This window comes from Cibotium barometz, chromosome 61 (genome assembly GCF_041138505.1).
Source record: "Cibotium barometz isolate CiBa-2024 chromosome 61, ASM4113850v1, whole genome shotgun sequence".
NCBI lineage: Eukaryota > Viridiplantae > Streptophyta > Polypodiopsida > Cyatheales > Cibotiaceae > Cibotium > Cibotium barometz.
The window spans coordinates 26,202,891-26,491,248 of NC_141106.1; the positions used below are offsets into that span (position 1 = coordinate 26,202,891).

Below are 288,358 nucleotides of genomic sequence, written 5' to 3' on the forward strand. Positions count from 1 at the left end.
TTCCTTGAAAATTGTAGCTAGTACATATTGTATGATAGTAACAAAATCCCTAAAGGACATGAGAAGGTATACCCTTACAAGTTTTTAAGGTAGTAATAATTGGTTCATACAATATTATGTATACCTACCTCTAGGCTCATGGCTCACGTGTGGAGACTCACAGCTCACGTATCCACTCATATTTCCAAGCTTTCATATGTTGACTCACATCTTTTTTCACGGGGCTATGGGCTCACGTCTTCCAACCTAAGAGCTTGTTTGGCTTAGTTTTTGGAGTTTTTGAGGTTTTTTTAAGAGTTGATGGGAGGTGATTTCTCTCAACTCGAGAGCTTGTTTGGCCTGGTTTTTGAGTTTTTTTAACGTTGTTAGGAGTTGATGAGGAGGTGATTAAGGATACTAATCCTAGCTAATGGTGGTTATGCAAGTAATTACGTGTTTCTTCTTTCTGACAAGAAGGACTAGGGCTCCAAATGGTGAACTAATGGGTCTAATCAAACCCTTTTCTAACAACTCAACTTATAAATTGGTACATATGTTGATCAATACATAATTTTCTAATAAATAGGTGCCTAAAGTAGGTAAATTGAAAACCATTAAAGCTACATGTGTATAGATTGAAAATGAATGTGCATGTGTGATGGTGAACGTGCATGCAAGATGATTGTGAACTTATGTACCGACTCAACTGTAACATGTGCACCAATTGAAGGTATTTAAGACCAAAAGAGAAATAAATCATCCAATCTTTCATGAGAATTGAATCAGCCAGTCTTTCATAGGGGGGTTGCACCTCATATGGAGATAGTTGGCTCTAGCAATGTAATCCCTCATTATCTATCCTTCCTCTTGCTTGAGGTTATAAATGTTTGCAATAATGGGACTCCATCTGGCTCCACTGGGTGAGAATCCCACCATCAAAGTGTGTCTCAAGACATCATAGCTAGCCTTTTCAATCGAGTTTCGTGTCCTAGACCACTGGCATGCTCCTAAGGCAAATTCCAAATGAATAGATCTTGGTAGGAGCGACAATCCTTCCCATGACTTTGTAAACTTGATCAAACTTCTTTAAGTACTGAATGGATCTACACTTCCATCAAACTTGGTCATCATCCTTGAGATATGGATTGGCTTTATTTTGCCCAAATATGAGCCTCTAGGTGTTATATTTGTGCAACCCCCCTTCCCATTAAAACACCATCCTAAGCATGTCTTTTGTATATTCATGTGGCAGTGGAACTAAAGGGAAAGGTTATGCGAAACCCTCTAGCTCAAGGTTTGGAATTTCTTGCTTCATAGGATGGTTGGGTTGTGAAGTTTCCAATGGCACTTGTCCTAGATTGGGTTGGCTTTGAGTTTGTAGGCTTGCTGCATAATAGAGGACATGTTATGTGATTGCTCTTGTGGATCCCTTGGGTTTGAGGTAGTCCCAATCATTGGCTCTTTACCCTTCCTCATCTGACTCATTTGAATGGAGAGGAACTGGAACTTGGTTTTCAAGGTGAAGAAGCTTCTATAATGGGCTACTTGTTGAGAAGCTGAGACTCCTGGTGTATGCTTACTCTTAATTTGATATAATGCTTGTCCCTAATGGTACTGCAAAGAGACATGTCATGACTGCTTTAATTGTTGTTGGGATGCTTAGCCATGACCAATTTTAGGGCAAATCTAACTTGGGATCAACACCAAATGTTTAAAACGTCATCTCGTTTGACATGATTTCAGCACTTCCTGAGGGAGCAAACCTTAATGTTCCTGGTCATACTCTTGGTCCATTACAAGAGCTTTACCCAACAATAGGTTGATTTAATGCCCTTTTTATGAACTGAATAACGTTGGTTTATTGAGCCAGTTGGTAAACTCTCTCTCTCTCTCTCCTCTTTCTATTTTTAATATAATTAATTACTTTAAAAAATATGATTTTTTGACACATGGTACATGTGAGCAATTTTTTTTCAAGCTTTTTTTGACACATGGCACACATTAGCCTACGTTGCTGGTGAGCCTACGTCGCCACGTGGAGCACGTGAACGATTTTTTTTTCTAAGTTTTTTTGGTTGACATGCCCATAAGGCCACGTGGCATAGGTGAACATAAATTTCTTTCAATATTTTTTTGGGTGATGATGTGGTATACAGTGCCACATGGCAATGTGAACCCACTTTACCACCGCATCGTAGGCTACATTATCATCAAAAAAAAATTTATTGAAAAAAATATGTTTATTTGTGCCACGTGGCACATGTGAGCCCTGCATGGCCACGTGACACACACAACCCTTTTCTTCTAAGGTTTTGTGTGTGTGTGTGTGTGTGTGTGTGTGTGTGTGTGTGTGTGTGTGTACATGTCATGGAAATTTTCTCCAAGGAAAGAGGTGTTTCAAAAACTTAGGGGGAGCAAATTTAAAGGAAATACGGGGATAATTTTTCATAGAAAGGGATGGTTGATTTTTAAAGGGGACAATGTATACATGCATATGTGGATATGTGTGCTATGTGCACGTACGTGCATATGTGGATATGCGTGCTTTGTGCACGTAAGTGCATGTACATATTTTCACTTTTTGGTCATTTTTTGTTTTCTTTTAGGTTTCAAGTTTTTAATCCTTCCTGAGTATATGTGTATGTATAATTAATAAGAATTACTATGTTACATACATACAATAGGGTTTTAGTGTTTCGGCTTACCATATAGCCCTCATTGAGCAAAGGTGGATAATCACTTACCATGTTGCCTCATTGAGAAAAGGTGAATAATTGCTTTCCATATGGCCTCATTGAGCAAAGGCGGATAATCACTTACCATGTGGCCTAATTGAGCAAAGGAGGTGGCGGCATGGCACACACAGCTATTGTGGGGTTGTGGTGATCTTTTTGAGCCTTGGGGTTGCTCGACAGTGCCACGAAAGTGTATGCACGGTGCTCTTTAGGGTTTGGCTCCATGGTATCTCTTCTTTGATGATGGGAACATGGATGATGGGTAAGGCCATTTGGCTCCATGGGTGGCTCTTCTTTGAGGGGAACATGGATGATGGGTTTAGCTCCATGGTGGCTCTTCTTTGATGCAAACAGGGATGATGGGTGCCATGAAAGTGTATGTACAACACTCTTTGGGGTTTGCTGGTATGATTGCACAAGGGCAAGGTACTGCCTCTTCTTGCTTTGCATATGGACTCCTCCGACTTCTCTCTGAAGGTGGTGTCACCCACTACTCTCTCCATTCCTACTTACGTTTTGGGTTATGGTTGTAGAGGTTTATGGTGTAGGTTTTCTTGACTTCAGAACTCACTGTAGGATTTCCCTTCGTAGAGGCCTTGAACTTCTAGAGCAACTTGGTTGGGACCCAACGAAATATTGGCTACTGGGCGGCTCGAAATGATATTCAAGGCTGTTGCTTGATTCTCTTTGGGCTTAGAAATTGGGGTGCAATTTGTGAGGTTTTTGGCACCTAAATAGAAGGGTTTCCATCGTAGAAACCTTGAAATAAGGATCCAACGGGGCTTAGGGGTTAGGTAAAACTCTATTACATGGGACTCTCGCTTGGCAAATCTCTGCACATGGATAGGCTTCTCGCTAAATGTTAGCTACCAGGTCTTTACATAGATAAGGTAATTTTTCTCCATCCCCCTCTTGCTAGGAGGCAGTGTCCTTAACTCTTTTCCCCTCCCCCCCCATTTGTGTGGACTTTAGTAAGAGGTTTTAGCCTTAAGAGAGGGTTCATGTGCTGTGATCTTTTCCTCATACGGTGAGCAAACAATCTCAGAATTAAGATTTGATTGAAGCGTTTCGACCGTGACAGCGAGCCCTACAAGATGACGTCCAAAATGGCCCCTTCCCGAAAACATCAGAATATTACCTCGGGACAACAACGAGATTAGAGAAGATGCTCTTGATGCGGCCCCAACCCTCCCTTTATAAGCTCCTCAAGGAAATGGTGGCCAAGTTAGCTTGGTTATCTTTTAAAGAATAGTTTTTTTTAATATTAGTGTTAATAAATTTGTATCTTTTCTTTTTAAAATAATGACATAAAATTGTATGAAGTTACGAATTGAGTGATGATATATTCAATGAATTGCATTGAAATTGTTATCTTTAAAGAGTGCAAGTTTTTCCTAGCTTCCACGCTAACTCCGTTCCGTGCTTGTGTAGCCAGGTGTGGCATTGTTAGCAAAGCTCGGGAATGGCCCAAGGTATCCCTCATACCATTGGGAGAATAAGGTTCGTCGATTGAGGTGAGAGATTATGATGTTGTCTAGTTCTGAGGGCCCAGGCTAGTGCGGTGAATAAGCCCACCCTAGTGTGCAGACATCCCTCTGAGGGGCGAGAGGATCGAGCGATGGAGCCTGAGAGGGCGACAGGCCGGCTTGAGTCCTCGTCAGCGGGCGACGATGAGATGTATGGTCCTGTAGGGTTTTGCCCAGCATCATGTAGAGACTGGAAGGCCGAATTCTAGATCATCGGTAGTATAAAGGAAAAGAATAAGAGAGCCGGTTTGGCTTGTATAGAATTGATTCACGTATAAACTTTATATATATATATAAATCTTATCTTTGGCATTATTGTATTGTGAAAAAAGACTGTTTTAACAAACCTTGTGAAAAGGATCTTAATTAAGGAACATGTTTATTTATGTCAAACAGTGTGGTAGGATTAATTAGAAAACAAATTGACGCGTGAGTAGGGTGGAAAGTGGGAGGATGGAATGCCCCGACGGCACCATCCTACGGACGGGTGGACCCGATTAGTCGGGTAGCTTTCCAACAAATTAAGTGAAAGACCTACACTAGATAAATAGGTTCTTGGGCAACTCTTCTAGAAGACTAGGCCAGCGGCTGTGCCTTGCATGGATGAGAAAAAAAGCGGCCTCTAGAAATCAAGTCTAGTAGTTGCCCAATTTATGATCAATTACCCTATGGGTGATTTGATATTTAGAAGATCACGCTCCCCCTGCGGGATAGGACTAGGCCTTACCTGTGAATCGTATCCTTGAATCTCTACACAGTCAAGATGTTGATAAATAGGAATTTTTCTCCAAGTTAAGACTTAGTGGGCTATCTTAAGTGTTTAGTGGGCTATCTTAAGTGTTTTCCCTATTTTAGAAGGGGAGAACCTTACAATCGGTATCAGAGCCGATATTAGCTCCTAGGATTTGCCATCATTTAAGGACTATTTTGCAATGAATGTTTTACCTAACATAATGCTAATTAATAAAAACACCCTACTAAAAAAACAAGTTGAATTGATGTTTGAATGACTGTAGGAAGAGGAAGATGCCTACTCGAAGTTTTTAGGTTTCCAATGCATCTTCAAGACTACTAGTCACTCCTCAAATTTCAAGTTCCGTGACACCATGGTGCAGATACTAGAGAAGATGTCCCTCCCTCATTTCTCTCATATTGAAAGAGGATGGGGTAGAGATTTCTAGAGTTGTGGGCCAAGATATTTTTTCATCCGAGCAGATTGAATTGGGAACCTTACCACCGACCTAAAGCGGATTCGTTGGATTGAAAAGTTGAAGATGATCCGTTTATTTTGGTTCATCGGTACCTCGAGGGCCGACACCTCTGTGACTATAGATGGGATTCGCATACCTCAGGATCGTTGGGTGTATGACTAAGTGATGTAGGTATTACCTGCTGACAGAGTAGCTGTGTTGGGACCTACCCCAATCCAGAGTCTACCACCCTTACCATCAGTTTTTAGAGTCTTAGAAACTATAGCGGAACCCCCATATTTCACCTATGTGGACCACTCTACCCTTATGTCATAGAGGAACCCCCATATTTCACCTATGTGGACCGCTCTACCCTTATGTCATAGTCAAGCTTAGGAATTTCCCTTTATGGCAAATAAGACTAATTATATTAGTCTCAGATCTTGTAATAAAACTCATCCTTGTAAATATTTGAGAATAAAATGATTTCAATGTTTTACTCTCCAAAATAAGCGTTGTGCAAGTATGAATCTTGTAACCTTAAAATTGTTTTTACAATGATGGCTAGGACAATCATCCTCCACTTCCCAACGCGCTTAAATTACACTGATATCTAGGAGAAGAAGCTCCTGCTCAAGCAAATGCAACCGGTTTCCTTCCTTTAAAGGAGAAGGTTCAAAGATTGAGAAGGATGCTGAAGTCTGGATTGAAGCGATGGACGATTATTTCTCTGCCGTCGGTACTGGAGTAGCAAATCAGTCTATGGTTGCACGATTTCGCCTCATCGGAGATGCTAAACTCTAGTGGAAACAGTGGTGCCGTGACAAGGGATTCACCGAGCATTCTCAAACGTGGGAAGACATCAAGCAGGCCGTGAAGGAAAGATATCTTCCCCTATCCCATGAATCCATAAAGATGAATGAGTTTTTTTGTCTTAGGCAGTGCAGCTTAACTCTTGAGGACTGTTATTCCAAATTTATCACTCTTCGGAAGTATGCCCCAGCTATGACTACTTCCTAGCAAGTGGCTCGTTTCTGCCAAGGGTTAAATGAACCCTTAGATTCTCGCCTTGAAGCAATGAGGCCAAGCTCATTACAGGATGCTCTCATACAAGCAAAGTCCCTTGTGAAAGAATTGAGGACTGACAAACCTAAGCCTCAAAATAGATCTTACCCTGAGGCAAATCCTAAAGATCAACCCTACTACAAACCTCAACAGAATTTTCCCTACTACAACAAAGGGCGACAAAGCAACTCTTTTGTCCCCCGCTCATATGCTGCCTCTTCCAGAGAAGGCCCTCTGTGTTTTGAGTGCAATGAGCCGGGACACTTTAGGGCCAACTGTCCCAAGATGGCAACATCATTTTCCCAAGGTGGCAGAGGAAATCAAGGCCGTGGAACCACTATCCACCAAGGTGCAAGAGGCACTGGGCGTGGCAGAGGCCGCGGAGGAGCAATTGCTAGGACCACTTGTATTATAAGTGAAGAACCGACCTTAGAAATGGCTGAAAAAGAGCGTGCCACCATCCATGTGGCAGTAGAACACCAAGGTCCAAATAAACAATTTGGTGTAATCCAAACCCCAGCCACTCATCACGGTAAGCCATTCGAGCTTTTGATTGATTGTGGTAGTACCCATTCATTTCTTTCTCCTAGGTGTTTGCAAAAATTAAACTTGGGTCAAACAACAACTAGAAGAATGACTATAGAGTTAGCCAGTGCAAAAGAAGTAGTATCTCGCCACTCGATAGGAAACCTTGATTTTGAGCTGGGTAATGAGCGAACTCATGGCCACTTTAGAGTCTTGCCATTAGGAATTTATGATGGAATCCTTGGGATGGATTGGTTAATTGCAAACAAAGCTAGCATTCATTGTAACTAGGGGAGTATCACTTTTGAAAATGAGCATGGCCAAGTAATATCCGTCCAGGGGGGATAACAGGAAAACCTAAATCTAGGGTAGTCAAGGCAAAACATCTTCTCAAGGGAACACGTAAGGGTCAGCAAGTTTTCTTAGTCAAGCTCAACAAAGCCATTGATCCTAGTAATTAAGGAGACAGAACCCTCTTGGCTTAAAAAATTCTTTGACATCTTCCCTGACAAGCTTACAAGGCTACCGCCTCCTCAAGAAGTCGATCATGAAATCGAGGTGATCCCTGGAGCTCAACCCGTCTCAAAAACGCCCTATAAAATGTCCCTTCTTGAAGCCATTGAACTTAAAGAGCAACTTACCCAACTCATTGCACAAGGATTCGTACGCCCCATGAGCTCTGCTTGGGGAGCACCTATTCTTTTCCAAAAAAAGAAGGACAAAACTCTCCGCCTCTGCATAGATTATCGAGGACTAAATCAAGTCACTGTAAAAAATAAGTATCCTATCCCTCGCATCGACGAACTTCTTGACAGGCTTCATGGGGCCAAAGACTTCTCAAAAATAGATTTGAGGTTTGGTTACTATCAGATCAAAGTCAAGGAAGCAGATATACCCAATACAGCCTTGAATACCCGTTATGGCCACTATGAGTTTACTGTAATGTCATTCGGGTTAACCAATGCTCCTACAACCTTCAACCGCCTAATGCAAGATATATTCCATCCTTACTTGGATGAATTTGTGCTTGTTTTTTTTTATGACATCTTAATCTACTCCAAATCAATGGAAGAGCATGAGGAGCATGTGCGTAGAGTTCTGCAATTGTTGCGCAGACACAAACTCTATGCCAAGAAGAGCAAATGTACCTTCTTTACTCTCATCAAATTGAGTATCTTGGGTTCATCGTCTCTAAAGATGGTATTTCAGTAGACCCCACCAAGGTCAAAGATATTCTGAAGTGGCCACCCCCTAAATCAGTTCGTGAAGTTCGTGGGTTTTCGTGGGTTTTTGGGAATCACAGGATGGTATAGGATTTTTATCAAAGATTATGCCTTGGTAGCTGTACCTTTGACGGATTTTCTTAAGAAGGATTGCAAAATAGTGTGGCTGCCAATCCATCAAAACAGCTTTGATCAGCTCAAGGTCATTATTACTTCTACTGCCTCAATCCTGAAACTTCCTGATTTCACCAAGGAATTTGAAGTGGTTTAGTGATGCCAGTAGTCTAGCACTTGGTGGTGTCTTAGGCCAAGAAGGAAGACTAGTCGCTTATAGTTCCCGCAAGCTGAAGCAAATTATGCCACCCATGATTTGGAGCTCTTAGCAATTGTTCATTGCCTCAAATTATGGAGACATTATCTTTTGGGGGACAAATTCCATCTTGTAACTGACCACAACATGCGACAAAGGAGATGGATTGAAATTCTACAAGAATATGACTTCGACATCAAATTTCGCCCTAAGAAAAATAATGTGGTAGCAGATGCACTTAGCCGTAAATCTTTCTTAAGTTCAATTTCAATGCCAAATAATCCCATACTGGTCAAGGTGGAAGAAGTCTCATCTCATGATCCAGATTATCAAAGGATGATGAAATTAGTAGAAGAAGGGAGAAATTCATAGAAATAGAAGAATCTAATCAAGGGATACTCCACTCATGAAGGAAACCTCTACTTCAATCACAAGCTATGTATCCCTAATAAGGATCCTACTTTAAAGAAACTAATCCTCCATGAAGCTCATGATAGTCCTGCTGTGCTGCTGCTTCTACAGGACACCCAGGCTATGCAAAAACATTAAATGCCGTAAGAAGGAGCTTTCATTGGGCAGGCTTGAAAAATGATGTCCTTCGATACTTGAAGCTATACAAAAACATTAAATGCCGTAAGAAGGAGCTTTCATTGGGCAGGCTTGAAAAATGATGTCCTTCGATACTTGAAGCAATGTCTCTCATGCCAAAGGATCAAAGCTAAAAGGGTCAAGATGCCTAGGAAACTTCAACCCTTGGATATTCCCCAAATGAAGTGGGAGTGCATTAGTATGGATTTTGTCACAAGTCTCCCCACTGTTCAAGGAGGATATGACTCCATTCTGGTAGTAGTAGACTTACTTACCAAAGTAGCTCACCTTATACCAGCAAAGAAGACCTTCAAAGCTTCTGATGTTGCTCAAATATTCATCAAGGAAGTCCTCAAACTTCATGGTCTCCCAAAAAGGATAGTAAGTGACCGGGATTCTGAATTCACTTCAAAGTTCTGGCAGTCCTTATTTCAAGCCCTAGGAACTCAACTTTGCTTTAGCATAGCTTATCATCCACAGACCGATGGCCAGACTGAGAGAGTCAATCAAGTAATTGAAGACATTCTTAGAGCATATTGTGGACGGGAACCAAGAAGGTGGATTCAATACCTTCCTCTAGTAGAATTTGCCTACAATGCATCTTATCATCAGAGCATAAGAATATCACCATTCAAAGCACTCTATGGGCAAGAATGCTTGTCTCCTCTAAATTTCTCTAATCCGACCATAAGAGTTGAGGCATCCAGGAAAATGCTCGAAGAGATGGAGGAACAAACCAAGGCAATCCAAAAGGATATTAAAGCTTCCCAAGATCGACAAAAGCATTATGCTGACACCAAGAGTTCTCAAAGGATCTTCAAGGAAGGAGACAAAGTTCTTCTACGAGTGCGACCCAAACGAAGTTCTCTATCACTTGGAAAATATAAGAAGCTCAGCCCTAGGTATTGCGGTCCCTATACAGTTATCAAGTGTCTAGGTAAAAGTGCCTATAAACTCCAACTCCCAGTCCATATCAATGTCCACAACGTATTTCATGTAAGTTTGTTAAAACCTTATGTACCCAGTCTCGATCATATTCTTGATGATGAATAAGTTGTAATCCCTACTCAAGGAGTCCTTGAATTATAGCCCAGTAGCATCATAGATTCTAGGGAAAGGCAACTCCAAAATAGAACTCTTGTAGAACATCTAGTACAGTGGAAAGATTACCTTGAAGAGGATGCAAGATGAAGCTACATTCTTAAAGGATTATCCCCAATTCATGACGATATGAGGGCATCTCGATTTCTTTAAGGGGGGAAGGATGTAACATACCCATCTTCACTAATAAAGAAATGTCCATGCAATAGATAAATTTATGGGTTTTTATGGTGTAAAAATCAATGATTTTATTAAACGAGTCATTTCTACTTAGAATCTTTAAATTTTGAGCTCAAATTTGGAATCAACGTGCAATTTTACCCTAATATAGGATTTTACAGCATCCAAAACGGACACCAGATTAAGCTTATACGCAAATTTCAGTCATTTTTAGTTAAAAAAGCGATGACCTTTAAACCTTAATAAATGCACGACCGGGCGTCCGATTGATGAACAGTCTACACCCCAACGACCAAGAGAATATCTTGGACAAAAAAACACCCCCCGAGTCTAGCACGCAAATTGAGGCCTGGTGTCCCAAATTTGGGAACCTCGCTCCCAAAAATTTGGGCTGTACACACTCACCAAGGTGCTTGTACGATGGCCACACAAGAACCAAAGGACGGCCACCCACTGTGTGGTCCACACGTACCGCTACGTGGACACCCATGCTACCCCTGACCAGATAAGGTACATGCGTACCACTCCTTTCCTTGTTAACCGACATCGTACCTTTCCCCCTGAGCCATGCAGGCCACTGATCCACAGCCTTTGCTGGTACACCGTCCTTTCGTCCTCCTTGCTTTGCGTAGCGCACGTACCCTGTACCCCACAGTTATATAAACCCTCGAGGTGCTCTATGGGCAACACGCATTTCTGCGTAGCGTATGCTCTGTTGTGCCGTCGTCTGTCCCTGTGCAGTGTACTTGCTGTAGTACAGCCACCTTTCTCCACACCCCCTCATTTGCTACTTTTCAGATAAGGCAATTTTTCCTCCATCCCCCTCTAGGAGGCAGTGTCCTTAACTCTTCTTACCCCCCTGTGTGAAGAGACTTACAGCAGCCTTCTACCCTTCAACAAAATGTTTTTGTGTTAAAAGGACATCTCACAATCCCCCCATTTGCGTGGACTTTAGTAAGAGGTTTTAGCCTTAAGAGAGGGTTCATGCGCTGTGATCTTTTGCTCATACGGTGAGCAAACGATCTCAGAATTGAGATCTGATTGGAGCGTTTCAACCGCGACAGCGAGCTTACAAGACGACGTCCAAGATGGCCCCTTCCCAAAAATGTCAAAATATTATCTCGAGAGAAGCGCGCAACAACGAGATTAGAGAAGATGCTCCTGATGCGGCCCCAACCCTCCCCTCCCTTTACAAGCTCCTCGAGGAAATGGTGGCTAGGTTAGCTTGGTTACTTTTAAAGAAGAGTTTTTTTTTAATATTAGTGTTAATAAATGTGTATCTTTTCCTTTTAAAATAATGACATAAAATTGTATGAAGTTACAAATTGAGTGATGCTGTATTCAATGAACTGCATTGAAATTGTTATCTTTAAAGAGTGCAAGTTTTTCCTGGCTTCGACGCTAACTCCGTTCCGTGCTTGTGTAGCCGGGCGGTGTCGTTAGCAAAGCTCGAGAATGGCCCAAGGTATCCCTCATACCATTGGGAGAATAAGGTTTGTCGATTGAGGCGAGAGATTATGATGCTGTCTAGTTTTGAGGGCTAGTGCCGTGAATACGCCCACCCTAGTGTGCAGACATCCCTCTGACAAGCGGGAGGATCGAGCGATGGAGCCTGAGAGGGTGACATGCCAGCTTAAGTCCTCGCCACCAGTGGTCGACGATGAGGTGTATGGTCCCGTAGGGTTTTGCCTAGCATGTAGAGGCTGGAAGGCCGAATTCTAGATCATCAGCAGTATAAAGGAAAAGAATAAGAGAGCCGGTTTGGCTTGTATGGAATTGATTCACGTATAAACTTTTTTATATATATAAATCTTGTCTTTGGCATTATTGTATTGTGGAAAAAGACTGTTTTAACAAACCTTGTGAAAAGGGTCTTAATTAAGGAACATGTTTATTTATGTCAAACAATGTGGTAGGATTAATTAGAAAACAAATTGACGCGTGAGTAGGGTGGAAAGTGGGAGGATGGAATGCCCCGACGGCACCATCCTACGGACGAGTGGACCCCGATTAGTCGGGTAGCTTTCCAATAGATTAAGTGAAAGACCTACGCTAGATAAATAGGTTCTTGGGCAACTCTATTCTCCAGCAGCTGTGCCTTGCATGGATGAGGAAAAAAGTGTTGCCTCTAGAAATCAAGTCTAGTAGTTGCCTAATTTATGATCAATTACCCTATGGGTGATTTGATTTTTAGAAGATCACGCTCCCCCTGCGAGATAGGACTAAGTCTTACCTATGAATCGTATCCTTGAATCTCTACACGGTCAAGGTGTTGATAAATAGGAAATTTTCTCCAAGTTAAGACTTAGTGGGCTATCTTAAGTGTTTCCCCTATTTTAGAAGGGGGGAACCTTACAATTGGTATCAGAGCCGATCTTAGCTCCTAGGATTTGCCATTTAAGGACTGTTTTGTAATGAATGTTTTACCATGCTAAAAACACCCTACTAAAAAAAACAAGTTGAATTGATGTTTGAATGACTGTAGGAAGAGGAAGATGCCTACTCGAAGTTTCTAGTTTTCCAATGCATCTTCGAGACTGCTAGTCACTCCTCAAATTTCGAGTTCCGTGACACCATGGTGCAGATACTAGAGAAGATGTCCCTCCCTCATTTCTCTCGTATTGAAAGAGGATAGGGTAGAGATTTCTGGAGTCGTGAGCTGAGATATTTCTTCATCAGAGCAGATTGAATTGGGAACCTTACCACCGACCTAAAGCAGATTTGTTGGATTGAAAAGTTGAAGATGATCTGTTTATTTTGGTTCGTCGGTACCCCGAGGGCCGACACCTCTGTGACTATAGATGGGATTCGCATACCTCAGGAGGGATCGCTGGGTGTATGACCAAGTGATGCAGGTCCTACCTGCTGATAGAGTAGCTATGTTGGGACCTACCCCAATCCAGAGTCTACCACCCTTACCATTAGTTTTTAGAGTCTTACAAACTACAGCGTACAAACTACAGCGGAACCCCCATATTTCACCTATGTGGACTGCTCTACCCTTATATCATAGTCAAGCTTAGGAATTTCCCTTGATGGCAAATAAGACTAATTATATTAGTCTCAGATCTTTGTAATAAAACTCATCCTTGTAAATATTTGGAAATAAAATGATTTCAATGTTTTACTCTCCAAAATAAGCGTTGTGCAAGTATGAATCTTGTAACCTTAAAATTGTTTTTACAATGATGGCCAGGACGATCACCCTCCACTTCCCAATGCGCTTTACACTGATATCTAGGAGAAGAAGCTCCTGCTCAAGCAAATGCAATCTCCCTCCTTTAAAGGAGAAGGTTCAAAGATTGAGAAGGATGCTGAAGTCTGTATTGAAGCGACTGACGTTATTTCTCTATCGCCGGTACTGGAGTAGCAAATCAGTCTATGCTTGCATAGTTTTGCCTCATCGGAGATACTAAACTCTGGTAGAAACAGTGGTACCATGACAAGGGAGTCACTGAGAATTCTCAAACGTGGGAAGACATCAAGTAGGCCATGAAGGAAAGATATCTTCCCCCATCCCATGAATCCATAAAGATGAATGAGTTTTTTTGTCTTAGGCAGTGCAGCTTAACTCTTGAGGACTACTATTCCAAATTTATCACTCTTCGGAAGTATGCCCAAGCTATGATTACTTCCCAGCAAGTGGCTCGTTTCTGCCAAGGGTTAAATGAACCCTTAGATTCCCGCCTTGAAGCAATGAGGCCAAGCTCATTACAGGATGCTCTCATACGAGCAAAGTCCCTTGTGAAAGAATTGAGGACTGACAAACCTAAGCCTCAAAAGAGATCTTACCTTGAGGCAAATCCTAAAGATCAACCCTACAAGAAACCCCAATAGAATTTCCCCTACTACAACAGATGGTGACAAAGCAACTCTTTTGTCCCCTGCTCGTATGCTGCTTCTTCCAGAGAAGGCCCTCTGTGTTTTGAGTGTAATGAGTCGGGACACTTTAGGGCCAACTGTCCCAAGATGGCAACATCATTTCCCCAAGGTGGCAGAGGAAATCAAGGCCGTGGAACCCCTATCCACCAAGGTGGTGCAAGAGGCGGTGGGCATGGCAGAGGCCGCGGAGGAGCAGTTGCTAGGACCGCCTGTATTGTAAATAAAGAACCGACCTTGGAAATGGCTAAAGAAGAGCGTGCCACCGTCCATGCGGTAGTAGAACACCAAGGTCCGAATAAACAATTTGGTGTAATCCAAACCCTAGCCACTCATCTCACAGTAAGCCATTCCAGCTTTTGATTGATTGTGGCAGTACCCATTCATTTCTTTCTCCTAGGTAATTGCAAAAATTAAACTTGGGTCAAAAAACAGCTAGAAGAATGACTGTAGAGCTAGCCAGTGGGAAAGAAGTAGTATCTCACCACTCTATAGAAAACCTTGATTTTGAGCTGGGTAATGAGAACTCATGGCCACTTTAGAGTCTTGCCATTAGGAATTTATGATGGAATCCTTGGGATGGATTGGTTAATTGCAAACAAAGCTAGCATTCATTGTAACCAAGGGAGTATCACTTTTGAAAATGAGCATGGCCAAGTAATATCCATATGTAAGATTCCTCCCCCACCCCCTTTTTGATGTCTAGTATCTTTCCCTGTAATCAATCCCTCTTCAGAAATATAAAGACCTTGTTTCTAACTGTTTTAGCCTAGAGAGAGAAAATTATTCTAGAGAGAGAATATTCAGATCATGAATATTTTTGGATAGAAAAATAACTCATCTTATTAAAATAAGTTTCCATGAAACAGAAATTCAAAAAGAATTTTCCAATGTGCAATTGGAATTAATTGGAAATAGGTATAAAGAACCTTAGTCTAAGGGTCTAGATTTTTAGAAATTTTTGGATTATGGTCCAATTAAGGTTCCTATGGACCAATAGCATCAATCCATGTGTAGGGAGGAGATAAATCCAAATTGTAAAAAGAAGATACCCAAAAATGAGTAAATGCTCACATAAGATGAAGAGTTGAAAATGTACAAGGTTTATTAGTAAAAAACTATGAGCAATAAAATTTTGACACATATGTAAGGAAGGAGAATTCTTTAAAGAAGGTGCATATTTCACATAAGATGAAGAGTTAAAAATGTACAAGGTTTATTAGTAAAAAACTATGAGCAATAAAATTTTGACACATATGTAAGGAAGGGGAGTTCTTTAAAGAAGGTGCATATTTCACATAAGATGAAGAGTTGAAAATGTACAAGGTTTATTAGTAAAAAAACTATGAGCAATAAAATTTTGACACATATGTAAGGAAAGCGAGTTCTTTAAAGGAGGTGCATATTTCACATGCTTGAATGAGTTTTAAACTCAAAAATAATGTGATATTTTTATCTCTCATCTCTCTTGAACCAAACCAAATCAAAATGGAACCAAATCGAATCAAACCAAACCAAACCAAACCAAATCAAAATGGAACCAAATCGAATCAAAAAGTAACCAAACTAGATCCAAATCTAGTCCAAATTCAACCAAACTGACTTGGAAAATTCTAGAATCAGTTGGTTTGGTTAGGAGCTCAATTTTTCCTATAAATAGAAGCCTTCCCTTGTTGAAAAAAATATAGTGTCTTATGCATTGTTACTCTACTCTACCTAAGCCAAGAACTGTGAATTCTTTAATAATTCACTAGTTTTTGATACTTCTCTCTTTCTTCAATCCCCATTGGTGGCTCCATCAACATACTAAACCAATTGATTGGTTGGGGGTCTCTACCGTGAACAAAGAATCAAGCAAATTATAAGATAAGTATAGTGAATTTTGATCTTTCTATAATTTCTCAATGATTCTCTCTTCTCAACCCCTCTCAAGCTTGAGAAGCTTAATTGGTATGGTTTTTGAAATGCTATTGAAGTTAATTAATTAATGATAGTAAAGAATTACATAAAATTCTATTTATATTTAATTCTAATGATTTTTCTCTCTCTCACTTAAGAAATGGTCATACTCATGACCCTTTTCAATCCAAATGAAGCTTTTCATAAGGCTTTTCCTTAATCCAAGATTAAGCTATGCTTGAGGCCAAATTAATGGTTTTTTTTCTATACTTTTAGTTTATGTATATCGATGATTCAATCCATTATGGATTGATGAATCAATTAGAGACCATTCTAATTATTTCCTTAATGATAAGCCTTATCCCTTAGAAAAAATTGAGACTTATCAGTCATAGTAGCGGAGCTATGGCAAAATTTTTATAGAAATTACGCATAAAATAATTTCATTCAAAGCATAAAAAGAGGACTTCCTACCATATTCTAGGAACTATCATCCTAGATTAATTAAAAGAATTTTATTAGGCATGGAGATGTGGATGTATGCATGTAGATGTAGATGTATGGATGTAGATGTGGATGTGGAGGTGGATGTATGCATGTAGATGTAGATGTGGAGGTGGATGTATACATGTAGATATAGATGTATAGATGTAGATGTGAATGTGGAGGTGGATGTATGCATGGAGATGTGGATGTATGCATGTAGAAGTAGATGTATAGATGAGGATGTAAATGGAGATGTGGATGTATGCATGTAGATGTAGATGTATAGATGTAGATGTGAATGGAGATGTGAATGTATACATGTAGATGTAGATGTATAGATGTAGATGTGAATGGAGATGTGGATGTATACATGTAGATGTAGTAATAGATGTAGATGTCGATGTGGAGGTGGATGGATGCATGTAGATGTAGATGTATAGATGTAGATGGGAATGGAGATATGGATGTATGCATGTAGATATAGATGTATAGATGTGGATGTGGATGTGGAGGTGGATGGATGCATGTAGATGTAGATGTATAGATGTAGATGTGAATGGAGATGTGGATGTATGCATGTAGATGTAGATGTATAGATGTAGATGTGGATGTGGAGGTGGATGTATGCATGTAGATGTAGATGTGGATGTAGATGTGGAGGTGGATGGATGCATGTAGATGTAGATGTATAGATGTAGATGGGAATGGAGATATGGATGTATGCATGTAGATGTAGATGTATAGATGTAGATGTGGAGGTGGAGGTGGATGGATGCATGTAGATGTAGATGTATAGATGTAGATGTGAATGGAGATGTGGATGTATGCATGTAGATGTAGATGTATAGATGTAGATGTGGATGTGGAGGTGGATGTATGCATGTAGATGTAGATGTGGAGGTGGATGTATGCATGTAGATGTGGATGTAGATATGGAGGTGGATGTATGCATGTAGATGTAGATGTATAGATGTGGATGTGAATGTGGAGGTGGATGTATGCATGTAGATGTAGATGTATGGAGGTGAATGTGAATGTGGATGTGGATGTATGCATAGAGATGTGGATGTATGCATGTAGATGTGAATGTACGCATATAGATGTGGATGTATGGATGTGAATATACGATATGTGATGTGAAGGAATCTGAAGTGATGAGATGGAAAATGATGTGATGGGATGAGTATACATATAAATGGAATATGGAATAAGTAATGTAGATTGATGAGGGATAATGTGGAAAAATGAAAGTTAAAATAGAAATTGTATTGTAAACTGTTTGTAAATGCTGTTTGTAAATGATTGTTTTATGTCAAGAATGCTGGGGGGAGCATTTTGGCCGTCTTGTGATTAAGGTCGTGATGATAAAGTTGCAACTGCTGATGGAGAGTCAATGAAGGACGTCTCGCGTAACAAGGTCGGCCGAGGTCTTGACCAGCCTCGGTGCGATTAAAATGGTGAGCTTCCGGTACGGTGGATGAGGGGCCAAGGAAGCGGCCTATGAGTGAAGCGCTAGGTCACCTGCGAAGGATCCTAGAGGGTGCTGACCATACGGTGCTCGGGCTCTGGGTCGCCTAGGATACCCACGCGTGCGTCGAGGAAGATATTGAAACAAGAGTAGGAGTTGTTTTCTGAAATCGGGCATGGATCTGGTTGATTGACCTTGCTGGTCTTCAATGGATGAGTCCATGGCTCTTTATATGGATCTGTTGGTTGATCTTGATGATCTTCAACGAGAGTCCATCTTGATAAGTGATTATATTGCCGAGTATTAAGGGCTAGGAACTATCGAAACGGCCCCTGAGCGTTCTAGTTGCCAATGATGCCATAGATACTCTGATGAAGGAATGATGGGAAATTAAGAATCAACTGGATAAATTGGAAGATGGTGATCAGTGATACTATGGTTTTATTAAAGGATTGTTTTAAACTGGTTGAATCTGTGAAAAGGCAATTTCATATTGGGTGTGTGAGTGGTGTGACTAGTTTTATTTTGCATGAACATCCGGCTAGGGGGCCTTGGAACTCTTTTCCTTGGTACCCAGGACAAAACCTAACCAAATTCTTAATTGGATCCCATCACTACAGTGGTTGGGCGGTTGGATAACCCATGGGACTGGATGGGGTTAGGCTGGACTGATAGATCCGTAAATCGAGACTCAAACTTTTGTTTTTACGATAGATAAAATAAATCCCGGACAGTAACTGTTCTATGGATAGGAATCAACGGCTGTGCCTCTTGAATGGGAAAAAAAGCGTTGATCCCAATGATCCAAGTACAAGTTCTTCCTTGATCTGACCAAGTATCTTATAGATGTAATTGGATCAGCTCGATCAGAAATGATCTTGACTACGTTAGAGTAAAAAGTTATCCTGGTGGAATCGCCTGTGCTTTCTGGTAAAAGAAGTTTTTCAGGGTTCGGTTTTGGAACAACCGACGGATTAGTCTCTTATCCGGATATCCGTGGGTGAGGCCCCGAATGTGGGACCCCTGTCCCACGCGAGAAGTGCTACTTCCGCTGTGCTAGTATCCCGAATCTGTTGCTCGGTGGGAACATGGGATCTTACAGTTGGTATCAGAGCATTTGGTTAATAAAGATCAACTGAGAAGACAAATATATCAAAAATTTATCAAGAAAGACAAAAAGGTTATAATTGTGTGAGATAATTCATACAATTTGATATTCAAACTGAAATTCATAATTTGGTAATTGGTTCAGGGCCGTGACTACCCGTATATACCGAGAGTATACTGCAGCTCTTTACTGACAGTATATACGAGTAAATCTAAGACTTGAAATTATAAGTATTAATGCTATCTAGATGATGATTTCGAATGTGATTGATATGATTTTTAATTCTATTTGAGAATTGATGAATTGATTTGGATTCTGATTGAAAATGCTGACTGAAAAATGTTGATTTTAAAAAAAATTAGTTGAAATATAATGAAACCACAATGAGGGGGAATGGGACGAGTCCCTGTGATGATATTCATAACTAGAATGATGATAATGAATTCAGCAAATCACTATGAGGTTAGTGGGTTGTGTCGTTAGATTGCTACTATTAACACTTGACCGATAGATCAAGTTAAGGGATGTCAAATTGAGAACTTGCTTGACTGAAATTTCCGTGGAGGAATGTTCCAAAGGAAATTTTTTGGTCTAATGGACCATTATCATGTTAAAGTTATGAATGATAAGATCTGAATGAATTGTTATTTAATTATGAGTTCTATATAAGGGATATTCATCCCAGTATTCTGTTGGGTTGACCAGAATATAAGGAACCCCATAATAAAATTGGATCTTAAGAAAAAGAGTCGTCCTCTACCTTGCGAGATGAGGACATCTCGCACTTTTTAAGTGGGGTAGGATGTAAGATTCCTCCCCAGCCTTCGAGGTATATAGGAGTAAGAATCTCCCTTTCTGATCTTATAATTATTCCCTCTCTAAAATAAAAGAAAGTTTCTGTTTAAAAAAGGAAGACCCTTTCCCTAGAATACTTCTCAGGAGTCCCACCTGTTTTAAGGAATTAGAACAATGAGTCCAGAAGTGAGAATCGGTGTTTTGGATACCAAGGTTTTGGTTTTCATTCGAGTACGGCCCAAAAGAAGTTCTTTATCTCTTGGGGAGTATAAGAAGTTATCCCCCAGATATTGTGACCCTTATATCTGAATTCAATGAAAGTCAGTGACTTAGCCTACAAGCTTCTTTTATCTCCTCATCTCAAAATTCTTAATGCCTTCTATAGAAAAGTGTCAAACACAAATCATGGAAAGACGGTAAAACTTCAGTGGCAAGTTACCGTTGGCTTCTAGGTTACGCTAGCTCTTTCCTTTATATAAGTCGTAACTTTTACTTGTCGCTCACAGTAATCTTACTCCCATCAATCTCCTTTCTTTCTTAATCTCCTTCATGGCTTGGCAACAGGAATTAGTTTTATCCCTGATGATTTCTCACCTTCAAGACGCAAGAGAGTATGTGAAGAAAGACTTTATAGAGCAGTATGAGCGCTCACTTTTTCCTCACCTAGAAACTTCTGTAGCTCAGCAGACCAAATGGCGGACCTATCAAAACGTAACTAGGGTAACACCCTGGGGTCAGCAACACTTTCGTAACAATGTCCGCTTGGCCATGGTTATTGAAGCTTTGGGTTTGGGTCCCCGATACTACTGCGTCATGAGATCAAGGCATCTTGGGTTTTCTGAGCGGGTCTTCTTACTGGCGTGTTTTCTTCCTCATGAGAAGATATGCCTTTATCCCGTTTTTGGCTTGCCTCTCAGAGGTCCTTTTGTTAGATCACCCCATACCACTGAGATAGGTGAGACAATAACCAGTAGGATCATTCCCATAGATGAGTTACCCTATACTTGTACAGCTTGTGAGTGCTGCTTTTGTGACCATATGACGGACGGGCTTATGGAAGTGTAAAGAGTTCTTCTATCTTTACTGTATAAGTTTCGAGAATGAATAAAGTTTAAATCTTGTTCTTATCTTGCTTTCTTTAAGACTTTTCTTGGTGGTTAATCTTGATTAAAATTTTTCTCTAAGTCTCATATTCGTGCATCTTGCGAAATTATCCCAGTTTGCGAGATGAGGACATCTCGCATTTTTTAAGTGGGGTAGAATGTAAGATTCCTCCCCCACCCCCTTTTTGATCTCTAGTATCTTTCCCTGTAATCAATCCCTCTTCAGAAATATAAAGACCTTGTTTCTAACTGTTTTAGCTTAGAGAGAGAAAATTATTCTAGAGAGAGAATATTCAGATCATGAATATTTTTGGATAGAAAAATAACTCATCTTATTAAAATAAGTTCCCCTGAAACAGAAATTCAAAAAGAATTTTCCAATGCAATTGGAATTAATTGGAAATAGGTATAAAGAACCTTAGTCTAAGGGTCTAGATTTTCAGAAATTTTTGGATTATGGTCCAATTAAGGTTCCTATGGGCCAATAGCATCAATCCATGTGTAGGGAGGAGATAAATCCAAATTGTAAAAAGAAGATACCCAAAAATGAGTAAATGCTCACATAAGATGAAGAGTTGAAAATGTACAAGGTTTATTAGTAAAAAACTATGAGCAATAAAATTTTGACACATATGTAAGGAAGGAGAATTCTTTAAAGAAGGTGCATATTTCACATAAGATGAAGAGTTGAAAATGTACAAGGTTTATTAGTAAAAAACTATGAGCAATAAAATTTTGACACATATGTAAGGAAGGGGAGTTCTTTAAAGAAGGTGCATATTTCACATAAGATGAAGAGTTGAAAATGTACAAGGTTTATTAGTAAAAAAACTATGAGCAATAAAATTTTGACACATATGTAAGGAAAGCGAGTTCTTTAAAGGAGGTGCATATTTCACATGCTTGAATGAGTTTTAAACTCAAAAATAATGTGATATTTTTATCTCTCATCTCTCTTGAACCAAACCAAATCAAAATGGAACCAAATCGAATCAAACCAAACCAAACCAAACCAAATCAAAATGGAACCAAATCGAATCAAAAAGTAACCAAACTAGATCCAAATCTAGTCCAAATTCAACCAAACTGACTTGGAAAATTCTAGAATCAGTTGGTTTGGTTAGGAGCTCAATTTTTCCTATAAATAGAAGCCTTCCCTTGTTGAAAAAAATATAGTGTCTTATGCATTGTTACTCTACTCTACCTAAGCCAAGAACTGTGAATTCTTTAATAATTCACTAGTTTTTGATACTTCTCTCTTTCTTCAATCCCCATTGGTGGCTCCATCAACATACTAAACCAATTGATTGGTTGGGGGTCTCTACCGTGAACAAAGAATCAAGCAAATTATAAGATAAGTATAGTGAATTTTGATCTTTCTATAATTTCTCAATGATTCTCTCTTCTCAACCCCTCTCAAGCTTGAGAAGCTTAATTGGTATGGTTTTTGAAATGCTATTGAAGTTAATTAATTAATGATAGTAAAGAATTACATAAAATTCTATTTATATTTAATTCTAATGATTTTTCTCTCTCTCACTTAAGAAATGGTCATACTCATGACCCTTTTCAATCCAAATGAAGCTTTTCATAAGGCTTTTCCTTAATCCAAGATTAAGCTATGCTTGAGGCCAAATTAATGGTTTTTTTTCTATACTTTTAGTTTATGTATATCGATGATTCAATCCATTATGGATTGATGAATCAATTAGAGACCATTCTAATTATTTCCTTAATGATAAGCCTTATCCCTTAGAAAAAATTGAGACTTATCAGTCATAGTAGCGGAGCTATGGCAAAATTTTTATAGAAATTACGCATAAAATAATTTCATTCAAAGCATAAAAAGAGGACTTCCTACCATATTCTAGGAACTATCATCCTAGATTAATTAAAAGAATTTTATTAGGCATGGAGATGTGGATAATGTATGCATGTAGATGTAGATGTGGATGTAGATGTGGAGGTGGATGTATGCATGTAGATGTAGATGTATAGATGTGGATGTGAATGTGGAGGTGGATGTATGCATGTAGATGTAGATGTATGGAGGTGAATGTGAATGTGGATGTGGATGTATGCATAGAGATGTGGATGTATGCATGTAGATGTGAATGTACGCATATAGATGTGGATGTATGGATGTGAATATACGATATGTGATGTGAAGGAATCTGAAGTGATGAGATGGAAAATGATGTGATGGGATGAGTATACATATAAATGGAATATGGAATAAGTAATGTAGATTGATGAGGGATAATGTGGAAAAATGAAAGTTAAAATAGAAATTGTATTGTAAACTGTTTGTAAATGCTGTTTGTAAATGATTGTTTATGTCAAGAATGCTGGGGAGAGCATTTTGGCCGTCTTGTGATTAAGGTCGTGATGATAAAGTTGCAACTGCTGACGGAGAGTCAATGAAGGACGTCTCGCGTAGCAAGGTCGCCGAGGTCTTGACCAGCCTCGGTGCGATTAAAATGGTGAGCTTCCGGTGTACGGTGGATGAGGGGCCAAGGAAGCGGCCTATGAGTGAAGCGCTAGGTCACCTGCGAAGGATCCTAGAGGGTGCTGACCATACGGTGCTCGAGCTCTGGGTCGCCTAGGATACCCACGCGTGCGAGGAAGATATTGGAACAAGAGTAGGAGTTGTTTTCTGAAATCGGGCATGGATCTGGTTGATTGACCTTGCTGGTCTTCAATGGATAAGTCCATGGCTCTTTATATGGATCTGTTGGTTGATCTTGTTGATCTTCAACAAGAGTCCATCTTGATAAGTGATTATATTGCCGAGTATTAAGGGCTAGGAACTATCGAAACGGCCCCTGAGCGTTCTAGTTGCCAATGATGCCATAGATACTCTGATGAAGGAATGATGGGAAATTAAGAATCAACTGGATAAATTGGAAGATGGTGATCAATGATACTATGGTTTTATTAAAGGATTGTTTTAAACTGGTTGAATCTGTGAAAAGGCAATTTCATATTGGGTGTGTGAGTGGTGTGACTAGTTTTATTTTGCATGAACATCCGGCTAGGGGGCCTTGGAACTCTTTTCCTTGGTACTCGGGACAAAACCTAACCAAATTCTTAATTGGATCCCATCACTATAGTGGTTGGGCGGTTGGATAACCCATGGGACTGGATGGGGTTAGGCTGGACTGATGGATCCGTAAATCGAGACTCAAACTTTTGTTTTTACGATAGATAAAATAAATCCCGGACAGTAACTGTTCTATGGATAGGAATCAACGGCTGTGCCTCTTGAATGGGAAAAAAAGCGTTGATCCCAATGATCCAAGTGCAAGTTCTTCCTTGACCTGACCAAGTATCTTATAGATGTAATTGGATCAGCTCGATCAGAAATGATCTTGACTACGTTAGAGTAAAAAGTTATCCTGGTGGAATCGCCCGTACTTTCCGATAAAAGAAGTTTTTCAGGGTTCGGTTTTGGAACAACCGGCGACGGATTAGTATCTTATCCGGATATCCATGGGTGAGGCCCCGAATGTGGGACCCCTGTCCCGCGCGAGAAGTGCTACTTCCGCTGCTAGTATCCCAAATCTGTTGCTCGGTGGGAACATGGGATCTTACACCATCCAAGGGATAACAGGAAAACCTAAATCTAGGGTAGTCAAGGCAAAACATCTTCTCAAGGGAACACGTAAGGGTCAGTAAGTTCTCTTAGTAAAACTCAACAAAGCCGTTGAACCTAGTAAGGAGACAGAACCCTTTTGGCTCCAAGAATTCTCTGACATCTTCCCTGACGAGCTTACAGGGCTACCACCTCCTCGAGAAGTCGATCATGAAATCGAGGTGATCCTTAGAGCTCAACCCATCTCAAAAACGCCCTATAAAATGTCCCTTCCTGAAGCCATTGAACTTAAAGAGCAACTTACCCAACTCATTGAGCAAGGATTCATACGCCCCAGTAGCTCTCCTTGGGGGGCATCTGTTCTTTTCCAAAAAAAGAAGGACGAAACTCTCCGCCTCTGCATAGATTATCGGGGACTAAATCAAGTCACTGTAAAAAATAAGTATCCTATCCCTCGCATCGAACTTCTTGATAGGCTTCATGGGGCCAAAGTCTTCTCAAAAATAGATTTGAGGTCTGGTTACTATCAGATCAAAGTCAAGGAAGCAGATATATCCAAGACAGCCTTCAATACCCGTTATGGCCACTATGAGTTTACTGTAATGTCATTTGGGTTAACCAATGCTCCCGCAACCTTCAACCGCCTAATGCAAGATATATTCCGTCCTTACTTGGATGAATTTGTGCTTGTTTTTTTTATGACATCTTAATCTACTCCAAATCAATGGAAGAGCATGAGGAGCATGTGCATAGAGTTATGCAATTGTTGCGCAGACACAAACTCTATGCCAACAAGAAGAGCAAATGTACCTTCTTTACTCATCAAATTGAGTATCTTGGGTTCATCGTCTCCAAAGATGTCATTTCAGTAGACCCTGCCAAGGTCAAAGATATTCTGGAGTAGCCATCCCACCCCCTAAATCAGTTCGTGAAGTTCGTGGGTTTTTGGGAATCACGGGATGGTATAGGATTTTTATCAAAGATTATGCCTTAGTGGCTACACCTTTGAGGGATCTTCTTAAGAAGGATTGCAAAATAGTGTGGCTCCAATCCATCAAAACAGCTTTGATCAGCTCAAGGTCATTATTACTTTTGTCCCAGTCCTGAAACTTCCTGATTTCACTAAGGAATTTGAAGTGGCTTTACTGATGTCAGTAGTCTAGCACTTGGTTGTGTCTTAGGCCAAGAAGGAAGGCCAGTCACTTATACTTCCCGCCGCAAGCTAAAGTAATATGAAGCAAATTATGCCACCCATGATTTGGAGCTCTTAGCAGTTGTTCATTGCCTCAAATTATAGAGACATTATCTCTTAGGGGGCAAATTCCAGCTTGTAATTGACCACAAAAGTGAAGTGGATCTTCACCTAGCCTAACCTCAACATGCAGCAAAGGAGATGGATTGAAATTCTACAAGAATATGACTTTGACATCAAATTATAGCCTGGGAAAGATAATGTGGTAGCAAATGCACTTAGCCGCAAATCTTTCTTAAGTGCAATTTCAATGCCAAATAATCCCATACTGGTCAAGGTGGAAGAAGTCTCATCTCATGATCCAGATTATCAGAGGATGATGAAATTAGTAGAAGAAGGGGGGAAATTCAGAGAAAGAGAAGAATCTAATCAAGGGATACTCCACTCATGAAGGAAACCTCTACTTCAATCCCTAATAAGGATCCTGCTTTAAAGAAACTAATCCTCCATGAAGCTCATGATAGTCCTGCTCTAAAGGACACCCAGGCTATGCAAAAACATTAAATGCCATAAGAAGGAGCTTTCATTGGGCACGCTTGAAAAATGATGTCCTTTGATACTTGAAGCAATGTCTCTCATGCCAAAGGATCAAAGCTAAAAGAGTCAAGATGCCTAGGAAACTTCAACCCTTGGATATTCCCCAAATGAAGTGGGAGTGCATTAGTATGGATTTTGTCACAAGTGTCCCCACTGTTCAAGGACGATATGACTCCATTCTGGTAGTAGTAGACTTACTTAACAAAATAGCTCACCTTATACCAGCAAAGAAGACCTTAAAAGCTTCTGCTGATGTTGCTCAAATATTCATCAAGGAAGTCCTCAAACTTCATGGTCTCCCAAAAAGGATAGTAAGTGACCGGGATTCTAACTTCACTTCAAAGTTCTGGCAATCCAAGATTGTAGAGATTGTCGTGGCAACACATGGCATTCATTTCATCGCCTTCAAAGTAGTGTGTGCCACCTTGTTTATAAGCACTTTTGGCTATGCTTGGGTATAAAAGAAGAGCTCTCAAGTGGCATAGCTCATCCTCCTCCTCTTTAGGTTCAAAAGTGTGGGTCCTTAAGTTCCCAATCATCTAATTGGATAAATCTCTTTTGGCTATGCTTGGGTATGAAAGAAGAGCTCTCAATATGGCATGTCTCATCCTCCTCTTCTCCAGGTTCAAGAGTGTGGGCCCTTAAGTTCCAACTCATCCAATTGGATAAGTCTCTTTAAAGCTGAGAATTGCCTTATAAAAGAGAACTTATTGGGACTAGGACTTTCGAGGAGGATAAGAAGGTTTTGAGGCATGCCTCGTGTGTGGTGATATTCATGCTCACTTGGGACGTACTCACTCGAGGAGGATAAGAAGGTTTTGAGGCATGCCTCGTGTGTGGTGATATTCATGCTCACTTGGGACGTACTCACTCGGAGGTGGGCTTGGACCAGTCAATGTGTAGGGGATGTGTTGAGAATAATATTGATCTCCATCATGTATTGTATGGAGAACCTTAGTGGAGGTGGTTTCAATCTTTGGGAGGTATAGATAGCTAACCATGGTCTTTTTGTGAACATTACTTTGTATTGATGAGGTGAGAGAGCTTATGGTGGAGCTTGTGGTGGTCTCATCTAGGTGTCTTCTTATCTTCTCACTATATAACCATCAAGCTCTTTGGAGCTACACACGTTACATGCTTAGTAATCCTTTATGGAAGATTGGCTCTTGTATTCCTTATTGTTTTGTTTATGATTCTCAAGCTTGTGTTAATCTTGGTCGTTAAGTAGCATATTAAGTCTAGCCATCTTTAGTCTTACAATCTTCACATTTCAAATCCTCTCTCGTGGGTTTTAGAGAGGGCATCATTGCATCAAGATTTTGTTAATGCATTAGTACTAATCACTCACATTAGTGAATGGCACACTTGTGAGTTCTGGTTTAGTGCTTTATTGATTTGTGAAGAGCATTATCATTAGCTAATCGAGGTGCTTTGTGTGAGCTCTACTGCGAGAACAGTGTGCTCTGAATACTGTGGAATGAGCTGAAGATTGAAGCGCATTGAGCTTGAGCCTTGGTGGAGTGGGCTGCCTAAGCGATCTTTACTGTAGTCACTGTGACACTGTGATATTCGGCAACTGCAGTTCATACACAACTGCTTGAATTAGCGCAGCATATATTATTGCCTCTCAAAGATGTAGATGATGCCATTCCTGGTAGAACATGCGTATGTGAGATGCAGTTGTATGTTGTCCTTCCTAACTTGAGGAGAACCAAGCTATGCATGAACACCTTTGTGATTACATATTTCTATCTTTGTGTAAAAAATCGGGATTTGTGTTTGGTAAATAACATGCCCCGCCCCTTTGTGTGAGTTTCATCCCTGTAAGCTTTCATGTTCAAACCTTGTAGTACCCTTTGTTCCTCCTTTTGATCTTGGAAGAAACAAGGATAGAGACCAACACATCTTCATCAACAACAACTCTCTCGGGTGCATAGGGGCAGGATCTATGACACAGAGAAAGAAGCAAAATCTCCTAGATCCTGCAAGAAGAAGGAGCACATAATTAAAGATTGTTTCAAAAAGAAAAAAGATGAAGAGGAGAAAAATAAAGAAAAGAGCAAGGACAAAGAGGAGTCTTCTTTACAGCAAGTAAACTACACTAAGGACTATTCTTTTTAACATTTGTTGTTGTATCTTTGTGATTAAAGCTAGTGGGCAAATTGTTATGTTAGACATAGTCAAAGTCCTTAGTTATTGTTACCTCTCTAACTTCACGCCATGTGGAGAGAATGTGGAGAGATCAAGGGAGGGTGTTGAGAATAATATTATAGGGAGAACCTTAGTGAAGGTGGTTTTAATGTTTAGTAGGTATAGATTAAGGACTAGCTAACCATGGTCTATGAACAATGGGTTGTATCACAATTCCCATGGTTCTGGCAATGAGCACAATACTATTGTTGTCTAGGCCTCAACTATTGTTGTATGATTTTGGTGGCAAATTGCACACCATACCATATCTCTCTTTGGAAATAAGTGTGGGTGTCCAGCTTGAAGAACTGATTGGGGGTCAGCCCCTTTAGGGCCTAAACGATTAAATGGTTTATCAAATTTTTGCGAGCCTGCCCATGCTCATGTCCATGACTAGGACTCTAGCTAGTGTTGGTGGGGCACCCTTAGTCGTTTGAGGCTTTGGATAATGCATCCCCTATCTCTTGATTAAGGTGGGTGACTTCTACATTTTTGTCTTGGAGATTGCCTACTAGGTCTATTTTGCCTTACGGGCAGATATTGTGTTTAGACTTGTAGAGATGGAGACATAAAGCCTCTCACTCTTAAGACCAATCATAAATTGATCGTAAGTTGTCTAGTCTTTTTCAAGGGCTACATCTCATGTGGAGATTCTTGGTTCTAGCAATGTAGCCATGCATTGTTCCACCCTTCTCTTGCTTGAGGATATGGATCAGTGTGATGGGGCTATGCGATTGGGCTCCATCTAGCTCCACCGTGCGAGAATTCAACAATGAATGTGTGTCTCAAGACCTTGAATCTGGCCTTTTCATGTGGGTTTAATTACTTAAACCATTGGCCTGCTTTGCCTTTAAGGAAAAGACTAAATGAAGAGATCTTGGTGGGATCATCAATCATTCCCATAACCTGGCAAATTTAATCAAACTTCTCTAGATTCTGAATGAAAATCTCTAGCTCCATCAAGTTTGGTCATCATCCTTGAGATGTGGATTGGCTTTGTTTTGCCCAACTTTGAGCCTCTAGGTATTATATTTGTGGTAACCACCCTTCCCATTTCAAATGTCATCCTAAGCATGTCTTTTGCTTATTCACATTCGCATATTCACTCGGTGATAGTGAAACATAAGGAAGTGGTTGCATAAAACCCTATGTTTCAGGGTTTGGGATTGGGCTATGTGGTTTCCAATGGCACTTTTCCTTCATCGTCCTAGCTTTGAGGTTGCAGGCTCATTGTGGATGAGGACACATTATGTGAATGCCCTTATCAATTCTTTTGTTTTGAGGTAGTCCTGGACATTGATTCTTTACCATTCCTTGTGTTCCGTGTTTCTCATGTAAACGAAGAAGAACTGGAACTTGGTTCCATATGAAGTCACTTCTATAATGAGCTCATGTGGAAAGTGGGGCTTCTTCTGACCCTATGTGTGCTTGTTGTTGTGTATTCACTTGTCCCTATGGTACAACAAAGGAGATATGTCCTGATTGTTAACTACAGCTATTAGGCTACTTGTTGATCTTGGTCTACCTAGGATAAACCGAGCCCTCAGGATAACACCAAATTTTTGAAACATTGTGGCATCCGATATGGTTTAACCACTTCCAAAGGGAGAAAACCTTAAGGTTCATGGTCCTACTCCCACTCCTTCATTGGAGCTTCGCCCAAAGACATAGTGATTCAGTGAACTTTCCATGAAGTTTTTGACACTACTGAATGTAAGGCTCGAAGGACCATGGGGTGGCTTGTGTTTCTAGGCATTCCACTATTCCTCCACTCATATTTGTGTTGCCTCTCGTTAGAGGTGGATTCGAAGGAGTTTTTCCTTCTCATGAGGGAAGCGCTTTCAATTAGTGTTGGTCGTTTGCTAGGACTGTAGGCTAGGTGGGTTTGAGAAAGTGTGGTTTGATGCATCATAATTGATTGTATTATTAATTAGGTTTGCATCAAGGGTTTCACTCTTGTGAAATGTTCTCTAGTGCTTCCTAAAACAGGTCTGGAACTGATTTTAGACATGTCTATTCTTCTCAAGCTCTACAATTTTTTAATTTTCTTTTGTAACACTTTTTTAAAAAGTTTTTTTTGAAACCTTTTTTTTTCCTAGCCTCACATCTCTAGATTCATGCCTCTAGACGTGTGACACCACATCTAGAGGTATGGGCTCACATGTCGAGGCTCGCATCTACAAGTTCACATTTGTAAGCTTGCATCTGTAGGCTCATGTCTATAAGCTTGCACCTTTTCTGTATAAACTAGGCTCACGTACTTTATTTTTATGAAATATGCCTATCCAAGGCACACCCTTATATGTAATAGGCCTCGGACAGGGTTGGTGTGCAAATATTGTGGGTAATGATTGTACTTTCATGACTCAATAATTATAAAGGATATGAATTTTCCTTCAAAATTGTAGCTAGTACATATTGTATGATAATAACAAAACCCCTAAAGAACATGAGAAGGTATACCCTTACAAGTTTTTAAGGTAGTAATAATTGGTTCATACAATATTATGTATACCTACCTCTAGGCTCATGGCTCACGTGTGGAGACTCACAGCTCACGTATCCACTCATATTTCCAAGCTTTCGTATGTTGACTCACATCTTTTTTCACGAGACTATGTGCTCACGTCTTCCAACCTGAGAGCTTGTTTGGCTTGGTTTTTGGAGTTTTTGAGGTTTTTTAGAGTTGATGGGAGGTGATTTCTCTCAACTCGAGAGCTTGTTTGTCCTGGTTTTTTAGTTTTTTAAGGTTGTTAGGAGTTGATGAGGAGGTGATTAAGGATAGTAATCCTAGCTAACGGTGGTTATGCAAGTAATTACGTGTTTCTTCTTTCTGACAAGAAGGACTAGAGCTCCAAATGGTGAACTAATGGGTCTAATCAAACCCTTTTCTAACAACTCCTCAACTTGTTTTTGGATTTTCTTTGTTCTACGATGTTAACTCTAACCTGAGCTTTACAAGGTGGAGAATTTTCATGGATTATATCAATTTTATAGTCCTCTAGTTTGGTTCTACGAAGTCTTGGAGGTAAACAAATGAAGAATTTTGAGAGAAATGAATGTTGAGATGGACTAGTTGGTGTGTTATGAGTAGCTGAACCAAAAGAGTCTCTTCTCTTTCTTCCTCAAAGCTTTGTTTGCTTGAGTGGTATGACTCAATAAAGGAATTAGTTCTCCATTATATTAACACTAAAGGTAAATTTCTTTACCATCTTTCACCAACCAAATGGTGTGAGAGTCGTAGTTAATCTTTGGGTTACATTGATACCTCCATGTCATCCCCAAAATGATGTCTACCCTAAGTGGAGCTATGAGGAAGTCTCACTCTTTTTGTAACGGTTTGATTATTAAACCTAAATCTTTCGCCTCTCACATGTAATTTATATTTGGTACTAGAGAATATAGTTTCTTTTGCTTTATAACTAGCTTTTATAACTAGAATATATAGAATTTAGATTTAGAATACTGAGTGCCTTTTTGACATGAAGTCACATGTGCTCCCATCATCAATTAGTAGTAGTGTCACTTCTGTACCATGAATCGTTTCTTTCATCTTTAATAAAGCATGATAATTTTACTTACCTCTAGAATAGTTAGGATCGGATTCATCCTCTTACTTGAAGGATTTTTCATTTTTCCTCAACTTCGTTGATCATATGCACTCATCCATGGAATTTTGTGTCTCTCATGATATTAAAGTGATATGTGTCCCTCTTTGTGTGGCAATTGCTATAGCATCAGATGCACATTTCTTTAGCCTTCCATTAGAGGTTTTTGTGGTAGCTTTATTTCTCACAACATATTTTCCTTTAGTCATCAGTCATATTAAAAATCTTTGTAAAATAAGGTGGTTAAGAAGACTTCAAAAAAGATGTGTCAGCACTCGTGCTTCTCTAGAAATACCAATTTTTCTTCCAGAGTTTAAAGCTAAAGAGATTGCCAAACTAAGAGAGTGAGGACGAAACATGTTCACATTATCGGCTCTAATAGTAGGCCTGAGTCTTGCAATAAACTCTTGCTTTTATTCTCTCACTAACTCTTTCACTAAAGCAATAAACTCTTGCTCTTGTTCTCTTACTAACTCTTTTACTAAAGCAATAAACTCTTGCTTTTGTTCTCTCACTAGCTCTTTCACTAAAGCAATAAACTCTTGCTTTTGTTCTCTCAGTAACTCTTTCAAGTAACAATTTCTATTCTCGAATTGTGGGTAGCGTGGGCCTACTACCCATCCCATTTATGCTCATCTCCATTTATGCCTTGAGATTTGACTTAACCACGATTACAGGAGGGCCTTTGTTTAAAAATCTTTTTCAACGAAAATGAACATGTAAAAAAGCCCGAAAGCATGTAAATTCATGTCGAGAAAAGTGTCGGTATAGATTTGTCTCAAAACAACCCACAAAATAATCACAAAAAACAATCGTCAAAATTAGCACTATAGTAAGCGTCAAAATTCAGATTCGTAATTATAAAGATGATTTTATGGATGCTAACATTATGACTTTTCCATCATAGAGATGACTATTTGATTTCTATGGTGTTGACCAAGAAACACTTAAAAGAAACTACCCACCTATGCTGGAACTTGTGTAGATTTGAGGTTATTGAGTACAAGTAGCCTTGTGTGTGTGTGTGTGTGAGAGAGAGAGAGAGAGAGAGAGAGAGAGAGAGAGAGAGAGAGCCGTGTAACGTTGACTTTATCGATATCAATCAACGGGGAGACTTGAACCCAGATGGGTCAAGGACATCCCAAAGTCAATCCTACTAGCCATTTCTAAATCCTACTAGCCATTTCTTCCCACCATGGTGGCACAAAGGTGGTGAGAGAGAGAATAAAAGTCTTTACAAAAGCAGGCCATTTTAAAATGTCATAAGATCTACGAGGCCTAAGATTTCAACAAACTCTTGATATGATTCCTGGAAAAGGTCTCTTTTTGAGAACTCTTGCAGAAGAGAGAGCTCTCTCTCGTGAATGGTGGTGGTCGCGATTCTCCAAACCCTCGTGTTATAAGCTCCCAAGATTAGGTCCCTCTTGTATCACACATCTTTTCGACTGCAGATCCTTCCATCGCGTTTGTAAGTGCGGAGCTCCTCGCATGCTTCAGATCAAAGCCATGGCCCCCCCTCTCTCAACTCTCCCCGTGCTCGGTCAAGGTCGCGTTTTGAGCATACAATCTCATACTGTCCAGGTGAGTTCTTCATTTCCAGAAAGAGACAAGTTGAAACTCTCGCATGCCACTCTTTTGTTAGTTTTCCCCATCATTGTTAAAAACTGCATTCCATTTGGAGCTACGCAAAATTCATCAGCCTCATAACTGAGAGTGGTTTCAAGGGAAACGAATTCTCTTCAAGCTTCGCATGCTCATCACTAGTATAACTGGACTGGAAGATCATAACCTTGATCTTGTCAAGGTTAACTTTAAGGTCTCTAACTTGTCAAACTTTCTATAAGGCATCTTCGAGTTGCAGCCGTTTTGGAGAGAGTGATAAAAGTACCACATCGACTGTGTAAAAAAGAATGGAAACCGCAGTTTCTGCCAGTGTAGAGCATATTATATTCCCTCCAAAATTTTCGACTAAATCAGCGAGTTTATTCATGTAGAGCTTAAAGAGTGCAGGGGATGGAGGGCATCTGTGTGTTTTACCCCAGGAGTGTTGTGTATCTCCTCCTTGATTATGCACATTCTACCAACAACTTGGCCATGCAATGTTGTACTGTACTGGCCCAGATTATTGGCTCCTTTACTTTTACTTGCCGCAATCTACTGAAAATTTAGATCGCGGGAGTGTGTCAAAAGCTTTGCGGAAATCCAAAAAGCAACAATATAATTTCTGCCCTTTGTGCTTGGTTTCCTCAATGATAGCCCTGATTGTAAAAATTATGAACTAATGGGGAGTGGACTTGTTTACCCATAGCTCTGACTCCTTAACTCTTAGTAATAAGTGCCAGTGGTACAATGATGCAATGTTATGGGATCAAGGGCGGGTCCTTGGCATCTGTGATTGTATAGAGGCTCTCCATGTCCATTACTTGTGGAGGGGCACTCTAGTGTCTCTGGTGGAGGATCTCTTCTATTTGAAGTTGTTGAGTGGAGATGCGGTGGGGGCCTCCATTTTGGGTCGAGTGAAAGAAACTCGTGATGGGGGGCTGCGAGGTATGGAGATGAAGTGAGAGACCTCATCTATGTAAAGGACGAAGAGTGTTGGAGAGAGAGGGCATCCTTACTTCACCCCTGTGGTGTTGGTGATCACATTCCGCTAATAACCTTTTCCTCTTCTTTGTATGGAAGAAGGCCGAAGTGCTGGAGGTCCTCTCAGAAGGACTACAATCTTGTGATGAGAGGACTCGAATGGTGAGACGTTTCCATCATTAAAAGACAGAAACTTTGTAAGTACATGCCACAATTATCAATACCCAGATAAAGTTGTAAGTTACAACTTGTCACGATTCACAGAATATGCCAAGTTATGACTTGCACTAAATAGTCTTGATTTTCAATTTAACTCACCAAGTGAGGGGTATTGATCCCATATTTCTCTCACCAAGAAACGGGCTGAAGCTGTTAGTGGAGTTTGGTTGCTGTTCCTTTCATAGTTACGGGAAATGTTGGAAATGCGGGGGAAAGCGGCTTGAAATGGCATTTTGCCTTGGTGATCTACTGGAAACGTGTTTCCGGTGGGAAAACGTTTCGACTTGGCCGAAACGGCGCGTTTTCGGCGTTTTTGCTTGGTGAGAAACGTTTCGCTTCATGTGAAACGGCCGTTTCATGTGGCCGCATGCCACGTGGCCCCAAAGCTCAAAAAACCCCAAATGGGCATGCGATCCAGGACGCCCATGGTACAATACTAAAAAATGGCCAAAAAATGGGCTAGATCTTTTTTCGAAACGTGTGGCCTATACGAAGATTAAAAAAAGCCCAAATCGTCATCGAAATAGCCACAGGTGTGAGGAGAAAAAAAAGAGTCCGAATCGGCCACCTGGTTGCGCATCAACATGTGAGAGTACAAGGCCCCAGTTGATGCTCTTTTTCTGTAGCGAAGTAGAAGCTCCGTTTTTCAGCTCTTCTTTCCTTTCTTTCTTCCATTCCCTTTGCACTGCAAATCCTCCCCTTTTCTTTCACTTATCTATTGTATTGTTGCATAGTGCACATTCTCCCCTTTTCTTTTTGTGTTTACCCCTTTTCTTTCCGATCCCCATTCTTGCAGGCATTTCTTTTCTTTGTCACTCATGACATCTAGGCAACCACATCTTGAGAGAGAGAATGACAAGCAATTCACCCAGATTGACTAATGGTGGCAGCAGGTGGATATTGTTAATAAATATGACTCCAAGAGAGGTGGGGCAAAAGATTTCGTTGTCGATATTGTGGTCTGGAAAAAGGTGGCTGTCCAAAGTGGGTTGAAGCCCATTTGCTTGCCTTGCTAGGGTTTGGCATAGGTAAATGCGAGAAGATTGCTCTAGCAGATGCACAAAGAATGGAACGGGAAGCTTCACTTCTTCTTCCTCCACCAAATACTTGGCGCAAGGAGCATACAGTAAGTGCTCCAACTCAACATTCAACTTGTCATGGAACTCCTGTAAGTGCTACATCTGGCCATCCACCCACTTCTTTTCATACTGCATTGTAACTTGGGAGTGGTGGAAGCTCATTTGATATGCCTACACATGCTCCTCCCAAAGAAAAGGCTAGGCAGTCCACTCTTCACACAGCATGGCATCCAGAAAGAAAGGCATAGGTTGATGTTGTTGTAGCATGCTTTTTCTACTCTTGTGGGATCTCTTTTAATGTTGCCCGCTCACCATTCTTCAAAGAGACGGTGGCTGAAATTGCAGCATTTGGTGGTGCATACAGTCCACCCTCTTCTGATGCCTTGAGAGAGATTGCTTGAGAATGAGATAACATCCATCAATGAAGCCATTGCACATGTGAAGGAGAAATGGAGCACATATGGGGTCTCTTTAATGGCTGACGGGTGGAGTGATATACGCAGCCATTCATTGGAAGGCGTTCTTGCAGCATGTAGAGGGAATTCACTCTACATAAAGTCTATAGAAGCTAGGGTGAGACAAAAAACTGCTCTTGTGCTATGTTAGATATGGAGTGAGGTTGTTGAGTGTGTGAGTCCACAAAATGTGGTTCAATTTGTTTCAGATGGTGAGAGTACTAGCAAGGCAGCAGGGGTCTTATTGGAGCAGAGGTACCCGCACGTTACATGGAGCCATGCATGGCACATTGTCTCAATAACTTGCTTAAAGACATTGGAAAGTTGCATTGGGTAAAGGCCACAGGCAAAGAGGTTGTTTCTTTCATAACTTGCCACCATTACTTTCTTGCATTATATTGCAGGTTTGCGAAGAAAGAGTTATTGAAGTACTCCAACACCCGCTTTGCATACAGTTTCATGATGCTTCGACGTCTCTTTCATGTGAGACCAGTCCTAAAGCAGATGATAGCATGCCTTGATTGGGAGTCGTGGCCTACTCATAGGCAAGCACTTGGACAACTTTGCTATTCTACTATTACACAGGATGAGTTTTGGTCTTCTGTAGAGCATCTTCTAAAGCTATGTTGGCTGATTGTTAAGGTTTTGAAGCATATGGATGGAGATGTGCATTACATTGGGAAGATTTATGAGGCCATGGATCACATGGTTGAGAACATCCACTTAATAGAGACTAATGCAGATAGAAGACGAGTTGGAGGATCTTGCAGTGAGTAGATGGAACCAATATTTAATTTTTGCTATGTTACATACAGCTACCTATGGACTTAATCTAGAGTTTCAACACAAGGGGAGACAGCAGCAGACAGACGGTGAGGTGGTACGTGGTTGGAATGCCACTTTGCAAAGATTGGTTGGTACTCCGGAGGACGCAAGGTGAAGGATCAGCTTGTAAACTACCACAACAAAGAGGGGAATGTTTGGATGGAGTAACGCACAACATGATAGGTTGATAGGTGAATTTAAAACCTTTATTTAAATCTATGTCATATGAACCTTTATTTGATGTTTGAAGTGTAATTGTGGTTTTTCAAATTGTCATGTTTTAGGTTTTATGTTGGTGTTGTCACTTGGTGGAAAGACTATGGGTGCAGAAACGCCTAAGCTTCAGCACCTGGCTAGTCGTATCTTGGGGCAGGTGTGCTCTTCATCAGCTTTGGAGCATTTATGGAGTACCTTTGGTCACATACACTCAAAGAAGAGGAATCGCCTTGGGAGCAAGAAAGCAAATGAGCTCGTTTCTTTGTTAATGCAAACTTGTGGTTGCTAACAAAGATGAAGCATGAGTACACGCATGATAAATACATTGCCTTCCATATATTAGAGGTAGACACAGGCTCCATCATTGGTGATGTATTTGAGGAGGCAAAGGGCGATGGTCAAACACATGAAGGTGGCATGGAAGAAGCTCCACCAGAGGAGGAGCATGAGGATGAGCTTCAGGAGGACGACGCTATTTCTATAGCATAGAAGAGTCGTAAGTAGTCAAGACTCAAGACTCTAGAGTCTAGAGTCTAGACTCTAGAGTCTAGAGTCTAGACTCTAGAGTCTAGAGTCTAGACTCTAGAGTCTAGAGTCTAGACTCTAGAGAGTAGCTTCCTTTTGGCATTTGATTTTACACTTTTTGTAATGACTTGGTCTTGAGGCTTGACTCATTGATGATTGAGTGATGGATTTAGCTTATTTTGTGATTATGGCAAGTTCTAAATGCTTTGATTTCTCATGCAACTTTAAAGTTTTAAATTGTGAAGTTTTAAATCATAAATGTAGAATGTAGTATGTATACTATGGACTCTAGATTTTACTTCTTTGGCACATGTTTTACATTACTTATGTGGCCTCTTAACTTAGTAACTTTTCCCATACCCCCCTCTTAGGATAACCTAGGATGACGTGGCGTTTCCGTTTCCCTTATCTTCAAAATCTTCGTCTCCGTCCTCGTTTCCCCGTTTCTCCGTTTCTATGGTTCCTATACACCAAAATGTCTCTTGAGTTGCACATCACCTCTTGTCCATTTTCGAATGTACTCTTGCCATCCCTCTTTCAACTCTTCATTGTCATACTGCTCCTCACTGTGCTAGAGAGGGTGCAATATGTGGGCAACCACGTGGATCGGTTTATAGAACCAATCCCATTGGTTGTGTCAAACTTGTTGAATGTCCTGGACCTCGAAAAGCAGCCATCAAATATAATGCACAATCATTTAAAACAAGGAGACTGAAGGCCTTGGACTGTTAGGGTTAGGGTTTGGAGGTGCTGCAAACACAAGCGTGGAGAAGCAGAGAGAGAACACGACGCTTTGTGTGTATTGAGATAATGATGTAAAGTACAATAGCCACATCATAAATTGACCTAAAAGGATGTGTTCACATGTCCGGCCATAAAATGTGCCGGGTGGACCAAAACACTTATAAACTGCTTATAAGTGATACTAAGCTAAACTGGGGGAAAAAACCTCCACTAACTGAAGTAAAAAGTGGCCCAGTAATCTACTGATGATCAATAGCACTCCTCTGGGTGCATACACAGCATAAAACCCAACAAACCCCCCTGGAGTGATATGTGATCACTGTACATCATCCACCAAAAGGAAACAAATTCAAAGCAGTGCGGAATGCTTCGAATTTCGGACGTGGTAATGCCTTGGTGAAGATGTCTGCCACATTCTGATCTGTAGGACAGTAGATCAGACTGATATCACCTGCCTAGAGTCTCTCCCGAACAAAATGATAGTGAATCTCAATGTGTTTCGTGCGAGCATGAAACACAGGATTCCTGGCCACAGCAATGGCACTCTGACTATCAGTATAGATAGGTGTAGGCTCCTCCACTGAAATATCCATATCAGTCATGAGACGACGCAGCCAAACACACTCAACAGTAGTAGTGTAGGCAGCTTTGTACTCTGCCTCACAAGACGAAGTGGCCACTGTGGTCTGTTTCTTGCTTAGCCAAGAAATGCATTAAGAGCCAAGAAAGAAATAATTTCCACTAGTGGAATGTCTGGTATCAAAATCACCAGCCCAATCTGAATCACTGTAAGCGTATAACTGCATGTCACCCCCCTCAGGATAAAGCAATCCAAGCGACAAGGTACCCTGCAAATACCGGAATACACGCTTCATAGCTTGCCAATGTGACAACCGCGGGCTGTGCATGAATCTGCTCAACTGAGAGACTGCATACTGAATATCTGGCCGTGTAGTACACAAGTAAATAAGGCACCCCAACAGCCTGAGCATATGTAGTGGCATCAAAGGAAATACTGTCATCTTGTAGTAACAGTTTCATCCCAGGCTCCATAGGAGTACTAATAGGCTTGCAATCCTGAAATTTAAACTTCTCCAGAAGTTTAGCAACATACCGAGATTGCAACAACCCAATGCCTCTGTTATCCTCCACAAACTGTATGCCCAAATAGTAGTGTACAAGCCCCAAATCAGACATGTCAAATGTCTGTTGCAGTATCTCTTTAAAAGCTGCAATTTTGTCATCATTTGATCCCATGAGCAAGAGATCATCTACATAAAGACTGATGACCAGTAGATCTGTCTCTTCTTTCTTTACATACAAGGTGGCTTCTGATGGACTGTTCACAAATCCTTGAGTGAGTAGGAAAGCATCTATCTTTGCATACCAAGCTCGTGGAGCTTATTTCAAACCATACAAGGCCTTTTTCAGCCTGCATACTTTCCCTTCATGACCATGTTCTGCAAAACCTGTGGGCTGATATACATAAACTTCCTCCTCGAGGTCCCCGTGTAGGAAAGCAGTCTTTATGTCCAACTGGTGAACAACCCAACCACGATGTGTAGCCAATGTAATGACACACTAAGTGTCGACATACGGGATGTAGGAGCAAATGTCTCCTCATAATCAATGCCCTTCTTCTATGCATAGCCCTTTGCAACTGGACGGGCTTTGTACCTGTCAATGGATCCATCTGCATGTCTTTTCAACTTATAGACCCACTTAGTACCAATTGCTTTCTTGCCTTTGGGCAGATCAACCAAATCCCATGTTTGATTCCTTTTAATAGAATCAAGCTCATCCTGCATGGCTTTATTCCAATGCACGTTGTCTCGTGCATCCACAAATGAATCAGGCTCATCATCATCCTGTAAACTGGCTGCCATAACCATATTCAATCCATGATGTGTGCATGCTCATTGGTCCGTGTCTCCCTACGAGTACGACCAGCAAGAGGACCCTCTAAATGGCTGTCCTGTAATGTCCTCAAATACCATCTAGGTATGTGTCTGACCTGTGGTGCCTGCTGCCCCATATTTGGTTCAGTTTCTGGCTCAATTTGCTGCTGAATTTCTGCACCACCTTCATCATTTGCTGGCTGTCCTGTACCCTCATGAATTGGATCACCAACTGTGGAATGAAACTCCATAGGTAGTAGACCTTCAAACACATCATTTTCAGCCTGATTTGCGTCATAACCAGCCATGGATATTTCTGATTTTTCATCAAAAATCACATCCCGACTAGTGAATATCTTCCTGGATAGTGGGTCATATAACCGGTAGCCCTTGCTCTCACGGCTATACCCAACAAAAATGCATTTTGTGGCTTTATCATCCAACTTCCTCCTCAACTCTTTGGGTATGTGTGCATATGCAAGACACCCAAAGATACGAAAATGTGATACAGAAGGCTTGCGGCCATGCCAAGCCTCAAAAGGAGTAATGGAAACCAATGCCTTTGTGGGACATCGATTCAAAATATGACAAGCACACATGACAGCTTCCACCCAAAAGATATGTGGTAGCCTCTTTGCCTTTAGCATACATCTGGCCATCTCCATGAGTGACCGATTCTTCCTTTCTGCAACCCCATTCTGCTGTGGAGTATAAGGAGTAGTATACTGATGTTTTATACCTCTACTCTCAAGAAAGGAATTCAACATGTGTGACATATATTCCCCCCCTCGGTCAGAACGGAGAGTCTTAACCTTGCATCCTGACTCTGTTTCAGCAAGTGCTACAAAGGCCAAAAATGCATCATATACCTGTGATTTCTGTGTCAAAGGATAGACCCAGCATATACGAGAGAAGTCATCAATAAATGTTGCAAAATAGAAGCAACCTCCCAATGACTTCGTCTGCATGGGACCACAAAGATCACTGTGTATAAGCTGCAACTTTGCAGTTGCTCGTAGAGCCTGATCACGTGGGGAGGAAAACCGATGCATTTTTCCCAAAATACATCCTTCACATATGTGATCTGGAGGCTTCTCAATAAGAGGTAGATCTGTCAACATGTTATGTCGCTGCATAAGCATAAGACTACCAAAATTTACATGCCCCATGCGAGCATGCCATAACTCTGCATCAACCATAGCTAGAGCAACAGTGAATGCATTATAAGCAGACTGATCCACTGGCTGAAATGCATCCAACTGATAAAGTCCATGACATAATGTACCAGTAGGCATCAAGGTCAAAGCATTAGCTTTGTCTCTGACCATGCATTTGTCATCATCAAAGTGGACTTGCATACCACAGTGTGCTAAAGAAGAAATGGACAACAAATTCTTCTTTATCCCTCGTACATATAAGGTATCTGTAAGGCAAAGAATAGAGCCATCAATGGCTGTGAGCTGAATCTCCCCAATGCCACGAACTGGATATGAAGCATTATTGGCACACTGAACAGTTTTGCCAACAGGGGCACGACCTACATGACAAAACAAATCCCTGCATGCTCTGTCATACTAAGTGCCTGTGAAGACCAAGAGGCATCATAGCTGCATGTATAGAAATAGTAATCCTTGTCCTCAACAAAAGAAGCAGTCTCTGGAGGAGCTTTAGAGGCATCATTTACAGACATCCCAGATTCCTTTCCTTTCTACACTCTGTGATGTAGTGACCTTGCTTCTTACAGTGATGGCATTTGCCCTTCTTCTTGGGCTGTCCATCACCTTTCTTGGTATCCTGAGATGAACCACCATCACCTGAATTTTGATTTGAACTCTTTGGCTGAGATTTGCCTTTCCCTTTTTGACCTGTAGTAAATGCTTGTTCAGCACTTGTGTTCATATTCATATTCTTCCTCATTTGCTCTTCTTGTAACAAGAGAGCAACAAGTTCCTGATACTTAAGGGGTTCAGCGGCATTCCTCATGCTGAGGTTCAAAGAGGTATGAAAAGCCAAGTAAGATCTTGGCAAAGAGTTCAAGATGGTGGACACAAGCTGTGTCTCAGGAATGATCTCATCCACATTGATGAGTTGCTCTCTCAAATCCTGCAGCTTGTTTAAGTGGCTAGACATATCATCTCCTTCATGCATTTTCTGATTTTCCAGCTCTCTTTTCATTCGAGCCTCATTACGAGTAGCATACATCTGCTCCAAAGTCACCCATGCATTCCGTGAAGAGCCAGCTGAACGAATATGAGGTATAATAGACCTCTGTACTGACAATGCAAAGTGACAAGGCTTGTGCATCTCTGGCATCCCATGTCTTCTGAGCATTTGTTCTCTGAACAGGCAATGGCTGACCTGGTGCCTGTACCTGTTGTCCTCGTCCACGAGCACCCCCTTGGGGAGGAGTCTCTGGAGCCAATGGACCTGGACGTGGTTCATCACCACTATAATCCCAAAGACCTTTTGCCACGAGCACATTTCTCAGCATAAAACTCCACAAGGAGTAGTTCGTGCCGTCCAATTTGTCTTCCTTAGACAAATACGTGAATACATCACTCTGCTGTTGATTTGCCATTATGCCAATGCACAATGTTGTACCTGTGTATCAAAAAACCCAATAGCAAGAACCCTGAAAGCAACTGTACTCCACTGAATACAGCTAACCCAAATATGCCTGCACTCTCAATCCTCTGAATGTGCAAGACAATGCACCACTGACTAAGTAGAGCAGCACAAATGGCTTACACAGTGCCAAAATGCCCAAAAATGCCCAAAATTACTGCACCCAAAACTTTGCAAAAAAATCTGTAGAGATTTCTGTGCAAGAAAATCTGCGTGTATCTGCTAGAAGATTTTCACAGAGAAAAATGCCCAAATTTCAAAACTTGTAAAGCTTACCACAACTATACGGAGCAGGTTCTGGTGTCCTGTAAGGAACAAGTACAGTCGACTGTACTGTGGAGGTACACAGCATCTGCAGTTGTGGTACTGTACGAAAGCAGGTACTGATTCAGTCGACTGTATGCAGGTACAGTACAGAAGCAGGTACAGAAACTGCAGTCGACTGTTGACTTTAGATATGCGCAGCAGGTACAGTCGACTAGTACTGAACAGGTACACAGAAGATCACCTGTACGGAATGATGCAGGTCGCCTGTACGGACAGCTGTACGACTGTCTGCGCAGGACAGTACTGTTGTCTGCGCTGTAGAAGCTGCAGGTAATGGCGTGGACCAGCATGTTCAGAGCAAGCACAGTGTACGGAACAGGTACAGTAGCCTGTACGGTGCTGTGTAGCTGTCGGCGAACTTGTACGGACAGCTGCAGTGTACGGGCAGTTGCAGGCGAAGCTGATGGAGATGGCTTGTACGGATGGTGGTGAGGAACAGTACGGGCAAGGCAACCTGGTTGCTCTGATATCAAATGAAGGCTTTCAGCAGTTAGGGTTAGGGTTTGGAGGTACTGCAAACAGAAACGTAGAGAGCAAAGAGAGAGAACACGACTCTTGTTGTATTCAGTATGATAATGTGAAGTACAATAGCCACATAATGAAGTGACCTAAAAGATGTGTTCACATGTCTGGCCATAAAGTGTGCCGGGTGGACCAAAACACTTATAAACTGTTATAAGTGAAACTAAGCTAAACTGGGGGAAAAAACCTCCACTAATTGAAGTAAAAAGTGCCCCAGTAATCTATTGATGATCACTAGCACTCCTCTGGGTGCATACACAGCATAAAACCCAACATGGAAGTCGATGGAGAGGCCCCTAGTGGCAATGATCTCACACATGATTAGGAGTAAGCCATCAGTGCCACATGAGATTGTGCGGGCACAGATGGGGGCTGCACCGATAGTGACAGAGGCTCTATTCCAGACAGTGACATACTGGCACAGGCTATGGGAGCGTCCACTTGATAGATACCCCCGGCTAGCCCTGGAATCCTCGAGACGGCTGACACTTGACGGAGATACAGAGTGCTGGTATGCACAAGTAGGCACTTGGTTTGGCATGCACGGTATGCAAATGGAGGCACTCCCCCCGTTCCAGTACAGCATAGAGGCCCCATCATTTGCTCTCAGCCGCACAGAGCGGAACAGGGTTATCAGGAAGGACATTGTCAGACTTGATACTCAGAGGACATGGAGTTCACCTAGTCGTCCACTAGGGACAAAGATGGCCTTCTACAGAGATCACCTCCTATGCCTCACAGACGATGGTTTCATCATCCGCCCACGCTACATGGACACACTGTACCTATCCTTTGGGGTGAGATGTGTGATCGGCCAGATCTGCACCTCGTCCCACGAGCTGAGAGTGGAGACTGCCAGATATGGGCCCAAGGTTGCCACACCAGAGGACAAGATATGCCAGCTCTGTCTTACAGAGCCCGAGACAGAGGATCATTACATATGTCGATGCCCTGTATACTATGAGATTCGGGGGAGGTTCCACTACCTCTTCCGAGCTGGGTTCGGACCACTTTCCAAGATCATGGACTTCCCAGGTCAAAGATGCCAGGGACTTTTTCTTCTAGAGCTCCGCAGACACACAGATTCCTTAGCGAGATCTAGATCAGCTATACTTGCTCAAGGACCAACACAGAGAGCTTCACCGACTACCTCATGGATATGATGTAACCTTTTGGTCTCATAGGTCATTTTGGCCTTTTAAAGACATTAATACAACTTTCTTCGCTGCTTCCGCTTGCCGTGCTGCTTCCCACCCACCCTTGCTCAGGCCCCCAAGGCAACAACTAGGGGGAAATAGCCACAATGAATCTATAGGATCTGGAGGCATACATCAAGACAGTGGAGGACAACACCAAGAAGTTGTTGGGCGAACACAAGAAGGTGCTGGACAGGGTCTTGAACCAACATGAAAAACAGTTGGAAGGCCTCCACAAGGAGATACAGGGAAAGAACAACAAAATTGAAGAATTGGCAGCACAGGTGAAACAGCTGTTGAAAGTGACCCAGCTGCAACAATAAGGAATGCCAGAGGCTGCCCCAGTGATAGGGGAACTCCGGGCAGAAATGGAAGCCCTAAAGGCTACGGTCAAGGACCATACAGTGGAGGAAGGGGAACTGAATATTCAGGAGGGTCTAAGGACTGACTTGGAGCAGTTGAAAGCTGCAAGTGATAAGCTGCGGGAAGAACTGCAGACCACTAAGAAAGATTGGGTGGAGGTGGTGAAGCAGCACAAACCCCCACAGAGCATCATACATGAGACTCTCGAGGAGGAGAAACGCAACAAGGATAGGGCCCTCCATGTGCGAGTACGGGGGCTACAGGCAGGGGCTTCCCCCAAGGAGGATGCCATGACGCTTTGCCAGATGCTAGGAGTGAATGGGATTGCCCCCCCCCTTTTCAGATACATGGAGGGCAAGCAAGGATATGACACGAGAGCAGCCCCTCATCATTAGATTCCCTGATGCCACCAGCAAACAGGCCTTCTTAGACAGGCGGGCTGCACTCAAGGGCACACAGGTGTACATGGGAGATGATCTCACCCCAGCACAGGTGGCACACAGGCGTGAGGCGATGGTGACAGTTCATGAGGCCCGTAGAGCACGCAAGTGGGCTATATACAGAGATGGTAGGGTCATTATCACTGAGCGCTGTCCCAAATAGGGACGTAGGGTTGGCAGTATGGAACTGCAATGGCATGCTATGGTCGAATCCAAGAGGCTTGAGCGAGATTCTGACAGGCAGGGATGTCATTTTCTATACCGAGACTGATCAGAGCCTTGAGAGGGGCTTACCATATATAGCCGGGTATGAGTGGGAGTCAGCTTTCCGAGGCGAGACCCACACATCAAGAGGAGTACGTGGCTCTAGAGGGATAGCTGTCCTTTTTAGATCCCATCTTCGACACATTCTCAGCATCGTCTGCAAGGACGAAGATGCCCGGTATCTTTGCATGTGGCTACAGCTTAGCAGTGACAGAGTCATCCACATTGTTGTGTGTTATGTTGCACCACGCCACTCCCCTTACGCTGCACAGCATGGCCAGTCACCGTATGTATCATTATATGGGGATATTATGGAGTTCTCACAGCCGGGGGAAGTCCTACTACTCGGGGATTTCAACGCCAGGACAGGCAGTTAGCACATCCCACTACTCGATCTGGATGACCCTATCAGACTACAAGAGCTGGACATCACTGACACAGGCTACAAAGATCATCCCAAGACCGTGAGGAGGTCACGGAGCTGGGAGATGCACATGGTCTCATTATCTATAACGCGATGTCTCGATGGCCCTCTCTCCGACGCCCTCACCACCTTCCCTCACTCAGGAGTACTAGCACAGTGGACTACCTTATGGGATCTCCGGCTTTGGCACACATTTCTCCCCGACTTCTCCATCCCACCACCCCCTTTGAGGCTGACCATGCCTACCTCTCTTTCATTCTTACCTGCACACCACCCGCCCCTCCACCACCGTGTCTGGACAAAAAGTAATGTGTGGACAACCCCAGGTGTGAAGGGTGACCAAGGTATTTAACTTTCTAAGGTTTGTAAACCTTGGGTGTCCCTTAGAAAGTTTAATAAACTTTAAAGGGCCACTACGATATTTATGGAGGGAGGGCTACTCTACTTTTAGAGTACATGCCTCTCTCTCTCTCTCTCTCTCTCTCTCTCTCTCTCTCTCTCTCGCTTTTTGGGAAGAGGAGTCGACTAGCTGCGTGGAGAGTACTACTGGCTAGCTGCGCTGCGTGGAGGGAGCTGCGTGGAGGGAGGCTGGAACAGGTCGCCTGAAGAGAAGCCGTACACACGTGTGCTGCAGGTACAGACTTGTACGGACAGGTACAGACGGGTACAGACAGTCCTATCCAGCAGGTACATGCGGGTACAGTTCAGCCCAGTCCAGCTGGTACAAGCGGCGCATCACAAAGGCAGCTGCAGGTGCATACGGGTACAGACAGGTTCAGTCCGGCTGCTGCAGACTGGCTGACGTAGGCGGCTGTAGGTACATACTGGTACGGACAGGTACAAGTGGTTGTTGCAGATTTGCTGACGCTGGCAGCTGCAAGTACCGTCTGGTACGGTCAAGTCGACTAGTGCAGAACTGTGCAGAGCATTTGGAATACATTGAACATTCTTTCTCTCTCTCTTTCCACTGGCTTATGTCTGCTTCAGAGTGGTTTCTTCTAGCCCTTTGTGAGAGAAGGGGTATGGCAGTTTGAAGGGTGGAAATAGAGTTGGACAGTGGATTTGTACTTTGGCTGAGTTTGAAGCCATGAACATGGAACAGCCAGATGCGTGCTCAAGGCTGCCGTGTTGTATTGTCTTGGTTGATTAGAGGAGACCACAGTGTGTTGTTTTTGTGGGACACAGATCTGTATGTGAATCCTCTATGCTAAGAGGTCTTGAGGGCTGCCAGATTGGACATGCAGGTTTACTTTCCTTGACTGGCTTTGTTGTACTCAGTTAAACTTTTCCATTGAATTTGAATAAAGAAATACCGAGAGGGGCGCCAAGCTTTGGGCCAACAGGTGTCGTTTTTCCTTTCTGTCCTGGAGCATTCTAGCTCTCGTTCATTTGCTATTTGTCTGGACTACAAGTGGATAGGTGATTGCTAGTCTACCACACTTTGGTTTCTACTAGAGGCTGGTTTCAAGGTTCTGTTGCCGGGACCCATTATCAACTTTCTTAAGGGGGTGAGCTCGTGGTTGTGCCGAGGAAAGCCATTGCTGAAAATTTCAGCAGCATGTCAGACACAAAAGATGAGTATTTTTATGATGAAGAGGAAGAGCAAGAGGCCTCTCCTGAGAGAAATGAATCTGATGATATTCTTGCAGGAGAACAGGCTGCAGAAGAATCGAAGATGCACAATATGAGGATGTAACAAAGCCTGAAGATACGTCTAGTAAAGAGGAAGATGATGCTCAGTTTAAAAATCGTTTGGCAGGGGTAATGGATGTGTTTATGCAGCTCACTCAAAGTGAGAAGTTTGCTGAATTTATGAGATCCCGGTCTAAGCCTGAGAAGAAGAAGAAAGTGCGTTCTAGGAACCCACCTCAGGGCAATAGTGGTGCCTTCCCACAGGATCCTTCTTTTGGACAGTTTCCGAACATGCAAAACGCTTTTGGTGCAAACTCACAGAATTCTTTTTTCGGACAGCCACCTATTCCACAGCAGTCTATGCATCCAATCTATTTTGGTGGTGGCTCTGTATTCCAATCTATGACTGGGGGTTACCCTCAGGGAGGCATGGGTATGCAAGGGAATTTTGGAGCTAATTTTCAGCCTGGTATGCAAGGGAATATGTATGGTGGTATGCAGCCCGGAATGCAAGGAAACATGTTTGGGGGCATGCAGCTCGGAATGCAAGGAAACTGTCAGAATACGCAGCGGAGATGATGACCAGATCTGGGAACACAAGAGCAAAAAACGCATGCAAAAAAACAGCACAAGAGAGAGAGAGAGATGTAGGCGTGTAACTTTGCTCTGATATACACAAGAAGATCCCGAATATGATACACGTGGTATGGGGGCTGGGGGTCTATTTATATGCCCCCAGATAGGCAATCGGCTTGCTGAAAAGACCTCCACGACTGTAGCATCAGTCGGCCAGCACTGAATGAAGCCCACGACTGAATATGCCCAGTCGGCCGGTCCACGACTGCTGTTGGGTCAGTCAGCCAGCTACTCAGTGCTCCTGCCAACTCAGAACTGCCTCCCAAGCCACAGAAAAAATAGGAAAAAATAGGGGAAAAATGCGGGGAGTGAGGAAAAATGATAAAACACCTGATAAGGGCGGGCACACCCACAACAAAGGCCCTGGTGTATAAATCTAGACAAGAGATGACTTCTAACAGAAACATGTATGGGGGCATGCAGCCCGGTATGCATGATGGTATGTTTGGAAACATGGGAGAAATGTATGGAATGCCAGGTGTGGGAACTGGTAATGTTGACCCTATGATGGGCATGAATGCTGGGGGTAGCAATCTTGTGAAGCCACTTCCTTATGATAATCTAACGCCTATGGGTAAGGCGAAGGATTATAAGGAAGGGGGAGCTGCAGTGAAATTTGACACGTTCAGCGGGGCCAAAGACAAGCTAAAGGCACTTACCTTTTTAGAGCGGTTTGAAACGGCTTTTTCTGGTGGAAATTACACGGAATCCTCTAAGGTGAGAAAAGCTGCGACTTTTCTCAAGGGCAATGCATTGCAGTGGTGGTCCACTCTTCTCTTGCAAGGCATAGCACCATCTACTTGGATACAGTTTAAACAGGTGTTCTCTTCCGTGTGGCTCACATCTACTTTTGAGGTGGATGTAATGACAACATGACACAAGTTGGATGCATCGAAGTGTGAAAATCTTGAGGATTATAATAAGAAGTTTTGGGAAGCTAAAATCTTCAAGCAAATACATTGATCCTGGGATCGATTATTCGTAGCTCGCTGAAGCTCCCGCCTCCACCCTGCTCTGTGCACCCGCCCTCCCTCTGTCGCCTGTTCGCCCCCCACCTCTCCGCCTGTTCGCCCCTCCACCCCCCGCCTGCCTTCGCCCCCTTCTTCTCCCCGTTGCGCCCCCTCCTGCCTAGCTGCTGCGCCTCCCCCCTCCTCGCCATTTCGTCCCCCCCCCCCCCCTAGCCGCCTCTTCGTCAATTCGCCCCCCCCCCCCCCCCCCTCTTCGCCTGTTCGCCCCCCCTCCCCTTTGTCGCCTGTTCGCCCCCCACCTCTCCGCCTGTTCGCACCCGCCTCCCTTCAGCAGCGCCCCGCCTCCCCTCCCTTTCACGTTTTTTTTTTTGGGTGCCGCCCCCCCCTTAGGGTTTCTCCTTCGTTTTCGCCCCCTCCCTCCTCTTTCGTGCTCTTTTTACCCCCAAGGGGTTTTGTTTTTCTTCATTTTCATCCGGTCTTCCGCCTCTTTGTGTGCAGCCCGCTTCTTGCAGGTTTTCCGCTTTCGCCTCGCCTTCGCCTGAGCTTCAAACTCTGATGGAGACTCCTCCCGCCTCGCCTCAGAGGGACTCATCCGTTGCCCCCTCGCCATCAGGCTTTCTCTTTCGCCGGAAGAGGAAGCGAGCCTCACCGCAGAGGTGGAACGCCTCCAGGCTCATTCCACCATCTGCCGTATAGTCGGCACTCGCCCCAGCAGAGGGGAGATCAGGGATCTTCTTCAGGCTCGCCTTCTTGCAGATGTGGGCAAGATCCTGGATGTACAGCTCCTGGGCCGGGGCCATTATCAGATCGAGTTCGAGGCCGCCCAGAGCGTTGCCAAGGTCCTTGCCATGAGTCCTCTGGACATCAGGGGTGCTCGGGCTTTCTTCAGACCTTGGCAGCATGGATTTGACCCAGCAGCGGGGGCGGAGCAGGGAGAGCGCCTCTTCCATATTACAGTTTGTTTCCGTGGTCTCCGCCGGGAGTATCTTCCGCTCCTCTCCAGGCTCGGAGCACTGGTGGGCTCGGTACTAGAGACGGGCCCCTCAGCAGCTTCAGTGGTGGCCAGAGCAGCTGAGCTACCTTCGGTCAGAGTGTTGGTGTCTGACATCTCCTCCCTTCCTAAGGTCATTCAGCTACCTAGGATAGGGGGGGGGGGTGGATAGATCAGAGAGTGGAGTTCTCGGGGCTCCCGAACCAGTGCTTCATTTGCAGGCAGGTCGGTCATCTGGCCAAGGCCTGCCCTCGCAGGAGACCTCGACCCTCTCCACAGCAGCAGGCTACTGATGGCCCGCCCACAGATTCGGCTCGGCAGGCTGCCTCAGGGACGCCTGCTTAGGCCACAGAGACCTCGGAGTGGCAGCCTGGACAGGGGCGCCGCCGAGGGAGACAGCCACAGCAGCACGCCCCCAGAGACCGCTGCAGCAGCAGCCACAGTCTCAGCCTCACTGGGTTCCCGTGAGGAACAGCTTTGCTCCCCTTCAGGAGGAGACCCCTGCAGCGACCGAGGACTAGGAGATGCCAGCTCCCCCTCCTTCACCCCCCCCACCCCCGTCCCCTCCCACCGCCTTGCTTCCACCTTCGCCTCCTCCCGCCCCCGCTCCTCGGCAGCGGCTCCCTCTCCACCTCCTTCGCCTCCCCCTCCTCCCCCTCCGCCCGCCTCACCTTCCCGGGAGACCCTGGCAGTTCCCTGGCGCTCACCTGCAGTCCGGAGAGCGCTGAGCTCTGACCTCGCTCGAGCATCACAGAGGAGACCTATGCCGATTAGGGCCTCACGGATTTCATCTATCCGCAGTCGGCTGAGTCGCCTTGGCATTAGACAGCGCTCGGAGGCCTTTGATTATACCTTTACACGGCTTTTTGGAGCAGAGGGCCCCCATGAGCCAGCACCCATTCGAGTCCATGTAGTGATACCTCCGGCCCGCGGGGAGGAGGCACTAGACTCAGCGGTGGCCTTCTCGTTCCCTCTATGTGGACCTTGTGATCGGGAGTGGACTCTAGAGCTCGCTCTCAGCACTTTGAAGACTCAGGCAGTTGAGTTTTCTCACCACATGAGCGATCTGGAGGTGACAGATGTGATAGGCCGACTTTGGGAGTTGGCTCATTTTTTCTTGGATCCCGGGAGTGTGGATACCTCAGGGATTCGGCATTTGGTCGTGCGCATAGTGGCAGACTTGGCACGCGACCCTGGATATGTGAGTATACACGAGGTTTCTCTGTCAGAGCAGGAGGCAGTCGCCATGGGCCACAGCCACTGGCGCCTGATCCGGGATTCTTGCATTACACCGGGTGGGCAGATTCGCAGCCGTTCGGATGGGGACTACTCTCCATCCAAGCCGCTTGCGAAGGCCCGCCGCACGGCTGAGACCGCATCCACCTCAGCAGGGCATCCATGAGGATCATCTCATGGAATGTACAGGGCCTTGGCGGAGCACACTTTATACGCTATCGAGGTTGCTTGAGGCAGGAGCTTCAGAGATGCCTGGTTGGTGGCAGCATTGACATTTTGATGATGCAGGAGCACCACTTGGGTGAGAGCAGGATCCGGAGATATGGTTCGGTGATGCCTGGTAGATGGGACACTTTTTGGTCTGCAGGGTTTGGTCCTTTGGGTGGACAGGGAGGAGTATGCATTGAGAGTGAGAGTGAGAGAGAGAGGGAGGAGCACACCGACACACACAGTGGAGAGAAGTCAAGAGTTTGGGGATAATGAGTATGTGTGTACCTCCCCAAGCACACAGTCAACCTTTTATATTAATGGATAAGGTTACAACACTAAGTACACCGTACTTAGTGTACGTAGCAATAAAAAAGTACTAACTGTACTTAAGTGTACTAACTGTACCAGGGTGGCATTAGTGCCTTTACCCCAACAACCTCCCACTTAAAGGCAATGTGCCCTCAAGTATAAAAAAGAGAAAAAATACAGCATATACACAATGGAGTACATGGCCCAGTAAGGCTCATCCTATACCCATCAAACATCGGCAGTGTGCAAACCGCTCTGTAGGCAAGCCTTTTGTCAACAGATCTGCTGGATTGTCATCCGTATGAATCTTGACAAGCTGAATCAGCTTATCATCTATCACCTCCCTGATGAAGTGATACTTTACATCTATGTGCTTCGTCTTTGCATGAAAGACAGGATTGTGTGCCAACTGAATAGCACTCTGACTATCACAATGCAACAATGGGATATCTCCTGTAATGCCCAAGTCTCCCACTAGCCGAGATAGCCATAAGGCTTCCTTGCATGCCTCTGTGGCTGCAATATATTCAGCTTCTGTGGTGGACAAGGCTATGCACTGCTGCATCCTTGATACCCACGACACTGCACCTCCTGTGAATGTATAAACATAACCGGTAGTAGACTTCCGGTTATCTGGATGACCAGCATAATCTGAATCAACATAACCATGCACTTTTGCATCCTGCTTGCCAAAGCATATGCACAACTCCTGTGTGCCCTTCAGGTATCTCATAATACCTTTCACTGCATCCCAATGCTTCTTGCCTGGATTTGCCATATACCTGCTAACCACTCCCACTGCAAACGCAATATCAGGCCTGGTAGCAACCATAGCATACATGAGACTGCCACAAGCTGAAGCATACGGAATCTTGGCCATCTCAGCCCTGTCAGCATCTGACTGTGGGCTGTCCATTGCACTGAGTTTCACATATGGAGGCAATGGAGAACTAAGAGTCTTCCCCCCCTCCATGTGAAACCTTTGCAACACTTTGCCAATATATTCTGTCTGAGACAAATACAACAGACGCTGTCCCCTGTCTCTCCGTATCCGCATGCCCAGTATGTGATTTGCATCACCAAGGTCCTTCATATCAAAGGCCTCATGCAATCTCCCTTTTAGATCATCAAGCTCCTTACGAGCCTTACCGGCAATAAGCATATCATCCACATATAAAATGAGAATGATTAAGCTGCCATTTGCAGCTTTCTTTGTGTACAAGCAGTGATCGGTATCACTTCTCCTGAAACCTTGGGACCTCATGAAGGTATCAAATTTCTTATACCATTCTCTTGGTGCCTGTTTCAGCCCATAAAGGCTCTTTTTCAACTTGCATACAAGTGACTCCTTGCCCTTGACTGCAAAACCCTCTGGCTGCTGCATGTAGATCTCCTCATGAAGATCACCGTGAAGGAAAGCCGTTTTCACATCCATTTGGCATAATTCCAAATCCTCACATGCAACCAAAGCAAGTACAGTCCTGAGTGTGGTCATCTTGACCACGGGAGAAAAGATTTCATCAAAGTCTACACCGTATTCCTGCTTAAAACCCTTGGCAACTAATCTGGCTTTATACCGTGGTCTAGCTCTAGGTGTGACTTTTAGTCTGTATACCCACTTGCATGGCAATGTCTTCATGCCCTTTGGCAGCTGCACCAATTCCCAAGTGCCATTTTTATGGAGACTGTCCATTTCGGACTTCATGGCTAGTTCCCATAGCCTTTTATCATACATTTGCACTGCCTCCTTATAACAGGAAGGCTCTCCACAGTCTGTAAGCATTATAAAATCTGCTCCTGGAACAAATCGGGCTGGCTGCCTCCTTTGTCGTGTGGACCTACGGACCCATGGGTCTTGCTGTCCAGCCTGCTGGTCACCTAAAACAGGTGGCTGTTCCATCAAATCTGGTGGCAAAATAATGCCTGGGAGATCTTCCAAAGGTGGCATGTCCTGTAGGACATCTTCTGCCACTGCTGGCTGATTATTTTGACCTGCTGCAGCATCATTTAAAGGCTGATTACGCTGCTGTAGTGGCTGATTAGCAGGCTGCCTGAATTGTACAGGGTGTTCCAAGTCATCAACATCAATGTCTGAAGCATCAGAAGACTTACTGTCTGCCTTAAACATGCATGACTCGTCAAACAAGACATCATTGCTGCGTATAAGCTTCTTATTTACTGGATCCCATAGGCGGTAACCCATCTCACCTTTGTCACCATATCCAAGAAATATGCATTTTAGAGACTTAGGATCTAACTTGGTTCGTTCTTCTCTGCGTATGTGCACGTACGCAGTGCAACCAAAGACCCTTAAGTGCTTATAGGACGGAGGTTTTCCTGTCCAAAGCTCTTCTGGCACTCCGCCATCCAGTCTCTTATTCGGTGACCTATTTATGAGGTGTACTGCTGTCTTAACAGCTTCAGCCCAAAATCCATAAGATAAAGCAGCATGTGACATCATAGAGCGGACCTTTTCCTGTATGGTTCTATTCATGCGCTCTGCAGTGCCATTTTGCGGTGGACTGTAAGGAGCAGGGAGTTCCCTTTGAATACCTCTAGCATCACAAAAGTCATTGAATGCTTTAGACATATACTCCCCACCATTATCTGACCGCAAAGCCTTCAGTGTTTTGCCTGTCTGGTTCTCAACCAAAGCAAGCCATTTCTGAAACACTGTAAAGACATCGCTCTTCAACCGAAGAGGGTACACCCACACCTTACGTGTGGAATCATCAATAAAGGAGACAAAATACCGTGCACCTCCAAGTGATGGACTAGGCATCTCACACACATCTGTATGTACAAGCTCAAGCTGAGCATCCTTATGTCCTATTCTCCTCTTATGAGGGCACTGTAATTGTCTACCATATATGCAATGCTCACAAAACTTAAGATCAGAAAATTTAAGAGACGGTAAATAGCCAAGACGAGCCAATTGCTCCATTCCACTTATGCTCATATGTCCCAACCGGCTATGCCACTGAAATATTCGGCAGCTCGGTGGCATGAATATCAGTATGATTACACACTTTGGCATGAAGGGTATACATTGTGTCTACCTTGGGCCCTCTGGCAATAACCAGGGCACCTTTGGTGACCTTCCAACAACCATGACCAAAGCTGGTCACAAATCCCTCATCATCCAACATACCAGTGGAAATCAGATTTTTCTTGACTTCCGGTACATGCCTGACATTATGGAGCATGAGCTGAGTACCATCAGCAAACACAAGCCTGACATCTCCAATGCCAACAATACTGCATGCATGATTATCTCCCAGAAAAACGACTCCATTACTGCCCCCTGCATACCTCACAAACAACTCTCTGTAAGGTGTGACATGAAACGAGGCACCTGAGTCAATAATCCAAGAGTGCATGTCTGCAAGACCACCTGCATGGAGAGCATGAGCATCCAAGGTAGAGAGAAATAAGACATCTCCCTCACTGTCATAACCGTGTGTAGAATGAAGTTCCTCAATCTTCACACTGCTCTTGCCCTTGCTTACTGGTACTATTGCCTTTGCATCTGCATCATTCTCCTTGGCTTTGTCCTTCTTATCATTCTTAAGCTTGAAACACTGCTTCTTGGTATGTCCCTTCTTGCCACAGTAGTAGCACTCAACATCCTTGTTGGAGCGGGACTTGCTCCTACCTTTTCCCCTTTCCTGGGATTTGCCTCTCTGCTGACTTCTGCCTCTTGCATTCAAGGCATTGTTAGGCTTCACTGCATCTTGAGCTTTCAGCTTTTGCTCCTCCTGCAAAATCAGTCCTGTGATATCTGAGAAGCCTATGAAGGCATTTGCATTCGTCACAGCTGTGGTGAAAGTATCCCAACTCTCTGGAAGAGATATCAAGAGTGCCATACCCTTGGTTTCATCATCCACCACGTACTTCTGATTCGCAAGCTGAGTAACAATAGAATTGAACTCATTAAGATGTGCATCCATGGAAGTCCCCTCCTTCATCTTCAAGTTGAAGAACTTGCGCAACCAATATATCTTAGAGGCTGCACTCTGCTGCTCATATGTGTCCCGTAGCTTTTTCCAAACACCCCAGGCGGTAGTTTCACTGTCCACATTCCAAACAACACTCTCATGGAGTGACAGTTCAATTATGGACTTCGCTGACAGATCAGCCAATGCCCAAGCATCATCAGACATGCCTTCGGGCTTTACACCTTCGTGTACTATAGGAGCATGAAACTGCCTGAGTATAAGCACATTTAGGACCATCTTCTTCCACATAGGATAATTTGCAGCACCCTGCAACTTCTTGATGTTCAAAAGTGAGGACTCCGATGATGAAGCCATTACAATCAGCAAACTGAGTAGATAACCCAAATATGGGTGCCTGACTCCCTGCAAACCAAGTGCAAGCTTGCACTTGAACTGTGCTCCTGCAGCGGAACAATTAAGATCTGCACTTGCACTGAATCTCCCACCTAAACAGAAATATCCACACTATGCAATCCAAGAGTGCACATGCAATCTGTCCCTAGATCGCCAAATGACCTGCTACTCAATGCGCATGAACTGCCTGGGAAAATTTTACCAGAGTTCCGGTAGTAAAATGGCTATAAAACCCACAATAACCAAGTCAATCTGCCAGCTCACAAAAGAGCTACAAACAGCGCACTCAATACATACATAAATCTTTGCAAACTATGTCCTGCAAGCTCTCATAAAGAGCACCTCATATGACCATACATATCATAAAACCTGTCTGTCAAAGTTGCTCACAAAATAGCATAACCATGGCATCAAAGAATGGCGTAACAGCCAACAAATCTGAGCACAAACCAAATATGGCAAGCCAAGCACTGCTCAAGGCTATCCACAAGCACTCATGAGCATAACACTGCAACCAAATGTATAGCACACCTGCAACATACACCTGGAACCTAACCCCGTGAACTTGTACCTTCTATGTCGTAGGCAACGACACTGCTCACATAGAGCAAACAAAACCCACAATGTCATACATAGAGCCAATGCTCACCATGCCTGCATGTATGTGTGTGTAAACATCTGTAGAATGCAAGCCAACAGCATGAGAACCTCTCAACTGCAAGTCCAAACACCTGTGAGTAGAGTAGAGCTTTGGCAGCTCACACACGAAGAAGAAGGTACACCTGTGGAAAAGGGAGAAGGGAGTGCAGATCTGGAAGAGAAAAGCACCTGCAATACCTGCTGTATAAAAGAACGCCACAAAACTTGGTCTTCCAAGCCTCAAAATCCAAATCTAAGGCCACTAGCGCAGAAAATACAGAAAAGACGCCGCTTTCTGTATGAAAAGACGCCGCTTCCGTATGCAAAAAACAGCATACAATTTGGATGCCGGGTCAATACCAAAGTGCTGTATGCAACTTGCAGAGATTATGGCGCAGTGTGGGGCTGAAGTGGGGGCAAAATATGGGCTGAAAACAGTCCAAAAATTCAGCTCATATGGGCTGAAAATCACTGCTCAAGCAAGCTCCGGTATGGCTGCGAGCTACCTCCCCACAATCACATACATAAACCTGCTCTTAGTAGGCAATATGGGCAATCAATGAAGCCCAATCCAAGCTGAAAATCAGCTCTCCAACAAGCTCTATTGAGCTCCGATCTATGCCACTTTCACTCCGCCGACACACACTCTCTCAAGCTTCCATAGCCGCTCCGGGATACCTGCAAGATCTGTGCACTACCAACCTCGAGCTCCAAGCCGGGCTGCTCCTACCGCACACGTTCTTGCGACCGCGGTTGTTGCCGCCACCATCGCTCTGATACCAGTTGAGAGTGAGAGTGAGAGAGGAGGAGCACACCGACACACACAGTGGAGAGAAGTCAAGAGTTTGGGGATAATGAGTATGTGTGTACCTCCCCAAGCACACAGTCAACCTTTTATATTAATGGATAAGGTTACAACACTAAGTACACCGTACTTAGTGTACGTAGCAATAAAAAAGTACTAACTGTACTTAAGTGTACTAACTGTACCAGGGTGGCATTAGTGCCTTTACCCCAACATGCATGGTTATTGCAGATGTATGGCGGCAGGCCATTGTGGATCGAGGGATCATTGTGCCTGGTAGAGCACAGTATGTCATTCTGAGGATGCATGATGAGCTATTGGGTGTGCTCAACATCTATGCGCCCAATCATGCTAGTGCCAGAGCAGAGTTCTGGACTCAGGTTACAGATGCATTGCCAGAGGCCGCACATTGGTGTGTTGGGGGAGACTTCAACATGCTTGAGGACCCGGCAGATAGGGTGGGAGGCAGTCATGTTACAGTGCACGGCACGGAGCTTGCAGCTTGGGACCGGTTTTGCACGTCACTGAGGAACACTGATGCATGGCAGCACGGGGCTTTCTCCCGGTCTCAGGACAGTCTTAGTTTCTCTCGGTCGGATCGCCGGCAGGGAGGGACTAATCTATCACGGATTGATCGCTTTTATGTGGGCCATTGGTTAGGGGAGCGAGGGGGCTCCGTCGGCATTCTCGCTGGCACCTCATTTTCAGATCATGCGCCAGTTATATTGACATTGGAGGAGGGGACACGGGAGCCCAGCTTGCAGTTGAGGATCCCAGAGAGGGTACTTGCAGATCCCAGTCTCGCTGAGGATATTGAGAGGATCTGGCATGATAGTCAGTGCTCTGACCAGGATGCAGCGGGCCAGTGTGCCCAGGGACTCATTGATCTTAGCTCTTTTCTGCACGCTGCAGCTTTGACACGACTGGGAGAGATTCGCGAGCGGGAGCAACGGCTGAGACGCAGCCTTGCTTCGCTACAGCGCCTTCAGGAGCAGCAGCCTGCATGTGAGTGGGTGGCGTCCCAGTTGAGCCAGGCACGCCAGGAGGTTAGAGAGGTAGAGGAGCAGAGACATGAGTTTTACTATCGTCGTCAGGCCTCTTAGTGGACGCAGCTTGGTGATAGAGTGACTGGGGAGTTTTTTGAGATCACTGGACCCCGTCATGCGCGAGCAGGAGTCCGCCAGCTTGGTAGACCGGATGGATCGGTAGCTACTGAGCTCGGGGAGATCAGAGCCATTGCCACTGCTTTTTATAGTGACCTGCTTTCAGCGGAGCCAGCCACTGAGGATCGAGATGTTTGCAGACAGACTGTGTGGGCCCATGTGCAGAGAAGGGTCACAGACCATATGCGTTCAGTTCTAGGTGCGCCTCTGTCAGAGATTGAGCTTGCCGAGGCCTTGAGGGTCCTGCCGCGACATAGTTGCCCAGGGGAGGACGGACTGACGCCGGCCTTTTTTATGCGCTATTGGGACCTTTTGGGGCCAGGCCTCCGCAGGGGCTTTCAGCATGTTTTGGACACTGGGGTGATGCCGCAGAGCTTTTCAGAGGGCTTGATCTATCTTATCCCCAAGGGGGAGGGAGTATCAGATGACATTCGGCATTGGAGGCCTATTACGATCCTCAATACTGTCTACAAGGTCTTAGCAAAGGCCTTGAGTTTGAGGATCCAGCCCTTCCTGGGGGAGTTGATTCATGCTACTCAGACAGGATTTGTCAAGGAGCGCAGTATCCTTGACAACATCTTTACTTTCTGGGAGGCGACGGCCCGAGCTAGATTTCTTGGCGAGGACTTGGTCGTGATGCTTCTCGATTTTGAGAAGGCATACGATAGAGTTGATTGGGGATTCTTAGAGGGCACTATGCTTCGCCTGGGCTTTGAGCCAGGATGGATCAGAGGGGTGGCAGCTTTGTATTCCACAGCTCGCAACCAGGTGCTGATTGCAGGAGGACGGGGGCCGAGTTTTGAGCTGACCAGATCAGTCCGTCAGGGGTGTCCTCTCGCCCCTTTCCTTTTTCTCTTCTTTGCGGAGGCTATGAGTATGTATTTGACGGCAGAGGAGGTTGGTTTGAGAGGACTTCAGCTCCCAGTCCGGGGGGAGGATTTGCTTGATGCTGAGTTTGCAGACGACACGGGCTTATTTTTGCATGGCCAAGAGGCCAATCTTATTCGGGCTGAGCAGTCGCTCCAGGTTTTTAGTGCAGCCTCGGGAGCATTGATCAATTGGCGCAAGACAGTGGCCTTTTGGATCAGTAGTGCTCCCACTCCGGCATGGAGCCCGGAACCCCGGTTTCAGATGGATTCCTCCAGGCACAGCAGTGCGGTATTTGGGATGCCAGATTGGCCTCGATTTGTCACCTGAGCAGCAGATTGCCCCGCTTCTTCTGAGCATTCGGAAGAAGCTATTGTATTGGAGTACAGCTCGACTATCCTTGGCTGGGAGGGTGGTGGTGGCAAATCAGGTGCTGTTAGCGACCATGTGGTACATTACGTCTTGCTGGATTTTCTCGAGCTCTTGCATCAGCCAGGTACAGAGGCTGATCAGGAACTTTCTGTGGTCTGGGCGGGACGGTCACCAGCTCGGGCAAAGGTTGCATGGGCAGTTATTTCACTTCCGCTGGCTCAGGGCGGTTTGGGCATTATAGATCCAGTCGATCAGAGTAGAGCCTTATTGGGGAAGCTTATTGTTCGGGGGTTGCTTCCAGGCGCTGAGCCTTGGAAAGAGCTCCTCTTGCAGCGACTGCAGGCTCGGGCGTCCCCTGCAGGGGGTACTTGGGCACCAGAGATTCGCTGGATCTTCATAGAGATGAGGAGGACAGGTCTCAGTAGAGGATGGGAGGACAGATTTGCTTTGAGTATCCTGAGAGCTTGGGAGCTGCTGAGACCGGGGCTCTCTCAGCGGCCTCCTTCTTGTGTTGAGGAGCGGGCCAGGCAGCCGCTCATCTGGAGCCCAGCGGTTCGTACGGAGCAGGGTCATATGCTGGGTTCTCGGCCTCGTCTAGCCTGGGGACCTTTAGCGGCTGGCCCTGCTCGTAGTTTTGGAGACTGGCAGGCTTTCTGCAGTCTACCAGAGGAGATCCAGGTGGAGAGGCTGAGTCACTTCAGAGGGGGGTTGATTATGAGGGATGATATTCAGGAGGCACTTACAGAGGAGTGGTTCACACCTCTCGAGCCAGTGGCCACACGGTGGATGGGAGCCTTAACGCAGTTGGAGATCCTGATTGCTGTCAGAGCTAGCACTGAGGATGGCAGATGCCTCTACTATGAGATTCAGGATGAGGGCTGACTCCAGAGAGTGGAGGTGGAGTCGCCTTTGGTTGCAGAGTGCACCTTCCAGAGGATTCGGGTAGTGGCTGCCGCTTCTCGGAAGTGGCATATTGACCCCGACCCTGCTGATGTGCTCCCGGATTGGCGCATATGGGCATATGCAGCGCGCCCCTTGGCCCGGCTACAGTGGGACCCCGGGGAGTACGAGTGGCTTGATCCTTATGCATCCCTTGAGGCCACAGAGATCACCTTTTTCCAGTATACTGTTCGGCTGGGACGGCATATTTTGACGGCGAGGAGGACGGTTTCTCCAGCGGCAGCGGGGCATTGGCGATTGCAGGGACTCTCACAGGAGTTCCTGGAGGATTTCTGGGCTCGGCTCTGGGCTAGTCGGCAGGCCCGCAGGATCTCGGCTTTTCAGTGGCTGGTTGCCCACAGGGGCTCAGCAGTTGGCACTTGGCTTGTTTACAGCGGTCTTCCGGCGGCCTGCGTCCGATGCGGCCACCCTATGGAGACACAGAGACATTGCCTTTGGGACTGCCCTCAGGCACAACAGATTTGGCTGCGGGTGCTGCGTATTCTGGCCCCCCTCTCTCCAGAGGGTATGTTTACGTGGGGTGCCGCTGCTTGGTCGACTTTGTCAGGGCCTGCTATGGGCTATGAGATGGAGCAGGGCAGTCAGGACATCAGATTTATTAGGGGCCAGCCTCGCCTGGTTCCGGCACCGGATTTCTCGTCCGCCAGCTGGACACAGGAGAGGGATTTACGATGGGAGCTCCTCAGCAGCCTCACCATCTGGTTCACCTGGAGGGCCCGGTGCTTTACGGCCTTTGAGGGGAGATTAGAGCCACCAGCAGAGACTGTTCGGGGGATTTGGCAGGAGTTGATCCACACCCTGCGAGGACAGTACGACCGCATCCGGGGAGACTCGGATGAGGCGATCTTACGGCGCTTGGCCTTTCACACCACTTGGCGCTGTGGCCCGTTCTACACCTTACACACGGGATCCCCCCGTTGGCACTACAGGCCACCTGTTTGGCTCTTCCCCCCCCCTATTGTATGATTTAGCCGCTCAGTTTTTTTTTATACTGATGCTTGTATTTTGCAGCACCTAGGGAGAGTCTCCCGGGCTGCCATGATGTATTCACTGCTCTTCTCTCTCTTAGGAGCAGGAGAGATCTTTTGTAGCCCTTTGGGCGTTTTTATATAACTAATGAAAGGATCTTTTCTCGGAAAAAAAAGAAGTTTTGGGAAGCTTTACTCCCAATTACTTCTTATCGTGCAGTGCCTTTGTCTGTGCAGGTGGAGAAGTATTGTTGTGGGCTGCCCAAGGAAGTGCGTGACTATTGCATAAAGACTCGAGTAACAAATATGTCGCAGATCAAGCAAGAAATCTGAAAAGTCAAGGCATGATTCGCGTGATGCAAAAGGGTCTACAGAGAAGCGGTATAAGAAGTTACCAATGCCCAAAAGAACTCTTGAGGAGAGACAGGCTTTGATGGATGCTAGGAAGTGCTTTTTCTGTACAGAGGAGGGACATATGTCTTTTAACTATCCCAAGCGTAAGTCCCAAAAGGACACTGACACAAAAGGGGAGTCCAAGTCTAAGAAACCAAAACCTTCTGCAGGGTTAGTTCCTGATCTTGTTGGGGAACAGCCAGGTGGTGAAGAGACTGAGTTGTGCAGGGCATGGGGCAAAGTGAGAGATCAGAATGCCTTGATTTTCTTTGACACAGGTGCTAGAGCCAACTTTATCTCACAGGATTTGGCTGGCCGATTGGGGATCCGCGTAGAGGAGATGGGGCCTTTGTATGAGGCTAATATGGCTTGTCCTGGGTATGCAGAACCCGTTACTCCTATTATTGGGAAGCTCAGGCTTCATGTGCAGGGTTATGTGGACAGTGAGCAGTTCTTTATCATGCCACTTGATGGGTGTGATGTTTTGTTGGGTATGCCATGGTGCCATAGAGTACATGCGGTGGTGGATACGTATAACAGGAAGATTACTTTGACTCATAGAGAGAAAGAGCATATTTTGGATGTAAAGCTTAAAGGGGATTCTGTCCTTATTGTATCAACTTTGGTAATTTCATCAGTAATGAAAAAGCATCCTTCTGCGTACTTGGTTTTTGTAAAGGATGCAAAAGATGATGAGTCTAAATCTAATTTGTCTATGTTAGATAAAGACAGGACTGGTTTCTTACATGAGTTCCAAGATTGTTTTTCTGAGTCATTGCCAGGAGAACTTCCTCCGGAAAGGCTAGAAGATCATGCTATTGATCTAATTCCGGGGAGTACTCCACCAAATAGACCGCCGTACCGCGTTAGTGTAGCCCAACAAGAAGAAATTATGAGTCAGGTACAGGAGTTATTAAATAAGGGGTTGATCCAGCCTAGCTCATCACCCTTTTGCTCACCTGTGCTCTTAGTGCAAAAGAAAGATGGTTCTTGGCGCATGTGTATAGATTACAAGGCGCTAAACAAGAATACCATCAAGAATCGATTCCCTATTCCGAGGATCAATGACATATTGGACCGCTTACAGGGCTCAACAGTCTTTAGTCGGATAGACTTGAAAAGCGGGTATCATCAGATACGCATTAGACCCGAGGATGTGCATAAGACAGCATTTCGGACCACTTTTGGGCTATATGAGTTCTTAGTTATGCCCTTTGGTTTGACAAATGCTCCTGCCACATTTAACAGGATGATGGACAGGATTTTCCAGCCTCATAGAGCGTTTGTGGGCACATTCTTTGATGATATGATTGTGCATTCACGCATAGAGAAGGAGCATAGAAAGCATTTGGCCATTGTGTTTGAAGAACTCCGGAAGCATAGGCTGGTCATTAATGGCAAGAAGAGTGAGTTCTTCTTGGAAGAGATACACTTCTTGGGGCATATTGTGTCTAAGCATGGAGTCCATATGGATCCTTCGAAAGTGGAAGCAATTCTCAATTGGCCAGATTTGAGGACCGTGCATGATGTACGCAGCTTTTTGGGACTGTGTTCCTATTACAGACGGTACATACGGTATTTTGCTGAGATTGCTTCGCCCCTTCATGCTTTAACTAAGAAGGCAACTCCGTTTCGATGGGCTGATCGGGAAATTGCAGCCTTTAAAAAGCTTACTTCGGATCCCGTATTGGTATTATCGGATCTCCGAAAGGCTTTTGTTGTCCAGTGTGATGCATGTGGAAACAGCATTGGGGCAGTTCTCATGCAGGAAGGACATGTGATAGCCTATGAGAGTCGTATATTACAGAATGCCGAGAAGCATTTGCAGGTTTATGAGAAAGAGATGTTGGCTGTAATTCATGCTCTTTCTACATGGAAATACTATTTGCTTGGGGCTGATTTCACTGTACAGACACATCATCAGACCTTGCGTTATTTCCTCACGCAAACTAAACTTTCTGAGAAGCATATGAGATGGGCCAACTTTTTGTCTATGTTCCACTTTCAGATTGTACATGTGGAAGGCAAAAAGAATGTTGTGGCAGATGATTTGTCATGCAAGCCACAGGTCTCAGCAGTTTCACTTGCTTGTCATCATGAGCTTGATGAGATAAAAGAGCAATATGCCTAGGATGAGGATTTTGGAAGGCTCTATGATCAGATGTCTGAGGGTCAGCGGCATGATCATTATACTCTCAGGGATGGTTTTTTGTTGATGCATGGTAGACTTTGTTACCTGGCAGTTACGACTCAAAGTTATGATTGAAAGTCATGCTCCACCGTATGCAAGTCATAGAAGTATTGACGCCACGATAAAGACAGTTGAGACTTTCTTTTATTGGCCGACCTTGAGAAGAGATGTTGATGCTTTTGTTAGGCAATGCATCATATGTCAGAAGTTGAAGTTTGACCGTCAAAAGACACCAGGGTTACTTCAGCCTTTACCTATTCCAGATAGACCATGGGAGAGCATTGCCATGGATTTTATGTTTGATCTTCCGAGGATGCAAACGGGGAATGATGGCATTTGGACTATCATATGCAGGTTCAGTACGCAGGCTCATTTTATTCCCATGCGTAAAACGATCAAAGTTGATCATATGGTGAAGTTGTTCATGGCGAACATCTTCAAGTATCATGGCTTGCCTTCGTCTATCATTAGTGACCGTGATCCACAGATGACGAGTTTATTTTGGAGAGGGTTGTTTGACAACATGGGTACAACTCTCAAGTTTTCATCATCATTTCATCCACAAACAGATGGTCAATCGGAAGAGGCAAATTCTACAATGTTAGATGTTCTTAAGTGTTATGTGTCAGAGCACAAGCAACAACGGGAAAAGTATCTTCCTTTGGTGGAGTTTGCTTATAATAACACCGTCAATACCTCGACGGGCAAGGCGCCTTTTGAGATTGTGGAAGGAGGGAAGAAGGTACCACCTATTTTGCACACAAAGGATAAGATTTTTGAGGCTGACCAGTGTGTGGAGAACATGGATGAAGCTTATCGGAGAGTTAAATTGACACTCCAAAAAACTCAGCAAAAGCAAAAGAAAGCAGCAGACCGTCACAAACGTGCATTAGAGTTTGCATTGGGTGATTGGTTCTTTTACGATTTGAAAAAGCTAGGCTCAAGAAAATGAAGGGTAAAAAGCGTTTATTCCCTAAGTTGAGCATGCGCTATTATGGACCTTTTCAAGTACTAGAAAAGATTGTTGAGGTAGCCTATCGCTTGAAGCTACCAGATCACTGGAGGATTCACAATGCATTTCATGTGAGTCTACTTAGACCTTTCCGTGGGGATGTGCTTGAGGATGTATCAAATGAGGCTCAGCCGAAAGTTGAGGAACTTGATGAGGTTCTTATTCTAGAGCAGATACTGGCACATAAGGAAAGAAAGGTACAAGGTAAAGTTTCCTGTCGCTATCTTGTGAAGTTCAAGAACTATTCACCAATGGATGCGAAGTGGATGGAGGAAGGTGACTTAACAGATTCACCTCAAGTTTTGCAGCTTTATCTCGATGCCTTTGAGTTGGAGCCGACTCTTGTTACGGCTCATTCAGGTTCAACAGAGCATGGGTCTGGAGCATTGCCTAATGCTCAAGAGGGAGGTAGCACCTCCACTCCCTTGATTTGATACAGACAGGCTCAGATGATATCTAGAGGTCGCTTGGTGCAGCTTTTGTCTCACCCGAAGGTACTAATGGCTGATAGTACATCTGTTTATGGAACTTCTATGATATATGTGTACTAGTCACATTGGATATTGTGGTTGTGTATAGTTCACAGTGGTATACAACTTGAACTACTACACCATTGGTTTGCAGTGAATGTTGTTACATATGCATGGCTTAGAGAGATTGGGACGCTGATCTTGCCATATTGTACTTTTCACTTTGGATATTTTGCTGTATCACCAGATTGCAATCGAGGACGCTTGTCATTTTTCAAGAGCGGGGTATGTCATGACCCTGTGAAAGTGGAACAACACAAGTGTGAGCATGGTGGTTGGTGAGCAAGATATTTTTTTTAAAAGATGCATACTTGGGTGTCTGGACAAAAAGTAATATGTGTGGACAACCCCAGGTGTGAAGGGGGACCAAGGTATTTAACTTTCTAAGGTTTATAAACCTTGGGTGGCCCTTAGAAAGTTTAATAAACTTTAAAGGGCCACTAGGATATTTATGGAAGGAGGGCTACTCTACTTTTAGAGTACACGTCTCTCTCTCCATCCCTCTCTCTCTCTCTCTCTTGCTTTTTGGGAAGAGGAGTTGGCTGGCTGCGTGGAGAGTACTACTGGCTGGCTGCGCTGCGTGGAGGGAGGCTGGAACAGGTCGCCTGAAGAGAAGCCGTACACACACGTGCTGCAGGTACAGACCTGTACGGACAGGTACAGGCAGGTACAGACAATCCTATCCAACACGTACATGCGGGTACAGTTCAATCCAGTCCAGCTGGTACAAGTGGCGCATCACAAAGGCGGCTGCAGGTGCATACGGGTACAGACAAGTTCAGTCCGGCTGCTGCAGACTGGCTGACGTAGGCGGCTACAGGTACATACTGGTACGGACAGGTACAGGTGGTGGTTGCAGATTTGCTGACGCTAGCGGCTGCAAGTACAGTCTGGTATGGTCAAGTCGACTAGTGCAAAACTGTGTAGAGCAGTTGGAATACATTGAACACTTCTTTCTCTCTCTCTCTTTCACTGGCTTATGTCTGCTTCAGAGTGGTTTCTTCTGGCCCTTTGTGAGAGGAGGGGTATGGCAGTTTGAAGGGTGGAAACAGAGTTGGACAGTGGATTTGTACTTTGGCTGAGTTTGAAGCCATGAACATGGAACAGCCAGATGCGTGCTCAAGGCTGCCCTGTTGTATTGTCTTGGTTGATTAGAGGAGACCACAGTGTGTTGTTTTTGTGGGACACAGATCTGTATGTGAATCCTCTATGCTAAGAGGTCTTGAGGGCTGCCAAATTGGAAATGCAGGTTTACTTTCCTTGACTGGCTTTGTTGTACTCAGTTAAACTTTTCCATTGAATTTGAATAAAGAAATACCGAGAGGGGCGCCAAGCTTTGGGGCCAACAGGTGTCGTTTTTCCTTTCTGTTCTGGAGCATTCTAGCTCTCGTTCATTTGCTATTTGTCTCCATGAAGTTGAAGTTGCCTAGAGTCGAACAATGCATGATGTTTTCCATGCTTCTTGGCTAAAACCATATGTTAAACTAGTAGTGTTTGATGTTTCAGATGAACAACAACCAGACGTGGTTGACAAATCAAAAGTCATTGAGCCTGAGGAGATCCTTGTTCATCGTTGGAAGCATGATTCTGGTCGAAGACTCCATCAGTTCTACACGAAGTTTTGAGATCAAGGTACCCACGAAGCCATTTGGCTAGACGAGGAGTTCTTTCAAGAGTACCCCCAGTTATTGGTGGACTACTTAGAAGCCATAAACCTGCCACCACGCTAAGCAGGAAGGAATGTCACATGTACTCTGCACTATAGTGCATGGTGACAAGATGGCTCATCATCAATGCTTCATTGTACAGCAATAGGACGCTTCAGGAAATGATATTGTCGTATGCCATTGCCCCATTGTAATCCTCAGTCCTAGATATGTTAGGCATGAGCTACATAGGTCATTCCTCGACCTGAGAGTGTCAGTCAGTCATATAGTCATTCTCCTCAAAGTATTAAAGCAAACACTCCTAGCAATAGGAGGGGGGCCCTTCAGTGGGTAATTTGGGACCCAATAAGGTGTGCAAATCTATCAATCTCTTTCTCATCTCTTAAATTGTGAAGTGATAAAGTGGATTGCTAAAGACTCGTGAAACTTAGGATAAAGAAGGCAGTGTGAGACTTTGTGTGACGAGATCCTTCATCTACGCATAATTCTGTTGCATGTTACACAGGTTGAGGGAATGACGCCCACCCACACCCATCACAGATCCTCACATCTGGCACACTTATGCACACTCACTTTACCATATTTCCAATCAGCCTCCACTCCCGCACCCACCCGAACCTCACCCCACTACATCCACTTTCTTCACATCAACCATGGTGGGAAAGGTCATCCAAAAACTCCAAAACGACCACTCCCAAGATCGTGTAGGGATTAGATCAGAGCACATGCCACATACAGCCGACATCCTTGTACCTCTCTTGGCTTACATGTTCCCAATCAGCCTCCACTCCCGCACCCACCAAAACCTCACCCCACTACATCCACTTTTTTCACATCAATGACTGTGGACTGTAGATAAGACAAACGCAAGATCTCGGAGGATTGGAAGCCTGGCTGAAGTGTACATGGCTGTAGAAACACCTCAATGAACTGATCTCGAGCCTATGCACTCTTCCCAAGGGCATGAGGAAGGGCTGCACACCTGAGACTGAGAAAGGACTGCGGTGGACTGTTCTAAGCTATGTAACTATGCTGTAATGCTTATGAATGTTGTGTTACCTTCACCGGATGACTGTTGCAAATGTATGGATGATGCACAAAAGGCAGAATACTGTTGTAGAACTGTACACCAGATTGGGTCCCAAATTACCCACCACTGAAGAGCCCCCTATCCCGTTAACGAGATAGTATTTGCTTTATTACTTTAGAGAGAAGGACTGTGGACTGTAGATAAGCCAAACGCAAGATCTCGGAGGATCGGAAGCCTAGCTGAACTGTACACCACTGTAGAAACACCTCAATGAACTGATCTTGAGCCTATGCACTCTTCCCAAGGGCATGAGGAAGGGCTACACACCTGAGGCTGAGAAAGGACTGCGGTGGACTATTCTAACCTAAGTAACTATGCTGTAAATGCTTATGAATGATTTGTTACCTTCACCAGATGACTATTGCAAATGTATGGATGATGCACAGAAGGCAGAATACTGTTGTAGAACTGATGCTGGACGGAAAACGCAGGTAGGACTGCTATAGAACTGTAAACGCAGGGCTGGATTGGACTGAATAGCTGCTGGCTCTGATCTGTGCAGAAATGCAGATGTATATGCTGATCTGGGGCCTGAAAGGTGCTGACTGGCTGCGCCTATGACCTGTATGGCTGCGCCTAGATGTGCAAGGGACTGTAGAGCTGCTGAACTGCTGAATTGCTGTGTTAAACTGCAGTGGCTGCTGGAAGCAAAAACGCAAGCTCCCAAGGGTGGAGAAGCAAACGCAGAAGCTCCAATAGGGTTGGATTAGTCTAGGGCTGAAGGCGGGGATGCTCCTAAGGCTGAGGATGAAGGCGCCTAGCTTCTGAAGACTGAATGCTCTTCTAAGCACTGAGCAAGCCTATTTATACTAGTTAGGGGTTGGTCAAGTTGACCGGCCATAACTTTAATAAACTTTATGTTTATAAATGACATTAAATGCTAAATAAATACCATAAAATATGGGAAAAATACCAGATAAATCCTAATAAATTCCCTAAGGCTTCTAGGATGTTCTAAATGATGCGCAAGCATATGAATGCATATTATGCAGGATGCATAGTGCTTTCTGATGCAAACCCTAAGGCTTCTACTGACTCTACATGCATGAATGCTTCTCTCCAAGTGGGTTAAGGGACTTGATTGACTGACTGACCCGCTAAGGCTGAGGAATGACCTACGTAGCTCGTGCCTGACTTATCCTGGACTGAGGATGTACAATGGGGTCATGGCGTACGACAAATATCATCCTACTGGGTTCTAATAATGTACAAATGTTGCGCTGCTGATGATGAGCCAGTTTGTCACCTGAAATTTGGACACACGAGTGACTCTCACGATGATGTATGCATCCCCATTATGGGCACCGGGCTTATCAACGCACCAGATTGGCACTGCATAGAGTGTCCACAAATTTTGATGCTATCCAGATTGATACGTAGCAAACCATCTAACCCTGACCATATCATTCAAGCAGAGTTTGCTACAGCACCTATGGTGGTAGAGGTCTTATTCTAGACTGTTTTGTACATACAAAGGATATCAGCAATGGATTCATCACGGTTACAATACTTGGCACTATAGTCTTCTTCTCAGGCAATAACGGTGAGAGGGGTGCATCGATCTTGGTATGCTTTTGTCCTCACATGGTTCACCACACATGGACTATAGATGAGCCGACTACCCCCATTTCAGTATGAACCAGACTCCCCCTACACCAGGCTCTCATATGTGGACAGGAATCGGGTAACTCGATATGACTTGCTCCAGTTACACATTCGAGATACATGGATTACCCCAAGGGAGCGCCTATCACCCAAGATGTACTACAGTGACCATTTTCTGAGGCTTATAGAGGATGAATTCATACACATGAGGATAGCACTTGATTAGTTCAGGGCCTCATCCTACAGGCTCGAGATTGAGGTTGGCAGAGCAGCAAGGATCCCTAGAGAGAGCAGACTCTATAGATTGTGCCTTGGAGGAGTAGAGTCTGAGGAGCATTATATTTATCAATGCCAAATGAATTATGAGATCAAGGGGAGATTCCATTGCCTATTCAGAGAGGGGTTTGGACCATTATCTTGGGTTATGGAGAATCCAAATCAGCGTTGTTTTGGACTCTTCCCATAGGAGATCTGACGACACATAGAGTTACTATTCAGAGATCCTCGACCCCGGCACCCATCTCAGTCTACCATCACCATTTTTTTCGGCTCACAAGAGGACACTCAAACGGATGAGGCCATCACAGTAGCGAGACGAGGGGCCCACCGTCTCACCCCTCGATTGGAGTTACCCTGCCTCATGCCACCGCACTTTGGACAGTCCGACGGCCTCAACCTCCTGGACCTCAAGCACCCCCAACTTATCACCCCAAATTGATGAGATCCTCGCCCGCCACACCGAGCATCTATAGTTGCTACCTCGTCCTAGCTTCTCCTCGGCCCTACAAATCTAGGGGCCCTCCTCACCCCCTCGCCGATGCTGGACATCCTTTATGGACTCCTACCACACACTGGTGGATAGCTCCCTCTCCACTCACACCCGCATATCCTCTACACCCACTTTGTATCCACAATGATGAGAATGGTGATCCTCCATGATGAGGATGACAATGATGTTCCATACATATCTACATTTATCTAGGGATTACTGATATTTTTTTTGTTATGTTATCTTTTTTTCCATGATGAGCTTCCATCCACCGCTTCAGAGTGGAGACAAGAAGAGCTGAGCACGTCTTCAAAGTTGGGGAGCTCATACGGAGACCCAGGGAGGAGAGGATCTGCCGATTATGCCACACAGAGGTTGAGACAAAGGAGCATTACATATGTCACTACCCAGTATACGAGGAGATCCACGAGAGGTTTCACTGTCTTAGGTCTATTCCATGAGGGATTTGGCCCCCTCTCCCAAGACCATGGATTTCCCGGACCAGCATTGCCTAGGGCTCTTTCTACTCAAGAAGCTTCGTAGACATACGAACACTTTCTTGAGAGAGATTCGGCGCTAGCCAACCATCACCAGTTTTGTTCGGATCCTGGAGGAGGACGCCCATACAATGGCTTCCATGGACCCACCTCGAGCTACTCTGGACCCCCCTTGCTGGAGAGGAGTTACCTTAAACCACGCCTCTGCATTCCACCATGTCCAACGCCCCCCTCATTAGCTCCAAATCCAAGACATGCTCCATCGCCATCAAGCTACCTTTTAGCCATATTCATTAGCCCCATGCTTGATATTTTGGAGAGTGGTATGCCATCTATTGGGGGCTGATGCTCCTCTCATGTTTTGTGTTCCCAGATTCCATGATGAGATTTCCATGGACAGTTTTGTATCACTCCAGTGAGAAAGTTTTGTTTTGTTTCTATTTTATTTTCGATCCATGGTGAGATACGCCATGGACATTATTGTATCACTTTTGTCTCATAGGCACTTAATCTCTCTCTCTCTCTCTCTCTCTCTCTCTCTCTCTCTCTCTCTCTCTTATACGAGGGAACATGGGCTGATTTCAGCACATAAGATGCAACACATCTTCCGTACATTCACTCATCGAAAGAACGGGCATTTCTCACCAGATGAGAACAAGAGTTATACCAACTCTTTTTGAGCGAGGACAACTTAGACGCTTAGCGTATTCTCAAAGAAAAAAGAGCACCTACACCTATCAAAGATCCTAGCCTTTGGGAAGCCTATGCATGACAACTATATGATGTGCCAAACCAGCCTATACCACAAATGTCACACATCCGTAGGCCTACATCATCTTATCTCTTTGATTCTCCCAATGTCACTAAAGCTGCATAATGGGAGAGCAAAAGATCATGAGGATCTACGCGCAAAACATTTTGCCCACGGGCACCATGTATTGGCTCCCATTCTTGCCAGTCTTTTAAACAGCACTTTATGAAGGCTTACTTCTTTAGCACATGTCTTACATTATACATGTGGCCTTCCAACTTAGGGACTATCCCCATACCCCCCTCTAAGAATCACCTAGGATGACGTGGCGTTTTCGTTTCCCCCATTCTTAAAATTTTCGTTTCCTCGTTTCTCGTAACTATGGTTCATTGTGATTGAGAGGGTAATGAGAGTCCGCCAAGGACTCATGCACACTGTGGTCTCTCGGGAGTGGATGAGTTGGGATGATCATGAACACCCGAAGGCAATGGCTTTTGCACGCACTCTGATGCGAGAAAGTTGATGGCAGGATTCTGAGGCTTTGGTGAAAGACCTTCAACCAATCTACAGTGTTCTTCGCATCACTCACATGGAGGGTAGTACTTTTGGACTCTTGCACAAGTTCATGGACCAGATTGGAGAGGCTCTTAACCGATGCACTCTCTTCTCAGATGAGATGTATGCAACATGCTCTAAGCTCTCTCGAGTCATATTGTCCTAGCTATTAACATATGTCTCTGTTGGGTTTTATGTTGTGTAGAGGAGTGCTAGTGATCATCAGTAGATTACTGGGGCATTTTTTACTTCAGTTAGTGGAGGTTTTTTCCCCCAGTTTAGCTTAGTATCACTTATAAGCAGTTTATAAGTGTTTTGGTCCACCCGGCACATTTTATGGCCGGACATGTGAACACATCCTTTTAGGTCACTTTATTATGTGGCTATTGTACTTCACATCATTATCTGAATACACACAAAGAGTCGTGTTCTCTCTCTGCTTCTCCACGCCTGTGTTTGCAGCACCTCCAAACCCTAACCCTAACAGTCCAAGGCCTTCATTTGGTATCAGAGCCTCTAGGTTGGCCTGCATTGCCCTGCCCCGTACTAGTACTGTTCATCACCACCTTCCGTACTGCACCTGTCAGCGCCGCCTTCAGGTACTGTCCTGCCCGTACACCTGTACTTGCCCGTACACAGTCTGCGCCGCCTTCAGTACCGTACTGCACCTGTCATCAGCGCCGCCTTCAGTACTGTACTCTACCTCCCTATCATACAGTCGACTGCAGCTACCTACGACGTGTACCAGCTGTGTATCTGGTCGCCCTGCTCCGTACAGTGCTGAGTACAGTCAACGTACCTGCACAGTACCTGCTACGCACATCTGTCTACAATCGCCTACTGCTTCCGTACTGTACCTGCTCGCCCGGCTTCTGTACTGATTTTGTACCTGCTTCCGTACAGTACTAGTCGACTGTACCTGCACAGTACAGTCAACTGTACTTGTTCATACCACAACCTACTCAGTACAACTGTGGTAAGCATTACAAGTTTTGATTTTTGGGCATATTTATTTTCTCTGTGAAAATCTACAGGCAAATACAAGCAGACTTTCTTGCAAAGAAAACTCTACAGGTTTCTTGCAAGGTTTTGGGTGCAGTAATTTTGGCATTTTTGGGGCATTTTGGCACTGTGTAAGCCATTTTTGCTGCTCTACTCAATCACTGGTGCATTGTGTTGCACATTCAGAGGATTGAGAGTGCAGGCATATTTGGGTGAACTGTATTCAGTAGAGTACAGTTGCTTTCAGGGTTCTTGCTATTGGGTTTTTTGATACACAGGTACAACATTGTGCATAGGCATAATGGCAAATCAACAGCAGAGTGATGTATTCACGTATTTGTCTAAGGAAGACAAATTGGACGGCACGAACTACTCCTTGTGGAGTTTTATGCTGAAAAATATGCTTGTGGCAAAAGGTCTTTGGGATTTTGTTAGTGGTGATGAACCACGTCTAGGTCCATTGGCTCCAAAGACTCCTCCCCAAGGGGGTGCTCGTGGACGAGGACAACAGGTACAGGCTCCAGGGCAGCCATTGCCTGTTCAAAGAACAAATGCTCAGAAGACATGGGATGCCAGGGATGCACAAGCCTTGTCACTCATTGCATTGTCAGTACAGAGGTCTATTATACCTCATATTCGTTCAGCTGGCTCTTCACAGAATGCATGGGTGACTTTGGAGCAGATGTATGCTGCTCGTAATAAAGCTCGGATCTCATTTTTGAAAAGAGAGCTGGAAAATCAGAAAATGCATGAAGGAGATGATATGTCTAGCCACTTAAACAAGCTGCAGGATTTGAGAGAGCAACTCATCAATGTGGATGAGATCATTCCTGAGACACAGCTTGTGTCCACCATCTTGCACTCTTTGCCAAGATCTTACTTGGCTTTTCATACCTCTTTGAACCTCAGCATGAGGAATGCTGCTGAACCCCTTAAGTATCAGGAACTTGTTGCTCTCTTGCTACAAGAAGAGCAAATGAGGAAGAATATGAATATGAACACAAGTGCTGAACAAGCATTTACTACAGGTCAAAAGGGGAAAGGAAAAACTCAGCCAAAGAGTTCAAATCAGAATTCAGGTGATGGTGGTTCATCTCAGGATACCAAGAAAGGTGATGGATAGCCCAAGAAGAAGGGCAAATGCCATCACTGTAAGAAGCCAGGTCACTACATCACAGAGTGTAGAAAGAGGATTGCCAAAGAGAAGGCAAAGGAATCTGGGATGTCTGTAAATGATGCCTCTAAAGCTCCTCCAGAGACTGCTTCTTTTGTTGAGGACAGGGATTACTGTTTCTATACATGCAGCTATGATGCCTCTTGGTCTTCACAGGCACTTAGTATGACAGAGCATGTAGGGATTTGTTTTGTCATGTAGGCCGTGCCCCTGTTGGCAAAACTGTTCAGTGTGCCAATAATGCTTCATATCCAGTTCGTGGCATTGGGGAGATTCAGCTCACAGCCATTGATGGCTCTATTCTTTGCCTTACAGATGCCTTATATGTACGAGGGATAAAGAAGAATTTGTTGTCCATTTCTTCTTTAGCACACTGTGGTATGCAAGTCCACTTTGATGATGACAAATGCATGGTCAGAGACAAAGCTAATGCTTTGACCTTGATGCCTACTGGTACATTATGTCATGGACTCTATCAGTTGGATGCATTTCAGCCAGTGGATCAGTCTGCTTATAATGCATTCACTGTTGCTCTAGCTATGGTTGATGCGGAGTTATGGCATGCTCGCATGGGGCATGTAAATTTTGGTAGTCTTATGCTTATGCAGCGACATAACATGTTGACAGATCTACCTCTTATTGAGAAGCCTCCAGATCACATATGTGAAGGATGTATTTTGGGAAAAATGCATCGGTTTTCCTCCCCACGTGATCAGGCTCTACGAGCAACTGCAAAGTTGCAGCTTATACACAGTGATCTTTGTGGTCCCATGCAGACGAAGTCATTGGGAGGTTGCTTCTATTTTGCAACATTTATTGATGACTTCTCTCGTATATGCTGGGTCTATCTGTTGACACAGAAATCACAGGTATATGATGCATTTTTGGCCTTTGTAGCACTTGCTGAAATAGAGTCAGGATGCAAGGTTAAGACTCTCCGTTCTGACCGAGGGGGGGAATATATGTCACACATGTTGAATTCCTTTCTTGAGACTAGAGGTATCTAACATCAGTATACTACTCCTTATACTCCACAGCAGAATGGAGTTTCAGAAAGGAAGAATCAGTCACTCATGGAGATGGCCAGATGTATGCTAAAGGCAAAGAAGCTACCCCATATCTTTTGGGTGGAAGCTGTCATGAGTGCTTGTCATATTTTGAATCGATGTCCCACAAAGGCATTGGTTTCCATTACTCCTTTTGAGGCTTGGCATGGCCGCAAGCCTTCGGTATCACTTTTTCGTACTCTTGGGTGTCTTGCATATGCACACATACCCAAAGAGCTGAGGAGGAAGTTGGATGATAAAGCCACAAAATGCATTTTTGTTTGCTATAGCCGTGAGAGCAAGGGCTACCGGTTATATGACCCACTATCCAGGAAGATATTCACTAGTCGGGATGTGATTTTTGATGAAAAATCAGAAATATCCATGGCTGGTTATGATGCAAATCAGGCTGAAAATGATGTGTTTGAAGGTCTACTACCTATGGAGTTTCATTCCACAGTTGGTGATCCAACTCATGAGGGTACAGGACAGCCAGCAAATGATGAAGGTGGTGCAGAAATTCAGCAGCAAATTGAGCCAGAAGCTGAACCAAATATGGGGCAGCAGGCACCACAGGTCAGACACATACCTAGATGGTATTTGAGGACATTACAGGACAACCATCTAGAGGGTCCTCTTGCTGGTCGTACTCGTAGGGAGACAAGGACCAATGAACATGCACACATCATGGATTTGAATATGGTTATGGCAGCCAGTTTACAGGATGATGATGAGCCTGATTCATTTGTGGATGCACGAGACAACGTGCATTGGAATAAAGCCATGCAGGATGAGCTTGATTCTATTAAAAGGAATCAAACATGGGATTTGGTTGATCTGCCCAAAGGCAAGAAAGCAATTGGTACTAAGTGGGTCTATAAGTTGAAAAGACATGCAGATGGATCCATTGACAGGTACAAAGCCCGTCTAGTTGCAAAGGGCTATGCATAGAAGAAGGGTATTGATTATGAGGAGACATTTGCTCCTACATCCCGTATGTCGACACTTAGGTGTGTCATTGCATTGGCTGCACATCGTGGTTGGGTTGTTCACCAGTTGGACGTTAAGACTGCTTTCCTACATGGGGACCTCGAGGAGGAAGTTTATGTATATCAGCCCATAGGTTTTGCAGAACATGGTCATGAAGGGAAAGTATGTAGGCTGAAAAAGGCCTTGTATGGTTTGAAACAAGCTCCACGAGCTTGGTATGCAAAGATAGATGCTTTCCTACTCACTCAAGGATTTGTGAACAGTCCATCAGAAGCCACTTTGTATGTAAAGAAGGAAGAGAAAGATCTGCTGGTCATTAATCTTTATGTACATGATCTTTTGCTCATGGGATCAAATGATGACAAAATTGCAGCTTTTAAAGAGATACTACAAGAGACATTTGACATGTCTGATTTGGGGCTCGTACACTACTATTTGGGCATACAGTTTGTGCAGGATAACAGAGGTATTGGGTTGTTGCAATCTCGGTATGTTGCTGAACTTCTGGAGAAGTTTAAATTTCAGGATTACAAGCCTATTAGCACTCCTATGGAGCGTGGGATGAAACTGTCACTACAAGATGACAGTATTTCCTTTGATGCCACTACATATGCTCAGGCTGTTGGGTGCCTTATTTACTTGTGTACTACACGGCCAGATATTCAGTATGCAGTCTCTCAGTTGAGCAGATTCATGCACAGCCCGCGATTGTCACATTGGCAAGCTGTGAAGCGTGTATTCCGGTATTTGCAGGGTACCTTGTCTCTTGGATTGCTTTATCATGAGGGGGGTGACATGCAGTTATACGCTTACAGTGATTCAGATTGGGCTGGTGATTTTGATACCAGACATTCCACTAGTGGAAATTGTTTCTTTCTTGGCTCTTCATGCATTTCTTGGCTAAGCAAGAATTAGACCACACAGTGGCCACTTCGTCTTGTGAGGCAGAGTACAAAGCTGCCTACACTACTACTGTTGAGTGTGTTTGGCTGCGTTGTCTCATGACTGATATGGATATTTCAGTGGAGGAGCCTACACCTATCTATACTGATAGTCAGAGTGCCATTGGTGTGGCCAGGAATCTTGTGTTTCATGCTCGCACGAAACACATTGAGATTCACTATCATTTTGTTCCGGAGAGACTCCAGGGAGGTGATATCAGTCTGATCTACTGTCCTACAGATCAGAATGTGGCAGACATCTTCACCAAGGCATTACCACGTCCGAAATTCGAAGCATTCCGCACTGCTTTGAATTTGTTTCCTTTTGGTGGATGATGTACAGTGATCACGTATCACTCGAGGGGGGTTTGTTGGGTTTTATGCTGTGTATGCACCCAGAGGAGTGCTAGTGATCATCAGTAGATTCTGGGGCACTTTTTACTTTAGTTAGTGGAGGTTTTTTCCCCCAGTTTAGCTTAGTTTCACTTATAATAGTTTATAAGTGTTTTGGTCCACCCGGCACACTTTATGGCCGGACATGTGAACACATCTTTTAGGTCACTTCATTATGTGGCTATTGTACTTCACATTATCATACTGAATACAACAAGAGTCGTGTTCTCTCTCTCTGCTCTCTACGTTTCTGTTTGCAGTACCTCCAAACCCTAACCCTAACTTCTGAAAGCCTTCATTCCACCCATCATATACCTCCTCTGTATTTGTCTCGGCCGGCTCTCTCCTCTGTCTCCTCTTGTGGTATAAGCTAGGATCCCAAATGGGGGCACCATACAGTAGTGCAGGTGTAACTAGAGTATCAAATAGCCAAAGCTTCGTCCTCGGCTCCTTAAACTGTATCTGTGAGCATTGCCTCTCTAGCGAGCCAAGGGCTGCATATTCCCTCATCAATCTAGCTTCGGCTGCCTTCGCATCGAGAATTGAGGGCTAGCAAAAGTGATCCCAAGGTATACATATGAGGTAACATGCTCCACAGGCTCTCCACTGTATGTAAACTGTACTGCAGATCTACTTATCCACTGTGAGTAGGTGTTAAAGATCATGACCTTGGTCTTTCCAAGGTTCACAGTGAGGTCGCGGTCCTTGCAAAAGGCCCGTAATGCATCCAAATGCCTTTGTAGCCCCTTTGGTGAATAAGAAATAAGAACAATATTATCTGCATACAAGAGGATCGATATCAGGGTTCCTGCCAAATGTGCTCTTGGTCCTCCCGATCTGTCTATGTAATGCGAGATCTCGTCAATGTATAGACCAAATAGAGTAGGAGACAAGGGGCAGCCCTGCTTCATCCCGATAGTGCTGTGTATGATCTCTGAGTCACCTCCTGGAGCCCGTACTCTGCCTGTGACTCACTCATAGAGTGTAATGATCCCCCAAAGCATCTCTCCTGGCACTCCCATATCGAGCAGTCTCCTCATCAGTCTGGCTCGTGGGATGGTATCAAAAGCTTTGCGGAAATCCACAAAGCAACAGTATATCTGATGCCCATGAGCTCTCCCCTCCTCAATGATCCCCTGTAGTGTAAAGATATGATGTGGTGTGGAGTGCCCTCTCCTGAAGCCTGCCTGCCCCGGTGCTCTGAGTCTCTGCTCCTCGGACCATCTACTAAGCTCATGCTCCAAAATCGAACCATAAATCTTGGCCAAGGTGTGACCAATCATGATAGTCCTGTAGTTGTTGGGGTCCATGGGGTCACCTGCTTTCAAGATAGGTACAATGGTATTCGATGACCAGTCGGCGGGGAAGCCCTGACATAAAGCCCTGTTAAACATGTGAACCAGTAAAGGGGCTAGCGTGTCCCTAGCATGGGCGAAATGCTCGGTGAGGAGTCCATCATGATCCTCTGCTCTCCAAGTTTGCATCTTGTCAATAGCATCTCTCACCATACTGAGGTGAGAGAGAGAGAGAAAGAAAGAAAGAAAGAAAGCTGTATTAACGTCTACTAGAGGCCGAACTCGACCTATGAGACAAATCAATGTACAACTGTCAATGTCCTCTGGGTGTCCAGAAAAAAAAAGGACGAAATGAACATGAAATAAACTATGAAAGTACTGAGCTAGTGGGGGGGGGGGTGATGGATGGAGCACTACTGCTAGAGACTGAGTATGCAACCTATATGCGTAGGGTATACAAGAATGCAATGCAGATTTGTCTAGCTCCAACCAGTACCATAATGGGGGTGTAATATGTGATACATAGGCGATGGCGAGGCAAAAATCCCTCGGAGCATGATCTCCGGGTGTGAGTGTAAGTGAGCTAGGCGCTCCTGGATATGGTGCTGATGTCAAGCCCGTATCTCTGTGATCTCCCTCTGATGTAGTCTGGGAATCTGGTAGCTTGGTGCTCTCCGTCTCCGTCTGGCTTGGAGGTCCGCAGCGCGCTGAAGTGTAACCCCCTCCTGTGTCAGGGTAGGCATTGGGATAGATCTCTGGAAGAAATCAGTGAGCTGGAGCTGTCGCCCACCTCTCCCTATGATATGAGTCCATAGTAGTGCCTCTCTGTGGCGCTGTGTCTCTAGCAAGAACTGGCCAAATCTGCGCTGGTTTGCGGATTCCATGATCTGGCAGAGTGAGGGATGTCCATTGAAGATGGTGGTGTCTCTCTCTCTCTCTAATGTCACTATATGCTCTGCATCTACATACATAATGCTCCTCACTCTCAACCTCTTCCTGGCATAGTCTGCATCTCCTCGCTGCTCTGGGGATCCGTGCTGCCCTACCTGCCTCAATCTCAAGCTGGTGTGATGACACTCTGAGCTGGCCAATCGCCACTCGGGCACTGTGAGGCATGTACACATCCATATATCCGGGTTGCTGAATGAATCCATCCGCTGATATACGCATAAACTGATCTTTGTAGTATAGCATCTTCGGCGGTAGAGGCTGATTGGGTGCGAAGTCTCCTGAGTGTATCGCTACCATAAATCCTGCCAAAGGACTCTGTTCCTCTCACTCTGAGAGAGCTGGATGTGTGGTGCATGTATATCATACTAGAAAGGTGGCAGGTGATCTATGTTGAGACCATGCTGAGTGAGCCACTGTATCATCTGTGAATACCATGATCTCCTATCTCCGCTCTCTGTGAGCTGCCTGGACGCCTCAAAAGCTCTATGTGAGTTGATTTGATGGCATATCTTTGATCCGATCGTCTGGAAAAGGGCCTCTACTAGCATAGGAGGTGTAACAAACTCCGCTCGGACAATGTCATGTGGGATGGAGGGTTTGATGCGGATCATCCGTGAGAGAGAGAGAGAGAGAGAGAGAGAGAGAGAGAGAGAGAGAGAGAGAGATTAAGCGTCTACTAAAGACCCAATGGACCTATGAGACCAAAGTGATACAATAATGTCCATGGCATATCTCATCATGGAATGGGAAATAAAATAGAAAGAAAACATAAACGTAGCTATCTCACGGGGGTGATACAGAACCGTCCATGGAATTTCATCATGGATACTAAGAACATAGAAACATGAGAGCAACATCACTTTGAGTAGATGGTATGCCACTCTCCAAAATATCAAGCATGGGGCGAATGAGTATGGCTGAGAGGTCTCCCTCAGCTATGTCACGTTGAAAGGTAGCACGATGGCGGTGGAGCATGTCTTGGATCTAGAGCTGATGAGGTGATCGTGGCCATCGGGGGGGGGGGGGGGGGGGGGGGGGGGGGGCCTGCGGAGGCTCGGTCTGAGGTAACTCCTTTCGGGCAGGTAGGTCCAGAGCAGCTCGTGGAGGGTCCACAAGATCCACTATACCGGTGTCCTCCTCCTTCTTGAGAGAGCTTCGGCCCCAGCCACCCCAACCCCTCCCTCGCTAGCCAACCATCACTAGTTTCTTCCGGACCCACGAGAGAGAGAGAGAGAGAGAGAGAGAGAGAGAGAGAGAGAGAGAGAGAGAGAGAGAGAGAGAGAGACCAAAAGGCTATATCATATCCATGAGGTACATGATCTTGGGTACAAAATAGTAATAAAGAAAGATAACAAAAATCTAGAACTAAAAAATCTGATCTAGGTACATGAGCAAAGAGCTCTCATATCACCCTAATACATCCCTCATGGGCCGCTGAGAAATGAAATGATATATTAACATCTCTAAGAGGCCATAATGGCCTATGAGACCGAAACTGAGAGTACATCTGAAGTAGTGTCTCATCAAAGAGAACAACTAAATGAAACAAAAAAGTACAACAAACTGATTGTCTTACAGTTATAAGAACTGTAAGTAAGACTCCTAGATGATACTGAGTAGAAAATACTGGAAAATGTATATCAAGTAGATCCATGTATGTTGATCAGTTGAAGTGCTGCCCTCTCCTCAGATCAAATATCTCTGCCATGGGGTTGTCTAGAATGGAGGGGTCGTAGAAGCGAGGTAGCCGCCTCCGATGTCGAGCAATAATGGCTCTGATCTGGCGATGGTGAGGATGCCGTGGTCGGGATCCTGGTGGGCGTGGTTGATGAGCACCACATAAGATGACTGCTCTATGAGTGGTGACTCCTTGGGAGTGTGGCCGGTGCCCTGATGGCCCAACGGAGGAGGTATTAGGAGGTGTGTGGGCTGGGTTGTTGGTGCTGGTGCTGGTGCCGAAGAAATTTGTCAGGATCCTCTGTCTAGGGTTCGGTCTCCTTTCTGCCAAGAGGGTCTCTCTGTGTCTCTTGAGCTCAAGTAGGAACAATCCCAGGCGTCTTTGATGCTCAAACTATATGACCCTGCGTAACGGCCCAAAACCCTCTCGGAAGAGGCAGTGATATCTCCCTCGGATCTCATAATAGACTATACATCGGCAAATGTAGTGCTCCTCTGTCTCTGCCCCCTAGTAGCATAGCTGACAAATGCGGTCATCCAAGATCTGATGCACATATTGCCCTGTCTCAATCTTGTTAGCACATTCATCCCCAGATTCTGCTCTTTTATGGTGCCCATTTGGTCCCTTTTGCATGGCCCTTGCTTGTGGGCTGGCCACCCCTTTTTCTAGTATTTTTTTGGGATTTTTCCCAGCTTTTTTGGCATTTTCCAGTCGGCCTGTCCAGTAGCTCTAGTCGGCTTGTTTTGCAGCTCCAGTCGGCCAGCTTACCTCTACTATAAATAGTGGGTGTTGGCTTCTCATTGTTCATTGAGTCTTGTACATATTTTGCTCCCTCACTTATGAGACTTGTCGTGTCTCTTGCTTGGGACTGTTTTGCTTCAGTATATTCAGCATAGTTTTCTCCATCTCTCTCTCTCTCTCTCTCTTTTGCACTCTCTGTTCAGCACATTCTAGTGCCACTCTGCTTCCGCTCTATGCACTCTTTCATGGTATCATCTCTCCCGGTTTAGTAACCTCTTTGCTGCCCCAGATTCAGCACTGTTTTCAGCACCTCCTTCTCTGCGTTTTCCTTCAGATCTGCAGCTCTTTCATGCTGCATTTTCTGGACAGAACGTGGTCACTTTGCCTCTGGATTTTTCTCTCAAATCTGCAGCTTCCTTTGCTGTGTTTTCTGGACTGAATCTGCTGGTTGCTGCGCCCTTCAGTTTGGCTTCATCAACACAGCCTTCTGGTATTGTTTGACCAGTTTTCTTCTCTTCCATGTGGATTTTGGGACATAGGCGGCCTGTTTTCTTCAGGATAGCTGCTTCCTTTGCTGCGTTTTTCCTCTCCCATGGGTTTGCTCCTTTGCAGAGGGGGTCTTTGGTGTTGCAGGCTTTGGTGGCACTCTTGGTACCCGTGGAGGACACTTCTACTTCAGAGTTTGTGCATTTTTTTCTTGAGATTGAGCCCAAGCTTTTGTGATGGCTGCACCGACTTCTCTTCATATGTTTGCTGAGTCTGCCAAGTTGGATAGTTCCAACTACACCCTATGGAAGGTGAAGGTGAAATCGGCCTTGCGTGGCGTGGATCTTTGGGATTACACCGGCCAATGCCACCCCTCCCACCCTTGCTTCCGGTGGTGCGACTCAGGCACAGATTGATATTTGGCAGTCGAATGATCGACGCGTTTTCTCCTTTCTGATGTTGAACTGTCAGGATTCTGTTCTCTCTCATGTGTGTACAGCAGATGCTGCACATGAAGTTTGGAAGGCTTTTGCAGATCTCTATGAGATTAAGTCTCCGGGTCAGATTTTGGCGTTGGAAAAGCAACTTATGAACTTCTTAGTTTCTGCCTTTCCATCTTTATCTGCTTTCATCTCGAAGATGAAAGATCTCTGGGATAAGCTTGCTGTTTGTGGCAAGGACATCTCCACAGAGGACATGGCTATTTGGCTGCTCCCCAAACTTCCAGAGAGGTTTGATGCATACTTTCAGTCTCTTGTTTCTTCTCCTCGTCTTGTTCCAGTTACTTGGGAGGAGGAAGTTCTCCCCTCCGTTATGCAGATTGAGTCTCGCTTTGAGGAGCGGACTGGCACCTCTGGTGGCCCTGATGGAGCTTTGGCAGCACGAGATAAAGGGAAGAATCAACAAAAGAAGGGAAAAGGGGGTTCTGACAAGAACTCCAAGGATTCCACAAGGATAAAGACAACAAATCTTCAAAGAATAAGGACATTGAATGTCATTGTTGTGGCAAGAAGGGTCACAAGTCACCCCAATGTCACAAGAAGAAGTGTGATGAAGCAGCAAAAGAACTCTTCCTCAACGGCGGTGTCTCAACCTAAGAAGGATGATGGCATTCTTCTCTTAGCAGGTACTCGGCGTATACTTGCTCTTGTCACGGTCTTGGATTGTTGATAGCGGTGCTAGTGCTCGTATGACACCCCATCGAGATTGGTTCGAGGACTTCACTACCAGATTAGGCGAGATCACTCTGGGTGATTCTTCTTCCATGCCAGTGCATGGACATGGCACTATCCCCATCTTCCGTTCTGACGTGGATAAGAGGTACTTCTCTGACGTTCTGTATATTCCAGATTTGGCTTTTTAACCTTTTGTCAGTGAGTGCTCTTACAGCTCAGGGTGCGGAGGTGATCTTTTCTCGTTATGAGATTACCATTCGTGATAAGGCGACTGGGAGCATCTTGGCTCAAGGAGTCCAAGATAGTGGTCTCTACAAGTTGACCGCTCCGCTTTCTTCTGGTGCTTCTTCTGCTCTTTGGCATGCTCGGTTTGGCCATTTGAGCTATCAACTTTTGCAGTGAGCTTCAAAGGATGGGTTGGTTGAGGGATTACCGACCATCAAGGCTCTGTCTACTGCTTGTTCCTCTTGTTTACAGGGGAAGCAACACCGAGCTGTCTTTCCGAAGGAGGCGACACACAGATCTTCGACATCACTTGCTCTCATTCATGCAGACTTATGTGGTCCTATGAGTACCGCGTCTTTCAGTAAGGCGTTGTACATGCTCGTGATGGTGGATGATTTTAGTAGATACACTTAGGTTTTCTTTCTGAAGACCAAGGATGAGACTTTTCAGCACTTCTGTGATTGGAGAGCTGAGGTGAAAAAAGAGACCGGTCACTCGGTCAAGGCTCTCAGGACTGATGGAGGGGGTGAGTTCACATCCCAGGAGTTTAAGCAATATTGCAAGACACATGGCATTTGGAGACAGCTTACTACATCATATACTCCATCACAGAATGGAGTTGCCGAGAGGAAGAATAGGACCATTATGGAGATGGCCCGTGCTATGATTGAGCATTCTTCATTATCTCGACGTTTCTGGGCTGAGGCGGCTTCCACTACTGTCTACATTCAGAACATGTCTCCTACTGTTGCTCTTCCCGATAAAACTCCATATGAGGTTTCCATGGTTAGAAGCCCTCCGTTGTTCATTTCCGGATATTTGGGTGTACGGCGTATGTTTAGTGCCTAAGGAGCATCGCTCCAAGTTGGACTCGAAGTCTGAGCGCATGACTTTTCTCAGATACAGCACTATGTCCAAGGCATATCGTCTATATGATTCTCAGGGCCGGTAAAGTTGTTGTGAGCCGTGATGTGGTGTTCGACGAGACTCCTACATCTTCAGAGGGGGGTGGTGAGCTTCTTCTTCCTTCACCTCCGTCTCTGCCTCCTCCTCCTCCGCCGCCTCCTCCTCCTCCTCCTCCTTCTGTTACACCTCCAGCTGAGGACACTCAGTCAGATGATGATGACCCTGCTCCTCCTCCGGCGAGTTCGAGCAGATCTGTACGTGGTTGGTATTATCAGACAGTTCGTGATCCTGGGTTACGTGAGCTTCCTTCTGCTCCTCCACCTGGTTCTCTTCGGCGTTCTTCCAGAGTTATAGGGAAACAAATTCATGAGGGCAACATGTTTGTTAATTATGCTCTTATGTCTACTGTCATTAATGGTCCTTTTGATTCCACTTCTGTAGACGAGGCTCTTTCACATGAGCCTTGGCGTCGTGCTATGCCGGCAAACCTGGATGCTATCGAACGGAATTGTACTTGGATTTTGGTGCCTCGGCCACTGCAGCTTAAGGTGATTGGTGTGCGTTGGATCTTCAAATCAAAGTTCCGAGCTGATGGCAGCTTGGACAAGCACAAGGTGAGGTTGGTTGCCAAGGGTTATGCTCAACGCCCTGGAGTCGACTTCGATGAGACCTTCGCTCCGACGGCCCGAATGACTACCATTCGCACCGTTCTTGCACTTGTAGGACATCATAGATGGTCCGTTTTCCAGATGGACGTCAAGTTGGCTTTCCTGAATGGAGAGCTTACACCACAGGAGGTTTATATTGATCAGCCGCTAGGATTTGTTGTTCCAGGCAAATAGGATCATGTGTACCGGCTGAAGAAGGCTTTATATGGTCTAAAGCAGGCTCCGCGGGCTTGGTACTAGCGGTTTGATGAGTTTGCTCGGCCTGCGCCGTTCTCAGTTCTCACGTAGATTCGAACCTTTATATCCTCCTTGAGAGGGGGTTGATTGTTATCATTGTGGTCTATGTTGATGACCTATCTTTACAGGTTCTTATTCTGTGCGGATCTGTTTTGTTATGGATGCTTTGGAGACAGAGTTTGAGATGACGGATCTTGGCCTCTCCGCAGAAGTACACTCGGGAGATTCTTGACAAATTTCAGATGATTGGGTGCAAACGAGTATCTTCTCCTATGGATATTGGTGAGAAGCTTTCTTCACTTGATGCTTCTCCTGGGACTGATCAGGGACAGTATCGGGTTCTCGTCGGTTGTTTGGTATGGTTGACCGACTCCCGATTGGACAAATGCTTCGCAGTTAGTTTATTGAGTTCCTTCTCATCCAAACCCCGTCAGGAGCATGGGTAGTGTGCTCTCAGAGTTCTTCGGTACTTGTGTGGCACTCTGGATTTTGGCATCTTTTATGGCCAAGGACGCACTCTTGTTGGATGGTCTGACTCAGACTGGTGGGTTGGAGATCCAGATACATGGCGTTCGACCATTGGTTGTGTTTTTTCACTTGGGTTTCTTGGAGCAGTAAAAAGCAGCCTACTGTGGCGCTTTCCTCTACCGAGGCGGAGTACCGTGCAGTCTGTTATGCTGCATGTGAGGCGATATGGTTGCGGAGATTATTGGAGGAGCTTGGTTGTCCTCCTACCAGATCTACTCTTCTTTGGTGTGACAATCAGAGTTGCATCGCGATCGCCAAGAACCTTGTGTTTCATGCTCTTACGAAACACATTGAGATTCAGTATCACTATGTTCGTGAACAGGTTCTTGCTGGAGATTTGCATTTGGAGTATTGTCCTTCCGTGGAGAATGCTGTAGATTTGTTCACCAAGCTGGTTTCTCAGGCTTCCTTGGCTCCTCATCTTTGGATTATCGGAGTTTGTTCAGCATCTGGTGCTGAGAGGAGATGTTAGCACATTCATCCCCAGATTCTGCTCTTTTATGGTGCCCATTTGGTCCGTTTTGCATGGACCTTGCTTGTGGGCTGGCCACCCCTTTTTCTAGTATTTTTTTTGGGATTTTTCCTAGCTTTTCTGGCATTTTCCAGTCGGCCTGTCCAGTAGCTCCAGTCGGCCTGTCCAGTAGCTAGAGTCGGCCAGCTTACCACTCTATAAATAGTGGGTGCTGGCCTCTCATTGTTCATTCATTCTTGTACATATTTTGCCCCCTCACTTATGAGACTTGTAGTGTCTCTTGCTTGGGACTGTTTTGCTTCAGTATATTCAGCGTAGTTTTCTCCATCTCTCTCTCTCTCTTGCACTCTCTGTTCAGCACATTCTAGTGCCACTCTGCTTCCGCTTTGTGCACTCTTTCAAATTTGCCGCTGGTGTGATGAGGTACGGATCTGTCCAATGGCACAACGTATCCCATGTGATAGGTGTACATCCATGTATGCTGGGCGGGTGATAAAATCATCTGGTGAGAGGTGTAGAAAATGGCTCATTACATTGAGCCATTTTCGTGCCTAAGGGCTCAAGGGGACTAGTCCATGTCCTCTCTGTGTCCACTCTGATGATATCCATCCTGATCACGCGGTTTTGCTCTGAGCGGGTGAGATCCAAAAATGGACAATCCAGACTGTATTGAAAGGGTGGTAGTGCTATCCGCAAACCACGTAGGTCAAACCATGATCTCATCTGAGCATACCGGCAATGAGTATCTCCATCCTCTGCCAACTGCATGGATGAGGTCAATGCCAATTGGGAGTACCTCTGCTGAGGGAGCTCCCATAGCCATTGTAAAAAGGTAACTGCTTGGAATAGGGCCTTGGTGGTGCGGCACCCAGCTTAGACCGAACAATCTCACGTGGTACTGATGATTTGCTCTGAATCATGCGGGCAAATCATCATAATCAGTGGTCTCTCCATTTGCCTCCATCCCTCTCTGAGACCTGTGATGTATGCTGGGCCCCCAAATTGGAGCTCCATGCAGGAGGGTCGATGTGACAAGCGTATCAAATAGCCACAATTTGGTGTGCGGCTTCTGAAACTGTATGTGCGCACATTGCCTCTCAAGTGCCCCCAAGGCTGCATGCGCTCGAGCTAATCTAGCTGCTGCTGCCTCCTTCAGGGAGAAATGTGGTCCTGTGAAAGTAACTCCCAAGTAGACATATGACCTGATGTACTCAACCGGCTCCCCTCGGAAAGTGAATCGAGGCTCTGATCTCGTCACCCATGCCTGTGGTGTTAAACACCATAACCTTGGTTTTCCCAAGGGTCATTGTCAGATCTCTATCCGTACAGAATGCGTGTAATGTATCCAGATGTCTCTGTAATCCCTCCGGAGAGTCCGAGATTAGAACAATATCATTAGCATATAACAAGATGGGTATGAACACCCCTGCTAGGCATGCCCTTGGGCCTCCCAATCTGTCTACATAATTGGAGACCACATCAATGTACAATCCAAAGAGGGTGGGCGATAGCGGGCATTCCTGCTTCACCCCTATCGTGCTGGTCACTATATCGGATAGTCCGCCTGGAGCTCGGACTCTGCCTGTCATAGATTCATACAAAAGCATATATCCCCCACTGCATATCCTCAGGTACCTCAATGTCATGCAATCTGTGCATAAGCCTGGCACGTGGTACGGTATCGAAGGCTTTGCGGAAGTCCAGAAAATCCTCTCATGAAGCCGGCCTGTCCATGTGCTTGATGACCATGCCTCTCTGCCCATCGGCTCAGCTCCAACTCCAATATAGAGCCATATAGTTTGGCCAAGTAATGACCAATCATGATCGTCTTGTAGTTGCCTGGTACCATGGGGTCCCCACTCTTAAAGAGTGGTACAATGATATGCTTGGTCTAGCTTGTTGGGAAAACCTCACAAATGGCACGATTAAACACATGTATGATGAGCGGAGCCAACGTGTCGCACGCATATGAGAAGTGCTCTCCAACTAGCCCGTCATGATCCTGTGCCTTTCCATTCTGTAACCTGTCTATCGCATCTAGCCGGTCTACTCCCAGTGGAGGGGGGTAGGGGGCTGTCCTGGTGCATCATATAGCTCTCTAGCATAAGCATGCCATGCCTTAGGTGCAGTAATCGGAGTACCAGGCTGTCTCCCTGAAACATCTTCCATGCCCTCTTGCTGTCCTTCCCTAGGAAGAGTTGGTAGATCTCCTCCTCTAGCTTAGCCAGGTAGGCTCGTTTCTTCCTCCGCACAAGGCGCCGAAAGATCATCTTGGCCTGTCTATGCGTGTGAGTCCCAATGGCAATCTCACGGTGTAGCTGTGCTCGTGTCTCATGGCACTCATCATCATACCAACTGTTTTGTGGGGCAGTGCTGCGGGGTGGGGGGTGGGGGAGGGATCATAGTGCAGGGAAACGCATATGAGGCGGATGCATGTAGTACACCTGCCAATCCTCATAATCTCATCCAGAGGGCTATGCGGGTCTAAAGCAAACAAGCCGTTAGATACTGCATCTCGGTAAACCCCAACTGTCTCACGTGTAAATTGATATCTCGGGTATCGAGTGGCTGGCCCATCTCTCGGGGATCTACCTACTAGTGTGAAACTCAGGTATGCATGATCGGCTACCATGCCAATGGGCCGACTAGAAATTGTGAAACCCCGCACATCAGGTATCAATGAAGGAGATCCCATCAAGTAGTCCATTGTTCTCGCTCCCCCTTTAGAGTTCCAGTGTGTGACAGCATCTGATCCTTGCCATCTCGATAGGCCATTGTATATGACCAACCCATGTGCACTCCTGAGTGTGAGAAAATGCTTGCCATAATCTGGAATCTCCCTCTCATCCTGTGCTGATCTCTGCAACCCTACATCCTTTGCCGTGGTCTCCCGGTACATAGCCTCTTGAGTATCATATAGCTCTGTCTACTTTGTGCCTATACGCGCATTAAAGACTCCCAATAGTAATATGTCTCCCATGCTGGCAAACCTCATGATATCATCATATAGTGGTGTATAGGGCGACTCTCCTGATGGTACAAACCTGGAGTGGGCTGGGGGAAAGTAGCATACCGCCACATATAGCTCACGGAGCCCCTCTTTGCATATTCGGACCCACATGTACCTCGCATCTGCATCTCTATGTACCACATGTATTTTGTCACAAAGCTCCTCCCTGAAAAGTATTGCCACTCCTCCAGATCCTCTGGTGCCTCCCACTGTGCATGGTTGAGGGTAGAACACTGATTCCCATCTATAACCCCACACGTCAGGAAGCTTCTTGTTTGTGCATTGATGGGTCTCCGTATACATAGCAATATCATTGTGTCTGAAAGTATCCTGCATCTGTTCTAAGGGCTCCATTGCAATGCATCTGTTCTAAGGGCTCCATTGCAATTCCACACCGTGAATCGCAAGGTCTCATAGGCCGTGCACTATCATGCGGGCCTCCTCCCCGTAATGATGACTCGGCCATCTCTGTATACCGCCCATTTTCCCTCTTTCCTTGCCACAAGCACACGCGGCATGTGTTCCTTCCGGTGTGCTATCTGTGCCGGTGTAAGGTCCTCATCCAAATAAATCTTTTCCCCCTTAAGGGCCATCCTTTTGGAGAGGAAGGCCTTCTTCTTTTCCAAGTCACCAAACCTGATGATCAATATCTTCGCCCTGCTCCAGTAATGGGTACATCAGTGGCTCCAATTTTTGTTGCAAGAGCTTTTGCATCCTCTTGGGGATTTTCCTTATCTTCCCACCCAACTACGTGTACATATAAGGCACGTGCCCGTCTCTTGGCTTCCTCTTCCAATGTAGCATTCATCACCTCTACTTTATTGACTGGTGGATCCTTATGCTTTTTTACTACTTCAATCCATGGGCTGACTTCCTCAATTTCTTTCTTTGTGGCACTGGCAATTTCAGCCCATGAATGCATTTCCTTCTCGCCTGCAGCCAGTTTTGCCTTTTATGATTCCAAAGTGTTTTGCATTTCTGTGATGTCTTTTTCGCGATCAGCCATACATGTCTTCAAAGTGCCTTTGTACGATACAACTGTTGTGCCAATCTCCCGTAGCATGTTATCCTTTCATTTCTGCATTCTTTTTTCATTTCCGTGTGCATCAAGGCTTGGGCTAATTCCATCTCAACCCGTACTTGGGCTTGCATTTCTCCCTTCAATTGGGCATATATCTCTTCCTTCAGCGTTTCGTATATCACTTTCCTTTGGGCATGCATTTGCTCAGTCCATTCCTTTTCAAGCTCCTGTCGCATGGTGCTCATCTCTATCCTTATGTGCAGCTGTATCTCCTCATGGAGTGCCTCGTCACGTCGGGCCGTCTTTGCAAGCCTTTGTGAGCCAGGGGACATGATCCCTTCCCTTAGTCTTCTGCGATAGGCATTTGGTGCCTTTGTGGGGGTGTGAAAGATTGTTTCACCATCTTGTTCTCCCTCCTGGGATTGAGACATGTTTACCCCTAGTTGTTGCGTTGGGGGCCTGAGCAAGGGTGACTGGGAAAAGGGGGGGGGGAGGGGGGGAAACCCCTACGCACAGAGCAAACATGGGCGCCGCACACCAGTGGGTGGGAAAAGGGAGGGAAACCCCTATGCACAGAGCAGACACGGGCGCCCAGAGAAAGGAGTTTATTTTGAATTTCTAGGCGCCTCTAGGCGATGTATTAGTTTTCTTGACAGGTCAAGATGAGGTGGACGAGGCTGTCCAACTTATGCAGTACGAAGCTGAAAATAGAGAGAGAGAGAAAGAAAGTTGTATTAACGTCTACTAGAGGCCGAACTCGGCCTATGAGACAAATCAATGTACAACTGTCAATGTCTTCTGGATGTCCAAAAAAAAAAGAACAAAATGAACATGAAATAGACTATGTAAGTACTGAGCTAGTGGGGGGGGGGGGTGATGGATGGAGCACTACTGCTAGAGGCTCAGTATGCAACCTATATGCGTAGGGTATACAAGAATGCAATACAGATCTGTCTAGCTCCAACCAGTACCATAATGGGGGTGTAATATGTGATACATAGGCGATGGCGAGGCAAAAATACCTCAGAGCATGATCTCCGGGTGTGAGTGTAAGTGAGCTAGGCGCTCCTGAATATGGTGCTGATGTCGAGCCCGTATCTGTGTGATCTCCCTCTGATGTAGTCTGGGAGTCTGGTAGCCTGGTGCTCTCGGTCTCCGTCTGGCTCGGAGGTCCACAGCGCGTTGAAGTGTAACCCCCTCGCGTGTGAGGGTAGGCGCTGGGATAGATCTCTGGAAGAAATCAGTGAGCTGGAGCTGTCGCTCATCTCTCCCTGTGGTATGAGTCCGTATCAGTCTCTCTCTGTGGCGCTGTCTCTCTAGCAAGAACTGGCCAAATCTGCACTGGTCTGCAGACTCCATGATCTGGCGGAGTGAGGGATGTCCACTGAAGAGAGAGAAAGAAGAAAGAAAGAAAGAAAGTTATATTAACGTCCACGGGAGGCCGAATCCAACCTATGGGACAGATTAGGTACATCCATTTACATTCCACTCTGGGTATCGATGCCAAAGAGGCATAAAACTGAAAAAAAATAACTCAAAATGAACTCTTAAGACTCTTAAGAGTTTAAATTACAATGGGTTCTATTGCATCTAGTTCGAAATTAAGGTTCAAAATAAAAATAGCTATATTTCATCCATGGATGGATTTGCTCTTGAGGGGGGTGGGGTACAGAATTCTTTAATGATTGCTTGCCATTGCCCATTTGCCATTCTTTCTTGCTTCTTTAACTTTATTCAGCTCTGCCGATCTGTTCTTGAGTTGTAGTGGGCAGCTATCCATACCTTTGTCCCTTGGAGAGACCTTGTTTGCTTCATCACTGCTATTTTCTCATTGTTGTCCATATAGGAGACTTTTGCATGTGTACCCTTTACTATAATAGAGATAGGGTCTCCTAAGTCCACGAAGGGGACTACTTTGCTCAGTTGTGCTATAAGTACATCTGTATCTAATATGTAGTCTTCTCGAAGCTCTGGAGAGCTGTCTGCCCTATCCCAGCCTTGAGGAAGACCACCGACTCTGATTACCTTTTTGTTACTTTCCATTCTTTCCTTTTCTTTGACCGCTGATATGACTTCTTTAACAAAATGTTGTGAGTTAACTGAATTTACCTTTGAAACATGGTTTGTCGTTTCTGTTTGTAGTGTTGTAGGTATGGGTCCTTCTCGTGCTTCCTCTTGCTTCGTCTTCATGTCTTGCACTTGCACTTTCAGTTCATTGATTTGTTCATCTTTCTTGATAGTCTCTTGTTTCAGTGCTGCTAATTCTCCCTGGAGTTTCTTCAGTTCTTGCATGAGGTAGGCTTCCCATGGTGTCGGCTTGCTCACGGGTGGAGGAATGGGCGGTAATCGTGAAGCGGTGACTGAGGCAAAAGACTTCTTACTTTCCATGTGTTGCTGCTGATAAAGGAGAGGGCTGTTGGTGGAACGAGTCTCCCCTCAAGGGTACCCTCTCCCCTTTGGGGGAGACTCAGAAAATGGGACCTACAAGATGCTCAGCTACAGGTGCAGGGGGGCGCGCAAGGTATGCAGTTTGCAGGGGGCGGGCTGAGTGGGCTGAGTGGGGCGCGACTAGCAAGCGACGCGCTGGAGAGAGAGAGGGCAGGGTGCGCGCAGGCGACGCGCTGGAGACCTGCGCGCGCTGGAGAGAGAGCTGCGCGCAGGCACGCGCTGGAGAGAGCGCACGAGCAGGCGACGCGCGCAGGCGAGAGAGAGAGAGAGAGAGAGAGAGAGAGAGAGAGAGAGAGAGAGTGTCTACTAAAGACCCAATGGGCCTATGAGACCAAAGTGATACAATAATGTCCATGGCATATCTCATCATGGAATGGAAAATAAAACAGAAAGAAAACATACATGGACATATCTCATCATGGAATGGAAAATAAAACAGAAAGAAAACATAAACATAGCTATCTCACGGGGTGATACAAAACTGTCCATGGAAACTCATCATGGAATACTAAGAACATCATAACAAGAGAGTAGCATCAGCCTCCGAGTAGATGGTATATCACTCTCCAAAATATCAAGCATGGGGCTAATGAGTAAGGCCGAGAGGTCTCCCTCAGCTATGTCATGTGGAAAGGTAGCTCAATGGCGATGGAGCATGTCTTGGATCTGGAACTAATGGCGTGAACGTGGCCGACAGCCGAGCACGCTGGAGTGCGGATGCTTGGTCCGAGGTAACTCTTCTTGGGCGAGGTAGGTCCGGAGCAGCTCGTGGAGGCTCTACAAGATCCACTATATTGGTGTCCTCCACCTCCAGGGTCCGGAAGGAATTGGTGATGTGTCCTCAAAGGTCCCGACATCTAGTCTCAATGCTCCGTTGCAGTTCCATACTGCAAGTCTCAGACTCATCCCATAGGTCTCGCACCGTCAGGTGGTGCGTCTCTCTAGTATCACCACTCTGCCTCCTCTGTAAAATACTAGCTTTCCTTTTTCTCTGGCTGCGCTAATCTCCGGCATGCGCTCCCTCATATGTGCTAGCTGTGTCAAGGTAAGGTCATCTCCTAAAAAGATGCCCGTTTTCTTAAGGGCGGAGCGCTTGGCCAAGAAATCCTTCTTGGCCTCCAAGGTGGGAAAGCGTAAAATGAGAGCTCTCTCCTCCATTCTTGTCTTTCTTGCCCACTCTCTAAGCCCCCGTGTGTGTAGGCCTCGAAATGCCCATGCGTGTGTATAAATCTTTGGCTTCCTCCTCTACAATTGTCACCGTCCTTAAGACCCATGATCCGCACATGAAGTTTCCTTGTCTTTCTTCTTTGTTCCTCCTCAATGGTTAGGTTGATAATCTTCGAGGTAGATGTGCTTTCGGCCTCCTTGTTCTTACCTTTCTTAACCACTTCTATCCATTTCTCCGTTTCATCTACTTGCTTTTGCGTCTTCGTGAGCACCTCCCTGGGCCTTCTTTTCTTCTCCCTCTTGAAGTGTTCTCACTTGGGCCTTGATGGTGTTCAGCTCCTCCATCATGACGGGCTGAATTTCACCTTCCTCGAGCTTATGTTGAGCACGTGCTTCTTCTATCTCCTTGTTGAGATTTGCGATCTCTGCATCTTGGGCTGCTATCCGCGCTTCAAGCTTCTTGACTTTGTCAAGAAGGCTCCGGTTGACCATATTAATTGCATTGTCCGTCTTACTGAGCTGGTGGGGGGGTGTGATGGATGGAGCACTACTGCTAGAGGCTCAGTGTGCAACCTATATGTGTAGGGTATACAAGAATGCAATGCAGATCTGTCTAGCTCCAACTAGTACCATAATGGGGGTGTAATATGTGATACATAGGCGATGGCGAGGCAAAAATACCTCGGAGCATGATCTCCGGGTGTGAGTGTAAGTGAGCTAGCCACTCCTGGATATGGTGCTGATGTTGAGCCCGTATTTCTGTGATCTCCCTTTGATGTAGTCTGGGAGTCTGGTAGCGTGGTGCTCTCGGTCTCCGTCTGGCTCGGAGGTCCGTAGCGCGCTGAAGGGTAACCCCCTCTTGGTGAGAATAGGCACTGGGATAGATCTCTAGAAGAAATCAGTGAGTTGGAGCTGTCGCCCACCTCTCCCTGTGGGTATGAGTCCGTAGATATATTAAGTGTCTACTAAAGACCCTATGGGCCTATGAGACCAAAGTGATACAATAATTTCCATGGCAAATCTCATCATGGAAAATAAAACAGAAAGAAAATATAAACATAGCTATCACACTGGGGTGATACAAAACTGTCCATGGAAACTCATTATGGAATACTAAGAACATCGGAACATGAGAGTAGCATCAGCTGCGAGTAGATGGTATACCACTCTCCAAAATATCAAGCATGGGGCTAATGAGTATGGCCGAGAGCGAGAGAGCGAGAGCGAGAGCGAGAACACAAGATGTTCTGATTGGTATTTTGAATGGCATGACAGGGATATGTTGGAAATAAGGCTGCCGTCTTTCCTTTGCAACTTCTTGGCTTTGATGTGGATCCTATCAACTCTGTTCAGTTTTCTAATCACACAGGCTAGTATCAGCACATGAACTGGTTAGGCTAAGCATCTTCCAGCAAACTTTGAATGAATTTTTAAAGGAGAACTATCCTTTCAAGTTTTTGAGCTACTGTACTATTGCTAATTTTAGTGGTAAATGGCTTTTGGTGCTTTTAATACTAGCTAGTAGTACTATCACTCGTAGCATTACGATAAATGCGAACAAGCAAAACCATTACTGCTTTTAAGCAGATTTGCTACATCTACAGTATCACTCTTAGTATTACCTTAACTACTGCTAACTAGCACTCTTAGAAGCAATGTTCACTAGTTTTGATGCTAACTAGTAGTAGTATCAACAATACTAGCACCATTTACTCTTTTGTTAATTAGCACTAATAGTACTTCTGCTTACTAGCATTGTAACTTAGGAAATTATATGCTTGGTTGTATTACACATGTACATGTGGGATGAGGGCCTAAGCACATGATATGGGGCATAGGACTTGGGTTTATGGGCAGCCCATGTGTGAAACGTCATAGGAGTAAGTTACTATATAAGTCACGTTTGGGATAGTTTATACATCTTTTTGACATATTACCATTTTGGTCCATCTTCTTTGCCTAGAGCAAGCTTTTATGGTGAGCTCTCCCTCTTGAGAAGCTATGTGTGTACTCCATTATGAGTGCAAACCATGGTACTCCGATTGAGTGCACCATTTACCTTTCTTGCAACAAGCACTACTAGCATTGCTTACTAGAACTACTTAATATCATTACTAGTAGTACTTTACTACTAGCGTTAAAATCACTACTACTAGTAGTGCTTTTACTAGCATTAAGTCAATCATAAAGATTATTTTATAATTCATTTCTTTAGTTTAGTACCATTGCAGGCTGAACTCTTCCAATGTTTCAAGGCTTGTTATCTAGACCTTAAAATTTAGCTCTGAGCATTTGAGTCTCTAAATCCCTATTTTGTCCAAAAAGTACACGTGTTGTTGTAGTGCACATATACAGATGTCCTTTCTCAAGGATTTATTCAATTAGTGTGCCTTCAAAATTTTAGCCTCCATGGAGCATTATGCAAATGTAGATGTCAAATGTGTACAAGTATAGATACATTGTACAAGTGCACATCTTTCCAGCAATTGTACTGCACTTTGGGAATTTGTCCTATGCCCAAAAAACTATCAAGCTACCTACCACAATTTGAAATATATTATGGGCTCACCATCTTGCAGAACAATGGAGAGAGGTGCGCAAAAACCAGCAATGAACGAGAAAGAAAGAGAAAGACAGATTTTATTAACGTCTTCAAAAGACCCAAATGGTCTATGGTGCCAAAAAAGATGTTACATTTCTATGAATATATAGTATGTCAGCACACCATGAAAAAGAAAAACTAGTTGTGAAAAGAAAAAAACAGGGCCCACATACTATGTAGACCTTTTGTATGTAAGAGTAGGTGGTAAATGTGTCAGAACTTGTGTGTTATCCTCTCCTTATGGTCGGAACATGTCATGGGAAAAAACTGTAAAAGAAACTAGCTAGCTATGATGTGAACACGTGAAAATGAAAAAGGAATACATGATAGCCATGTGGTTGAAGCCTGTGATGTGGTATGAGTACATGTTAGCGATATACTATAGAGAGAGATGGGGGCCCTATGAGTACATGTAAGTAATATACTATAGAGAGAGAGATGGTTGAAGCCTGTGATATGGTATGAATATATGTTAGCAATATACTATAGAGAGATGGGGGCCCTATGTGGGGCCCATATCAATGACCTCATGGTGACCCTCCAAATCCACAGTTCGTGGTTCTGTAGAATCTTTTGGATATGAAGTTGGCATGCAGAATCAGTACATGTTAGCAATATACTATAGAGAGAGATGGTTGAAGCTTGTGATATGGTATTTGTTAGCAATATACTATAGAGAGATGGGGGCCCTATGTGGGCGCCATATCAATGACCTCGTGGGCCGCATCGGACGCAGGCCGCCGGAAGACCGCTGTAGACAAGCCAGGTGCCAACTGCTGAGCCCCTGTGGGCGACCAGCCACTGGAAAGTCGAGATCCTGCGGGCCTGTCGACTAGCCCAGAGCCGGGCCCAAAAATCCTCCAGGAACTCCTGTGAGAGTCCCTGTAGCCGCCAATGCCCCACTGCAGCTGGAGAGACCATCCTCCTCGCCGTCAAAATATGCCGCCCCAACCGAACAATATACTGGGAAAAGGTGATCTTTGTGGCCTCAAGGGATGCATAAGGATCATGCCACTCGTACTCACCAAGGTTCCACTGGAGCCGGGCCAAGGGGCGCGCTGCATATGCCCATATGCGCCAATCCAGGAGCACATCTGCAGGGTCTGGGTCAATATGCCACTTCCGAGAAGCGGCGGCCACTACCCGTATCCTCTGAAAAGTGCACTCTGCAACCAAAGGCGACTCCACCTCCACTCTCTGAAGTCTGTCCTCATCCTGAATCTCATAGTAGAGGCATCTGCCATCCTTAGTGCAAGCTCTGACAGCAATAAGGATCTCCAACTGTGTAAAGGCTCCCATCCACCGTGGGGCCACTAGCTCGAGAGGCGTGAACCACTCCTCTGTGAGTGCCTCCTGAATGTCATCCCTCATAATCAACCCCCCTCTGAAGTGACTCAGCCTCTCCACCTGGATCTCCTCTGGGAGTCTGCAGAAGGCCTGCCAGTCTCCAAAGCTACAAGCTGGGCCTGCCGCCAAAGGTCCCCAGGCTAGACGAGGCCGAGAACCCAGCATATGACCTTGCTCTGTGCGAACCGCTGGGCTCCAGATGAGCGGCTGGCTGGCCCGCTCCTCAACACAAGAAGGAGGTCTCTGAGAGAGCCCCGGTCTCAGCAGCTCCCACGCTCTCAAGATGCTGAAGGCAAATCTGTCCTCCCATCCTCTACTGAGGCTTGTCCTCCTCATCTCTATGAAGATCCATCGAATCTCTGGTGCCCAAGTTCCCCTTGCTGGGGGAGCCCGAGCCTGCAGCCGCTGCAAAAGAAGCTCTTTCCAAGGCTCAGCACTTGGAAGCAGCCCCCGAACAATAAGCTTCCCCAATAAGGCTCTACTCTGATCGACTGGATCTATAATGCCCAAGCCTCCCTGGGCCAGCGGAAGTGTAATAACTGCCCAAGCAACCTTTGCTCGGGCTGGCTGACCGTCCTGCCCTGACCAAAGAAAGTTCCTGATCAGCCTCTGTACCTGGCTGATGCAAGAGCTCGAGAAGATCCTACAAGACGTAATGTACCACATGGTCGCTAAAAGCACCTGATTTGCCACCACCACCCTCCGAGCCAAGGATAGCCGAGCTGTACTCCAATACAAAAGCTTCTTCCGAATGCTCAGAAGAAGCGAGGCAATCTGTTGCTCAGGTGACAAATCTAGTCCAATCTGGCATCCCAAATATTGCACTGCTGTGCCAGGAGGGATCCATCTAAAACCGGGGTCTGGGCTCCATGCCGGAGTGGGAGTGCTACCGATCCAAAAGGCCACTGTCTTGCGCCAATTGATCAATGCTCCCGAAGCTGCACTAAAAACCTGGAGTGACTGCTCTGCCCGAAGAAGATTGGCCTCCTGGCCATGCAAAAATAAGCCCGTGTAGTCAGCAAACTCAGCATCGAGCAGGTCCTCCCCCCAGACTGGGAGCTGGAGTCCTCTCAAACCAACCTCCTCTGTCGTCAAATACATGCTCATAGCCTCAGCAAAGAAGAGAAAAAGAAACGGGGCGAGAGGACACCCCTGACGGACTGATTTGGTCAGCTCAAAACTCGGCCCCCGTCCTCCTGCAATCAACACCTGGCTACGAGCTGTGGAATACAGAGCTGCCACCCCTCTAATCCAACCTGACTCAAAGCCCAGGCGAAGCGTAGTGCCCTCTAAGAAACCCCAATCGACTCTATCGTATGCCTTCTCAAAATCGAGAAGCATCACGACCAAGTCCTCACCAACAAATCTAGCTCGGGCCGTCGCCTCCCAGAAGGTGAAAATGTTGTCAAGGATACTACGCTCCTTGACGAATCCTGTCTGGGTAGCATGAATCAACTCCCCCAAGAAGGGCTGGATCCTCAAACTCAAGGCCTTTGCTAAGACCTTGTAGACAGTATTGAGGATCGTAATAGGTCTCCAATGCCGAATATCATCTGATCCTTCCTTCCTTTTGGAGATAAGAAAGATCAAGTCCTCTGAAAAGCTCTGTGGCATCATCCCAGTGTCCAAAACATACTGAAAGCCCCTGTGGAGGCCTGGCCCCAAAAGGTCCCAATAGCGCATAAAAAAGGCAGCCGTCAATCCGTCCTTCCCTGGGCAACTATGGCGCGGCAGGACCCTCAAGGCCTCAGCAAGCTCAACCTCTGAAAGAGGCTCACCTAGAAGTGTACGCATACGATCTGTGACCCTCCTCTGCACATGGGCCCACACAGTCTGTCTGCAAGCATCCCGAGCCTCAGTGGCTGGCTCCGCTGAAAGCAGGTCTCTATAGAACCCAGTGGCAATGGCTCTGATCTTCAGTAGCTACCGATCCGTCCGGCCTCCCAAGCTGACGGACTCTTGCTCGAGCATGGCGGGGTCCAGTAATCTCAAAAAACTCCCCAGTCACTCTATCACCAAGCTACGTCCACTGAGAGGCCTGGCAACGATAGTAAAACTCATGGCTCTGCTCCTCTGCCTCTCTAACCTCCTGGCGTGCCTGGCTCAGCTGGGACGCCACCCACTCACATGCAGGCTGCTGCTCCTGAAGGCGCTGAAGCGAAGCAAGGCTGCGTCTCAGCCGATGCTCCCGCTCGCGAGTCTCTCCCAGCCGTGTCAAAGCTGCAGCGTGCAGAAAAGAGCTAAGCTCGATGAGTCCCTGGGCACACTGGCCTGCTGCATCCTGGTCAGAGCACTGACTATCATGCCAGATCTTCTCAATGTCCTCAGCGAGACTAGGATCTGTAAGTACCCTCTCTGGGATCCTCAACTGCAAGCTGGGCTCCCGTGTCCTCTCCTCAAGTGTCAAAATAACTGGCGCATGGTCTGAAAATGAGGTGCTAGCTAGAATGCCAACGGAGCCCCCTCGCTCCCCTAACCAGTCGCCCACATAAAAGCGATCAATCCGTGATAGATTAGTCCCTCACTGCCGGCGATCCGACCGAGAGACACTAAGACTGTCCTGAGAGCGGGAGAAGGCCCCATGCTGCCATGCATCAGTGATCCTCAGTGACATGCAAAATCGCTCCCAAGCTGCAAGCTCCGTGCCGTGCACTGTAACATGACTGCCTCCCACCCTATCAGCCGGGTCCCCAAGCATGTTGAAGTCTCCCCCAACACACCAATGTGCGGCCTCTGGCAATGCATCCGTAACCTAGGTCCAGAACTTTGCTCTGGCACTAGCATGGTTGGGCGCATAGACGTTGAGCACGCTCAAGAGCTCATTATGCATCCTCAGAATGACATACTGTGCTCTACCAGGCACAATGATCTCTCGATCCACAATGGCCTGCCGCCATACATCTGCAATGACCATACATACTCCTCCCTGTCCACCCAAAGGGCCAAACCCTGTAGACCAAAAGGTGTCCCATCTACCAGGCATCACCGAACCATATCTCCGGATCCTGCTCTCACCCCACCCAAGTGGTGCTCTTGCATCATCAAAATATCAATACTGCCACCAACCAGGCATCTCTGAAGCTCCTGCGTCAAGCAACCACGATAGCGTATATAATGTGCTCCGCCAAGGCCCTGTACATTCCATCCAAGCCGTACGGCGGGCCTTCGCAAGCGGCTTGGATGGAGAATAATCCCCATCCGAGCGGCTACGAATCTGCCCACCCGGTGTGCTGCAAGAATCACGGATCAGGCGCCAGTGGCTGTGTCCCATGGCGACTGCCTCCCGCTCAGACAGAGCAACCTCGTGTATGCATACATATCCAAGGTCGCGTGCTAAGTCTGCCACTATGCGAACGACCAAATGACGAATCCCTGAGGCATCCACACTCCCGGGATCCAAGAAAAAATGAGCCAACTCCCATAGTCGGCCTATCACATCCGTCACCTCCAGATCGCTCACATGGTGAGAAAACTCAACTGCCTGAGTCTTCAAAGTGCTAAGAGCGAGCTCCAAAGTCCACTCCTGGTCGCATGGGCCACAGAGAGGGAACGAGAAGGCCACCGTTGAATCAAGTGCCTCCTCCCCGCGGGCCGGAGGTATCACTACATGAACTCGGATGGGTGCTGGCTCATGAGGGCCCTCTGCTCCAAAAAGCCGTGTGAAGGAGTAATCAAAAGCCTCCGAGCGCTGTCTAGTGCCGAGGCGACTCAGCCGACTGCGGATAGATGATATCCGTGAAGCCCGAATCGGCATGGTAAGTCTCCTCTGCGGTGCTTGAGCAAGGTCGGTGCTCAGAGCCCTCCGGACTGCAGGTGAACGCCAGGGGACTGCCAGGGCCTCCCGGGGAGCTGAGGCGGGCGGGGGGGGGAGGAGGGGGGGGCGAGGGGGGTGGAGAAGGAGCCGCTACTGAAACCGGAGCGGGGACGGGAGGAGGCGAAGATGGAAGCGAGGCGGTAGGGGGGGACGGGGGTGGGGGGGGTGAAGGAGGGGGTGCTGGCATCTCCTGGTCCTCAGTCGTCGCAGGGGTCTCCTCCTAGAGGGGAGCAAAGCTGTTCCTCACGGGAACCCAGTGATGCTGAGACTGTTTCTGCTGCTGCATCGGTCTCTGGGCGTGCTGTTGTGGCTGTCTCCCTCGACGGCGCCCCTGTCTAGGCTGCCACTCCGAGGTCTCTGTGGCCTGAGCACGTGTCTCGGAGATTGCCTGCCGAGCCGCATCTGTGGGCGGGCCATCAGGGGCCTGCTGCCCTGGTGAAGGTCGGGGTCTCCTGCGAGGGCAAGCCTTGGCCAGATGGCCGACGTGCCTGCAAATAAAGCACTGGTTCGGGAGCCCCGAGAACTCCACTCTCTGATCAATCCATTCCCTCCCTATGCTAGGTAGCTGAATGACCTTCGGAAGGGAGGAGATGTCAGAAACCAAAACTCTGACCGAAGGTAGCCGAGCTGCTCTGGCCACCACTGAAGCTGCTGTGGGGCCAGTCTCTAGCACCGAACCCACCAATGCTCCTAGCCTAGAAAGGAGCGGAAGGTACTCACGACGGAGTCCAGGGAAGCAAACTGTAACATGGAAAAGGCGCTCTCTCTGCTCGGCCGCTGCTGGGTCAAAGCCATGCTGCCAAGGTCTGAAGAATGCCCGAGCACCCCTGATGTCAAGGGGACTCATGGTTAGGACCTTGGCCAGGCTCTGGGCTGTCTCGAACTCGATCTGGTAGTGTCCACGGCCCAGTAGCTGAACGTCTAGGATCTTGCCCACATCTGCAAGAAGGCGGGCATGGAGAAGATCCCGGATCTCCCCTCTGCTGGGGCGAGTGCCGACTATACGGCAGATGGTGGAATGTGCTTGGAGGCGTTCCACCTCTGCGGCGAGGCTCGCTTCCTCTTCTGGCGAAAGAGAAAGCCTGATGGGGGTATCCTTAGGGGCGGGCGAGGGGGCTGCGGGAGAGTCCCTCTGAGGTGGGGCGGGAGGAGCCTCCATCAGTGTCTGAAGCTATGTCGAAGGCGGAGCGAATGCGGAGAGTCCTGCAAGAACCGAGCTGCACACAAAGTACGGAGGGGGAAGGCGGAAGGCAAAAAGAAAACCCCAGGGGACGGAAAAATCAAAAAAAAAGAAGGAAAAGGGGGGGGGGGTAAGGCGGCGAAGACAAAAAGCCCCTAGGGGGGAGGCGGCAGCAGTGTGAAAAAAAGGGGGGCAGGGGGGAAGATAAGGCGACGGCGGCGAAAGGGGGGGGGCGGGGCGCTGAAGAAGGACGGGAGGGCACGAAGAAGAGGAGCAGGAGCAGGGGACGGCGGGCGCTACAGCGCTGGGGCGCTTAGGACAGCCAGGTGGGGGAGGGGGGCAAACGCGAGGGCAGGCGGGGGGGGGGAGCAGACGCGAGGGCGGGAATGGGGGGAGGGCGTGCAGTCAGCGCGAGCAGGGGGGGGGGGGGAGCGAGAGCTTCAGCGAGCGATAAGTCGTCTTGTGAATTGACATAAGAATTACCAATGTCGAGCTGATCTTCTTATCCTCCAAAGAGGATTTGGAGAGATCCCCCTGAAGATCTTGGAGAATTTCAACAAGAACTGCAGCCATGCTCTTCCATCCTCCTCTAGATAGGTGTCCGATAAATCCTTGAGCTCTGGCATTTGCATCTCAGACAATTGCTAGTCTTCAAAGAATGAAACTTGTGCTGGCTATTGGTAATCCCTCCGGATCTTCCATCGGTCTACATTGTGGTTGGAGAGATCCCCTTGAAGATCTTGGAGAATCTCAACAAGAATTGCAGCCATGCTGATCTCATCCTCCTCTATATAGGTGTCCGATAAATCCTTGAGCTCTGGCATCTGCATCTCGGACAACCGCTAGTCTTCAAAGACTGAAACTTGTGCTGGCTCTAACCCTCTCACCACCAACATTGGTAATTCCTCCGGATCTTCCATTGGTATGCCTTGCATCTCCGGAGGTTTGACAAAAACTTAGTACGAAGGGCTTTGTGTCAATATATGCTCTTATGTGTGTGTGTGTGTGTGTGTGTGTGTGTGTGTGTGGAGTGCGTGTGTGAGAGCATATCTTGATACAGAGTTCTACACCCACTATTGGGCACTATGATGTTAGTGGGAATGTCGTAGTATCTAGTCCATACTATGCATGATGGAGTTGATAGTTATATAGTCTTGTGGGTTGACTACCATGTGTATATAACATGCACGTTCCTAAAAGGTGAATTTGGGCATGTTCCTGGATTCATCTAGGTATATATATACACTCTGTGGTTGGGGAAATGGTTTTTCTGTGCCACTTCTTGTCTGGGAAGCTCTCGGGCGTCCTTGGAAACTCCCTCATTTCGAGTTTCAACCTCGAGTGAACTCTCCACCTTTGTTCTTGTGTGTAGGGGCTCTACGGTTGTCAATGTTGCACCATAAACCATGCTCTATTGGTGTTGGGTTTCAATCTTTACCATGGTGTGTCGGTAGGTCCACCAACCATTGTTGCAAAGAGGTTTTAGACTTTACCATCCTCTTTCGGGGTAAGAGGCTTCACGCTCTTCTTGTTCCCTTTTGTACTGGGCTTGGCGTTCTTCATCTTCTTGTGTCTAGTGCTCTCACCGAATCTGATACTCGTTGCCATACTCTTCTACTAGGTTTTCCATCTTTGCATAGGGAATGTCATGAAGGATGCAATAGGAGATCTTTGCCTACAAAAGATTGACCTGATATGGCATGCAACTATTGCTACATGGAAACCCTAACGCTAGACCTATGCACGATCCGGTTGTAGGAAATCTTAACGCAACGATAAATGCACACTTGCTTGAAAATGCAAGCCCATCTTGGCATAGGGAATGTCATGAAGGATGCAGAAGGAGATCTTTGCCTAGCAAAGATTGACCGGATACGGCATGCAACTATTGCTACGTGGAAACCCTAACGCTACACCTATGCACGACCCGATTGTAGGAAATCCCAACACAATGACATCCTGGAGTTACCATCATTTCTGTCATCAAGCATGATATTTTGCTGGGCCCGTGCAAGCCATTTTTAGCTCATGACACCTTTCCATTGAGGGAGGGTTTGTTGGGAAAATTCAATGTAAAGAAGTGTGTATGAATAGGGGCATGTGAACCACCCCTTGTATGGATTATGTAAGTAGGGACGTCATCCAATGTGACTGGTCATCCTTATCCTATCATGTACTTTGGGCTATATAAAAGCCACCCCCCCCTATGTGTATATGAAAATAACATTAAGCAAGATGTAGCCCTTGTGGATCTAGTGTTTTAGCTTAGTCTTTTTCGTTTTAATTAATCTTGCTTATGATTAATCTTGTCTCGTGCCCCATCCTTTGTCTGCTTCCTGTGCAACCCTAAACCCTCCCAACCCTGCTCCTACAGCCCTCTATGCATTCTCTAAAATTTCAGAGAGAAACCAGAAAATTACGTACAAAGCACTTCGCTTGACTTTGGGAGAGTGGGAATCAGCCTTCTAGCTCTAGAAACTGCTCCAATGTGACCCAAGAGTGGAGTGGATAGTAGTAGGAAGCACTAGGCAGCAAGAGGGAGAGAAAGTTATGACAAAAATCAACTCCCAAACCTCTGTGAAGTAGGCACATTTTTCAGCATGAGAGATTAGGGAAATGAAGCCTCTACTTAGCCCAAATTCAGGAGGATTATGGTGGGTGTGGTCACATGGGGAAAGGGAATGGTGAGAGGCATGTGGAGAAGCATCCAGTCCCTTCCAGAATGAGGTAAGGTGGACACATGATAGGGGGATGGGCAAGCAAGCCCCTTGAGTTGGTTACCTAGGAAGACCCCTTATAATTAAGGTCCAATTAATTAAGGTTAGAATCTAGATATCCCTAGTTGTGCGAACGCTTGCTTATAAGAGATCAAAATATCATCTTTTCCAAAAATCACTAAAAACAATTTGGTTCCAATTTCCTAAAATAATTTGGTATTTTCTTTTGATTTATTACTAATGCACCATTCTCAACTTGAGATCGAGATTTATCAGCATAAGTCCCGATCGGTGATAATGAGCAGCTTAAGAATTTTTCTGGCTTCTCATCCAATAAAAATTCTCTTGTCTAATATTTACCACGTGTAAAATTTAAATAATATTAATTATTATCTCGGAGTAGCGAATTTTTAAAGTAATTTTATATCTCAAGGAAATGGCCAACTTAACAAGTTTTCTAGCCAGCTTCCGTAGTAAAATTCACAACTTCAATTTTTATAGCATAGGGGCATGGTTTTAGAAAAAACGACTGAAGTCATTAGATATGGAGAGGGAGGGACCTTACACAAAGCTTGAAGGGGTACCTATGGAGTTTGTAGTGGTAGCGTGGCCAAACTAAAATGACAAAGCCCATGGCATACATAGGACTGGGATTGACTGACAACCTCGTAGATTACATTGATTTCGACAAGACAGCAAATGAGGTATGGGCAAAGCTTGAGAATTGGCTCGGCAACAAAATAAATAACTTTTAAGTGTTGCTCAAGAAAAAATATTATGGCCTTAAAATGAAAGAATCTCATACACTTCAAGAGCACTTAAGCATCATAGGGTCACTTCTACAACAATTGACTGCATTGGCAACACAAGTAGATGAAGATGATAAGAAGGTAGTCTTGAAGAAAGTACAAAATATAAAGATTGTCTAGATTCGAGCATCACGTATCATGCATTGTGAGGATATGGTAGCAATACTTTTCGACGAAGACCGCAGACTTCAAGACCAGGCTGGCTTTGCTTTTGATCAGGATAACGGTTTCTTCTCCAAGGATAGAAATCCACCTAGGGGAAAAGGAACAGCTGTCAGCTGTCAAGAGAAGATGTCAAATGCAAATTCTCCAGAAAGCCAGGACATAGGGAAGAATGGTGCTTCAAATGCTGGCGTTCATAGCATATAGGGCATTTAATAGCATCAGGTCGTGGGCATTTATGGAAGCCGACAGCAATTTATGGCAGCCGATAGCAGTCATTGGCAGCGGACAGCAGTTCATAGCATTTATTGCAAGTCGTGAAGGTACAGAAGGCTGGCCGACTGTAGTATAGATACCCGACCAGCAGCAGCACTATATAGAAGTGCAGCATATTCAGTCCATTGTCTCATCTCTCCTCAGCGTTTCTCATCCATGGAGCAAGGGAGAAGCAGATCAGGAGTATAGCCAGCATATTCAGCACATAGTTCATCATTCCTACCTCCTACATATAGGGAAGCCGGCATCAAAGGATGGACCTCAGCATTGGAGCAAGGAACAGTCCTCATCATCAGCATTCAGCCTATCCCTCTCATCCTGAGAAGGATCTTCATCTAGGACAGCATCATAGATCTATTTAGATCTCATTGTAACCCATTCATCTAATATATCTGCATTGCATTGCATTGACACTAATTGTCTATCTCTTAAGTATCATTACGTGAAGTTTAGTTAGCCTAAGGTTGTGATTACTACGATCAATTCCTCACATGTCACATTGGTATCAGAGCGTTAGAGGGTAACCAGCCTTAGATCATTTTCATTCCATCATTCATTCAGTCAGTCATCATGCTAATCGCCTCCACACAGTTAAATCCAGTTTTTAAAATTTTGTAGGCCGTCCTTAGGGATTTCCCCTTAGGCATGCATTAGTAACCCATCCATCTACATTCTTGCACAGCATATAGGGTTGCACATGGCTTGCATAGTAGTCATCCTAGCAGTCAATCTTGCATTTGCAAGGCTTACATGTGTTGCCCATGAGTTCTCTGGGGAAGAATGACATCCATCATCAAAGGAGTAAATGGTGTTTTGAGCTTCAACTGGCAACAGCAGGGGTTCACTTCCACATAAGAAGACGGAAGTTTGCTCCAACATTGCCTCAGGAGGTTCAGAGGTTCAGGAACGACGAAGATGGTGTGTGAAAGGATTCCACAGACAGGTCAGGGGTGACTCAGGTATTTCTAAGCAGTTTTTGTAGCATTTGCCATTCAGTTCCCGCAGTAGACAAGTCTTTGGCTCAAAGGATTCAACTCCTACAGTCGAACTCAAGTGAGACACATTTGGTCGTATGCATGTAAACTTCTGTTCAAGAGTCATACCATGAACAGCTGCAACCTCCACCTCCACTCTGTCACCGTGGAGTTGCTCACACCATAATATAGACCAATCACACTCTCTCTCACTCTCTCATACGGTCTTGTTCATAATGTACATAGCAGTTGCTAGTGCTTCTGCCCAAAAGTAATGTGGCATATTCTTTTCAGCCCCAACAAGGCACATGCCACTTCCGCAATGTGCCTGTTTTCCCTTTCTGCAACACCATTCTATTGCAGAGTGTACCTGCACGTAAATTGCCTCGTGATTCCCTTCTTTCTCAGGAAATCGTTGTACTCATTGGAGAAATATTCTCCCCCACCATCTGATCTTAGGCATTTTATTTGCATGTCTTTTTCCTTCTCAACCAAGGCTTTAAATCTCTGAAAGTGAGCAAACACCTCACTTTTCTCCTTCATGAAATAAATCCACACTGTCCTAGTGTGGTCATCAATGAATGTAACATAGTACCTGCAACTTGCAATTGTTGTAGTCTTGGTCGGCCCCATACATCTGAATGTATGACATCCAATGGCCTTGCACTGACATGCTTTTCATGTGGGAAAGCATGTTTTGACTGCTTACCAAGTTAGCATGCTTCACATACCTTATGCATACCGTCAATCTTAAACTTTGGCAAACCTGCAATAATATTTTGGGCCTGCATAAACTTCAGTCGTTGTACATTCACATGACCAATGTGCTTGTGCCATATGTCAATATCTGCATGACACCTATTCCATGCGCAAACATGGTTGCCTTTATCTTAGGCATGTTCACATCCAAAGTAAACATCCTACCATTTCTGTTACCCTTTGCAACCAAGCGACACTTATTTTTGAAGTCTTCCACAAAACATCCTTGAGGATTAAACCTCACTTGCAGACCCTACTCAACCATCTGTCCAACAAAAACCAAGTTATTTATAATATTCAGAACATCAAGTACATCAGCCAAGTACTTCATTTTGCCATCCTGCATAGACAATGGCACTTTACCAACATGCGCAATGGAATGCACAGTATCATCATCTATTTCTACATAACCTGGTTTTTCCATTTTTTGCATATCTCTAAACCACTCAGCATGACTGGTCATGTGGTTAGAGGCTCCTACATATAGGGAAGCCGGCATTGAAGGATGGACCTCAGCATTGGAGCAAGGAACAGTCCTCATCATCAGCATTCAGCCTATCCCTCTCATCCCGAGAAGGATCTTTATCTAGGACAACATCATAGATCTATTTAGATCTCATTGTAACCCATTCATCTAATATAGCTGCATTGCATTACATTGACACTAATTGTCTATCTCTTAAGCATCATTAAGTGAAGTTTAGTTAGCCTAAGGTTGTGATTACTACGATCAATCCCTCACATGTCACAGCCACCTCATAAGACACCACCTTGACGTGTTTGTTGGGTATTTTGCAGTCTCTCTGTGTGTATTCATCATCTACGTGTACCCTTGTTTATGTCTGTGTGTGAACATCCCTTATATGTGTGTGTGAACACTCACTCATACGAGTAAGTGAGTACATGTGTGTGAACAACCTCTTATAGCTGTTTTGTGTCAGTGTGATAAGGAGTGATGACATTAGCCTAGCTAAGTGTCATTGCCTCCTTTCCATGTGACGTGTCAAAGATAAGGTTTTTTAGCCTATAAAAGCATGTACTTGATACAAGGTTCATTATCAATGAAAGCTGATTATTAAGTCATGCAAATCATTGTGTAAGTTTTCATTGTCTCTCTCTGTGTATTACATCCTTGTTTCTCTACAGTCGCTTCTCTCTCCTTGCAGCAATGGAGCACCGACCACCATAGCCAGCTTTGAGTCCACTGCATCGTGGTGATCTGTCCTACATCTTTTGCTAATTGGAGGACAGTTAAGATTTGGGAAAAACATGATACCTTTTGTATGCTCTTGAGGAGCACGGCAATTTTGTCATCATCTTCAACAACCCCCCAAGATTGGAGAGTTGTTGAGTGACAGACCGAATATTGCCTAAATTTTCACAGAGGTCATCACTCTCATTCATCTTTAAATCAAAGCATTTTTGCTTCAAGAATATTTCTTAATTCACAATTTTATTTTGCTTTCCATTTTTCTCGTACCTCCTTTGCAGACTTTTTGAGATCAAGATGATGTATAAGATTGTCTGCAAGGCTAAGCCCAATGAGAGTTGTTACCCGAGCATTTTGGTCCTCCCAGAGATGAATCATTTCTGCACCTTCCTTGGGTCCGGGATTCTTGTCCACTCCCTTGACGATGTTCAACAGCCTGTCCCTCATAAGTAGTAGTTGCATCTTTCATCTGCCATGTCGGGAAGCCAGTGCTGTTGAATTTGGCCATGTTGTAGGTACCAGATGAGGTGGCCCGATCCATGTTTGAAAAAAACTTTGCAGCAAACGTTTTGTAGATCATATAGGCAGCCTGTAGGTGGTGGCAGGCTGATGCGACCAAGAAAGAGGGAAAAAGAGAGCGCCCGGCTCCAAGCTAAGAGTGGAGAGCAGCAGAGCTAGCAGCCAGCTGAGGCCAAACAAAGAACGCTGCTCGAGAGACGGTAGGATGGCTTGTTGACGCATGATGTTGTCGATGGCGAGCTGCAGGAGTGTCAGAAGATGCTGAGGGCGAGGAGGCTACAGCAGGCAGCGACGGGAGGAAATGTCGGCGTTGGTGGTGAAAAATGGGGTCCATCCGGGAAGCCCAGCAAGCCCGCAGCTCTGCCCAGGGGAGGGCGGCTCAGCCAGACTTCTTGTGTGCATGCGCGCGCGCGCGCACACACACACACACACCCATCCACCTCCTTTCTCCTCCCAATATCCTCCCAATCGGTTGAGCAGCCTGCTCAGCTCAGCCCAGCCGGAGCTCATCACAAGGTCTGCCAGCTCGGGCGGTGGATCAGAGAGGGAGGAGATGGTGGTGCGGGGGAACAGTTCCATGCAAACAGAGATGGTGACTGTGAGTGTGCACACCACGAACATGTGGCTGAAACAGCTACGGCAGGTTGCCGGCACTAGGTTTGAGTGTCAATGGCTCTGATACCAAATGTCGAGTTGAGGATTAGGGTGTGCGAGTGTGTGCAGGTGTAGCAAGAGAGATGAAGATGAAGCTCAAAGACTCAATGATGATTAGATTAATGATATGTGTATCCTTCACCAAGTACAATGCTTTTATAGGCTTAGACTTGTCTTTTGACTAAGTCACACACACGGGGGCAATGACACATGGCATGGGCTATGATATCATTGCTTACATAGGATCTAGCCTTAACAGGCTGTTCACACACACACACACTTTTTTTGGTAATATCCAGTGCAGTATATTTATATGCTTATAAATTTACAAGATGGGAAGTCTCCGAAGCGGAGAATATCCCAAATGTCAGAAACATAAAGAGAAAAGCTCTAAACAAGAAGCATCCATATCACCCTCATGGCAGGCATCATATAAGGATTGCTGCAATGAGGCTCTAAAGGATTCATATGACTGGTGATTCTGCCGACCCAAGTATGCCAAATTATGCTCACTCCAAATTGTCCAAAGAGCCCAATATCTCACCCAAGAGAGAAATAAGTATTGGGACAAAGACCGCATATATCTGCCAAAAAGCCAGAAATGTTTCCCAAATCTGTGACTAGGGAAACGGAGCCGAAGAAAATCTGAAATTCTCCTGAGGAGGATCTTGGAACAAGGGCAGTGCCAGAGCAGATGAAGAACAGTCTCTGAGGGAGCCTGACATCTTAGACATGTGGAAGGTGCAATGTGACGTTTAGCAAGTATGACCCCCACTGACAATGTGCCTGTCAAACATCTCCAAAGAAAAAGTCTTTGTTTCAATGGCATTTTACACTTCCACAACATCCGGAGATTCTTCCGCCACCATGAGAGGGGCTTCCTTATATGCCACAGAGAATTAGCATGTTGATGAATCCATGGGGCAGGTTGAAGAAGCCTGTAGGCTTTGATGGAGGTTAAGGCAGGAAGGGGAATAGGATGAATGCATGTAGTAGATGGTTGTAATTGCCAATCCAGAAGCCTGTCTGTGTGAGCCACAGGTGGAATAGGTAAAAAGGGATGCAATAAATCAGCAATTTTCTTCCATATCAACCTATGATGCATTCCCAATGCATAGGAAGCAGTGGCCCGGGGAATGGATAAGACATATCCCCGATCATCTACCACATCATGTATGTACCTAATTCCCAATTTCATAAGATTGTATGCCCGAACAGGTTCCTGTAAAGCCAGTGGAGTGTCAAAGATGGCACTCCAATGAATACTTTCTTTCCTCATCGAGTTTGTCTGCAAGCAATTATCAGGAGCCCATTTGACCTTAGAGAGAACTTGTTTCCAGTCAAGTATGAAGGCAGTAGAGAAAGGACAACCAGGTATCCTCCCTACAAATCTCCCAATCACAACCTCCCAATGATCCGTAATCCAATGACCATAAGCAGAAGTCCTCATGTTGACACACATGGATGCTAACATACAAGTCCATGGCTGCTGTTGACGGAAAAAAGTATGCAACATTGTAGCCTTCCTTGCAAGTACATGATATTTTATATTGAGGACATTAAGTCCACCATGCATCCTTGGGGAGCACACCATTTCCATCTTCATTAGTCTCAATGCTTTCATAGCAGTTTTTGTCTTCCATAATATCTCCATAGTTTGAGACATAAAAGCTGAAATATCCCTGGAGGACCAATGCAGCAAGGGCAAATAGAACTGGACATAAGACATCACAATGGATTGTACTATTCTGAGCCTGACATGAAGATGCCAAGTCGAAATCTTCCAGTATTCCAGTTTATGTTGAAGTCTTTGGAAAATCCATTTTAACTGCTGCTTTCTGGTGATATGCCATCCTATGGGATATCCCACATGCCTGATAATATCTCTGGAATGCACCACCTGACCCGGCCAAAGAATAGAATGCCAGTCACATTGTTTCAGGGGGAGTAATTTAGATTTGTCAAAATTGACATGCAATCCCGCTGCCAACCCATATAAAGAAAGAATGGTCATAAGCATGCGAAGTTCCTGAGGAGAATTCTGTGGCATGAAGAAGGAATCATCAGCATATGCTTGTGCCAAAAAAGATGTAGCCCCTGGGATTTTGAGACCAGTCATCTGTCCTGTGTTTGTAAGATGATCAAGATACATCAAAAGAGGATGGGTGGCAATGGCATAGAAGAGAGCACTGAGAGGGCAGCCCTGTCTTACTGATCGACCCAATATCCATGACCGAGACAGATGGCGCCCAAGAATGCACTGAGCAGTAGAGCCAGAATAAAGCCAGTAAACAGCATTTGCCATCTTGGGACCAAACCCCAACTTTGTCATGATCTGAGAGATGAAATCCCATTGAACATTGTCAAATGCCTTAGCAATATCCACCTGCAATATAAGCACATCTTGATGCGAATACTTAGCATATTCAATTGCAGTCAAGGCATTGGATATATTGTCATGGATTTGTCTTCGCGGCACAAAACCATACTGATGAGGATGAAGTCCTGCATGCAGTATCCTGTGAAGCCTATGTACAATCATTTTGGCAATAAGTTTGTAAAGTACAGGCATCAAAGTAATAGGCCTCCAATCTGATATATGATCACACAGATGTTTTTTGGAGACAAGCTTGACTATACCATGCTTCCAAGAGTGCAGCAACTAATTTTCTTCCCAGGCCACATTGATCATTTGTAAAAGGACCTCTTTCAAATCATCCCAAAAAGAAATATAAAATTCCACTGTAAGGCCATCCCAGCCAGGGGACTTGTATTTGCTGAGGTGGAACAACGCATTATCAAGTTCTGTGTCAGTAAAAGGCATTTCCAAGGTAAGAGCATTATCCATTTCAACTATTCCAGAAACATATTGAAGAAATTCAGTCCTGGCATCAGTCACTTGATTTGATGGGGAACCAGGAGCAGAAAACAATTTCTGGAAATAAATGTGGCATTCGTCTTGGAGATCAGAGAAAGAGTGAGTCCAAGAGCCATCCAGTTTCCTAACACTTAGACATGAATTTTTATTTCGAGTAGCACGCAACCCGTGGAAAAAAGATTTTGAAGAGCAGCCCTTATCCATGAGGGGCTTCATTCTTGCCCTAATCTGCCATTTGTGCAATTTCCTCTGATCATTAACAGTAAGTTTAAATTGTGCATGTGAAAGGGAATCCTTTTCTGAATCAGAGAGTGGCCTCAACTGAGAAAATTCAGTCAAATGTTGTGCTGTCCTTTTTGCCCATTTAACCTCATTCCTCCATTTTGTCATATGCCATTTGCCATACTCCCTAATGACATTCTGAATAAGAGAGATGAAGCTGTCCCAAGCATAATTCATGTCCTCCTGGGCATGAACTGGCAAAGGATGAATGGCCAATCTGATCATTTTAAGATGTTGAAAATAAGTCCGATTAACATGCAATAATCTACTGGAGAGAAATGGCAAATCATCCAGAGGCATGCCAAGCTGCAAATTCATCCACAATGGAGCATGATCTGACAAGCCCAATGAGAAATCTATAAGGAGATGAGGGCTAAAATCTGCAAATTGTTGTGGATAAAACAGATACCATCTGTCAAGCCTTGCCCAATACGTAGTAAGTGCATTATGATGAAAAGTATATCCAGGGGCTGACCCTTGGAGAAGTACCCATAAATCTTCAGCCTGCATAGAAAGAAGCATGTCATCCCATTTGTGCCTTTCCAATGATAGCATATGAGATCGTGAAGTGGTATTATCTCTAGGCAGAGGGGAATTATTAAAATCCCCACAGATGAATGCATTGGATCTCCATGGATATTTGCATAAAGAATCCCACAAAGAAGCCCTCATGGCAGAGGTCTGGGAGGCATAGACTGATGCAAACTCAAAAATATCACCATTAACATTGCATTGTATTACTATCCATCTGCCACTATTGTCATTGAAGGCCAACTGAGGCTGCAACTCATGTCTAACCAGTATGCATACACCTGAATAGGTAGCAGTACCAGCATAATATATATCATAACCGTGCAAAAAACCATGTTGTCCAGCCATGGAGTGTTGATTATGCTCTTGCAAACAAACAATATCTGGCTGCATTTTATGTACATAAATCCAGAAAAGCCTCCACTTTGAGACATTGCAGAGGCTCTGTACATTGTATGTAAAGCACTTAAGTGTTTGAAGCATGAAGAGGTATGTACAGCAGAGTGTGAGGATAAGAACCATACATCAGAGAGGCTAGGCCTCTGCCTGCATAGGCTGCATGCCTTCATTGCCCATGAAAGACATAGCATTTTTCTCTTCTTCTGAATCACATATGGGGATGCCCTTCTTCAGTACGCCCACCCAATTTTGAAGGATAGGAGCAGAGGCTGAAGTAGAAGTTTGTCCTGGTGAGGGAGAAGAAGCATCCCATTGACGAGATTGAAGGGGGCGTTGCTTCAATACAACCACCTTCTTGGGTTGTTTAAAACCCAAGAAGTTTGTCCTGGTGAGGGAGAAGAAGCGTCCCATTGACGAGATTGAAGGGGGCGTTGCTTCAATACAACCACCTTCTTGGGTTGTTTAAAACCGTCCTGATCAATCCCCACAGTTTCCTTCATCTTCTCTTTCCCTTTATCTTTTCCTTTTCCTGCAAGTGCGGGCACCTGATTGATTGATTTTGCATTCTTTGCTCCATTTGTATTTGCTGTCTTGACTTGCAAATTCTCATTCTTTTCCCGTGTCTGGGGTGGCAAGGCATTTGGGGGGGGCTGATGCAGAACCATTGGGCATTCAGAGGCTAGATGCCCAAACTTGTAGATCTTGTCCGGAAGGTTTCTGAAATATGAACAAGACCACAATAAATGCGGAACACTCTCAATAGTATGATGACATCTTGGACAAAGAGGAGAGGCAATCCTTCTTTGAGCCAATTTCACTCCCACTGGAAAAATACCGACAATGCATCTCCAGAGAAAGAGTCTCTGTTTCAATGGCATTTTCAACTTCCATATCAATGTCAGTTTTGCTTTCCACCAAGCTAAAGACTTATCCAGATGCCAAAGAGAATTAGCATGCTGAGCAATCCATGGAGGAGGTAATATCAATCGATAAGCCTGTATAGAAGTCAATAGATGCAAAGATTGAGAGGATAATCTTGAACTTGAAGACTGAAGATGCCAATCTTGAAGCCTGTCTCTTACATCCAATGTTGGAATCGGAATGAAAGGGTGTAAGAGATCTGCAATAGCTTTCCATATAGATCTATGATACATCCCAAGATTGTATTGTTGGCATGCTGCCGGAAAAGAAAGAATTTGCCCTCTAGTATCCACTACGTCGTCAATGAACCAAATGCCCAATTTCATAAGATTGTAAGCTGTGATTGGTTGTTGTACAGCAAGGGGAGAGTAAAAAACAGCACTCCAATGTATGCTTTCCATTCGAAGCGAGGAAGCTATAGAGAAGCAGGATGGGGAGACCATTTGATGCGAGAGAGCACTTTCTTCCAATCCTGAATCAAGGAAGTAGAAAATGGACAACCAAGGATTTTACCTTGAAATTTGCCAAGCACTACTTCCGATGGATCAACCAACCAACGACCATAAGCATTTGTGCGCATCCGACCACACAAAATTGCCAACATGATAGACCAAGGCTGCTCTTGTTGAAAAAAGGTTTTGAGCATAGTGATCTTTCTTGCCAGCACATGAAATTTGATGTTTATAATATTCAAACCACCATGCATTTTTGGCGAGCAAAGCAGGTCCATTTTGAGCAACCTTAAAGCTTTTTTATGAAGCTTAGTTTTCCAAAAAATCTCCATGGCTTGAGACATAAAAGAAGAAAGATCTCGAGATGACCAATGTAAGAGAGGAAGGTAGAATTGGACATAAGCCAGAACAATGGACTGAACAATTCGAAGCCGTACATGTAATGGCCAAGTGGAGATCTTCCAATATTCTAATTTGTCCTTAATTTTGTTTAGCACCCAAGATATTTGTTGCTTATTTCTGATTTTCCAGCCAATGGGATAGCCCAAGTGTCTTACTATACTTACCGGATAAATAATCTGGCCGGGCCACAGGATAGCATGCCAGTCACAATGCTTGAGAGGTAAGAGTTTTGATTTCTGAAAATTAATTTTTAAACCAGCTGCCAACCCAAAATCTGAAAGAGTATCCATCAATAGACGAAGCTCCAAAGGACTGTTCTTTGGCATGAAGAATGAATCATCTGCATAAGCCTGTGCAATGAAAGGCCGTGAACCAGAAATCTGAAGCCCCTCTAACTGTCTAGTATCAACCAGATGATCCATGTAAAGAAGCAAAGAATGCGAAGCAATAGCATAGAACAGAGCACTGAGAGGGCATCCCTGTCGAACTGATCGTTCTAGAGTCCAAGACTCAGACAAATGTTTCCCTATAAAGCATTGAGCAGTGGAATCTGAGTAAAGCCAGTATATGACATTAACTAGCTTTGGTCCAAAACCAAGTTTAGACATGATTTGAGAAACATAATCCCACTGCACCGTATCAAATGCCTTTGCCACATCCACCTGCATGACCAAGACATCTTGAGCAGAGTATTTTGCATATTCCATTGCAATGAGAGTATTGGAGATATTATCATGTATATGCCTTCTTGGAACAAAACCATATTGCCTGGGATGAAGTCCATCATGAAGGATATCCTTTATCCGGTGTACCAACATTTTAGCAATAAGTTTATATATAACAGGCATCAAAGTGATAGGCCTCCAGTCATCCATTGTCTCACACAGAGGTTTTTTGGGCAGAAGCTTAATCAGACCATGCTTCCAAGCTGAGGGAAGATGTTGATGCTGCCAGGCTACATTAACGAGCTTCAAGATTGGACCCTTCAATTCAGCCCGGAAGGCTACAAAAAATTCAACCGTCAAACCATCCCAACCTGGGGATTTATGTTTACCCAAATGCTTGAGGGCTTCCTTCCAATTCTGTATCTGAAAAGGACATTTCCAGCATTGAAGCTTTTTGCAAAGAAACAATAGGAGAAACAAGCTCAATAAATCTGCTCCGAGCCAATGCAGCCTGAAATGTAGAAGAAGATGGTAGAGAAAAAAGAAGCCGAAAATGATCCAGACATTGTTTTTCTAGCTGCGATAAAGTCTGGGTCCAAAGACCATCCGGTTTCCTGACTCTCATGATAGATTGACTTTGTCTGTACGTGTGTAAGTTTCGAAAGAAAGATTTCGAGGAGCAGCCCTTATCTAGCATAGGTTTAACTCTAGCCCTTGTCTGCCATTTGGAAAGCTTGCGTTTATCATTAGCATCAATTATGGAAGAAGCACAAGACAATACACACACACACACACACACACACACACACACACACAAAGGGCTGTTTCATATACATGAAGCTCCGATTCCCATCAGGTTCATGACATGATTAAGTGTAGCAGTATTACCTAGGTCTCTTTAAAACCTTCATTGCATGCAAGGCATTGAATCCCAATGGTGGTGATCTTTATTGGTCTTAAACTTTTGTGTTGTTTGCACACTTCTTTTGCATAGACTGATTTGCCACATTTAAGCTTAGAGATGTTGTGAAAGGGTATGATTGTGGCAGGATAATTGTACAGGCTATCCAATATATCGTGGTCAGGTATTGAATGGAGAGGAGCTATGGAACTTGATAGAAGGCTTGGAGGCAAACAATCTTTTGTACTACACTCATCTTTTGACAGGTGGATGCTTACATGCTTGTATTTTTTTTGGGAGGGGGGATCAGGGCAAAGTTTTTTCCTTTACCTCACATTTGATGACTGATATTTATAACTAGACATGGGAAAAAAATTTGCAAGATCAAAAGACTCTTTGTGCTCAAATGGCAGGATATATTGGCTCGCTATCATTTCTGGAATGCATTCTACGGGTAGTGGAGAAGCTACGATCTGTGAACCCTGATTTGATTTATGGTATACTTTTGCTCCTCTTTTTTCTAATAACTTGTATGATCCTATAAATTTCTCATCTCTTAAAAGTTTCACTTATGCGTGGAGCTTAATCATATTCAGATGTATGCTGCATGCACACATGCATGTGCACGCACATACATAGGTGTGTATGCTGGCTGCCTTGCTATATATATACTCTGTGAAAGTTTAAATAAATACTCCTTAAATTCATATAATTCCCTTCCCCCTCTCTTCCCTTTTATCCCAGGTCCCTTTTCTGAAATACAGAAAAAGAAGTAGAAGAACATAAAAGAGAAGATTGGAGGGAGCTTGAATAAAGCTGCAGGTTTTGCTGGGCAACACTGACATGGTTATTTCTGAAGCTGAGCTAGTAACACAGTTCTTTTTTGTTTTTTTCCTAAGAAAAGATCCATTCTTTAGTAAGCAGAATACATCTGCTCAAAAGCAGATTACAACCCTCTATGGAGGTGGTATATGCACAAAGGTGGGGGGTCCCTCCAGGCTGGCCTCTCTTGGAGGGAGACTACATCTTTGGGGGTGGGGGGAAGAGCCACACTGGGGTCCTATTAAGCCAAACAATTCCACTACCACCCTTTGTGGGATGCACGTGACATCCACTTCTGCTTAACTTGACAGAAGCCACAAAGCCTCCAAATAGTCTGTCAGTAGGTCTTGATAATCTTCGAAGAAGATCTTATTAAGCCACACTGCTTCATGCGTCCCTCGGTCTTGAAATTGCCACAACCTTAAACATATGCCACTTAATCCACATAACTGTAAAAGAGAGATGTGCACAGTTGACACTGCATAGAGGCTGGAACATGTACAAGCTTTGAGGGCCTTACTCTCCCCATGGGAGATGCGGGATTATCCATATACAACCATCATTGGACCATACACACAGGCTATCATCAAAAGAAGCCCCTAAATACCATGAATGGGTGTAAACCACCTCTTCCCATGAGGGTACTGATCTTCCCCATCACCACGGGTCTTCAAGATGCCATATGTGAGAAAAACTCAGCTGAAGCAAATAATATACCATATACATCACCATGAACAAGTCGGGTAGCACCATGGGCAACCAAAACAGGTCAGGGCAGCACCAATAGAGCTGGTACAACAGCTACAGAATCTGAAACAGTAGGTACACCACTCCACTCAGCTGGTACAACAGGTACAATGGTTGGTACAGCAAGTACACCAGTGGTGATTCAGCTTGTACAACATCATACAGTAGCAGCCAACATGGTAGACTCCAAATGAAGAGAGGGCTCCAATTTATAGATTAGGGCCTCCAATGAGCTAAAATGGCAAGAGAAGGCTATAATGACAAGTGGAAAGCCACACAATAGCTGAAGTGACAAGTGTGCGGCACTTGTCTCACTTTGATTCAGTTTGTTGCCACATGTCCCAATCTAAGAGATGGGTCCTTCCATAAACTTTATCTCTAAAAATATCCCCATTGGTATGCCATTTGTCATAGGTTTTTTGGCAACCCTTGGTATTTGTGCAATTCCAGACGAAATGATGCGAATAGAATTTCCATCGGACTTGGGCCAAAAATAGCAACACTCCTAAATTTTAGGAGTGTGATCCTTTGTATTCCGGGATACTCTCCCATTCCCAAAGCTTGTACTTTACAAATATTTAGACATCTTGAAGTCCACTAGACCCCTTTCAAATGTCTAAGCTGGGGACACGTATCTACAATTCATGTAACGCATGGGAATGCCATGTTAACTCCTCAATGGAGATAGCTGTAGTATGGATCTGGGAAGTGGTTTCGGAAGGGATCTCGGTGACGATTGGCGGAGGAAGGAGAGGGGGGGGTGTCGAGGTTTCTTGAAGAGGTATCCGTTTCTCCAAGGCTTGTATAGAAGCCGTACATGTCTGCGTTTGTTGCCCTTCTTGCGCTATGATGCGCGTAAATTCCTAGAACATGGTGTTTGTGACTTGGCTTTTGGAAGTAGTCATTGTCGAAGAAACAATTTGTGTTGGGATTTGGTGTTCTCTCTCATCATGGGAATTCACCATAGTGGGAGTGGTCAAGTTTTTCCGTGACCACAATACCATCCACTGTGTGTGTGGCAGACGTTTTGGGTCGCTTTTGGAGGCTAGAAACCAACCATCCTTCGAGGGACGTGAGTCATACCAGAATGGGAGTGCAATTGGCGTCTGAAAACCAACCACACGAGCGAATACATTTTTTTTCTTCTTTTTTTCTTGGCTGAATCTCTTTACCAAAAGGCAAAGCTCTGATACCACTACCACATGCAAAAGCTTACAGATAGCATTATACTTTAGATAACGAATATTCGGCACTTTGGTTCCTAACGATTTGACAATATAGCGGAAGAGAGAGAAAAAAAGAAAGAAAGAAAGAAAGAAAGATTTTATTAACGTCTTCCAAAAGACCGAACTCGGCCTATCAGACAAATCAGTGTACCTGTGTGGGGTATCCTTTGTCATCCCAACAAAATGAAAAAGTAGTGAACTAAAAAGCTGAATCTGGGTGTGCAATAAGTACAATGAGTGGGGGAGGCGATGGAGCTCTACTACTAGGAGAATGCAAAGCTGTATGCATGGAGTATACAATCATGATATGCAACCTAGCTGGCTCCATCCTGTACCATACTGGGCCTATGAGACCAAAGAGAGAGAGAGAGAGAGAGAGAGAGAGAGAGAGAGAGAGAGAGAGATGAAGCGTCTAGTAAAGACCCAATGGGCCTATGAGACCAAAGTGATACAATAATGTCCATGGCATATCTCATCATGGAATGGAAAATAAAACAGAAAGAAAACATAAACATAGTTATCTCACTGGGAAGAGAGAGAGAGAGAGAGAGAGAGAGAGAGAGAGAGAAGATATATTAACACCAGAAAGAAAAGATATATTAACATCTACGGAAGGCTAGATTGGCATATGAGACAAACCTGTATACAACAAGTCCATGTCTTGAGTATCACGGAAAGAAAAACTTAAATGAAAAGCTAATTTTAGTCATATGCAGCTCACTATGTAGTCACACTGTCTAGCATGCTATAGATGTACAATCATGATAAGTGGTATACTACTAATTCCACCCAGTGGAGATGGTGGGGTGTAGTACATCATACATGGGGCTTGGGGCGAGGACTCTCACATCTGTTGTGCCCTAGTGTAGACTCTGGACTCTCTCCTCCATAGCTCTGCGGTATCATGCTTGGATCTGGGCAGATTGGGCCTGATGGGATAGTGGTGGTCTATGTCCGGTTAGTCACGGTCTCCTGGAAGCTTTGATCTCTGAGGCTCTCTGTAGTGCGAGCCCTCGTTGGGAGGTAGATGATACAGGGGGAGGGGGATGTTGCTGCTGAGGCCTGAAGAAGCTGGTGATTTGTGGGCTGGGATCTCTGGCTCTACACCTGTAGAAGCCTCTCTCTATGTCAGTGTAGCTCAAGGAGAAAAAGGCCCAGGCATCTCTAATGAGGATACTCCATCACTTGGCTAAGTGAGCCAAAACCCTCTTTGAACAAGTAGTGGTATCTCCATTGATCTCATTATATATAGGGCATCTGCATATGTAATGTTCCTCTGACTCTACCTCTATGTGGAATAATCTGCATACTCTGTCCTCTCTAGGGGTCCGTGCTACTCTCCTTGCCTCAAATCTCTAGAATGTGAGAGGAAACTCTGATCTGACCAATAGTCACCCTCATAGCATGAGACGTGTACATCCATGTAGCTTGGGCGTCTGACAAATCCATCCTCTATGAATCTAAGGAAAAGATCTCTGTAGTAGTACATCTTGGTGGGAAGTGGACCCGACCTAGTTTCCCTGGCATAGTTGCACCCGGTTCGCGCACCGCCCCCCAAGTTCGATACGGTCGGTTCGATACGTACCGAATTGAACTTTTTGTACCTGACAACTATGCTCCCTGGTATGCATCTGGATCAAATCCTGTCTTAGAACTCTATTCCTCTCGTCTCGGGAGAGTGTAAAGTATGGGGAGTCATCATATTGGAAGGGCGGTAATCTATCCATGTCGAGCCCATATGGTGAGAACCACTCATTTACTGCAGCATACCATGATGGGTGATGGCCCTCTGTGGCATTACTCTGTGAGGACTCCATGGCTAAGTGGGGTAGTCTTTCTGGATCCATGGCTCTGATGCGTTTGATGTTGGCTATGGTCTGAAATAGAGCCTCTACCATCATGGGGGGCACTGCAAGCTGTGCTCTAACGATCTCATGGTTTGCTGCAAATCAGCATGAGGATCTGCGGTCTCTCCATCCGACGGCAATTATATGTGGAGAGGTTAGGGGCCCATACAGGTGCTGCATACATCATTGTCGCTGGGGTGACTAAGGTGTCAAATAGCCATCCTTTGGTGCAAGGCTCCTAGAAGTGAGCCTGATGACATTGTCGCTCCATCAATGCAAGGGCAGCATAACCTCGGGTGAGGCTGTCCTGTCCTGTGATGCCTGTCTCATGGAGAAACGACTCCCATTACTAGTGAAGGTAATACCCAAGTATACATATGATTCTGTCACCTCCACCTGACTGCCTCTATGTGATCATTGTATCTTTCATACCTCGTCTGGAAGTGTGAAAGGTCATGACCTTGGTTTTCCCAAGGTTCACTGAAAGGTCTCTGTGTGTGTGTAAAAATGATCTACGGCGTCCATGTGGCGTTGCAGCCCTCTACACAAGAGAGCATAACATAGCCTTGGCCTCACAAGCCCAAGCCTCCAAGCCTCCAAGCCTCCCTTGAGTGTGCCCCATGCCCCTATTATATAGGAGGGCTCTCAAGTGACTCTTGACTCTCCATTTTCCATGTGTGACCCTTGGATGCCTGCGGACCCTAACCTTAACCCTTAAGGTTAGTCCTAACCCATGCTCCACTAGAGCTTGTTCCCATGCTCCCATGCTCACAAGCCTAATGTGGGTTAGCCTCCTAGTATATGCACACATAATGTGCATATAACAAGATGGCACAAGCGAGTCTTTGTTTGGCCCTTATCATGTGCTCGTTTCTTACATCTGGTTGTGTATTGGTTAGTCCTTTGAACATCTTGCTCTTGGATTTGGCCAAATACAACCTCACGTAAGAGACGCTCACGTGTTGTGTGGCATTCGTCGTCATACCAATCGTTCTGGGGCATGGTTCCGGGGGGGGGGGGGGGGGTCATGCGGTAGATCGGTTTGTGGAAGGAAATGCGGCTATGGCAGAGGTGTGTAAGATTGTGGTGAGTTGAGAGGTGAGGTCAGCTAGTGGGAGAGAGAAAAAAAAGAAAGTTATATTAAACGTCTTCAAAAGACCCAGTGGGTCTATAAGACCCAAAGTGATACAATAGTGTCCATGTAATCTCATTATGGTACAAAAGAAAATAAAGACTAGAGCTATGAGCTGAGAATGTCAAATCCGAGCTATATGATACAAAGTTGGACCATCATCAGCCAATGAGGTGATAGCTCAAGTGGTGAAGGTGTTTTGCCTAGTACCAAGAGGTCCTGGGTTCAAAACCCCCCTTGGTGCTTCCTTGGCATCATCGCCTACGGGCAGATAAATAAACACCTATAGTGGTTAAAAATTGGTGACTATGGGAGGATCTTGGGCCAAAGGCCAGTTGAAAAAAATAGTGGGACCATCATCCTATGGAGTTAGCCCCCCCGGTAGGGGGAGGGGGCCATCAAGGATATCAAGCATGGGGTTAGCGTGTAGAAGACCCTGCAGATCCATCAAGTGTGGGAAGGTGGCTCTATGCCTCTCCAAGATCTTCTCAAGGTGGGGCTGATGTCTTTGTTGTTGGCAAGGTCTAGGGAGTCTAGGGCGTCAGGCTCACTATAGTGCGGTGGCCCGGTCTAGAGTCCCCCCATAGTGGGGTCTAGAGGGGGGTTGGGCACTCAAGAATGTGTGGCTCGATGAGGGTGTTGGTATGTCATCCATGGCTGGTGGGGCGTCCTCTCATGGTTGGAAGAATTGAGTGATGGTCACTTGGGGCCATGGTGGATGTCTCCCATGGGATCTGGACTCCCTAATTAGCAAGTCTTTGTGGCGATGAAGCTCTAGGAAGAGGCCAAGGCACTGCTGATCGGGATAATCCATGATCTTAGATAAGGGTCCAAACCCCTTTCTTAAGAGACAATGGAAGCACCCTCGAATCTCGTAATATATGGTGCATCTACATATGAAGTGCTGCTTTGACACGACCTCCTGTTGGCACATAGTGCATATCCTCTCCTCAGGAGGTATCTACATGGCTCTCCCTATCTCTATCCTCAAGCGGTGCGTTGTGGCACATAGTGCATATCATCTCCTCACGAGGTATCTGCATGGCTCTCCCCATCTCTATCCTCAGGCGGTGCATTGATACTCACAACTGGCCCACTGCAATCCCCATGGCATGTGACATGTATATGTCCAAATATTTGGCCCTCACTATGAAATCATGCTCTGTAACCCTCATGAAAGTATCCATGTAGTACTATCGTTTGTGTGAGAGTGGCTCATGTGTTGTGATCCAAGAATCCTGTATGTATAGTCCCAATAAGTCATATTTGATCACCCGGTTCCTGTCATCCTAAGAGAGTGTGATGAATGGGGCGTCCGGGTCATATTGGAGCTAGGGGAGGCGATCCATCCCGAGTCCCTGCCTCGTGAACGAGGTGCATACTCGACTATACCATGACTCGTGCCCATCCTGGGAGGACTGTAGGGCCAGCCTTGGGAGCCTCTAGGGGGCATGGCACTAATGAGAGTGAGAAATGAAATGAAATGAAATGTGTGGGAGTCTCCAGGGGGCATGGCCAAAATGACCTATAAGACCAAAAGTTACAAATAATTTGGTGAGATGAAGTACAAATGTTAGTGGTGTGTCGGCAACGCCTTTTGGTTGTGGGTATTTCTTCATTGTCTTGGCAAGTTTCGGCCTCTTCTGGTCTTCGCCCCCAGGAGGACTCCATGGTAGCTGCTCCGTCTCCCCCGACCGAGGCCGTCATTACATGCCTTTCGTTTTCCAAAGCGGACCTGCAGCTTCTTGCTACTATAGTCGCATCCCTAGAGGCCTCCACTCTGGTATGCAAGATTGTTGGTAGCCGCCCCGCGTGTGGCCAACTCAGAGATCTTCTTCAGGCTAGATTTCTAGGTGTGCTAGCAAAAATCGCAGATATTCATCCTTTGGGACGTGGCTACTACCAGGTTGAGTTTGACTCACGAGCGGCGTCTAACCTTGTCATGCAACTGAGCCCCATTGCACTGCGTACGGCCCAGGCCTTCTTTGCACGGTGGCAGCACAACTTCGACCTGGCATTTGACCCATTAGCTGGAGTTTCAGGCTTTCGCGTGACAGCATGCTTTCGAGGCCTTAGGAAGGAATACCTTCCTCTTCTCCCACTGGTTGGTGGTGCCATCGGGAGAGTGATGGAATCCCCCCCCACCGCTGCCTCAGTCCTCGCATGAGCAGCGGGGATTCCATCTCTCTGCATTTGTATTGCCTTGCCGGATTCTGTGCCACATGATATCAATTCCTAGTCTTTGGGGCGATCCCATTATGTAGCGAGTGGAGTATTCCGGCCTTCCAAGCCAATGCTTCATTTACAGACAGATTGGTCAAAGTTTGCCCTCGACGTCAGACTAGGCGACCGCCCCACAGCACCCACCCGCAAATGGCATGCCCCCTCCAATCACGGAGAGGGTCCCCCCCCTACGAGGTGGCGGCCGATTCCTCATCGCGCGACTTCTCCTCTGGCCTTCAGTGCCTAGTGGGGCAGGTTGACCTCACCCTCGCGTCGTCGAGCCTTCACGAGCAGCCTTCCTCTGCAATGAATACCTCTCAACAGCATCCCTCTCTAGCCTCTCTGCCTTCCCACTCCCCCTCGCCTCCTCCCCGGACGCCTCCCCACCCTCGCCTGCGACTCTTCCCGCAGTTGCTCCATTTGTCCCTTCCTCTTTCTCCATGCCTACGATCCCCCCCCCCCCCCCCCGCCTCTCCAGAGCATTCCCGTCGGCCCCCTGCAGGCCGTGACCCAGAGAGGAGACAACCGGCGAGTACTGTTCGCTGCGTGATTCATCGTTTCTCAGAGCCAGTGGAGATGACCATTGTGGCCTCACCAGTGAGGGCTCTCCCACGTGAGTCTCCAAGCGGGTCCCCCAGGATCTTGGGGAGCCTATGGATTATAGTTTCTTCCGGTGTCTTCCAACGGAAGGGCTAGACAGGTTTGAGGAGACCGTAGCCCCTATTCGGGTATGTGTGGTCTTCCACCACTCCAGTCTCTCTACGCTAGAGAATGGCACAATGATCTTCTCTTTCCCCTCGAGTGTCGCCCCCGAGACAGAGTGGGATCCAAAGTCGGTGGCCGGCGGCCGCTTCCATACAAGATCAGGCAGTTGACCTATCGCATCATCTGTAGAATCTCCGGATCACCGACGTTCTTACTCATCTATGGGCTTTGGCCAGGATGGAGCTTGGTGGAATCAGCACAAAGAGACCAGGGAGGGGAGATGGTGACCTCCAGTTTGGAGGTGCTGCTTTTTGTGTTCATGCATACCTCTCTCGCAGTACCTCTCCCCCCTTCTTACAGATACCTCCATTGTGATCAATGGAGCACGGAGTATGCATACTCTCGGGTTTGGGCAGAGTGGCAGTACATGAAGGGCAAGATCCACGCACCAGGACAGATTGTGACTATTCCCCATCTAAGCCCGCACCGAAGACTCTTCAAGTGGAGGGCAGTTCCGGTAGTTCCGCCTCACACAGAGATTGATATGAGGATTGTCTCATGGAACATTCAAGGCTTAGGGGGGCCTCAATGCTTTCAGAGACAAGGCGTCCTTAGAGGAGAGCTGCATCGAGCTATAGTGGGGGGATCTATCGACATTCTTTTCATTCAGGAGCACCATCCTACAGAGGGAAGATTCTACCAGGCAGGAGTCATACTTTTTGTTCTCCATCCTTCGGCCCTTCAGGGACGCAGGGAGGAGTGTGTCTCTGTCAGTGAGCAGCTTTTGCTGTTTTTGTGATAGGATCGGGAGTCATAGTTCCAGGACGTGCTCAGTGGGTTACCATTCTGATTGGAGAGGATAGCGTTGGCTTCCTCAACATTTATGCCCTAAATGTGGTTGCAGGTAGAGCTATCTTTTAGAGCACTGTCCGACAGGCCCTTCCCCAGGCTGATTTTTGGTGCATGGGCGGTGACTTCAACATGTTAGAGGCATCAAAGGACAGACTTGGAGGTGGCACGGCCATTCTCTCAGGGGGGAGTACTCTGCATGGGAGGAGATGATACTGATTCTTACGAGACATGACCCTTGGCATCTTCCAGAGTTTGGGCGTAGTCTGGGAGTCCTAGCTTTTCTCGATCGGATAGGTGGAGCACTAGCGCCAACCTCTCTCGGCTGGACAGGTTTTATGTTGGCGATTGGGCTTGCAGCCGTGGAGGCATGGTTGGTATTTTGGCAGGCACTACATTTTCAGATCATGCCCTAGTTATTTTGTCCCTAGAGGACCCATGGAGGCATGACAGACATGCGAGCTCCAAGATTCCAGACAGCCTCATTCAGGACCCCGAGATTTGTAACCGGATTGAGCAGATATGGGCGGGTCTGGACTTTTCCTCAGGATCTACATCGTGCACTTTGGATGAGGGCCTTGGGGAGGTCAGTATTTTCCTACAGGAGGCATCCCAGAGTAGATTGGAGGGATTTTGGGAGCAGCATAGGAGTTTGAGGAGGGGCCTAGCCTCTTTACAACATCTTCAAGAGAGTTCCCCGGACAGCCTGTGGATTGAGAGTCAGATCGTTGCTGCCCGCACAAAGATTCGATCCATTGAGGAGAGGAGGATGGGGTATAGATACCATGCCAGGGCCTCATTGAGTTATTGGAGACTTCTTTGAGATAGCCGGCCCTCATAGGAGGAGAGACGATATTCGCAGGCTACGTGGCCAGGATGGAGTCATTGTTTCCGATCTCCCGCAGGTTAGACCCATCGCCCACAAAATTCTTCCGGTCTCTTCTCCTGGTGCCCCATTATACCCCCAGGTGATGGATGCGCGCGAGAGAGTCTGGAGACACACGAGAGAGGTGGTTCCCCCCTCCCTTCCGTCTTTCTTATTGACCCCTTTCACAACAGAGGAGCTGGCGGAGGCGGTGAAGGCATTACCCAGGGGCAAATGCCCGGGAGTGGACGGGCTTCCTGCTTCTTTCTTCGCCATTGGGACCTCATGGAAGGTGGCCTTCGTGCTGCCTTCAATGGGATTATGCTCACAGGTGCCATGCTAGAGAGGCTCATAGAGGGCTTGATACATTTGATTCCGAAGGAGGGTGGTGATAGATTGGAGATCCGTCAATGGAGACCCATCACCCTCCTAGGGATGGCCTACAAGATCTTGGCCAAGGCCATCAGCAGGCGACTTCAGTCTTCCCTCCCAAACGTGATCCATGACACTTAGACCGGTTTTGTTCAGGATTGGAGTATTCTGGACAACATCTTTACCTTTTGGAGGCGACAGCTTCGGCCAGGATGCGAAAGCAGGACCTCATTGTGCTAGTCCTTGACTTTGGGAAAGCTGATGATAGGGTGGATTAGAGCTTTCTAGAGGGCACTATGAGGTGGATGTGATTCCCCATGGAGTGGATTCGTGGAGTCTCAGGGCTTTATTCAGCATCTCACAGCCAGGTTCTCATTCAGGGAGCCTGAGGCAATAGATTCCCCCTTTCTCGCTCGGTTCGACAGGGCTGTCCTCTGGCACCGTACCTCTTTCTATTTGTCACCGAGGCCATGAGTAGTTTTCTCTCCGCCCAAGAGACCGGACTTCAAGGATTGCGCCTTCCCCTCCGCACGCAGGAGGAGCTGCTGGACTTAGTGTTTGCAGACGATACAGTAGCCTGCCTTGCTGGAGATGTTGGGAATCTCTAGAGATTCACAAAGGTGATAGAGATTTTATGCCGCGCATCAGGAGCACATATTAACTGGCAGAAGTAGTGTGGTTTTGGGGTAGACTCAGCACCCACCCCGACTTGGTGACTAGTTGAGGCTTTCCTGTGGATCTCGAGGGGCACTCCAGGAGTCCAATCCAATACCTCGGCTGCCAGGTTGGCATTGATATCTCTCCCAAGAAGCAGCTCGCTCCGCTTCTTCTGAGTATTTGGAAGAAGCTTCTATATTGGAGCTCGGCGAGGCTGTCCCTAGCACGCACAGCGGTGGTTGCGAACCAGGTCTTGCTTGCCACCATGTGGTACATCACCTCGTGTTGGGCCTTTTCTCGTGTTTGTATTGGCTAGGTACAACGTTTGATTTGGAACTTCTTGTGGGCCGGAAGTTACGGGAGGCCAGCCAGGGCCAAGGTGGCATGGAGAGTGATCATTCACCCACGTAGCAGAGGGGGGCTAGGTCTCATTGATCGAGCTATATAGAGCCGTGCCCTGTCAGGCAAGTTGATTGTCGAAGGACTCCAACCCGGTAGTGAGCCTTGGAAGGATTTTCTCTTGGCCCGGATTTCAGCCCGCACTCCGAGCCTTGGAGGCCCGTGGCCGCAGAGTACTAGAAGGATCTTCATAGAGATGTGAGCCCGTGGTTTTAGTCTTGCCTTTGAGGACAGATTCACAACTGGTCTACTTTGTCAGACAGATTGTTCCAGTGGCCTTAGAGGAGCAACTTCGACAGCCTTTGATCTGAAATCGTTAGATCCATTTACCCAGTGGCCACATGCTAGGGGCCTGACCACAGATATTGTGGGGCGCCTTGAGCATGGGACCACCATGTCTCTTGGAGATTGGTACACACAAGCAATTACCTCAGGAGGACCAGGAGACAGTCCTGACAAGGATCTAGGGTAGAGACAGGCTCAGCATCAACATTGACTCAGCTATTCCTCGGAGTGTCTGACTCCTATTCCAGAACCCCCCCCCCCCCCCCCCCTCCCTTGGATATGGTTAGGCGTGTTCACTAGACATGATATTCTCGTGGCGGTCCATGGAGCAGATGAGTACAATTGTCTGCATACTTTTTCTATTGGATTACATGGCAGAGTAGAGAGATCAGAGCATCCCTTGGAGGATTTCAGAGGCTGCACCTTGCAGAGGGTGATGGTGGTTGGTTTTCGGGCACGTGCATGGCACATAGGTCCAGCACTGGCCAAGGTGGCCAGGGAGAGATTTTGGCGGTTATGGATTTGGGAGTGCTGACCTCTCACGCAGCTGCATTGGGACCCTAGAGAGTGGACATGGCATGATCCCACAGATTGGGTGGAGACCCTGGATGCCTCTTTCTTTGCATATACAGCGAGGCTTGGCCGTAGGATCCAGATGTCGGAGATAGATGGCACATCGGCAACAGCAGCACACTGGCAGTCTCAAGGCCTATCGCAGCGCTTCCTTTTAGATTTTTGGAAGAGGCTTTGGGATAGCTTTCGACCGAGGAAGATCACTTTCTTCCTCTAGTTGACGGCACACAGGAGTTTGGCAGTGGGTACTTCGCTGGCAGTCGGAGGGCAGCCGGCAGCTTGCCCGAGGTGCGGCCACTCCTAGGAGTCTCAGCGACATTGCCTTTGGGATTGCCCGAAGGCTCAGCCGATCTGGCAACGGATTCTCCGCATCTTTTCTATGGACAGGGCATTGACCCAGATTATCACTTGGGGTATTGTCGCTTGGGCCACCGAGAATAGAGTAGTCAAGACTTACGAAGAGGATGGGGGAGGCCATGCCCTTCAGGTCTCCTAGTGTAAGCCCAGCGGGGCATGCCGTGACAGACTCAACCATGTGTCCAAGAGATAGAGATATAGAGAGAGAGGGGGGAGAGGAAAGGGAATAGGGATCTTGCACAGTACACCACATTTAGGGGGGAACAGGCCCCGCTCCCTTTCAGGAATTTGTTCAGGAACAATCCACAGGCACGCTGGTCAGGATCAATACAATCAATTAATACAAAACAAACATATATGCCGATGTAGGATAACCAAGTCGATGTCAATGTCAAGGCACAAGATCTCTGATGCCAAGCACACCACAGGGATGACCCACAAGTATCTCTCACTGGAAAATCTAATATTCCAGTGAATCCAAATCCAAATCCAAATCCAAGTCCAAGTCCAAGTCTAGATCCAAGTCCAAGTCCAGATCCAAGCTCTATGTCTAAGCTCTAAATCCACTCGCTCATCCCATGAATAATCTCCACAACTCCTATAGCCTTGTCGATGATGAAAACCCTAGACAAGCTCTTTCTGTCAAGAAAACTGATATAGAATCTATTTTAATGGTTTTTGGGAGATAAAAACCTCCAAAAAGCAAATTTTAGGGTTTTTTTAGCAGTTTTAGGGTTTCTAGTTTTTAGGGTTTTTGAAATTTTCTGTCCGTACAGTCTGTAGTACAACTGTATCGATCCGTACAATTGCACGGAAAGATGGTGACATGGCACTGCAGTTGTTGGAGGTGCTCTGAAATCAACAGGTAGCGATGAAAAACTCCATGATTGGGTTCATAGATGATGATGAAGAAGACAATCTCCACGCTTGAACGAAGATGGCAACGCGATGAAGGGGTTCTTCTTCAACTTGATGCTTGAGAGAGGCTCATGCTTCTTTTATACTTGGGGAAGCCTTGCTTTTTGCCAAAAAGTGATGCTTTTGCCTTTTTATTAAATATTATTAATAATAGCCAAAGTTCTTGATTTGTGCTTTTACAACTTCAGGGCCTTGCTTTTTGGCCCTGGAGCTGCTTTTAGAGAAGGATATTGTATTACTGAAGTGATACAATAGATGGCAAAGCCCTACACCGGTGTGCTCCTACTTCGATGGCTGATGTGGAACTACTAAGATTATGTAGAAGCTAGGGAGTAAATCACAGTGATGACTGATGAACTATGTGGAGAAGGGGATGGACATGTATCTATGGAGGCTTGTATACACAGGGCAGCCATGACATGACCATGTAGGTCCGCGGTCATAGTCGGTGCCACCGTCCATAGTGTAGACTCCTCCCACAGCCATCCGAGCTCATCTTGGGCCCCGTTCGGGCCCCACAATGTCAGGTCAAGGTCTCCAAGAATAAAGTCTACCTACTCCATGTGTAGACGGTTACTCCATGTGTAGCATGTAGCCTACTCGGCAGAGGGCCAAATCTAATCCAAGCAGTCTCTAAACCATCTAGCCTCTTAGGCCACCTTCCTGTGTGAATATGTGGATGCTGGGTGCCCGGGCTGCTCAACCTTGGTTACCCCTTATAATGGTGGCCGTACAAGCATGAGAGCTCGCTGGTGCCTGGACAATACAATATGAAGGTGGAGCATTCATATGTGGCAGCTTATGTCTTCGCATATGAAGGAAATAATGCATTTCTTGTGATTTTGGAAGTTCAATGGATGTAAGAACATATAACTCAAGTGGTACAAGTATTGGTGGGTTTGTCTGTGCAGTCTTGGTGTGCTAGATATGTAGAAGGCTCAGTGTGAAGGGGCAGGTTAGTGGCCAGCTTGAATCGGTAGATGATGGTATAGACTGGCAGACAATAACGTACAGTGCAGCACCATCTTGTGTGGGTCAATTGGATTAGTACATTGCCCTAGATATGATGGCTGCACAGGCTGTAAGGCTTTTGGGGTGTCAATAAAGACAGGACAATGCTCAAGAAAGGCGCCCTTTCTTAACTATCACATGCATATATGTGTATGTATGCATGGATGTATGTGTGTATGTATCCATGCATCTATGTATGTAAAGGGATTCCCTTGTTTTTTTTTTGAAATGTTACCTTATCATTGTTGTTTGCTCAGGTCAAATATGTTAATGAGTTTTAATTCAGCTTTTTAGGTCTTTGAGCAACTTGCAGAGTATGGCCAATGTGATTAATGGATTGGCCTTGCTGTCACCAGTCTGTGATCCGGTTATGGGAGATGAAGGCACTTTCTACATTCCGCAAAACCTTGTCCCTGTGTACACTGAAAAAGTGCGTATGACGTTTAATGCTTAATTTATACACTTCCTTGATCATGTCTGGACTCTTTAATTAGCTTGTTATGCTTTGAGTAAATGTAAAAAGAGCATAATGGAGAGTTTTTACCAATCTACCTAGTATCTTGATTATTGACGATATTAACTATACAATGGGTCATGACCAATATAGCACCATTTTAACAGATATGTGAGGCTTTTAATACCAACGCAATTCAGCAAAATATGTGGGCGTTTTACTAGACTCTAGTAAGGCATCTACATAGTGAACCATATTCAAAATTTATCAGCTTGGTTTTATTTCAGGTTAATATGAAAAGAGCTCAATGGATAAATCTTTCCAATTGATTTACCTAGTATCTTGATCATTGACCAAAATAACTATACAGTGGATCATGCTCACTGTAGAACTATTTTTACAAATATGTGAGGCTTTTTATGCTGATGCAGTTCACCAAATTTTTTGGTCTTGTATTGGACTGTAATAAGGCAAATATTTACTTAGTCAATCATGTGCAAAGTTTCAGCTTGGAAGCTTTTGGGATTTTTAAAATGGTGCTGCTCTTGTTTTTGGAGCTGATTTGGCTCTTGGTTGTGCTGTTTGTTATTCCCCTCTTGGTTGTGGTGTCCTAGATTGTTCTTTTGGTTATTGTAATAGGGCTGGCCCTTAAGATCTTAATATCTCACATAATTGAGAAAAGCAAGGCACAATGCAAAAAGAGCATGAATACAAATACAATATTTGTGTACTTGTGGGGTGTGTGCTTTGTAGCCACATTAGAAACCGAGAATGTGCCGGTCTCCTTTTTAGGTTTCTTTATTTCAAAAGGGAAAATCGTTACAAAGCTCTGCGGGTACTTGCTGAAACTCATCACCTGGAGTTCAAGATTTTTTATCATAAAATAAAAGCAACTTTTCGCAACTTAGCTCGGCATCAATGCGGAACTCCATGCAGCACTCAAGAACAGTCTCCTCATGGTCCCAACTAAAGAGCCACTACATGAGATGCCCTGGTGTGACTCCCCACTAACCCAACTTAGGGCCTAGGAGCACATAGTCTTCATAACCCTGCTCTTCTGTAGCTATGGTGTGCAATGCCTCCTCCATGCTGCCCAAATACTAGACAAAGATCTTTAAGTTGATGTCCTCTCTACCTTGAGAGTAGCGCACAACAGAAAGGGCTTGCCTGGGAGCTATGTGCATCAATGATGAGACTGGGTTGGTTTAGATAGAATGAAATTATTAGAAACAGCCTAAGCAAGTGTGCACTAGCAAAAAACACCCCCTTCTTCTCAGTGATCAGCCCACATGTAGCTTTTTAAGTATATTTGGGGTAGAAATACTCTATTTGCAGCCCTTTGCTTGATTAATAACGGCACTTACAAAAGCTAAGGTTAAATAAAAAAAGGTAGGACAAGGTACTTTTTTCCAAGAATAGATCCTTTATAAGTCAAAAGAAAACATCCGCATGATGCAACTGTAAACTTCGGCAGATGCTAATATGATACAAAGAAACCCTCCTCAGAGGTATATACAACCAAAAAACATGAGTCTTTGGTTCACACCAGCCTCAAGGGTTTAAGGGGACCAATACGGAGGAAGTAAGTAAAGCTGCGCCTACCTTCCAGGCCCTTGCAATCGCACTCCATGTAATGAAGTAGAGAGTGCTTGGATCGGAAGTGAACAACCTGAGAATCCTCCACCAAATCTGCTTAGTCTTCGGGAAGCCTCGAAGGCACTGCTGTTGAGTCTCCACTGTGGGCCATATTAGCCCCACAGGCTGGTTTTCCTGCAAGGACTTGCCAACCGTGAGCTGTGGTGTGCCAACAACCAAAGGAAGAGTGATCTTTGACTGGAAACTTCTCTAGAGCCGGCTCTAGTAGTCCCCAGGGAGGCGGTAGGTCTATCAGCTGGCAGCCTCTTGTTATAGAATGTGTTGGCCCAATCGATTCAAGTATTGAAAGAAGGGATTATTGGGAGCTTGCAGTTAGATGGTTGGTTCCCCCCCTCCCCTCCCTTCCCCTCCCCCTTTTCTTCTTCCTGGCATGTCCCACTGAAGCCAGGTCAAGGGGCGATTCTCCCAGAGCCATAGTCACCACGCTGGTTTGTCTACAAGGGGTCGTCGTGCCACATTTGTGGTTATTAATCCCACTATCCTCATCTGCTATTGTTGTTGTTGTTGTTGTTGTGTGTGTGTGTGGGAACAATCGGTGAGAATAGCACCCCTTTTCCGACGACGGAACAGGATCGTAACCAATTGCTTATCGGGGTGGGGTTCAGGATGGTCCCGACCGCATACTTATCGGTCTACATTGCCATTATGTTACCCAGCCAGCAGAACGTTTTTCTTGCCTCTCATTTAAGGGGGGTGACCCTAGTAAAGGCCACCCATTGAAATAACCAATTAATAAAGAACAGTTCACTTTGATTTCGTTCAATCTCTTGTTATTTCGGTATATTCACGTGGGAATGGAAGAGATTCTGGCAGATTATGTTCACCATGAAGTCATATGAAATCGGATCTCGATTCTCCCTAGAACTTCCTATTCGTAATCTCCCTAGAATCTTCCTATTCGTAACGTGCTCTTCGCGCGTGATGGCCACCCCAACGCCCTTCCCCAGAACTGCACCTTCGAAACAAGTACTACTTGAAAAAGAAATGAGCTCTTTCATGCGTTCCATTCCCGTGTGTTCGTGAGATGGCACAAAACCAAATAAGATAGCAATGCTGAAATTTAAATGACACTGCAAATTGTCGGTAATAGAAATGCTCCAAAGCATTTTCAGCAGGTACATATTCAAGAGATAGCAGCTAAAAGGGACTCCTAAGGGCTGGACAGCAGTGTAGCACTGATTTGCCGATTGATCCAAGAGTTGGAGAAGCAAAAAACCGTGCCAAGAAGTATGTGTATGGACTGGTTATGCACGCACACGGTTAAGGAAAGGGCATCCGTTGCCCGCAAAGTACACACAGACCTTGCAGGCAGTAAAACATTTCACAACAATATAGTTCCAAGCATGCAAGTATTGCATGCATAAGAATGTGTTGGCAATCTCCCTTTCATTTAGCTTGTAATAGGCGGTCATTCCGGGCGTAAGCATTACATCCCTAGGCCAACCGGAATACCATAATCTAGATATGGGCGCAGACCGAATTCCCTTGCCTCTCATGTCTAGCCTATTGGCCCTTGGTGTAGACATCAGTCCCCTACCATGAGGTGCCAGTCCCATGACCCTTGGCGTAGAAGTAAGTCCCCTTGCCATGAGGTGTCATGTCCACACTATGGAGCACGTCCATGGGTCCGGAAGCATAGAGAATGCCCAACTAGTGAGGTGATAGGTAGTACTCCGTGAGGTGTGGGCTAGTAGAAGCCGGCCTTGGTCACCAACCCAAAGGCCATAAGGGACAAATCCTCGTGGATGTTTAAGATCACTAGGGGAATGTTATGCCTAGAGAAAGTGGCCTCCCATACCCAATTAAAGACGAGGCGATGGAAATGTGCTATTCAAAAGAATGCGGAATCAGTGCTAAGGCTAAGGTCGGTGCCCCACTGGAGGCTTTCTAGCCTTACCTGTTGTAAGCACATGCTTGTGTGTGTATTGGGGGGGAGGGAAGAAAGAAAGAAAGCTGTATTAACGTCTACTAGAGGCCGAACTTGACCTATGAGACAAATCAATGTACAACTATCAATGTCTTCTGGATGTCCAGAGAAAAAAGGACAAAATGAACATGAAATAAATTATGAAAGTACTGAGCTAGTGGGGAGGTGCGATGGATGGAGCACTACTGCTAGAGGCTCAGTATGCAACCTATATGCATAGCTAGGAACCCACCGTTCGGGCCGGGGATAAAAGGAGCCGGGGGAGCGATATGTTGCTCGGGGGTGATGTCGATGCTCACCCGGTATTGAAGATATCGTGTTGTGGTGCCTTTGGGTACCCATTGAAAAGCATCAATTGGTCACCTGGTTGGACAAGGGGTTTTTTTTTTGGGGGGGGGGGGTGGTTTGTCTCACCTAAAAAGGATACAACTTGAGGTAGTTGATCTAGCAAATGATATCCCAGTGGAGTCGGCAGAGGATATTCCGGGCCAAGATGAGGTTACTAACCGAGCGATCTAACGGCCATTCCTATGGCCCTGAGTGGGTCCCTTTTGTAGTGTAGCTCTTCAAAAGAGGAAATCAAAAGTTTTCATGGTCCATGCAACTTATCAATCATTCGTACTACACATCTCTCCCTTTAAAGGTGGAAGTAGCCTGCATTCCAATCTGCGTCCCATTAAGGCCTATAATAACTACCATGTTTGCAAATGAATTTAAATTGCATGTAAGTGACTCTTTGGCATTTTGATAGTTCGTTTTTCTCCCCCTCTCCCCTGGGTTTTCTTTCAGAACCATCCTCTCAAGATTGTTGGTAATCATGGACCTTGAGCTGCGAGGATATGGGGGCTGATAAGGAAACATGGCTGAAGGTAAAGAATAGACAGTGAAAGGTTAAATAGAGAGAGTGTTAGAATACACTCTAGAGAGAGAGACTTGCATGAGTCAATGAAGTGATTGTTGTGTGTATTACTTAAAAGAAGTACAATGCTTTTATAGCTTTAGAAGCATAGGATGTGACATCACTACTTAGGTCAAGCTATCATATAACATCTAGATATTATACTTGAGTCCTTAAGAGTGTGTTCGCACACAAATACAAGAGCGCTTTGTAAGAGTTTGTTCACACACAAATCTATTGTACTTTGATAAGGCTTTTATTCCAACACCACTCTCAAGCGTTATCCTAGTATACACTTCATCTGGATAATCTATGTCTATAACATAGTTTCTCTAGAAGTTGTGTGTGATTCAGTCCTTGGGATATGGTTGCTAATATTATAGCCATTTTGTTGTAGACCTTTAAAAGGCGCAAGAGTCTTCATACTGTGCAAAGTTTGCATCTTCTTTGCAGGTTTCTTCTTCCTATGAGACATTGGCCTTTGTGAAAGCAAAGGTTCATGAGGGACTGAATTTTGTTCACATGAGTGTTGAAGCTTTCATGTGGTTGCAGGATAAGTCCACAGAACTCTATTTGGAGTGAAACTTTAGTGTTCTTACCTTGGGCTCCAAAGAGCTTATCCGGCGCTTCATAGGCCTCTTTGGATGTTGGGAGATCTACTACATGATGGATGAGAGGTCAAGGGCTAGTAGGCCAAAGGCTCTTTGATCCCTTAGTTTCCAAGCCTTTTGGGCTGCATCTTCATCTTCAGGCATCTTATCTTCACCCTCGATAAAAGCACAAGGACCTTCTCTCATGAGGCTGAATTTCAGTTTTGTCTGCCATGTGTGAGTTTTCTCCATCAAACTTTCAATTTTGGCAAAATGACGGGTAGGTCTTAATAAAGGATTGAAGCCAATGCCACTAAATCAGACCATTAAACCCTAATACTTCATCAATTTTCAAAATTGAGGGTGCATTTTTTGCATTAAGATGTTGTTATAGCATCATTATTCAAAAAACCTAAATTATAAACCCTAATTCCAGAAACCCTTATTTCTAGAAACCCTAATTTTTTAGCATTCTTTGTAAGGGAGGATTTTTGCAAAAGAACAGAAATGTACAAATTGCTCTGTTGAAATGATGAAAGGCCCCAAATGTACCTTTAGCAATGAAATTTGTACTTGCTTTGTAACATTTTAATGATTCTTGTTGAATGTTGAGTTTGCACGTACAGAAGCTTGCATGGACAGCTCTTCTTGCTTACATGGATTGCTCCTCTTTCTTTGTGCACATTCTTCTCGGGCAGCAGGGGCTGCAGCACATCAGCAGGTATGGATAGTTTCATGGGTTGCAGCTCACTGGCAACAGGGCTGCTTGTTGAGGAGTGGGCTGCTATTCTCGGGCAGCAGTAGGCAGTGGAGAGAAAGCGGCAACAGATGCAGTAAATGGCGGGAGCTTCACAGGGCTCATCAACATACAGAGGATAGAGGTTTGCTCTGATACCATGTTGGTAATCATGGAGCTTAAGCTGCTAGGCTATGGGGGCTGATTAGGAAACATGGCTGATTAGGAGCTTGAGCTGCTAGGCATAGACAGTGACAGCTTAAAGAGAAAGTGTTAGAATACACTCTAGAGAGAGAGACACTTGCACGAGTCAATGAAGTGATTCTTGTATGTATTACTTCAAACAAGTACATTTCTTTTATAGCTTTAGAAGCATAGGATGCTTAGGTCTCAAGCTATCATATAATACCTAGATATTATGCTTGAGTCCTTAAGAGTGTGTTCACACACACAAATACAAGAGCCCTTTGTAAGAGGCTGTTCACACACAAATCTATTGTACTTTGATAAGGCTTGTATTTCAACAAAGATTTGGCATTCTTTTATCTTTAAAGTTCTTTTGAAAGGGTTGTCGAGAGTTTTCTTGTTTTGGACCTAGCCTTGGGCTCCCACCTTGAAGCAAAGGGTTGTTTTGGACTTCCTTGACTTCATATGCATGTACTCTTTTTTTTTCTCTTTAAAAAAAAAAAAGAGACTTCTATTAAGTATGAGAAAAACATACAACAATCACAGCTATAAGCCGGAAGAGAATAGAATCACCCCAATATGTAAGGTGATTTCAACCACCGAGGAGCATCATGATGCCATGTAAGACTTGTGGTACTAGAGGAAAAGAAGATGCCATGGTCCCATTCCCGCATAAATATCACACGCTTCGCCTGCGTAGAACGAGAGGGCCCCTGAATGGAGCCCAAGTAGCCATAAGAGTGTGGATGATATCACCCCATATAGTACTAATGCACTGAGACCCAAAAATCTGGACACCCTCAATAGCCTCCGTGCATCTTGCTCTCCAGATCTGCCATGCTGTAATACTGGCAATAATCTCCGAATTGGTGTCAATCCTCTGTCTAGGGGGTGTATAATCAGAGTGAGAAACATCCTGCAATAGGAAAAAAAAAGTGGGCAATACCTCTACGAATGAAAAAAACAGAATCTGTACCACTGCCCTCATAAAAAAGTTGCGGACCGGATTGGGAGAGCCAAGCAACTGTCCCCCAAGTCGCATGCATGGCTTGGCCACTCAATTTGCCCATAAGTTGGGCTACAGGATCCCAAATCTGCTGTGCAATGCTGCACCCCCATAGACAATGTTGTACGGACTCAGAATCTACCGCACATCTAGGATAGCAAGGTGCTACACCGAAAACTGATCTCCACTGATTGGTGGGGAGACCACCATGTAAGAATAACCAAAAGAAATGAGAGATCTGGTCCTTCTGTATAAGTGTCAAAGTCCCAATCCACTCTATCATAGGCCTTCTCAAAATCCAAGAGCAGAATGACTAAGGACTGATTGCTCGCTTTAGCCCATTCGACGGCCTCCCAAAACGAGAAAATGTTATCAAAGATGCTCCTGCCGTGTAAGAATCCATTCTGGGTATCATGAATAACATTCGCAAAATTGGCTGCAATCTGATGCTCACTGCTTTAGCAAGAATCTTATAGGCAGTCCCAAGTAAGGTGATAGGTCTCCACTGGCCAATCAATGTCTTATCCCCGCTCTTAGGAATAACATAAATAAGCCCCTCAGTGAGAGAAGAAGGCATAGAACCCGTGTCCCACATCTCCTGCAAAGCCGATGTTATCTCAGCCCCAATCTCATCCCAAAAAGTAGTGAAAAAAACAGGGGAGAGGCCATCCTCCCTTGGACACTTACCATGAGGTAAGGCATGAAGAGCATGACTAAACTCCTGCATAGAAAAAGGGGCATCCAGAGCGGCACACATCTCCTCGGTGATCAAATGTGGCAATGCATTCCAAACCTTCCTCTATGCCCTGTGTCTCATATCAGAATGCGGCTCAGCACTAAGAAGCTGGCAATAGAAATCGGTGGCAATCTGTCTAACCATGAGAGGATCTGAGTGAAGAGTGCCATGTGAATCCTGAAACTGCCTGACACTATCTCTGGCATGAGATGGGCCGTGAGAAGCAAAGAAATGTTTGTTACATCTGCCACCCATCTATGTCCAAAAGGATTCCTGGGCATGGAAACGATACTCCGCGCACTGCTCAAGAGAGGGAAGTTCTTCTCTAACAGCACATAAAGAATCTGCAACCCATTGAGCATGAGGATGTCTCGTGCTCTTTCTGCAAGGCAGCCAATCTACGTCTAATAGCCCTTTCTAAGTCCAAGGCTTCTTGCCTCTTAGACAGGGCACATGTGTGATAAAAGTCACTAATATCACAGAGAGCAGAGGCCAGGCTTTGAGAGGCTTGTAAGAAGTCATGAGATCTCCAAATATCAAGCATGCAACGCGATAGTTCTGCATCTGAAAACAAATGATCAGGGATGCGAACATGGGGTGCTGATCCATGGCAATTCGGATCTCTAATACATAAAACCACTGGGCAATGATCCGATTTGGAGGTGCCTGTAGCAATCAAAGTATGTCCACCTCTATCAAGCACCCAATCATCCACATAACATCTGTCTAACCGTGCATAGATACATCCTACATCTCTTCTCGTGTTAGACCATGAATAAAGAAGAGTGGATGAACTTCTCAAAATGTCATCCTCATTGCAACAATCTCTACCATGAATGGAGAGTATAAACCTCTCCCAAGACGCTCTTTCAAGAGGATGCACCAAGGCCTCATGTCCACCTCTTTTATCTGTTGGCATCTCAACCATGTTAAAATCCCCACCAATAATCCAATGGTCGGCAAGAGGCATCAATGTAGTGAGAGATTTCCAAAAGGCAATCCTCTCACCTCTATGGTTAGGAGCATAGAGATTTAGAATACCAATGCGTGTAGTACCTTGCATAAGAAGGATCCACTGCGCTCTTGCAGACAAAATGACACCATGTCCAATGATGCAAGGCAAGATCAAAGCTGAAACAGAGATACAAACACCACCCTTGGTACCAACAGTCGGTGACCAAAAGGTGTGTCCCGAGAGAAGCTTACCTGATCTCCCACACTGACTAGCATCCAGTTTATGCTCTTGCAAGAGCAATATATCCATAGGTCCACCTGTGACTGCACAATGAAGTTGGGTTTTTACAATTTGTTTCCGTCGACGCGGAAAAAAACCCCCAAGACCCTGAATGTTCCAAGAGACAATCCTCGTAAAGACTCAGAGTAGGAACGACCACATCTCTTGGTCGACGAAGGACCCCCTTTAGAGGTGGAGGTACATCTCGCATAGGTAAGGGAGGGAAAATCTGACGATGTAAACCTTACCTCTCTCTCCCACTCTGGGGAAAAGCGAGGGCTAGTCCCTAGAACTGGAGAGGTACCATGACAATGCGAATGTGCAACATCATCCTCAGGGTGCAATCATCCTGTAACTGTAATGCAGCATCCTCCTGTGAGGGATCCAGATCATGTGCTTGCAAGGCCTCATCCTCCAAAAAAGGATCAACATCCTGTGAGGCAAGAGCTGCATAGGGGTTAGGGTGCTCCACAGGGAGTGTGGGTGAAGGGGCAGGTACGGGGGTCCGAGGGTGCCTGCCATCCCTAACCACAACCCAACGCTGTGTGGTCTGCTGTGTCAAAGGAGCAGCTGGAGTCTCGGCATCTGTAGAAGGTCTCTGATGGGCAAGACCACGCCGCCTCCTAGCATGGCCCCTCGATCTGGGACAATCTCTAGCAATGTGACCCTGTCGACGACAAATTCGACACTGGTCAGGTCTGCCTGTAGTCTCCATCCTCTAGCGGAAATGAGATCCGTCAGGTCTGCCTGTAATCTCCATCCTCTAGCGAAAATGAGATCCGCCAGGTCTCTGAAGCATAACATGATCATCAGTAATCGATGGATCAGGAACAAGCACAAGGACCCGGGATCAAGAGTGGCGGTAACGGCCGCGGAAGCTGAGGCGGGAGAGCTCGGGAGGATTGGTACCTCTAGAACCTGGCCAAAGGATGCCCCTATGGAAGCTAAAAGCTTCCAATAGGACCGAGGAAGAGCAGGGAACCGTAGTGAGACCGGGGTAAGGCGCTGATCCTCCACCACTGGATCAAAGCCCACCTAGTACTGAAAGAAGAAAATCTTCCTAGGACCAAGAGGAGAGGGGCTGCTAGCCAAAGGCTGAGAAGTAGCTTCTGAAGAATGAAAGTCCACCTAGAAGAAGCCTTGACCAAGTAAACGAGTATCCTGAAAGCTCCGAAGGGAGAGCTGCTAGAAGCCATTCACGGGCCTGTGAACGAGAAGGGTGGGAACCATAAACTCTCGCAACAAGGGTAGTCTGGACCTCAAGGTCAATGTCGTGCTGAAGAGAGGTGAGCTCGTCTTGTGAAAAATTGATGATTCTCCCGGCCAGTGGGGGTGATGAGAGATTGGCTGCGGCAGAAAAAGCCATAAGACCAATCAAGAACAGTGGGCGGCCGACTTGAATCTAGATAAAATAGCTGCTGGGAAACGGGAGCAGAGGAAGGGGTGCAAAGGCGGGGAGCAGCTGGGGAAGCAAGGGCAAAGGGGCAGGCGGGGGCAGCAGAGGGGCAGGCGGGGACTGAAGAAGGCAGGGGGCGGGCAGCAAAGGGGGGCTGGCGGGGGCAGCAAAAGGCAGGCGGGGGGCAGCAGAGGGGCTGACGGGGGCAGGCGGGGCAGCAAAAGGGGGGCTGGCAGGGGCAGCAAAAGGGGGGTAGCTGAAGGGCAGGCGGGGACTGAAAGGCTAGCGAAGGGCAGAAGTTGGGCAGGCGAAGGGGGGTGCGAAGGCAGCAGATGGGCAGGGGAAGGCAGCAGAGGCAGGCAGGAGCAGCAAAGAAATAGGCGGAGGCAACAGAGGGCAGGCGGGGCAGCAGCGCAGGTTCACGTCACTTCAGCTCACAGTATTCGCCATTTCACAGCTTTCATATGCATGTACTTTGCAACTACGGTTGTTTCTATTAGCTGGTGCAACATGAGGAGGAGAATATCATCCCCCGCACTGTGTGGACATAATGTGGTTACATAGTTGGGATTATGGCTCATTTGTGAGTGGCTTGAGGAGCTCTACCTTGGGATTGGGGGATCCCAAGGTCGCTATGGACATGCTTTCCAAGCTATCAAATGTGTAATCGATGTTGGGCGGGCACACATGTCACAGATAGGTGGACTCTGAACATGATAGATGTCTAGCCCTTTTTTGATGGTGAGATGCAGTTCCCACATGAACTTCATCATTTGTCCTGCGCCAGAAATCTTGAATATAGGAATCTTTTGATTTCCCTTTATCTTGTGTAAGCCAGTCCACTCTTTCTTCATGGCTTTTTCGAAGCTACCTAGTAGAACCTGTTGATAGAACACCTTCTTACTAAAATTGTTCCATGTGTCTTCTTGGCTATTCACCAACAACTAGCTGTCTCTTTTCGATGCATAACAATATGTCCAAGCTTTGATTTTGCTATGAAGTTCTCTGCACAGAAGTGTATGTTGAATTGGTGAATAAATGATAGGGCTTTTGTTCATATCCATCTTTCCATAAATGTTTTAGACTTGATGTCCTTAACCTATGTCTTGAACTCTTTGCTTTCTTCCTATGTTGGCGCTCTTCTTCCTTTGTCCGCTTTGTACCTTCTTAGTGAATAGGAGATTCTTTTTGCAATACACTTTTCAGTCATGACTTCGAAGTTTGAATATCCTATCTCAATAAGCTTTTGTGTTGGCTTTTGGCATCCGAATGAAAGGAAGACTAAGAATGCTTTGAAGAAGCTGATTTGTTTTGTTTTTGTTATTTTGACTTTCTTAGAGCATGAGACATGGCTTTATCCATAGGTTTTGGCTGTTCCATCTTTCCAACCTTTCCCTCCAAGAGTTGAGGTTCATTTACTACCACTTGACCTATGTCATCCTTTACCAAGTGCCCTTTTGAAATCACGTTAAGTAATAGCTAGCTCTAACATGCTCATGAAAAGCTGACTTGTTACCAAGTGCCCTTTTGAAAGCATGTAAGTCATAACTAGCTCCAACATGCTCTTGAAAAGCTGACTTGTTAATAGCATTCCTCTTCTTTCCAACCAAGTGGTCTTGGTAATCCTTGTCACGACGGGCATCTTGTCATGCTACATCTCCTTACCTACCTGATACTGCCTCAAAGCCTCCATCTCAAAATCATTTATCTCACGAGGGACACATGATCCATTGACATCCTGATCTGCCATCATTTGCTCAATCAAGAAAAAATCAAGATTCCTATGTACGAATCATTTCAAACCAAGAGGAACAATCTTTGAGACAAGCTTAGGTCAAGAAATAACACGTCTATGTATACTTGGAGTGGCTAAACTCTTTGACTCTATAGAAATACTAAGTAACATCGAAGGCATCTCTCAATCAGGCTTGGTAAGGGCACTTTCACCAGACACTAAAAACAGGACTCTAATACCATAGTGACAAGGTTGGCCCATTAGATCTTAGTATTTCTTCCATCTGCTCTTTGTTCTATTATTAGACATGCTAGAAATTGTTCTAGAGAAAGATTTATTAGGGATAGGACAAATATAAATAACATTTATGTTTTTGGAGGTGTTCCTATCGTATGATCTTTCTGTAAGTCTATATTAGAAGTACTTACTACATGTATAACAATATAAAAATCCTAAATGTTTAAAGCATCTTAGAAGTAAGCATCTTTCTTTAGACTTTCCTCCAAGTCCAATTCATATCACCCAAGTTATTTATGTAATTTATAGTATAAATAGCAGTTCTATGCTCTATGTTGGGTGGACTTTTAGAACAGCTTTCATTCGCTTTTAAGAACATGTTAGAGAAGCAAGAAAAGTTAATATATAAAGCGCTTTACTCAGCATTTGAAACCTTCATGTGCGTTCATGGCTAAGTCCAATGTTGAATCTTTTCGTTGTTTTCTCATAGAATGCATAGATAGTCAGTTTACCAAAGGAATTTTATAAAACAGCTTGGGCCCGTGAACTTTTTTGGATGAAAACTCTACATACTTTTTTCCTCAATGGTTACAAAGGAAAGTCATCTAGTGAAAGAGCTTCTAAAAAACTCCTATGCTTTAGAGATGTGGTGCTGAACTAGAAAAGATTCCTCCATGTTCTCATACTCCATTATGTAAGGTGTAGAAACCTAAAGTTTAAAGCTTCAGTCAAGCTCAATCTCAATCCCCCCCCGCCCCCCCGCCCCCCCCTCCTCTTTATCACTTCTTATGATGCAAGCGCAACTGGTAGGGTTACTCAAATATTTGATGGATTCCTTGTTTCTACATCCATAATTTTTGCTTATGGAGACTATTATCGTTGGTTGATGTATTTAGATAGAAACATGTCTTCAGGGAAATTTTCACTCAAAGTTTTCAAAACATATAATCCAAAAGTTCTCTTCAAGCTCTTTAAATTCTCTTCCCTAGCCCAAGTGGCCATGAGTGTGTGGATAATATCACACCATATCCTGCAAATGCACTAGGTATCATAAACCAAAGTGCCCTCCATGGCCTCAGTGCATCTAGCCTTCCAGATGTGCCAGGCTGTGATGCTAGCAATGATCTCCCATGCGGTGTCCAACCTCTGTGTGCTGGAGGTACATAGCCTGGAGATGACACCATTGACCCACTCTTGGGGTAACTGGCATGGTCGTTCCCTTCAAACCTGATTTGTGGGACGGAATGTGTCAACCAAACAATAGCTCCAAAACAAATTTAGGCATCTCTCCTCATGCTTCCAAAAAGGTGTGCTATTGGAGTCCAGATCATCTATGCCTTTTTGCACTCCCATAAGCAATGGTAAATTGTCTCTTAAGCTCCTACACATCTCGGACAAGCTGCATCTATAGAAAGCCAAATAAAAGAGGAAATGCTTGTTTCCTTGTACGAGCGCCACAACCTCCACCAAAAAGCTCCCTGAATGTGAAGGGTGTTCCCATAAGCCTCCCAATGCGGTCTAGAAGTAGGGACTCTCTAGATTATTCCCAGAACCAAGTGTCTGGTATTCTAGACAGTGTGATTGAAGAAGAGCATACTTTTCATGGGGTTAAAAGCATCCCTCCACTCCCACTCACCGGGTCCCAGTGCAAGTATCTGTGATAGGACACCCATCATATAACCAGAGGCTCCAAGAGTCCATAATCATCCCTTGAGTCAAAGCTCTATTTTAAGATTACGTTTGGTGATGAATACTTTTCCTAGCTGGGTTGGAAAAATTTGGAACCATCCTTTGGTTTCTTGGAACTATTCAAAGAATTTTGGACAAAATGCTTGACGTTGGTAGATGTCTTACAAAACAAAATACTTTAGCTATTCTAAGTAGACCATGTCACAGTATATATGGGATGTACATGCTTATTAGAGAAAAGTTTATGCACATGTAGTATTTTGATGGCAGTGTTTAAGCATCCAAGCGTAAGAACACTTGAGTCAAAGGATGCTTGAGAGTTGTTGTGATATATATTTTTAAATTAGAGACTTTTTCTAAATTAAAACAGCAAAAGATACTTAAGATAAATATCAAAATGATTCCATAACACCAGACAATTTCAAGTTAGCAGCAAAAATATATTCCCTTCAAATGTATAATGCCATCAGAGCATGTACTTGGGGCTTAACACTTTTACTACACTTTTGCAAAAAAAAAGGTATCTAGGAAAGGCTTTGTAATGTCATAAATTAAGACTATTCAACTTATGGCTATGTATCCACTCTTATAGCAGCCATTTAGGAAGCCCTACAGTTGTTATTCCATGAAGTTTAAGAAGGTTTTGAATGCAGAACCACACACTAGATTGTATGCAGGCTCTGTGATCAAGACATGGAGCTGATGTGTTGAAAGGTTTGGTTTGATATACGAGGTAACTGCCTGTGCTACCAAATGAAAGAGCGATTGGTTTCTCTATAGTTAACAGCTTGCAAATGCATACACTTCTTGTCTTTGCAAAAATTCAGAACACAGGTTTTCAATCAGTGTGGGCATCACTTCTAGAATAGAAAGCATGAAATCTGAATATGATTGGACCTCACAGAGGTAAATTATGTTTTTAAAAGTGGTTATTTTGCAGGTTTTACTGCTGGCTTCTATGGTTACTCCAAACCAATTTGAAGCAGAGAAGCTAACAGGTTGCAGGTAAAATCAAGGTGCTTTCTTTTTGGATGTCTTCACTCATTCCTGCTAGGAGTACATCTCTGCATTGAAAGGGAAAGAAAGAAAGATTATATTAAACATCTACAAAAGACATGAAGGATTTATGAGACTTACATGAGTACATCTGATCGGTGGATAATTGGATGTCAAAAACATGAAAAAAGGAAAAACATATGTCAAAAGATAAACAGGCTCATGTACTATGTGGACCTGTATGTACAAAGAAGGGTAGAACTCATCTAGTTTTTTCCTTCTAGGGATATGAATAACCTCATGTGCTGGTGCCTCTCAATGGCGCCGGAGTATGTCCTGATTCTGCAACTGGTGGTCTGCTAACCTGCAACTGGTGGTCTGGATCTTTGGGGGTGGGGATGTAGGGCTCTGTGGAAAGATTCCCCCCTCACCTTGGTGACTACCCACGTGCTCATTTTGGTCTTGCCTGGCCTCGGTGGTAGCGCCGTGGTTGTCTAGCGCGGGGGGGCCAAAAAAAGTCTGTAATAGAGGTCTGAGTGGTGTCATACTGATCCTGCCTCCATGATTGCTGCCTCGTGAGGGTCACCCAATCATGTCGAAGCTCCAGCAACAAGTACAAGCCCATGCATCTTTGATCTCTATACTGCATCGCCCATGAAAGAGGACCAAAAGCATCGCGGAAGCACGCATATCTCATAGCATGCTAGGTGTAACTTGGTTGAACACAATGCTAATCGATACACTTAAATACACTAAGATTTGATGGACACATGCTTAATACAAGAAGTAATTTGCTGAATTGACAAGAGACACACAATGAGCCAGAACGGCCGGCCCCTCCCTCAAATAAAGTATATTGATCTTGGAAGAATCAAGTACATAGTGTCATGGGCATTTCTAACTAGATTTCCATACCAATGCATATGAATACAGTATTGCATTGTGGTTCTTGCAATTCACACTACCCTCTCAAGTATCCATGTTCCCTACCATCTGCTCTCTATTGTTCCACCAACACATGGTAGCAATAATTTGGAAGAGAGCACGTAGGACAAGAGAACACTACACAAGGTATGTAATCTTGTAATCTAGTTCCTTCCTCCTGCTACTTGCTTCCATATTTAAGCATAAAAGCTTACCTATTGCAAGTGGAGTCGATGACAACGGAAGTTTTCGCGGTGGACGTGATTGGAGTTTTGAAATCTTCGATTTGTCACAATTCTTCACGACAAAAGTCTTCAAGAGGATGAAGGGAATCCTGGGAAAGCTTCCCCTATGGTTCAACTTGAGAAAGGAGGGTTGAAATTAGGGTTTTCAGAAAAAAAAAAAGCAGAAATTACAGCAAGAAAGAGAGCTGTTTTGCTGAATTTCAATCATTGGGAGTGTGTTTTCCGGAAACACTCTTGGAAGCTTGGGAAACACCTTAGCAAGCTTGCATATGGAGTTGGGAAGGAGAAAGTGCAGAAAATACAATCCCAAAGTCCTCACGAAGAAGACGCCTTCTTCTAGAGAGAGAGGGAAGAGTGAGGTGGTGAGTTGTCCACTCTAGGTGGCAGGTAGGTGCTTTGTGGAGCAAGCTAGAACAGACACATGACTGGTTACTCCCTATGTACAAAGGGGATAAGGTTTGGGCGGTGGACATTGGGTTTTATCCACCTCGGGACATTAGTGTGTGTGAACACCAGGCTGGTCATAATTTATAAGTGAGTTTTGGTCGCCCAAAAGTTAATGAAGTGTGTACAAACTCACTTATAAATTAGTGCTAATCCCTAAGGCTAGGTTTATGACCAATACTTACCACCTGTCACATGCCACATAACCATGTCAGCAGATAGTTTCACACACACGGTTCGCGGGCGGGTGTTCCCTTACTCGGAACTACACATTGGTCAAGCAAGCATGTAATTTCAATTGTCAGCAAACACATAAAGATGCTATGCAATGCAGCAGCATTGGTATGGACAATCCCCGTTCATGAGACTATACCAAAATAGATGTGCTCCAAGTAAGTACACGATGTACCAGACCCAATGGAACACCAATCCACTGGCATTTCCGGGCGTGTACATAGAGGCACAGCTCCCAACGGAAAGCCAAGTCCACAGTATCACATGAGTGGCATCAATCCCCAGCATATACAACTGCCATGGACACCAGTCCAATATACATACATATGATGAGAAAGCATGGGTGGACAATTGGGTGGGCAAATGGTGACACTAGGCATGTGCACCAGTAGTGTTTTTCTCTCTCAATCTTCCCAACAGTCGTTCATAACTTGCATATCTGCGAGAGACTTCTTGAGACCCCCCCTCCACCCCCCCAACACACACACACACCACCCCCATGTACACACACAATCGGCACTCTACTAGCTACCTGTTGGTTTGTCCACCCTTCCTCTTGCTTCCCTGCCCATCTATTCGCCCTCTTGCTTCCTTGCCCAACTTGCCTTGTTTCAGTGTGAATGGCTGCAGCCTTCTTCTTTTCCGCCTTTTCCCTCCCTCTCCATCCAACAAGTTCCTGTGCGGCTGGTCTGTGTTTTGGCTGCAGTCGTTCCGCCCCTGGACCCTTACCCTTTCCATAGTGGTGTAAGACTCCTCCCAAAAGATCACCTGATACACAAGCTAAACACACAAGGTTATAACAACATAGATGTGTGCAAGCAAACTCACATCCCAACAGTAGATTCCATCCGGAATCTCCCTCGAGCTAACTGCGAGCTAACTGCCCACAAGCCAAGCTAGTCAGCCTTGGTGTCCCATACCACCAGAGCCTGTCCTAAGGGACCCTCGGCAAGACTGCATGTGAAGCGCCGTGTCCATGGTAGAAGTAAGACTACTCTGGTCCAAGCACAGACCAACTGTCAAGTATAAGAGCAATAACCCATAAGTCACTTATATAGCAACTATTGCCGCCATAAATAACCATCCTATCATAAGTAGCATGAGTAACCATGGTTTATCAATAATAATGAACCCTAGCCACTTGTAAACCTACTTGCAGCCCTCCCCTAATCTCAGGGCTCCCCAACCCCGTCCACATTAGGAGCTCCTCCCGAGGATGAGTGTTAGCAGGTAGCAACTCCACCATCCCCACTCCGAGCTACTTTTTCTCTGAAGTGGACCTCCAGCTCCTAGCCTCGTCAGTTTCTTCCTTGGAAGACTACCCTTGTCTGGCTGCTGGCGCATGGCCCCTCCTTCAGGTGACGCCTGTTGGGGACCACGGGCGGATCACCAACATCAAGTTCTTGGCCAATGGATACACCACGATGGAGTTTGCCCTAGCAGAGAGCACTTTGTCGTTGAGCTCGATTGCGATTCTGGAGGCATAGGTATTTTGCGCGCTATGCACAGTGCTTCTTCTCTGGTCAGATGGGTCACTTTGCACGTCCTTGCCCTAGACTGCAGTCTTTGTCCAGCCAAGCTGACTGAACCCCAGCGGCCGCGGCTCAAGTGCGGGGCCGCTGCCTAGACCTTGCCATCGACTGCCTTCTCTCTCTCCCGAGCACCCTCTGTAGGCTCCACAGCGCTACGGGAGCGGCAGTGGGAAACGCTTCGGGTGAGCCTGATCCGTAGATGGTGTAGGACAAGGAGTGGCAGGCAGCAGGTTCCCACTAAGAATCGTTACGAGACATTATCTCCCAAGGATACTCCAAAGCCGCCTTCAAATCCTCCTTCCCTCCCCCTTCCCCTGGCCCCCTGCCCCTCCCCGTCGCCCCCTTGGGGACCGTCAGAAATCCTCCCTATTGTCTGACAGCCCACCTCAGATCTTGGGTTTTGTCTGACTTCATTTTCTTATATCTGACTTCGTTGTACCATCTTATGTAGTAGAGTTTGGCAGCACAAGAGACAATAGTTGATCCAATGTGATGTTCAGTTTGAGATCTTTCAAACCCCCCCACAAATCATAGTCTGAGGGGCTTTGCTTCCCTTTTTCCTTTGATGACCGTCTCCAGACATCCCTCCAGTTTTTTGCTGGTTCTTTTCAGCCTCTGCTCTCTGACTGTGTTTTCTTGCAGCATCAAACTCTCAGCCTTTTCTTTATTCGAGTTTGCCTTGGCTTTTTCCTTGCCATCTGTTAACACACTTTTCAGTGTTATGTTGGATTCATGTGGCTTCCATGTTTGTTGTGGAATCTTCTTGCTCTCTATTACAGTGTTATGTTGGATTCATGTGGCTTCCACGTTTGTTGTGGAATCTTCTTGCTCTCTATTACAGTGTCAGAGATCTGCCCTAGCATCTTTTGGCTGTTGGACACATACCCTTCTCTTCCATTCTTGAAATATTAGCTGTTTTATTCTGACCATCTGTTGCCAACTCCGTCTCGGATTGGGCGGATGGTGTCTCCCGAGCTCGACCCTGTGCTTCTTGCACTAACCTGGTCACGTGCTCTTTGACTCCCCTCTGCTCTTCCCATTGAAGTGGCTTTTCCACTGTTTATGTCCTTTACTTGACATTGACCTGGTGACAGCCAGTACCTGCGTTAGTGGTTCTGGTGTATCAGGTAGTTGTTGTATCTGAACCATATTGGCAGCAGGTGCACCTTGGGTTGGATTTGCTTTCGATATGCACCCCATTGCAACTCTTGTTGGTGTTTGAGATACAATTGACAATCAAGCTTTCTATATCACATTCTTTTGCAGTGATAGCATTGGAATGCATGTTGCTGTTGTCCTGCTTGATTTTGGGGTTTTGTGGGGCTGCTGTGACATTGTGAACTCCTGTTGCAGGTTCTCTATTACGACCATTGTACCTGCATTTTTTGTCTGATGAGTAAAGGTCCGGCAGGTGGCACTGTGGGCCCCATTTTGCACTTTTCCTTTAGATGACCTTCATTTTTGCACTGAGAACAGAACACTCCAGGTCTAAAGCCAGATGTACCAGGAGCATTAGCACCTCCTGTGGCCAACTTGGTCACCACAGCTGTGAGGCCTTTTATTTGGTCCATTTCTGGGTCCTTTTCTTTTGCTTCTTTCTGACCCTTTATTACACCACGCCTGGGCTTGTTCTTTTTCTCATCGTCCAACTCTTCATTTGAACTTTCCTCCTCAGAACTGCCACTGTCAGGTTCACTGTCAAAGGAGTCATCTTTCTTTTTCTTCTTTCTTGATTTTTTGGTGTTGTCAAGGCTTCTTTTCTGCTCGTCTGGCTGCATCAATCAATCCAGCAAATCCAGCTGTGGTTACATCTACTGAGGCTATAGAGCCTTTGATTTTCTTGCTTAATCCTCTAATGAACCAAATCGCTATCATCTCATCAGAAGGTTGGTCATTGGGTTGAAGTCATCCTCTCAAGGTTCTGAATTTAGCTACATAGTCTTCTACTGGTAGATTCTTTTGTTTCAAGCATTTCAACTTGTCATGAATCTGGGACTGTCTTTTCTTTTTCGGAGTCTTTCCAAGAAGGTTGGTTTTAGTTCACCATGTGTTGTAAAATTATTTTCAGCATATTGAGATAGCCAATCTGTCCCCAAATGTTATCTGAAATGTATTCTTCTTTCTTTCATCTGTGGCATTCCTGGTGTGCTACTTCAAACTTGGTAACCTGGGTGTGACACCATGTGAGGGTCATCGTTCTTCTTAACTTTCAATGTCGGATATTTGGCATGAGATGTGGAAGTGGCCATGATGTTTAACTGTGGTAAGATAGGCATGGGCACCATCAGGAGTGGAGCTTGTGGCTTAATTTGACTCAACACGGGGAAACTTACCAGGTCTAGACATAGTAAGGATTGAGAGATTGAGAGCTATGGGTGGTGGTGCATGGCTGTTCTTAGTTGGAGTGTTTTGTCTGGTTGATTCTGGTAATGAAACGAGACCTTGGCTGGCTAACTAGTTATACGAAGGATCCTTTTTGTGGCCAACTTCTCAAAGGGACTATTGCCATCTAGGCCATGGAAATTTTAGGCAATAACAGGTCTGTGATACCCTTGGATGTTCTGGGCTGCATGCGTGCTACACTAATGAATTCAACAAGTTTACCACTTGGGACCATAGGCTTGGGTAATCTTTTGAAGTTTCATCGTGCTGGGGATAGATCGTTTTAATTATTAATCTTCAACCAGGAATTCCTAGTAACACGAGTCATCAGCTCACGTTGACTACGTCCGTGCACTTGTTACACTCCGCATGTTGCTCCTACCGATTGTTTAGGTATGAACAACCCTTATTAGCTTTTGGTCAAAATCGAAGTCTTAATGCCTATAAAAGCATGTACTTGGGTGGTTCTATCATAACATGGAGTATCATTTGAGTTGTACAATCTTTCTCCTTTGAGCTTTGTCATCTCTCTCTCTCTCTCCCCCTCTCCCCCCTTCACATCCAGATTGAGGTGCATGTAGAGAGGGATTCCTTTGGAGATTGTCTGATCCTATGTCTACCTTGGTGTCACTTTCAGTGGCCCATGCTTCACCATGCTTCCTGTAGCACATGCCAGAGTGAGACAGGCATATGTAGGCTTGAGCTTACTTGACGGTAGTGCTTCGAAGCACATTTCTTGGAGCTCAGGACAAAGGGTTGGCTCTTTGACACCATTTTTAAAAAGCAAAGAACATTTCCAATAGCTCAAGATGAAGGGTTGTCTTTTTGACACCATTGTCACACCAGCCTTGATGTATGGAGCAGCCTTTTGGTGGCAGATTTATTTGATAAGGATTGTCAACAAGTTGTGAGGCCCCAGGTCATGATGTTCTCCCGCATGATCCGCAGCAAACCATCAGTACTACACCAAATTATCTAGGGAGAGTTTGCCGGAGTCCCGATGGTAGTGGATGCACTCTTCTAGACATTCACATAACCTTTATCGCATTAGTCACATGTATCCAAGGCTTGCCCTCGAGTCCTCGAGATAATTAACATTGGAGGGCCACCCTGGAATAGGTACCTTAGTTTCCACTTGGTTCTCAAGATATGGGCTCCACGTGGACCACCTCCCAACCCTTCAGTATAGTTTGGACTCCCCTCTTCTCCAGCTCTCTCACACGAGGACACCAACCAGGTTGTCGAGTTAGATCTTCTTAGCCTCTACACATGTTGCTTATGGATCACACCTACGGAGCTCCCACCGAGGATGCACTTCTACAGAGATCACTTCCTCACGCTCATTGAGGATGGAATTCATCCAACAGCCGGGGTCCACGAGTGTTCACATGTCCCATGCCGTGTGGATTGCGATTGGCCAAATACGGGTTTTATCCCATTGCCTCAGAGTGGAGACAGGCAAAGCTAAGTGTGTCTTCAGAGCAGGAGGGGAGCTCATATAGAGACCCAGGGAGGAGAGGATCTACCGATTATGTCACACAGAGGTTGAGACAGAGGAGCATTACATATGTCACTGCCTAGTATACTATGAGATCCACGGGATGCTTTATTGTCTATTCCATGAGGGATTTGGCCTACTGTCGAGGATGATTGAACTTTTAGACCAACGTTGCCTACGGCTCTTCCCACTTGAGCTCCATAAACACAGGGACACTTTCGAGAGAGAGCTTCGGCCCTAGCCACGCGGACACCTCCCTAGCTAGCTAACCATTACAAGCTTCTTTGAAACCCAAGAGGAGGAGGATATCTATACAGTGGATCGTGTGGACCCACCTCGGGCTACTCCAGACCCATCTCACCTGAGAGGAGTTACCTCAGACTGGGTCTCCACATTCCAACGTGCCCAACGCCACCCCCCCCCCCCCCCCCAAGTTCTCAACCACAATCCCCTCATCAGGTGCTGCTGATCCAAGACATGCTCCATCGCCATCAACCCACCTTTCCACGTGACGTAGTTGAGGGAGACCTCTCAGCCATACTCATTAGCCCTAAGCTTGAGAGTGGTATACCATATATTAGGGGCTGATCCTCCTCTGATGTTTCATGTTCCTAGTATTCCATGATGGGATTATGAGATTCTGAAAACTAGGGGATATCCTCCTTGGTGGTGACTTCAATGCCCATACTGTCAGTGCACGGGCACCCCTCTTCCAAACCTCTCTTTGAGACAGATGATCCCATGTATCAAGAGAGAGACATTGTGGGCACGGATCCGCTCCACAGACTACCAGGGAGTACTTTTTCGCCTTTGGTGTGGCTCATGGACACCATTTACAATGGCCTTGCCCGATGGCCTAGTTGCCTGCTACCCCTACAGACATGGAGCGAGTACATTCTGAACTTCCAGGCATGGAAGTTGTTCTTCTCCAGCTTCTCACTAACAATCTGACTGAGTTTGTCAAACATTTTTGCCCATTCTGAAGGTAGGTGACCCCATGGACCTTGGCAACTACAAGACTATTATGATTGGTCACACATTGGCCAGGATTTACGGATCAATCTTAGAGCATGAGCTCAGTAGATGGGCCAAGGAGCAGAGACTCAGAGCGCGAGGGCAAGCAGGTTTTCAGAGAGGAGACTCCACACTAGATCACATTTTCACATTACGGGGCATGATTGAGGAGGGGAGAGCTCATGGGCATCACGGAGTACCAACATATATGCTTTGGGGGATCTTTACACTATATGAGTCCAGCACTGGCAGAATACGGGCCCCGGGTGGTGACACAACACTATCGGAGTGAAACATGGCTGCCCCTTGTCTCCTACTCTCTTTGGGCTTTACATAGATGAGATATCTAACTCATAGATAGACACGGAGGACAAGGAGCACAGTTGGCAGGTGTCTTGATACCTATTTGATTGTATGTAGATGACATTGTTCTTATCTCTAATTCACCAGAGGGGCTGCAAACGCACTTGGATGCATCACAGGCTTTTTTGCAAGGGGGGACCTCATAGTGAACCTTGGGAAGACCAAGGTTATGATCTTTAAGATATCCCCACAATGGGTAGGCAGATCCACACCTCAGTTTACATATAGTGGGCAGCCTGTGGAGTATGTGGCCTTTTCTGTATATCTTGGGGTCGCTTTTGCCAGGCCTGAGTTCTCTATGCGAAAGGCAGCCGAAACCAAATTGATGCGAGGGTATGGAGCTCTAGGCTCACTTGAGAGGCATTGCTCACAGATACAATTTCAAGAGCCGAGGACAAAGCTCTAGCTGTTTGACACATAAGTCACACTTGCATTATTGTATGGAGCTCCCATTTGGGGTCCCAATTTATACCATAGGAGGAGACAGAGAAGGGAGTCAGCTGTGACAGATACGAGAGAGGTATATGATGGGTGGAAGCTGATGGAGAGGCCACTAGTGATGATGATCTCACACATCATCAGGAGTAAGCCTTCAGTGCCACATGAGACTGTGCAAGCGGAGATGGGGACTACCCCTATCGTGACACAGGCTCTTTTCCCGAGAGTGACATAGTAGTAGAGACTATGGGAGCTCCCACCAGATAGATAACCTTAGCTTGCCCTAGAGTCCTCGAGACAACTAGCACTTGATGGAGACACGCAGTGTTGGTATGCGCAGGTGAGCACTTGGTTTGGTATGCATGGCATGCAAATGGGGGCACTCCCACCATTTCAGTACAGCATAGAGGCCCCTTCCTCTGCTCTCAGTTGCACAAAACTGAATAGGGTCATATGACATTGTGAGATTGGATACTGAGAGGACCTAGCATCCACCCCTCCAACCCCTAGGGACAAGACCATCTTCACATGATGGAAAACGGCTTCATCATACGCCCGCACTACATGTATACACCTCTCATTTTTCGGGGTGCATTGTGCGATTGGATAGATCCGCACCTCATCCCACCAGTTGAGAGTGGAGACAGTCATATACGGGCCGAGAGCAGCTATACTAGAGGATAGAACATGCCAGCTTTTCCATACAAAGGCTGAGACAAACACTCATTATATATGCAGATGCCCAATATACTATGAGATCAGGGGGAGGTTCCACTGCCTCTTCTGAGAGGGATTTGGACCACTCTCTAGGATCATGGATTTTCTAGACCAGAGATGCTTGGGGCTCTTTCTTCTGGAGCTGTGCAGACACAAGGAATCCCTACTGCGGCCCAGATAAGCTGCACTTGCCCGAGCACTAGCACAGAGAGCTCTCATTGACTTCTTCCAGACTAGCGCCCCGAGAGCAGATCCACCCACTCCCCCCGACCTCTAGGTTGATGTAGGAGCCCGGCCGAGAGGAGTGGCATTAGACAAAGCCACCGAGCTATGCAGAGCCCGATGCCCATGACATAGTGGCTGCCACCCACGCTCACGTCACCTCAAGAGGATCAGAGCCATCATTTCCCACCACCACCAGACTTTCTCCCACCAGCTCAGCCTTACTACATTGGGTACCATGTTGTAGTGCCTTATGCGAGATATTCTTGGCTGATGCGAGAGCTTTAGGCTCTTTGTTTTTTTACGGATATTTTCTTTTTGTTTTACTTTCAGTACCATGATGATGTATTTCATGGACATGATGCAACATTTTGGTCTCATAGGTCATTTAGGCCTTTTGAAGACATTAATACAACTTTCTTTCTTTCTCTCTCTCTTAGGATGATATGCGAGCCTTGCGCTCTTTGTACATGAATCAATCGTAGCATCTCAGCTTTAGCATTTTAGCTTTCTCATTTTCTTTCATTTTTGTACCCATGATGATGTATTCCATGGACATGATGTAATCCTTTTGGTCTCATGTCACATGCACTCTGCACTGTAGTGCATGGTGACAAATTGGCTCATCATCAGCAGTGCAACATTTGTACAGTATTAGTTCCATTCAGAATGCTATTTATCGTACGCCGTGACCCCATTGTATATCCGCAGTCCAGGATAAGTCAGGCACGAGCTACGTAGGTCATTCTCAGCCATAGTCAGTCAGTCAATCAATCTAAGTCCCTTAACCCACTTAAAGAGACGCATTCATACATATACAGTCAGTAGAAACCTTAAGGTCTGCACATCAGAAAGCATCCTAAATCCTGGATATATCTGAGGTTCCTGCAATGGTCTAGATGTTATGCTGCATGAATGATGTGCAATATGCAGGATGCTTTCTGATGCAAATCCTAACGTTTCTAGTGACTGTATATGTGTGAATGCGTCTCTTTAAGTGGGTTAAGGGACTTAGATTGACTGACTGACTGACTATGGCTGAGAATGACCTACGTAGCTCGTGCCTGACTTATCCTGGACTGAGGATATACAATGGGGTCACGGCGTACGACAAATATCATCTTGAATGGAACTAATACTGTACAAATGTTGCACTGCTGATGATGAGCCAGTTTGTCACCATGCACTACAACGCAGAGTGCATGTGACATTCCCTCCTGCTTAGCTTGGCGGCAGGTTCATGGCTTCCAAGTAGTTCGCCAACAACTGGGGGTACTCTTGAAAGAACTCCTCGTCTAGCCATACGGCTTCGTGGGTACCTCGATCCCGGAATTTCGTATAGAACTGACGTATCCGTCGGCCGGAACCATGCTTCCAAGGATGAAGAAGGATCTGCTTGGGCTCAATGACTTTTGCTTCGTCTACCACGTCTGGCTGCTGTTCATCTGAAACATCAAACACTTGTGGATCAATATATGGTTTTAGCCAAGAAACATGGAAAACATCATGCATTGTCCAACTGGTAGGTAACTTTAACTTCATGGAGACATCACTTAACTTGTTAACTATTGGAAAAGGGCCAAAACTACGGAATGAAAGCTTGGGACAACGTTTGCCCACTTGTTTCAATCTTTGTTTCATGATACGCAGATAGACGCAATCCCCTTCCTTGAAGTGGATATCTCGACTAAACTTACTTGCCTGTCTGTGAACTGAATAATGGCCAGGCTCAAAATTGAGAACCAAACTGGTTTGAGTACCAAACTTTGCAGAATCGACATACTGATCTTCTATGCTTTTTAAGTCTTTTCCAGAGATGTTGAGAATGGTAGACTCCTGACTAGTCTAGATGCTGGTCTTTCTACTAAGAACATCTACTACTGGGTTATGCTGACCAGGGATGTACTTGATCATTCCTCCAACCTGTTGGAAGAGTTGACCTTGTCTAGTGTACTGAGCACTCCATTGGGCACTTGGCATCATCGGGAGCCACTTAAGTGCTTGGTGGTATGTGGTGACTGTGAAAATGTGTCCATAAGGAACATGTTTCAAATGTTTGAGAACTTACTACTGTTCTAGCTTGCCCATGAAAGTCTTGGAAAGACAAGAGGGAAACTTGCTAGGAGGTTTCTGCTAACTGTGGGATACTGGGTAGGAGATCATCCTTAAAAATGTCTGAATGAGAAAGGAGATCTGCCAACTGAGGGACTGAAGATGATGAGACGACGGTTATCGATGAGATAGAAGCTGTCTGAGCATAAATCAATTTGCCTTTGAAGTTCAAAAGGCCTCATTCCAACGAGATTTCATCGTCTCGCCTCTGTTGGGGTGTGACATGATCTTAGGAATCCAGTGGTTTCGTCACTATGAACCTATTCCCAATTGGGAGCAGGATACCTTTATTATCTCTAAAGGTTTTCCTGAGCCTGTCATGATTCGGGGAGATAGGAGCATTCTTTTTTTTCTTTTTCTTTTTCTTTTTTGTTTTTTCCCAAAAAGAGACTTCTATTAAGTATGAGAAAAACATACAACAATCACAAATATAAGCCGGAAGAGAATAGAATCACCCCAATATGTAAGATGATTTCAACCACTGAGGAGCATCATGATGCCATGTAAGACCTCTGGTACTAGAGGAGAAGAAGATGCCATGGTCTCATTTCCGCATAAATATCACACGCTTCGCTTGCGTAGAACGAGAGGGCCCCTGAATGCGAGCCCAAGTAGCCATAAGAGTGTGGATGATATCACCCCATATAGTACTAATGCACTGAGACCCAAAAATCTGGACACCCTCAATAACCTCTGTGCATCTAGCTCTCCAGATCTGCCATGCTGTAATACTGGCAATAATCTCCCAACTGGTGTCAATCCTCTGTCTAGGGGGTGTATAATCAGAGTGAGGAACATCCTGCAATAAACCATGTTGGGCAATACCTCTACGAATGAAAAAAATAGAATCTCTACCACTGCCCTAAAAAAGAAGTTGCGGACTGGCGGACTGGGAGAGCCAAGCAGTTGTCCCCCAAGTCACATGCATGGCTCGGCCACTCAATTTGCCCATAAGTTGGGCTATAGGACCCCAAATCTGCTATGCAATGCTGCATCCCCATAGACAACGTTGTACGGACTCAGAATCTGCCGCACATCTAGGACAAGAAGGTGCTACACCGAAAACTGATCTCCACTGATTGGTGGGGAGACCACCATGTCTGTATGAGTGCCAAAGTCTATGCCAATATTTGCGTTGTATCATTGGAGAAATATCATAGCTCTCCCAATGAGGCCTGAGAGTAGAGATCCTATGCATTTGTCGAGTGAGGAGAAGCTTGGCATTCCGATAGGAGCATTCTTGGCGTTCCTATGATTTATCATCTCCAAGCCCGACGAGCTATGTGCAAGGGAGCATGAGCATTGTTGTGCCTTCTGGGAAATATGGGTGCGAAGACCAGGTGTAAACCCGTCCACATCCAGATGATATGGGACTAATGTGCAGTTCAATTTATTAGCCAACTGGGGAGAGATGGCGTCTTCAGAACTACCCATATCGAAAAGGACTACAAACTGTCGGCCCTTGGTAGAGCCATAAGCTCGGATGAGGCTCTTCTGTGCAGCATCGCTCTCACTCTCCTGCTTAGCATCAAATACCACTGATGACATAGGATGCATAGAAGGTAAAAGTTGAACCGCATTGATGGTAGTAGGCGGGGCTGGAGGAGTTGGGGAGGCTGTGGCGATTGTGGCAGAAGGGGCTTAGTGGCTTGTTCCGCTTGCCATTTGTGGCAATCCTTCTTACCATGCCCTATGATGTGACAGAAAAAACATCTTTTTTCTGAATGATACTTCTTTTGCTCCTTTGGAGGAAGATGACCTCGAGTAATGCCTGCTTTAGCCTTTTCATCGGAGGTTTTCTTAGACTTAGATTCTCTGTCTTTCTTACCCCCTGAACTAGAGCTACTACTGCCGTGCTTCTTAGCATCTTTAGAAGATGCGTTACCTTTTCCTGGCTGTGCAGTGGATTGTTGCTGTTGGGGTTTGGTACTGGATTGAGATGACTGCTTGGGCTTGCCTTTGTTCATCTTCATTTCTTCGTTCTGAGCGAGAGTCAAAGCCTGGTCGTATGTACTGGGTTCAAAGTTACGAATAGTGAACCGAATGTTGGGGTTTGGGGTTTGGTACTGGATTGAGATGACTGCTTGGGCTTGCCTTTGTTCATCTTCATTTCTTCATTCTGAGCGAGAGTCAAAGCCTGGTCATATGTACTGGGTTCAAAGTTACGAATAGTGAACCGAATGTTAGGATCCAATCCACGAATGAATTGCTCCATCTTGGCTTGTGCAGATAACCCTAACTGTTGTGCTAAAGTAATAACCTTGCTGGAAAATTGAAGCATTGGGGATCAGTTCTGTCTGAGTCCATAGAACTCATCTGCCAGACTGGTCATGTACTGGGGCGGAAGGAATCTGGTCTTCAGGTCATGGACAAAGGTATCCTAGCTGAAAGCTGTGACACCTGTGGTCTGGTCTGTATAGAGATTAGACCAATGTTGCCACCAAGTGATTGCCTCACCAATGACATGGGGAGCCGCTACGTGGACTCTTATCTCAAGGATCTGTGATCCTAGCTAATGGAAAATGAGGAGTAAATTGATGAATAAATTGATTTACTGCTAAATGATCACACTTACCATCATACTTACTGAAATTAAGTTGACTTCGAATGACGGTAGTTGATGCTGCAGACTGCTTGCTGGCTAGTGGCACCTGAGACTGGGGATGTTGAAGAGAGGTGCTGGTATCTAAGATGAATGGCCTCCTTTTCCCTTTGGTGCTCGAGTAACATACGTTCTCGATCGAGCTCTCGTTGGTGCTCCCGAGCTGCGAGTTCAGCCTAACACCGGTCTTCGAAGATCCTGCGTTGGGCTTCCTCATAGTCCCGTCTTTCTGCTTTTTCTTCTCTCCTTTGGGCCTCGTCCTCTCTCCTTTGTTGTTCCATCTGAAAGAAGAGAGAAATGTAGTCGGTGTCGAGGTGGTAGTCGAGGTGGGAGGTACAGCTTCTGGTTAGTTGCCATTGGGTTTGAATGAACACGCAAGCTCTTGTGTATTTGTTAAGTGGCTTTTTTGGTGTTGCTTGGGTTTCCATTCTTGTTAAACTTTAGGTGAAACTGTTGGGGTTGAAGTCGGTGGTGAGGCTTTCTTCACTTTGTTCGATTTTGGCAACCATATGAAGATATTATCATCATAATACCCGTGTTCCTGAAGCACGTGCATAGGCACCCATCTGTGATGAACATTATAAATTGGTGGCTAATGCTTTTGGTGCTGAGACTTCTTTCTTTTTGCAAGCTTAGGGGACTTTTTGATGCGCTTGGGAATCCAAGCTTTAGTATTTCCTTGGTAGTACCCTCACACTGGCAGGCATATTGATCCCCATCCCACTTTATGCAGATGACATCGTCCTCCTCTCAGACTCAGCCAAGGAGCTTCAGAGACAGTTGGATGCCTTACAAGACTTTTGCACTCAGCGGGACCTCTTTGTTAACCTTGGTACAACCAACGTAGTGGTCTTCAATACCTCTCGTCCCTTCACATCCAGATTGAGCTTCAGATATAGAGGGGATCCCGGGGAGATTGTCTCATTCTATGTCTACGTAGGTGTCACTTTTATTGGCCCACGCTTCACCGTGCTTCCCGCAGCACATGCTAGAGTGACACACGGATATGCAGCCTTGAGCTTACTTCAGCGGCAGTGCTTCCAGGCACATTCCCAGGAGCCCAGGACGAAGGGCTGGCTTTTTGACACCCTCGTCACACCAGCTTGATGTATGGAGCAGCCTTCTAGGGCCAGATTTATCTGATGAGGATTGGCAGCGAGTTGAGAGGCCCGAGGTCATGAAGTTTTCCCGTATAATCCGCAGCAAACCATCGGTCCCACATCAGATTATCCAAGCTGAGTGTGCCGCAGCCTGGATGGTAGTGGATGCACTCTTCTAGATTATCACATACCTCCATCGCATCAGTCACATGGATCCCCATAGGTACCCGAGGCTTGCCCTAGAGTCCTAAAGACAGCTAGCACTTGAGGGCCACTCTGGAGTATGGTATGCACTAGTTTCCACTTGGTTCTCAGCATATGGGCTCTGCATGGACCACCTACCCCCCCTTCAATACAGTTTGGACTTCCCTTTTCTCCGGCTCTGTCACGAGGATATCAACCGGGTTATCCAAATACATCTTCTCAGCCTCTACATCCATTGCACATGGATCACACCTCTGGAGCTCCCCATGAAGATCCACTTCTACAAAGATCACTTCCTCACGTTTACTGAGGATGGATTCATCCAGCAGCCAGGCTACTTGAGTGGTCACATGTCCCATGCCATGCGGATTGCGATTGGCCAGATACGGGATTCATCCCACTGCCTCAGAGTGGAGACAGGTAGAGCTGAGTGCATCTTCAGAGTCGGTAAACTCATACGGAGACCCAGAGAGAGGAGGATCTACCGATTACGCGACACAGAGGTTGAGACGGAGGAGCATTACATATGTCGTTGCCCATTATACTACGACATCGACGGGAGGTTTCACTATTTCATGAGAGATTTGGTCCACTTTCCAGTATCATTGACTTCCAGGACCAGCGTTGCCTAGGCCTCTTCCTGCTTGAGCTCCACAGACACAAGGACACCTTCTTGAGAGAACTTCTGCCCCAGCCACCCCGCCCCCATCACTCGCCAACCAACCATCACGAGTTTCTTCCAGACCCAGGAGGTGGAGGACATTGATATAGTGGATCTTCTGGACCCTCCACGAGCTACTCTGGACCTACCTCGCCGGAGAGGAGTTACCTTGAACTGAGCCTCCGCACTCGAGCGTTGCCGGCCCTTGGCCGTCGGCCACGATCACGTCATCAGCTCCAGATCCAGGACATGCTCCATCGCCATCGAACTACCTTTCCATGTGACATAGCTGATGGAGACCTCTCAACCATACTCATTAACCCCATGCTCGATATTTTGGAGAGTGGTATACCATCTTCTCAAAGTTGATGCTGCTCTCATGTTTCGATGTTCTTAGTATTCCATGATGAGTTTCCATGGACAGTTTTGTATCACCCAAGTGAGATAGCTATGTTTATGTTTTCTTTTTGTTTTATTTTCCATTCCATGATGAGATACGCCATGGACATTATTGTATCACTTTGGTCTCATAGGCCCATTAGGTCTTTAGTAGACTCTTAATATCTCTCTCTCTGGCTGAAGCTCCCACCTCCACCCTGCGCTACGCACCCATCGCCTCCCTCGCTTTCCTTCCACCCCCGCCTGCCATCGCTTCTGTGCCCCCCCCCCTTCTTCTCGCCGTTGCGCCCCCTCCTTCCTCGCTGCTGCGCCTCCCCCCTCGCCATCTCGTCCCCCCCCCCTCCTAGCCTCTTCGTCTGTTCGCCCCCCCCCCCCCCTCTTCGCCTGTTCGCGCCCGCCTCCCTTCAGCAGCGCCCCGCCCCCCCCTCCCTTGCGCGTTGTTGCCGCCCCCCCCCCAGGGCTTCTCCTTCGTTTTTTCGCCCCCTTCCCTCCTCTTTCGTGCTGAGTTTTTCACCCCCATGGGGTTTTGTTTTTTCATTTTCATCCGGTCTTCCGCCTCTTTGTGTGCAGCCCGTTTCTTGCAGGATTTCCGCTTTCGCCTTGCCTTCACCTGAGCTTCAGACTCTGATGGAGACTCCTCCCGCCTCGCCTCAGAGGGACCCATCCGCAGCCCCCTCGCCCGCCCCCGAGGACATCCCCATCAGGCTTTCTCTTTCGCCGGAAGAGGAAGCGAGCCTCACCACAGAGGTGGAACGCCTCCAGGCTCATTCCACCATCTGCCGTATAGTCGGCACTCGCCCCAACAGAGGGGAGATCAGGGATCTTCTTCAGGCTCGCCTTCTTGCAGATGTGGGCAAGATCCTGGATGTACAGCTCCTGGGCCGGGGCCATTATCAGATCGAGTTCGAGGCCGCCCAGAGCGTTGCCAAGGTCCTTGCCATGAGTCCTCTGGACATCAGGGGTGCTCGGGCTTTCTTCAGACCTTGGCAGCATGGATTTGACCCAGCAGCGGCGGAGCAGGGAGAGCGCCTCTTCCATATTACAGTTTGTTTCCCTGGTCTCCGCCGGGAGTATCTTCCGCTCCTCTCCAGGCTCGGAGCATTGGTGGGCTCGGTACTAGAGACGGGCCCCTCAGCAGCTTCAGTGGTGGCCAGAGCAGCTGGGGTGGGCTACCTTCGGTCAGAGTGTTGGTGTCTGACATCTCCTCCCTTCCTAAGGTCATTCAGCTACCTAGGATAGGGGGGGGGTGGATAGATCAGAGAGTGGAGTTTTCGGGGCTCCCGAACCAGTGCTTCGTTTGCAGGCAGGTCGGTCATCTGGCCAAGGCCTGCCCTCGCAGGAGACCTCGACCCTCACCACAGCAGCAGGCTACTGATGGCCCGCCCACAGATTCGGCTCGGCAGGCTGCCTCCGGGACACCTGCTCAGGCCACAGAGACCTCGGAGTGGCAGCCTGGACAGGGGTGCGCCGAGGGAGACAGCCACAGCAGCACGCCCCCAGAGACCGCTGCAGCAGCAGCCACAGTCTCAGCCTCTCTGGGTTCCCGTGAGGAACAGCTTTGCTCCCCTTCAGGAGGAGACCCCTGCAGCGACTGAGGACCAGGAGATGCCAGCACCCCCTCCCCCACCCCCGTCCCCTCCCACCGCCTCGCTTCCACCTTCGCCTCCTCCCGTCTCCGCTCCGGTTTCGGCAGCGGCTCCCTCTCCACCTCCCTCGCCTCCCCCTCCTCCCCCTCCGCCCGCCTCACCATCCCGGGAGGCCCTGGCAGTTCCCTGGCACTCACCTGCAGTCCGGAGAGCGCTGAGCACTGACCTCGCTCGAGCATCACAGAGGCGACCTATGCCGATTAGGGCCTCACGGATTTCATCTATCCGCAGTCGGCTGAGTCGCCTTGGCATTAGACAGCGCTCGGAGGCTTTTGATTATACCTTCACACGGCTTTTTGGAGCAGAGGGCCCCCATGAGCCAGCACCCATCCGAGTTCATGTAGTGATACCTCCGGCCCGCGGGGAGGAGGCACTAGACTCAGCGGTGGCCTTCTCGTTCCCTCTATGTGGACCTTGTGACCGGGAGTGGACTCTACAGCTCGCTCTCAGCACTTTGAAGACTCAGGCAGTTGAGTTTTCTCATCACATGAGCGATCTGGAGGTGACAGATGTGATAGGCCGACTTTGGGAGTTGGCTCATTTTTTCTTGCATCCCGGGAGTGTGGATACCTCAGGGATTCGGCATTTGGTTGTGCGCATAGTGGCAGACTTGGCACGCGACCCTGGATATGTGAGTATACACGAGGTTGCTCTGTCAGAGCAGGAGGCAGTCGCCATTGGCCACAGCCACTGGCGCCTGATCCGGGATTCTTGCAGTACACCGGGTGGGCAGATTCGCAGCCGTTCGGATGGGGACTACTCTCCATCCAAGCCGCTTGCGAAGGCCCGCCGAACGGCTGAGACAGCATCCACCTCAGCAGGGCATCCATGAGGATCATCTCATGGAATGTACAGGGCCTTGGCGGAGCACACTTTATACGCTATCGAGGTTGCTTGAGGCAGGAGCTTCAGAGATGCTTGGTTGGTGGCAGCATTGATATTTTGATGATGCAGGAGCACCACTTGGGTGAGAGCAAGATCCGGAGATATGGTTCGGTGATGCCTGGTAGATGGGACACTTTTTGGTCTGCAGGGTTTGGTCCTTTGGGTGGACAGGGAGGAGTATGCATGGTTATTGCAGATGTATGGCGGCAGGCCATTGTGGATCGAGGGATCATTGTGCCTGGTAGAGCACAGTATGTCATTCTGAGGATGCATGATGAGCTATTGGGTGTGCTCAACATCTATGCGCCCAATCATGCTAGTGCCAGAGCAGAGTTCTGGACTCAGGTTACAGATGCATTGCCAGAGGCCGCACATTGGTGTGTTTGGGGAGACTTCAACATGCTTGAGGACCCGGCAGATAGGGTGGGAGGCAGTCATGTTACAGTGCACGGCACGGAGCTTGCAGCTTGGGACCGGTTTTGCATATCACTGAGGATCACTGATGCATGTCAGCATGGGGCTTTCTCCTGGTCTCAGGACAGTCTTAGTTTCTCTCGGTCGGATCGCCGGCAAGGAGGGACTAATCTATCACGGATTGATCGCTTTTATGTGGGCAACTGGTTAGGGGAGCGAGGGGGCTCCGTCGGCATTCTCGCTGGCACCTCATTTTCAGATCATGCGCCAGTTATATTGACATTGGAGGAGGGAACACGGGAGCCCAGCTTGCAGTTGAGGATCCCAGAGAGGGTACTTACAGATCCCAGTCTCGCTGAGGACATTGAGAGGATCTGGCATGATAGTCAGTGCTCAGACCAGGATGCAGTGGGCCAGTGTGCCCAGGGACTCATTGATCTTAGCTCTTTTCTACACGCTGCAGCTTTGACACGACTGGGAGAGATTCGCGAGCGGGAGCAACGACTGAGACGCAGCCTTGGTTCGCTACAGCGCCTTCAGGAGCAGCAGCCTGCATGTGAGTGGGTGGCGTCCCAGCTGAGTCAGGCACGCCAGGAGGTTAGAGAGGTAGAGGAGCAGAGACATGAGTTTTACTATCGTCGTCAGGCCTCTCAGTGGACGCAGCTTGGTGATAGAGTGACTGGAGAGTTTTTTGAGATCACTGGACCCCGTCATGCGCGAGCAGAAGTCCGCCAGCTTGGTAGACCGGATGGATCGGTAGCTACTGAGCTCGGGGAGATCAGAGCCTCTGCTACTGCATTTTATAGTGACCTGCTTTCAGCGGAGCCAACCACTGAGGATCGAGATGTTTGCAGGCAGACTGTGTGGGCCCATGTGCAGAGGAGGGTCACAGACCATATGCGTACAGTTCTAGGTGCGCCTCTGTCAGAGATTGAGCTTGCCGAGGCCTTGAGGGTCCTGCCGCGACATAGTTGCCCAGGGGAGGACGGACTGACGCCGGCCTTTTTTATGTGCTATTGGGACCTTTAAGGGCCAGGCCTCCGCAGGGGCTTTCAGCATGTTTTGGACACTGGGGTGATGCCGCAGAGCTTTTCAGAGGGCTTGATCTATCTTATCCCCAAGGGGGAGGGAGTATCAGATGACATTCGGATCCTCAATACTTTTTTTTTTTTTTTTTCCGGGAAAAAGATCCTTCTATTAGTTAATGAGAAAACGCCATAAGGCTACAAAGCTCACCTCGCAAGGAGGGATAGAACACAGTGAACTCCTGAGCTCCACCCCCGTGGCTGGCCGCTCTCTGGGGGGGGCTACCTAGTAGTACATGTGGGAGGTGAGAAAAGCCAGACTGGAGGACTGTAGTGCCAAGTGACATCCTCGCCCCTCGCGGTGAGGAAAGGACCAGGGTGCCAAGTGCGGAGGAAAGCCTTGCGGCGCCCTCTCATGCGATCCGAGTCGCCCTGGAGTTTCCCCCAGTGTCCTCTCAAGGTGTGAATGATGTCCACCCAGAGGGCCTGTATGACCTCCGCCGGTGGTGTCGCCTGGCGGTCAATGGCCTCCCTGCATCGGGCTCTCCATATGTGCCAAGCCGTCATGCTGCTGATCATCTCCCATCTGTGCCCGACCCCCTCCTGAGGGGCTGCCGATGAGAAGTCTGGCGTCGGAACCACCGCCATCGCCCTGTCAGAGACCTGGATGGTCGCGCTGCCAGGGACGTCCTCATATCCAAGGGCCGGGCCGCTGTCCGTGGCCCAAGCCACTGCACCCCACGTCACCAGCATCTCACCTGGTGAGCCTGCAAAAACCATCCTGAGAGCGCGCTGCCAGACCTGCTGAGCCTGTGGGCAATCCCATAAGCAGTGCCGCTGCGACTCCTGTGCATGGCCGCACCGAGGGCAGGACGCTGGGTGTCTGCCAAAAGCTAGCCATGCCCCCACAGCCAGTCCTCTATGCGCTGTGAGCCAGAGAAAAAGCATCACCTTCCGGGGCCGGAAGCTGGCCCAAAGGCGCTGCCAGAAGTCCCTAAGAAAGGCAGGGGAGAGCCCCTGTCGCCGCCAATGCTCGGCCGCCGCCGGGGTGCTCGCTATCCTGTGCCTCTGAATCCGCCGCCCCAGCCTCGCTGTGTACTGAAAAAAGGGGATGCCTGGGCTGGTAGGGGCCAAGTAGGGATCTCGCCAAAACCACTCACCTGGATCCCACTGAAGGCGAATAAGAGGCCTGCTGTCCCCAGCCCATAATCTCCAAGAACAGTCCTCTCCTATCGAGGCCGGTGAGGGGTCTACATGCCACTGTCTCTGATGAAAGCCGACCACCCGCACCCTCTGAAGAATACAACCCTGGAGTCCATCCAAATCTAGTCGTGTCCTCTGAAGCTGGCCACCCTCTCCCACCTCGAAAGTGAGTGGGGCGACTCTCTCCGCTGTGCCGCAGACCGCTAGAAGGATCTCATGCCGAGTAAAGACACCCATCCACTGTGGAGGTGGAGGGTCCTGTACTGGGGTCCGCCACTCCCGGGGGATGGCCGCCTCAATGTCCTGTCTCATCAACTCTCTGCCCCTCATCCCGATGGCTTTCAGCATGTTTTGGACACTGGGGTGATGCCGCAGAGCTTTTCAGAGGGCTTGATCTATCTTATCCCCAAGGGGGAGGGAGTATCAGATGACATTCGGCATTGGAGGCCTATTACGATCCTCAATACTGTCTACAAGGTCTTAGCAAAGGCCTTGAGTTTGAGGATCCAGCCCTTCCTGGGGGAGTTGATTCATGCTACTCAGACAGGATTTGTCAAGGAGCGCAGTATCCTTGACAACATCTTTACTTTCTGGGAGGCGACGGCCCGAGCTAGATTTCTTGGCGAGGACTTGGTCGTGATGCTTCTCGTTTTTGAGAAGGCATACGATAGAGTTGATTGGGGTTTCTTAGAGGGCACTATGCTTTGCCTGGGCTTTGAGCCAGGATGGATCAGAGGGATGGCAGCTCTGTATTCCACAGCTCGCAGCCAGGTGCTGATTGCAGGAGGACGGGGGCCGAGTTTTGAGCTGACCAGATCAGTCCGTCAGGGGTGCCCTCTCGCCCCTTTCCTTTTTCTCTTCTTTGTGGAGGCTACGAGTATGTATTTGACGGCAGAAGAGGTTGGTTTGCGAGGACTGCAGCTCCCAGTCCGGGGGGAGGACCTGCTTGATGCTGAGTTTGCAGACGACACGGGCTTATTTTTGCATGGCCATGAGGCCAATCTTATTCGGGCTGAGCAGTCGCTCCAGGTTTTTGGTGCAGCTTCGGGAGCACTGATCAATTGGCGCAAGACAGTGGCCTTTTGGATCAGTAGCGCTCCCACTCCGGCATGGAGTCTGGACCCCGGTTTTAGATGGATTCCTCCAGGCACAGCAGTGCGGTATTTGGGATGCCAGATTGGCCTAGATTTGTCACCTGAGCAGCAGATTGCCCCGCTTCTTCTGAGCATTCGGAAGAAGCTATTGTATTGGAGTACAGCTCGACTATCCTTGGCTGGGAGGGTGGTGGTGGCAAATCAGGTGTTATTAGCGACCATGTGGTACATTACGTCTTGCTGGATTTTCTCGAGCTCTTGCATCAGCCAGGTACAGAGGCTGATCAGGAACTTTCTGTGGTCCGGGAGGGACGGTCAGCCAACTCGGGCAAAGGTTGCATGGGCAGTTATTACACTTCCGCTGGCTCAGGGCGGTTTGGGCATTATAGATCCAGTCGATCAGAGTAGAGCCTTATTGGGGAAGCTTATTGTTCGGGGGTTGCTTCCAGGCGCTGAGCCTTGGAAAGAGCTCCTCTTGCAGCGACTGCAGGCTCGAGCGCCCCCAGCAGGGGGTACTTGGGCACCAGAGATTCGCTGGATCTTCATAGAGATGAGGAGGACAGGCCTCAGTAGAGGATGGGAGGACAGATTTGCTTTGAGTATCCTGAGAGCTTGGGAGCTGCTGAGACCGGGGCTCTCTCAACGGCCTCCTCCTTGTGTTGAGGAGCGGGCCAGACAGCCGCTCATCTGGAGCCCAGCGGTTCGCACGGAGCAGGGTCATATGTTGGGTTCTCGGCCTCGTCTAGCCTGGGGACCTTTAGCGGCAGGCCCAGCTCGTAGTTTTGGAGACTGGCAGGCTTTCTGCAGTCTACCAGAGGAGATCCAGGTGGAGAGGCTGAGTCACTTCAGAGGGGGTTGATTATGAGGGATGATATACAGGAGGCACTCACAGAGGAGTGGTTCACGCCTCTCGAGCCAGTGGCCCCACGGTGGATGGGAGCCTTTACACAGTTGGAGATCCTGATTGCTGTCAGAGCTAGCACTGAGGATGGCAGATGCCTCTACTATGAGATTCAGGATGAGGGCAGACTCCAGAGAGTGGAGGTGGAGTCGCCTTTGGTCGCAGAGTGCACCTTTCAGAGGATTCGGGTAGTGGCCGCCGCTTCTCGGAAGTGGCATATTGACCCCGACCCTGCTGATGTGCTCCCGGATTGGCGCATATGGGCATATGCAGTGCGCCCCTTGGCCCGGCTACAGTGGGACCCCGGGGAGTACGAGTGGCATGATCCTTATGCATCCCTTGAGGCCACAGAGATCACCTTTTTCCAGTATACTGTTCGGCCGGGGCGACATATTTTGACGGCGAGGAGGACGGTTTCTCCAGCGGCAGCGGGGCGTTGGCGACTACAGGGACTCTCACAGGAGTTCCTAGAGGATTTCTGGGCTCGGCTCTGGGCTAGTCGACAGGCCCGCAGGATCTCGGCTTTTCAGTGGCTGGTCGCCCACAGGGGCTCAGCAGTTGGCACTTGGCTTGTTTACAGCGGTCTTCCGGCGGCCTGCGTCCGATGCGGCCACCCTATGGAGACACAGAGACATTGCCTTTGGGACTGCCCTCAGGCACAACAGATTTGGCTGCGGATGCTGCGTATTCTGGCCCCCCTCTCTCCAGAGGGTATGTTTACGTGGGGTGCCGCTGCTTGGTCGACTTCGTCAGGGCCTGCTATGGGCTATGAGATGGAGCAGGGCAGTCAGGCCATCAGATTTATTAGGGGCCAGCCTCGCCTGGTTCCGGCACCGGATTTCTCGTCCGCCAGCTGGACACAGGAGAGGGATTTACGATGGGAGCTCCTCAGCAGCCTCACCATCTGGTTCACCTGGAGGGCCCGGTGCTTTACGGCCTTTGAGGGGAGATTGGAGCCACCAGCAGAGACTGTACGGGGGATTTGGCAGGAGTTGATACACACCCTGCGAGGACAGTACGACTGCATCCGGGGAGACTCGGATGAGGCGATCTTACGGCGCCAGGCCTTTCACACCACTTGGCGCTGTGGCCCTTTCTACACCTTACACACGGGATCCCCCCGTTGGCACTACAGGCCACCTGTTTGGCTCTTCCCCCCCCCCTATTGTATGATTTAGCCGCTCAGTTCTTTGTACTGATGCTTGTATTTTGCAGCACCTAGGGAGAGTCTCCCGGGCTGCCATGATGTATTCGCTGCTCTATCTCTCTTAAGAGCAGGAGAGATCTTTCGTAGCCCTTCGGGCGTTTTTATATAACTAATGAAAGGATCTTTTCTCGGAAAAAAAAAAAAAATCTCTCTCTCTCTCTCTCTCTCTCTCTCTCTCTCTCTCTCTCTCTCTCTCTCTCTCTCTCTCTCTCTCTCTCTCTGCGCGCTATCCCCCTCTGCGTCCCCTCCCGCCAGCCCCTCGACCCCCTCTGCGCCAGACCCCTCTGCCCCCCCTCCCGCTAGGAACCCCGTCTGCGCCAGCCCCCCCTCTGCGCCCCCTCCCGCCAGCCCCTCGCCCCTCTCTCTCTCTCTCTCTCTCTCTCTCTCTCTCTCTCTCCCCCCGGTGCGCTAGCCCCCTCTGCGTCCCTCGCCCCCCTCTACGCCAGACCTCTCTGCCTCCCCCCCCCCCCCCCCCCCCCCGCCAGCAACCCACCCCCGCCAGCCCCCCTCTGCGCCAGCCCCCTCTACGCCCCCTCCTGCCAACCCCTCGCCCCCCCTTGCGCCAGCCCCCCCTCCCGCCAGCAACCCCCTCTACGCCAGCCCTCCCTCGCGCGAGCCCCCCTACCCTCTCTCTCTCTCTCTCATCATACATACTTGGCATTTTCACTAGCCGGATAACCAGTATCACCAGCCCCCCACATACCGACGCCACACACTACCATCTACATCACACATGACATGGCAGACATATACACTAGCAGAGTAGAGGATGGGCTCCTACTCATGGATCCCCTGGCACTTATGGATACCATTACAGCACAGCTGGGATCACTCCTACACACGGCTGCATTACAGAGCTTCCCACATCGTGTCCATTTAGGAGAGCCTGCGAGATCTGGGACTATGCCCTAGAACAGATGGTATGATGACGAGTGCATAGCCCTATACTCACGGCTCCACATACAAAGAGCCTTGGGAGCCATCACAAAGCAAGAGAGATGAGACTTACTCGCCGCAGAAGGCGGGTAAGTCTTCCATTTCTTCATGAGTAGAGATAGCCCTATCTCATGGCGGCACTTCAGAGAGCCCCGGACACCGACACCCATTGCAGACCTACAGACATGGCACACACATGCTGAGGGCCTATACCACGCCCCACAGCAGCCACCTATACCTCAGCCACCACAGGAGCCTCGACCTACCACAGCTAGCTTCTTTACCCACTCGATGGTAAAGGAAGCTATCCGCCGCCTACAGCATGGACGGGCCTACAGGGTGAGCATCTCATTTAGGCAGTAGACTCTTTGGCTCCTTTTCTTGCACACCTGTTTAACAGGGCACTAGCAGAGGGTTTGCCTGCGGAGTGGACGATGCACACCATTGTGCCGATGCACAAAACAGGAGATATGCTTGATCCGACCAACTACTAGACGATTATGGTTGGCCACGTGTTGGCCAAACTTTATGGTGCAGTGTTGGAGCAAGAGCTTAGCTTATATGCTGAGCGAGCAGGTTTACGCTCATCAAGGCAGACAGGCTTCAGGAGAGCTTTCTCTACCACTGACCATGTATTCACTCTGAGATGTATGATTGATCAGGCCAGAGTGAGGAAGAGAAAGCTCTATTGCTGCTTTGTGGATTTCCGCAAGGCATTTGACACAGTACCACGAGAGAGACTCTTTGAGCACCTGCAGTCTCTTGGCATACCAGCAAATATGACATGGGGCATCTATGCATTATATGAGCAGGTTTTTGGGCGAGTCAAATGCCTAGGAGGTATGTCCGAGACTATTGCTAGCAGCATTGGTGTGAATATGCCCACTTTCCCCCACGCTATTTGGGTTATACATTGATGAGGTGGTTGACTTCATTACACGGGGAGGCGGAGATGGAGTTGATCTAGCAGGTACCTCGTTACATATTATGCTTTATGCTGATGATATTGTATTAGTGTCTGAGTCTCCAGGAGGTCTACAGCAGCATCTACGTGCACTTGATGATTTTTGCACACAGAGGGGTCTTACTGTGAACCTTGGGAAAACCAAGGTTATGGTCTTTCATACATCGAGACAGGGCAGGAGTCAGCTGACATTCACTCTTGCAGGACGCCAAGTGGAGGTGGTGACATCATACGTGTACCTAGGGGTTACCTTCTCTGCAAGCAGCCACGTGCTTCACCATGGATTCAGCAGCCAGAGCTAGATTAACACGGGGATATGCAACATTGGCTATGCTACCAGCTGCATTTTCAGGAGCCCCGGACGAAGGGGTGGCTATTTGACACATTAGTCACACCGGCACTGATGTATGCAGCAGCGGTATGGGCGCCAGGCCTTGCTACCCATTGGTGGACACAGATAGAGAGACCACAGGCCCTCATGATGGCACGCATGATACGCGCAGCAAACCGTCAGTACCTCATGACATTATCCGAGCAGAGTTTGTTGCGCCTCCTATGATGGTAGAGGCCATATTCTAGACTATATGTGTTGGGGTAAAGGCATTATGCCCACCCTTATAGTGTGTACTAGCCCATAAGTTATAGTACATAGTACACTTAGTACTTTTAATGTACTAAGTGCACTATGTGTACTAGTGCAAATATACATGTGTGATAGGGGAGTCACACACTCATACAATGAGTTGACTTATCCCCACATGTCTCTCTCTCTCTCTTTCCCTTCTTCTCTGTGTATGTCTCCCACATGAAACCCTAATTAATCTCCCATCAACTGGTATCAGAGCAACGGTTGTGCCCGTGTGTGTGCGGGTGTGTGGAGTCGTCTTCATCGCGAAGAAGAAGCTCGGCTATGGAGCCTTGAGCTTGGCACGAGCAGAGGAGAGCTTGCTGTCGTGTTGGGCGCTGCAAGACAGTAAGAGGCGGTGGCAACAAACAAGGTTGGCCAGTTCAGGCGTGTCAGCGCTGAGCAGGTACATGTGCGCATGTGTGTCATCGCTGGGCGTGTTATCGCTGGGCGAGCACAACCCGCCACCACTAGGCGAAGGCGGCGGCAACATTGAGGTGCGCAGGCGTGTTATCGCTGGGCGAGCACAACCCGCCACCACTAGGCGAAGGCGGCAGCAACATTGAGTCGGCACCTTTTCTTCGTTTTTCTCTTCGCACGGAGGCGACAAGCGGGGCGAGCGAAGGAGGCGTAGGTGTTTACCAACGCCGTCTGGTCCCTCGCCTGCTCAAACAGGGCCCACGCCTTCGACCAGCCCAAGCTTGCCAGCCCAAGCTTGACCGTGAAGTGGCAACTCGACCACCTCTCTCCACAGCCGCTGCAAACAGGAGCCCTCCATTGGCTCAGTCTTCTGCAGTACGCCTGAGGAGTCCTTCACCTGCACAGCAGCAGCATCATCAGCACGACTCCTCTCTTTCTGCAACATTAATCAGAAATTTCAGAGGTACATGCTTCAATTTTTTTTGGGATTTGCAATTGAGCAGGTACAATCATCAATTGAGCAGGTACAGGTGCCAAATTGCTCAAATTTTGAGCAAAATTGGCAAAATTGGGTGACATTGGTCACATTCAGAGTCAATTTGCAGGAAATTGGATGTCAAAATTTGGGGCTTTTGATGTAATTGTGCAATTGGGCATTCATACATGCTGTATGATGTGAGCAATCTCACATTCAGGCCAAAATTGTAGGAAATTGCAGTGCAAATCAAAGGGCTTTTGTGTCGATTGGGTTGATTTGCATGCAGGCACTCGCATTTGATGCTTTGGGCAATGTGTTGATGCCTGTCAAGCACTCAATGTGCCTGTAAATTAAGGGGCTTTTATGTATTGGATGTATATGTGGCCAGGGGGAAGCACTGTGAAGACTCTGGATGCCTTCATGTGCGTTAATGTACCATGTATGATCAGAAATTGATCTTGAATCAAGGGGGTTTTCAAGATTTTATGCTTGTTGAGCTTGGCAAAGCTGCAGGCAAGACTTTTATGCCTTGAATCCTCAGAAATCCACTTCCAGTCAAGGGGCTTTTGCCTAATTTCTGTTCGGGACTGTTGTATGCAGTGGTGGGGACTGTGAAAGTCTGATTTTCACTTATTTGGACAGCCAGGATAGCATTTATTGCTACTGTACTTGCTGGTACAGATTTGGTACAACTTTGTATAAGTTTTGGCATGGCTGTACACTGATTTGAGTGAGGAAAAGGTTCATTTTCAGCTGCTGTACTTGCCGGTACAGATTTGGTACATCATTGATGAGCACTTAGTACTGCTGCACAGTACTTTGGAAGGGGAACAGAGCACATTTAAGGTGCTGTCCTAAATCTGCAGCAACCAGATTTTGGTGATTTTATCACATACAGTGGGAGTAGAGTTGCATTCGTGCTTCCGCAGTGGGAGATAAACTTTGGGAGAACAACTGTGAGCACTTTGTGTGCTTTGGTGCAGTGTTTGCACATCTTGCAGTGAGTCAGGCATTGACTGTGACAGGTTGCATATTAGGTGAGAGCTCTTCATTGCTTCACATCAAGAAGCTTGAAGGCTCACATAATTATGACATTTGGCAAACCCAGTGCTATAATGTGTTGCTCCAGAAGAAGCAGCACAAGCCCATCAAAGAAAGGGGTGTAATGCCCGCTTCTCTTAGTGCTGAAGAATGGGAAGATATGGATGAGCTGGCAAGATCTACTATCATGTTGTCTGTGTCAGACTCTTTACTTTTCAGCATTCGTGAAGAGAAGACAGCTTGGGGAATGTGGCAAAGATTGCAGGACTTGTATGCCCAGCAAAGTGCCTCAAGCAAAGTGTATTGGTTGAAGAAACTCATAGGTCTTCAAATGAAGGAAGGGGCGTCTATGACAGCCCATCTAAATGAGTTTAATGGTGTTGTCAGCCAGGTCATCAATCAAAAGTTGGCAATGGACGATGAGTTCAAAGCCACCTTTCTCTTATGCACTTTGCCAGAGAGTTGGGACACATTCAGGACAGCCACTAGCAATTCAAATGCTATGCTGTCATATTGCAGATGTGGAGGGTGCTCTTCTTCAAGAAGAGATGAATAGGAAGAACAATTCTGTTGGAAAGTCCAATGCAATGAATGTACGTGAGAGATCCCAGCAAAGAGGTAAAAGCCAAGAACGGGGAAGGAGCAAGTCTCGCTCCAAAAAGGACTTCGAATGCCATTATTGTGGCAAGAAGGGACAATTCAAAAAGCAATGCTACAAATGGAAGAATGATCAAAAGGAAAAGGGCAAAGGCAAAGACAAAGACAAAGATGAAGCCAAAGATGCAAAGCCAAAGGGCAAAAGTGGAGTCAAGATTGAAGAAGTCAATGTGTCACATGCAGGTGACAGTGAGGATGAAGTCCTATTCACGTCTTCACTTGATGCCCATTCACTTCTTGCAGGAGATGGTCATGGTATGCACTCATGGATCATTGATTCAGGTGCCTCCTTTCATGTCACAGGTTGCAGAGACTTGTTTGTCAGGTATACTGCTGGCAATGAAGGAGTAGTTTATTTGGGTGACAACCATGCATGCAAGATTCTCTGTATTAGCTTTGGTTGCTCATGATGATCTGGATTTGATTCAGATGGATGTGAAGACTGCTTTTCTTCACGGTGATCTCCATGAGGAGATATATATGCAACAGCCAGAGGGTTATGCAGTGAATGGAAAGGAGAAGCTTGTATGCAAGCTGAAAAAGAGTCTTTATGGGCTCAAACAGGCACCAAGGGAATGGTATCATAAGTTTGATACATTCATGAAATCCCAGGATTTCAGGAGTGACATAGATCACTGCTTATACACCAAGAAAGCTTTGGATGGCAGTCTATTGATTCTCATGTTGTATGTTGATGATATGTTGATTGCTGGAAAATCTCGTAAAGAGATGGATGCCTTGAAAAAGAGGCTGCATCAGACCTTTGATATGAAGGATTTGGGTGATGCAAATCACATTTTGGGTATGCGGATACTTCAGGACAGAAATCAGCATGTGTTGTATTTGTCTCAGAAGGAATACATTGGCAAAGTTTTGCAGAGGTTCAATATGGACGAGGGGAAGAAGACTAGTACTCCTTTGCCTCCATATGTGAAACTCAGTGCTATGGACAGCCCACAGTCGAATAGAGACAGGGCTGATATGGCCAAGATTCCGTATGCTTCAGCTTGTGGCAGTCTCATGTATGCCATGGTTGCTACCAGGCCGGACATTGCATTTGCAGTGGGAGTGGTTTCTAGATACATGGCCAAACCTGGCAAGAAGCATTGGGAAGCAGTGAAAGGTGTCATGAGATACCTGAAGGGCACACAGGATATGTGCATATGCTTTGGCAAACAGGATGCATTAGTGCATGGTTACACGGATTCGGATTATGCCGGTCATCCAGATAACCGGAAGTCTACTACCGGTTATGTATTTACATTCACAGGAGGTGCTTTGTCATGGATATCCCGGATGCAGAAGTGCACTGCCTTATCTACTACAGAGGCCGAGTATATTGCAGCCACAGAGGCTTGCAAGGAGGCATTATGGCTATCTCGGTTAGTGGTTGATTTGGGTTATACAGGGGATATTCCATTGTTGCATTGTGACAGTCAGAGTGCCATCCAGTTGGCAAAGAACCCTGTCTTTCATGCAAAGACGAAGCATGTGGATGTGAAGTATCATTTCATCAGAGAGGTGATAGAGAACAAGCAAATTCAGCTTGTTAAGATTCATACGGATGACAACCCGGCTGATCTGTTGACAAAGAGTTTGCCTCCAGAGCGATTGCTCATTGCAGACACTTGATGGGCATTGGATGAGGCCAGTTTCAGCCTTGATATGGCCTTGTATATTATCATGTACATGCTGATTTTTTTCTTTTCCTTCATTTAAGGGCACTTTGCCTTTAAGTGGGAGGTTGTTGGGGTAAAGGCATTATGCCCACCCTTATAGTGTGTACTAGCCCATAAGTTATAGTACATAGTACACTTAGTACTTTTAATGTACTAAGTGCACTATGTGTACTAGTGCAAATATACATGTGTGATAGGGGAGTCACACACTCATACAATGAGTTGACTTATCCCCACATATGTCTCTCTCTCTCGAACCTCGAACAAAGCTCTGGCTCTTTGACACTTTGGTCACTTCAGCCATGCTGTATGGAGTGGAGATATGGGGACCCTCAGTGGATCACCACAGCCGAGCTGGTAGCACTGATGGATGGAGACGTATGGAGAGGTCCTTGGTTTCTATGATTTCCCGGATGATTAGGGCCAAGGCCTCCGTACCACATGATATTATCCGTGCAGAGATGGCTGCCCCCCCATTGGTAGTAGAGGCACTCACTCGATCAGTCTCCTTTATACATAGCACTTGGGCTCTCCCTAGAGACAGATATGCTCGCTTAGCCCTGGAGTCTTCACGACAGTTGGCATCACAGGGAGACGGATCATGTTGGTATGCACAGATGACAGCTTGGTTCCAACTGCATGGCTTTAGTATGGACAGGCTACCTCCATTTCAGTACTCCCTGGATGCACCCTCCCTCTCTCTCACACGGGCAGAGATTACCAGACTTATCAAGCAAGACTTGACTCAGCTGGACACTAGGAGGACATGGATACAGCCGACACACGAGCTTGGTACGAAGATGGCTTTCTATAGAGATCATCTTCTCCAGCTCACGGAGGATGGATTTGTGATTAGACCCAGCTACATGGATACTCATCTTTCTCATGGGGTACGGTGTGCTATTGGTCAGATGCGCACATCCTCACACCAGCTAGAGATTGAGACTGGCAGATTCAGAGGAGCACCAGCTGAGGCCAGGATTTGTCAGCTGTGCCAGATGGAGCCAGAGACAGAGTTACATTACATATGTCACTGTCCAGTATATCACTGTCCAGTATATTATGAGATACGAGGCCGTTTTCACTGCCTGTTCAGAGAGGGCTTTGGACCACTTTCTAGAGTCATGAGATACCAGGATCAGAGATGCCTCGGATTGTACTTGCTGGAGCTGCGTAGACATAGAGAGGGTCTCCTGAGAGGAAGGGGATCAGAGAGGGAGAGACACCTACAGAGGCAGATTACAGACTTCTTTCGACCAGAGATTGAGCAGTCAGGTCAGCAGGCATTGCAGCTAGCCCCAGAGTACAGCCGCACCAGAGGTACACTGATTGATCGGGCTATAGAGCTGGGGCGATCCAGGCGCCCCAAGATGAGAGGCCCATCTCGACATCGGCGGAGACTACAACGGAGGATCAGGACCATACTAGCACGGCATGGGAGACGTCCGGTCAGAGTACTCACCATGGAAGGACATTGAGGATATCCGCCATCGACCGATGAGAGACATCTTTGGATAGTGATGTGTATGATGCTTACCTTTGTTGCTGGAGTTTTCCTCCCAGATGTTATCCATTAGGAGCTCCTGGTACCATATTTTTCCTCATAGTTGTTTCAGTTTCAGTTAGTTGTTTAGTTGTTTTTAGCTTTCCTTACACAGACATTGTATCAGATCCACTAATTGTTGTAACCTTTTTGGTCTCATAGGTCATTTTGGCCTTTTGAAGACGTTAATATATCATTTCATTTCATTTCATTTCTCTCTCTCCCTTCTTCTCTGTGTATGTCTCCCACATGAAACCCTAATTAATCTCCCATCAATATGCTTGCTAGACAAATTCAGAGAGATGCCACAGGACAGATTGTCATACAAAGCTTTTGAGGCATCTAGACAGCTGGCTGAGGCAAGAGACAGAGGATCATAGTATGCACAGGTCACACATTGGTTCTCACAGCATGGCCTAGACATGGATCATCTACCACCATTCCAGTATGACAGGGATGCACCACATATCCGTCTCTCTCATAGTGAGAGGAACAGAGTATTGAGACAGGACCTTTGGCAGCTCTATACACGAGAGACATGGATATCGCCTACACAGCCTCTTCCACCGAAGATGCTGTACTACAGAGATCACTTCATGAGTATCACTGATGATGGATTTATAGAGAGGCCTAGATACATGCAGGGCTTTTTACCACACGGCTCCCGAGTAGCTATTGGTCAGCTTAGAGTCTCATCACATCGATTGGAGATCGAGATTGGCAGAGCAGCACGATCCCCCGAGAGGAGAGGGTATGCAGATTGTGCAGAGAGGAGGTGGAGAGTGAGGAGCATAATATATGCAGATGCAGAGCATATACAGCCATCAGAGAGAGATATCCCATTTTATTTGAGAGAGCCACATTCCCTACACCAGCTTTTGAGGCATCAGACCAGTGCATACTGGGGAGATTCATTCTAGACATACAGCGTCACAGAGAGGCTCAGACAGCGCTAGAGGGGGGACGACAGACACAGATTACTACATTTTTTCAGAGATCCACCCCTCCCAGACCCTACACAGCAGGGAATTACTCTCCAGAGAGCAGAGACACTCAGAGCCCGCAAGAGACAGAGGACACTTGGCTTTCAGACACCACGCCTATACCAGAGAGAGATGACAGAGATCAAAGCTCAGTTTCACAGAGGGTGCGGAGCGACTAGCTCGCTTCAGAGCAGACCCAGGCATGTTCTTCAGGGAGCTATGGACACCCCCTTCATTGATGTATACCATTTTATACCCCTAGTATGGTACAGGATGGAGCTAGCTAGGTTGCGTATCATGATTGTATACTCCATGCATATAGCTTTGCATTCTCCTAGTAGTAGAGCTCCATCCCCTCCCCCACTCACTGTACTTATTGCACACCCAGATTCAGCTTTTTAGTTCAGTACTTTTTCATTTTGTTGGGATGACAGAGGAGAGGATACCCCACACAGGTACACTGATTTGTCTCATAGGCCGAGTTCAGTCTTGTCGTTGTCACGGTACAAAAATACGATACCGTACGGGAATTTTTGGTACGATATGAAATTTTGGGATACCGTACGATAAAATACGGTTTTTATTTTTTACACTTACAACCTATGGAGCTTCAAGCTTGAATGTAAGGGAAGGTTGGGAGGGAGGAGTCTACAATGCTTGAGGAACCATAACATGGATATGTGTCTCTCCCGGTTGGATCTCCCGATTGTCTCCAAAAAAGAACCTGGATGGGTAATGCAATACCAAAGGTCTCCCAGTGTAGTGTTTATGACTAAGGGACCGTCCTTGCACAAATACGAGGAGTGCATCTAGGGTGATAAGTTTAGGGACTCCTCTCTAGATCAAAATGGCCATGTCCAAATCTTCTCCCTCGTGCATAACTTGAGAATCTAATTGTCTAGCCTACCTATACCAGGGATCCCCAAGTGATATAGCAAGATTCTCTCATCCTACCAATCAAGTGTACACTACCAGTCTACCTCACCAGATTTTTTAGGTCTCTCAACAACCCCATATGGAATACTGAGTGGACACGAAAGTTGCAAGTATTGCGAGCGTTTGGGATCTTCGTAAAGCAGGGTTTCTATATTTTTTTTTAGCATTTGGATTTTTTTTTTTTCAAGGAAGAAAAATTTTGAAAAAAAAAACTCGTACCGTACGATACCGTAAGGTATCGTACCGTACCGTTCGTACCGTACGGTACGAACCCATTCGTACCAGTACGAGAAACAACTATGCTTTTGGAAGACGCTAATAAAATCTCTCTCTCTCTCTCTCTCTCTCTCTCTCTCTCTCTCTCTCTCTCTCTCTCGTCCTCCTCTCAGACTCAGCCCAAGGGCTTCAGAGACAGTTGGATGCCTTACATGACTTTTGCACTCAGCGGGACCTCTCTGTTAACCACGGTAATGGTCTTCAATACCTCTCGCCCCGTCACATCCAGATTGAGCTTCACATATAGAGGGGATCCTGTGGAGATTGTCTCATCCTATGTCTACCTTGGTGTCACTTTCAGTGGCCCACACTTTACCATGCTTCCCGCAGCACATGCTAGAGTGACGCAGGGATATGCAGCCTTGAGCTTACTTGAGCGGCAGTGCTTCCAAGCACATTTGCAGCTGGGGGGCAGATTTATCCGATGAGGATTGGCAGCGAGTTGAGAGGCCCGAGGTCATGATGTTCTCCCGTATGATCCGCAGCAAACCATCAGTCCCACACCAGATTATCCAGGCTGAGTTTGTTGCAGCCTTGATGGTAGTGGAGACACTCTTCCCAACAGTCATGTACGTTCATCGCATCAGTCACATGGATCCCCACAGGTACCCGAGGCTTGCCCTGGAGTCCTCCAGACAACTAGCACTTGAGGGGCACTCTGGAGTATGGTGTGCACTTGTTTCCACTTAGTTCTCAGTATATGGGCTCTGCATGGACCGCCTACCCCCCCTTCAGTACCGTTTGGACTCCCCTTTTTTCCAGCTGTCTCACAAGGATACCAACCGGGTTATCCAGTCAGATCTTCTTAGCCTCTACACACATTGCACATGGATCACACCCCCGGAGCTCCCCACAAAGATGCACTTTTACAGAGACCACTTCCTCACACTCACTGAGGATGGATTCATCCAGCACCCAGGCTACTTGAGTGTTCACATGTCCCATGCCATGCGGATTGCGATTGGCCAAATACGGGTCTCTTCCCACCGCCTCAGAGTGGAGACAGGTAGAGCTGAGTGCATCTTCAAAGCCGGGAAGCTCGTACGGACACCCAGAGAGGAGAGGATCTGCCAACTATGCCACACAAAGATTGAGACGAAGGAGCATTACATATGCCGCTGCCCAGTATACTATGAGATCCACAGGAGGTTTCACTGTCTATTTCGTGAGGGATTCGGTCCCCTCTCCAGGATCATTGACTTCCAGGACCAGCGTTGCCTGGGCCTCTTTCTGTTGGAGCTCCGCAGACACAGGGACACCTTCTTGAGACACAGGCCCCAGCCACCCCGCCCCCCCGCCCCCCCCCTTGGGCGGCCAACCATCACCAGTTTCTTCTGGACCCATCAGGTGGAGGACACCGACATATTGGATCTTGTGGACCCTCCACGAGCTGCTCTAGACCTACCTCGCCCGAGAGGAATTACCACGGATCGAGCCTCTACACTCTAGCGTGCTCGACGCCCTTGACCCCCGCGTCGGCCACAATCACCTCATCAGCGCCATATCGAGGACATGCTCCACCACCATCGAGCTACCTTTCCACGTGACATAGCTGAGGGAGACCTCTCGGCCATACTTGTCAACCCCATGCTTGACATTTTGGAGAGTGGTATACCATCTACTCGGAGCTGAGGTTGCTCCCAGTTTTTATGTTCTTAGTATTCCATGACGAGTTTCCATGGACAGTTTTGTATCACCCTAGTGAGATAGCTACATTTATGTTTTCATTCTGTTTTATTTTCCATTCCATGATGAGATATGCCATGGACATTATTGTACCACTTTGGTTTCTTAGGCCCGTTGGGTCTTTAGTAGACGCTTAATATATCTTTCTTTCTTTCTTTTTTTCTCTCTCTCTCTCTTCGTCCCCTTCCTATTCGCTTTCTCTCTCTTCTCCTTGTTCGCTTCTCCGTATTCAGTTTCTCTCTCCGTTTTCAGGATTTTATGGTAGGCACTAGGCCGGTTGGAATAGCAGTGGACCATGCTATCTTGTCCTTCACTCTCACATTTCAGTTCAGCACCGCTCCATTGGGACAGGTCTCCACACACACTCGTTATACCTTTACGAGGGAGACTGACACCGTATACACGGATGAGATATACAGACGCCTATGTGCCGAGGAGCCGGGACGGCCATTAGATGAGCTCACTCAGATATTGATAGAGACGCTTCATGCTGCAGCATCAGAGGCATATCCCCATAGTCAGCCTACACAGAGACGATCTGGGAACATGCCCCAGAACAGTTGGTATGATGAGGAGTGCAGAGAGATGAGGATCAGATTACAGAGAGAGGTGCTCATGGGTGTTACCACTCACAGACAGTCACGGATTACCTTCCGGCACCTAGTGCGACGGAAGAAGAGGGCTTATCTTGCTCAGTTAGAGAGGGATTTGTACCAGTTGTTTATGAGTCAGGACTCAGGCGAGGCATGGAGACTATTCCATGAGCATTCACCATCACCAGCCATTACCTCCACAGAGATTTGGGGTGAGTATGCAGCATCCCTGTACACAGCACCAGGACAGCCGCCCCTGCCAGCCCCATCGGAGCCATGCCCAGAGACGTGTGCTTTCTTTACTGCTGAGATGGTAAGGAAAGCTATTGACAGGATGAGGACTGGGAGATCATATGATCATGATGGTTTGGTAGCAGAGCACTTTATTCATGCCAGAGATATGCTTGCAGAGCTTATTGCTATGATGTTTAACCGAGCCATGTGTGAGGGTTTTCCTGAGACTTGGAATATGTCCACGATTGTGCCTATCTTCAAGTCAGGGGATCCTATGCTTCCTGGGAATTATCGTACCATCATGATTGGTCACACATTGGCTAGATTATATGCATCTATTCTTGAGCAAGAGTTGAGTAGATGGGCAGAGAGAGAGGGCATACGTGCATCAGGGCAGGCAGGGTTCAGGAGAGGTTTCTCCACTCTTGACCATATCTTGACACTCAGAGCTATTATTGAGGAGGGCAGATTATATGGCAGGAGGATTTATTGTTGCTTTGTGGATTTCCGCAAAGCTTTTGACACAGTACCGAGAGCCAAACTGATGCGTGGACTACAGGAGATGGGAGTGCCCACAGAGCTGATTTGGGGAATCATGGCTTTATACAGGACAGTTGTGGGGCAGGTACGTACTACCCAGGGTATATCTCAGATGGTTCACTCCACTATTGGGGTGAAACAGGGCTGCCCCCTTTCCCCCACCTTATTTGGGATGTATGTGGATGAGGTTTCGGACTATGTAGAGCGGGAGGGTGACAGAGGAGCACAGCTACCAGGGACATGGATTCCGCTGTTATTGTATGCTGATGATATTGTGCTGATCTCAGATTCTCCAGAGGGGATGCAGCGTCATTTGGATGCATTGCACATGTTTGCAGAGGACAGTGGATTGTCTGTTAACCTTGGTAAAACCAAGGTGATGGTGTTTAACACCACAGCACAGTGGGTTAGGAGATCAATGCCCACCTTTACATATGGTCAGGAGACAGTGGAGTATACAGATGCATATACTTACCTTGGTGTGGTTTTTAGTGGCCCACTATTTTCCTTGAGGAGAGCAGCGGAGACCAGATTGACCAGAGCTTATGCAGCATTGGGGAGACTAGAGAGGATGTGTTCGCAGGTTCAGTTTCAGGAACCTCGAACAAAGCTCTGGCTCTTTGACACTTTGGTCACTTCAGCCATGCTGTATGGAGTGGAGATATGGGGACCCTCAGTGGATCACCATAGCCGAGCTGGTAGCACTGATGGATGGAGACGTATGGAGAGGTCCTTGGTTTCTATGATTTCCCGGATGATTAGGGCCAAGGCCTCCGTACCACATGATATTATCCGTGCAGAGATGGCTGCCCCCCCATTGGTAGTAGAGGCACTCACTCGATCAATCTCCTTTATACATAGCACTTGGGCTCTCCCTAGAGACAGATATGCTCGCTTAGCCCTGGAGTCTTCACGACAGTTGGCATCACAGGGAGACGGATCATGTTGGTATGCACAGATGACAGCTTGGTTCCAACTGCATGGCTTTAGTATGGACAGGCTACCTCCATTTCAGTACTCCCTGGATGCACCCTCCCTCTCTCTCACACGGGCAGAGATTACCAGACTTATCAGGCAAGACTTGACTCAGCTGGACACTAGGAGGACATGGATACAGCCGACACACGAGCTTGGTACGAAGATGGCTTTCTATAGAGATCATCTTCTCCAGCTCACGGAGGATGGGTTTGTGATTAGACCCAGCTACATGGATACTCATCTTTCTCATGGGGTACGGTGTGCTATTGGTCAGATGCGCACATCCTCACACCAGCTAGAGATTGAGACTGGCAGATTTAGAGGAGTACCAGCTGAGGCCAGGATTTGTCAGTTGTGCCAGATGGAGCCAGAGACAGAGTTACATTACATATGTCACTGTCCAGTATATTATGAGATACGAGGCCGTTTTCACTGCCTGTTCAGAGAGGGCTTTGGACCACTTTCTAGAGTCATGAGATACCAGGATCAGAGATGCCTCGGATTGTACTTGCTGGAGCTGCGTAGACATAGAGAGGGTCTCCTGAGAGGGAGGGGATCAGAGAGGGAGAGACACCTACAGAGGCAGATTACAGACTTCTTTCGACCAGAGATTGAGCAGTCAGGTCAGCAGGCATTGCAGCTAGCCCCAGAGTACAGCCGCACCAGAGGTACACTGATTGATCGGGCTATAGAGCTGGGGCGGTCCAGGCGCCCCAAGATGAGAGGCCCATCTCGACACCGGCGGAGACCACAACAGAGGATCAGGACCATACTAGCACGGCATGGGAGACGTCCAGTCAGAGTACTCACCATGGAGGACATTGAGGATATCCGCCATCGACCGATGAGAGACATCTTTGGATAGTGATGTGTATGATGCTTACCTTTGTTGCTGGAGTTTTCCTCCCAGATGTTATCCATTAGGAGCTCCTGGTACCGTATTTTTCCTCATAGTTGTTTCAGTTTCAGTTAGTTGTTTAGTTGTTTTTAGCTTTCCTTACACAGACATTGTATCAGATCCACCAATTGTTGTAACCTTTTTGGTCTCATAGGTCATTTTGGCCTTTTGAAGACGTTAATATATCATTTCATTTCATTTCATTTCTCTCTTCACCCCCCCTTTCCCCATCCGCTACCGCTTTCTCTGCTCGCTCTCTCTCTCTCTCTCTCTCTCTCTCTCTCTCTTCTCCCTATTCGCTTCTTCCTGTTTATTCAGAGAGGGTTTTGGACCACTTTCCAGAGTCATGGGGTACCAGGACCAGAGGTGTTTGGGATTGTTCTTGCTTGAGCTGCGGAGACATAGAGATAGCCTGCTTAGGCGCACAGAGAGCCAGACTCAGAGGCACATTACAGACTTCTTTAGTCCGGCCATCACTGCGCCAGATGGACCACAGCAGCAGCAGGACATGGATACCGCCCACACCAGGGGTACACTGATTGATCGTGCGATTGAGCTTGGGTGGTCCAGACGCCCACGACCACGGAGGAGGGCATCCCAGCATAGACGGAGGTTGCAGCGGCAGATTTGGATTATTCTTGCGAGGCATGCGAGACACCCAGTCAGGGTGCTGACCACAGAGGATATTGAGGAGATCCGCAAGTGTCCGATGCGGCACATATTATGAGATGGAGGTACCTCCATAGTGTACCTTCCAGTTCCAGTTTCATTTTCTAGGTGCCAGTAGTATCATCTTTATTTTTCATTTTCTGGGTTTTTTTATCCAGACATTGTATCAGATCCACCATGATGTAACTTTTGGTCTCATAGGTCATTATGGCCTTTTGAAGACGTTAATATAACATTTCATTTCATTTCATTTCATTTCTTCGCCCCCCCCCCCTTTTCCCCACCTGCCCTTGCTCAAGTCCCCAAGGCAGCAACATAATCCTATCTGCTGCTACTTGCCCTTAAATCTCAAGCATTTGAATCCTACGGCCTAGCCGAGCAGTGTACTCAGAGAAGGGGGTGCTGGCCTAGCCGTGCAGTGTACTCAAAGAAGGGGGTGCCGGCAGCCTCCTCTCTGGCAAAGGGATCGTGCCATGTCCACTGTCTCAGGCCTCGGGTCCCACCGACTTAAGCAAGCGACCCTCCCATAACCATAGCCACCAAAAGGTCCTCTTTGGCCACCCTTGCCGGTGGAGGGTCCATGTGCCAGTGATGCTCGTGAAAACCAATCACCCGTACTCTCTACAGAGTACATCCGCTGAGATTCGGAAAGGGAGCACTGCTCTGACAAATCTGCCATGAGGTCTAATAGAATAAGTGAGGAGGTCTGAACTTTGGTCTGCACCATGCACTGCTAAAGGTATGTCATGTCTGGTGAACACTTCGAGCCACTGCCAAGGAGGTGGGTTTGAGGTTTGGGTAAGCCACTGTAGGGAGATGGAAGAATCAATATCAAGGCTAAGCGTGTCCCTGCCTTGTATCCCAACGAGGCTGCTCATTTGGGTCTCTAGGGAAAGTTATGTGAGAAGTAACCAATCTCCAAGGGACTACATTGTCTAAAAAGTAGCCGATCGCCAAGGGACTACACTAGGCCCATGCTCAGAGCTTCCCAATATATGTGTGGACCTGTACCCAGAATGTGACCACTGGGTAACCGAACTAGAGGGCTCCATTTCAAGGGTTGTTGAAGGCAGTCCTCAGCTGTAGCTAGGGAGGACTGCTGAAGGGCCGGTCTGGTCCCAAGCTAGGAGGCTGGCTGCAAATTTGGCCTCGAATGGTGGGCTAAAGCCAATGGCCCGACCGCATCTTTGTGAAGATCCATTTCGAACTCTGGGGCCTGGGACCACCCAGAACAGGGGTGCAAGCTGAGATCCAAGCTAGCAGAAAGTCTTTCCAGGGTTCACCACCTAGAAGAAGTCCACGAATGATCAACTTGCCGAGTAGGGCTGAACTCTGAACGGAGGGATCAATGATGCCAAGGCCCCCCTGATGGTGAGGTGGAATGATCACTCTCTAGGCCACCTTGGCTCGCGCAAGCCTCCCATCATCACTACTAGCCGAGAGGAAGTTGTAGATCAACCGCTCAACTTGACCAATGCATGCCCGCGCGAGAAGGCCCAACAGGAAGTGATGTACCACATGGTGGCTAGAAGAACCTACTTCGCCACCACTAAGGAAAGCATGGCTGAACTGCAGTATAGCAACTTCCTCCCAATGCTCAGAAGAAGAGGGGCTAGCTGCTACTCTGGGGAAATGTCAATGCCAACCTAGCATCCAAGATAACGAACAGGAGTGTTGCTCGAGATCCAATGAAAAGCCTCAACTGGCCTCCAAGTCAAGGCGGACGATGAGCCAACCCAAAAAGTTCACGACTTGTGCCAGTTGATCTATGCGCCAGATGCACAACAAAAGGTCTTATCAGCGAATCTTTGGAGATTCCCCACATCTCTTGGCTGGTATGCTATTGTGTCATCGGCAAACTCTGAGTCAGGTAGCTCCTCCTGTGAACGGGTAGGCAAGTGCAACCCCTGTAAACCGGTCTCTTGGGCAGAGAGGAAACTGCTCATGGCCCCAGCTACAAACAAGAAAAGGAAGGGTGCAGGAGGGCAGCCCTGTTGGACCGAGCAAGTAAGGGGGAATCTATCTCCTCCGGCCCCTTGGATGAGCACCTGAGTGTGAAAGGCAGAGTAATGTCTGGAAACACCTCAGACCCATTACGCTAGAAATCCCATCCGGCACATAGTCCCCTCCAAAAAGCCCATGTCCACGTTGTTGTACACCTCCTCAAAATCAAGAAGGCCCCCACACTCTTTCTATATTTTTCGACCAATGTTGCGAACCTCACTTGGTTAGACTAGACTAATGCAAGTAGTTCGATAACCTCCTCCTATAAAAATGGTCTTAACCTTTTCACAAGACACATTCACTCTCTCTCTATGAGACCGAACACCTGAGGTTAGCAGTATGGAACTGCAATGGCATGCTATGGTCAATCCAGGAGGCTTGAGCAAGATTCTCATAAGCAGGGATGCCGTTTTTTATACAGAGACTCATCAGAGCCTTGAGAGGGAGTCAACTCTCCGAGGCGAGACCCGCACATCAGGAGTAGGTGGCTCTAGAGGGTTAGCTATCCTTTTTAGATCCCATCTTCGACAGATTCTCAGCATCGTCCAGAAAGACAAGGATACACGATATCTTTGTGTGCAGCTGCAACTTAGCAGTGACAAAGTCATCCACATTGTTGTGTGTTATTTTGCACCACGCCACTCCCCTTACGCCATGCTAGCAAGTTCAAGTTTCCAGTCATCATCCATAACACCAGTACAGGTCACTACCACCACACTATCTTGATCGAGATATTCATGTCACTCGGATCCACATCAATGCCACGGTGTATCCCCCCTAGACATCCCGCTCAAATGTACATTCAGCATATTTAACCAGCCCAGTCCACATATCTTGAACGAGATATTGAAATGAAATACCTCGTTCGAGGTATAGAGATGCAATCTCATCCATCCATATATCTCGTTCAAGGTATAGAGATGAAATCAAGACTATTTAAAAACCTCGAACGAGGTACATCTACAAAATCCGACCCGTCCATTCACGCACATTTGAAGATGCAATCCCAGCCGTTTAAATATCTCGATCAAGGTATTAAATGAATCTCGACCATCAAACATACCTCCATCGTGGTAATGACTTAAAATCTAAGCCGTCCATGTACCTCAAACAAGATACTGAATTTAAATCTCAGCCGTCGATCTTTCACCAACCCTAAAATTAAGTGCGTATCTTGGTCGTTTGTCTCACTAACCCTAAAATCCGGAGCGTACATCTTGCAAATCCTAAAGTGCATGATGCCACCGAGCCTCGTTCGAGGTTATAAAATCAGAAATTACTTTTTTTGCCTCATTGTCACAAGTCGTCTTCACTCTCCTTGCTCTCTTGATTTGGAATAGAAATAGTGAGCCCATTAGCATTGTTTTATAACTTCATTAGTGCTACTTAGCACTAAGCATTGGACCTTTCACATTGCATGTTTGTGTTAGGCTTAGGTTTTAGCATGGAGTCACGCGAGGAGAGCCACGAGGAGGGACACTCGTTTATTGTGGACCTCATCGCGCGGAGATAGACCGCGAGTTAGCGACTATCCGTAGTAGGAGATCTGGCCTATAGCACTCCTTATGGCATGTGATGTGTTTGTTAAGGTAGAGAGAGAGAGAGAGAGAGAGAGAGAGAGAGAGAGAGAATTAAAGAATGGTTTTTTTCTAGTATCAAGACCGAAGGAGATGCTTTGCAAGCTTGCAAATTGTTGCATTCTGCAGGTCCTTCAAAAGTAAGTATCAAAAAAGTTATGTACTGTCCTTGACTTTGTGAAGTTGGAAGGAGATGATTATTTGATTTTTAATTGACATCTGACACGTTATATAAGCACATATGTTTGAGTATGGCTGTACTTCTCACCTAGTTTACCAAACTAATCAACTTGCACCTCTATATGCGGTATGTTGGGTGCTAAGATCCTTTTTTTCCTTTTTTCCTTTTTTTTCTGCCCAAGATCCTCCTATAGTTACCCTTTTTTCACCGCCCATAGGCGCATTTCGCCACCCATAGGCAATGCCACCAAGGGAGCAACTAGTGGGGGTTTGAACCCAGGACCTCCTGGTCCCAAGACAGACATATCACCACTTGAGCTACCCCCTCGTTGACATTGGTTCAAAGATCTTACAAAAGTAGCCTCAATTCTTTTCACCTTAAATGTAGAAATTACTAAGACAGTTTTGAGTAAAAAGGCATCATATGGGTAGGTTTAATCAAATGGATATCAAGTTTATTCAAAATTGACTTTTGCTTAAGGTGTGGAGGTCGAGAACACTATTTTAATGTTGTGCTTTAGACTAGCTGACTTACAGTCTAATCTCATGACGAGACATGCACATGCACACGCGGACATTGCAAGGCTATTTGCAAATATTGTTCAATAAAAGAGAGAAATAACATAAAGGACACACAATCACTTAAACACGATAAATCCAACTTATTGCTGCTTGTGTATTGCTGAATCAATGTGAGCATAAAAAGGTTCACATTAAAATACAAGCTTTGCACAACTTTCAAAGGCTGGCAGTCAGCCTTGCAGCCTTTCAAAGTATTAGGGTTACTTTTATTGCTTACAGTTTTAAAAAAGAGGAGCATTCATGGAAATTCTATAGTATTTTATTTGTCTAAAATTCTGTGGCCAACAATGCACTGTATGCATATTGGCAAATGCTGTGGCTGAAAAGTTGGCTTATCAATTGGCAGGTGGTTATAACTACTCTTGAGATGGTTATAGTATTTTGTTTGTCTAAAATTTTGTGGCCAACAATGCACTGTAAGCATATTGGCATATGCTGTGGCTGAAAAGTTGGCTTACCAATTTGCAGGTGGTTATAACTAGTCTTGAGATGAATGGGAGTCTGGTTCTAATTGGGAGCAACTTGAAAGCCAAAGTAAAGCATCTCCGTCTTTCTGCTGCTCTTAAGCGACTTGTAAAAGGGATTATGCTTCAGACACTAGGGTGTCTTCTTTTGAAAGTCTGTAAATTTTGTTATGTTAAAAAATTTGTCTCGTTAGCAAAAGTTGTTTTAATATGTGTATTATGAAGATGCACTGAGAGGCTTCTGAGTCCTTCAGTTTTACCTCCACCCCCCACTGTCCAACTGATGTTCTGAAAAATGGATGGATAGCTTTTTTTGGCTTAACTGCAGACATGTGTAAGCTCACTGCTGGCATTGTCCACCTTGCCTAACAGGCATGCTTGATGTGTATGGCTTGAAGCCTGTTGTTTGGGGCTGGATGTCCTGTATTTTGTACAACTTATGCATGCTGGATTGCCTTATCTGAGATGCAGACATTGAATCCGCAAGTCTGATGCCTTCGGGAGGAAAGCAAACAATTGAAGGCTTTTCATTTTGGCCCAGATGTTCAGGAGCTTATTACGGCAAAGAGAAGGGTTTCTCGTAATCAGGTTGCTACTCTTGAGGAGTATGTGCGAAGAAAGACGGGAGCCGACCCTACGGCGTTGGCTATGATATATTTGTTCTCTAAGGGAAAAATCTTGATGGTCAAGTGGTGTTGCAAGACCCTCCACCTATGGATGTGCACTTTGAAGCCCACATCATTCCACTGGGAGGAGGATTGGTATCAATTGGAGAGTGGTGACGACAAGGTAAAGGAGAAGTCTGAGTTCATATCACTGGATAAAGACATCAAATTTGAAAACTGCTAGCCTTCCGTAGTTGAGCCTCTGCCTTTATGCCCTGTTGCCCATGTCCTTTGTTCTCCTTTTTGTTGAGATTCAAGCTCGATGTCAGTGTGAGCCAGCTATGCTATGTGCTGGCACGTTAGGTAGGAACATGTGTGAGACATAAATGACCGCGTCCAGCTGGTCATAGTGTGTTGTCATTAGCTAGGGTTAGATGTGTGTGGACACAACTGATAGTGTGTTGTGTGTATTATGGATTATGGCTTTATACATTGTGTGAGTAAGGGAGATGGCTTCCCTCTATGGTTAGGGTTTGCAATATACATTAGGGTTTGCTCCTGTGTGTGTGTCTCCTCTCTCTCTACCGCTTTTTCAACATGGTATCAGAGCCTTGTGCTGTCTATTAGGGTTTATGAGTGAGTGAGAGAAGAGGGAGAAGAAGCTGTGAAGAGAAGCTGTGAAGCTTGCCATTGAAGCTGTGAAGCTTGGAGCACACCGATTTCTATCAGATCTGAGAGCTTGGCCTACCGGATAAGGTATTCTAAACATCCTTGCGCGGATTGCAGGTGATTCAGGCAAAAACAAAGCAAATTAGAGCAACTCAAAGCAAAGAGAAATTTCTGGTTTTTGAAAGCTTTCCATTAAAGCTTGGAAGTGGTGATGTATGGTGGAAATAGATGTAAATCTGGCAAAAGACACATGTATCTGACAAGGAGGAATGTATTGGCAACTCCTATGCAAGCCCTACACTGATTTTGGAGCAATTTACATGCATTTGAATGAGTGAAAATTTCTGGTTTTTGAGCTCTCACAAAACAGAGAAAAGGAAGTCAAAATTTGATGCATTTGGAGCATGTTTTTGGCAAAAATCCAAGCATTGACTGGTTGCACACATACCTAAGTGTGTTGGGCACTTGATTACCTCATCAATTAATACTTTAATCACTCCCAAAGCCCTCAGGAGCTGACGGCGATGACTGGACAGCAGAAACAGAGCTTTTTATATACTATTTGACAGGTGGAGGATCAAATTCAACTCCGGTGCTTGATATATTTCAAAATTGGTTTAGCAATTGGCTAATACACACACTTGAGAAGAAGGCTACATGTTTGGTTTGATCAATTATGCCTAATTGAGCTGGGAATGAGCTGATTAAAAAGCCTGTCTACTGGTTGCAGAGAAACAGAGTGATTTTAATCGAGCAATTAATCTTTGGTCTTAAACAATTGGACAAATTCCTCTTACATGGAGTTAGTGGACATCATTACCAAGCTAATGAATGCCTGGTTGCTCAATTTGGACAAATATTGAAGAAATTAGAGTAAAATTACTACTGGTTTTTCTGTTTTTTTCCAAAACAAAGAAAGGGGTTTTACAAAATTGATATGTACACATGTCGAATGGTGTTGATACTCAGCATTGAGGTTGTTTAGGTGTCAATGCAAGTTGTGCATACTTGATTGAACCACTACATTGCAATTTGGAGCCTTGGAAAGCGCATCAAATCAGGGTATCTTGGACTGTGTGAGTCAGTTCATTTTGAATGCATACAGGTTGATTTTCTACATCAAATTTGAAGATTGTTGGCTACTTTGGAGTATCTGAAACATTCATTGGAGTGTGGTTGAGCTGAGGAAGGCTCATTTACAAATTTGGAATTGTGGGGAAGGTGCACACTGAGCAAACATGTCGGATAATCCAGTACAGATTGTTGGTGAAAAGTTGGATAGGAAGAACTTCCAGGCATGGAAGTACAGGATAAAAAGTTTCTTGAAGGGAAAAGGTTTTTGGAATCTCATTACAGGTGCTGAGCCAGAGATGGAACTACCCCGACAACCTACACAGCCAGCAGGTTATAGCTCATAAGCAATGGTCAGAAAGAGCATTCAAAGTGTTACATTATCTGTCTATATGTATTTCGGATTCTATGCTCATACACATACATGATGCTGAGAATCCCAAGGATGCATAGGATACATTGGTGAAATTGTTTGGTACAGACACGAGTGCTTGCGAGTCTCAGTTGCGACAACAGATACATAATGTGAAGCGGAATAGAAGGAGCGTACATGATTATGTGCAAGAAATAAAGAAGTTTGCAGATGCATTGGCAACAATAAATGCCTCCATGCTTGATGATGATTTGGTGGATATTACCTTGCGTGGTCTTGGCAAGGAATATATATCTTTTGATACATCCATCTCGGTTCGGAGTACAGGTTTACTAGACTTTGATGAGTTGGTTTCACTCTTGCTTGTTGAGGAAATCAAACTCAATGATTCCTTTCAGGATGCATCTACTAGCCATGATGATAATGGTAGAAATCAGGCTTTCTATTCGCAGAGATGTTTTAGAGGCAGGGGGAGATTCGCATCACGTGGCCGTGGTGGTAATGGTTGTGGATGGCAGGACAGGTCATTACAACAAAATTTTCAGCCTTCATATAGTGCTAGAGGTGGTCGTGGATATACACCTCAGAGAGGCAGAGGTAATCCTCGTGGTAGAGGACGTTGGCAAGGCCAACAAACATCTATGCAAGATGTGGAATGCCATTACTGTGGGAAATTTGGTCATATGGCAAGAGATTGTTTCCGTAAACAGAATGATTTGAGAGGGGGTAGAGCACAACGTGGTGGTCATTATGGTAGAAATTATGCACAACATGGTGGTGGAAATTATGCATCAAGCAGTAATGATGGCACTGCAAATCACTTGTTTGCCATGAAACATGTTGTTAGATCTATGATGACAAATGCTGAAAATGATAACACTTGGTATATGGACTCTGGAGCATCAAACCATATGACTTGTCATGGTGAATGGTTTGAGCATATGAAGCCTATGGATGTGAAAGGCCATGTGGAAACAGGAGATGATTCTCAGCATCAAGGTTGCTGCCGTACGTACGTACGGATCCGTACAGTACGGTATAACCGTACGGTACGGTACCGTACCGTACTGTATGGATCCGTACGGAAACATTTTAAAAAATAAAAAATGTGTGGCGTGTGGCGAGGCGCGCGTGTGGCGATCATGCGATTGTAGATAAGCGACCAAAATTTGGGCATTTTGTGTGTACTTGCAAAATCGTGTCCCCTGTGTGTACCTGCAAAACTTTGCAGAGCAAATTTCTTCGCTCTCTCTCCCGCCCAGACTTCATCATGCCGCGCAAGACTAACCCGAACTGGGCAATCCACACCAATGTCCTGAGGGTTGTTAACACCCCTTCTCAGCAAGGATCAGGTACTCGGCTATGGGCATGCAAGTATTGCGGGGAGCAGTACACTAACACCATAACTCGCGTCATCAAGCACATGACAAGTATCGGGTGCACCAATCAATGTGGTCCATGTGATAAAATACCACAAGCTGTGAGGGACCAATTGATTGCGGAGAATTGTCCTACAATGGGTGGTGCAAGCAATGTTAGAGGTGGTGAAAGTACGCAAGATGCTCTCCATGATGCTTTTATTGGAGATGTTACAGGTTCAGGTACAATAGATGAGGGTGAAAGTCTTTCGGCTTCAGCCCAATCCACCACAGGCAGGAAGAGGGCACGTATTGCCGATGATGAGGACCTCCTGCCACAAGATGCGAGAGGTACAGGGGAGGCATCAAAGCAATCCACTCTGCGTTCTTGTATCTCATCACAAGCTTGGGTAAAGGAGCGGCAAAGGGTGGTAGAAATGGAGATTTGTCGTACTCTTATTGAGTGTAATATATCCTTCAATGTGTTAAGGACAGACCAATGGAAAAGAATGGTGAAAGCAATTGCGCAGGTAGGGCCTACTGAGACGTGCACAGGTCTTGAGTATACGAAGATGCGTACATCCATGTTGGATGAGCAGAAGGCCTTGATAGACAAGGCGCTCACTCGGCGCTCACTCCTGTGAAAGCAGGTTGGCAGGAGTTTGGATGCACTATTATTTCAGATGGGTGGGCAGACATTCGCAAGAGGCACATAATCAATATCCTTGTGTCATCTTGCTTGGGCACCTATTTCTTGCGTGTCCTGGATGCAGGGAGAGCAGGAGACAGGATCACAAGGGAGTTCATTTATGGCCACATTCGACAGGCTATCCTTGAGGTTGGGGAGGACAATGTTGTGCAGGTGGTGACCGACAACGCCTCGAACTGCAAGGCAATGGGTCAAATGGTCGAGGCAGAGTTTCCACATATAGTGTGGACTCCATGTGCTGCCCATTGTCTTGATTTACTTATGGAAGACATTGGGAAGCTTGTTTGGGTGCAGCCCATTGTTGCAGATGCTATAAAGATCACCACCTTCTTCCGCAAGAAGCATCAAGCTCTTGCCATCTTTCGGAGCCATAGCCCTTTGGATATGGTGAGACCCTCCAAGACCAGGTTTGCCTACATATTCTTGGTCTTGGATAGGCTCTACAGGATAAGAGATTCACTATCATCAACAATTGTGGATCCAAGGTGGCGACAGATGTATCATTCAGAGGATGAGCGTACAAAATACTTGCAGAGGCGGATCCTGGATGATGATTTTTGGCAGCAAGTTCATAGCCTTTCAATTGCACTTAAGCTCGTGTATGTCCTTCTCCGACTTACAGACATGGAGGGCTCAACTTTGGGGTTGGTCTTTCATTTGTTTATGCAAATGAAAGACCATGTTGCTCAGTGCTCCATGATGAGTGCTCAACGGTAAGCAATAGTTCTAATTTCTTCCTTTTTCTTTGATTTTTATGACTTCTCGACTCTCGATTCTCATGACATGTCAGGACTGACATGTGTACACTTAGCACTATAACCTAAGACATGTATTTTCAATCTCTCATTTTCAGCCGAGGTGAGATCTTGGACATTGTAGACAAACGGTGGACATTCATGAGCCATCCCATCCATGCGATGGCTGCCATGCTCCATCCTCTCTACAGATCGCCAGAGCTATGGAATAATACTGCTTTGAGCATGAAGCAGTCAGAGTATGTTGGAAGGATGTTCTCAGAGGAGGAGCAACTTCAGATCGATAGAGAGTTCACCACTTACATGAGTGGTATTGGTGCTTCATTTGCGAAACCTGTGTCATTGAGGAAGGAAGCCATGAAATTCCCTTTGACATGGTGGTACTCTTATGGAAGGATTGGTCTTCCAAACCTTTCACGAGTTGCTCTTCGTATTCTATCTCAGGTAACTTGTAATTAATCTCTAAAGTATAGTCTTTGGAAGTGAAGCTTGATGTTTTAGCATTAAAAGATTTACAAATTTGCTCGCATTGCACTCATTTTTGCACAGGATTGCTCAGCTGGAGCATGTGAGCGGAACTGGAGCTCATACTCTCTTATACACACTAAGATTCGGAATCGCCTTAGTACTTCTCAATTAGAGAAGTTGGTGTATTGCAGAGCTAACATGAGGCTCGTGCGAAGCTACCATGCTTTGGGGTCACCGAAGCAGGTATAAATTGGAATTTGGACTCGAGAAGAACTTAGAAGTAGAAATTTTTTTCTAGTTCAATGAATATCCAATATGGAATTTGTGGCATGTTTAAACAGGTTGATCCAACACTACTCAAATTGGTAGATGAACCCAGGCCGGAGCTTGTGGATCGGCAGATTAGAGATAAGCAAGATGAGATTTTGAGAGCTTTACATAGAGAGCTTGAGAGCGTGGATCGTTGTGTGACCCGCTCACGTGCACGATCTCTCAGCATTCCTCTATGCCAGGCAGCTCCAGATCCAGGCTCTGCGAGACGAGAGAGTATTCGCAGGGGAAAGCTTCCAGTTCGTCGCACCCAGCAGAGGCGTGCAAATGAGGCTGTCAAACTCATTCACACTCAGATTCCCGAGGCACATGACGAGGATGCACTGGAGCTTGTTGCTGCTGAGCCAGAGTTCGATGAAGAGGGCAATGGTATCAATGATGGAGGCATGCTCTCTTCAGAAGACTCATCATCTTCATCTGATGATGAGATTTGAGACTCTTGCGTCTATACTCTAGAGTCTAGATAACTGTAGTGTTTCATTGTTTTGCTTTTTGCACTTGCGGACCAGGACATGTGCTGTAGACATGATATTTGTACTCTCTTTTATCATCTATGACTTTCATGGTTCTTGCTTATATCACTATGACTGTTAACATGAGGTATTGTGTAATGGGCTTGGTAACTGATAATTGATTTAAACTTTAAGTAATGAGGTTTAGTCTTTATTTTAAGTATTTTGGTTGCTATGTCTACAAAATATTCAGGTTTCTAGGACTGTTTACAAATGGTACGTACTGTTTACGTACCTTAAAATTTGTTCCGTACAAAAGTACGTTCCGTACGTACTGATAGCGTGCCGTACACTACGTACCTTTCCACCTTGCTCAGCATGCCATTACACATGTTGGAAGTGTACCATTGGTTATGCGCAATGGTCAAACAAAGTCTATGTCAGATGTATTGTATGTGCCTTCTATCACAAAAAGCTTGGCCTCAGTTGGTCAAATGGTGGAACAGGGATTACAGGTTCGTTTCAACGAGAGAGATTAAAGAACATGCAGGCAAGAGGCATTGTTAGTGGATTGCCTAGATTCAAGTATGATGGGCATATGCAAGTTTGTGAAGCCTGTCAGTTTGGAAAGCAGGCAAGGTTGCGGTTTCCTAGAGAAGGAAACATGAGTAGCAGGCCACTTGAGATAGTACATAGTGATGTATGGGGTCCTACACAAAACCCATCTATCAAAGGCAGTTTATACTATGTGACATTCATTGATGATTTTAGCAGGATGACATGGATATACTTTCTCAAAGAGAAGAGTGAAGTGTTGGAAAAGTTTATGGATTTCAAAGCTTTTGCAGAAAAGCAATATGGCTGTTGGATTAAATGTTTGAGGACAGATGAAGGTGGTAAATACACCTCAAATGCTTTTGAGCATTTCTTGAGGAAGCATGGTATAAGAAGACAATTGACTTGCAGGTATACACCTCAGCAAAATGGTGTGGCTGAGAGAAAGAATAGAGTCATATGTGAAGTGGCTAGGGCAATGCTTAATGAAAAGAGCATGCGAGATTATTATTAGGCAGAAGCATGTGCTACTGCAGTATATATACTGAATAAAACACCTACAGCAGCCATACATGGAAGCACGCCAGAGATGCGGCTTACAGGTTTTAGGCCAGACATTGGACACCTCAAAGTTTTTGGATGCATAGCTTATGTACATGTGCCTGACGAGAGAAGGAGGAGTTGGATCCTAAGGCAGAAAAGTGTGTGTTTGTTGGATATGCACAGGATCGAAAGGCATACAAATGTTACAATCCACAAACTAGACAAGTTGTTATCTCACGAGATGTGGTGTTTGATGAGCTTGCTAGTTGGTACAAAGCAAAGGATGAGGGTGTCATAGAGTCACTTGAAGCTGATGTGCATGTGAACTTGCCACAAGCAAGTTCTAGTTCTACTACTATGTCTGGGCCAGCAGCAGAAGCAAAAGCTGAGAGTAGCACTGTATGATGGTTAGGATGCTTGAGGCATGAGAGTGTGAGCACTAGGAGTAGTGCTGTGGATAAAGGAAAGAAGAAGGTTGAAGGTATTGGAATTACAGGTTATAAGTCATCGAGTTCAGAGAGTTTGGATGAGGAGCTTGGCATACCTGTTTTACGCACATCTGGTGCAAGGCAGGATAGATATGTGCCACCACATGCTAGAGTGACAGGTGTTCAGAGTGATCCGCATGCATTGCGAAGATCCCAAAGGGTCAAATATCCAGTTGACAGATTGACATATCGAGATTTTGCTATGCATTATGCATATATAACGTCTATGGTGAAGCATGTGGAACCTACATGCTATACAGAAGCTATTGGAAAGCATGTATGGGAGAAAGTGATGGATGTTGAGATGGACGCATTGGTTCATAATGACACATGGGATTTGGTTGCATTACCACAAGACAAAAATGTCATTGGTTGTAAATGGGTTTACAAAGTAAAGTGCAAGTCTGATGGTTCCATTGAAAGACATAAAGCAAGATTGGTAGCTAAGGGTTATGCACAAACCCAAGGTTTGGACTATGATGAAACATTCAGTCCAGTGGCAAAGATGGGAACAGTGAGAGCAGTCATTGCTATGGCTGTAGCTAATGGTTGGGAAATGCATCAAATGGATGTCAAAAATGCATTTCTAAATGGTGATCTACAAGAGAAAGTGTATATGGCACAGCCAGAAGGTTATGTACACCCAAGGTATCCCACTCATGTATGCAGATTGAAAAAGGCATTATATGGTTTGAAGCAAGCACCTCGTGCTTGGAGTGATAAGATGAGCAGATATCTTATCTCTCTTGGATTTCAGGTTTCTATGGCATATTCTTCACTCTATGTGAAGAAGACAGATCATGGGATTGTTTTACTGGTCATCTATGTGGATGATTTGATTATCACAGGTGATCATGGTACAGATGTGATGCATGTCAAGAAAGCATTGAGTGGGCAATTTGACATGAAAGACCTTGGTGACTTGAGATACTTTCTTGGAATTGAAGTGATCAAAGACCATGCAGGTACATGGTTAGTGCAACGCCAATATGCATTGGATATGTTGGCAAAGTATGGCATGACAGGGTGTAAGCCTATGAGTACACCTTAGGAGCAAAATCTTTGGAGCAAAATGTGAAGTTGCGGGCTGATTTTGGTGAGAAGTTGGATGATCCATCTATGTACAGAAAGATGGTTAGTAGTCTCATTTACATGACTATCATACGCCCGGATTTGAGTTATGCTGTGGGGCTAGTAAGCCAATTTATGTAGAGCCCTAGAAAACCTCATTTGGATGCGGAGCTTAGCCGATACAGGGATGTAGTGTTGAGGCAGCATGCTGAGAGACAACCTCGGCTCCGACGACAGGACACCTCACAGAGAGCCATCACAGATTTTTTTGTGGTACATACATGCACATCGGAATCCATTGCCCACAAACAGTTCCTCTACTACGACATCAGAGCCCACCACCTGTACCCACCTCCAGCTCCACGCCCCAGAGGAGTTCTTAGTGAGAGAGCTCGATCCATTCTACGAGCGAGACGTCCCCTACGCAGAGCATCAGAACCCTCCACCACACAGACGGATTTGTGAGGTTCATCGCCGACATGTCATGCTCCCATCACAGAGGCTTGACATTCACTCCACCATCAGATCGGTTCTGGCCGAGGCGGGTATCGTCATTAGTTGATCACAACATATCTCACTCTACACAGGATCATCTGCTGATCACATGTACTGTCACATGTTTTCATTTTACTTTTCTTTCAGTTTTCCATGGCTCAGTATATCCATAGTACCATTGTATTTCTTTTGGTCTCATAGGCCCTTGGGGTCTTCCATAGACATTAATATAACTTTCTTTCTTCTTTCTTTCTTTCTCTCCCTGATTGTTGCTCACTAGCCATGGTTGCCTTCACCTTCAAGGCACTATAGCTCACCCCTTTTTCCAACATATGATATCAGAGCCTTCTACCTTTGCTCTCACCGAACTAGCACTCCTTTTCTTGCACCCCTGTGCTGTAGGCTCTCACCTCACCTGTTTCAGGCAATTTCCATAACCCTTGGCTGCTCTTTGCGTGTTGTACCCTTCTCTTCTTCGCTTCTTGGAGCCGGTGAGCTGACACGGTGTCATGACGTGGGCGGTGTCGCTGGGAAAGTGCGAAACTTCTGGCTGTGAGAGTTGTTTTCAAATCCCTCCAAGGTCAAGGTAAAAGATTGAGTTCAAGTGAATCAAAATGTCATGATATAAAGTGAGCATGGAGCCGTAAGAGAGTGGTGGGATTTATTATTTTTTTTTTAAAAAAATAGAGAGAAGAGCTAAAATCTGAATACCCAAAACTTGCAGTACTTTCCTCTCTTGAAGTAGTGAAGACCTCATGCACTTTGTTAAGCAGCTTTGACTTATATTGTTGTCGTCTTGAAGGAGCTTCAGCAACAATATTATCCTTTAGTCGAGCAATCACCTTGTTGGCATCATGCCAGGCACACAGGAAACCCTCAATACCTTCTCTCTCACTCAATTAAACAGAGGCGCAATTTGATTCAAAACTGGGAGCTCTTTGGCTATTACACTTAGGATTCCTTTTCCACCCATGATTGAAATAGCAAGGCAACAATGACTATTTAATGGTTCACAAGTTGACGGTGAAGTGAAAAATTCAGATACTATTGGCGGCTAGCATAATGCTCATTGCTCCTACTGGTATAACCAATAATTACTTCAGATAGAGCCTCCCAACCCTCCAGCAATCTCAACGGATTCTATGGCTTTACCACACTATGAACTAGAAGCCTATCAAACACCTCCTATGCTCATGCTGGCAAGCAAGTGACCTCCAGCTTACATATCCACCAGAGCATATTCCCAAGTCTAAGGCTTCCTATCACCCACCCTCCCCCAGGCGACTTTCACGTGCCCAGCAGCTCCAGTCCTCTGCGAGGCAGCTGAATATATATATATATATATATAAAAACGCCTTTCCTTTATATCTGCAGCTGTGCGCGGCCTTCCTCCCCAGGCGGTTCGCTTCTACTTGCTCCCCTGCTACTCTGCTCTACGAGGCGTCTGCTAACCACCCCATCACCCTCACCAGCTCTCTTGTGCCCTCGTCGCTTCTGCCAAGGCTGCCTAAACTGTCCATGCCCGACCCTTTTGCGTCCTCTGCTCTCCGCACTTGTAGACGACCACCGCCCTTCTTCGCCAGCTGCTGCCGACTTCTAGACGTCGACTTGGCAGCCAATAAGCCCTTCCACATGGCCTACACAATCCCCCCCTATATAACTTAGCTCTTTGTCCACTTTCTCTTTTGCTCTTTTCATTATCAAAGCCCGCAATAATTCCGGGCTTGCCGTGTGAAGAAAGCAAGACACTCCAGTGATCCGCCCATCAGCATCTGTCCTCTTACTTGCAATGAGAAGAGCCTCAACATGGTGCCCATTACGGTCGAAAAATGCCAAAGGAAATTTTTCCGACTCTTGGCCATTCACTGCATCATTCAACACTATCATCAGCTTTGTGACCACATCCTGTCCGTGCAGGCGACAGCAAACCATCTACAACCCAAAGATCTCACCCACAAGCATTTTGCCCAAAACCTCCTCCCTTCTCCAGCTTCGGATCATCACGCCGCACCTACGACCTTCCAAAACCAGAGCTGCAATATCTGCTTTGAATCATCAGCATCATTATTACCAAGACACGGCCATTTCCCAGTCATTTTGAACCTCAATCAAATGCCACTATCATCTCAAGCATGATTTCTGAGCATTTTACCATATTGTGGGGCCAAGAAAAGCTGTTAAATACTCAAGCAAAATCCAAACCTATGTACATAGACACAGGGACTTCTGGTAGCCCCCAAGGTTCACCATAAACATAAAAACTCCACGATTCACACCACACTCATGTACTGGGGCTTCGAGACCTGGCTCAGCTTCAGCTCGTCTTATTGAACCTCATTTACAATATGAACATATGTACATGGGCATCATATAATGACTCAAGTCATGGCACTTAATCCCATGCATCTAGATTTGCATTTAATGGCCTCATATGCATGGTTTCACACCATAGACGTGCCATGGCACGACATCCACCCCCTCTAAACCTGCACATCCTCTGGTATGTGCCAAATCATCATCAAGATCCACATATAACTGGATGTCGTCTTCATCTTCTACATTATCAGGAAGATCATCCTCTTCCTCTTCAACCATGTCCATACTATCAATGTCAAGCCTCTCATCCTCAGTCTCTTGTGAATCAAAAATCACTGTCATGCTTTCTTTTAAACATCTTGATTCTTTTGCCTGCTACAAGATTCTTTATCTCTGTTCCATCAAGCTCACACAGGGTATACGTGGCATTTCCATGCACATGCTTGACAATGTAAGGGCCAAACCATCTTTTTGCAAATTTTCTTTGAACAGTGAATTGGTTGTCAAGGCTACTATCATACATTAGGACCCAATCACCTTCTTCAATAGGTTTTGGCCGGAGTCTGTGTCTTCTATCAAATCTTTCTTTATTTTTCAACCTTGCATCTTTCAAGCGAGCTTTAGCAAGCTCTACATCTTCAGGCCTCCTCTCCAACTGTCTTATTCGCAATGCAAGGAGGTCTTCTCTGTTCAATCCTTCCACCCAGGGCAATACATTCCAAGTTAGAACTACTTCTTCAACTGGCATCACTGGCTTCTGACCATACATTAATTCTGCAGGCATGTATCCTGTCACTGAGCTATGAGTTGTACGGTCAGCCCACAAGGCATATGGTAGCAGCTTTGGCCACACTCGTATTCTTTCTCTGCATGCCTTAGCCAAAGCTTTAATGATTGGAGGATGTCCTCGCTCACTTTTACCATTGCCCTCAGGATTGTAAGCACATGTTAGGGACAGTTTGATGCCAATTCTAGAGAAGAATTCCCTTGCTTCTTCAATATCTAGCTCACCCCTATCAGCTGTTATTTTCCCAACACAACCATACCGACAAATCACATCTTCCAAGAGAAATTTGCATACTGTTTCCGTACTCTTTGTTCTAAGAGCACGCCCCTCTACCTGATTTGTCAAATCTTCTCTTGCAAGTGCTATGTACCGCATCTGCCAAATTCCCAAAGGCATTGTAACTAGATCCACTACCCATTTGTAGTGCATGGCAGGTGGATAGGTTGGTTGCAAGCCATCACGATGTCGCACATTTGAGTACATTTGACATACCATGCATGTTTCCACATATTGGGAAATATCCTTGTACATTCCTTTCCACCAATATTTTTCTTTTATTTTGGTAAAGGTGGCCCACACACTTCGATGTCCAGCCCAGAGACTCTCATGGAATTCTTTCACAAGCTTCCCTTGAGTCTCTTTATCACATATGACTCTCTGTGGCATAGCATTCCTCTGCTTAGGATGCTTCCAGAGGTACCCATCCTTAAGGAAATAACCATATGCTTTTCTGCGGATCCTCTTAAATTCTGAGTCAGACCAACTTTCCTGTCTTGTCAGAGTACTCAAGTATTGACCAATAAGCAACCAATCTCCTTCATACATTTCCTCAGTAAAAGACTCAAGTGCATTTGATAGGCAAATATGGTCCCCCTTTGCATATGCAGTAGTGTAGAACTTTGTTCCCACATCATCAATGTCACTAATCATCTCTTTTTCATCTTCATACCTGGCTCTTGATAGCATATCTGCAACTGGATTATCTTTTCCCGCAATATGCTCAAACTCAGGATTTAGTGACTTGATATAAGCAATCCACCTAAGCATAGCAATATCTGGAGTGGTACAACTTGCTATCATCCCAAGAAGTGGCAAGCAATCAGTTTCCACAAGTACAGATGCCCCAATAAGATATTCTTTTTCACATTTTAGAGCAGTGACTATTCCCCATAACTCTCTCTTGATCTGCGGATATTTTCTTTGTCGGATGCTTAATACCTTTTGCTCCAAATCTGATTACATACCTGTGATCATCCTCATCATCTTGCCCTACTGCCCATCCTATCCCAGTAGGACTAGTATCAATTGTAACAATCACAGGCCTGCCACACTCATAATCTGCCTTCCTCAGAGTAGGTGATGATTGGAGCAAACAATTCAGCTTCCGCATAGCTTTAGTATGTGCTACATTCCACAAAAATTTTTGATTTTTCCTCAAGAGTTGATAAAGAGGATCTGCTACATGCGCATAATGTGGGATCCAAATAACATAAAAGACACATGTGCCAAGAAATCTCCTCAGCTCTGTAACATTAATGCATATCTCTTTCATTCTTTGTATTGCATCTATCTTGGCTGGACAAGGTCGGCGTCCATTAGTGCTACAAAGATGTCCCACTATTAGCACTTCACCAACCCCAAACACTGATTTCAGTCCAGACAAAGTAAGATTCACTTCTTCAAGCCTGGATAGAATCATATCACAATCCTTTATATGATTTGCCACAAACTTGCGGCACCCTTTTGAATCCAAATCCCCATCTTTGTCTTTCTCATCACAGCCTTTTATTGGCACATCATCCAGAAATGGCATAGTTATTTGTGGTATGAAGTCTCGCAAGACTTTATTCATTCCATTCATCATATGTGCCACTGAGTTGGTGGCTCCCTGTGGTAAGGTACACATCCTTACTAATCCCAAAGGAGTTCTCATTGTGGTCAAGTCCCTGCTTTGTATATCCAGCTGGAACTGATCATATCCCGAATACAGATCACCCATAGAGTATATAGCTTTCCCTGCAAATGCTTCTGCAAACTCATCCACAATCGGACCTGCTCCCACATTCTTGATTGTGACTTTGTTTACACGTTGCATGTCTTGAATAAAGCGCAATGTCCCATTTTTCTTTGGCACAGTAAACCATCTGTTGGAATATGGAGCACATGATGGCTCCAAAATTCCCATCTTGATCTTTTCTTTTAGTAATTCCATCAACTTTGGCAAGAGAGCCTTTGGCACTGGAATTGGCCGCAGGTTCTAGGGCACATGTGGAACAGTAAAGATCACCATTGGTGCTGTTACACTTGGATCAACACAACCTATCTCATGCGGCTGAAAAGCAAAGGCTTTCCCATGTCTCACAAGCATTTCCTCAAAGCATTTCTTTTCAACTGGCAACAGAAAATCCTTCTCACCAATCTTCAGCTCTTTTAGAGTTTCCTGTGTAAACTTATGCCCAATTTTCTTCGGATCTCTAAGATTTGGTTGCATAGAAGCTTCATCTATTTTCTCCTTGCTTCCTGGTGGCAAAGGCAAGGCAACTGGTTTTACCTTCTTTGCAACTGTTTTGTACTTTGTATCAACATGAGCATCCATCTCGCAATTCATGTTTTTACATTCCACCCCCTCAAATTCCCGGATTATATCATACATCTTCACAGATGACACCTCTATCATCTCATTTCCACCCTGTAAGCATGCTCTTCCCATATCAAAAAGCACATCCATAGTATGTACAAATGACACCTCATCAAGCACCCCTGAAATAAACTCATTCTTCTCCAAAAGACCACACTGCTCAAGACTTTTTTGTTCATTTTGTACATGTCTACGCATGCCATGCTTCAAATCCTTGCTTTTTACAAAGACCAGTGACCCATAGCTAGAGAATCCCTGAAAATTTGCTGAAAAGTTATTTACATTGATTGAGTCCTGCGAGAACTCATTTTCCCTTGTACCATTGGAATCCCGCTTTACAATGGCACCTGGCCAAAATCCCTCATCTCCCTGTAATTCATGAATTCTCTGTTTATCTTTGGGAGTGACTGTGCTCGAAGAGACTCACGATTCCTTTCATGGTTAATGCAAACTGTCAAAAACTGAACAGCTTTTTTGCCATCTTTACTCCTTATTCTTGCATATGCCGAGCCATCATCCAAAACCTTTGTTTCCATCCTTACAGCTGTAATGTAGGGTTGCCCAAGGATGAGGGGATACGGTGACATTTCCTGAACAAAGAAGTTCTGATCATCTTTCACATCCCCTATAGTTACCTTTACATTTGGACATGCTGCATAAAGCTCTCCAGATGAGTTATTAGCTGCTTTAATCATCCACCCATGATCTACATCCATTGGCCACTTACATTTGTTGTAAAGATTTTTAGCCATAAGATTTATTTCAGACCCATGATCAATTAGAGCAACATATGGCTCTTCCAAATCACCTATTTTGACAAGGGTTTCAGTGGTTGCTCTTGCCCAATGGCTCCTGGAGTAATGACTCTTTGTAAGAACTTCTTTTTCATCATCCTCTTCCACAAAGCGCACTTGTCGTGCCCCATCAGCAGAGTAATTACATTCCACCATATTTTCTCTCTCTTCCTTTTGTTGTACCTGTACTCCATGAGTCTTGGAAGTGCTTGCCTCCCCTTGTGATGGAATAGATTCAATTATGGACTGCCTTTTCCTTCGTATAATATCAATTATCTCATCATGAAATTCTTTCTTTGCAATCCCCAAGACTTCCCCTAGTGTAAATTCCACCCTGCTGTTTAGAATCCTCTCTTCAAGCACCTTTTTGAGATCTGTTGCGGCTTCAATATCAGATTGAAGCTTGTAGAGTGGACTTTTCCCTTTACCCTTCTCCTTCTCATGCTTCATTTTTGCTGGCACTTCTTCCATTGATACTTCCTGTGGAGGTCTACTATGCGGTGGAGGCATATGTGATGGCCCAGGATCCTTCTTTTCACTTCCACGTGTAACTCTTTTTGATGGCCCTCCTTCCTCATTTTCCCTTTTACGCTTCTCCTCTACCTGTGCCTCATTATTTTGGCATTTAGCAATGTAGGCATGAACAGATAAAGAATCCACAGGCTCCTCCCAGCCAGTCTCAAGACGTATACAGTCACCTGCCTCATGCAAAGCTTGCTTAGACACCTTCTTTGACGCAATGAATTCCATTGTTGATGGCCAAAAATCTTCATTCTCATAATCTTCATCATTCTCAGATCCCTGCTTTGATTGACCAGCCTTTAATCCATAGGTTGTTGCCTCAACCATAGAGATGGCATGACTAGCAGCCATATCCTCAACCAGCTTTTTCATCCCTCCTTTCCCAAAGTTTGTACTCAATGGAAGTCCAGTCTCTGTAAGGTGGATTTTCCCATCTTTGAAAAACACAAGTTGATTTTTAAGGGCTTCTTTATAGCTAGCACAATCTTTCTTTGCATGTTCTGGGTCATCACACCATATGCATCTGTATGTAAACCCTTCTTTACTTTGAGGCCTTTGCATAGAAGCCTGCCCTAATGGTAGCCCCTTTTCTTCAATCCTGGACATCTTCAATTTTAAGTCCTGCATGCCCTTAATAAGCTCATCCATCGGCCCTTCTACCTTTGGGAGTGTCCTTCTACCTTTGGGAGTGTAGCAGCTGGTTTTGATAGATTCTCAGGGGTAACAGCAGTTATAGGAGTTCCCGAGCTCATCACCATTTTATCCCTCCTTCGTTGCCGCTTTGCTAGCATAGTGACCGCATCCTCAACATCATTCCAATCACTCTTTAGTCCCTGCTCTGTATCCTTATCCTCGAGGAGAATTTTCAGTTTTTCTTGGAGATCTTTCCCAGCTGCTTGTAAGAAGAGCTCTGTTTTTTCTCTGTCCAAAGTTGTACGCTCTATCCTTGACAGCTGGGCATAGCGCTTCTCAAACTCTCTTAGCAGCTCTGTGGCAGAAATTCCCATTTTAGGTTTTGTGACCCATTCCAAGAAAGTTCGTTTGGTCACTCGCTCATAATCCTCCATGAAATATTCGTCCTTTAAAGCAAGCTTGAACTCCTCCCAATTTCTGCCACCATGTGCTGTCTGCAATCCTCTTATGCGCTCTCTTATTTCAGGAACACATACCAGCTCAAAACTTCGAACCATATCCTCCTCAGTCACCCTGTTTAGCTCCATTTCCTTTATGTAATTGCGCAGGTACTTTGTGATATCCTTTCCATCAAATTGATCCACCTTTTTCACAATTGATTGTAGTGCTTTGGTCGTGGAAATTTGTCCCCTCTCAGCAGCAAGCTGCTGTTGCATGTACATAGTAAACATCTGAAACATCTGCATAACTCCGGGGTCAAAATGAACCCCCTGACCCTCAGAATTCTCAGCCATAGCTTCCCTGTATATTTCACCACACTCTCACCCAAGCAGTTTCACGTCGGGTTCACCAAAGCTGTCGTGACGTGGGCGGTGTCGCTGGGAAAGTGCGAAACTTCTGGCTGTGAGAGTTGTTTTCAAATCCCTCCAAGGTCAAGGTAAAAGATTGAGTTCAAGTGAATCAAAATGTCATGATATAAAGTGAGCATGGAGCCGTAAGAGAGTGGTGGGATTTATTATTTTTTTTTAAAAAAAATAGAGAGAAGAGCTAAAATCTGAATACCCAAAACTTGCAGTACTTTCCTCTCTTGAAGTAGTGAAGACCTCATGCACTTTGTTAAGCAGCTTTGACTTATATTGTTGTCGTCTTGAAGGAGCTTCAGCAACAATATTATCCTTTAGTCGAGCAATCACCTTGTTGGCATCATGCCAGGCACACAGGAAACCCTCAATACCTTCTCTCTCACTCAATTAAACAGAGGCGCAATTTGATTCAAAACTGGGAGCTCTTTGGCTATTACACTTAGGATTCCTTTTCCACCCATGATTGAAATAGCAAGGCAACAATGACTATTTAATGGTTCACAGGTTGATGGCGAAGTGAAAAATTCAGATACTATTGGCGGCTAGCATAATGCTCATTGCTCCTACTGGTATAACCAATAATTACTTCAGATAGAGCCTCCCAACCCTCTAGCAATCTCAACGGATTCTATGGCTTTACCACACTATGAACTAGAAGCCTATCAAACACCTCCTATGCTCATGCTGGCAAGCAAGTGACCTCCAGCTTACATATCCACCAGAGCATATTCCCAAGTCTAAGGCTTCCTATCACCCACCCTCCCCCAGGCGACTTTCACGTGCCCAGCGGCTCCAGTCCTCTGCGAGGCAGCTGAATATATATATATATATATATATAAACGCCTTTCCTTTATATCTGCAGCTGTGCGCGGCCTTCCTCCCCAGGCGGTTCGCTTCTACTTGCTTCCCCGCTACTCTGCTCTACGAGGCGTCTGCTAACCACCCCATCACCCTCACCAGCTCTCTTGTGCCCTCATCGCTTCTGCCAAGGCTGCCTAAACTGTCCATGCGCGACCCTTTTGCGTCCTCTGCTCTCCGCACTTGTAGACGACCACCGCCCTTCTTCGCCAGCTGCTGCCGACTTCTAGACGTCGACTTGGCAGCCAATAAGCCCTTCCACATGGCCTACACAATCCCCCCCTATATAACTTAGCTCTTTGTCCACTTTCTCTTTTGCTCTTTTCATTATCAAAGCCCGCAATAATTCTGGGCTTGCCGTGTGAAGAAAGCAAGACACTCCAGTGATCCGCCCATCAGCATCTGTCCTCTTACTTGCAATGAGAAGAGCCTCAACATGGTGCCCATTACGGTCGAAAAATGCCAAAGGAAATTTTTCCGACTCTTGGCCATCCAAAGGAAATTTTTCCGACTCTTGGCCATTCACTGCATCATTCAACACTATCATCAGCTTTGTGACCACATCCTGTCCGTGCAGGCGACAGCAAACCATCTACAACCCAAAGATCTCACCCACAAGCATTTTGCCCAAAACCTCCTCCCTTCTCCAGCTTCAGATCATCACGCCGCACCTACTACCTTCCAAAACCAGAGCTGCAATATCTGCTTTGAATCATCAGCATCATTATTACCAAGACACGGCCATTTCCCAGTCATTTTGAACCTCAATCAAATGCCACTATCATCTCAAGCATGATTTCTGAGCATTTTACCATCTCGTGGGGCCAAGAAAAGCTGTTAAATACTCAAGCAAAATCCAAACCTATGTACATAGACACAGGGACTTCTGCTAGCCCCCAAGGTTCACCATAAACATAAAAACTCCACGATTCACACCACACTCATGTACTGGGGCTTCGAGACCTGGCTCAGCTTCAGCTCGTCTTATTGAACCTCATTTACAATATGAACATATGTACATGGGCATCATATAATGACTCAAGTCATGGCACTTAATCCCATGCATCTAGATTTGCATTTAATGGCCTCATATGCATGGTTTCACACCATAGACGTGCCATGGCACGACAACGGCTGCCCAACAAGACCAAAACTAATGCTGCCTTTGACTTGCTGCAGCAGCCGCGTGTGCGCTACCCTGGGCATGCTGCACTCTCAGCCCACAACAGCCCGGCTAGAGGTTAGCCAATGTCAACATGCCAGCTAGGCTCACGAGTAAGAAGAACAAGGGGACCGAGGAAGCAACTTGGAGGCCAGGCTTAGAGTGTAGAACAACAGTGAGAAGCAACAAAGAAAAAACAGCACGTCAGCACACATTTCGAGAAAAAGGAGGAAATCTCGAGCAAGGAAAAATCAACATCTTTACATCAGGAAAGTAAATTTGAGGCTTTTCAATTTTTTTGTAGACGTAGATAAATCAGGGCATTAATCTTAAATCCCCCATCAATTTTCAAAATTGAGGTGCATTCCTTGCATTAGATATTGCTATAGTCTTCTATAGCATCATTATTCAAAAACCCTAATTTTTGGGCATTCTTTGTAAGGGACTAGATACTAACATTGGATTCCATCCTTTGTTAAGACCTTCCCATCATTTTGCCAAATATGGCCTCCCATATGCTCATTGAGAAGTTTAATGGAGAAACTTTCACACATGGTAGAAAAAACTCAAATTCAGCCTCATGAGAGGTGGTCTTTGACCTTTTATCGAGAGCGAAGATATGATGCCTAAAGATGAATATGTAGTCCAAAAGACTTGGAAACTAAGGGTTGAAAAAGCCTTTGGCCTAATAGCCCTTGGCCTCTCTGACAATTTTATCGATCATGTAGGAGATCTCTTGACATCCAAACAAGCCTATGAAGCATTGGATAAGCTCTTCAGAGCTCAAGGTAAGAACTCTAAAGTTTCGCTACAGATAGAGTTCTATGGACTTATCCTGCAAGAACACGAGAGCTTTGACGCTCATGTGGACAAAATGAAGTCCCTCATGAACTAGTTTGCTGCTTTCAAAGCTAAAGTGGAGGAAGATGTGGTCATAGCCGTTCTAATCAAATCAATGCAAGATGACCTCTATGGAAACCTCATCAGCACATTGAAGAACCTGCCTAGTCTTACCTTAGAAGGGGTCATAACCTCCTCTTCCTTGAAGGAAGAGGAGAAGAAGATGAAGAACAAGGCGGAAGGAAATATCTCCTTCTTCACAAAGAAAAACTTAAAGGTAAAAAATGTTCTATTTGTGGTAGATATAATCATGCAAAGGATTGTTACATAAAGAACCCTTGCAAACATTGTGGGAAAAATAACCACAATGAGAAGAATTGCTTTCACTAGAAATACAAGCCTTATCAAAGTACAGTAGATTGAGGGGGATGTGGAAATACAAGCCTTATCAAAGTACATTAGATTTGTGTGTGAACAACCTCTTACAAAGGGCTATTGTATTTGTGTGTGAACAGACTCTTAAGGACTCAAGCATAATATCTAGATATTGTATGATAGCTTGACCTAAGCTGTGATGTCACATTCTATGCTTCTAAAGCTATAAATGCAGTGTGCTTGTTTGAGGTAATCAATCACATCATTGAGTCATGTTCTACACTCTTTATCTCTCTGTCTTTTTTTCCGTGGAAAGAGATCCACCTATTAGTTACCAACAAGAAAATCAACCATAATGGCTAAGTACAAACTCGGCTCCACATGGGGAGCCAGAGTCAAGAAACATAAAAAGGGGGGAGGATGTTCTTCTCCTCCGGCTGGCCGCTCTAGGAGGAGAAGTCTATCTCATACAGTGGGGGGAGGGGGAAACAACCGCACAAGTGGTCTATAGTGCCAAGCGGGCTCACCACCACTGTCCGTGAGAAAGGGACCGTGATGCCGGATCCTTAAAAAGGCCTCCGGTGCTTCTGCATGTGTTCTAAGCCACCCTAAAGCTTCCCACACTGTCTCTAGAGGGTGTGAATGATATCGAGTCAAATGCTCCAAATGGACTCTGTTGGCAGGGTGAGGGTGCCTTCGATGGCTTCGTTGCATCGAGCTCTTCAGATGTGCTATAGAACCCAGTGACCGGTAGATGGAGCTGGTACTGGCACTGCAAAAATACGAAGGTGTGAGACCTGAAGGGCTAGTTCTCCACCCTCCTCCTTGTATGACATGACAACCTCGGCCTCAATGGCCCAAGCAACTGTGCCCCACGTAACTATGCGTTAGGGGGCCCGATCTATAGTGAAGATGCAGGGAATGTGTTGCCAAACGTGTTGAGCCTTCGGGAAATCCCAAAGACAATGACGCTAGGAGTCCTGGGGGATGGGGGGATGGCCACATCTCGACCAGACTGTTGACCTACCTCCAATGGTTAGCCAAGTGCCAACAAATGCGATACATAGTGTGGATTGAGCCTTTGAATACAACTCGCACCTGTGGATTGTCTAAGATGCTGGCCTGACATCCCTAGATCCCCATGCCCCACCCCTCTTCCGAGGAGAAGGGGCGGTGTGACGGAGGTGGTTGTCCGTGCGCACCCCCCCCTCCTCCTGCCTCATGGATTGACGACGAGGTAACCATACCGCGATCAGCTAAAATGCATCAGCACCGTGTGGCAAGGTGCCTTAAGGGTGGTCTGCTCCCCCCCTGGGGGATCAACATTTGGTAGAGCAGGCCAGCTATACAAAATGGGGGTGGATCAGATTTTAAGATGATGTGTTCAAGATCATGAGAAAGTTGCAAGGACTAGAGATGCACATCAAGGTGTCAGTGGAGGACACTTTTCCAAAGAAACTACATGCTCGAAGATATTTTAGGTCAGATTACAATGGCCTAGAGTGTTGAAGGACACTTGGCAGTTTGCCAAAGTGTGTGACTTTTACCAGCAGTTAGTACCACTGAATGTTGTGGATAGAATGCCACATAATCCGATATTGCCGCTGGAAGAATTTCAGAAATAGGAACTAGATTTTGTAGAACCTTTCAAGCCCCCAGCTCAAAGAGCCGACAATAAATACATTTTGGTGGCTATTGATTACTGCACAAAGTGGGTTGAAGCCCAAGCTTTCAAAGATAACAAGGCTACATCGGTAGCAAAATTTCCGTATGAGATGATAATGACTAGATTTTGCTGTCCAATTGAACTTCTTAGTGATCAAGGTGGACATTTTTTGAATGAGGTCATCAAGAGTCTAACAAAGTATCATATGATAATTCAAGGTGGACATTTTTTGAATGAGGTCATCAAGAGTCTAACAAAGTATCATATGATAATTCACAAGAAATCCACAGTTTATTGTCCACATGCAAATGGTCAGGCTGAATCTACAAACCAAGTGTCGCAGAAAATCTTAAATAAGATAGTTAACAGGTTGGCATCAAAAGTTATATTCAGCACTATGGGCATTCTGGACAGCTTATAAAGTGGCAAGAAGTCACACTCCTTTTTCATTAGTGTATGGTCTGGAAGGAGTTGTGCCAATGGAATTCATCATTTCCAGTTTCTGGGTCAGTGACTCACAAACTTTATCCAAAGGAATCAGTAATGCATCTTCTCAAGCAGTTGCTGGTGTTGGGGGGAGAAGAGACTTCAGATGCTGATGTCATCTAGAGGCGTTGGAAGCTCTTTGTGGACCGGGTTACAAAGTTCAAGATTTTTGATGTGGGTGAGCTAGTTTTATTATTCAATTCTAGAATGGATCCGCTTCGGGTTGTTACATAGTGGAAGCTTTACTGCCTAATCCATAGCCAAAAGCTTGATTAAGAACAAGATGCTACTTAATGAAAATGACTAAGACACAGGAGAGAGAGAGAGATGGCTGCTGGTATTCAATATATTACTATGGTACAAAAAGATATATGACTTTACAACTTCATGAGGCCTTTGGCCTGCCCAAAAGGTGGCTGATACACTTCTACTACCTACATGATGACCTAAGCCCAAAAGAGGGAATGTATAATTTCTACAAATGATGTCTAATGCTTATATAGACCTTGGTAGAGCTGGTCAGCCAGAAGAAGGGGCTGTCAGCCTGTTTATATGTCCACAGGCTGATGGAAATCAGCATTAAATGCTGATTCAGTTCACACGTGTGGCTTGATGCTGTTCATGCTGCCAACAATGCCCATGATGTTGTCGACTGCTCATAAGACCATATAGAAGCCTTGCTAATGCCCTAAATGCTGTCTAAACCAGGGAATATGCTACATTAGCCTCATCTATTGTCCATCACAGGACAACTTAGCAGATCTCCTCACCAAGGCGCTTCGTGAGAAATTTGAAGCTTTTCGCAAAGCTTTCGGCTTGATTCCTTTTGGGGATTGATCTACTCTGTACATACACATTTCCACTAAAGGGGGAATTTGTAGGAGATATGCACATTTGTAGTGGAATTGTATGTAGGAGTTAGGAGGTATTAGTGCTAGGCACACTAGGCTTTATAGCATTTTAGTTTGCGTGGTTTTTAAACCTAGTCACTTACACCTTTATAGGGACACATGGCACATTATGGTTGGACCCCTTTGGGCCTTTGATTTAGGGGCTTTTAGCTTAGTTAATGAAACTTTCTCTCCCACATTGACACGTGAGTTTCCATCACCAATTATAAGCTCTCTCTATGCTAGTCTCAAGTTCTCTACTCTATTTGTGTGTGTGTTGTATCCACCTGTAGCAAGCTCTTCATAGCTATTAAGCTAACAGAGGGGAATGTGACATGCACGTGCTGTACTAGGGTGCCATGGCTTGTCTGGAAGCACTGATAGCCCCGTCAACAAGTCCAACAAGAGGGGATGTGACATGCACGTGCTGTACTAGGGTGCCACGTCAGCATAATGCTACATTTTGTACACTCTGACACCTTTTCTGCGGGGCACTGAGCAAGGTAGGAGCCCTTGTCCAACAACATGTCACCAGGTGCCATCTAGGTCGTAGGGTTGTCAATGTCCAGTCAAATGTGCAAGTCATGCACATGAAGTTGTTACCAACTCGCAAGTTGTAAATGACGTACAGGGCCACCCAAACAAGATCCATGGTGGAGTTCCTGGACAGCCTGTCAAGGCAACGGCAAAGTCCTAGGATTAAGAGTCGGTTATGTATGAAACCATTTAGTCCAATGAAACTAGCAGTACCTTATGAAAAGGGCGCAATGGACATTTTGGGCAACCAAAGTGTGAACCATTAAACTTAGGACCTCTTCAGACGCCCAAGTTTGTGAAGGTCAGGCTGAAGTAGGGTACCCCTTCGCACTTCTTTTGAGGGTGAATTGGCCACCACCAACACTTTTCCTAGGGTTGGCCAGTTTTCAACCCTAGTCGGCCAGCCCAGAATCTATATAAAGGTGGGCAAGGGTCAGTCCAAAGGCATCTTAATCTCCACCAAGTGTGTGCACTTTCCAGTCAGCCCCGTGGGCCAAGCAAGACCTACATGAGTGCAGAGCAGAACACAGCCTGAAAGAGCATCTGAAGGCTAATACAAGTCCCATTGATGTCCCAGAGAAGGGAGGCCTGTTCCTTGCAGCCCAACACAGAAAAGCGCAAATTATTAGCAGGTTCTCTTGGAGAAAATGCAAGCATAAGGTCAGTTCTCTAGTCAGAGAAGATTCAGCCCATCCTTTGTACTCATTACTTTTGCAGCCATAAGACAAATACAGCGGTAACGGTGGGGGCCCTTGAGTGGGTGATTGGGACCCAATGTCGTGTATACACGTCCCAGAGGAGTCCTAAGTGGGCAGGTCTACTCCATCCTATGTGCCAGGTGCCCCTGAACCAGAGCACCAAGGATCTCCACCACACAGTGACGGATCCATGAGATTCGGGCGACATGACATGCCCTCACCATAGCCACGTCTGCCATCAGAAGGCTTATAGAGTCATGTTTCAGTTTTCAGTTTTCACATTCTTTTTTAGTTTTTCCGTGGCACTGAATACCCATGGTATCATTGTACTATTCATGGTCTCATTAGATAGGCCCTTTGGGTCCTTTGTAGACATTAGTATATTTTTCTTTCTTTCTACTTTTCTATCCTCTCTTCCAATTCAGTAAATTCATTACACCTTAAGCTATATTTAAGTGCTTCTGCTATGCCTCATGTAACAATAAGCTTGTGGTCTTATTAACATTTCATGGCCGATGTACCCTTGCAAGTCCAATTGCAAAGTATCGTAGCTTACTTGTGTGTCTGCTCTTCATGTTGCTTATGATCTTGTCCTGGTTACTTGAGTGCATGTCCTTATGTTGAAAACGGTGATCTGATAACCAACTATAAGCCTGTATAAGTTGGACTGCTCATTAGTAGAGGTCCTCATAGGGGAACACCTGTGATAGACTAGGATTTCGATCAGGCCATCGTCATGCTCTATTCATACACTTGAATAGTGAGAATTTTGGTGAAGAATGCAGCTTAGTGTATGTGTAGGTACAGGGTGCTCCTAAGGGGAGCTTTGGCTGGGTGCTGAGCTTGCCAGCTCTCATCTAGGGGTTGCTACCAGTTATTGTGGGTTTGGAAAGTTTGATACAGCTACCTTGCTACCAGTCCACGTAGTTAGCAGCTTCCTGCTTTAGGACATTGCAATGTGAATGAAGAATCTTATGCAACAGAACAGTTCAGAGAAAATGTGACTTAGTAAAAACCATTCTTGGAAGTCTTTCTACCATCTGTGCAGTAGTCTTCTCCACGTGTTTTCAGTTTGTCTTGAAGCATGTGGTAATAGGGAGTATTTATTTGTGTTTTTGCAGGGTGAAGCCCCTGAACAGTTTCGAATCTCCATGCCCAAGATACCAGAATATTTCACTGTATGTCTTCTCTTTTAGTTAAAGACCTTCAGAATTTCTGCATGATTAATAAGTGTGCCTGTGACCTCCATGCCTATATTACATAGATTTGGAAAAGATGCCCTTTTAATCAAGGTAGTGTCTATCTTTATTGTTTTTGTATGGGTCTTTCAGTGGTACAGCATGATGGAATTTTGATGTTTTTAAGATGGACCACCCACTTTTATGTCTTACTATCTCTTATCTCTAATTACCAGCCCTGAATCACCATGCAACCCGTCTAATATGTGTTTCGGTGTACAGGAGTTCCCACTGGACTCGGTTTTATATTTGCATAATCTTTCATATTGTATCTTTAAAACTTATACTTACCTTGGGGTGGACTTTTTGAGATTGGATTCATCTGTGAAACTGACAATGGCAGCTTGCTAGCCAAAGTATATGCATCACTACCATGCCTAGGGTGATAGTGTTTCTAGGTTCACTTCCAGCAGGTCCAAACAAAGTGGGCTGTTGACCTTTCATCTCTAAAATGGAGGCATTCAGAGGGAATCGAAATTACAATGATGGCCAGCCACATCCACAGCAAGCCCTCCCTCGCACATTACATTATTGTATCTGAGTTGAAGCTACATAGCTACCATTGGTTGGCCTTATCTTCCTCCATGGAGCTTGCTTCTTTGGGAGTGCAATATTATTGGTATGATAAACTGACATCCTATTGGTTCTCCTTAGTCTTTCTGCCACTTTTCCAATCCACAGAAGAAGTTTGGAGCTAGTTTAACTAGGTAGAAGCAGAAGCAATACAGAGTGATCAAAGAGGACTCTTTCAAAGCTCATTATCAACAGATGCTAGAGTGTGCCTGCCACACTCCAATCTTGCAAGAGCTTATAAAAGATCACTTTCTCACAATATAGAGCAGACTTTAATACAGTTTCCCAAATACTTAGTTATGCTCTCTACATGGATTGAGGATATTTTTTGAAGAATTCTGTGTCTTGTACGGGCTGCATATAGAGAGAAGTAGTGAGGTAGCGTTTTTGGTGGTGTGAGTGGAAAATGAGAATTCCATACTTCATTGTCAAGTATTTGAGGAGATTTAGAGGGCTCTCGTGGACTCTTTATAGAAGAGTTTGGTCTCCTCTGTAAGAGCATCAAGTAGCATGGCCATAGATGCATGGTGCTTCCCTTACGTGAGATTCACAGACAGATAGAAATTACTGTGTCCAGGAATCACCCAAGTGGTGGACCCCACAAAGATAGAGGTGGGGCAGCTCAAAGCATCTGGGGCGTTAAGCATGTAACCATCCCCACATCTTGTTAGGCAATGTTCTGTTTTAACATTCCTCCTGGAAAAACAACCACCCCACCCCCCCCCCCCCCCAAGTGGGTGGTGATCTTCTCCCAATACAACATTCCTCTTGCTGGCTTCGCCATCAGAGAGGGCACCTTGCATCTTGCAGTTGAGATAGGCAGCCACAGCTGCCTCCAGTGTACCGGTTCCCCCTTTGGAGGAAGATTGCAGTGCTCCGAAGTGGAGGGTCCGGGTTGTCGGCTTCCATGACCACAGCTGGCTGTCAAAGTTGCAGGCAACTCCTCTTGGTGCCTATGACTCTGGGAGAACTGGCCTCTGTCCTGTCTTCATTGGGATCCCAGCAAGTGGTTCTGGCAGGACACCACTCCTTTCCAAGAAAAGATCATTCTATTAGTTAAAGAAAAAACCTTATAGAGCGACAGAGTACAAACTCTACGAGAGTGCAGTCAATATATACAAAAACATGAAAGGGAGGCTCCCTTCACGCCTGGCCACTCTTGGAGGGACACGAAGGGGGGCCTATAGTGCCAAGAAACACTGTCATCCATCCTAGAAAGGAAAGGACCGGGGGTTCAGGTAGGGAAGAAAGCCTTCCACTGCCATTGCATGTGCTCCGAAACTCCATCCAAACGACCCCAAAGGGTGTGAATAAGATCCACCCAAAGGGCACGGACGGTCTCTGTAGGGGGTGTGATCACACCGTCAATGGCCTTGGTGCAACGTGCCCTCCAAATGTGCCAAGCCACATGCTGTACGGTGGATCCGTGGGCACCCAGAGACGAAGAAGGGTGTGGTAAATGCCATAATGCTTCAGGGAGTTGAAATAGGCATAGATCGGGTGCTGATAAGCTCCCAACGTTGCCTGGTGCCAGACTCGGGTGTCCATGCAGTAACTGAGGTGGTGGTGGCCAATGTGACTGCCATGATGCAGAGATGAGTGAGGACCAGTGCAAGGGCACTTCTGCCGTCCTCGTAGGAAAAGAGCCGACCCTGCCTCAGCTGTCCAAGCGCCCCCCACAAGTGATCATGTGTGCAGTGCTTGGATCCTTTTTGAAAAGCCGAAGAATGCGCCACCATATCTGCTGGGCATTTGGATAGTCCCAAAAGCAATGTTTCTGGCTCTTCTCAGGGCCGCCGCAGCTGTTGCAGCCAGCTGGTCGTCCAGAGATTGCTTACCATGTGGCCAGTGCAAGGCTCTTGTGTGCCAATAGCCAAAGAAAAAGTGACACCTGAGGGCCTGAAACTGCTCTACAGGCGCTGCCTGAAATCCTCTATAAAGGGCGCAGATACTTCTGCCTACCAATGGGGAAGGGCTGCTGCAGTACCATCAACCATCAGCAGAAGGTTCCATCTGCTGAGTCGGATGGAGAACTCAAAGAAGGGTACATTATGGTTGATAGAGGAATCAGCAGGGTCACGCCACTGCCACTCACAGAGGTCCCACTGAACATGTGCAAGGGGTCTATTCTCCCAAAGCCACAAGCACCAATTGCAACGCCCCCGACCTCAAGAGGGGAAGGATCAATGGACAATTTCCTCCCTGCAATCCCACATCTCGGACCTGCTGTGGGGGGGTGGGAAGATCATTTCCAAGTGTCCACTGAAACCAAGTAAGCTACCCATGGGGGGCCAAAGCACCCCCATCCATGTTAGAAGCCGAAGACTACTAGTGGCTCTCCCATCCAAGATAATGAAGCCATCCAGCATTTGGGGGTCCTTTGGTGGAAGAAGCCAATCCGGCCAACAAAGAGGTTTTGGGCTCTCCCATCCAAGATAATGAAGCCATCCAGCATTTGGGGGTCCTTTGGTGGAAGAAGCCAATCCGGCCAACAAAGAGGTTTTGGGTTCAAAACCTCACAAGGTGCTTCCTCGGTGGCATCGCCTACGGGCGGATAAAAAAGCGGCACCTACAAGCTGTGAAAAACGATAACTACAGGGGGATCTTGGGCCTAAGGCTAGTCAAGGGGAAAAAAAGAAAAAAAAAGTCAATCTTGAGGAATGGTTGAATCCATGTAGAGGCTGATGGATGAGGCTCCCCTCAAGCCCTGGAAGCATGCCATCCAGGTCTGCTCCAGCACAAAGCCTACCATAGGAGAAGTGAGATTGGACCCCCCACCAAGTGTCTAGTGTAGAGACTCTTCATAGAGGGTTGTAGACAAGAATGTGAGTAGCCAACATGGTAGAGGCTAGTTTGCAGCAGTGGAGCCTGTTCAAATGAAGAGAGAAAGAAAGAAAGAAAGTTATATTAACGTCCACGGGAGGCCGAATCCGACCTATGGGACAGATCAGGTACATCCATTTACATTCCACTCTGGGTATCGATGCCAAAGAGGCATAAAACTGAAAAAAATAACTCAAAATGATCTCAAATTTATAGATTTGGGGCTATAGATGTTGTAGACAAGAATGTGAGCAACCAACATGGTAGAGGCTAGTTTGCAACAATAGAGCCTATTGAAATAATGAAGAGAGAGGGCTCCAATTTGTAGATTTGGGGTTCTCATGGCAAGTAAAAGCTATAATGACAAGTGTAGAGCTGAGGTGACAAGTGTGAGGCCACTTGTCTCACTTTGATCCACTGTTGTGCCGAGGGTTCCAACCCATAAACTTCATCCTTAAAAATATCTCAACTCGTAAAGCTTCTGTCAAAGGTGTCTTGGCAAGTACCCCCCCATTTGCTTAGCTTATGGAAGTAATGACGCAAGAACGTAATTCCCATTGCGGGTTGTCCAAAAATAGTAATCCTCGTAGATTTTGGGAGTCTGTTTCTTTAAATTCCACCTTATTAGGAATGTATGTGAGCACCATGTAGAAACATGTTTCAATGCTAGATCTCTCCCAAATCCTCGAGAGCTTGCCATACATGCTTTCCACTTCACACTTGAGCTCCAATGCCCATTTATGTGTTCAAGAAACCATCTCTGGTGCCTAGACCAAGTTTGAGGCACCAGATTAGTTGTATTGGATAATCACCCATTCCCAAAGCTTGTATTTGGGTGTCTGGAATCCACCAGACCCCTTTTCATAGTGGAAATGTCCACGCTGGTGATATCCCCCCAGCTTCTTAAAAGTTGTCCACAACTTTAGACTTTAAGCCATATATCCAAGATAGAATCATGTCCCATCAAAACAAGTGGGCAAGACGAGACAATCTCAAATATAACCAAAAGAATCCATGTCCCAAATAAATGGGCGAGACTAAATAAGTCCATATAATACCAATATCAAAATCATGTCCCAACTAAATGGGCAAGACAAATCAATCCCATAAGTCCAGATATCATAACCATGGCCCAAAAAAATGGGCTAGATATATCAGTCCCATAAGTCTAGATATCATAATCATGTCCCAAATAAATGAGCGAGACAAATCAGTCCCATAAGTCCAAATATCATAACCATAGCCAAAATATATGGGCAATACAAATCAGTCCCATCAGTCGAGATATCAAAATCATGTCCCAAATAAAAGGGTGAGACAAAACAGTCCCATAAGTCTAGATATCATAACCATGTCCCAAATAAATGTGTGAGACAAATGAGTCTCCATAATACAAACATCCAAATCATATATGTCTATCATACTCCAAGTCGAATCCACCAACTTCAAGGAGCAGTTACTTGTTCTGCAATCCCTAGTGTACGTCAAACACATGCTACTCTCTAGTGGCTTCCATGCTTATATATCCGAACACCATGCCGAGAAATAGAAGACCGATTGACCGTACACATAAATGTAGAACGTCCATTGGACTTGAGCACAGACATCAAGTCCCTAGCATACCAGATTTCAGTCTATTGACACTTCGCGTAGGCACAAGTTCTCCCACGAACAAGGTGTCAATCTATATGACCCTTGGTATAGACAAAAGTCCTCGTCCAACCATGCGTCATGTCCACTCTGTGCAAATGACATCATTCTAATATCTGAGGGACTACAGCACCACATGGACGCCTTAGATGATTTTTGTACATAGAGAGGCCTTTCAGTGAACCTTGGGAAAACCAAGGTCATGATCTTTCACACTTCCAAACGGGTTATGAAAGATACAATGATCACATATAGAGGCAGTCAGGTGGAGGCAACAAAATCATATGTATACTTGGGTATTACCTTCACTAGTAATGGGAGCTGTTTCTCCATGAGACAGGCATCATAGGATAGGCTCACCAGAGGTTATGTTGCCCTTGCATTGATGGAGCGACGGTGTCATCAGGCTCACTTCCAGGAGACTTGCACCAAAGGATGGCTATTTGACACCTTAGTCACCCCAGCGATGCTGTATGCAGCACCAGTATGGTCCCCTAACCTCTCCACATATGATTGGCGTCGGATGGAGAGACTGCAGATCCTCATGATCTCCAAGATGATTCGCAACAAACCATCAGTACCACATGAGATCGTCAGAGTAGAGCTTGCAGTGCTCCCCATGATGGTAGAGGCTCTATTTCAGACCATAACCTACATCAAACGCATCAGAGCCATGGGTCCAGAGAGACTACCATACTTAGCCATGGAGTCCTCATAGAGTATTGCTACAGAGGGCCATCACCCATCATGGTATGCTACAGTAGATGGGCTCGACATGAATAGATTACTGCCCTTCTAGGATGATGATGACTCCCCATACTTTACACTCTCCTAAGAGGAGAGCGATAGAGTTCTGAGACAGGATTTGATCCAACTGCACACCAGGGAGACTTGGTCGGGTCCCCTTCCCACCAAGATGCAGTACTACAGAGATCATTTCCTTAGATTCACAGGGGATGGATTTGTTTGACGACCAGATTACATGGATGTACACGTCTCACGCTATGAGGGTGACTATTAGTCAAATTAGAGTTTCTCTCACACTCTGGAGATTGACGCAGGGAGAGCAGCACGGACCCCTAGAGAGGACAAAGTATGCAAATTATGCCACAGAGAGGTAGAGTCAGAGGAGAATTACATATGTAGATGCCATGTATATTATGAGATCAGAGGGAGATACCAGTGCTTGTTCAGAGAGGGTTTTGGCCCACTTAGTTGGGTGATGGAGTATCCTGATCAGAGATACGTAGGCCTTTTCCTCCTTGAGCTACACCGACATAGAGAGAGGCTTCTACAGGTGGAGAGCCAAAGATCCCAACCACAAATCACAAGTTTCTCCAGGCCTATCAGCAAGCCACATCCCCTTCCCCCTTTATCATCTACCTCTCAACGAGGGCTCACACTCAAAGAGCCTCAGAGATCAGAGCTACTGGAGACCTCGACTAGCCGGACGCAGACCACCACTACTCCATCAGGCCCAGTCTTCCCGAATCCAGGCACGATATCGCAGAGCTATGGAGGAGAGAGTCCATAGGCTACACCAAGGCATAGCAAATGTGAGAGTTCTCCTCACCCCATGCCCCATGTATGATGTACTACACCCCACCATCTCCATTGGGTGGAATTAATAGTATACCACTTATCATGATTGTATATCTATAGCATGCTAGACAGTGACTGCATACTGAGCTGCATATGACTAGGATTAGCTTTTCATTTCAGTTTTTCTTTCCATGATACTCAGGACATGGACTTGTTGTATATAGATTTGTCTCATAGACCAATCTGGCCTTCCGTAGACGTTAATATATCTTTTCCTTTCCTTTTTTCTACCACTTACACTCCATGTTGGTACTCTGACCACACACCTTGGAGGAGAGGGGGGCTCAAGTGTGTAACATAAGATAAAAATCACTTAGAGGCATAGATATCCCAGTGCTCCATAAACATTTTTGCTACACATAGTTTATAAGCATTTTGGCCACCAATAGTTTTACAAGCATTTCGGCCACCAACAGAAATCCATAGAAAAATCCTCAATCCATGAGTTATCATGCGCATAATGAATCCAATACATCCCAACAAAGGGATCTATAAATCCATATGATAATCATGTATACCATAGATATTGGCTTTTCATCCACTAGCATGTTTCCCTGAAACAACGCAAGCCAAACAATTTACTCTTCTCCTTGTATACACATACAAGGGTAAGCACCTATCCAAAATACATATTTGATAAACACAAAAACAAACAACAATGGAAGAGTACTTATCTCTTGTTTGTCAAGTCGGCCATAAGTTCGAAAGAGATTGTTGTGGGCTTCGAAAGAATAATAAACTAGTCCTAGCACAAAAGCAAAGTGTGAGCTTCCAAAATAAATAACACAAGCTCATATATCCATACATTCTTCTGCTCGTGCTCATGATGTATGTGTGCTTCCATAAGTGGATAGAGGCTTGCACTGTTTAACTACACTAATAGCCATTGTTTTTACCTTGATAGGATCGTCTTCACACAAAAGTGTGTAAGAGCTCAAGCTTTGATACCAATGTAACTCCATGTTGGCTAGAAGGGGTTTCTCAAAACACTTACCATTAATGCAATTAAACACTAAAATTGGCCACAACCTTAAACATATGCCACTTAATTCCACAAAACTGTAAAAGAGGGATGTGCACATTTGACACCACATATGGACCGGAATGGACCGACCCCCCCCCTTCCCCTGCCTCGCAAAAGGAGAAACGTATCATGTACAAGCTTCGAGAGCCTTACTCTCCCCATGGGATTACCAGTACAATGGCAAGTACACTTGAAATAGCAAGAATACCGCCATAGAAAAGCTAGAGAGAGAGAGTATCCATTTGTAGAGGAAAGTGAAGAAGTGTAGAGTCTCGCCATAGAGTGTTGTAGACATGAATGTGAGCAGCCAACATGGTAGAGGCTAGTAATGAATGGAAAGCACTATATTTCTAGTATATCATGACATGTAGTATGTACAAAGTGAGAAAAAAACACTAATCTCTTATCAACCTGGAGGGAAACCCTGAATGCTCACTAAAGAACTTTGGACCACAGTAGATGTCAAGGGTTGGGAGGTTCTTGAGAGGTTGGAGGGTATGGCGAAGAGTAATCAGTTTTGCAACCTCCTCAAGGCAATGAGAGAAGATGTGGAGGTTGGTGAGCTCAGACTTTGTGTCATAAAGGCGTTGCTGAAGGTTGGAGTGTTGAGCTTGGAGATCCTGGATCGTGTCCTCTACTTGGCGAGCCCGTGCTCTGTGGCATCTCGTAATAGTAGCGAGCTGCTCGAAGAAGTAGCCCGTGAGGTAGGTAGTGTAGATACGCAGGTCAACAAAGAGGTTTTCAAGGTCTCGAACAATGCGGCGAGCTCAACGAGGATGAGGCAAGGATAGCCTCTCGGGGGGATCAAGGCAAGTCTCCCATGGAAATGTCGGACCAGTGTGAGAAAGGGGAGTCCGTAATCTCAAGGTGTTCTAGACCACTATTACTAGCGAGGAAGTGAACTCTATGTGGAGACCCTTGTGAGGGATCTACATGACATCCCACTCCCCATGGCAGTGGAGTGTCTAAACGACAATTAAGAACTGAATCGGGAGGGGAGAGGAGGGTGGCAATGATATGAAACATTAAAGTAGCAAGGACACACAAATAAGATTGAATTTAACCATGCAACAAATCACTCATAGACCATAGTATAAATTAAATTACTCAAACATAAGAGAAAGGAAGAAAAAGATGAAGTGTAGGACTCAATAAAAGACAAAGACAAGCATTGGGTACCATCTCCCCCCAAATGTAAGTGACTCCAACCTTCCACACATGGGTATGTAAATCGTATTGATATAAATAACACTTGGAGCCAATAATAGCCTTGAAAAATTGGGTCTTCATCTTTACAACAATAACCTTTTACACATGACATATTACAATGCCATTACACATTCACTACTGGGCCTAAGCCAAAATAAGGTGTGAAACCAAACCAATTACGAAGACTAGCACACGGCAACTAAATATAATAATGTGATGTTCGATATTGTAAACGGTATTCTTGTTGTTACGTACCTAGTGCCAATCCTCATATTATTGGCCTAATCCGGCAAGGTTAGGAGAGCCTTGGGATAGGAGAAAGCAGTCTAATACGGACGGCTGAGGTTATTATTAATAAATCCATGTGTACTAGCTATTTATAACAGGATGGTTAGCAGTGGGCACTATATAAGTGAAACATGGGTTATTATTGTCATAACCTCACTATTGGGCAGAGTTCGACTTAGACTCCGGCCACGCATGTGGTAGAGCATAGATCGGCATGGCGAAGGCCTATACGGGGCAGACTGGCATGGATCTGTGGGAGTCAGACCTTAGCCCCCAGCTCGGGGGTGGTTTGAAGAATAGGACCTACGGTGGGGAGGTGATCTAGCCTGCACCCCTCTTAGGGGGTTTGTACTAATCACTTGTGTTTCGTGTTTAGGATATCCATGGGGTTGTAACACTTGTGCTGTGCAAAAAACATCATCAATGCAACATCTCAATTGATGCCATCGCATTGTTCATCACCTATCTTAGTATCGTCAACCATGTCTATTAAAACAATTAATTGGAATCCACACAATTATTCCGGGCATGACAACGCAAAATAGGCACAAAGACATACAACAATAATACACAAACTCAGTATTTAACACAGTGTCACCCATAATACCAATAACACTAGCATGGCCCCAAATACATATACCAATAATATAGTCAGTCGTCAATATTAAGTGGGCTCACCCACGATACCAACTCATCAACATGGTAGAATGGTCACCTAGGCATCCCCAAAATTACCATAGAGGGTAACTCTTGCTTGAGTTAGCAACTGACCTCAGCTGCATGTTTGCTTATATGAGCGAATGAGGTTTGGACAAGTGCAATAACACCGCTCTAGCTTCCAGGGAGCATCTTCTCTAGGATGATTCATGTTCAAAATATGTAATTACAAATTTTATTATCAATTAGTCCACAAATCTATTATAGGAACATGGTGAGGTATCTAATTGGTGCATATGAACATCATGATTGTCGAATCCTTCAACATCATGCATCTAAGGGTTTCTTCCAGAAAACCCCAATCAACTCTATCATATGCTTTCTCAAAGTCAAGTAGTAGAATGGCTAAAGGCTGGTTGCTGGCCCATTTCACTGCCTCCCAGAAGGAGAATATGTCGTCAAAAATGCTCCTTCTGTGTAGGAACCCAGTCTGAGTGTCATGAATCACATTCTGCACGATTGGTTTCAACCTTATCCTAACTGCTTTTGCCAAGATTTTATAAGCAGTTCTAAGTGGTGTAATCGGCCGCCATTGGCTTATGTTTGTTTTATCCCCTCCTTTTGTTGCGATGAGATGAATAAGACCCTCCGTGAAGAATTGAGTGCATTTTCTTGTATTCCACATATTCTGGAAGGCAATAGCGATTTGTTCTCCAAAGTCATCCAAAAAGCCAAGAAAAAGGACAATTTTCCTGACGCTTACTGTGGGGCAGTGCAAGGAGTGCCATATCTCTTCCATGATTAGATGTGGTATGGTGGTGCATGCCTCTTGTGCTCTATCTCTCATAGGAGGAGAATGAAGCTCAGCAGAGAGTAGCGCTGACAATAGTAGGTTCCGAATGATTAATACCGATAAAAGTCGGATGCAATGTGTATCACTGTAGCAGGTTACGTGTGATTACCGATAAAAGTTGGATGCAATCTGTATCACCATAGTAGGTTCCGCGTGATTAGTACCGTGAGTATCCTGCAACTGTCTAACACTTTCTTTGCTAAGAGATGGACCATGAGTAGCAAAGAAGTATTTATTACATTTATCACCCATCTAGATCCAAAATGATTCCTGAGCATGGTATCAATACTCTATCGTCTGCTCCATGGCATGCTGCAACTCAATCCTGACGGTGCAAAGAGTATTTGGACGCAAGGCTGTCAACCTAGCGTGATAGCCATCTCATGATCAATAATCTCCTGTCTCCTCTGTAAGGCCACGTTGTGGTAAAAACGACTGATCATCTGCAATGCATGTGCAACACCTTCTGGGCCGCCATGAGAGAAGTCCTGGGAGCTCCAGATGTCAACCACCTGGCGGGAGAGCTCATCATCTGAGTAGAAATGCTTGGGAATGTGCACACAGGGTGTAGAGCCATGTTGTCCAAGACCTCTGATACTCAAAACCACCTGGCAATGGTTCAACTTCGTAGTCCCAGCTGCATTGCATATACATCATTCCCTATCAAGAACCCAATCATCAACATAGAACCAGTCTAGGCAGGCATAGATGCAGCTTGCATCTCTTCTTCTGTTAGACCAACTGTAGAGGAGGGAGGAGGGCTTCCTGTGAATGTTGTCCTCAATCCAACAGTCTCTGCTGTGTATAGAGAGTATGAATCTCTCACATGTGGCTCTCTTCATAAGGTACACCACACATTCATGTCCTTTTTTATCTGTGGGCTGCTTGACCATATTAAAATCTCCCCCAATCATCCAATGATCTGCATGCGGAGTCCATTATGTGAGAAGCTTCCAGAAAGAAGTCCTCTCCCCTCTACGATTGGGGGCATAATGCCAACATGTATATTGTACTACATGACAATATTCCATTGTGCTTTAGTAGGCATCACAACACCATGTATATTGCCCTTTAGGACAATATTCCATTGTGCTTTAGTGGGCATCACAACACCATGACCAATAATGTAACGCAAGATGACTTGGAAACTGAAATACATACACCACCCTTGGAGCATGCAGCCCGAGACCAAAAAATGTGACCAGATAGAAGCTTGCCAGAACGATTGCATTGGCTGTTATCTAACTTGTGCTCCTGCATGAGCAAAATATCAATCGCGCTGTCTATAATTGCAGGGTGGAGTTGATCCCTTACGACATGCCTCCAGTGGCAAGGAAAGATACTGCCTAACCCATTAGACAATCTTCATGGGTGAAGATTGTGAAAGATGCAACTAGACCTTGTGATCCACATTGATACTCACCTCTCAAGGAGGTGGAAGAACGCATCGCATAAGAAACCACGTGCAGGGAGGCGAGTAGAAAAAATTACTCAGGAGAGAAATTCTTCTACGACATAGCCTGGTTGAACTCTCCCTCCCATTCATAGGAAAAGTCCTCTCCTAGGGGAGGAGGGAATAAGAAAGGTATACCCCACCTGCGAAGAGTCTGCAACTTCCCAGATTTTGGAAAACCATAAGTAATGGTGTCAAGGCTAACACATTGGTTTGCAATTATTTTACTTCGATTTGCTTTTTGTCCACATCTTTTGTTGTGCACGCTTTACATCAACGTCTTTAACTGTTATATTTGGCTCTCTGCCCATACTGCAAGCTTTGTGAAGAGAGGCGACACCAACGTCTATGCTTCTCTGTAGGGCAAGTGTAGGGAGCTTAACAAAAGCTGTAACATCTGCTAGTTGTTGGCTACAGGCCTTTAAATTTGTTCTTTTTCTTGAAGAAAAATAAAAATCATAGTAGAATGAAATTGTGAACTTCTTTTAAATTTCATAGTTGCAATTTGGTATTTCCAGATGCTTTTGTGTATTTTTTTTTTTTCATAGATGAAACTTGATGGTGTGTTGTAGGGGACAGGAGACTTAATGACTGCTCTCTTGTTGGGTTGGAGCTATGTACGTGCTTTCATGGGAGCTCTTAGTTTAATGAATTTTAACCTGGAAAGTGATTTAATATGGTTATTTTGTAGAGGCATTCGAACTGATTGCAACCAATTTTTGTTGTAGAAATATCCAAATGACTTTGAGAAGGCAGCTGAACTTGCAGTTTCAAGCCTTCAGGTGAGTACATAAGCCTCCTTAATATCTTTGGGGTTACGCTGTTTATAAAGCTTATTAGTTATAACAGAAAGAGTTGTAAATTGTCCCTTCAATAGTAGTGCCTGGCAGCCTCTATCTTACCATTGCTCGAAGGATCCCAAAAAAGAACCTTCAGTTAAAGTACTTTTTGGAAAATCCAAGGTATCTATGTTGTTAGCATGGCCCTAAGTTGTTTGAAGGAGGAACAATGCCTCTTTTAGGGCTACTTTTCTGTAGTTCATGAAGAGCTTGTGACCTTTGCAAGAGATTTTAAAAGTGGGAATTTTTTGTATGGGACACCTCAAGATCAGAAGTCTCTTTCTTGCTCTTGATCAAACTGCCTTGAGCTTATCTTTATAGGAATGGGACACCAGTGATTTTATACATATGTGAAGCTCGTACATTTCACAGGGCCAGTAATAATAGTATGGTCTTTTGGAATGTTGAGTCCCTTGCATTATGCATACTCAGACTCTTGGTTTCCCTCTGGACCCCATGAGAGAGAGAGAGAGAGAGAGAGAGAGAGTGTGTGTGTGAGAGAGAGATCATGAGATTCTATGCCTTGCAGAATGTTTTAAGGCGGACAGTGGCTGACTATGTTGGTGCCAAGGTACAACCATGTCTTAAACAACTGGAGCTCCGACTAGTACAATGCCAAGATGACATTAAGTCACCCCAAATATTGTACTTTGCAGAGAGATATACATAATTTCAACATTCTCATATTGTCTTCAATAGAACTTAGTAAGGTCGTTTTAAAAGTAACCCCATTTCACAGGCATCAGAGCTATTTACAAAACATGCTGTTGCTAAAGTAGACTGTCATCCATCCACAAAAGAATGTGTCTCCCACCTCAACACTATTTGACCTGATGTGTCATGTAGGATCAATTTTTTTGTGGAACAGTCCATGATCTTTTACGATGCTAGCAACTATCAAAAAAAATTATATTCTCAGCAGAATTTATGAAATTCGTAGAACTTGAAGGTCTCAGCTATTTATTTGTTATGAGGAAGATTTGATGATGTATATTGGTAATTCATTGCTGTTCAGAATTAGTTTCCCTTTGTGGCACAAATGTTTTACAAAATCTCTCTCTCTCTTGTCGTAAATGGTTGGTTGATTAAATTACGAAAATGTAATACAAAGCAAAGGTCGCATGACCAGCTATACACACATGTACATAGAGGACGTTAGACCGCACACACTATAAGGCCACATGAGGCATGCCCACCGTACGAAGAGCATGTAACTAGGGGTCAGCTTGCACCTTGGTGGTAACAATGGATCGATCAAAGAAGAAACTTGCCAAACAATAAACCATGAACACGCCAGACATGACCTTTCACCCCTGATTGTGAATCAAAGAAAGCATTTCGCATGAGTCAATCATCATAATCCGAGACTAAGATCCATGGGTGAGAGTAGATTAAATGAGACATATGTTGCCCAAAACCCATGGAATGCATTAATTCAACAAGAACATATCAATTGACATGATCAAAGACTTTCTCCAAATCCAATTAAACCATCAGCACCTCCTGCTTTGTTTTCCTTGCATAATCAATGCCTATTTGAACATTAAGGATATTATACAAGATATTGTGCCCCTTTATAAACCCATATTGAGTAGGGTGTATCAAGTCCGGCAAAAACTTGTGCAATCCATTTGCTAAGACTTTAGAGAAAACCTTATACATACAACCCATCAAAGAGATAGGCCTCCAATGTTTTAAAGCAAAGGGAGAAGGCACCTTTGGCAACAACCAAATCACCCCCACTTTCCAAGAATCAAGTATAGCTCCAGATTACCTAGTCTCCTAACAAATGGATGTCAAAGGACCCTTCAACTGATCTCGCATACTTGGAAAACAATTTATTAGTAATGCCCAACCTGGGCTCTTGTCTTTGGGTAAATGAGCAAGCACAAAGCCAATCTCTTGCTCTATAATATCAGGATCTAAAATATTGGGCAAGTCCAAAGATACTTGATGTTTTACCAATGCTAGAATGCGTGCTTGATGAACATCATTAGATATCACCTCAAGAGTGGCCAAAAGCTTCTGGTAAAATTGAACACACAAATCAATGATGCTATGAAGCTCTAAAATCATCTCCCAATTCAAGCCTCACAATATTCTCTCTAGCATAAGAGAAATGCAACTGAGCATAAAATTTATGTGTGACAATTATTATCCTTAAGGGCCTCCAACTCGGCAGATAACTTAGCCCTCCTATAACTTGTCTCTTGACATTCAGCAACTCTACGAGAGAGCCAAGTAACAATAACATCCACTCTATCATTCCTTGGTGATATAGCCACTTGAGATTGCAAGGCTCCCAATAAAGATTGTAGTAGTGTCAGCTCTTGCCTCCTTTTTGAGGCCTTATGATTACCATACTGATGAGCAAGGCATTGAACATTAGACAAAAAGCAATCCCAGGTTGACATTCCTTGCTATATAAAACATAGTTGAAAATTATCAGTCAATTGTAGCATGTATCCATGAAAGATCTCATGATCAAGAAAGCTGTGATTGAAGCGCAAAGGCAGCCTCCCAAGAAAAGTTTTATAAACATCCACAAGCTGTTGCATTATGTCCAAGACCACTGGGAAATGATCTGAAAAAACATGAGGCCTCTCCACAGCCACTTTTAATATCTCATGCAAAAATAAATCATTGTGCATAACATGCATTCTATCCAGCTTGCCCCAAGTACTAGGATACTAGCAAAACGGAAAAGTAAAGCCAAAATCATAAGGATGCAACCAGGACCAAATGTCTTGCTTAAGGACTAGAGACATAAAAGAGCTTCAAACCCGCCTTTCCAGATTATCCATTATAGAGTGAGGCAAATTAGCTTGATCAGCAAAAGAGCAAATATTAAAATCCCCCATGATGAGAAAACCTGGTTTTCCTAACCTCAAACATTGTTGCAGATCCCACTAAAGAGAACAACAAGCCCTACTGTATATAGGGATCATACACACCAACCAACCAAAGAAGTTGTTCTTCATAAGTGATCTCCACAACCATAAATCTACCATGTACATCTTGATACACAACAACAGAAGGTTGAAAATGATCATGGACAATCATCATTATCCTTGACTGGGTGGAAGGGTGTCCATTGAAGAAAACATGAAAACCTCTATGTATAAAGCCACCACATGCTTGACTATGTTGTTTGTGCTCAACCGCACAAATAACGTCCCATTGATTAGACAACAATCTTTGCCACAAGACATACTGCTTCTTTTACGAGAGGAAATCCCGTGCACAATGAACCAGCTTCATAAGGACAAGAAACAGAGTCAATGAGAGTGAGGTTGCGGCTTGCCTTACCTTTTATTAGCAGCCAACGCTACACATACATCACCTATATAGTCACCCAAAATTGCAAAAGCATTTTGCAAAACCCCAAAAGATGGTTGACTGTGTGGACAGTTGATTCCATTGTTTACCTCTTTCACTTATATACCTTATATCCCAAGGGGTGACAACACGGCTTTGTCTATCAAAAGCCAAAGAAGAAGAAGGCTCATTAGTCTTGGTAGATCGAGGGCGAAAATTATATTGCATAGGAAGAGATCTACGTCCCTGGACAAAAGGCTAACGGTCTCGAGAATGAGTACCACCTTGATGTGAAGTAGCTCGGTGACCATAAGCAATAGGAGGATTATGCAAATTTCGGATTTTCCCTTGGCCAGATGATTGATCCATCTTTTTGCCTTTACGACTAACCACATCTTTCCAAGGAGCCTCCTCCTGAACTACTTGTTTTCCTCTATCCCCAGCCTGGTGTACATCAATATGTTGTACATCACAATTATTGCATGTGTCCTCCACAACCATGTAAGAAGCCTCCTTGCCCACCTGAGACTCCACCTTAACAGGCACCCCCTGATCTTTGTCATTGAGCTTGCACTTAGCCATGAAATGCCCCAATTGACCACATGGAAAATAGTGTCCAACAAAAGCTGCCCAACGGAGCTTGAAATGCATACACCTCATTCCTAGTGACTTAAGGCGCAACCATGAAGGACGAGGACGAGCACTATGCCATAACTACATAATCTATTCTGATTGTTGGACCTAGAACAGGGCGGAACCAAGACTTTCCCCAAAGATTGCATTTGCCTCGTGCAACAGAGGCCAATACATAGCATGACAATTCTCCACCTCCACCCAAATGGGATGTTTCTACTTAAGAATTTCTTGAAACTCAGCCAAGGGTCTCTATGGGGCAAGCATGCACCAACTGGCCCTCAAAAAACAAAGGCTTTTTCTAAAGCACCAACTATCGAGCTTTAGGCGTTTTAAACATAATTTCAAAAAACCACCTGGGTCCATCAAAAATGTCATCTACCACATCTAACTACAGAAGGGAAGTCAACCACTAACAGATCATATGCATTGGCGGCAAGCGGCTTGTGAAAAACAAAATTGCGACCTTCTCATGGAAGGCTGCCAAGACTTGCAAAACACGAGGCGTGTCCATTGACACTTCCAAAAACATCCTCTTCAGATTCATTATGTTTGACATATTCCTGAAGAAGGGAATTCGCGAAATCCAACAAGAGTGCAAACATTGTTCGACCCATCACCCAACAAGGGCAAATTTGTCTCCGAGGTTGCTACCACAGCCTCATCTTTATTGTCATCGCCAGAACATTTACTAGGCCTCTTAGAAAGGCCTAGCTCACGAAGTTCATCCTCTGTCTCGCCTTTGTAAATGTCAGGACCCCAAAGCAGCCACTATCTTGGTAATGAAATCTTCATTGCATCTTTTCATATGTAACAATCTACCAATGCAAAATGTTCCTTATCTTCCTCATTGAGGATAGTGAGCACTCTAGTGCTGGGCGACTTGTAGCCACCAAGGCACATTGTACTGAGCTCGATCATCTATGGGCATCACACCGTCAGACTGTAACACCACCACAGTGGAAGAAACCATTCTGGAGCATTCGGTGGACCATCCAAAAGTAGAGGTGCACCACCAATGGATACATTAAAGGTGCATGCACGGGCATTGAAGGCACCACACGGACACTCCAATGAGCATCATCTCTCTCTCTCTCTCTCTCTCTCTCTCTCTCTCTCTCTCTCTCTCTCTCTCTCTCTCTCTCTCTCTCTCTTTGTGCTGAAAGCCTAAAATAGCAAAATACAGTTGTACAAAACCTTAAAACAATAGCCCAAAACCCTAAAACAACAGTTCAAAACCCTAAAACATCAGCCCAAAACCTTAAAACAACAATTTGAAACCCTAAAAATAGTAACCCAAAACCCTAAAACAACAGTTCAAAATCCTAAAACAATAGCCCAAAATCCTAAAATAGCAGTTTAAAACCTTAAAACAATGAAAAACAGCAATTCAAAAACCTAAAACAACAATAAGAGAGCAATTAATCCCATCTTCACCCGTGTCCTTGAGCCTAACTTGAGAAAGGCAAGAAGTAGGTCACAAGCCAAAATGACGAGATCAAGCAGGTGGGATGGATGCAAGGGGAATTGAAAAAGTGCTCAATAAGATTGATGCCCAAGTCAATGCAAGTACATAACCAAACTGACACAGTGTGCTTATCAAAGACTACCTACTAGAAAATTACCGCAAACGGGAGATGGCAGAAATATGAGAGGAGATAAACAAGATGAAGGAACAACATGATAAACAGTTAGACGGAATGGAGAAAGAGATTGCCATACTCAATGGAGAAATATAGGATTGCAAGAAGGAAGAAGGAGAAATCAGCCCTTGCATCCTCTTTGAAGTTGCAAACCTCAAGGTGAAGCTCCAGGAGGACATTGTGACACAGGACACCACACACACCCACTATTATTCATGTGCATTACATGTGCATAAAAGAAGGAAGATTCATGCATTACATGTGCATGTGGTTGGGATGCTACAAGAAGGGGGTCTACCAAGGCAGACGCCACCATACTATGTCGAAAAATGGGCATAGAAGGCACACCATATATGGATGCATGGAGAGTAGGTAAGGACGCCACACGTGCTTGCCCACTACTCCTCAAATTCAAGGGAACCACTAGTCAGCAAGAATTCCTAGATCATAGAGCAGTCCTCAAAGGTGAGAAAATTTATCTTGGGTGATGATCTCACTCCCACACAGATGGAGCATAGGAAATTGAGCATGATGTAGGTGCTTGAAGCTCGTAAGGCATAGAAGTGGCAGTTTATAGAGATGGCAACGTCATCATCACAAAACGGACGTCCCAAATAGAGACGCAGGGTCCATCGTGATTAGCCATATCTTGGCCAAGCTCTATGGATCTATACTTGAGTCTAAGCTCAACACATTGGCAGAGAGAGAGAGGGATACAAAGCGCTAGGGCACGCAGAATCGAGGAGGACCTTCTCCATGCGATCACATATTCACACTTCGGGCTATCATCGAGTAGGCCAAGGTAGATGGTCACCGACTACTATACTACTGTTTTGTGGACTTCCGCAAAGCTTTTAATACAGTGCCTCAAGCTCGTCTCCTACAATGCTTATATAGCATCTCTGGGTCCCATCTAGCATGATTTGGGCTATCATTACGTTATATGAGCCAGTTATTGGCACAATGAGATGCCGTGGAGGACTCTATGGGGAGGTCTCTAGCACCATCAAAGTGAAACAAGGATGTCCACTATCTCCGACCCTCTTTGGACTCTACATAGATGAGATATCACACTTCATTGATAGAGCCGAGGTTGGAGGAGCTTCTCTGGGAGAGGTATTCTTGTTTTCATCCTCTATATGTTGATGATATTGTACTCATTGCAAATTCTAAGGAGGGGTTAGAGAAGCACATAGATGCTTTATATGATTTTTGGGAAAACTAAGGTTATGGCATTCCACACCTTCTACCCAGTTGTGTAGGCCGTATAGAGATCACTTACAGTCAACCTTGGGAAAACTAAGGTTATGGTATTCCACACCTCCTACCCAGTTTGCAAGCCGTACAGAGATCACTTACATGGGAAGCAGGGTTGAGGTCGGAATCTACTAAGGGTGAGGAAGATGATGAGGATAATGATGATTTTGAGGGTGGCTTTGATTCTAATTTCGATGGAGATGACGGTGACGACAATACCAATGATGGTGGAGGAGAGATTGAGGCAAAACAACCAAAGAAACCTGAAGGGGGGAGCTCTGCACCAAAGGATAGTACTACATTGGAAGCAGCAAAAGAAAACACCAGGCTAAGTAACCCAAAACCAAAACACAGGGACACATAAGCCTAGACCAAGCAATCTAGTGAATATAGATAACCTAGGTTTAAGGGATTAGTTAATCTGTGGGAAAGGTTAGGGCTTAGCCAGGCACTAGGGCCAGTAGGACGACCTGCCCGTAAGACTAAGGGCTAGCAAGGATGAGGTCTGAATTGGCTTAGAGTCAGTTAAAAGTAAGCCAAGGGCCATATATGGCTAAAAGCTTAAAAAAGTAGAGGGCCAATTATCGCAAGGTTATTGAAAAAAAAATTGATCACATATTTTCATATTTACGGATCAATGTGTGCTTCATTGGATAGTGCTCGTCAAGAGCTTCACAAAACAATGATGTATAGGACGCGTGGAACATTTACACTAGATAGGCTTTTATGCAAGTTTTAATGTATGGACTTTAATAAATGACTTTAGGACATTAGGAAGTGTGAAGACATTATGGTTGAAGAGGTACATACAGTTAACCTCTATTCATTCATGCAAACATTGTATTAAATCAATAGTGCTTTCCATGTTCATTCAATCTGTTTCCTGTTTCCTGTATTCAAGCTTTAATGCTTATTAAAGCTTTTGCCTAAGGTCTAATGAAGACTTATCTAACGAGGAAAGGCAACTCGCTACAAAAGGCCAGCACGGGCATTTGAAAAGAAAAGAGGGGGGGGGGCGCGGGGCGAACACTTTAATAACAAAAAAAAACAGGTCGAAGCATTTAAAAAATCTCAGGTGGCCAAACTTTAATGAAATGAGAACTCACTTACTTCGGACCTGCAATTTACATAACAAAACAGAGAGCATGTTTTTGGACAATTTATGAGCATAAAAAACCATTTACTACAAGGGGTTTTCACATCACTCCAACCCTCCCGCATGGGAAGTCAGCATAGCTAGGGTGACGACAAGAGTCCTCTCCCTTAGTTACAAGCTTTCACTGTGTGGTTCTCACTCCAACCCTCCCACGTGGGAAGTCGGCATAGCTAGGGTGACGACAAGAGTCCTCTCCCCTAGTTACAAGCTTGACCGAGCACAATCTCGGGGCTTGGTTGATGGGAAAAGATAACCCTGCAAGAGCAAGCTTGCATCAATAGACGCATAGATTTCTGTGTTTTTCGCCTATATTGGCGTCAAGTGTGGCAAGAGACCGTGGCCCTCCTCAACTACTTTGCCAGTAAAATTCTCTACCTTGCTCCATTGTTTCAATAGGCTTTTGTGTAAAGATGGGTGAGAAGATGCTTGCCTTGGTCTTGCCGGATAGTAGAAAGTTGGATGGCAAATATTATCAAATATGGAAGTGTGAGATAAAAAATTTACTTGTCTTAAAAGACCTATGGGAACTCACCATTGGTTCGGAGAGAAGACCTCTTACCCCCATCGTATAGAAGGAAGACAAGTGAAACCAAAGAGGGGTCATCCTTTGATGATGAGGAGTTGACTCCCGAACAAAAGGAGAAGCTTGCAACCAAAGAGGTTGAGCTTCAACAAAAAACACTTGATTATGATCAGAGAGCCCAAATGGCATTGTGCATGATCAGTATGTCAGTTCAGGACCACATCATTCCACACATAAGTGGTGTCAATTCCCCAACAAAGGCATGGAATACCCTCCATAGCATGTATGAAGCAACAAATACAACAAGGTTGCTTTACTTGAAGTAAAAGCTTCACAATTTGGAGATGAAAGAGCACAAGACAGTGGCGTCTTTCTTGACAAGCCTCGAAGAGGTGTGTGATGAGCTGCATGGCATTGGTTACCAAGTGGATGATGTGGATATGGTGAGCATAGTGTTCAAGGCACTTCCTCCAAGCTATCAAAGCTTGCAGACTACTTTAATGATTCGAGAGAACACTCCTTCCTTTGAAGAGCTTTCAGGAACCTTGCTTCAAGAGGAGATGTCCCGGAAAGCCAAGAATCCAAAAGGTTTCAGGGGGAGTGAAGAAGCATACAATGTTGGGACTATCTCTCAACGTGGAAGAGGAGGACATGGTCGTGGAAGAGGAAATTTTAGGTTTGCTTCTCATCGTCCAATTCAAAGTCAAGGTGAGAATTCTTTATTTGATTGGTCACCACAACAAAGATATAATCAAAATTACAACACTAGAGGAAGAGGAAATTTCAAGTCATCCAACCAAACTACAAACCAAAGAAAAGGCCCATGTTTTTATTGTGGAAAAGATGGTCATTTTGAGAGAGATTGCCGCATAAAGCAATCATCTCAACAAGGAAGTAGATGAAGGGGAAGAGGATGAAGTTTTCCCAATTGTGGAAGGTAAACTTCAAACTTTGTGGGACAAAGAGAACCAAAGGATGAGTTTCTTCTCATGGTGGCAACTGAAGGCACAATGAATGGTGGTGAGTGGTGTCTTGATTCTGGTGCATCCTCCCATACGACACACCATAAAGATTGTTTTTCTAACTTTGTGGATGAGGGCTATAAAAACAGTGTGATACTCAGAGATAATAGTGCTCAAGGCATTGAGGGATATGGTGATATCCCAATTCAGCTTTCCTCATGTGAAAGAGGGCATATTCAAGATGCTTTGCTTATTTCTAAATTAGCAAGGAACTTTTTATCCGTTGGATGTATTGCCGATCAAAATATGAAAGTGGAGTTTTTTAAAGACAAGTGTCTCATCAAAGATATAAAGAAAAACTTCAAAGTAGTGGCTCGAGGAGTGAGAGATGATGGGCTTTATAATCTTGGCACTGTATTCGATCAACAAGCTTCTTTGGTGGTATCCAAAGGTGATCAAAATAATTTATGGCATGAGTAGTATGGACATTTGAGTTATGGCAATCTTCAAATGCTTTATGAGAAGGTCAGCCTTCCAAAGTTAATTATGAATTCTCATGTGTGTGAGCCATGTATGATGGGCAAGCAGGCAAGAACACCATTCCAAAGCATGAAGCATTTAGAGCAAAAGGGATTCTCGATTTGATTCATAGTGGCATTTGGGGACCTTCTCCAACTAAATCATTTGGAGGTTTATCTTATTATATCACTTTTATTAATGACTACTCATGTAAATGTTGGGTGTATTTCTTGAAGCACAAATCTGAAGCTTTGGAGTGCTTTCAAGATTTCAAAGCAAGGCTGGAAAATCAAAATAGAAGAAACATCAAAGTTTTGAGGACAGATCGTGGCGGTGGCATTTTATGAGTTCTGCAAAGAGCATGGAATACACCACCAACTTACTACAACCTACACTCTACAACAAAATGGTGTGGCTAAGCGTAAGAATTGGACTTTACTTGAATGTGCAAGGAGTATGATGAAGGCAAGTAAGTTGGGTGATGAGTTTTGGGCCAAAGTTGTCCAAACATTAGTATATTTGCAAAACTGGTCTCGAACAAAGGCATCATATGGTATGACTCCTATTGAAGCTTTCTCGGGATTCAAACCTCACATTATGCATTTGAAAGTTTTTAGTTGTGATGCATATGTACATGTACCGACTGAAAGAAGAAGGAAAATTGATGCAAAGTCCAAGAAATACGTTTTCATATATGCAACTAATGAAAAAGCTTACAGACTATACGATCCTCAAGAGAGGAAGGTTATCGTTAGTCGTGATGTTGTTTATGATGAATTTAAAGGGGCTGTTTTTTCTCAGCAAAAACAGGACGGCAACATTCTATCTTGGATGCGTGATGATTATGAAGAAGAATACGAAGGTTCCGATGCAAATGATATTGGTATTTTAGCTCATGATGATGATATGTTTTCCTCTCAACTTTCAACTGAAAACAGTCCTAAACAAGACTCGAATGAGACCGAGTTATGGTCAACTCCAAGAGTGGCAAAGAAGTTTCCAAGATGGTACCTAAAGACCATTGAAGATAGCAAAGTTATGGATCAACCAGAAAGCAGTGAGCCTCAAAGCGAGCCTTGACAGAAAGGAAACCTAAGAGGTTTGTGAATTACGCATTGATGGCAAAAGTTTTACAAAGCACAGAACCTAAATCTTATACGGATGCATGTCAAAACAAAAAGTAGAAAGAAGCCATGGATGAAGAGTATAATTCTATCTTGAAGAATGATATGTGGCAGTTTGTATCACTCGCAAAGGGAAAGAAGGCAATAGGAACAAAGTGGGTTTATAAATTGAAGTATAAATCGGATGGTAGCATTGACAAATACAAGGCAACATTGGTAGCAAAAGGATATGTGCAAAAAGAGGGTATTGATTGTGAAGAAACTTTTGCTCCAATTGTTAAAATGAATACTATTAGGACTACTCTTGCAATCGCAACGTTTATGATTATTATGAGGATACCCTCAAGGTGGAGGAGCTCCACCTAGGCGAGCAAGACCTCTAGGCTAGAGTAGCTCTGTAGGCAGGCTAGATGAAACGCCAAGGCATGGCTATCAAGGCCGAGCTGGCTCATAGCAATTCGGACCTCACGCTCGGGGGTGACTCTAGAACAAAGCTTATGGCTTGTCATTCTCTAGCCACAATCTATCGTGGACATCAATTCCAATTCGATGCGGGTTACTTCTAACCCTACTAGGGTTTCCAAGTATGTGGTCCTTACATTGGTATCAAAGCTTAAAAAGCAATAAGCAATGAAGATGTAGATGAAGCAAAAGTGTTAGCTGAGTGTGTTGATGGTGGCTCTTCTCTGGATGGTATGTCCAGAGTCTTCAATGCTCATAGCACAACACACGTATGGGTAGACAAAATGGGGTGGAACACAACATAAGTGACAAGATTGCAAGAGTGACAAGAATACCAGACAACATTTGTACTACTCCAAGACACTATTACACGTCCTTCATTGTACCGTGCACACCCAACAGAGGTCACAGTTAGTAAGACGACACACATGCTCAAATTGATGACAAGTGACTAGAGCACCCAAGGATAAGACTAGAATGTAGTATGAAGGATTAAGCATGAAGGCCGATGAGTTGAGGGACCATTTAAGCATTCTTGTAAGATGTGGTAGTGTTGGTGGAGACGGTGGTGCCGGTGGCATCTCCTATCTTTGGTAGGTGCCATTAGAGTGGCCTCATGATGGGGTAAAGCTCTGAGTGCTGCCCGATGTAGTACTGGGTATCCCAATGGATGAAGAATTCTGAAGGCCAGAGAGAAGTGACTGGAGAGGGCGGAGGAACTCTTTAAGGGCATCCAGGTCTACTGGTTGGGCCCATAAAGAAACAAACTCACTAGTCTGTTGCGCCACCTGGTCTCATAACTCCGTCACCTCTCCTCTATGCTATGGGAAGATCAGGAACGGAGGTCAGTGAGCTCTGATTCAGCTTCCTGTAGGCATTGCTCCAGAGTGGACACCTAAGACTGAAAACCTCAAATGGTGTCGTCAGCCTGACGAGTGCAATCCCTCTGGCAAATGGTGATCATTGGAGAACTCAAAGATGTAGTCAGTGAGGTAGGTGGAGTAGATGCGGAGATTAGTAGAGAGGTTTTCCAAACCCTGAATTATGTGACGAGCTCGATGAGGATGAGGCAAAGACAACTACTCTAGAGGGTCAGGGAACCACAAGCACGGGAGATCTCAGATCACCCACAAAGTTGTCTGGAGCACTATAGGAAAATAGAGAGTTGGGAAGCTCGATGCCCTCCTCCCGATCTACACTGGAGGTCACGTCGTGTGGAGAACCCAAAGTAGGTTTAGGCAAGGCAGGCCCTCCAAAGGCGATGGTAGGGGTAACTACAAGGATGGCAGTGTTCACCATGGTAGTAGGAGTGTTGCGAGGGGATCTCGAGGACGTCTTACTGGCCCCGAGAAGTGGAGAGGTTGTTGTGGGTGGTTGGCAAGGTGGGGTGATGGATGGAACCTACTGATGTCGATGAAGGGGCGAGGTGGAGAGGGGGAATACTGTTGCTATTGAGGGGGAATACTATTGTTGTTGAGGATGGGGAACAGCCGAAGGACGCCACGCCGGCTCTGATAGAGCAGAAGAAGGCGGGATGGCAGGGGTAGCAAAGGAGCAATGCATTGACGGGATGAGACAGGAGGATCCCTTTGCACCTGATGTAGAGTGCACGATGCCGCCGGGGTGGACTGGCAAGGTTGGCAGAGTGATAGAGAGGTAAGTGTAATAGGAGGCTGCTACAAAAGTTAGGTGAGGAAGCATGCAGAGGACCAAGTGAAAGAGGCGATTTCAAGCTTATTAAGCTGAGTCCAAAATCGGCAGCAACGGAGACAGATAGATTCATATAGGAGATGATGGAAAGGAAATGCAAAAACGGTGGAATGCCAATGGGTGAAGATGAAGGGCAGTGGGGATGTGGGAATCTCTCTGAGCAGGAGATAGTAATGAAAGAAAATGTAGAGGTGTCCGATGGTACTTGGGGTGGGAACTAGTAGAGCAATCGTGGCAGTAGAGAGCTCGGTGAGACCCGTGATGTGAATATGTCAAAACGTTGATGGAGGACTGAACTCTGAGAGGCCCAAGGTGGCGAGTTCAGTTGGAGGGAACAAAGTGGTAAGCTGAGGAGGGTGGAGTCAATGAAGTTAATGGTGAAGGAAGTGGTGCGAGAGGTGGAGGCACGCAAATGAAAATGATGTATCTCTAGAGATGGGGGTGGAAGCGGGGGTGCAGGTGGAATGGTGATGGGTGGCAAGGGGCCGGTGTGGCGGCGGAAATGGAGATGACAACGTCATCCTCAGATGGGACATATTGAGGATCACTGTTGGATGATGATGAGGAGGAAGAATAGGAATTCAAAGAAGTTGACAGAAAATCGAACTATGTACTAGCTGATGCAAGAGGCAACGGTTGCGCAGTAGAGCCGTAGCCATCACAGGCACGATGGCAGAATAATGCACGTGAGTGTGGGTGGGGCCGCCTGTGTAGATGGATAGTGCTCCAGAGGTCGTAAGAATAGAGCGATGGAGTGCTTGTATAGCACAGGAGTGTTGGGTAACCAGTCCACCAACCATGAGGAGATGATGAGAGAGGGGGAAGGAAGAATAAAATTGAAGAATGAAAGGCAATGGAGTAGTGTAGTGTAGTAGAGAGGAAACGGAAAAATGGTTTCTTTTTTCCCCTTTTATTTTATCGTGTTGCTGTGATGGAACTTTGCAGAGGCAGCAGGAAGGGGAGGATGCTGTGAAGAGGTCATTGAGGCTGGCGCCGGTTATGCCAGCAGGGGGTTGAGTAGAGATGGCTGCTCAGACCAGTAGGTGAGTGCAGGAAAGTGATGGGGGAGGCAAGAAGGGGTGATGAGGTAACCGGACAAGCGATACTGGTGAGTATGAAAGTGGTAAGGAGGCGAGCATGAAAAAGGGGGGGTCGAATATGAGCCTGCGTGGTGGAGAGGAGGCGTGTAGGAATTTGAGAAGGGGGGGGCGAATATGTTTTTTTAATCATGTGGAGGAGAAGTGGGCGCCCAAAAAAAGAAGGGATACTAGGAGGCGAGTATGAAAGTGTTGCTGCTCCCAAAAAAATTGAAGGTTGGTAGATTGTCAAGCATGAAAAGAACATGTGGAAGTGAGCAAGTAAATTGGCCAAAAAAAAACTAAAAGGAATAAGTGGGTATAACGTGCACACCTGGGAGGCAAGCATGAAAAATTTTCCAACAACATGAAGCAAAGGGGGCGAGGATGGTAAGACACTTTTTTTTGGGTGGATTGAGGTTAAGGGGAGGCACCTAGGCTATACACCTTGATCCAAGAGTTGTTGAGACCAATGGGAGGAGCAATCCATCCAATGTGTTGAGTTGCACAGCGCCTTGAGGGAGAATTTGGTGAACCAGTCATGGTCCTTCCCAAGCCGAGACCAGCTTTCTTGTCCGTTTCAAATAACAAGCCAGTACCATTTGACCACCTTGAAACTGGGGCTTTCGGAGATGTTGATCATGCCATGCCTGCCTTGGTTTTTGTTTCACCTCCAAAGCCTGGTTTGCCAATTCTCGAGTTTCGTCCAAGATGGACAGATAGAGAACAAAGGCACCATGAGCAGTATCATCCTGGCAGGAAGTCCCTACTCGGTACAACCCATAGTTAAATTCGAATGGCAAGACGGCCTCTAGGCCGTTAGCCAACTGAAAGGGATTGTGGCGTGTCGTGGCTTTAAAGAAGGCAGTTCCTTAAGACCACAAAGTGCCAAGGAGAGCCTCGGACCAGTGAGACGGGTCTTGATGGCACATCTTGCGGAGTAAGTGGTAGAGCAGTTTGTTGATACTTCTAGCCTGCCCATTGTGGCGTGTTGTGGCTTTAAAGGCGGTTCTGTAACCCCACAAAGTGCCAAGGAGAGCCTTGAACCAGTGACTTGGGTCTTGATGGCACATCTTGCAGAGTAAGTAGTAGAGCACTTTGTTGATGCTTCTAGCCTACCCATTGGCCCAAGGGTAATAAGCACACGGCTTCCAATGAAAGATCTTATATCGGCTTAGTAAAGTGGTGATGACTTTGCTGTGACGAAGTGGGATCCTCTATCACTAGTGAATTCCAAGGGGCAGCCAAAGTGGACAAAGATGTGGGCACTTTGTGAGGCCTAACGCACCTCCATAAAACACCATCATGACCAGTGTTGTAGAGTTGGCCAACTATGTTTTGGAAGGGTCGGCTCTTCACCAAAGCCACCGCTTGTCTTTGTTACTGGCACCAATTGGAAATTGTCCTATGGAAAGCAAGGCAAGAACATCCCCATACCAGTTTGGGGCAGCATCATCATCAATACCTATTGCAAGCTCCCCATTGTTGATGCGGGAGAGGTGGTCTGCCATGACGTGATGTTTGCCCAGTTGAAGAAGGATCTCAAAATCGAATTCTTGGAAGAGCAACAACCACCTCCAGACACGACCTGCCACCTGGGGTTTGTTGAGAAGATATTTGAGAGCATGGTGATCCGAGATGATAATGAAGTGGGAGCCCAAGAGAGAGTGTCGGGGCTTTTGGCATGCATAGACTATGGCCAAGCCTTCCTGCTCAGTGGGGTGGTGTATGTCCATCTTGTATTCTGCATTGGGTTGAGTGAGGACCGCACCAACAGCAATGAGACTTGCATTTGTATGAACGTGGAAAATGAGCATCCAGTCGAGTGCAATGAGAATGGGAGCTTCTGTGAACTTTTTAAGGTAGGAGAGGGCAGTAGAGGCAGGATCATACCATTGGATGAGAATGGGAGCTTCTATCCACTTTTTAAGGTAGGAGAGGACAGTAGAGGTAGGGTCAGACCATTGGAAGATTGTGGATAGTTGGACTAGGCGAGTCAGCAAAAGGGCCATATCAACATACATATCTATGAAACAATGATATCCGGGGCATCCGACAAAGACTTAGGTTCCTTTGGGGCTGATGGGGGGTGGTAGGCAAAGGATGGCAATGGTTTTATCAAGGTCAAGAGTTAAACCTTTAGAAGAGATGATGTGACCTAGGAGTGTGCCCCTTGACCACCAAGAAATGACACTTAAGGGATTGAGACGTAGGAGGAGCAACACTTGGCAAAAACTAGAGGTAACTAAGCAAGATGTTTTGAGAAGGCTTCTATCCAAGAGACAAGGTGAATGCCTTTGAAGTTGGAAAAATCGTCTATGAAAGTGCAAAGAAAGCTGAGGAGGTACTCACCGATGATACTGGTGACGATCCGTTGGAAGGTAGCCGGAGCGTTGCACAACCCTATGGGCATCTCGTTGTAGGTGGAGGTGCCCCATTGGGTGACGAAGGCTATCTTGGGGCAGTTATTTGGGGTGGATGGTGACCTGGTTGTATCCACTAAATCCATCCATGAAGCTATACAAAGCATACACCGTCAACATCCTCTAAAACTTGATCCATGAATGGGAGTGGAAATCCATCCTTGATGGTTGCTTTGTTGAGGGACCAAAAGTCCACACGGACATGGATCTTATTGTTCTTCTTCTTGGGGGAGATGACTATGGAGGGATGCCATTTGGAGTGTTCCACCAAGGAGATGATTTGGGCTTTCTCCATATTTTCCAGGTCCATTTTGACCACCTCTGCATACTTTGGGTTGAGCTTGTAGGCCCCGGGTCAAGTTCCTTAGTGGAGTGGTATGGTGTAAACAACAATGTCACTTGGAAGACCCTCCAAGTCCTTGTATGTCCAAGCAAAGACATCCTTATAAGATTGGAAGAAGTCAGTGGCTTGCTCAAGTAGGCATGGGTGGTCCCGCCGTGAAGGATTCCCACGTCGTCGCAGTAAGGCAAGAGCACTCTTGTATTCAACACATGAGAATGAGGGTTTTAGGGTTACATTTGACTCTTATAGGTGACTTGGCCGTTCACACATGGACGCCCATACATGGCCGACCGATCCCAACCCTTATCCTATTGATATTCAAGGTGTGCCTCTCATCGGCGATCACCCAATCCCTTTATCCTTTGCATATGGTGCCGACAAGCCCGGCCCATGACTCAGAATACTTAAACTAATTACATGACATAAAACATAGTACGTCTCAATGTCCGTCATAGGTTAACATGCCCCCCTTCCTGATGTAAATTCCGTCCTCAGAAGCTATGGTATGGTAAGCTCGATATGGTTTGTTGTGGTAGACCGTCTACAAAACAGGGAAGTAGAGTGAAAGTATGCTGGAATTCAAAAGATATAAAGTGTAATAAATTCAAGCATGTTAGACCACAATGGATGTTGCTATGAGAATTTAGTTTAAGGGGTCACATGAATGAGCTAGTGTAGCCAATTAACAGGAGTTTAAAATTATTGAAAGTAAATCAAGAGTTAGCAAGGTGTCAAAGGTTAATCAAGGTTTATAACTGACCTAAGTCAAGGAAAATAACCAAGCTTAATAAATAAACAGATGACCACACTGTGTCTACTCTAAGAACAAGTTAATACCACGAGCCTAGGGACACAAGAAACATCAGAGTTACAGGAGCCTTTTGCCTTTATTTCTTTATGCACGTGACAATTTTTACACACAATGGCGACCTCCCTAAGGCAAAACTAACATCGATCCTAGTACTATGTTTAACACAAAGCATTATCCAGGAATCTATTAGTTCACCTTAGGCAAGGCTATCCCCTACCAACCAAGGCATCGGTCTGGAGTAGAATACTCCTCGCCTACCAAGTATCAATAAGGCGATAGGCCAACATTAAAGCACATCATAGACTTGTATTGCCATTTATTGTAGGCTTTTTTTTTAAAAAAAATTTCTTTTGATCTTCGCTCCTGAACTATAATTTGTCTTGCATCCTTTCGACAAAGGGGTAAAAGCTATGTCCTAGAGATCAACACACACATGGCCAGGTGTCAAACATTAAGATGGTTTGACCCTAGACCTAAGACAATCGTATTCCAAGGTTAACTAAAGACGTCATGATGCCTAAGAATATATCCAATAAAGTTAAGCTCATTAATGATTTACACTACCATGCAAGCAACTTCAAAAACTAAGTAGTACATTGACAATTTCCATGTGGTCATGCATTATAGTTCATGCAATTATAGTTCATGCAATTAATTGAACAGTAAAAACGAAAGAGAGTGGGTATGGGAGAATAACACCTGTATTTTGGAGATCTCCTTGATTCGATGAGAAAAATGCCTGTAACTTGATGAGATATTTATGTATGAGCGTTGCGGTTTTACTATTTTTTATTTTTCTTTTCTTTTCTTTTTTTATGTATGAAGCTATATATATATATATTCCCTTGAATTTGGCAATTACATGGTCAGGGGAGAAGGTTAGGGAGGAAGCATTAGAATGTCGAGCGTGAGTACATGCTCCCCCTTTCTTTGGGTAGATCATATTTTTTGCAATGATGTTGCAGCCTCTTGGAACCAATTTGTCCAGCGGGTCATAGGTTGTGATGTGGGCAGATAGCTTTTTATGACCCTTGTGGCCACATCCAATTGCAGAGATGTTAGTGTACGCTCCCATTGACGAATGGAGGAAATGGTTTCCGACGATACTATTACAAGGGGAGACATAGACTCATCGGTCTTTTGTTGGGTGTTGACAAGGGTAGGTGTAGAGCATGTAGAAACTTCTATATCAGCGTGTGCCTGGCATGAGGAGCTAGAAGCTTCATGTGGCTCCCCCCTTCCTGAGCTAGGTGGTGGTATTGATCGATATCATTTGGAAATCCAAACTAGTTCTGGAAGAAGTGGTGCGGAGCACTCTGTTACCTTTCCTTTACCACGGTCTTGAATTGTCATTGGGGTGGCAACATTTGGTTTGCAAGGTTTTACGTTTTACAGGTGATGTAGAGGGATTCAGCTTATGCTTAGGGACCCAAATCTGGTCATTCCCTTCATAATACCCTTGGGCTACTAATAATTTTTTAGGGATCCATCGTGATGTTACATTGCCCTTTTTCGGGTGGGTAGCAGCTTTCCTCCTATGAGGCTGTGTCTGAACGAGATTGAGCAGGGGAAGTAGCTGTTAACGAAGCTTTTGGGACCCATTTGTATGTACTCTTTGGCATAGTAAGCGGAGCTTTAGAGACCACCCTGCATGTTTCCACTCTTGGCGTTAAAGCGTTAGAGGGGTGGCAAACAATCAAAGATGGTTTTGCCACTGGACTTTGTGATTTCTCATTATCTAGCATTTTGTCCAGAGTTGATGGCTTAGGAGCGAGATTTTGAGCGGTCAAACTGAGTGTTGGTTCTTGCGTTGTGACTCGTCTGGTTGCCCAATCGATATTGCACTTGGTGGCCAACATCCATTTGCGCCCCAAGTTTACAGTCCCTTCCATGGTACCCGCAGGCATAACCAAAAAACTTTGAATTACGGTCCCCTTGTCATAGGCAACCGGAGTGTGCAGAATTCCTGAGACAGGGGTTTTCTTCTTGTTGATTCCTTGAACTTGGATACACTCTTGGATAAAGGTGGTTTTCCAAGTTGACACCACACGCCATATGATAACAAATTGTGTTGAGCTCCTGTATCCAATAATGCATTATACAGCACCTCCCCGTAAGGACTCTGTAACTCAATTGGGTATCTTAGAGGCGGGTCATATTCCAGTGAATCCTCGTCTGCCTCCTCGAAAAATGCTTGTGTAATCCCCAAGTTGGCTTCTCGTTGGTGCCTAGCACGCTGTTGATGTTCTTTGGCCTCAACTCTCGCTTGTATCTTCTTAAGCTCAGCTTGTTCTTTAGCTGCCTTCTTTTGATGGATTGCATGTAACTCCTCTTGGCTCAGGGGGTCATAGTATCTTTTGAATTTACGCCCATTAAGGAATCCAATGGTTTCAACTCCGTCGAGAGTCTCCACTCAGATGGTACCTTGCGGGGTAATTTCACATACTCTATACGGTCCCTTACCAGCATATTTGAGCTTCTTCTTTTCGTTACGCACTCCATACATCAGGACTTTATCCCCAACCTTGATGTCCTTGTCCTTCAGGTGGCGATCAAACCATTTTTTCCTTCTATCTTTCTCCACAAGGGCATTGTACACAGCCAATTGTCTTTCTTCGTTTAGCCACTCAAGGATATACAAACACTCTACTAAGGGATTACCATCCCAACCCTCTTGAGTAGCAACACAAAGACTAGGAATGACAAATTCCCACAGCATGACTGCTTCTTGGCCATATACCATCTTGAACGGCGTGCAATTAATAGCCACTTTGTACGCAGTACGATAGGCCCATAAAGCTGTTGTAAGCTTTAGATCCTAATCCGTGTGATGAGCTTCAACTGTCTTTGTCAAAACAGAGATTAAGGTCTTGTTGGTACTCTCGGCTTGGCCATTCGCTTGCGGATAGTAAGGAGTAGATTTATGATGGGATATCATGAATTTTGTTGTGAGCTCCTTAATCACTTCATTTATAAAATGCGTACCATTGTCGCTCACAAGTTCAAAAGGACAACCGAAGCATGTGATTATATTTTCAAAGAGGAACTTGGCTGTTGTCCTTGCATCTGCCTTACGTGTCGCCTTCGCTTCAGCCCATTTGGTCATATAGTCAGTGGCCACAATAATATAGCGAGATTGTGTGTTTCGGGCCACTGGGCTAATTGGACCTACAAAGTCTAAACCCCACTTTTCAAATGGTTGGTTTACTTTGATCGGATGTAGGGGCATCTGATCTTTCCGCTGGGGTTTCTTGTATCGTTGGCATTCATCGCAACCCTTTACAAAAAGTGATGCATCTTGGAACATAGTGGGCCACCAATACCCTGATTGTAAGATCTTTCGCGCAGTTAAGTCTCCTGTGAAGTGATCACCGGCTACGCCCATATGTGCCTCTTGCAAAATGTATAAATACTCATCCTCTCAGGCACAACGCCTAAGAACGTCATCCTTTCCTCTTTTATAAAGAGTCCCGGCTATCAGGCAATAGGGTTCGCATTCTTTGATCAGCTTTCGAGCTAGATCTTTACGAAGCTCCTTGGGTGGAAAGCCATTAACCAAAAAGTTAACAATCTTCTCACTCCATTCAGGCATTGTCTCCACCATGAACAGGGAAGTGTCAGGTAAGTCATCGTCAACTCCCGTAGGAGCCTCACCATTAGGTATGCGAGACAAATGATCAGCCATAACATGTTTTTTGCCAGGTCTCACAACAGTGAAATCAAACTCAAGAAGAATCAATAGCCATCGTGTGATTCTTCCTGTGGAGCATGGTTTGTTTACCAAATACAACAATGCTTGATGATCCACATAGAAAACAAACTTGGTGGCAAGGAGGTAATAACAAAATTTCCTTATTGCATATTTTTGAGGAGCTCGATTACCCCTAAAGTATTCTTGGAGAGCCTTAGTAAGGTCGGTCACAGACATTTTGGATATCTTGGGCTCCTTGGCAATAGGTTTTACTGTCATTGGCTCGTGCCCAGATACTTGCGAACTAACAGATTTTGTCTCTGAAGACACCTTTTTACCTGCAATCATCAAGTTGTCTTCTAATTGGATTGCATTGGCAGTGACTGCTTCCCACGTTGTAAGACCTCTAATGACTAAGCCATTGTATATGTCCTCGTGGCGCAATCCTCGGATGAATCTATCGAGCAGTTGGTTATTATTGAAGCGCTCATCGGGAGTGCAGCGAGAATTTAGATGCTTCAATCGACTTATAAAGTCTCTCACTGACTCCCCTTCCTCGCGTTCAGCTTTTTGGAGTTGAGATGCTACTCCCCAAAGCACACCCTCACGTATGTATTCTTTCAAGAACAATCTCTTGAGAGTGGGGTAGTGAGTACGCTCTTCAACCCTTAAGGTTCGATACCAATCTCCGGCCTTCCCACTCAAAGTTAAGCCTAAAGCTTTACACTTATGCAGCTCATTGTACTCTTCCAAGGAATCACACACGTGTTCAAAGACTTCAATGTGCTTCCTCACATCTTCGTTACCACTGAAGTTTTGAGTGAGCTTGTCCACTTGTACAGCCTTGCTTCTACGTTCTCTCTCAGGCATGCCCCCGCATGTTTTCCGCAAATGGATCGTCAGATCGTCTGAGCAAACGCTGCGAGATCACCTAGGTGAGCAGGCATAGCTGGTGGAGACACTTTTGGGATAGCCTGGCTGATAGGAGTTGACGTTGGTCTGGGTATGTTGGCAGCTGACGTAGGATATGATATGTGACTAGGCCTAGCTCCTCTTGGATAATGGTTATGATAAGGCGGTCGTGGGGCATATGCCATTGGCATACTAAGAGGCATAGGAGCTACATGAGCATGAGTAGCGATAGGTACATATGGTCGATAGGCACTGGCACGCACTGTTGTAGGTACTGTTCCACTAGGTAGCGGTGTCGTACTAACTACAGTGGTAACAGGTGCGCCTTCCGTCATGCTCATCATCGGAGTAGGCGTTGTGGATTCCCTAATGGAAAGTTGAGCCAAGGTTGGAAAGCTAAAATTACTGCTCGTGGGCTCGACCTGCATTGAGACTCCATGTGAAACAACATATGAAGGGTCTATGGGACTCATCGAGGGAGTCTCCAATTGTGATAGGGTTGGTTGTTTGGCCTTGCCTGTATCCAAAAACCTCATAGGGCCAGTGGAAACTAGGTTCACTCTCCTATTTTGCCTCTCAAATTGGATAATTCTATGAATAACCTCACATATCATTTGTTGTTGCTCCTCTAGATTAGTGGCGCTAGATGTAGATCGTATGACTTCTAACCAACCTACATGGTATGTGTAACCCATGTATAGGTCCGTTAGAGTCTCTGTGTGTAGATGTATTTCCAATTTTTATTGAGAAATATCCCATCCAGACTTGGTGTGCCAAATGGTTCTCTTGAAGTGGACGCAATGTCACTTCTTATGGATTGACTTCTTCTAGGGACCTCTACTTTAGGAAGCGCGTCGGAAGGTGGTAGCTCAGTAGGGCCCTCATTAAACGAAGTGGGTAGAATATCCACATGGACACTCTTTGGAAGGGTAGGGTCCACATGAGATGTGAATGGCGAATCCACTACCCCTCCTTCTTCATTTACTTCACTTGTCGCATGTTCAGAGCATGTAGCTCTACTAAAGGTCTCTATTAAACGACTAAACATGCTAGATCCAGGTTGTGGGACCCAAACTGGCATGTTTTGGCTTGTCTCCTCAGGGTTCTTGGTAGGGTGCCCTTCCATGGCTTCTGAGTCAGAGGACGAATCACTATCCGCTATTCGTGGATCTTGGGTTGCACTTCCCTGGGTTCCAATTGAAGGCCAAGATGCCAACGTGGAGGGATGTTGTGAGCCTGCGTAAACTGAAACGCTTTCTATTGGCTCAGGCTCTAGTATCTGACTAGAGTGTAGATGCATGTGATGTGGGTACCCTACGGGTGTTGGTGACTACCTTTGAAGCCCACCCACCCACCCAAGTGGTCTCTCGGGTGTTTCACACCCCATTTTTACTTGTTTTTATATTGTTTTTAACTCGTTTCTAACCCCCTTACTTATGGTCGAACCTGAACTAGGGCGTGTGATAGCTCAAAACGAGCGTATCGTTTAAAGGGTCCTAGCGTGCTTTACAGCACCGTGTTCGCCTATCCATAGCTCCTGTGGTCCTCAAAACAGTCTGTTTTCTTGTGGGGGAAAGGGTGAAGGCCTATTTGCTTGTGGAGAAAAAGGTGAAGGCTTTATCCTACATGCTCACTTTACTCCTTGGGGAGTGGGCTACATATAGAGCTCAACTTCCCATAAGCTCTAACTTGAAAGAAAGCTATGGAGGCTCACTCTCCTATATATATATATCAAAGGACTGAGACGACCGAGGCCAAGATCAATTCGGAGTTTTTTTCAAAAAAAATTCTCCAAATAAAAAATCTTTCCTCTTCACACGTCGGTTTTTTTCTTTTTAAAAAAATAATTTTTTATTTTTATTTTTATATTTTTTTCCAAAATTATTTTTTATCTTTTTTCTTTTTTTTTATTTAGGATAAGTTTTCTAGGGTTCGGACTCTGCCGCGGCGCAGTTCGCACACAGCGCAGGCCTGGGGATTCAGAAATCCCCCCTCACACGCAGAAAACCAGAGAATAGAACGCGAAGCGAAAAAATAACAAAAGAGACAGAAATGCAAAAGACAAATTGCAGAAACAGATTGCGGAACACGGAAACACCTCAACAACAAACACACAGTCGCCTTTCCTATAGTGTAAACTTCACTTCACGTAGTAGCCCGAGCTGCAAACTGGAGCTTGGTGCAGGGCATCTCCCCGATAGCGACGCCAAAAATGTGCGCTTTTACCGCACGAGTCGTATAGCTGGGGACTTGCCGAGCACCGTATGCGAGCCACGAATGGCTACAAGCATACAACCAGGGATGCAAGCTCAAACAGAATGCAAAGGTGTATCACTCACCACTCAAACCGTCGTCGTGAAAGATTCCCACGTCGTAGTGAAGGAGCCGCTGTCGTCGCTCTACCGCCTCGCCGTCGCCGTGCCGCTACACAGTGCACACTCTCTCTCTCTCACACACGCAGGAGAAGGAAACCAAGAAGATAAGGCAAGAGCACTCTTGTATTCAACACATGAGAATGAGGGTTTTAGGGTTACATTTGACTCTTATAGGTGACTTGGCCGTTCACACATGGGCGTCCATACATGGCCGACCGATCCTAACCCTTATCCTATTGATATTCAAGGTGCGCCTCTCATCGGCGATCACCCAATCCCTTTATCCTTTGCATATGGTGCCGACAAGCCCGGCCCATGACTCAGAATACTTAAACTAATTACATGGCGTAAAACATAGTACGTCTCAGTGTCCGTCATAGGTTAACAACCATGCTCTTGGGCAATCCACGAACAGTCAGAACCCTAGTCATGTAGTTCACATGTACTTCTATAAGACATGATCAACCAATGAATAATGAGTAGGCCCCTGCGACTTTAGGGAGCTAGATCACCACAAAGCCAAGTAAGAATGGGAATGGGATCGCCGGGATAACTATAGGGACACCTTCCACTACATCGATGGGGGTCACCTCCCGTTGGTCAGCAATCCAAGCATAGAAGTTGGCTGGTCTTGTTGCCTTGAGACCGATTGCATGGAGTGTGGATTTTGGCATTAGGTTTACACTGTTGTGACGCACACACCAAGGGTGGGGGATAGAGGGGAGCAAGTGGGCAGTGGATGTCTTACTGAAACCAAGTGGGTAGTCAGGATTGGTTGGAATGTAGGTCGCATGAAGTGGATGCCTGTTGCTTGCAGCAATCCCGAGTATAGTGATCTTTGGATTCTAGACGGTGCCTATAGGTTAATGCACCCTCCAGAAGGGGGCATAGACTTTGGTAGTGTCCATATTCCCCACATCTGTTAAGCAGAGGATGGAGCGACTGCGGGTTTGGGGGGCGAGTAGGACGGTTCATGGGGGTTGTTGCCATAGTGGCTGGTGCAGGAGGATTAGGAATGAGTGGTGAAGATAGGTCACCTAAGGAGTAGGTTGGTAAAGGGGAGGTGTAGCAGTGTGGAAGGTTGGTGGAATGGTAAGAGACACAGTAGTGTAATGGGCACGGTTGAGGGCTTTGGTGATAAAGTTGACGGAACCCCTTCAAATAGAAACAATTTATGTCTTCATGTCCTCCCTTTTTGGAGAAGGAGAAGTACCTCCTCTTTGGGCATTCCTCGACGGTGTGCACACCATAGCCCCTTCTTGGCTTCTTGTTGTGTCTTCAATTCCTCAATCTCCCTTCTGAGTTGGAGTAGAACCAAGCTTGGCTGCTATCGAGAAGGGTGGAAGGGGATCCCTAGGTGGTATGTAAGTGAACCTCTTCTGACTATAGCAGTGTATTGAGAGAGGATGGGCTGACTAGACTACCATGGAAGCGTGTATTGGTTGGGCATATAAAGGACACAAAGATAAGTGTGAGCTAATAGGACTCCAAGTTTTGAGAGCCCCCTCGGGCATGCCAAATTTTAGTGCACCTATACTAGGGTTGGTTTCTTGTACACTAAAGTGGTGGCTCTTGTTTGGACAGTATGATCGGAGTCCTTAATGCTCATAGCACAATGCACGTATGGATATACATAATGGGGTGGAACACGACATAAGTGACAAGATTGCAAGAGTGACACGAATACTAGACAACACTTGTACTACTCCAAGACACTATTACATGCCCTTCATTGTACCATGCACACCTAGCAAAGGTCACAGTGAGTAGGACAACACACACAAGATCAAATTGATAACAAGTGACTAGAGTACCCAAGCATAAGGCTATGATGTAGTATGAAGGATGAAGCATAAAAGGTGTCCTCCATGATGAGTTGAGGGACCATTTAAGCATTCCTATAAGACATGGGAGAGTCAGTGGAGTCGATGGCATCTTCTATCTATGGTAGATGCCATCAGAGTGGCGGCCTTTGGTGGAATTTTCTATCTCTAGAAGATGCCTGTTGGAGTGTCAATGTGGTGCCTTGAATGCCCATGCGTTAATGTAACTGTTGGTGCGCCTCCATTTTTGGATGGTTTGCCGAATGCTCTAGGATGGTCCTTCCATTGTGGCAGTGTTACGATGTCGCAATGTGACACCCAAAGATGGTCCAACCCCATACAATATGGGAATCCTTGGTTGTGGCTACACTATTATGAGGCCAAAAAAAAAAAGCATATAACCTAGGTGCCCATAAGCTTCCAAAGAAGTCGATCACTACTTGATAGGTTGTACACATGGGTACACATGGGGCGGCCAGTCTAAAAAGCACCCATGTACTAAAAATAGCAAAAGTTCATACACGATTTCTGCACATCCTAAAATCAGCATGTTTTCCCCAAAAAGCACCATCTACACACACACACACACACACACACACACACACATACACAAGTTGCTAAATATAGAAAAAGTGGGCTGCCTCCTTGTGCGCCCATTTGTACCACGGCCGGCCCATGTGAGGGAGTCGCCCCCACACATGTTGGCTGCCCATAGGCTGCACACACATGCTGGGTCTCCACACCTCCACCATAACCAAAAAGAAAACAAGAGGTCACCTCCTCCGACTCTCACTTCAATCACCTACACACATGATGTTCTTCTCGCCTTACACCATCCCACATACACTCATGCCTTGCCCTAATACTCAGCCACCTTCTCTTCCCCTTTTAGGCAACTAAAGTAATCTCTATAGAGAACCTAAACAGCCCCAAATTTTGCATAAACCATAACGTAGAGATGGTGATTTGGCATCAGCAATGGTTGTTTACAATCCAACCTTAGGAGACAAGATAGCCGCAGTTTCCACGGCAAAAAGCCTATACTTCCACCCAAAACAAAACAAAGAAAAAAAAAAGACAAGGAAAACACCTAGCACTCATGCAAAGATGTAGCTTCCCCTTGCACGACTGAACCTGCCCGCCCCTCCTCCTTTGCCTGTGCGTAGCACCCCTGCCTCGCCTCGCTCCAGCCCTCCTGCTCTGTGTGCAGCCCCCCTCTCCTTTGCCTCCCGCCGGCGCTCGCCTGTCCTCCTGGCCGCCTACGCCCCCCTCTCTCTTCACCATCGCTTCCGCCCCCCACTCTTGCCCTGGCCTCTTGCACCTCCCCTCTCCCTCTCGATGTCCTCCTATGCCACCCCCCATCTCTCCCCACTGCACCTCCACCTTCAGCACGTGCCTCCCCCCTTCTGCCTCTCCCCCCCTTTTTCTCTCTCTGTAATCCCACCCCCTCCCCCTTCCTCCTCGCTCTCCCCCTCTGTAGCCTCACCACTTTCCCCATCTTTTATTCGTCGTCCCTTCCATCTTCATCCAACAGTGTCTTCAACTCTTGGGCATTCTCATTCGGTAAGTCTCGACCTCTTCTGGTCTTCCCCCTCGGCCCCTCGAGAGGAGTCCTAGCAACCGCTATGTCATCCCTGCTTGAGGTTGCCATAACTTGCTTATCGTTCTCTAAAGCAGACCTTCAGCTTCTTGCTAGAACTGTTGCATCCCTAGAGGCCTCCACTCTAGTATGCAAGATTGCCAGTAGCCGCCTTGTGCACGGACAACTCAAAGATCTTCTTCAGGCTAGCCTCCTTGGTGGGCTTGCAAAGATCATAGACATTCATCCTATGGGCCATGGCTACTACCAGGTTGAGTTCGGCGTTAAATCGAGTCATGTGTAGCTGAGCCCCGTTGCATTGTGTACAGCCCAGGCCTTCTTTACGCTCCATCCAACCCTCTGGTTAGCATTTCAGGCTTTCCCGTGAGACAATCTACTTCCCAAGCCTTTGGAAGGAATACCTTCCGCTTCTCCCATTGATCAGTGGAGGCATTAGGAGAGTGATGGAACCCCCCCACTGCCACATCATCCCTCACACAGGTGACTGGGATTTCATCCCTCTACATCTGTATTGCCTTGTCGGAGACAATGCCCCATGTCATATCCATGTCTTGCCTTTGGGGAGACCCTCGTTCAATGAGTGTACTCGGGTCTTCTCGACCAATGTTTCATTTGCACAAGCAGATGGGACACCTTGCCAGAGCTTGCCCTTGACGCCAGTCGAAGAGACCGCCTCTAGTCTCCCCCCCCTCCGCGCGGGTGGCGATCCTCGTTCAGATCCTCACTAGGGAGTAGAGAGAGAGGTAGGCTCTCAGGTAGCCGAGCACCAGGACCCGACCGCGACAACTCTACCGCAGGAGAGTGGTGGACCGCTGGCCCACGCCAAGGCCGTCATCTGACTACCAAAGCTGAGCGTCGCCATCGTGAACACACTAGGCTAGCAGAGTACAAGAGGATTTGGTTTTATCATAGAACTGTTTCGAGCATTTCTTGCAGCACCCGACAATGGGCCCCCTCCGGCCACTACGAGGGTCCTTTCGGCCCCTTTGGTTTGGCAGCCGCTATCCCACCAAGATGACTCCTTTGGTTCTCAGTTTTTAGTGAGGCCAGCTAGCCCCACTGAACCCCAGGCGAGCCCCTCCCAGCACCCTTCCTCTCCGATGGATCACTCTCAACCACTCTCAACCACTCCCATCTCAACCACTCTCAACCACTCCCATCTCCCTCTTCTCCACCTCTCCACCCCTCTCCACCTCCTCCCCCTTCTCCTCCTCCTTCTCCTCCATCTCTACCTCCAACTCTTCCCGCAACAAGCAGTCCCCTCTGCCCCCGCCCTCTTCCTCTAAGGCCGTATTGGGTTGGAGACCCTATTCCCATGTGGAGCATAATTCGCTTTGTGGGGAGAGTGGAGTCCAAAACACTGATTGTTTTTTATTGTTTTTCAAATGGATTAAAGTGTCCGGTTGTCTGACAGGAGTCTACACTAATGACACTCGATTGATAATCTTTTGGAGCTTATTAGCTATGAATCTAATTTCGAGAATTTGGATTCTGTTTTTAGAGAATCGGATTCATTTGACAAGTCACCTCATAGAGATTCTATAATTTCAATAGCCCAAATCTACTATAGGAGTTCCAAGTGGACTTAGGTAAGGGCTGAACATATTAATCACTCCATTGCTTAACATGGTTTCACTCGTTGTAAGGGTTCTTCACCATCTCACCCATAGGAACGAATACTTATTGTGAGAGGTGGTGTTGGAATATATAAAGCGGCTTTGCCTTGTACTTAATTTCAAAGAGGAAAAATCTACGGACTTTAGTGTACATAGTTGCTTAAGACTAGTAATAGAGATCGAACCATTTTTAAGTTGGCTAGCCTAGTGTGAAAATTAGTCACTTGTATATACTAGTTATTTTTAAGTCATTGGTTAACATGGTTTTGCTCGCCCAACCTACCATTTAAGGCACTTCACCATCTTACTGATGTGAACGGACACTTAACTTTTGTAAAACGATGCTAGAACATATAAAGCGGGCTTACCCTACGCTTAATGTCAAAGAGAGAAAGTCTACATACTTTAGTGTACATAGTTGTTTAAGACTAATAATAGAGGTTGGACCATTTTTAAGTTTGGTCAACCTAGTGTGAAAACTAGTCACGTACATATATAATTGGTCCAATGTCGTCACTTGTTTAAAACATTTTTGACTTGAACTAGAAGCACCAAGGACCTTTAATGCAAACCCGACCTGGACTAATTATCGAAAATAATAATATAGTCAATTGCAGTGCATCAAACCCACCAAGCCTTCAATTCCAACAAACGATCAACACTCAACATAGTGCTTCCCTATTAAGAAGGCTAGACTCCTTCGGATCCACATCCAATGATTAGCTTTGGGAAAAATGAGCCAACAAAACATAGACGTGAGTGAGGAACAACAGAATCCCTAGAAACAGGAGTTGCTATGGACCTCTGATCTCCAAATTCACCAGCTGGCTTTGTTAACATTGCCTTAAAGTTTATGAAGAAGGCATTCATCCACCCTTCCTTTGGGAATAGCTCCAGTGTGAAGAAGCGGAAGCAAGACCAAGAACCTCAAGGTTCACTCCCACAAGAAGTGGTCAAACCATGTCAAACGCTACAATATTTCAAACATTTGGTGTCGATTGTGAGGTGGTTTATCCCAAATCGACCATGAATTGCAAACAGCCCACAACAACCACAGTTACGGTAATCAGGACATGTCTCTTTTGTTATACCACTAGGGACGAGTATTACATAGCACGCAACAACAAGCACACATAGCACAAACAAGAGTCCCACTCTCCACCACAAGATCTCACTATAGAAGTGCCTTTCTAGTTCTCCTCTGTTTGGACGAGGAACAAGGAACACACTGCCGCATCACAAGGGGATCCGCATGAGCATTCATAGAACATGTCCTCATTTGTAGCGATCCTACAAACGACCGGTGGAGGACAAGTGTCATTAGAAACTGCACATTCCAAACCCATAGGGCAAGAGACCCCATACCCTGAAACAGAGGGTTTCATGCAACCACCCATTCCCCCGCCACATGAATACAAGAAGACATGTTGAGAATGGTGTTTGAAATGGAAAAGGGGGTTGTGATCAACATAGCACGTAGAGGCTCAAAGTTTAATAAAACCAAGCCAATCCACATCTCAAAGGTGATGACTAAATTTTATGGAATTGGAGACCCATTTAATATCTACAGAAGTTCAATCAAATTTGTGAGGCCATGGGGAGGATTGATGATCCCACCAAACTCTGCTCCTTTGGACATTGCCTTGAAGGCAAAGCAATCTAGTGGTTTAGATCTCTAAACCCACTTAAAAAGGCCAACTATGAGGTCTTGAGGTGACACACTTTCATTATGGGATTCTCACTCAAGGGAAAGCCAGATGGAGCCCAATCTAGTGGTTTAGATCTCTAAACCCACTTAAAAAGGCCAACTATGAGGTCTTGAGGTGACACACTTTCATTATGGGATTCTCACTCAAGGGAAAGCCAGATGGAGCCCAATCGAGCAAATGTATAACCTCAAGCAAGAAAAGGGTGAAATAATGTGAGATTACATTGCTAGAACCAAGTTTCTCCACATAAGATGCAGTATCCGCGAAAGACGAGATAACTTATCACTCACATCGATCGATTTATGATTGGTCTTAAGAGCAAGAGGCAGGCTTCATAACCATCTCTACACTATAACTTCGATGAGTACTATCCACAAGGCAATAAACCTGGTAGACAATCTCCAAGAAAGGGATGTAGAAGTCATCCACCCCAACGAAGAGATAGGAGACGTATCATCCAAAGCCTCAACGGCCAAGGAACACCAACTAGAGTCCTAATTAACGGCATGACCATGGACGAGTTGGCAGAAAATGTGATGAACTGTTTAGTCTAGCAAGAGTGCCCAACCAACATAACTAGAGTCCTAGTTAAGGACATGATCATGGACGAGTTGGTAGAAAATGTGATGAATCATTTACTCCAGCAATGGCAAAGCCAGCTCCAAGGACAACCTCGAGCAGGAAATCCATATTTAGTCCCATGAAGAGATATGGTTTAGTGTGTAATTTGTCACCATAATCATAAAAGCACAGAGTGTCTAATGTTGAGGCTTAGACATCAACAGTATTATGCTCATCGCCATCATGCCATGGAAACCATGATACAAGCCATTATTGGCACTAGGTAAACCTGGTACCATAACGTATACTCCCAATGCTAAAGCAACCACTAGTCCTATGGCCTATACGAAATGCTTCTCAATCGACACATTATACGGAGATGCGGAGACAAGAGCGATCTCCTATATATTAAACCAGCTCTTCCCAAAGAAGACTACAAAACCTTTTAACGAAACTCAAAGTACCCCAACTCCATGTTGGAGAAAGAGTGAATAAAACAAGCCCAAGAGCTTGTAAGGAAGGTACAACCTAAGCTAGAGCCATTACTAGAGCAAGTGGTCAAGTACAAACCACTGACCCCGCTTGAGGAGATCCTTGACCCCATTCTAGAGCCAATCATAGAGCCAATGAGGGAACCTCAATGTTTGCCAAAGGCCTTGACCAAAATTGTGACCATTCTTAAGAGGCCGCAAAAAGAGCCAAATCAAGAGCTTTTGTCTCTAGAACTAATCAAACCAGATTTCACATTACTAGATGCAGTGAGAGGTAAAAGTTAGCCTTCCATGGATCATCATAGTCGCCACAATATTTTCACCGATGTGATAGGTGATGACCTTATCAGAGGCAATGCCTCCTAGGGAAGAATCAGTCACACACACCATTAGCACGTCCAAACCCACCTCTAAGTGAGGGCGACCTAAGTGAGTGTGAATATCACATGAGGGACGTAGCAGGCCTCACAACCTTCTTATCCTCGAAAGTTTGAGTCCCAATAAGTTCTCTTTTATTAGAAAATTCTCAAGTTTAGATAGACTTATTTAACTGGATGAATTGGGATTTAAGAGCCCTCACAGTTGAACCTGAACCTGAAGAGAAGGATGAGTCGTGCCATAGTGAGTGCTCTCCTTCCATACCCAAGACAAAAGGGTAGCCCAAACATGCCCATGAACAAGTAAGGGCACTACTTTAAAAGTGATGAAATGAATGTCATATTACCTATCGTTTATAGAGCAACGTCGGTCTCTACAATCTTGGATGGTGGTGTTGGTGTCACAACATAATGGCCAAGGATTGTTGGGAGGCTTCGAAAAGCCCACCACTCATAGACACAAGCCTCGTGGTCAAGCTTGCCCTGACGAGAACACAGCCAAATCCTTAAGCGTCCTACAAGATGCAAAAATTAAGACCTTCAAGCTAAGCTTCCACCACACATTCGTGGTGATACACTCGATCCTTGGAAGGCCCTACATGAGAGACACAACGATGGTTCATGATTAAAAAACCAATCACATTTATATATGCAAGGGTAACCAGTCCTTGAAAATAAACTTGAAAACGAGGAAGACTCATCCCATGGTGGGTCGAGGAATTTTCCCCAATGAGTCTGACACAACCGTTCGGACCACTTCAATCGATATTTGCAGAGCATGCAACGGAGAATCTCACACCATGTTGATTGATATCTGTAGATGGTGAAGATAAGGACCAAGAATATGAGCCCCTCCGGAAGCCATAACCATGGACACTTTCTTCCACAAAAGCTTGGGACAAGGTTTGCACCAATGGACAATGTTGAAATCACATCCTTGTTTATGCTTGATGCCTTTAAAATAGAACCAACAGTGGAACTCACTCACCTTGAAGCCACGGATTGCATTGTGAACCGGCGAAGAAGGACCGTAGCACTCGAGCTTCCCCATGGAATGGTTATCATACCCCTAGTGGATGATTATCGTACACTTGATAGGGGATGGATTGTAGCCACGAATTGCATCATCGACTAGTGAGAAGGACCGCAACACTCAAACTTCCCCGTGGAATGGTTATTGCACCCCTAGTGGATGAGGGCACCCCAAACTTATCACCATCCCAAGCCTTGTCCTCCACTTAGAAGCCATCTCCTCAAGTAACCTCCAGACTCTTGCCTCGCCACGCCACTCCCACAAATCCTTACAGAGATCCTAAACCTTGCCGACGAAGACCAAGACCACTCCCTAAACCTCAACCTCATTAAAGCCTTCGGGGAAGTCACCAAGACAGAATAGGTACCCAAGAGTACCTTGGCTAGCCAGGGAAAGTATGACACCCATGCAAAGACCTAGCACCATTAGCAAAAATTTACCAAGTGGATACCCAAGGCAATAGAGTTATATCAAAACCCCGAGCCCCAATGGCTTCGTGTCGAGCTGCTAGAGTTTCTACGAAGGGAACCCATCCTTTTGGGCAATAGAGTTATATCAAAACCCAGAGCCCCAATGGCTCAGTCTCGAGCTACCGAGTACCACCTCAAAAGTCGACGCTTCGTTGGATCCGCACAAGGATTCTACAAGAAAGGAACGCCCACATCTGCACCACACACAGTGGCAGATCTGCTGGCCGCAAATCACACTGTGAGCCACCTACAAGAGAACATCTTCTTCGACGGGAGCAAGGGTGAGCTGAGGGCCAACAGGGTGGAGCTGCGCGCCTGCGCTTCTACGGCGGAGACGCCAAATGGGCGGCATCGCTCAAGGGCAAGGCCACGATTGTGGACGGTGTCGGAAGAAGAGGAACAGGTTGCGGACGTAGCTCTGGCACGGACTTCCGTGGCGGAGCCAAGCAGTCTCTGCGCCCTCTTCCGCACGGTGTGAGGTCCAAGACTTTGTATGCACTGGTCATTGCAGATGGACGAGACTCAGAGGGAACCCGTTCACTCTACAGGGAGGGCAAGGCGGCGGGCTGAGCAGTGGCGCAGGCGCCGGTGGTGTGGGTGGCAGAGGCGCAGCGAGAGGGCGTGCGGCACTGCAGCAACGAAGACGGGAGGAGAGAGATCTGAGGGCACGCAACATGTGTGGTGATGGGAGGCGGGGGCGTAGGTTGCAAAGGCGCAGGGAGAGGGCGTGCGGCTCTGCACCAATGGAGAGGCGCGGGGACTATGGTTTTTTTTTAAGATATAAAGTTTGTTTTTTGAGAAGGGGAGTAATCTTGGGTTATTTAAACTATTACTTAATTAATCATTTTGAATTAATTATTAATTAACCTTTTCTTGATATTATAAAAGGAAAAACGAGACATTGAGTTGTTATTGGGAAAAAGATTTATAAAAAGTAAAAAAGGAGGAAAAGTAAAAAGAGGGGTGTTTTTTTTCAAAATGATTATATAAAAGGGAAAAAGACATTTTTGTGGGTGGTTGTAGGAGGGGAATAAAACAAGGGTGAAAAAGGAGAGAAGGGGGGGGAGGGGAGAGAGCGGGGTTTTTTTTTAAAAAAAAATAAACAAGGAGACATATGTGTGGGGACGTGTGCACACGATGGTGTGAAAAGATGGGTGCACACATGAATGCAGGCGGGTGCAAGGTGTGCACACATGAATGCAGGCGGGTGCAAAGGGGTGTGCACGAGGTGCAAAGGTACGTGCACACACATGGGTGTGTGTGTGAATGCGTGTGAATGTGGAAATGAAAAAAGTGCACATGCAAATGTGTGTGCACATGTGTGAGGTGTACGTGCATAAATAAATGTGAATGCACATGTGCAGGTGCGTGTGCACGGGTGCATGGTGAGAGTGTGTGCACGTGTAATGTGTGTGCACACGCGGGCGTAAATGGGTAAGAGTGTGCACATGCAAATGAGTGGGATGCGTGTACGTGCATGAGAATGAACTCCGATTTGAGGAGCTTTCTTCGCGGGAGGAAAGATACATGATAACTATATAGTTCTATTGGACACAATTTTTCAGGCCGAAAACATGTTTCGAGTGCGTCTAGACTTCCATTTCTTAATTCACGGGCGTTCACAAGCACTACGGGTAAGTTTCGATTCTATGCAAAACTCTACTTTTGGAACTGCAAGAAGGGCGATTAGTTGTGCAGACACTGTGCGTGCTACAAAAAGGTCTCAAAGCTGTCACATTGGATATATGTATGCAAAGTAAGGTCACTGGTTGTGACACTGGTTGTGACAATTTGGTGCAGAATAGTACCGCTACAGAGAATACAACAGTTTGTGTACAGGTCAAGCAAGAGTGCGGTTGCTGGTAAATTTGTGTTGCAAAAAAGATGTCAAATGATGGAATAAAGCATATTGTTGCAGAGAAGCTTAACAAGAACAACTTCCATGCTTGGAGGTTTAGATTGACAAATTTTTCGATGGGAAAAGATTACTGGGATTACATTGAAGGTGAACATGAGGAGGCATCGGAGATACCAAAGATTGATTCGACTACAGATATAAAAGAGTTCAAGGATTGGAATCAAGGAGTAAGGAAAGTCATATATTGGCTTTCTATCAGCATACAGGATACTATGATTGGGCATATATAGGATGCCAAGTCACCTAAGGAGGCATGGGACACCTTGGTGAAGCTATATGAAACCAACACTAAGGCATGAATAATTCAGTTGAAGAATGAACTTCATATTATGGAAAAGAAGAATATGTCTGTAAATGATTATGCTTTGAAGATCAAGGGCATTGTGGAATCCCTTGCATCAATTGTTGTTTCTGTTGATGATGATGATAAGGTGGAAGTGTGTCTACATGGTCTCGGGCCACAATACAAGGCGTTCAAAACGTCTATTCAGACTCGGGAAAACATTCCCAACTTTACAGATTTGGTGTCAATGCTGATTATTGAAGAGAAGAACTTGGGTGAAGATCAACAGTCTTCACAAAACAGAAACAGTTCAGAGCAGCAGGCCTTCTACACAAGTGCAGGTAGAGGACGAGGTAGAGGTCGTGGACGTGGCCAAGGTGGTGGCCGAACAGGTAATCATAATAATGGTCAGCAATAGCAACAGTCCCAGGATTCACAACAACAACATACAGGTGGAAAAGGCCAGTTTAGAGGCAGGGGGGAGTCAACGAGGTCGTGGTAATTGGCAAAGGCAGCACAATGATACATGATGCTGTTTTTATTGTGGTAAGCATGGACATGTGTAGGCAGATGTCTATAAAAAGCAGAGTGACATGTAAAATGGAAAAGTGCAGCAAAACAACCATGCATCCTCTAGCAAAAATAACGAGGATAATGAGAGGTTGTTTGTTATGCAACATGTGGTTAATGTTGTGTCTGAAAATGATGTAGCAGCATGTAAGGATGATGTATGGTATGTTGATTCAGGTGCTTCAAACCACATGACAAGTCATGGTGAGTGGTTCAAGGAAATAAAGAGTCTTGAAAGACCAGATTTTATTGAAACATGACACTGCTCATCCGATTGCCCATGTTGGAGATATGCCATTGTCTATGCAGGATGGTAAAGTGAAGTACCTTGCAGATGTACTTAATGTTCCGAACATGGGCAATCGGATGACACTACTCATCCGATTGCCCATGTTGGAGATATGCCATTGTCTATGCAAGATGGTAAAGTGAAGTACCTTGCAGATGTACTTCATGTTCCGAACATTACAAAGAATCTGGTTTCTGTTGGCCAGATGATTGAGCAGGGTTTACAGGTTCGGTTTAACCTTGATGTGACTGTTATGCAGAAGACTTTAAAGATAAGTGCAGGTTGGTTGCAAAAGGCAACAGAGTGGGCAGAATGTTTACATTAAATGTAAATATGCCTGAAGTGAGTGCTGCAATGTTTGCAAATGGTTAAGGACTTGTTCCAAATACAGACATTTGGCATAAGAGAATTGGACATGTAAATTTGTAAAGAATGAAGTCTATGCAGAAGACTAAACAAATTGTGACAAGGCTACCTAAGTTTAAAGTTGAAGGTATGCAAAAAGTTTGTGAAGCATGTCAATTTGGAAAGCAAACAAAACATGTATTTCCACATGACAGAAATGTGAGCAGGAATATACTACATGTTGTGTATTCATATGTATGGGGTCCTGCGAAGACTATGTCTATGGGTGGCTGCAAGTACTACGTAACATTCATTGATGATCACACAAGGAAAGTCTGGGTATACTTCATGAAGGAGAAGAGTGAAGTGTTCACTCATTTTCAAAATTTCAGAGTTATGGGGTTGAAAAACAGATAGGAAAGTATGTGAAGTGCCTAAGGTTAGATAGAGGGAGAGAATACTTCTCCAATGAGTTCTCTGAATTCTTGCGAAAGAATGGCATTCAAAGATAATTTACATGTATATACACTCCGAGCAAAATAGAGTTGCTGAGTGGAAAAACAAGCACATTGAAGAGATAGCATGAGCATTGATGGGGTCGAGAAGAATATGCCACATAGCTATTGGGCTGCTGAGGCTGAGTCTATAGCAGTTTATATCATGAACAGGACTCCTACCGCCGCAGCCATACATGATGTAATGCCAAAGGAGAAGTTTAATAGCAAGAAACCTGATTTGTCTCACTTGAAAGTTTTTGGATGTATTGCATATGTGCATGTGCCATATGAGTTACGTACCAAGCTGGATCCAAAAGTAGAAAAATGTGTATTTGGGTATTCCCTTGAGCAAAAGGGATATAGATGCTATAATCCTACTACACGTGAATTGAGGGTAAGCAGGGATGTTGTATTTGATGAGATGAGTAGCTGGTATGCTGCTGAAAAGGATGCTGTTGAAGATGATGTAAGTGGAAATGTGGTTGTACAGAATGCAAGACAGCAATCACAGTCGTTGAGTGGACCAGGAGAGTCCTCGTCCAGCGGTTCTGTTGATAGACCATGGAGTGGCAAGCTACATCATAATACCAGTCCTGAAAATGTAGTTGGTACATCACATAAAGGCAAAGAGAAAGTGGTTGAGCCCCTTGGTATGCTTGACATTTCTGCAAGGCATATGCTCTTGTTGATGGAGATTCTAGTGGCTCGGAGATGAGCCTTGATGAGAAGCTTGGGATTCCAGCAATGAGGACACCTGGTGTGTGTGAAGAAGGCTATGAAGCCATGAATGCAAAGTTACGAAGATCTGGAAGAGTCAAAAATCATGTGTGTAAAGGTTAACTTATGATGGTTATGTGGCACATCACTGCATATATGGCAAAAGTTGTGCAGGTTGTAGAACCCACATGTTTTGATGAAGCTATTGGAAATGTGTGTTAGGAGAATGCTATGGATGAGGAGATGGATGCATTGTATGGAAATGAGACTTGGGATTTGGTGCCATTGCCTGAAGGCAAAAAAGCTATTGGTTGTAAGTGGGTGTATAAGGTGAAACATAACAGTGACTTATCACTTTGCATATATGGCAAAAGTTGTGTAGGTTGTAGAACCCACATATTTTTGATGAAACTATTGGAAATGTGTGTTAGGAGAAAGCTATGGATGAGAAGATGAATGCATTGTATGGAAATGAGACTTGGGATTTGGTGCCATTGCCTGAAGGCAAGAAAGCTATTGGCTGTAAATAGGTGTATAAGGTGAAACATAACAGTGATGGTAGCATAAGCAAATACAAGGCTAGATTGGTAGCCTTGTATATATGCAGACACATGGAAATGAGGAGATGGATGCATTGTATGGAAATGAGACTTGGGATTTGGTGCCATTGCCTGAAGGCAAGAAAGCTATTGGCTATAAGTGGGTGAAACATAACAGTGATGGTAGCATAAGCAAATACAAGGCTAGATTGGTAGCCAAAGAATATATGCAGACACATGGGATTGATTATGAGTGAGGAGACATTTGTCCCAGTTGTAAAGATGGCAACTGTGAGTGTTATAATTGCGATGACTGCAGCTAAAGGTTGGTTTTTACATCAGATGGATGTAAAAATTACGTTCTTGCACGGTGACTTGCAAGAAGAGTGCGTATATGGATCAGCCACCAGGTTTTGAGGATACAGGTCACCCAGAGTATGTATGTAAGCTTCGTAAGGTCTTGTATGGGCTAAAGCAAGCTCCACGAGCATGGCATAACAAGATTGCTGAGTATCTTGTCACTATTGGTTTTTATATGGTAGATGCAGATCACTCTTTATATGTGTGCAAGAGTGATAAGGGTATTGTGATCATCACCATATATGTAGATGATCTTATTGTTGGGGGTGACAATCTGGAAGAGATTGAGCATGTGAAGTCTTCTCAAAAGGAAGTTTGAGATGAAGGATTTGAAAGATCTACGCTATTTTTTGGGAATTGAGGTCATTCGCAAACCTAAGGGTATTTGGCTGTCACAGAGACAGTATGCATTGGACTTGTTGTCCAAATATGGGATGGCTAATTGTAAGCTAATCTCGGTGCCATTAGATCAAAATGGCAAGCTTAGTGCAGATGCAAGTTATGTGTTGGAGGATCCCACTATGTACATGAAGATTATGGGGAGTCTGATCTATGTTACGATTAGCACGCCAGATTTGAGCTACACTGTTGGCTTAGAGAGCCAATTTATGCAGGTTCCACGCAAACCACATCTTGACAGTGTGCGATGCACACTTCGGTACTTGAGGGCCACTGTTGATTATGCATTGTTTTATGCAGCAAATGTACCATTGGAGCTATATGGGTGGGTACACAGATACAAATTGGGCAGGTAGCATCTCAGACAGGAGATCTACCAGTGGATTTATGTTTTCATTGGGGAGTGCTGCTGTGACATGGAGCAGCAAGAAGTAGCCCACAATTGCCTTGTCGACGCCGAGTATAGAGGCAGAGTATAGAGGAGCTGCGGTGGTAGCATGTGAGGTAGCTTGGCTACACAAGCTATTTGTTTTGTTGATTTAGGGTTGCATGTGGAGAGAAAGATTGTCATATATTGTGACAATCTTAGCAGCATATAGTTGGCCAGGAACCCATTTTTTCATGCGCGAACGAAACACATTAAGGTGCATTACCACTTCATCTCACTGAGAGTCTTAGCAGCAGGCAATATAGTGTTGGCCTACATCAACACACAGTATCAAGTCGCCAACATCTTCATCACACAAAGGCCTTGGGAGCTGAGAAGCTCCACAGATTTTGAGATATGCTTGGAGTTCATGAATTGGAGTTGAGCTTGAGGGGAAGTGTTGAGATGTCAAGCTCAACATGAGCTGACACTCACGAGGCGCCTGCATGACTGTTCGACATTTATATCACTGGCAGGTTTGGTAGTTGGCACCGACGTATCTTTGCCATAGATTCTACAGCTGGACCACACCGACTAGACCACATCTACCCACTCCTCTTAGTGTGATCATATTATGGACCGCTTGTATATACTCTATTATGTGTGTGAGTCACTTTATCTTCCTTGTAGACCTCTTTAGAACTTTGTGTGAAGAAAAAGAAGAATTTTCAACCTCTCACCTTGTGTGCTCTCTTTTAGGGTTTGTGTGAGTGTGCATGTGCGTATGCTTACAAGAGCTCAAGCTCTCTTCTCCCCTACATCTTTTCAGTATAAAAGATAGTTAACCTTAAAATTATTTATATCTAATAGACCATGGAACATAGAATCGACTTTGTGCATAGAGTTGTTGCAAAGTTGTGCCCAATTACATGCAATTGTTGCTATAAGTTAATTGGAACATAGAATCGACTTTGTGCATAGAGTTGTTGCAAAGTTGTGCCCAATTACATGCAATTGGGAACACTTTGCTATAAGTTATACCTAATTATATGCAACATCTAGTATACAATAGACAATAAGAAACTTAAGCTTATATAAATATATAAGCTTTTGATTTTCCCACTCCGTAGTGTCTTGGCATCCAAGGTATCCATTAGTTCCTTATTGAGAATCCAACAAACTGCATCCAAGGTATCCATTAGTTCCTTATTGAGAATCCAACATACTCTCTAACACTAACCCAATTAATGTATTCTAGTCTAGCTTGGCATTATTAACAAACTTGAACATAAAGCTCACAACTTAGTCCACATCTAAAATTATTGATAATCATTTCACTCAATCCAAAGTTCACTGGACACACAAGGATTATCATGACATGACATCTTCCTTATGTTTGATGATTAGGCATGTAGATCTTTCTTGGAAGAATAAATTATTCCAAATTGATCCTAACTTTCCTCCAAATCTTCTAATAAGGTCCTTAGGTCTTCCTCTTCTAGAACCCATTTTCCATTCTTGGGGCAATAAATCCATTATCCTTGCACATGCCTTACTGAGAATGACAAAGACTAAAGTAAATCTCATGCCTCACTGAGAATGATAGAGACTAAACTAAATCTTTTATAAACAAATCAAGTTTATAAAACAAACCGTTTTTAGGGCATCAACCTCATGTGATTATAAAACCCATTTGACCTTGTATTTCAAAGTCAAGGTCTTGAATTCACCTCACTTTCAAACCTTAGAAATCACGTGTGTAACAAAAATACCTCAATAATGAGTGAATTGTGTCCACCATAAAAGTGATTTTAAAAGGGACCATGCCCCATCTGTGCATCCATTTGAAACTTAAATGTTTTACTTGAATATGGAAAACAAGTATTGTGGTCATGTTACACCAACTTCCTTCTCCACCACCAATGTAGGCAAATGTCTAAAAGAACTCTTTGAAATTCAAGTAGTCATAGGAAAATTCAACCCAAAGAGCACTCACTCATGCTCTATCTACACATGAAACACTTTCTCAAAGTATGAATGCGACAATATCAAGTGTATCATTTGAGTAGCAATGTGAGTAGGGATAAAAGTTTCTCAAAGTATGATTGTGACAATATCAAGTCATTTGAGTATAAATATAAAGTGTATCATATGAGTAGGCAGCAAAGTTTTAATGGTATGGATATTAATAGGGAAATAGTAACTTTCCTTATAAATGACATCTATCATCACAAAGTGACGGAAAGTAAGTACATATCAAAGCCAAATCCTTCTCAAAAATAAATCCTTAATATCTATTATTCACAAAGTGATGGAAAGTAGCTACATATCAAAGCCAAATCCTTATCAAACAATGCCAACTAGGGAGTGTCCACCATCTTAATGGAATCCTGACTAAAGATCAACCTTGGGAGAGGTGCTTTACTTAAGCATGAATAAACAATTAGGTCAACCATCATAGCAAAGGATGGGCAAAGGATGCACTTCCTCAACATCACTTTGTCAAGATTCTAATAGTCTAGTATAGCCATTAAATCCATCCTTTTATGCCCACACAAAAAAACTTACACCCACCACACACAAGGATACCAAAAAAAAAACTCGATACACCCGCCACACACAGGGATATAGGGATTTGTTTGGCCAAAAATTGCGCAATTGCTATGCGACCATGTCCACTTTCTTCCATCACGTAAACAATACGTACGATGTGTGGGACTTAAATGCACAAGTCTCTCATCATACAACTAGCTTCCTTTGACATTTTCTAAATGTCAAAGAATTAGAAATAAACCAAATCCATTGTCAAGATACTAGGGAAAAACCTCGAGATATTTATTACTGAATTGGCTCAACTCATGTCCACTTTCTTCCATCGTGTAAACAATACGTACGATATGTGGGACTTAAATGCACAAGTCTCTCATCATACAACTAGTTTCCTTTGACATTTTCTAAATGTCAACGAATTAGAAATAAACCAAATCCATTGTCAAGATACTAGGGAAAAACCTCGAGATATTTATTACTAAATTGGCTCAACTCATGTAAAAATCATACAAGTTGTCATGGATATGGTTTAAGCAAAGTTAGCTTCAAGTCTTTGTGAATAAACTACTTGATATCTTATCACAAGGAGATTTTCTTTTTATGCATAGAAAAATCAAGTGACAATATGTCTACAATAACTTAGTCTTCCCTTTCAACGAACCCTTCAAAGAGATGGAATTTTTGGCATGTGATTTCCTATCCAATACCTTCATCTTTCATCAAATTGCTATTGCAAAAAAATTGATAGGCTTGTCTAGAGGTCTAATTCTAATCTCAATTTTTATCATTTTGACTAGCTTTGTAATAAACCCATATATAGATTTTTTCCAAAACATATGATAAGTATTATGTATGCAAGCACATATAAGAGAGGATAGCATTTCAGTAAATTGTGTAAAGAAAATTAAACAAGAAGCGTGGTGAATTTTACAAGTCTCAAATGGAACTAAGCATACCACTAAAACAATTATCTTGTAAAAAAACAAATCTTCATGCCTTTAAAGGGTGCCATCTTGGAGTATATCAACCATCAAGTAATCCATTTGACTCATTATATTTATATTAACATATGAATCAAAGCATACTTGAAAACTTGATCACCACACACACAAAGTCACCACTGTAAGAGTAGTGTACTTCGCTTGGATTTTCACCTTTCAAGACTTTGAGGATAGCATGTTCCCATTGTCTGATGTCCAAGATTTCAATGATTGCCACGCAAAACACAATGTTGTGCATGCATGAATTTGGCAAACAAGCTGAAATTTAAAATTTGTCCACTCGACTAAGCATCATACCATCCATAGTAACAAAAAAGCAACAATATAGTAATAAAGCTAATCAAAGAGAAGATAGCACACATGCTTGTCAATGCAAGCTTAACCACAATAACGAGCCCATGTAATTATATGTTTTTCAAAAAATAGCCCATCATTCCTAAGCCACCAATGCCACTCTCCAATTGCCAAGATTATACAACATTGGAGCCACACAAGCATCTTACACAACAAGGCTACAACCACTAGCATCCATGAGAGGCAAACATAATGTTTTATTCTCAAGTACACATCCATGGAATCTTAGCAAATTTTTAATCTTACAAAAGCAAATTGGTATTTAAAAAAAGACACCATCTACTATTGTGAAAAATAATTCATCTAGATGTAACTCTCAAATAAATTAAAAATAAAAAACTTTTTGCTTTGTTCTAGTAAAATCATCTGGCCCTTTTAATGGAAATGCTAGCTTAATCCATGGCACTTTTGCATGGCAATTGGGGCTGTAGGGGACAACTCACCCTCATATTAGATAAAGGCAAATGGATCTAAGGGCTTGCCTCTAAGGTGACTCCGTATACCCCATGTGTATGCCCCCATCTCCAACTAGCTTATAAAGTGGTTGGATAGCCATTAGGAGGGCAAGTGTAGGGAGGGGCTTTGCATAGGGCATATATAAGCATCCAAGTGAAGCCACCCCAAGATGACGTCTCAAAAGATTGCAAGGCCATGCAATCTAATACAAGCCCATTTAAGATTGGTTACCAGCTTAGCCAAGCTAGTAGGGCCCATGTTCCAAATGGCTCCTAAAAGTCAACTATATAAGTCATGTTGCATCTTGCAAAGCTTATGCAAACGTAAGCTTTATGATTATGGTCACCCATCCCACTTGCAAAGGACACTTTTTTGCTACCTCAAAAAAATAACAATTTTTCCAAGGCTCCCTAGATTCTTGCATCAACACAAGCCCATTTACCATGCTCTGGATATCAACACATCACCCTTTACTTATAACTACTAGATAGCTCTATTTTGTAAGGCCTTCTTTATGAGAGAAGTTACCATGGATTCTCAAGCACCTTGATGTTCGATAAGAACCAATTTAGACATTGGATGGTGGCCCTATTTGCGAGATGGTTAGTGATTAGTTAGATAATAGGTTTGATACACTCCTAAATAAGCTACACACACAAATCAATAATTCCAATATCTAATCGGTCTAGGGGCTTAAGGAGATCTTCTAGGGATACCTTGTCCTTGAGTTGTATGGCTTGAATGGGTATCCAAACATGTTGAAGGGTTGAAGAAGATCTTTTAGGAATACCTTGTCCTTGAGTTGTATGGCCTAAATGGGTATCCAAACATGTTGAAGGGTTGAAGGAGATCTTCCAGGAATACCTTATCCTTAAGTTGTATGGCGTGAATGGATATCCAAACAAGTTTGAATGGGCTTAAAAGCTACACCATAATCATAGGTAGCCTCTATTGTCTTTTATTACCCCACACGATGGTCTTTGTTGGGTCAAGTCCACTAGTTGAACACGTATAGACACCCCTATGAGACTATAATCATAGGTAGCCTCTAGGTATTATGTTACCCTACTTGGGATGGCCTGTTGGTTCAAGTCCACTAGTTGAACTTACCATAGACCACCCCTATGAGCCTATAGACTAGTGATGCAACCCCTCATTCATTACTATCTTCACTACTTGTGCACCCTTGTATCTCTATATGCGTACAACCTCTCATCAATTTCCATTCACACCATTAAAGCTCCTCTTTCTAGAGTGTGGGAAGCAAGATCCATTCATTGCAATCATCTTATTCATCCTTCATCTCAAGTGATTTATGAGTTCTTCGTAGTTTTTCCTATAAAACATCTATGTTTATATGTTTCCACCACAATTAGCAATTTCTTACTTATTATAAAATCCATGGCTATAGGTAAGACTCTTATTTTTTTTAGGGAGAGGATATTGAAATACATAAGCCATTTGGAAATAAAGTAAAATGGCTCAATATATTTATTGCTAGTGCAAGCACCAACTACACCCTCTAAGAGTTTTAGATTAAGTTAATTCAAGCTATGGAGCATTACCATGGCAATTGACAGATCTTGAAAGCAACGCCGAATCGAGTCCAAATTAGATGGCTCCTCCATATCTTGCTCTTGTCTTGGCTTGGAGAAGAAGGGATAAGGGCACATTTTATTATATTGTCACTATCATTTATTCTTTTATGACTCTTATTAAGCATGTCTCATGGCAACAAAAACATAAATAGGCTTGAAAAACCTAGCACAAGACTACTAAACAAGGATCCCATGTCTTGAGAAGAAGGTATCTTAGGAAGAAGCTATAAACCAGTTCCTCACAAGGATTGACCTTCATGATAACATGACGATGATAGGGATCACAGTTATTACCAATAAAGATATAGCATAGCAATGCATTAGGATCTTTGTAGCCTCAAAAGTACAACGGTCTTGTCACCACATTAAACACACACAAGTCAAGAACCTCCTTTCATTTTTCTAGAAACTAGTTCAATGCTTCGAGAAGAGGAGTTGTAGCTAAAGACTTGACAAGGTGGACACTTAAGTTTCTACACCAGTGCCAAAGAGGAAAGGAAAGGGTAGAAAGACTTGGGTGAGGGTGACTGGATTATGGATTATCAACAATGGAGTACAAAGACACATGAAATTAGGATTGATATTCCTCCCTCAAGCCAAGGGGATATGGCATCAAGGTAGTAATAAAAAAAAATACCCTACCAAAGAGACATATACTATGTTTATTGTGTCAAATGAAGGTTTTATCGAACAATTTTGATGTTCTCGATATACCAAAAGTCAAGAGTGTCAGGACTTGTTTCATTTTTATCATGAGGATGTAATCATCTCATGTGCGAGTGGGAATGTCGTTGTTGGAAGAGGCATGTGGTGAAAAAACCTAAACAAACTTTTAGCTTTTTCTATTCGAGCAAATGTGGCCACAGGTAAGCTACAGCATGAAAGAGTTAGCACCTAAACATTTTTGTTCTTTCATAGATGCAAAAAGGTGAGATAGTTGAATACCTACCAACTTTCCTAAAGATGACATATGTATGTGAATCTTGCATGATTGTGGGCAAGTAATGTCAGCTACCATTTTTGTAAGAGGCCAACTTCAAAGCATAGTTTGCCTTTCACACCTTATTTGCATTGATCATTATGGAAAGATGAATACCATAACGCAGTTCTTTGTGCTTCATATTGTTGATATTTATACCTAAATTTAGATAATATGGATATGTTTTCATTGATATTTATAACTAAATTTAGATAATACGGATATGTTTTCTTAAGGATAAGACTAAAAATAAAAGAATAGCTCAGTAATTAGAAATTAAATAAGAAAGAAGCTAAAGAGGTTTATATTTGACCATGGTGAAGAATAAATGTATACAAAATTCTCGGCCTATTGCAAAGAGTGTGGAATAAAGAGGCAACTCACTATGGCTTATATTCTAGAGTGCATGGAACAAAATGCAAAAGCATACTGATGTGTGAATTGTCTTGGAATATGCTCAAAGTGAAAGGTAGTAAAACATTAATATGTACATTCTCAACAAGAGTGCCACAAAAGTGATGATGATGAATGAAACATCTCATCATGCCTACTATCGTAAGAGACCTTTAGTTGCATATGTTTGTTTGCATGTTCTTGACTCAAAAAGAACCAAATGTGATCATTTTTGGCAAGGTAGCTAGTACTTTCCTCAATCGAAACCTCAAGAAGATGGCGTAGGTTGAGCAACCACTAGTTTGTGGTCCTTGATTTATGAAGAGAAATTTAGGCTATGCAAAGTGTTGTACAGGCTGGCACACTCCTTGGGCATGGTACCAACAAATTAACTTACATATTGTAAGTATTAATCTCACTAGAAGCCTCTCAAATGCAAAGTTGTATGTTTTCTCTTAAGCAAAACAAGTATATATGATCATCAACCCGAACATATATAGACCTATCTTGATGACGAGTAACCATGATCCCATTAAAAAAAAGGATTTTAAAATACGATGGCATTTGGGCAAAGGGTTTGAAAATGACAAAGCTTGGGCTCTTGCATTTTGTTTGGAAATCAAAGTCTAGAAAACATCTTCATCTCTCAAAAAAAGTATGGTAGAAAGATACTACAGGCATCTGCCATGCCTAAGTGCAAGACAAGATGGAGGTTAATGTGAAGTTGTCTATTAGAGCTTCTATGCTAATAGTTGAGTCACTATAGTGAAGGCTCGTGAATAAGCCTTGTCTTCTTATGCAGCACATAGTTAAGCATTAACTTTACAATTGATGTGTTAAATAAAGTTCTCAAACAGATCCCAAAAGAACTAGGTAAGGATACGAATGTTGAAACACATCAAAGGTATAATGTAGTATAAAATCACCTATACCTTAAATTAGAATGTACATCTTGGATTAGCAAGATGGGAGAAACACAAGAGCAACCAAGAAGTTGCATTGCAACAACCAAATCTACATTGCGGCTGTAAAAATCCTATGTTTCATGCTTACACAAAAAGCACACGAGATCCACTATCACTTGTGCTTGAGAATATCATGGATGGAGACATCAATATGGTCTACAACAACCCAACAACTGAAAATTATCCAAACTTCTTCATAAAGGTTCCACAATGACGTCTTTCATAGAAGATGTAGTTTCACTTAAGTGGACATTGAGGGAGGATGTTGGGAATCAGTGATCTACCCTCTACTTGTAACTACACAATTACTTACTATGAGGCAGGTGGAGCACACAGGTGGAGCACCTGACTATTGTTGTGGTGGCAATTAGGACCTGCGTGTCCGTCCATGCACTTTTCCCTTCAAACCTTAGCAGCTTATGCACCAAAAGCTTATGCTTTACCTCCCTTTCTACAAAAAAGAAGGAAGTGCATCCTCCTCTCCACCATATATATACATATACATATATGTGTGTGTGCTTGCACTTCAAATTTCCATCTTAAGTATATATATATGTAGCATTTACAAGATGCCTAAACACAATGCTCCAGTGCAAAATTTGAACCTTTGATCTCTTGTTAGGAAACTAAACACCTTTCTCACCTTGGCTATAATCACTAGACTCTCTCATAAGATTGAAGCTGCCGACCAATATGTTAGAGACTTTGATCGTATTCTATCTGAAGTGTGTGAATGTATTGCAAGAGCTCAAGAGAAGTATACATCTCAAGCAAATAGGAAGCGCAAAGATTTTTCATTTCAAGAAGGTGATTATGTACTTTTGAGAATTGAAAAACGTCGATTAAAG

General features: G+C 45.3%; 1 protein-coding gene and 1 pseudogene across 3 annotated transcripts; both read left to right on the forward strand.

Annotated features, from left to right (window-relative positions):
• The first annotated feature begins 33,605 nt into the window (after positions 1-33,605).
• SOS4 (pfkB-like carbohydrate kinase family protein) lies at positions 33,606-239,313 on the forward strand. Of its 2 annotated transcripts, XM_086794546.1 has the most exons (12): positions 33,637-33,923; positions 98,045-98,138; positions 121,385-121,489; positions 121,637-121,720; positions 136,568-136,641; positions 151,632-151,696; positions 196,947-197,010; positions 198,101-198,166; positions 225,225-225,281; positions 238,046-238,090; positions 238,202-238,255; positions 238,842-239,313. In XM_086794546.1, the coding sequence occupies exons 1-12, from the start codon at positions 33,645-33,647 to the stop codon at positions 238,980-238,982; spliced, it is 1,128 nt and encodes a 375-aa protein (XP_086650672.1). In that variant the 5' UTR covers positions 33,637-33,644; the 3' UTR covers positions 238,983-239,313. The 2 variants fall into 2 exon arrangements, with proteins under 2 accessions (XP_086650671.1, XP_086650672.1); XM_086794545.1 differs by lacking the exon at positions 238,046-238,090 and having other exon boundaries at positions 33,606-33,923.
• Positions 201,920-204,868, forward strand: LOC147604699 (uncharacterized; annotated as a pseudogene). The gene is made up of 4 exons (XR_015265316.1): positions 201,920-203,594; positions 203,735-204,080; positions 204,186-204,347; positions 204,446-204,868. The product of XR_015265316.1 is annotated as an uncharacterized LOC147604699 (transcript).
• Positions 239,314-288,358: the final 49,045 nt, after the last annotated feature.

What these genes read in the sequence shown, in the direction of transcription:
- SOS4 (XM_086794546.1), top strand. Translation starts at nt 33,645, where the DNA reads ATGATTCCTGGAAAAGGTCTCTTTTTGAGAACTCTTGCAGAAGAGAGA. An exon ending in TACAATCTCATACTGTCCAG is followed by an intron (nt 33,924 to 98,044) that starts GTGAGTTCTTCA and finishes ATGGCATGACAG; the next exon opens with GGATATGTTGGAAATAAGGC. An exon ending in AGATACCAGAATATTTCACT is followed by an intron (nt 225,282 to 238,045) that starts GTATGTCTTCTC and finishes GGTGTGTTGTAG; the next exon opens with GGGACAGGAGACTTAATGAC.